The sequence below is a fragment of the Nyctibius grandis genome, chromosome 10 (assembly GCF_013368605.1).
Source record: "Nyctibius grandis isolate bNycGra1 chromosome 10, bNycGra1.pri, whole genome shotgun sequence".
Lineage (NCBI taxonomy): Eukaryota > Metazoa > Chordata > Aves > Nyctibiiformes > Nyctibiidae > Nyctibius > Nyctibius grandis.
The window spans coordinates 18,203,784-18,487,229 of record NC_090667.1 but is presented as its reverse complement, the minus strand read 5'-3'; the positions used below and the strand labels follow the sequence as shown (position 1 = coordinate 18,487,229).

Below are 283,446 nucleotides of genomic sequence, written 5' to 3'. Positions count from 1 at the left end.
CAAAACAGCTTCAGGGCTCACTTTACTGCTTAGAAATCTTGAAGGAATCAAGCAGGTCAATGAATAATCTATTTAAAAAATTCATAACAGAGATGCTGGGTAACTGGATACAACACTGGCCTAAATTTATACATCAAGTGATGAACCCTAATGAAAAACAAAATCAAAGGGCCCCGCGCAGTGCAAGTTGGGTGCTGTGCGGTTTGGACCCTGGTAAGCAGCCACTTCATGCAGGAGCAGCTCTGTCCATACCCCTTTGTGCCTGCACGGAAACGGTGTATGGGTTTAGACAACCTGCACTGGCATCAATTTTTTTTCCCCAGCTTGTGGCTTTTAAACCTCAGCAGTACTAAAACGTGCCGTGGGCTCGCAGAGGACACGTGCAGCCCGTGAGGTGAACCGCAGCCTGAACAGCTCTCGGAACAGCTGGGGCTCTGTGTCCTTCTCATAATAAATTCCTCCCGGACGGTGTTTCAGGGGATTGGTAGGATTTGAGGAGAGAGGAGGCTGGCTGGAAGCGAGACAGGCTCCAGGTTTATCCTTGAAAGCTCCCGTGCTGCAGAGCCTGGGGCTGCGTTTGGCAGCCTGCCCAGGGGGAGACGTCGGCGGGTGCTGAAGGCTGCCTCGTGCTGTACCAACCTCTCGCCAGCCACGTAAATTGGAGCTAAATCTCCCCATTAACAATGCATAAAGCAGGCCAAAATCTGAACACCTTCCTGGGTGGGAGGTGAAGCAAAAGCTCAAAATAACTTAAAATAAGTCCTTCCTGTGCTCCTGGCTGGAAAGTGGCTGTGTCCGAGCTGTGCCTGGCCCGCCTGATGGGAGAGCGGGTTGCTGAGCAAGGCTGTGCTGCACTTTTCAGCACAACAGAGGCAAAAATCAGGTCAAAAATAACCCCATCGCAACATCAGTGGCTGAGCTGAGAGGAACCAGAAGTCCTGAGCTGTTTCGAAGTTGCGTTAAATAATAAAGCAGAGAAATGAATAAATTAGCTCAGCATCTATTTAGGTCAGCCCTCTCCGTTTCTCCCAGGCACCTCAGTGTGCCTCCTCCCCGCAGCGATCAGCTGCTCCCCGCACGCTGTGCCCACCGATCTGCCCGCTCCTGCCCGACAGCCGGCTCTCAGGACGCGCAGGTTGAGCAGGTGTCGCGTCGGCTGTGCACGTTCACCCCGGCCCCGGGAAGCGGCAGGCGAGCTTCCTTTTCCCTTACCGGGGCAACAAGTATTCTGGAAAATCCCATTAAAGCAATAAGTGTGGGTGAGCACACATGGCTGCTCCCTTCCTGCCGTTATCCCCTACACGCGGCCCTGCACGGAGCCACGGGGTCCTGCTCAAGGGGCTTGCAGCTGCCCAGGAGCCGTGTCCCCGTGCTCTGCCTGCTCAGCTGCTGCCAGCCCAGCGCAGCCTCTGGGTAGCCCTGGTCATCATCCAGCTATTTTCCATTCCATTTCCAGCCATGGCAGCACCTCCACCTTTGCAGACTGTCCTTCTCCACCTTGCAGGTGTCCCCAGCTTGGTTTTGTGATTGCAGTGGTCATTTGTTGCTTTGGGGACATCCAGCCAGATGGACCAGGCTGATCGACACAGAGCGGAATCGGATTTTAAACCCCTAAGCTCCCCTCAAATCATTCAAATGCCTCCAGAAAAATGCAACTACCATGCAGTCCTGTATATGTATCTTTCTTTACACATTTCCCAAGCCTGAAAAGCCCTCTTAGATGTCCAGAACATGTCGTGATTTCCAGATAGCAGCAAGCTGGATAAACGCTCACTGAGAAGGAATTTATCTGCATCAAGGGCTGCTCCATCTCAGCTCAGCTCCTGCATTGCCAAAACTTAAATGGAGCTGGTCCTCCCCGACTCTGCAGGTAGCTGGAGAAGGTCTCCAGTGATGAATGCAGCCAGAAGAAATGTCCAGGGTGTAGGCAATGGAAAATGAGATGTTACTAAGTTTGGCCAGGCTTAGCTGGCTCCTCGTGGGTCCCAGCCTGTGAGTCACCGGTACGTGGGCCACCAGTACGGCCTCCCCTCTGGAGGAAGGAGCGGAGGTGGAAAAATAACAAGAGGAAACCAGTTGTTAGTAGTGCCAGCTCTGGGAAGAGTAGGAGGAGGTGGCAGGCCTGGAGGGAAAGGTCAGGGCTGCATCGCAGGCTGCTGCCTGACTTTTCCTCCTGCCTTCATGGCGGGAAGCTGCTTATGGGAACACGCTCGCGGAGAATGTGCAGAGGGTTTGGGCTGATCTGAGGGATGGTCTCTAGCGGGGAACAAAAGCCTCCAAGGGCAGCCAGGAGTGACCCTTCCTTTGGGAGGGGTGGTGGTTCCTGCTCACCCCCTTCTCCGGTTGCTCCTCCAATTTCTGCTGGGCTAAGCTTGATTACTCCTGTTGAAAGCATCTTTTGGCCCAGTGCAAACACTGTAAAAGAAGATACGCTGTGCAGATCTACTTGGTACAAACACTTCCATCTCCCCACCATGGCTAAACACCAGTGCAAAGCGTTTGCTCCCCAGCCCCTGCCCCATCATAGCGCTGATGCCCATCTGCAGCTAACCCAGAGACTCCACTCTTGCTCGTTTCACTGATCCTTGGTGAGAGTGGTGGCGGGTGGGTTCAGACACACTAGATGGTGAGCCAGTGACCCTATTCCTTGTCCAAAGCCAATGCAATGAAAATATTCCTGAGCTGAAAAGATTGCAGCTCACCATCCTCTTCCGGTGCCCCAGCTCTTCTAACTGGTGATAACTGGAGTGCATCCAGTGGCCTGCACATGCCTCAGCTGCTGTTCCCACATGGCTGCCGTCAGCCCAGGAGTGCTTGGAGGACTGCACCATGCCAACTCCCCATCCCATAGGAATACCTGTGGCTGCGGACCAGAACTTCTGCTCCCCTTTGCCTTGCAGGAACCCCTGCTCTCTTGGACCTTCAAGTCTGACGATTGCCACTGGTTGCCATGGGTTTTTCTTACCTCTTGTGGTAAACGCACAGAGCCAGCTGTGTCCTCACTAGCAGATCAGTATTTTCTATAAGCGACACAGTGTTTCTTCATGTATTTAAGAAAATTATAACAGATGTCAGGGCAAAAAAGCCACAGACAGGTAGGATGCCAGGTCAAGGGGGAAACTGCTGCTTGTCTTGCTGTTATTCCCTGGAGATGTCCCTTCTCCCTGACTGGGACCAGTGCTCCCACTTTGAGCCCAGAGCAGGATCTGTTATGCTGAGGCTCCCTCTAGTGCCTCCATGTCCTGGTGTCCCTGCTTCTCCAAGTGGCTTCTCTGGAGGCATATTGGCCATTTGTCCCTAGGCACTGTCCATCATCCCCAATCTCCTCCAGCATCGCTAGCTCCGGCTTACAGCGCAGCCAAGCCCTGTTTGCCTACAAGCCGGGAACAGCCCTAAAACTGCCCAAAAGCCACCACATCCCACCAATGCGGGGACCTCTCAGGGACCTGCCAGGTGGTTCAGCCCTGTCTCCATTCGCCTGGGCAAAGAAAGGTGACGAATGTGCCCATACCCCGCAAGATGCTCTCCCTGATGCAGGTGCCACCTGCACACTGCAGCTCCACTTCAACGGTGCCTGTGGAGAGCGAGACGGGAAGGGTGATGGGTGGCAAGTGAGCCAGCCGGGATAGCCAAAAGCATTGCTGTCCTCTCCTTGCTGCCCCATACCTCTCCTAGGGGTGGCAGCTTTTAGGGGCGCCCCATAGTCCATGTCAAGCAATGTCAGCTGGGCCCCTTCTAATCAACACCTGAAACTGTTATCACTGATATTGTCCAGCGTGGAGGACACCGCATAGCAGAGGCTGTCTGCGTACTGGGGCACTGGTGAGCTATGCTGTCGTGCTGTGTCCAGCACCCTACATGAACATGGCCCTGCCTCTTTTTTCCTCCTGCAAAAATGGGAAGGAAATTTCCCAATGTCTTGGGAAATGACCAGCCTCAACCGCAGTTTGAGCCCTTCATGTAAAACTCAGCCTGGCTCAGCTCTGGCATCGGCATCATGCTGGATAACCGACAGCCCTGCAAATGCTCCTGTTTCAGAAAGCACTGTGCAGAGGTGAAGGCAGCCTTATTTTCTCACGTAACAAGGAGGTGTTCTTTGGTATAACCATGAGTCGAGGCAGTTACGGTAACTGTGGGTACCACAGCACACTCAGCGGGGCACCTTGGCAGGGCTGGTGCTGCGCTGGGTGAGCAGAGATCCAGAGCAAGGCAGAATGAGGGTCCCACAGCTGTTTCCTGGTCCCAGGGGTATGGCAGCAGGCCACTCGTGTTCTCAGCTGCTGAGAAAGACCTGCCAAGTGGCTTCCCTGAGCTGTCCGACGAAGAAATGCATTGGAGCAACAGTTCCCAGTCATTGCTGGCTCGTGAGCAAGCAGTGCCCAAGGGAGGTGCCCTGGGCACCCTGTGCTTTGTTCACCTTTCAGCGTGGGCTGTGGCAGCTGCCTGAGCCCTGGGACACACTGGGAGGAGTTTCTCACACATAACATCTTCCTTAAATGTATGTATCAGAATATATAATATCAGAACCTCTCCAAAAATACGGCATTGGATGTCAACAAAACCCTGCCCATATCCCTTTTGGGGTGGATCACAGTCGTTCCCCGGAAATTAGTGATGTTTTTTCTGAGTTGTACCCCTGGAGCGCTTGGCCCAGACACTGAGCTTCTCCAAGTCACTGACATTACTAAAAGGGGGAGTTACAGTAATTCATTACCCCAAGTCCAAATGTCAGCGTACAGGGAGGGAGGAGGCAAGGTCATAGGAGTCTGCTGAAATGTGGCATCAGCATGAAAGCCGTGACAATCCTGACAGAGATCAATCGGCATAAATGTGTGTGATGCAAGGACATGGACTGAGATAACGTGGTTGTCAAAGGCACTGTGAGATTTTTATTTTAACCTATGATTTTTTCCTAATTGTTTTGCAGCTGGAGTAATTACCATCCTATTTAATGAGCACATCTCCTATAATAGATGACACTTGGGCTAACATGCACTAATTAAGTCTGTAATCACTAAAAGTATGATTGAAGGTTTTGAACTGGCCAATTGTTCTCAATTACAACATAATTAGAGACATCACAGCTCACCAGAGCACAGGAGAAATTCAAGGGGTCTTGACCCTGCCTTGAATCATCCTTTTGACCTGATATTCTGCATTGGTTTTCAGTGGTTTATAAACTACCCTGAATATATTACACTCAGCCCTGTAAACTGAATGCACTTCCACAGTTTTATTGTAAGAATTTGGCTTATGGGTCTTGTATATCACCTGGGCATTAAGCACAGCTTTTCTAATCCCCACCTCTCTGACTGCTTGTCTCATGTGGCCCAGCACCAGCTGTGAAAGACTCCAGGGGAGCTCTGACAGCAATAATTACAGCGAGATACTGAAAAAAACTTAAGAAAGATAGCTGAAACCATGAAATAAACCCTTCTGTTTCTTCCTATGAAGGGAGGCTAAGAAATGAGTGAAAAAGAGCAAAAGTTTTCATAATCTAATGGCCAAGATAAGGGGACCTGGCAGCATATTTCTTTCTGCCTTCTGCTGTTGGCTGTGATTAGCTGCCCACAGTGATATCCAGATATTTTAAGACCCCAGATCACTACAGTGGAAAGAATTTTAAAAAAACAGAGCTTAAAAAGTCAGAAGTTTGCATGTTGATTAGGATTTTGTGGAGAACCTCATATTCCAGCTGCAAAATGCTCATAAAAGAACATTGCTCTTTCAATCTATTTTTACACTATTTGCTAATAACAGCTGCCCAGAATGAAAAAAAAAATTAATCCAAATACATTTTGCAACTTAGGTCTTGCTGTAAATAAGAGAAATACTGAAATTAAATTGCATTAACTTTCTTCTTCCTGCCTATTTTCATTTCAGTTTCATCAGCATTACTCATCTGTCAAGGGTAATCTATTTTTCTGCATTTTTTGGTAATAGGATGAGCTTGTTTGCAGGTATGTGAACTTGAGGCAGAGTAGCTAATTGCTCTGCAAGCAAACAGCCACTGAAAAAAAAAAAAAAAGCCTGGTTCTCTCTCCTATGTACTGGTCCAGAGGCTTTGGTCTCTGGGCTGTTTTTTCCAATCCAGGTTATTTTAGGTAATTAACTCATGCTTTTTCTTCTTAAAATCAAAGCAATGCCATAAAAAGATGGCAGTATTTTTCCATTCTACCATCACACAGAAAAGCCTGGGCCTTTTTTGCTCATTTTTCAAATGTTTGCGTTTGAAAGCACAGCAATTCTGGGGCCCAATGCTGCAGTTCATGCACAGATACAACCCAACAGGCTTGGGCGAGCTCGGCCTTTGGTTCCCCTTTTTCCTTTTGCACTTCCCTATGGGAGACACCTCAATCCATAACCACAAATGCCTCCCCACGGTGTCACCACTGGCAGCCCCGCAGCCAGCCGTCCGCAGTGGCGCAGCCAGCACTGGGGCTCCCTGACAGCCATACCACAAATCTTCCTGCGTTTGGAGTAGCAGGAGCTATCGTGAGATTTAATTCCAAGCCTTGGCCATTGGCAGCTGGATCCACTCCCTCCAGCTGGGCTGCCTGTGCCAGGAACGCCTGGTCTTGCTGCCATCGAAAGGAAATGGCCTTAGTGCTCTGGTTTGGTTGGCACATCTGCAAAGCAGCCACACTGTGGATAGACACAGCTCCACTTGCCCATCTTAGTCATCATTTCAGTGTCTTTCAGATACCAGAGTATCTAAGTCTCTGGTTGTGTATTCTGCAGGAGTGAGACTTTAAATGCCCAGGCCAGCGTGGCACAAAACCCCCCTGTGCTGTGCTGTGCCTTTACCACAGCCACAGCCGTGCCAGGCCTGGGGGACAGCGGGTTGTCGGGGGTCACCGAGGTGGCAGAGCCAAAGCTGCTACTTGTCGGGGTTTGAAAACGACCAGAGCCGCCTGCGGCCTTTCTGCACGGGCCTGACTTCCACACACATAGAAACGAGCAGCGTTTAACGCATCTGCTGCCAAGAAAATGCCCTCCGCGTGATTTATTGCCCGAGTGTTGCACGCACAGCTGAAGGTGACAACCGTGCCCGCATTCACCGGCCACCAGGCAGGCAGTGCCACTGAGCGCCATGGTGGCCTCGGACGCCTGGGACCGTGTCGGGGGGGAACCGTGTCGCTAAGGGACCAGGCTCCGCCACGTCGCTGGGCCCGGGTGCTGCGGGGCCCTGTGGCTGCTGGCCCCTCTCCGCGGGCGCGAAGGACCCGCCGGGGCCGGTGCAGGGGCCGGTGCAGACCTGCGGTGCGGGAAGGTGAGTGGGGAGCGCGGCGGCTGCCGGGCGGAACCCGCTGGCGGCGCCTGTTGCGCACCGGAGCGGCGCGGGGTTCCGGTCCGCTGGCCCCATTTCCCAGCAGCCCCTGCGGCGCGCACTTCTCTTCCGGCGCGGCGGCAACGGCGGTAAGTGTCACTCCGCGCGATCTGGTGCCATCCGCGCTCCGGGGGGCGGCGGGCGGCTCCCCGGGTCGGGCCCGAGCCGGCCCCACCGGGCTGGGAGGGGGCGAGGCCGAGCCTGGCGCTGTCGTGGGGCCGGGTGACGGGAGAGGGGCGGGAGGCCGGGAGCTGCGGGCGCTCGGGGCCGGTCCCGCGGCCGGTCGCGGTGGCAGAGCCCCGGGAAGGCCTTGGGTGGGGGGCCGGGGCGCGCCTCGCCGGCCCTCCCGACTGAGGGTTGTGTCCTTCTGCCGCAGGTGCAGCCATGGCCAAGTCCAAGAACCACACCACGCACAACCAGTGTAAGGCGGCCTCGGCGTCCGGCGCCGCGGGGCTGGGGCGGCTGCGGGAGGAGGCGGGGACGGGCGTGATGGTGTCGCTTGGGGTGTCCCAGGGCTGCGCCCCGCAGAGGTTTTAACCAGCTGCTTTGGCCTGCTCAGTTATGGCAGCCCCGTCTTCCCGGTTTTTTGGCAGTGAGATGCACTCAGGAGGGAAGGAGGTGGTGGTACGCCGCGACCGAGTGGTGCGTTTGATGAAAAGAGCTCTGCAGGAGTCGGGGCTTGTTTGGGCTCGATATAAAAATAATATGTAACCAGGAAAAAAAAACAAGTTTCATGTGCTTGAACTAAGCACGTTGCTGAATGGTATTCAGCCTGTGATACTTTGCTATCCAAAGATAACTAGAGTGATAACGTAGTTCTTGTCTGGGGTTTTTCCATCAGTGCTGTAAGTTAGCAGAGTTCATGAGTAGGTTCTGCTTGGTCTTGCTCAGGGAACGATGGTGCCCTTTAACGCTACGCACACGTGCTTGAACTTGTTAATGACTGAGACCTTTCATTCTGCGAGTGGTGTTGCCATTGGTATGTTATTAGTTAATGAGGAGCCTGAAATCCTTGGATTAGAAGCTCGTACAGTGCCAAGAGCAGTGTGCAGAGCGATGAGAATAGAGGTGTGTTCTTAATTTGCATTTAGTTTGGGTACAAAGGGTTAAAAAATTTTGTATTTCACATTATTTTGATAGGGTCAGCTGGACTTAAAGGAAGTTAATGCAGCTATTTAATAGTAGTGGAAATGGTAATTGAAATTGTTTTCTTGTCTTCCCCATAGCCCGTAAGTGGCACAGAAATGGCATCAAGAAACCCAGATCCCATAGATATGAATCTCTCAAAGGAGTGAGTATTTCTATTGCTATTCCCAGGCTGTTAAGCTATTCAGGCTTAACCATGAAAAAATCCAGTATTTGTATTATTTTGACTGACATACTTTCTGCAGACAGGGCTTGTGTTTCAGATGGTCAGAACCACTGTGGGTTTCTGTTTTACCTTTTGCTTACCTTCCATGCAGCTGTGATATTTTTAACCCATGTGAAATCTGCCTATGTTTGTCTTTTTAGTTATTGGCCAATTTTGCCTCTGTCCCACTCAGGTGGGTGTCACTAACTGCTGCTTCCAGTGAGACAAACACGTGTCAGTTGGATAGCTCTTCTCACTTTTCAGTCTGGCTGTGTCTCCTGCTTCTCTGTACCCTTCAGTATTATGTTGCTATTTGTACTAATCCAGAAGTTTCACTCAGAAGATGAGAGGAATTGGCATTTCTGGGCAATACATATGAAAATGACTGCATTTTGCTTTTTCTGAGATTAGAAAAGTGATGTAACAGGATCTTTTTCCACACTTGAAAGTGAAAACAGGACATTTTGGCTTTGAGGAGAGTTGTGATTCTGTTTGCTCGGCTTTTTGGATGTAACATAAAAGCTTGTCTTCTGCATAGCTCAGTGAGGGTTCAGTCCTGCCCTCTCCTGCAGACAGTCTGGCAGTCTCTGGGCCTGTCTCCTTGCACCGAGTGCACATGGGTTAAGATGACAAAATCCCAATACTCATGTGTTCCGCAATGCTGTTCACAGTAAAATAGCAAATGTTTCTCAGTGGGACAGTAGCTGATAGTTCTGAGAATTGGTCCTAGCTGTGACAGGGTGCATTAGCCAGCCATTAGCTGACAGAAACTGGGAAGCTGCTCTACTCTGTGCTCTATTTTTTTCCTTTAATGTAAAAAGGAAAGGCCTGAGGAAATGTCATTGGTCTTTGCCCAAGGATTACATGTGTATGTGCTCACCTGCCAAGGTTGATTTGTGGTACTTCAGATCCAGAATGTATTGTGACATGGAAATGAAATTTGTCTAATTTACAGCTTTACTTAACTTGTCCTGTTCTTTCTGTATGTTTATTGCTGGGGTTTTGGGTTTGTGTGTTCATTTATGGAAATGAAGGAAAACAGCTAGTTAAAGGACGGTTACAGGTGGCTAAAATAATTTAATTGATGTAATAAATCAGAAAAAAATTCTGAATTAATCACAGCCAGCATTTGGGAATAATTGAAGCAATCTGGAGATATATATGCTTTTACATATGTCCCTTCTACAACATGGCTTATTTTTTCCTCATTTTTATAGGTTGATCCCAAGTTTCTGAGGAACATGAGATTTGCAAAGAAACACAACAAAAAGGGGCTGAAGAAGATGCAAGCCAACAATGCCAAGCAGGCTGCTCAACAGAAAAAGGACTGACACGGCTTAAGACAAAGAACCAGTTTTCCTGTTGGCATGTGTGTTACAGCATTTTTATAAAAATAAAATTGGATGTAACAAAGTCTTTGCCTCCCGAATTTGAGGAGAACCCTCCAAAAGTCTTGTTTGAGTTGTATTTTAGATACCAGCTGGAGCTGTGGAGAGGTTTTGTGTTAAGACTGTCAGCCTCCACATGCACAGAGTAAAACAGGTGCTCCCTCCTCAGTGCTGTTCTGCTGTAATCGTTGGTGCAGGTCGATGGTGCATTACCATGGGAATGTGTAAGGTTTTAGGACTGTATAAAATATCTGTATTTTTCATAGTTACTGTATTTTAGTGGAGGTCTTTCATTCCAGTAACAAAAGTACCTACGATGAAATGTGCAGACTGGTGAGATCAGGGGAGTAACATTCAAAAGCCTGAGAGGTGCTGTGGCAGGGTTTTGTGACTGCTGTCTTCCTGTAGGTCAGGATAGGGCTTTGCTCTCCGGGTCCCACCAGCAAGCAAAGCTGGTTCGAGAGGTGCTTTTTTATTACTGAGATGAGCCACCTGTTAAAATGCAACAAAATGTTCCTGAAATTGCAGTTCCAACGCTTGTCCACCCGGTGGTGTAAATCCACGAATGGACACAAGGGCTGGAAGTTCGTGAGTATCTTCTGACTTTGCAGTAGAGCAGCAAAACACCTGCTAGGTTAAAAAAAATACTTCAACTGAAACATCCAATTAATGTAATTGATTTTTTTAAATAGTTTAACCAATTACCAAAATGCAGTGTTATTTTGAAATGAGGTAAATATTTTGGATTCTTTATGGCTTGAATTCACAAGTCTTTTCCCAGTTCCCACTTTTTAATTGTTTTTGACTGATTAAAAATACCACCCAGCCCTAAACCAAGCAATATAAAGAGATTTACTAACTTAAAACTCAGGAGGTGAGGGCCTTTAAAGTCTGAGGGAAGTGTGTGACCCTCAGCTGTCTGATTCCTGCTGTGTACATCTCTAGGACTGTTGTGGAGGTTGAAATTTGTCAGCTGAAAGAATTTAATTGCTGTGCGAGATCAGCATGCTCGTTGGGAGGGGTGCTGTGCTGGAGAGAGTGTAGTCACAGGCTTTGTACCATCAGGTAGAGTCTGCTCAATAGTCAAGAAGGTTGTCTGGTCCGTGCTGCCCTCAGGTACCCCAGAAGGTCAACTGGTGAGAGGTTCCTCATGGTGTTAATCCGCCTTGGAGAGTGTTTTTGGCAAGCAGTGTGTCACCCAGAGACAGATGCACAGTGCTTAAATCACACTGGCCTCAGTGGTACCTGAGTGCCTGTGGCTATCGGAGGTCTCGAGCTGTGTGGCTGGTGCCTGCCCTGCTTGGGTGGGTTTGTGTACAGAGGCCAGATTGCATAGCTGTGGTTCAGGTTAGCATGGACATCTGGCCCAGAGCTGCCTGGCAGCCCCCTGCAGCCCTTGTCAGGGGTGGCAGGGAGACCTAGCATGGGGAGATGTTCCCTTGGGTTGCTGCTGGTGTTAGAGGAGGCAGAGTGGCTGGTCCAGCTGTGTAGGTGAGGGTCAGTCTGCTGCAGATACGTGTTGTGACAAGAAGAGTGGAAAAAAAAAAAAAGCCTCTGAACAGAGGACTGGTGTTAGGCTACACCTTCACCCGTGTGTCTGCAGCGCTCCAACCTGTTTAAGTTCTGCATTTTACATCTCTGGCACTAAGACTTTTCTATCTAAGAAGGGAGATTTCATCTCTAAACTCCCTTGGTGTCTTCCCTAGAGTGCCTGTGTTGTGAGAGTAGCTCACCCGCAGGATGCGGTTTGAGGCAAGGGTCAGGCTGAGAAAAGGATGGTGGCATGTTAACGAGAAGCAGAGAGGAAGGTTTGGGCTTCCTGTGGCTCCAGGCAGCTCCCCCAGGCCTGCCTTCAGAAGCAGCCTTTTCATCTCGCTGCCCTTCATGCTGCCCTTCAGTGGGACAGCTTCCCAAATAAGGGCTTGCTGACTTTCTGACCAAAATAGCGGCTGCGTGACAAAATGCAGCGCAGAGGAACGTAACCTTAATCCAGGCATCATTGTGTAGCAAGAGACAGGAATTTTGTGAGCTTCCACAGCAGCTCGGTGTCAGGTTTGTTGTTGTCTGCTTCCTGCACACACGGCAGTCCCGCAGGACACTGCCCAGACATCAGTTGATCACCTAGTGCATTTTCTAACCCCATGACAGCTCAGTCCGTGACTTCCCTCCTTGTTGTAGAGGTTGCCCCAGCTCAGAAGGGAAAGCTGCAAAGGGGAGTCTGTGCTGACATGGCCTCGTGGCGGGTCTTCATCCTCTTTCACTTGCCTTGTGAAATCATTTAAGTTCTGTTGGTCAAGTAAGGCTGAAGATCTTTTTTGGGGGGATTACGTATACAGAGCCCAGGAGACAGCACCAGCAGCTGTGGCCCACTTGAAACTATTCCCACTATGCAGAGCTCTGTCATCTTTGACTTTTAAAAACTTCAGAACTCTTATGGTTAAGTCCTCGGTATCCTGCAGGAAGCCAGTGAGCTTGAGAGTGTCTCTCTGCTCAGCTACTGCTGTACATCAGGTTATACATTTTGTGCTTGCTGCTGCTGTACGTCATACTTGCTGCAGATGACTTCTCCCCTTTGCAATTAAGAGGACTCGGTATCAAGTTCCAGTTTGGCTCCTTTTTTCTCTTTGATTAAGGGCGTGTAACCAAATACTGAATCAGCTCATTTGGAAAGGTGAGCCGTCGTGCTGAAAGCCAAGAGCGCAGAACTGGGGAGGAGAAATCAACACGCTGTGAAATGCTCTCATGGGGACATTGGTGCTCACAGTGAAAATGAAAAGAAGGGCTGGATGCGTGTTGCTCTGTCCCCCTTTACCACCTTTCAGTAGTGTGTTCAAGCAAAAAGCAGCGAACACAACGTGAGTTCTGCTTTGCCCAAGTTTCAAGGCTGTTGCAGGTGTTTCTACACAACAGGGGCTTTGGCGTGGTGAAATGTTTATCTGATGTACCTTAGCTCGCGTTATATTGCCACTGCTCTGGTGGCAGATGTATGACTGTAGGCGAGATGCAGAGGTTTTATTAGGGGGTTGTGCACAAAATGTCCTCAGATCTTCCTGCAGTCACTTAGTTCGCACAGTGAAGTTTTACTGAGGGCTGAAGAGAGGCCTCAAATATGCTGGAAAAGCTGCAAACTGGGGTGGGAGTTAAATCTACTGCCAGTGAAAGCAAGCAGAGGCAATGGCCTGAGAACTGCGGCTCCGTGCGATGGCATAGGGTGCTGTCACCTGCCAGCACAGCTCCTGTCTCAGTGGGGGGTTAAGAGCACACAGGTCTGGGGACTGTTTTAGAGAGTGGTAAATGACTTTTTGCCTGATTAGAAAAATGGATGGATGTTTCAATGACTTTTTTTATTATTTCTATTTTTTTCACGCAGTGCTTGTGGATGTGTCACGTTCCTTAAAGGCTTCTGGCACCAAAACTTCACTACACTTGCAGGGAAAACTGCAAATTTGCCTGGAGTTGCACAGATAGATGGATTCCTCTGGGTGGTTTTCATTCGTCATTAGCACGTCTCCAGGCCCATCCTCTCTGTGGAGGCTTCAACCAGACTGACCCTGTTGTGGTTACTGGTCTAACCCACTCGCTAGCCTGTCATGTCATGTTGCATTCCTAATGCAGTTGTTCCTGTGTTTTAGCCAACGGTGAAATCCACCCGCAGCGCCCCACCCCGCGGCATTTGCTGCCTTACTCTTAGAGGACAGTCAGTGTGTTGAGACAAATTGGTCTTGCAGCAATTTTTCTGACTTCATGCAGAGCGTGCTGACCTGCTGCCACCTCTGGTCTAAGGACTAAAAAAGCCCAAATGGTCCTCAGTGTGTCTGCTCTTCTAGGGACAATTTTCAGCTGCTACAAGAGCTTGGTCCTCTCTCCAGCCACCACCTTCCCTGTTTTACTCTCAGAAAAAGTGAGCAGCCAGCAAGGTTGTGGCTCGCTGCTGCCTGTGCCATTGAACTAAGCGGGGAGAGCTGGGACGCATGGTTGGGTGGCTCTTCCCAACCACCCTTTTCCCTGGGGAAAGCAAATGTCCAAGCCTCCCCAAAGCCACCAAGTTGGCTGAAGGGAGGGAGTTAAGCTGGAGAAGTTCCTTATTTCTTCTCTTCTTTAGTGAGCCAAAGCCTATCAGTAAGCAGGGGTGAATATCTTGGAGATGTTCATGTTGGCATCTGGAAAAGGAAGATAACGGGGCTGTCGGTGATGCCTGCTGAGATATGATGTGAGCGTGTGGGTTGCCTGTGGCCTGGATGGCTGTGGTTGTGGGAAGAGCTGGCATCACCTTGGCTTGTGGCCGAAGCCTAGGTATTTGTACCTCTGTGGAGGTTTCCAGGCCTGGGGTAAAACATTTCAGCTGTGTTCTCTGAAGCAGGTCTTAGTGGGACTCGTGAAACAACTTCTGTTTCTATGCTAGGGAGGTGGGAAATGATGGTTTTCAATCTCTAGTCTATGAATTCATGGGAGACAGAAGATGGTAACACTCAGCAGCATTTCCTACCATGGTGTTCAACCAAACACCAGTGCACCTGCAGTTCTGAATCAACAGGAGCCATGGCATTGAGGGCTTGGGACTGTAGGGGACACCCCTCTGAGCTGATCTTTCAGATGTTTGCATTAGGGGTGTTCCTAAAATATCGTGGGTTTTTAAGGAAAATCAACTGCTCTAGCTGACAAGGGTTCATTTCCTTGGTTTCTCTGACGTTACAAGCCCAAGATGGTTGGGCAAAACATTTGGTGCTCATGATCCAGAGGAAAGACACAGCCATGTCCTTCCAAACAACCGACAACCCCTGCCATGCCTGCTTTCATCTCAAGCTTGTTCTGTGTGAATTGCAGTATTTCAGTACTGCTACAAACAAGAGCATGTGTCACATCAAATGCAGCTGCTCAGGCTGTTATTTCCACAGAGGACAAAAAAAAAAAAAAAGCCCACCTGGCTTTGGGAGGAAAGGCAGGAGGATGGTGCAACGGGCACAGGGGCACTGGCACGGCGACACGCTCGCCCGGGGTTGAGGGCAGCGTCGCCGGGGCTTGCACCGGTGCGGTTTCACGCCTTGCCCTGCCAATGTTTATTTTGCTTGGGTAAACGTTTGATTTTAGCAACATGACCGCAATGCGTGAGCTGTGCTGGGACTGTAATTTGAAGGGAGGAGGCAGCTATGTGCAGGGAGAGCTGCTAATGCCGCAGGAATGCCGCGCTTCCTTGGGACGAGAGAAGATGGTGCCCGGGGCCCTTGGGGACAGCACGGCTCGTCCTTCCTGGCCCTGCTGCAACCCTGTGCCTGGGGGCCAAGACCCAAAGCGGGGTCATGCCTTGCTAAGGGTCCCTGCAGCCCAAATGGATGTGATTTCTGAGGGAAAATCGTGTGTTTCGGTTGTTGCAGTGAGGCTCCCACCCAGGGCTGCTGGAGGTGCTGTGGGGCTGCTGCCGCCTGGCTGGGCGAGATGGGAAGGAGGTACCCAGTCCGGCTTAGGAATGGCTTTTATTCACGTTTCCAAAGAAAACAGAAGTCTTTCTGCATGCGTCACAGGGTGGCCGTCAGGATGGCAGGGAGGAGGGAGGGGTGTCCCTTCAGGACAACTGGGACAGGAGCGGGGAGGAGAGGGGGTGTCCCTCGCCCAGGGATTTCAGTGGGTGATAGCATAAGTGATTGCTAATTCTCATTCTGTTGCTGAAACGCTGCCGATGCTCCAGTTAAACCAGCAGGCACCAGTGCCAGCTCCTGAGCCCAGCCCCAGGTCCCGCTGCCCTCACCATGGCGAGGACGAAAAGATGCAACATGGCAGCTCCCCATAAAGCACCCGTGGCCCCATTGGCTAGGGGTTGCCCCCAGGCTGGTGGAAAAGTACCTCCTTGGAGGCCTTAAGCTCCAGCTGTGGTGTCACCTTCTGAGATGTGCTCACGGGTGCTTGACGTGGCCCTGAGGAGCAGCCCCCATTAGTTACGAGTACATGACCAGGGTGAAGCTCTTGGTAAACCTCCAAGGAATGACCATGTGAGGTGCTCAGTATTAACGCATTTTATTTTCCTGATGGCCACCCTTCTCAGTGCTCAGTCTTCATGCTGGTAGCCAGGGAATGTAGCCAAGGAGATGAGAAGCAGAGCTGGAGGGGTTTAGGAGATTTGGGCTGTCGATCAGGCCTCAGATTTATTCAACTCCCTTCATAAACTCCAGGAACTCTGCCAAGGGGAAGACATCGGAGACAAGGGGTGTGAGGTGGGACCAAAGTGCCCTCACAGCTGCCAAGTGTGCTCTTGGCAGCTTTTCCCAGCCCTGTCTCCTTTTCCATCCCCCCAATGTGCAAGAGGCTGAGGGGTAATGGCTACCACTCCTCTGGCCGTGGCAAGGGCTCCTCGTGACTCCCGCTTGAAATGTCACTGGAGCCCAGCGTCACCCTCGGCTGCCACCAAAATGTCGGAGGTGAGAGCCTGAGGAGGAACACGGCCACCAGCTCAGCTCGGAAATGGCTGGGGGTCATTTCAGCAGCATCGTGTTCAAAGAAACACCCCTTCGGAGCTGGTGCTTGTGCTTAGGGGCCAGGAGGGGACGGGCAGGTCTCTAGTGAAAAGCAGGTTGATTTGCTTCAGTGCAGGCTGGCTTTTGCAGCATGGGGAGAGTTAAGGGAGCCCCAGGCTCTTGCTACCATTTCACAAGCGTGAGAAACCCCCCCATCCCTGTGCAAACGCTGCGGTCAGGCGTATTGCGTGGCACTGCCTACACGAGGTCATGCCCGTCCCTGAAGGCAACTGAGACCATGGGAGCTGCCCGGGGGATGCTCAACCGTGCAAGAAAGACCCCTACCGTCATAGTCAATCCTGCCATCGTTGTTTTTATCCCCATCTCTCATCAGTTCTTCTATGTCATCCTCAGTGATGGTCTCTCCCGTCGCCTGCAGCATGATCTTCAGCTCCTCGAGGTCGATGTAGCCATCAGCGTTTCTGTGAGAGGACAGAAGAGCTCAGGAGTGGACCGACACGCTGGGGAGGGGGAGCCAGGGCGGCTGCACCGCTCCCACCACCCTGCCGTGCTGCAGTCGCGGCTCTTACTTATCAAACATCCTGAAGAGATCTGAGAGTTCCTCTTCGGTTTTCCCTTTGCTGTCGTCTTTCATACACCGGACCATCATAACGAGGAACTCATCAAAGTCTACGGTGCCACTGCCTGCAGGAGGAATAAACACCATCAGTCAGTGCTATGGTGGGTGAACGGGCCAACACGAAGCGAGAGATCACGCCTCCCTTTAGTAACCAAGGAGCAGAACTCGGGAGAGCAGCCCTGCAGCAAGAGGCAGTTTTCAGGATGCTGGTGTGACTGAGGCCATGGACTGATTAATCACTGGATTTTTACCTTTTACAATCATGTTGCCTAGGCAAAAGGAACTGAAAGTCCTCCTGGAAGCATGGATGAATGGAAATTCCTGCTGTGGAGATACCTGTCCATCTCATCTAGGTAATAATGAAAGCTCCAGAAGGCAGGCATTCATGCACTCTATGTTTGCACCAGCAATACAGCTATTTCCCTTTTTGCCTAATTTTTAACTGTTTTTTTATTTTATGATTACTTGGTATGGTATTCTGCCCAACCTGCACAGTGGATTTTGTTGTGTGTGATCACTGGTACACTGATTTAATCGAGGTTGACTTATTAATATATGTGTGTGTGTGTGTGTATATGCTTGAGCAGTGAAAGACTTTCCTGCTGATAGAAACCTGTAATTGTGGCATTTCTGACATGGCAGTTGCTACATTCAGCCCATATTTTCTTTTTTTTAAATGGATCTGTGCAATCTCAGAGTACCCATAATCTCCCCAAATCAGCTCAAGCAGCCTGGTCATTATAGGAATAATAATTTTTATAGTTTCTCTTCGCCTGGAAGTGTCCTAAAGGAACCACGCTGAAGTTTGGTGTGTGTTTAGTGTCCTTCAAAATCACAGCACTGCAGGTTGCTCCTCACAGGCTGTGGCTGTCCCCAGCACGGATCCTACCCATGCTGTGCAGATGCTGAGCGCTCCCAACCCGCACCTCCCACACCTGCAGACATGGGAATAGTTCTTGGGAGAGTGGAAGAAAACCAAACCTCTCACCATCCTCATCCACCTCATCGATCATCTCCTGCAGCTCCTCAGGGGTTGGGTTCTGCCCCAGCATCCGCATCACCTTCCCCAGCTCCTTGGTGCTGATGCAGCCGTCCTCTGCCCCCAGCACGAAGATGTCAAAGGCAGCCTTGAACTCTGGAGAGAGAGGGGAGAGGAGATGTGGGGGTCTTGCCCCGCACCTCGACCCTGCAGGTGGTCAGCCCCGGGGCAGGGGGCTCGTCCCAGGCACAGCCTCCCCTGCCCATGGACCCCTCACGGCCTGGGCACAGCATGGTGGGGGACACCTGGGCACACGCACAGAAACTGCCCTTCTTGAAATGCTGGTGGATCAAACTCCCTGGGTTATGCCCTGCTTTGGCATAACCCTGTGGCCAAAGCATTTTCTGGGGTGAAATTGCTAAGGCAGGCTGGGCTGCTGGCTGGGGAGCTCAGCTTTAGGCTGCAGCATCAGGTTAAAGATGCACTTACCATTTTTTTGCTCTTCTGTCAGCTGCTCAACCTGTAAGGAAAACACAGAGACCAAGTCACTTCTCCTCCTCAGCATCACTCCTGGTTAAAAGGTAATGTTATTTGGTCAACAGCCTTTGCAAAGGTCAACAAGCCTCCAAGAGTCACTCTCAGGGACTATGGGATGTACGACCTGTGGGGTTTGGACATCACAACTTATTGTAGTCTAAGAGATTCTTCCCCTTAAAAAACAAATTCCTCCCAACTCCTTTGAAGCGAGCACCATTTCTCTAGTGCAGCAGCGTCTGATGCTCGGCAGAAGTAGCCTTTGCACGAGCAAGGGAGACCCACTGGGAAAAGCATTTGTCTCTGTCAACCATTTGGGGGTAATTTCTTGTTGCTGGCAGGCTTCACAGCGGGACGGCTGCGCTGCTGAGGGCTGCTCACGTGTGGGCTGAGGCCAGGTCAGGGGTGGGACATGCTGGAGAGGTCCCTGGGGAGGGAGAGGCAGCCAAGACCATCCTCAGTAGTTGTTTTTCAGCCCTAGATTTAGGAAACTCCCTGCACTATCCAGAACATTAAGAGCTGGTCTACTTCTATCCGAGTCAGTGTTTATTACAAAGGTTTCTGCCTCTGAAGGGAGCTGCTATTCCCTTTAGCCTGTTTTGGGTATCTCCCCAAAGAAATGGCCTGTGCAGCCATTAGGCGTTAGCCGAACTGGACTGGCAGATTGTTCCCGAACCCTACCCTAATTCATTCCCTGCAGGCTATAAGCTGGAGCTTATTAGTTAGCATGAATTAATGAAAATAATCAATGAGGAGAACAAAGAGGAGTCCATCAGCTCTGTGTCATGCCTTTTTAAGTGCATTTCTCTCCCTGGCTTCATTCCTGCCTGCAGGTACTGCTTATCTAAAATTGCTGACCCCACTATCGTGTCCGACTGCCCCTTCGGTAGCATCCGTGAGAACACTGACTTTGCCTTCCCATGCTGGTCAGCAGCCTCTCTGGAGTCACCAGACATGACCCCCTGCCAGGACTACCTCTGGCCCCTGCAGAGGGTGCCTGACCCCACTAATATCTCCTTACTACCACCCCCGTACGAGCAGTCCACAGCCCCCATCCCTGCCACATTTCGGTCGGGGCAGAACCCCGCAATCCAGGGCTGTGTCATCCTGCCTTTGAGGGAAGGCTGGTGCTTTTACCCCAAAGAGCAGTGGTTTTGCAAAAGCCTGCTGGAAATCCTTCCCGCTTGCAGCGAGAGGCAGGGAAAGCGCTTTTTCTTAGCAGGGGAAGTGGGGAGACCCTTAGCCCACTCCCCACATGCCAGGAGGTGAAGACTGTCAAGTCAGAAAGCGCCAAGGACGGCAGCAGGATTGCTGTCGCGGGAGGAAACCCAAGCCTGCTGTAGCCCCGGCGCCGCTGAAGGCAGGCAGCTGCCGGCCCTTCGTGGCTGTTGTTTGGGCAGAGCGAGGGCAGCCCCAGCGCTCCCTCGGCCGACATCCACGGCCAACATCCTCCTGCTCCGGTAACCTGAGCCTCTTGGTGCATTCGCTATTTATAAGCCCTGGTGAGAGAGGTGCTGGAGATAAAGATGAGCTCCCCGATTGTTCCCAGGCTTTGGTATTTATCCTTGCAGCCCTTTATCTGGACACTTGTCCCTGGCACTGTTCTTAGCCTAAAAATGTTCCCAAAATAGCTTTGTGTTTGCACACCCTTATGTAGGCATGAGTGGGCAAGATGAAAATCCGTTGGGTTCTCTGGCTGCACGTAGGGAATTTGGCATAAATATAATACTAATATATGCCATCAGCATGCAGCAACTAAAAAAATACTCACTTTTGAAGCTTCCTTGACTACTGAAATAATAGATGTGGAGCTATGCTGTATGTAAATTAAATGCATTGTAATTATAGATAGAGTGACACTTTTATTACAGAGGTACCCCTTGAGCTGTTTATAGTGCCCTCTGGACACAGGTGCTGTTCACAACTTTATTCCTTTTTTCCCCTCCACATCATTTCAGGGACAGGTTTCTCTGGCTGCGGTGTGGGAAGGCAAGCGCTGAGCTCACAGCACTGCAGCGGCCGTGGTAACGCCAAATCTGCTGTATTTTGCTTTTCTCAGCTCTCTTCTTCATCCCATGTTTCCATTTGAAGTCAGAGAGGGCAAGTTGAAGTTCTTGAATTTTTTTTCCAGGTAAATGTTTTCTTACAGTTAAGATCTTGGGGAACAGATCCATGAAAAAGCTGTTTGTCTCAGCTGTGCCTGGCTTGGACTTGTTTTGCTTTGTAAAGGTGCTGGCGGTTAACGCCCAGGACTCGAGCCCCACATTTACCAGCGTGCCTCTACCTTCAAACCAGCAGCAAAATCCTTATGGGAGCCCATCAGGTCTTTTGCGTGGCCCGTTTCCCTGGTCAAGGGCTCTGCATTTGGGGTAAGTTTTTGGTATCTGAGGTAGGAATTTTGGGGTCATTCTCTATTGCCGCAGTTCCTTTTTCTCAGCTAAATTCCTCCATGGTCCAACTCCTCTGCTTTAGATCCACAGGCTTTGGATAGGGATGACCTTCACCTGTGGATTTTTGCCCATTTCTGGGGCAGAGATTTGGAGAGAGGCTGGAGCTGGTGAGTGGGGAACCCTTTCTTTTTGGGGCTCTTTGCCCGTGCTGCGAGCGCGCTGCCCCAGCTGAGGAACCCTTTGGGCTGTGGGCATCACCGGATTGCAAAGCGCGTCAGCCTTTCTCCCTAATTATGGGCATGAGGTCCCTAAACAATCAGAGAACATATTTAATTAAAAAGCTTAATAAGAGAGGCCTGGACTTTCTTTGATTTTACAGGTCACATTCTTCTCCCTTTCTGAGGTGTGGGCTGGGGGACTCGGTGCGATATTGTACAGCCTTTCCTGAGCCTTTTCACACTATTAGGATCACTAGAGGTTTCCATTTCACGAGGTTCAAGGCTGACCAAAGGACAGGAGAGGTGTGAGCATTTTGTTATTTTTTTCCATTATATGTCAAGCAATATATTTCTTCCCTTTAAAAAACTTGGAATTGAAATAGGACTTGTATGATCTATTTTTTGTGCCCTTGGTTAAAATCAAACCTGATCAACTATATTTTATTTTATTTTAACTCCAGTTATGGAAGGGACACAGTAGCAATCTACACAATCCAGTATCTATTTTCATCCTTATTCCACCTGCATTTCACTGTCTGTCTAGGTTATAAAATAATGCAGTGTCCTTATTACAGACCAAATAGTTTGGGTTTACACAGTGAGCGCAGCGTGCAGCTGTGTAAGTTAAAATAGCCGTTAGGATGCTCCGCGTTCCCTGAGAGCATAGCTGACATTCTGCATCTCTACAGAGCAGCTCTCAGGAGCAGTAAAGCAGAGCAGGATGTTTAGAAATAGCTTACAAAAGCCCAGGGTTTTTTAAATCTCCCAGAAAAATATTCAGCTAAGGAAGGGGGAAACATAGCAATGGCAGACATATAAAGCACCAGAAAGAAGAGGGTGAGGCTTAACCCGCACAAATAATGTTCACTTTACGGGCAATGCTGGTCTGCTTTGTCTTGGCTAAAACCAGCAGCCACCTCTTATACTTTCAAGATTTTTGTTGAGATTTATACCTTCACCTACGGGCCACCTCCCTGCCTTACAGCGGGGAACCAGGGGAGTAATTGTAAATAATTTAGCAGCACAGTTGAGAGTTTCACGCTTACAAGAGGAATGTAAAACCTTCAGAGCCATCAGTGGGAAGGGTCTGTGTCCTGAATGGTGATGTTGACTAAAAGATGCCACCCTATAATTATTTATTATTTGCATTTGTCCATTGAATTAAGTCCTTCACAGCTATGGGAAATCTACTATAAAATCCCTGAAAACCCTTTAATCCTCCTCCCCACCGAAAACCACAGCCCCGAAGGGAGGCACTTACCGCTGCCTTATAAATGTCATCCATGGCTGGAGCGAGTGGGCGAGGGGCCGGGGGACGTCAGGGTCACGCTCTGCCGGCGCTGCCCCCGCCAGCCCCGCTGATATAGGGGCTGCCCGCCCCGGGGGATGGGACCAGCCCACCGGCAGCCCCGCACGACCCATCCCCGTCCCTGTCCCATCCCCGTCCCCACAGGAATGCCTCGCCTGCGTGCCTTGGGACCGGGACGCTGCCGAGCCCAAGGCTGGCACGTCCAGCCCCAGCCCCTCTTTGGGGCAGCTGGAGGTTTCCTCGTGACTTTGATGTGGGAACGAGCGAGCTCTTTCATCCAGATTTCAGCAGGACCCTTGCTGATATACTGTGGTATCTGGCTGTCCTGACTGGACACATGCCACCATGTCACCTCCACCTCCCGTGTGTTTCCCCCTGGAAGCTGCATTAGAAAGATTATACTGCGCCTATTAAACTGGGCGGTACGGGAAAGGCATGCCTCCCAAAATATCCCTGTCCAGCAGCAAACGGCCCCGGGGGCAGTGGGAACAGGAGGTGTCGGGGGCTCCCTGTCCCCTCTGCCAGCTGTCCCCAAGCCCATGGCGGGACGTGCTGCTGGGTGACATGTGGCCAGAGCCGATGCCCTCGGAGGCGCCGAGGCCAGTGGGAATGTGCGGTCCTGATGCCGCAGCGAGGACAAGCATGGAGCAGATGGAGCTTTGCCTCCATTTTCTGCATTTAGCTGGGGCTGCAAAATTGGGGGGGGCTGTCAGCTGTGTGTGATTTCAGGGATAATTCCTGGTCCTTTGGGAAACTGGGACTCACTTCACCCAGCCAGCAAGCTGACCAGTGCCCACTGCAAATGGGGAAAATCCACTCTCCTGCATTTACCGTTGATTTACCCCACCATGGTGGAGAGAAAAACACACCAAAGGCCTCCAAGTGATGAGCAGCGTTTTCTCAGTGCAGGGAAAAGCAGTTTAATCCACAGCAACCCAAGAAAAACCTCCCTTTTTGGTGATTCAGGACTCCCTCTTGTGTCCAAAGGATGGCTCCGGCATCTCAGGGTGATGAAGTCTCACCTCCAGCTACCTCGTATGGGCATTAATTAGTTAGCAAAACTGAAAATATTATGAATGCAGCTGTTAGGTCTCATCTCTCCTAAAAATCCCTTCTCCCTTTAACAGAAATCATGTTGCATGCAAAAAACCCTGCTGTCCCCATGTAACCCCCAGCCAAAGTGGCGTTAACCCATGACCTGGGGTGGTGTGAGCACACAGCCGTGAGCCCACACCACATCCTCCCAGGTTTTGCAGTCCCCAAATATTAACTTGCTGCAGAGCCTGCTATGACCTGCGGTCCTGCAGGTACCCGCTGGCCTTGATTTACCCAGGCTTCAGCTGAGCTCTGCCTCTTCTCAGCATGGGGATGGCAGATGTATTAAAAAGGAAGATAGTTGCATCTAAGGAATTAATTTTTGAAGTATGTTAGTCTTCAGAATTGGAACATACTAATATTTTGGTTGCCTTGAACATAGAAAAGGGAGAAAAAGCTGCAAAGGTAGTAGTTGTTTTGTTAAAGGGCATTGGAGTGTGTCCTTAGATGAGGGCACCTGCTGTCCTCACCACTGAACCATCACCTAAACCCTCCCGGGCACCACCATGGAGACCCCCTAATGAAGTGCTGCCCTGAGGGGAACCCCAGCCCAGGGCTGCTTGTCCCTGCAGGACTCCCTGTGGAGGTGGCGGGGCAGCGGGCACTGGCCCTGGGCACTGCCAGGCACTGCCAAGCACTGCGGCAGCTGTGGCAGAGGGTGAGAAATTGTGCCTGGCCCCGTCTCTCCGTCTCATGAGCCGATGGCTCTGAGTCACCCCCCTGAAAACAGCCCCTGGGATGCGTCAGAATATATCTAGGGCTGATGCACGGCAGGAGCAGGAGCTCTAACATTGCCTTCAAAGGGTCGTGGCCACGCTGCCGGAGGAGCTGGGATGAAATCCAGGCTGGGATGTGGAAGAAGGGTCTCTGCTTAGAGAGGGGAAATCTGGGCTGCTGCCACTGCGCACGCCAACAAGGGAAAGCCACACTTCTGCAAACGCCTGACGCGAACAGAGACTTGCAAAATGCAGCCATGCCTACAGGGGAAGGATGAAATCCATCTGGCAGCGAGAGGTGATGTTCCTCCCGGGGAGGGAGGTGCAGGCGAGGGGCATCACGCCAACCTCTTCCTCCCTGCTCGCTGCTCAGAGCCAAAGCCTCCAGCATCTCCTGGTTCTTCGGAGTGGTTTGCTTATAAAAGAGTTGGGAACTGGGGTTTTGTAGAGAAACCCAGAGCCTCTACTGTGCAAAGCGCAGGAGGAGGCTGCTGTGACAGGTATGGGGGTGTCCTGGGGAAAAACCATCTGCTCCTGCTGCCTCTCTTGCCTGCCTGTGCGAGACCCACAGCAGAGCTGGAGCACAGGTATCTATAGCGTGGGGAGGGCTGCCAGCACAAGTGCCCTTAATCTAGGCATGCAGCCAGCTCGGCGGCACACCGGCTGTCGCTGCGGTTAGGTACCGCGTGTTAGCTCGGGCTTCAGTTGCATCCCGACATGCCGTTGCACTTGTCAGTCAGTCCAAGGGACCAAGACAAGCAGAAGGGTTTACTGCACTTTTTTCTCCAAAATGTCGGTTCAGGTTTTCCTTTCTAGGCAGCTGGAACCCACTGCAGAACAAGCAGAGGCATCCTTCAGGTCAAATACAAGGAGATAAAAAGCAGAAGTCCAACTGATTTGCAATGTTATTTGAGGTCAGGGGTGTTTGCAGGGCTCCTTGGGCAGTCTGCTGTGGCTCCAAACTGCAGCAAAATGCTCCAGCGTCCCCTTTCCCCGTGCCAGGCACCCCTCAAAGCCTTTTAAGCACTGCGGCTTCTTCCCCAAGGAACAGATGTCACAGGCTAAATGGTCCCCTGGAGCCCAATTTCCCCAGCTAAAACAAGTTTCCTTCAAGAGAAGCATGTTGGCATCCCATGGGGGGGGGGGCGGAAAAAAAAATCTGGGATTTTACTGCTATCTAAATCTTCCTCAGAGGGTTTTAGCTAAACGAGCCCCTGTTTGCCCCCTTCCCCAGCTGCATTGCTCCTGTTGATGCATCTTCTCCGGGAGCCAGGACAGGGCTGTCACACCACGAGCCACCTCAGTGCCTGCAGGCAGAAACTGCTTTAGGAAGAGGAGAAGGGTACCTATCAAAACTGACAGACGTGTGTGTGTTGCAAATTGTTATTTAATTAAGGAGCTGGGATATTCAGAGGAAGCTTAATTAAAGTTGCTCTCCAAAACCACTTATTATCTCATGAAGACGCTGATCTCAGCAGCAGCTCCTGCTGACACTGGGACAGCACTAGAAAATCCCTCTTGGGATGCCTTTACTGTACGTGTTTTCTCCTTACACGCATCATCCTTCAGCTAAGTCCTAACCAAGGGAACACGTTTGGCTGTGAAAATAAAATCAAAGCGGGTTAACACAGCTTTATTTGCAGAGGTGTTTTTGCTTATCTGCTGCCCCGATCCTGGTTGCATCTGCCAGCCGCCAGCGTTGCCCCTTGTAGCATTACTCCCTCTGCACCGCAGCTCCCTTCTGCCAACAAAATACTTTCTGTCCAGACAACTTTGAAAGCCCCACATGCACCCAGGGCATTTCTGTTATTATTAATGACACTACACTGGAGCTAATTGCATCCTCCCTTAAGTAGCATAGGAAGGACAAAGAGAGGTCACCTTCGTTTTGCTGGAAGGTGCTTTTTTTTACACAAACCTCCTGTGACTCCCCCTTGGGGCAACTCGGGTTCATGGGGAAAAAGCTGAGGAGGAGTTGCTTGCCAGCCGTTAAGATTCTCCATTTCTGTTACAAATTCCTGACAAGAGCCCTTTAGTGCACAGATTTGCAACACTTCCCTGTGCTCAGTGGGACAGTGCATTGAGGTAAGCCAAGTTCCTAATATCAGTGAAGTCACCCCAAAAAACACCCTGAGCTCACTCTGGGCTCATGCCTGAGGCCCTGGGCCGAGGTCCGTGCAGGTCTGGCCCATCAGCCCAGCTCTCAGTTCTGTTTTTGAGACACCAGCCACGTTGGCCACAGAACCACTGCAGCAGTGCCTTGCCCAATGTGACAGTGTCCAAGCCTTCAGCAGCACACAGTGGCCACAGATCCCCACCAAGTGCTCTTGGCAGCTGGGGGATGTGCTGCTCCGGACCGCTGCCAGCACCGCTTCCAGATGCAGATGCTCATGAGCGCAGCAGCTCAGACGCATCGCTGTTAGGAAGGTCAGCGCTGTGCAGGCAGGGACTGGCTTTGCCCTCTGCAGTTCAACCTCAAACACCCCTGTGCTTACCATCCACCTGCGTTGCACCTTCCTGCATTGCCGGATCTGCCCCATGCACGTTGCGCACACCGGTCTGTAGCTGCCTTCAGTCAGCTCGGACAGGCCTGAACCTCCTGGAGCTGCCTGCATTGCTGCGCGCTGCACAGCCCAGGCCTGTACAGCGGGGTATCGGCCACGCGTTGTACAGCGGAGCATTGCGCGTGCACTGCGCAGCATCGCGCAGTACTGCAGGGCACTGCACTGTGCGGCATTGCACAGCCCTGCGGAGCATAGAGACATAGAATGGTTTGGGTTGGAAGGGACCTTAAAGATCATCTAGTTCCAACCCCCCTACCGTGGGCAGGGACACCTTCCACTAGACCAGGTTGCTCCAAGCCCCATCCAGCCTGGCCTTGAACACTGCCAGGGAGGGGGCAGCCACAACTTCTCTGGGCAATCTGGGCCAGTGTCTCACTACCCTCACAGCAAAGAATTGCTTCCTAATATCTAACCTAAATCTACCCTCTTTCTGTTTAAAACCACTCCCCCTTGTCCTGTCACTCCATGCCCTTGTAAAAAGCCCCTCTCCCGCTTTCCTGTAGCTATTGCACAGCCCCGCGTTCCGCGGCCCCTCGCTGCACTGCGCTGCGCGCCGCTGCGCACCAGTCCACCTTCCCCCGGGAGAGCCAGCACGCATGCGCGCCCCGACGCCCTGCACCCCGCCCCGATGGGCCCTAGACCCGCCTCTCCCCGCGGCAAGCCCCGCCCCGCCGCAAGCCCCGCCTGCGCCACTGCCGGCGGCTGCCGATAAAGAGGCGGCGGGCGGGGCGAGCCGCACCCTGAGGGGGGGGTTGAGCCAAGATGCGGCGGCGGTGGGAGTGCGGGGCGGGCTGGGGACCGGTGCGGGCGGCGGTGGCGGCAGCCGGAGGGGAGCGATGACGGCGTGAGCGCGGCGGCGGCCGGTCCCCTGCGCTTCTCGCGGCGTCATGGAAGCGGCGGCGGCGGGCGAGGACGGCGAGGAGCCCCCGCGGGAGGCCCGAGTCCTGGGTTCCGAGCTGGTGGAGACTTACACGGTGCGGGGCCGGGGGGGGGGCTGCGGGCCGGGGCGGGGGGAGCGGCGGAGCCGGGAGGCGAGTAGGGAGGCCGTGAGGGAAGTGCCGGGCAGCGGGTGATGGTGGCAGCGAGGGGGGGAGGTGTGGGAGAGCGGGCCCACCTCGCCGCCGCCTCAGGCAGCCTGCGGGGTACCGGGGGAGCGGGCTGAGGCCGGGCTCGGTGCCGCGCTGCCTTCTGCCCAATCCTGCTCTCTCCCTTCTGGCCCTGAGGAAGCGAGAGCCTTCTCGGCCCGGTTTCGTACCCACGCTAAAGCCAGAGCGAGAATCATCTGGCAGAAGCTTCCGAGGGGTTTCTGCCTCCGTGGAGGGAGGCGTGTGCTGGGAAATCGGCCCCGAAGGCGCGTAGGGTCTGCGGGTCTCCAGCCGGTGGAGGTCGGCCCCCCGAGCCCCTCGTAGCTCTGGCCCTTTGGGAGAGCTGGTGTTTTCGTGGAGGCTGAGTTCGCAAATGTCATGTTCTTGCCCAATATATCTGTACATATATATGCATGTATGTGTGTGCGTGTGTGTACATATGATTATGAAAAATTGTTGCCGAGTAAGTGTAGCTTTTAAAGCTGGACTAAATGTAGTAGGAAATCTTTCCTTCAGGTGAAAATGCTGTAAAAATCCCTCTTGAAAAGCTAATCTTGTTTTCAGAGGAAATCAGATTATTTGGAATAGACAGTTTTTCTCTTACTCTGCAAAAAAGAGGAAAGATTATCAGCAGCGTTTTAGTTTGGGGAAGGAATTAAATTATTGATGTGTAACTTTTTTTGACTGGTTGCATTGCACCAAGAGTTAATTGGTTTGTTTTTCAGGAAGAAGCTCATCATAAAACAAACCTCAGCATAATTGCAGACAGCAAACATCTTGAGCACACCACCCTGTAGTTATATAACTAAAAATGTTTTCTGCTCCTACCTTATTTTAGTGTGATTTGAACGATTTTTTTTTTGTAGAATGCACATAATGACGCAAGGTTTCTTCCTACTGTGGGAACCTAAAGCAGAAAAGGGAAAGGGGAGCAATGGTTTAGAAAGGCAGTATTTGTAAAGTTGCATAATAGTTATAAGTTCAGGTTACTCTCTCTGAAAAGGTACCCAGAGAAAATGGAGCAACAGGAGAGCAATTCTGAGTTTTTTAGTAGGACAGAGCATTTACACAGCTGTAGTACATGAAGGGCTTAACTCCTTTCCAGGTGACAACCCTTGAAACATCATTGTGTGGGAATGGACTGTCAGGTGGTGAGTAGCCATATTTACAGACAAAAGTGTCATGAGCATTCAGTGAAGGACTTGGTTAGAAGCTTAAAATACATTCTTCAAAATTGCTTCAGCTTGTTCTGTCATGTTAGTTACATAATGTGTATTCACAGAAATGATACTGCTGCTGTTGAGATGTTACCACTGTGTGTGTTAGGATGTGGTTCATCCCCCAAGCAAGTTTGTTTTCACAGTCCCTGATCAGCCCAGAGGCATGGTGAGGTTTGTGGCATGGTGACTGGAAACTTCCATTTCAGGTGTGAACCAAGATCCAGCAGTGTTAATGTTGGTGTTGAGAGTTTTTGTTAGTATTTTGCAATACCAGTGAATGAGAAATTCAAGTGAATTTAGTTGAGAAAATGTCAAAATGTTATCTATTCCCTTATTCCACTGGAGGTTATGGACACAGGAGGTAAAACATTAGCTACTTTGCTGTGTCAGCCTGCAAACTAGTCTTGTGGTACAGCCAACCTTTGGTAATACCGTTAATGTGCTAGATTGAGCTGTAGTTCACACATATAACTTTGCTGCAGGTAGTGTTCAGCAGATCAACTGATAGTTGGGGATAACATTTTAAGCTGCTGCAGCTAAGCCCAAGGAAGCTTATTTTTTCAAGGTCAGATTTCTATTTAAATTATTATGGTTCTGGAAATACCATGCTATTTTAATGCCATTTTTCTTGGGAGCTTTGAAAGTAGGGTGTTTGAAAGGCAAGATTTGGTCCTACTTTGATTCTCTTGCTGCATTTTTGTAGGAGTTGTGGCATTAAGCTTACCTGTGTGTAAACCTCCTTAAAACTGTTAGGATAACTCCAAGCCTGCAGCCAATTTGTATGAGGTAGACCCAAGCCATCAGAAGTGTAGGAATAGATCTTTAAATGAAAACAGAAAATTTAAATTATTCACAAGGTGAAATGTTTTACAAAGATTAGCATTTGTGTTTAGTGTTCAAAATTAGATTAGTGGCACTTAAGGATGTGATAAAGACTTGTACCAGAGCAGAAGTGAAGAAATTAGATGGTGTAAAAGTCAGTCAAATCTGGTAAAGGTGAGAAAGGAAATATAGCAGTAGCAAGCTGCATCTTTCTCCATTAACATGTAATAGTCAAGGTGGCAGTGGTCCTATTTACACCCTTGTTTTTGAAAGAGTCATTTTTCTTTTGGCATTTGTGCTTCCCATTGTATTTCAGAGCTCATAATCTCAATAGAAGGAGACTTATTTTACTGACATCCATTTGACAGTTGTGAGATGAAATCCTGTAAAATGTATCAGGGAGGCCCACAATTCTGGGAAATGTTGAAGGTACTTTAAAAAATGTGATTCTTGTTGGAGTAGTTAGGGTGGAAGGCAAGGTATGGATAAATCCAGCAGGAAAAATACTGCACTTGTTGATGTTTTTTCTGCTGGGTTAGAAAAGTATGAGCACTTTTAGTGAGTATTTCTCCTGCATGAGCTGGTCCAGCTAGATGCTGACTGAAGACTGGCTGATTGCTAGAAGGCCTCAAGGCTGCTGGTGCTTCATTTGTTTCCTGCTATGCATTTGTTTGGCCTGAAGTTGCCTTCCTGCTTTTCCTGTCTTTTACATCTGTTTTTAGTAAGTATTTCACCTTTAAATATTTAGGGAGATGAAGGCATGCTGTTTGGCAGTGTGAGTACTTAACTGCATAGACTTTGAAGTGACTGGTTCGAAAATATACAGCACTGCAGATATGCTAAACACTTTAAAAAGTAGAAGTTAGCCAAAACAAATGATTTCTAGAAAGATGTACAAAATATCTTACACAGAAGAGTTTGATAGAGACATGGGGAGGAGGAAAATCTGTGAATGTAAACCCTTTTGCATTTAAGATCAATAGAAATGCAGTTTATGGCATAAATATGGGTGGCAATTTCACATGGTATATTTATGCCTGGGAGACAGTGCAGTGTGAGAGAATTTCATCATCCATGTATGCCTTCTAGCAGTTGGCTTGACAGGTAGGCAGTCCTTGAAGAATCTGAACTTAAACTGTCAGCCTTGTCATATTAGTGCACTCAAAATTAATTGAAGATGAACTTAGATATCTGACTTTTTTTAGAACTTTAGGGTTGTTTTTTTTTGCTTCAAAATGATTGATTTCTGAGTTGAAACAAGTCTTTGGAGCATATAAGTGTATTGCATTTGTATTTAATCTTCAAGATAATGGCAGCTTGTGGATTGATGTGAAATTAGTTGCTGTCATTCTGCATACTGGTGCTGTTTGAGGGGTGAATGTACTGCCAGCTCTGGCTGCGTTCTAACATGGGGAATGCTACAGCTTTTTAAAGACTTAATTTGAGGAATTGTATCAGTGTGCCTAAACACTCACTTTAGCAGGTAGTTTCCTGATGAGACCATCCAATTGGCTCAGTGCTATTTTTCTAGAAGTGGTCAGTGCTTGCTGTTTCAGCAAAAGGTTATGAAACTTTTATTATGTATTTACTGACTGTCTTGTAGACAGAGAGGAGGGGCATTCCTTCCTCATCTCATGAGCTGTCAGTTGGAAGCTGTGAAGTTTACTGTTTTCAATGTCTAATCTGAGATTTTATGCATTGTGTACTCAGCCTGCATTGCATTTTAGCTGTACTGCTTGATCTGCCATAATTTGGTAGTCAGCTTTTAAAAAGAACTAGGCTTTTTATTATGGCTTCTAAATGTATTACTTCTTTAGTTCTAACTTTAATCTTCTCATTTCTTTGAGTCTCTCATTGCTTTCCTCAGGGTTATGAGATACTCTTGAATGCTCAGGTTATTCCTGTTCTAGTTTGTTACCGGCACAGTGAATAATCCTGTTCTGCTGTTTCCCAACACAACATGATGGGAAAGCAGACTCAGGCCTTAATTGAGATTGTAATTCCGTGTAGGCATTCATCTGTGTTTTCAGTACTCACACGAACACTGACGTGTCACTTGCTGTGTGCGCTAGTCAGACATCTTGATTCTCAGTTAGCTGTAGGGCTTGGATTTGTTCAGCAAACCAGTGTCAGATGCATACAAAAATATAATTGGCATGAGACAGAGCTCATCTTTTAAAATGTAAGTGGCATTCTATTTAATCTTTGGTATTGTGCTGGTCTGTACTAACAGTAAATGAAAACTGGCCTTTTATGTAACAAATTGAAACTGTTTTTGTTCTCTCAAGTGGGTTTAGCAACTACATGTGCATCATTCTCATAGCAGCTATGAGTCAGGCCTGTGTGATCTGTGGTAGTAGGCAAGTTCTCAGCTGTATTAATGCTTTCAAGATTTGATTACGAATTGGTGTTTTCCGCAAGGAATATAGTTGGATTGGATAACACAGATTATTGAATTTGTTATTTTCAAGTAGCTGTAGAACTGGTTTTGCTCAGCCTTGTTTGTTTTCTACTTTGTGTTTTATTTTGTACCTTTAAAATTTCTTTGAGATGGCTTGCTTCTGGCATATCCAAAGGTAGATTGTGAGTTTCCTGCAGAACCAGTACTGTTCAATCTGGAAGGTCACCTGTGATGAAAGTCTTGAATTGTTTGGTACCTGCATGGCTAAAAATACTTAGTTTTGTGTAAAGAAATGTTGGGTTGCTTTAGATAATTGTAGTGATTCTTTGGGCACAATTGTAATTCTCAGGAAGCTGTCTTGTGTGCTTTACCCTAAAAGGAATAAAATAGTTAACATCCAACCAACCAAAGGGTTTGTGAGAAATTTCTGAAGGGTTAAGCTCCAGATCTCTGCTTAACTGTGAAGTGACAGCAGAGTGCTTGCCAAGTTCCTCTGCCCTTTGTGGAACTTGGTAGATTGAAAAAGGGATGCCGCTGTCAGACTTGTGGGTAGCTATGAATACCAACTTAACCTAGCTAGCAGAAATCTTCAGAAAAAGTAGCTTAGAGATCTTGGTTATTAACCTTTGGGTTGCAAAAATGAAAGCCATGGCTTTACAGTAAGCAACATCTGCATGTTTTTGTGTGTGAAGCAGCCTTGTGAATGAGATTAGGCATCCTACATCAGCAAAGTCACCTTAGAGTTTGGATTAGCTTTTAGTTAACTATGATACTTTAAGAATGTAGAATCACCTTATGGTGCTACATTAACCAGCACATCTCAGTCAGCTTCCCTTTAAGATAAATGCTTTACAGTTCCCTTACTTTAATTTCTTCCTTTCAGGTATATATTATTCAGGTCAGTGTTGGCAATCATCAGTGGACAGTCAAACATCGTTACAGTGATTTCCATGACCTGCATGAGAAGGTAAGGATATTAAAACTGTGGCCTTGGTCTCTTACAAAACATTGGACGGTCTGTGTTGTATGGGACATAAAGTCTTTCCTCAATAAGGAGTGAGAATATCTGCCAGATACCATCTGAACTGCAGACTAAATCCTTTTTGTATGAACAATCTTACTTGCCCCTGTTACCCTCCCCTCTTGAACTGGGGGAGATTGACCTGGACAGCTTTAGCCTTAGACAGAAACTTGTATCAGAAAGAGTGGAGTTCAGGCTAGAGTCATTAAACTTTTTGCCAAGAGAGATTTTTATGATCAGCTGATCTGGTAACTAAAAGCTGAATTGGAGCAAAGACTCTCTTCTGGGAGGGGTGGATGATAAAACTGTCCTTAGACAGTAGCATGGGGTAGTTACTAACCAGTGCTGTTTAAAAACAGCAAGTGAAAATGAAAGTCCACTATGTTCAAGACTGGGCTGCTTTCTCAGAAATGCACCAGTTATCCTGTTATTTTATCACCTTAGTTACATTCTGCCCTGTGGTACTGTGATTCTCTCACTATTATTGAACTTCTCATCATTTTATGATAAAATGTTCTTTCTGAAAATACCTATTACTTTGAAGTCAATAGTTAAATTTACTGAAATAATTTTATTTTTGGATCTTACCAGGATCAGGCAACGTGCTCTTAAATGTGTTCTGTTGCATCTTTTGTGTGAGTTCAGATGGTGAGTTAGGTAGTGATTCTGGTCTTTGTCTTTCAGCTTGTTTCAGAAAAGAAAATAGATAAAAATCTGTTACCCCCTAAGAAGATTATTGGAAAAAATTCCAAAAGCCTGGTGGAGAAGAGACAAAAGGAATTAGAGGTCTACCTGCAAACCCTGCTAGTCAAGTTCCCTGTTACTGCTCCAAAAGTTTTGTCACACTTCCTACACTTTCATTTATATGTAAGTTATGGTTTTAGCATATGAATGGAGACCTGAGTGTCTTTCCCTAGTTCTGACTTGGAGAGAATTGTATGGAATCTTCACAAAATAGCTGAAACTGCTCTTTTTCAGCATTTTGCACAATGTAACAAGCAAAGCATATTTTTAAGATTTTTGACACCACTTTTTATTGCAGTAGCTACTGTGCTGACAAGTAATGTGGGCAGGGACTCTAAGAGGAGAAAATAAATGCTGGCAGGATAGTTGGAAGCTGTGAATAAATGTGAAGCTGAATTGGTTGTTAGGCTAAAGTCAATAGTGCTGGATCTCTGAAGGAACATTGCATAATTGATCCACACCCCCCTCCCCTACTTAATGGTTAATGGTTAGAGCTGCGGTTCACACTGAAACAATTTCCAGTAGCCCAAATGAAGAAAAATGGTGCTTCTCCTTGAGAAGCACACTGATGAAGTGGCTTCTGGAGAAATAGCTTCAGCCAGCAGACAATGTTACAGTAAAGGATGCTTGAAATAAGAAGCAATGACTTGCTTTCATGTTCAGATTGCAATTTGTTCGTTCATCTCTTGTGTATAATTAGGCTTTTTTGCAGTATGGCATCATGTTGTAAGGGGGGAGAATGAACTTCATAAAGAGGAAAATGTACTGGAGAACTCAATGGAAAGGAGGAGCAGTAATTGCTTTGTGGTGGGATGTGCTGAGATGGCCCTTCATGGTTTCATATAAAGGCTTCAGAAATGAGTCACAAGTGGTCCATTAGGTGTGTTAATTAAGCTTTAGCAACAGAGAAAAACCTGGTTTAGTTATGTTACATGAACATAATTATCCTGGTGAGACTTTAGAGTTTGACTTAGATAAACAGTAGGTTTACTTCATAGTGTTGGTATTGCCCTACAGATTTGAGTGAGAGGCACTAATTTGTCAAGCACTCTAAATGGATTAGAGGTTTTAAATGTATTAAAAATGTGCGTGATGATAATGTAGGGACAATTCTGTTCAGATGGAGCAAACATCAGATCACTAGGAAGCTGCATAATTTTTCTATTCTTTGGCTGTTCTGTCTCTTAAATGATGTCTGTTTCAGTGCTGTAACTTCAACAAAGGTTTTTATGCAGGTGGAAAGTCTTCCTAGTCCCTCTCTTGTTTTTCAGTTACCTATTTTTTTTCCTTTTCCTGTAATGTTCATCTTTTTTTTACTTTTCCAAAGAGCTGGCATTATTTGGATATGAATGCTTCCTGGTTTCTATACTGCACTTGTGTATTAAGACCAAAGTTGTTGCTTAATCTGCATTTTTTTGCTTTAGGGAAGTCTGGCTTGAGGTATAAACTCAATTGTTTTTGCTTGGAACTTTAGAGTACTTTCAAATATTTACCAAAAAAATGTTAGTTATTGAGCAGAAAAGCTAAATATTTACTACAGCAATTCTACTAGAAAATAACCTTGCTGCAGAACTTCGCTCTTTGAAAATATCTTTGTTACCAGACAGCCCATGTGCATGCTTGCCATTATAATCCCTGATATTGTCTCATTAGTTCATATAGGAAGGCTGCAATATTTTTTGTCTATTCTTATTTTAGTATTTCCAGTAAGGCTTATTTTTATTTCCCAGGTTAATAGAACTAAATGGAGTAGAAGCAACTACCATAAATACATTAAAACCACTTTGAAGCCTTTACATGTCACAGGGAAAAGTCAGGTGTAGCTTAGCAAAGGGAAGCAGTTGCATGTGACTGCAATGTAGAACATTATTGTTACTTTGGCATTGAATAGGATGTCTGCAGTGATATGGGGATGCTTATTTTGTTGCAGTGTGTTATACTTTGTTATCTTAGAAGCTTTAGTTTGTTAACTTAGAAGCTTTTGCAACAAAGGAATTGAGTACCCACACACTGCTGTTCAGAGGCACCTGCAAACAATGGACTTCTGTGGGTTTGATGTGTATAAGTAGTTAGAGCTGAGACAGAGGTCTCTTTTAGACAGAGGAATAGAGTTCCTTTTTTTGCCTGCTAGTCACTGAACAGTCCAAGTCATAATCTTGCTTTGATTATAAATGTAGAAAAAATTGTCATCTGTGTCCTAGAAGACAAAAGGGATACAGAGTATAGTTAGTTTTCAGTTAAGTCTGTGTGTGCCAGATGAGTGTAATTCAAATGAGAGTCTGAATTGTTGAATTTTGTTTGGAATGCAGATTCTAGCTTGTTCTCAAAACTGTGGTGTGGAGGCTTTGTTCATCCTCAGTGAGTGGGGTTTCAGTTATACTAAGAATGTGCTTTTCTGAAATGCTTGCCTCATTAAATGAGCTGAGCTGTCTGCTGCAGATGTCCTGTGGATTTATTTCCTTGTTATGAATCATGAGGGATTTGTCAGCAAAGTAAACTCATCAAATATTCATTTCATGATGATCCATAATACCTGTTTATCCTTTGTAGCTACCTGAAAATGAGATGCATGTGTCTAGGGGAAGCTTCACTATCACAAATAGTTTTATTTTGTTCTTTCTGTGGGCCTTTGAGAGAGAACTGTCGGAAATGCTCAGAAGTATTTCTGGACTTCCACAGAGTATTTGCTTTTTGTGGAGAGAAGTATGCCCAGATGGGAAATACTTGTACTGATCTTTGTGCACCTTTGGATTTAGAAAGAACAAATCCCTGTGTTGAGAGTTTTCAGCCTTTTTTCTTTCCTTCTGGAGCTGTCAGTGCCTAGAATGGAGGCTGAGCACCTGCTCCAAGAGGGTGGAGAAGATGGAGGATGGGGAAAAGGGGCTTTTGAATTACTCTGCAGCAAGCATAATAGAATTGAAGTCTAGAAGACTAATTACTTTGTATATATCTCTTCTTCCCTGTTGACCTGTTAATTTAAAGTTTTCTGTGTGTTAGTGATATTCCGAGGAAATGTTGAGTTCTTGATGCGTTAGGTTAGTCTTAATATTAAAATTTGAAGAACACTGTACCTTTAATAGTTTCTTCAAAACTGGGGCTAATGATGGCTAGTAATAGTTGCTCTAGCTGCTGTTACCCTTTTCTAATATATGCAGGATGTGATTACTTAAGCGTAGTTCAGTATCTTCCATATTGGAAGTGAAAATCGTATGAAATTAAATAATTTCAGGTCATTTTTGTGAAGTGTTTTCAAGTTACAAAGAAATCCATAAGATAGTCACAGTTGATTTCTGTTTAAAAAAAAGTCCTGTACCACAGCAATAAAGGGAGACTTCAGCAAAGGTACACATTGAAAAATTGGAACCATAAGTATGTAAATAACTCTTGATTACAGTGGTTTATTCTTTGCAGGAGATCAATGGGATCACTGCTGCATTGGCTGAAGAGCTCTTCCACAAAGGTAAAGAACTTGCAAGAATTTAACTGGGAATGGTTTCCTCTATGTGCATGCATTCATATTCCTGTGGTATTTAATCTCCAGGCAATGAGAGATCTGAATCTTCCATATCAGACTATGAGACTTTTTCTTCCCCTTCTTTCTCTTCACCTTTTTCTTGCTGTTTGCGGTTTGATTCAAGATGCATTTTGGGAGGAGCTGTAACAGTAATGCAGCTACATTTGGAAACAAAACAGAGAAATTGGTGAATTTAGGTTTTGGAAAGGGCCTACTAGTCTGTGTCCTTAAAGGACAGGATGTGGTACTGGTGATCAGAAGCTTTTGTTAAGCTTTCTGTCTTGGTATGTTTTAGTGTAACCTGTAAGGAAGTTTATGTCAATGAGTCCTGATGTAGTGTGTGTTAGATATGTGAAGTGGCCTCTTGCATTTAAATTAATACTGTTCTTCCAGAATTCAGGAAACATGAGACCTTCTGGTCGGTTAATTAAAGGGTGACCTTTTCTGAAGCTGTCAGGTGAAAATGACATGCACTTACTGTAACTGCAGCAGCTCTAAGCCATCCATTAACAGCAGGAGGCATGTGAAATGATTAACCCATGCTAATTTTGTTTTGAAGGACATGCTAGATGCTACTGTATAATTGTAGTTGGCTGAGGTGATAGGTGAAGCATGTTTCATCGTGCCATTTCAGATTGTTCTGGCACAAAGTTACCTTTAGGTGAAGCCATTTCAGGGGGCCAACTCAGCAAATTTTGGAACATTTTAAGGAAGCTCCTGAAGAAATCTTTCCAGACTTTGTAGTGCCTGCAGTCTCACTGGTACCAGAATCATTGATATCTGACTGCTGTGTATTAGTGGAGACATCCAGTAATGTGCAGCTGGACTCTTCGACTTGTTCCCACTGAAGCCAAAGGGAATTTTATTCCTCAGAGCATTTCTGAGAACTCTGCTTATCATGAAAGCTGGTGCACTTGTCCATGAAGTCAAACTGATGTCCCTAAAAGGAAGAGGAGAAAGATATTAACTCCACATGTGCAGGTGTAGTCCACATTAACACTTGTGGTACCTTCAGAGAGGCTTTTGGATGCTGTTTCCTACTGTTCCTAGAATGAAATTGGATTGTAACAGGATCAGATAATGCACATCCTGTTCTGGGAGTTTGCATTGATATTAGTGTGGTGAAAGTCCTCATATTCTCCAAGAAAACATATTTGCTATGATTCTGCATTTAGGCAGCATAGCAAAAGATGTAAGGTCTGTTTTTTTAGATGGCAGGTGCTGCTTTTTCTGAGTACAATAAGTCTTAACAGCTATAGAACTTAGGGATATCTTGGAAAAAGTTTAGTAACTCTTACAATATATGTGAACTTTGTCTGATTCCAGACCTGTTAAGATTGAAGGAAATTTGCTGTTAGTTGAATTAGGAGCCTTGGGCTTGTATGATGAGAGTGTCCATTTGAATACCTAGATTATTCTGATGTTAAAGTCGTAATTTAGCCATTCGAGTTTAAAGTGTCAAAAAAGGACATTGTTTTGGTACCTCAATTGTGAGCTTAGAGTGTAAATGACAAATGTTTAATCTCTGGCATTAGGTCTTCCATGTACCATTTATTCTTTTGTAACCGTTGCAGCATTGTGTTTGATACCATCATGGTGTTTTTCAGGAGAGCAGTTGTTAATGGCTGGAGAAGTCTTCACCATCAGACCCTTGCAGTTATATGCTGTCACTCAACAGTTGCTACAGGGGAAGCCTACATGTGCTAATGGAGATGCCAAAACAGATCTAGGTCATATTCTAGATTTCACTTGTAGACTCAAGTATTTAAAGGTGAGCTATGCTTGCACAAATACTGGAGATGTTGTTTCTACCAGACTGACATGATTCTTAGCATACTTTTGGAGTCTATTTTGAATGCACAAGAACTTTACTGATAGAAAACACCTGCAGGCATTTAGAAGTCAGTGTTAAACAGGTGTTTGTTCTGCCAACCTTCAATACACATATAGTTCTCTAACAAAGATCTTGATTCTCCTGTGTGATGTGGTCTCTTCAGCAGTGCTCTCTGTAGACATGCAGTGACAGAATCCTACTGGATGCTAGTAGGAATGGGGAGATAGATAAATATTGCTCTATTCAACCCTGCATTCTTTGCTGTCACTGAGTAAGCCAGTGTATATGTATGCATACATGCATGTGTGTATAAATCCTGTCCCCTTTCTCACCTTTGTCAGACTGTATTTGAAAGTTTAAAAAAAACCCTAACAAGCCTCAGTTTCATAGATGAGATGGCCCTGAATTTCTAGCTAAAATACCATTTCAAAATGTAAAATGGCTTCAGAACAGATCATTTTTGTCTGCAGCCAATTTGTTTTTTTCCTACCAAATAAGTGAATTAGACTTTTTCTGAGTAATTTTTTTAACACTGCTTGCTACAGTTCAAAAACTTTTTAGCCCCTTTGTTACATGATGAGCTTCCCTTTAACTGTGTGGTGTGTTCAAAGGAGAAACAAAGTGCATGGGGGGAAGTTTCACTGGAGGACTTAAGTTGCAAAAGCAAAACCATGGCTGTACTGGTATTCCTGTGGATCTTCAGTTGCCTTTGCCATCCTTTGTGTGTATAGAGCCCTCTGAACAGAGGATTCTCTGGCTGGAGAAGAGCATATTGTTTAGAAAAATACCCATCTTCAGAATTCCTGACCCTCTGAATGCTTGTGAGTGGGGATCTTCAGAGCTTGTAAGATACAGACCAGACAAAAACCTTAGATATTTTTCCCAAAACTATATTCACAGCAAATATAAATTAAACCACCTGTCTTTTATGCTGCTGACATGCTCTGAGGCCAGAATCCAATGACTACATGGAAATATCAGATGTGTACCAATGTCTAATGTTTTCTTCAAACCCATTTTGTCAGTGCCTTGAACTTCATCCCCTGTAGTGTAACTGATGACAGTTCAGTCTTGGAGGATCCAGATGTTTCAAGGAAGTTGTTTTTAGTGAATGCAGCTCTGGCTTGGTCAGCTAAGAATGAAGCCTTGGTCAGTCTTGCCTTTCTTATCTTTTTTGTATGCCCCATGTGCTACAGCATACAAGCACAAGGTGGCAGATCAAGTTCAGTGCTTGAGGCTCAGTGTACTTAGCTGGAGCAACTAACATTTTTTTTTTCCCCTCAAGAGTTCATCTGCAAGTTTCATGAATCATTCCATACTTGAAAAATTGGTCTTTCCAAGCTACTGTATTTGTGCTGTTGCCTGTATAAGGCTATCTGAAATGCAGACAAGTTGGATTGTGTGCACTAACTCTGTTCATGAATGTTGATTACTAGGTCACTGGAACAGGGGGACCTTTTGGAACTAGTAACATTCAGGAGCATCTGTTGCCTTTTGATCTGTCAATTTTCAAATCACTTCATCAAATAGAGGTATGACTGAGATACTGCTCATAATTTTATAGAGGCTTTGCGAATGTCAGGCCTGCTGCATATCTTAGAATTGGTAATTGCTTTGATTTGGTGCTAGAATTGGGAAGTGCAATGTTTAGGAGGACTGTTTCATTTGTGAAACAGTGGGTTTTTTTCACAAGTCTTGGAAATAAGGATGCCAAATTTAAATGTTCAGAATAGCTTGTGCTGTGTATGTCTTCAAAAAGAATGTGATTTCCAGCATATACACAAAACCTAAAGCAAGGTGTCTTTCCATTGCCTTGAAGATCTAACAAATGGGTTATAATGGGATCTCTTATTACAAAGTACTTTTCATTTGGAAAGTACCGAACATTTGTGAAAATGTCCTTGCATTAAATTTCCTTGTGAAAGTACACTTTTGGGTATACTGCTTCTCGCTTGATAATTTGCAGAATTTTTTCATTGATCTGCTTTCAGTGCAAGTGACAGGATTTCTAGTAGGAGTTGTTCACTGAGTAGTTTACAAAATATTTCCCTGACCAATTCAGATCTTTCCATAGAGAAAATATCCAATTGTGTCATGCAGTCTGCACTCCGTGTCCACTTCTAGTGTGCGCAGTATGTTTTCTAGTACATGAACACAATTGTGTCATTGATATGAGACTGAGTTTGTTCAGAACCGAAGTGGATTCCTGAAGTCAGTGATTTTTCAACATTTTAATGTGGGAAAGAAACTACAGTGGGCTGAAGAGTGGGAGAGTGTCTAACATACTGCAGAGAGGATATTGCAGAGTAGTATCAATTGAGCATGGATAGTTTCAGGTGTCGCTTTGCTTAATGTGGGGAAGAAAAAAAGGGGTTTTGGTCTTCAAGACTTTTGTAATTATATGTTCATTAAAAGTTTTGGATTGACTGGCACCAGACTGACATTTTCTCCTAGTAGTAAACACTGTCCAAAAGTTAACCGTGGTAATCTGGAAAGACTTTTTTCAAGGGTGGCAGGAGCTCTGTCTGTCTGTTTAGTGGGGTTGCCCTGATACACCAGCAAATGTGCCAGTTGCCATCTACAGAGAAGGACCCGATTGCTGGACAGAGGCTGTAGCAGACCTTTGGTGGCGTTGTTCCAAATTGAGTTGCAGAAAAAAGACTTTGTAATCTTAAACTTAGTCTGTGTAATTAGCTCACCAGTGTATTAAATGCTTAGATTAGCATCCTCACTTCCTAGGCATTTCTTATTTACAATGAAGAACATATGATACCTACATAAATGTGTCTGCAGGTAGAGCTATAGCTTGAGATGTCTCTCTTTTTGGTAACAGTAAAATACGGAGCCCTATTAAACTGCCTGAGTAGTTTCACCTTGAATACATAAGGCTGGTAGAAGGTCAGTGGAGAAGAAGCTTTGTTCAAATAAAAGTTTGAATTTCATTTTTCTGTAGTCGTGTCTCTAATTTCTTGCTTTAGCTTTGCCAAATGTTGCTATTTCTGACCTGATAATCTCAGGAGATTTTAAGGGAGTGCTGTAACTACTTTCTAGATTAGTAGAGAATCTGCTATTGAAGCTTTTAGCTGCCTCTTCCATGTCTCTCATTTGTATGTTCTAGCATTTCTGACTTTAACTTTTTTTTTTATTTAAATAGATCAGCCATTGTGGGGGAAAGCTTATCAAAGGGCTGACTTCATCAAAACATACGCTGGCCACAATGAGTGTTCGATTTTCAGCAACATCAATGAAGGTAAGAGTGAATTCTTACTTCTGGTGAGTGTTCAAAGCACATGCAAAGATAAAGTGCACATTGTGGAAATATCCATTTGGAGTCCCTGTACTCTTCTGTACTGCCTGTTGCAGGTTCTGCTTTTAAAACCATGGAACTGAAGGGATTTGCTAACCTTTCAGAATCTCAACTTTAATGAGGAAGTGTTTACATGTGTCCCTTCACAGGGATATTTCTGTGATGCTTTTATTGGAATGTGTGTTTCTGTTGTTCATCCAGAACTGAATGCATAGATCTTACTCTTTTCTCTGGACTTTGATTTGGCAAAGGATATCCAGTAGCATAATTTTCACAGTCCCTCTGTTGTTCCCCCACATTCCCCAATCTGGAACAGCTGCTAGTGTTGGAACTCCCTCCCTGTAGATCTAAAATAGTTCTGACCCAGTCAACTTACATTTTAAGACCTACAGCTTTAATCTAAGTGATTATAAAGCTTAGAAGTCTTCCTTACTTACATAAGGTTGTTTGGACTGTTTTCAAAACTATTAGCTTTCACTGAAGATGTAAGCGTAATATTTTAGTGTGCTTGTCTTAAATAGGAAATCCTAGTGCCTGAGGCCTCTGAGTTTGATCAGTGGGAGCCAGAGGGTCCATCTTCAAGTTGTCCAGTGACAGCAGTTATCCCAACTTGGAGAACTTTAACAACTTTGGATATGAGTCACAACAGCATCTCTCAAATTGATGATTCAGTGGTAAGAAATATTTTTTCATTTGTGGACAAAAAGTATGACTAATCTTCTGTGGCACATTACACAGCAGGGATTTTGCATTTGCTTTATGTCTTTTTTTCTGAAGGATTTTCAGTTGCACTTTATGTGATTAGCTACTCAAGTTAATGCTTAGGAGATTTTTTTCTTTTATTACTTTGATATTTTCTTTGCTAAAGGAGAAAAGGTTGTCATTCTGTGCTCTGTAAGCAACACTTCTGTGAATACTGCCTTTTTGAAGCATGCTTTTACTGTTTGCATTGGCCTTAGGCCACTTACAAAAGTCTTTTTTTTTTTTTTAAAAAAAAAGAAAAAAGAACAAAGCACCTCTTGGGCTCAACTTTGGAGCGTTACCAAGGCTGAAGCTTCCTGCATATTTAAAAACCTGTGGCTTGCTGGCAGCCTTCTTGACATCAAAACAATATGAAGACCATGGAAACAAAATTTGGAGTATTTTGCCAGTACCTTAGAATTATGTTTTGTGAATCACTTATTAAGAAAAAAAATGAGCATTCGTCACAAGAACATGTGTCAAATATGAACATAGTTTTTTACTTGACCTGCTCTTGTGAAGCAGGAAACAGTTAAGTCTGTAGCTCAACTAGAGGTCATGGACTTGGAGTTTTCTTGTTCAGGATTTTTTGTGATGTAGACTTAGGGTTCTTTGGGTCTGAGTCAAGGCCTTAACTAGGAGGCAAATCATTGGTGAGATTAGAGTCAAAATAAAGCAGATGCAAATATATTGACGTCAAGATTCAGCATCAAATTCAATATTCGAGCCTTCAAAAATAAAAGGCTTTCTGGGTCAAAGTGCATTTTAGAGAGGTTTGTGTGACCTTGTAATGCTTGGCTAGTATGATCAAAACATGGAAACAAATCACTCAACTTATTCTGGTTTTTGGTACTATTGTCTTTATCCAGGTTTCTGTGTAACATAGATATGCTTGTTTGATTAGACAAACACCTAATAATGAGTTTGATCTATAGTTAGTGAGACTAAACTGGGAGCAACTTATTTGTCTTCAGTGAGAAACCAGCTTTCAAATTAAAACTTAACTCAGAGTAACCTGGTTTTCTTAAGAGCAAGATTCAGCTCTTTTGTTGCACTAGGTCATACAGAATGCTTTTGTAATACCAAAAGCTGAGAAGAGACTGCATTGGGTGATACCTTTCCTTTGCTTGTTGGTCAGCTCATAGTGAAGGAAGTATAGCCCAATTTATAAGCTAAAATGCATTTAACACATGCATTTTTTTTTTCTCCTCTTCTAGAAATTAATTCCAAAGATTGAATTCCTGGATTTAAGTCACAATGGGGTGTCTCTGGTAGAAAATTTACAGGTAAGTGATGTTTTTGAAGGTGTTGGTTCCCCCTCCCCTGACAGCCCAAGACCTTAGAACACAGATTTTCTTGCTTCAGAATTGTTGCTCATCTTCACGGAGAACAGTTTAAGCCCAAATACCTGATCGTTCATAACACCAAGTACTCTTTTTAATGGTGCATTTCTTACTTGCTCTGGATATTTTCATTTCTTTGCCAATACTGACATACAACATTTAGTTCTTAACTAAATTCATTCACTGCCAGCTGTATTTGTGGGTTGGTAAAAATGCAGTTGAAGTTCCCTTTCTACAAGCTTGAACCTGTGTAATGAACAATTTTGTGTCATTTTTTTCTTGTCATTATGAGCCATAATACAATGTCTTTGACGCTGTTTAATTTTAATGAATTGGTGTATGATGTGGATTTTCTGTGCTTTTGTAGCATCTTTACAACCTTGTTCACCTGGACTTATCCTACAACAAGCTTACATCACTGGAAGGTGTTCATACAAAACTGGGAAACATCAAAACTCTGAATTTAGCAGGAAATCAGCTGGAAAGGCTGTGTGGTCTTAACAAACTGTACTCATTAGTCAACTTGGATCTGAGCAACAACAAAATAGAACAGGTAACTGTTGATTTTCAGTGTCAAATTGAATTGTGCTTTAGATCCCAAGCAATTTCTTTTAGTGGGTGAAACTGCAAATACATAAAAGTGACTGTAGCAATTTTTCCTGGTTATTGTATGTATGTAATTTATGCGATAAATGCTCAGTCTGTATGCTCATTTTCATTTAGCCAATCTGTCTTCATCCTTTTATTCAAAACCTTTCAGATTGATGAAGTAAAGAATATAGGAAACCTGCCATGCTTAGAAAAGGTGGTCTTATCCAGCAATCCGTTGAGCATCATCCCTGATTACCGGACCAAAGTACTTGCTCAGTTTGGGGAAAGGGCCTCAGAGGTAAGGCACGGTGCACTTCTTCCTTTGAAGCTGGCCTTTGAAAAAAATCTTTTTTTAAAGCCTGATGAGGAAAGTAGTGCAAATGTTCAAAAAACCTGATGAGTTTTTAGTGTGCATTGGAGAAGATCTTTAGAGAATGAAACCATATTAACATTATTTGACTACGCTCCTGGATCTAAATGAAAGTTTACCCTGTCTTTATTGGGTAACAGTATGTTAATATTGAAACACAGTTGTACTAGAAGGATGTTAAACTTACCAAGCATTTCTGGGTTTGCATTAAATTCATATCATGTTAGAGCAGAGTCTAACGTGATAATTGTTTCTGTGTAACGATTACAAGGATGCATGTAGTTTGCATTAAGCTAAGATAATTTTTGCTTATTATATTAGTAAAAATAAATTGCAGAGCTGACTTGTTTTCAATATTTTTAGATGTTTAACATTTGTTTTAGGTCTGTTTGGATAACATTGTTACCACAGAAAAGGAACTAGACACTGTGGAAGTGCTAAAAGCTATTCAAAAAGCAAAGGAGGTGAAATACAAACTGAGCAACTCTGATAAAAAGGTGAGTTTGGTGCTGTGAGGAGTAGAATATGCTGCGTACAAAGGAAGCTTACAAAATACTGCTACAAGTTAGATCTAAGCGAAATTCATTAAACTTTTCTTAGTGTTAAAGTTTTTATGCTTTCTTTATGCTTTAATGTGGTATGAACTTTTAATGTAGCCTCTTTTTCCTATTTAGCTTTCAATGTAATTTCAGTAATTATCTGACCTTCCTTTTTTTGTGCTGGCCTGGGAGAAAGGAAGTGGGAGGAAAAGATAAAATGACTTAATGGTGTACATGATGAATATGCAGTTGACCTTTACAGCCATATTTTACATCTTACCCAAGTATTGCAGAGGTGTGATTTTACTGCTTGTGTTGCAAAGTACTGAAATGACTTTTCCAAACTTTCTTCTTGTGGGTATTTAGCAGTGAGAAAGAATCAGAAATCTGAATCCTCTTTGCCTTCTCTCATGTGTGTCTGTTGTGTAGTTAGTTAGTCTTGTTTTGGTAATAAACTTATCAGAACCTGTTCTGTCCCTACAGTGTAGAAATCCTGTTTTCATTTGCTTGTGGTTTGTGAAACTTGCTCTAGTTTTGTCAATACGGTGATTAGTCAGTGATCAGGATGACTTCTCTAAATGAATTCTTAGTGGAATTCCACTTAGTGTGAAAATAGAAACTTCACAGGATGTGACACCGTGCCCCCCCACCAAAAAAAAAAAAAGCTGGCACTAACTTTCCTTTTACTAAAATTGAGAAAGCTTGTGTAGACTTGTTTTAGTTCAGGATCTAATGTGTCCTGTGTATTTAGTTTTTTTCTTTAATCACTGCATACTTTCTTTATTAGATCAGTGAGGACTCCAGGCTCACTGCTGCCACCTCCAAATCAAACTGTTCTTCTCTTACTGTTCGTCCTTCCTCTCCCTCTCTGCCTCGTCCTGTCAGCTCCAGCCAAGGTAATCATGTATGTATCGTGCTGCTGGGCTGAGCCTCTTGGTTCTGCTTTTCTAAGCTGCATTGATATACATGAATATTATGTGCATGGATATAGGGCTTATCAAGACAAAGCAGAAAGAGCTGGTAGTATTGGGTTAGAAAGTGGGAGTTGTATGTATGTGAACTAGCAAAACTGACCTGTTGTTCACTGTAGTGTTAATTACTGTAGTGGAAATTTATGTACAGGACTTCATTTACTGCATCATCCTGCAGAAATCGCCAGCAGAGGACTATGTATCTTTTCCTAGTTTAGATACATGCCTTAATGGAAAACCATGGCATGTATAGACATGTTTTAAAATTGCTTCTCTAACTGTTCTTAGTCTGCAAAATGTAAGCTCAAGCAGCATATGTTCCATTATTGCTTTTTTGCAAGAGCTGCATTTCTGTCAAACCAGAAGGAAGATAGAAAAAGGAGATGATAGAAGACAATTGTGGGATTAGTGTTCTGGCTGAGCCTGTGATTTTAGCACATCTGTTGTGCTCTACAGCACCTGCTAACCTTACCTGAAAGATTTTTACTGTATGTTTCAAATAAGCGTGCCTGTTGCATTAGGAACTTAGAGGAATGGCTTGTCTTTCATCTTCTGCAGGAGCCCATAAGACTGACTTATGTGAATATTAGTTTGTGACTAAGAAGAGATACTTTTTTTTACTTTTGCTTGGTTGAAAACTTAAAGTGCAGTAGGATATGAACAGCGGGAGAAGACTTCATAACCATTTAAAAGAGCAGGGTTTATATTCTCAGTTTGTGGTGGAACAGCTTCCCAACAAATCAGTGGATTGGGGAGAGATGTGCCTTTTCCATAAGGTTCCTTCAGTAGAATCTTGGGGAAGGCTTTTATTAATAGTGGGAAAATGAGGACTAGGACAGGCTATTTCTCAGGTTTAACAACAGAAATTGATTATTTGCTAGATATCTAGTTATCAAGGGTTGTCTTCAACATACTGATTTTGAGAAATCTATTTAAAAAAATGGAAATATGCTAGGCAATTAGTTTCAGTGTTAGACTGTAAATCATGAATAATGGAATTAATTTCCTGATATGCTATTTCTATGAATTGTTTTCTCTGCAGTTTTTCTAGACACCATCTGTTTCCGTAATGTATTATTCAAATTAAATGTCATTGGTAAATGGCTTATGGAAAAAGATTAAATATTTATATAGGAAACAGAAAACCAAAAGTAATGGTGGTGTGTTCTGTTTTTCCTGTCAATTTGAGTTTCCTTCTTGCTAACACAGTATTTTGTTCAAGTAATAAATACCTCTTGTGTTTCCTCTGACTATGAGATGGTTTGATGTAATCTAAAACTTTACCATCAGTCCAGAAAGATACATGCAGGAGTGTTTATGCTGAAGCCAGAAGCATATCCACACTATAAGTCTGTTTATTTGCACATTTATATACTTGAGCTGGCTGGCTGGCTCAGTGGTAATACTGAAAATTGATTTGCTCTTTTGTGCCAGTGTGATGCTGTGAATATCAAACAGGCAAAAAGTCAAATGTCCCTGAGAATGTTGGCTTATATGCACTCATGATAAGTTTTTACTGATGATTCATCTTTGAACTCTTCAAAAAGGTTCCGAATAAGGTCAGAGAATTGTCTTGAGTGGCTTTTGAGGGACCAGACCTTCTGAGTCCAGTTAAAGGTTTTACAGAGATACTATACTTGTTCACTTGAAGCCTCCAGAAATTTTGAGACAATGGTACAAAGTTTACAAAGAGTGCTCTGCTGTGTTTTTGTCAGCTTGGCAATGTTTTGGTAAAAGTAAGGGTTAGTATTAACAAAACTGACTAGTTCTGTTAAAGCTAAATCAGGTGAAGAATTCTTACACTAGAAGTTGAGATTTAAATTGATTATTAGCTTGAAAAACGAGCTTTAGCAGTCTTCAGTGCAACTTTCAGTGCAGTTAAAGATACTTCTGTAATTAGACTGAAATTCTGCCTGCTTTTGTTTTGTCTTGGCTTTATCCTTTAGCTTTAATGACTTATCATCAGATCTTATTATACAATTTTAATTCCACTTGTTTGGCAGATACCATTAGACATTAATCCTGGTTTTACTTCAGGGATTTAAGAGCTGTTTATATTTGTTCTAGAAATAATTCATGAAGAAACAGTCCTAGCCAGCAGTTTTTTGCAATCCAGTGGTTCGACTCCTACAGACCATACAGTTCCCCAGAGATGCTTTGAAATACCAGACTCCAGATGTAAAAATCAGGTAATTGCCATCCTTCTGCTTATTTTATGGTATTTTTAAAAGTGTTTTTGTAAGCTTATTTCTGATATTAAACTTCTGTTACCATAGTAATCCATAGCAAAGTTTTTTTGTTTCTCAGAGCTATTATAATGGAAAAGGATGGTAGCCCCAAATTTGAGTCAAGGGATTGATCCACCTTGTAAATTAAATGCATAATCCAAGTTCACCAGAATTGCAGAGAATTGTTGTCACTATGTCATGATTTTGAGACATTTACCCAGTATTAGTATCACATCATTTAATATCCACTTAGATACTGAGTGCTAGACTTCTGTCTTACCTTATTACAATATCAGTTTTTGGAAGGCAATTCTCTTGCTAGTAGAGTGGAAGAACCTTCTCCCTCTCAATAGGTAATGGCCTTAATTTGTCTCCTTCAAACACCTTCTGTTTGATAACTTCTATATTGTGATTTCATTTGTTATGTTGGAAACGCTCTTCATATGCATGGCTTCAAGGAATGAGGCAGCAAGACTTGAGGGCATCTCTTCCTTTGCTACCAGCGTGGTTGGTTTTTATCAAGTTCCTTTACCTTTTTGCCTCACTTTTCACTACTTCAGTAAAAATTTCCAATGCGCTGAAATGTCTATGGGTCACAGGTTGGATCTGTTCTCAAGTCAGCAGCAGAACTCATTCTTTTTCTGCCTTAATTGAATGCCCAACCTAAAGTAAACAGTGTTTCAGGATCCTCGAAGGATAGCTGTTCAGCTGCCCAGGAGTGCGACAGTCAGGACTTTGCAGTGAGTTGGCTACCTTTAAAAAGCAGGAGCCACATTAACTTTGTTTTTCATGTATGCTGAAGCCTGACACCAGCTCTAAGTAGTTGACAGCTTCCTGATGTTTTAATCTTCTCCTTAGGCACCTGCCTCTCTCTTGGATTCATGCAAAGAGTATGGAAGTGGTCATCATATGTGGTAAGCTAGATATATAAGTTCTGGTTTAAATCACTGTTAGCTTTTGGGTAATAACAGTGGATGTTGCATTTTTAAACCTGGCCTTTAAGGCAAAAGAGTCTCTTTCATTGTATGTTGCCTCTGTTTTTTTTGAACCAAAATCAATTCGTGGTGTAAAGTGTTTTTAACCTCTGAACCCTGGAATGCAGTTGTAGTTTGAAAACCAGGAATAGCTGTATAGTAAAGTGCTTTAGCTCATAAAGATATGCTTATTGGGGGTGGGAAGTGGAAGATGAGTTAAAGATTTTGGTTTTTACTTTCTATAGAATTACACACTACCAGCCTTTAAAATCAATGGCTGTGTGCAGTACAAAGATGCTTTACAAAATTAGACTGACTTAACTGTAGTAACGAGTAAACCTCGAAGTTCTGAGAAGCAGCATTATGAATTATAGGTAGCTATGACTGTTTTTAAACTCAGCCTTGTACTTACTGTGCTTGTTATCTCTCTTGAAGTTTGGATCGTTCAGAGGAAGAACACTCTGCGGTGCCTGGCCACTGTAACACTGTCATCTTGCCTTTTAATTGTATGTCATACACTGCCACAAACCAAGATTTTATCCAGCACCTTTCTGCCTTGATAGTGCAGACTGTGCAGAGATCAGCCCCCTCCTTTACAGAGAATAAAGGAAGCCCTTCGGGTGATTCCAGAACGACAGACAAAGAAGATGGATATTTTCAAATGGGACTTCATGAAGGAGATCAGACTTTAGAGTTCAGCACTGCTTCAGATACTAGTTCATGTGACAACATAGCAGTGGAGAGTGTTGACATAGTCAAAATTCTCTGGAGTTTTTCTATTCACATTCATAAAGGACTCAGGCAGTTTGCTTCCTGTTTGGTTTTGACTGATGATATGCCAGCTGTGTTTGAGATTCCTCATCAGGAATTGAGAGGAAATTGCCAGCACATCCCCTCTGCCTTGAAATTAACGCTGTGTTTTCCATATACTGATCTAACAGAATTTGGCTTTCTCCTGCCAGAAATCTGTTTAACACTGAAGCTGAAAAACAGTGACAACTGCTTGTTTATTGTTTCAGACTCCCAGAATCTTCAAGACTTTTATTCCTGTTTACACACATGTTGCTCTCAACACTACACATCAGTGTTACCAAGCTCCACATTATACTGTGGAAAAGGAAACCTTCAGGAGTTTCTCTGTCAGCTTATGGAATTGAATTGCATTTCAGCAGCAGATGTTGAAATAAAAGGTTGTTTCCCAGCATATATTGTTTATGGGAATAAAACCAATATTCAGAAGATCTTGCATCAACCAGAGTCAGCTGGCGACAACAAAGGATGGTCAAAAAATGTTTTGTGTTCTGCACTTTATTCTTCAGTGTATAAACCTTCTGACCAGGGTCCCTGTGTGGTCCATCCATGTTGGATATTTCTAACACCCCAGCATTTGTACATAGTAAAGGTGGATTTCAGTTTGCTGCCAGGTAAATGGATAGGCACAGAAGAGTTGGGAAGTGTATTTAAGCTGAATAGGATTCCATTAGCATCAATTGTGTTGCATCCGACTCATGGTTCCATCCAGCAGAAGGGTTCATTTTTGGATGGACATGTGCTGGAGTTGCTCGTTGGATACAGATTTGTTACAGCAGTGTTTGTTCTACCTCATGAGAAATTCCACTTCCTAAGAATCTACAGTCTTTTAAGGACACTCCTGCAGGATGTTAAGACTATTATTATTTTCAAAGCTTCAAGCAAATCAGATGCTGTAAGAAATCATGTTGTGGAGGCAGACAACCATGGTCAGTCAGCAAGGTAACAACTCCTGTAAGAGGTCTGTTGCACTGTGCTGGAGTTAATGTGGCCTAGCCAGTGTGTTTGCAGCTGTCATTGTAATTGGTTTTGGCCTGTGGTATTGAAGAAGTACTCTTGTTCTGCTAGTCTGTAGTGTGTGTGAATGGTTGTCCTGGATGGTACCTGCCTACTTCTTTTGTGTCAGTTTTGTTTTGTTGTTGCAACATAAAATGTTATTTACTTCTGGAAGGGGACTTCTGATTTCATGTGCTTGGAGGCTGAGGTCATGGCAGATTGACAGCTATGCTCAAGAGAAATCATTTAAAGTAAACTATTAAGAATAGAAGTTGCCTCTTCCTGACTTCTTAATGAAATATAAAGTATTAATTCTTGTAGGGGAAGAGCTGTGTATTTCCTGAGATTTTGATGTTGTGTTTTCTGGATCTCTTCTAGCTTTTGCAAGCCTCATCTGTTGCTGTCATCTTTATATCCATCTGAATTTCTTATACAGAAGATAACAGAAGACAACCAGATTCCTGTTCACCTTCATGTTTCTGTGTCTCTGCAGTACGTGGCGGGGCTGAAAGGAAATGCCCTAGTTGAGTTTTTTCATGGCAACATTGCAGAGGTATTGTAGCTCGCCTGGGTGTATAAAAAGATGCCTTGTGGCCTTTTAGCACTAGACAGTATTTTAAAATAACTTTCCTGATCAAACTTAAAAACAAGAGTTAGGCTTTGCAAAACCTTTGCAAAACCTAGGCGTTTTGGTCAAAAATCAGTTTGTGTTACTCCATTTTGGGTTCCCCACTACAGCGACTGGGATCCTGCCAGGCATATTTTGCCTTCAGGATCCTTGATGCAGAACAGGAAAGTATATTAGTGTATGTCTTGAAGATATGATTACTCCAGGAATGTTACTGTTTTTTTCTTTAAAGTGGCAAAAGGAAAGAAAATTACTGAAGTGGAATTATTTTGTAATGGTATCTAGCTAAATCAATAAATGTCCTGACTCCTTTGTGTAATATGGGTGGGTGCATGAATGCAACACATGCATGGCTGTAGGTACTCCAGAAACATGAGCAGATAAACCCAATTTCTGAAAAACAGATTTATAGTCTGTGTAGGGAACATCAAATTTAAAAGTACAAATCTTACCTTAAATTTGTGATGTGGCCTTTTGAGTGATAAATCATTGTGGTCTGAGTACAAATGTCAATTGAAAAGCTTATTGAGAAAGAGCCTTTTTTTAATTCCCTTACCTCACTTCCACATCTTCTAAGTAAGGACAAGTTATAAGTTGTGCTTCTCTTGTTACACCAGCAGAAGCTGATAAAGCAAGCAGGTAATTCATTTGAGGATTCAGAGTAAGCTCCTCAAGCTAGAAGCTGGGAAGATTCCTAGTTGGAACAGCAACTGCAGTGGCAAGCTGTGCTTTTGTCCTCTCAAGGATCTTTCAGTCCAACCCCTCTGAAGCATCTGAAGGCTCAGTAGACTTGGTGAGGCCTGGGAGGCACTGCTCATCTGTTCATTAAAAATTTGTCTGCAGTGTCTGTTCTAGAAAGTCTTTCTTGTGCACTAGATGTTTTTTTTTTCTCGTTTTGGGCGGGAAACAAGGAATAATTAGACCGCAACAGAAAAATAATTTTCTTACACAAACACAAGACATTTTCAGTAGACTGCTATTGTATTGACCTCAAAGCTGCTGCATTTAGCAGCTTTGAAGTGAACTTCTGCTCTGTGACTATATCATGTTCAGATGCTTCAGATTTTTGAAATTTTTTCTAGTAGTCTGAAGTTGCCTATAGGATGATGAAACTATCTGAAATATCAAAGTGTACAAGTGATTTATTAAATACAGTTTACATCTTAGGTGGAAAATGAAGAGTTGAGACATCTCCTGTGGTCTTCAGTTCTGTTTTACAAGACTCCCAATGTGGAAGTGATGGCTTGTGTGCTTCTCTCAACGAAAGCTATTTACTTTCTGTTGGATGATTCTTTCATTCATACTGATGAGCACCAGTCAGGTAAGATAGGTATTTTGATCCTTTAATAAGGTTACCGACTTAATCTCTGTCTATGCGTTTGTCTTCAGTTTAAGTACAAGTTTTGGATGATACTCTTACTTGGACCTCCTAGTTGAGGGAGAGACTGGCACAGTTTGCCATATGCAAAGTACTTGCCTGAGACACTTATGTTCAAAAAACAGGGTCTTGTATCATGGCAACACAAAAGATTTCTTTTTTTCTTTTGACTTTTTTATCATATATCCTTTTTCAACAGATTTTTGGAACAAAGAAAACTCAGATTGTGAAAATAGGTCTTTCCACCTCTCTTGCTGCTTTGTGCTAAAGCTTAATGACCTGCAGTCAGTAAATGTTGGCCTGTTTGACCAATACTTCCGAATTACTGGTGAGTACATCTTGTGCTTTCAGGTTTTCCAGTTCTATTTTTTTTGTTTAGTCTTGCCTTAGGTGGATTCCTGTCTTTATTAGTGAGATGGAAGAGTATATTATTTTGCTGCTTTTTCTTCAAAGAAATTAAATTAATGTAACACTGGTGGTGCTGTACCAGAAGGCTTATAATACTGTCTTGCAACATCTTGTAATTGAGGTAACTGGGAAGCTTAATATCAATGAATTAATTGGTCCCACAAGTGCTTTTAAAAATTATCCTGTCTTAATGATACATCAAAAGGGAAATCTAAAGACTTTCTTGTTCTGAAACTTTAGCTTGCAAAAAAGAGTAAGATCAAGGTACTGCCCGTGTTGTGAAATGTATAGTTGATGGTTGACTTTTTGGGTGGAAAATGAGGCCTTAAAGTTTACCAAAGGTGATGATGTCAGCTTAAAATTGAATGGTAGTAACATGGGTAAGGTTTCTGGGCTGATACTTTGCCTCAAAGTCCCACTACATGTGAGCCATACATTCCTGTGTTCTAAATTGTCTTCTCACTGTGTTGGGACCTTGATGCACGGTGGGTAAAATCTCCTTTGTGGAAATAATTTAAAGTGACCTTGCATGTAACAAGTTCAAAAAGAAAACTAAGGGCATTTTTTCTATAAGATAAATTGTATCAATAAGAAGGTGATAATAAGGTTGAATGCCTACAGCAATAGTTGAACAATTACGTTATAAGTGTTCATCATATTTTAAATTAAAAAAATTATATTCTTAATTTTATGAGGGATTTGTAAGGATTTTATTCTTTTCCAAGGATTCAAAACTTTCTGAATAATGATGCGTGTTTTCGTCATAATCCTTGCAAGAAATCTTTTTTGGTGACAGTTGCATGTTGGTTGAAGAAATTGTGATAATGCCACATACAGATGTGTGACTGGTTTATATTCTGTCTTCTCTTCAGGACACTCTGCAGACCATATAGTCACCTGCCTGACAAGAGACAGTTACAACACTCACACCTTCATACAGCAGCTTATGGCAGTTCTGTCATTGCTTGCACGCACGCCTTCACCTGAACCAGTAGATAAAGACTTCTACTCTGAATTTGGGAATAAAAACACAGGTAAGTGGTCTTTTCTACATGTCATGAGTTGTTCAGGCATCATACCTAGGGCATCATCTAAAGTGTACTGATTAAAAACTCTTTTGAGGGAAACTTATGCATTGTTTCCTATTCGATACTTTAACTGAACTCCCTGACTTTAATTGTCTTACGTGTGCCTTATCTGAACAGAATTTTTAAATATAAACAGTCTTGCACATGTGAAGTTGGTGATGGCTTCTTGAGTCCAGCAGAAACAGCACTTCCCATACAGTGTTTTGGAGTGTTGTACTAGTGTAGCTCCCACTGCAAGTTTCAGTCTAACCTATAAAGTCTTGTAAGTCATCAAAGAACAGTGAAGGTAACAAAGTCTGAAGGTCACGTTTTTCCTCACTTGGTCAAATAAAAGAATCCTGTCATTCTGTGAGAATGTAGTGAAGTGAAAACTAGACTTTTTCAAGGTGTTTTAGGTTTAATTCCAATATCAGGCGAAACTTTTTGCTTAGAATTCTCAAGCCAGTTGAAGGCACAAAATAAAATGGCATTTTGCTGAAGAATGATATTGTTACTGTTTTAAGGAGAAGCTGTGTAAGCCCAGAAAGTGCAAGGTTTGATGGGAAGTCAATCTTTTATTAGACCAATTGATTTATGTGAAAAAAGCAGGCATGCTTCCTTCAAACTTTGCTACGCTTTATTTTAGCACTTATAGTGAGGGACTGCAGTGTCACCTCATGCCACTCCAGAACACAGCATGGAGCAGAGGAATGTGCTCATTGAGTAGGGATATAAAAGCAATCCATGTAGAGTAATCTTTTTTCTTTTTTTTTGTTTTAATTTCTGCCTTTTCTCTGTGCTTAAAAGAAGCAGGGATTTTGTTTGTGTTCAGTGACCTGATAATGCTTTGAGTTCAGAACTGGGGAGCGGGAAGAAGGTAGAGGAGGTCAGCTGGTAGGGAGGTGGATAACCTCTGATAAGAGAATTCAGCTGTATTTCTGCTTCTTCATAACCCTGAACTAGTTATGTCATTAGAAATTTGCAAAAAAGTATGTTGGTAATGCAAGAGAGACTACAGTAGAAATCTGCAGTCCAAATAAAATATTCCAGTATTCTACATAAGTAAATCCATATATGAATAGATACAAAACTTGAATTCTTCCAGCTGCAGCTGTCAAAGGTTGTTGCTTATACTAATGCATAAAGAAAGTATTGTATAGTATTAAATGGAAGTATAATAATGTATGTTTCTTGCAGGAAAAATGGAGAATTATGAACTGATTCACTCTAGCAGAGTAAAATTTATTTATCCAAATGAAGAAGAAATTGGGGACCTTGCTTTTCTAGTGGCAGAGAAGATGGATGGTTTGACTAACCTTCAGTCCCTCAACATCCTTCTGTATGTGTTGGCATTTCAAGTAAATCATGTCAAAGGATCTGCCCAAAACACTAGTTCACTTCATTCTAAAACACTTATATTAACCAGCTCTGATTTGTTCCTCTTTGATGAAGATTATATCAGTTACCCACTACCTGAATTTGCTAAGGAACCACCAAAGAGAGATAAGTATCAGCTTGCAGATGGAAGACGAATCCGGGATTTAGACAGAGTACTTATGGGTTATCAGACATATCCACAGGCCCTTACATTTGTGTTTGATGATGTTCAGAATCAGGATCTGATGCAGAATTTAACACTGGATCACTTTGGAGAAACTAATAGTGCCCCAAAGGGAAAAGCTAAACAAGAAGGCAGCAGGAGCAGAGAGATCCAGTGGTACATCTTTATCCCAAGTGCAGAAAGCAGGGAGAAATTAATTTCATTGCTTGCAAGACAATGGGAGATCCTGTGTGGTAGGGAACTGCCTTTGGAACTCACTGGGTAATTATTGCACAGCTAAGTGATTTCAGTGTCTATTATGAAGTAAAGCACAGTGTTTAAATAGATAGCGCCTGTCAAGTTCTGGGTTTTTTTGATAAGGAGCTGACCTGGACTCCCTCCCTAGTGCAGTGAACATTTAATAGTACATAGAAATATTCTGAAGTGTTACTGGGGACTGAACTTCTTGTAAAGTCTATTTTTTATGCAATAGTATATAGTGAAAAAAAGATCATGAGGCATCCTGGGAAACTGTATGGAAAAATTAAGGAGTCAACACTAGATATGCTGTATTCTAGGGCTGTTAAGGTTTCTGCTATTTTTCTGTATATATCAGTCTTGCTGTTCTATACAAATTCTAATGTGTAAATAAGGGTAAATGCTTGTGTATGTTCAAGTGCAATGTTCTTTGTACAAGAAGTATTTTGGGTATGCTGCTAATGCTTATTATTTAATGATCTTACAGTTTTACATATGTTTTTCTTTGAGGCCAAATGTAATTATTTGCTGCCAGTCATGAACTTAGCAGTAAAATTTGAGCCACAAGCAGTTGACAGATTTTCATATGAAATTAGTTTCATGGGCATGCTTCTTCCTTATCCTAGGATGAGGAAGAATTGCCTGTTAAAAATCCACTCAGTATCGTCCATAAAGTGGAAATACCCCACACAGGTGTATTAGCATTTTGTCAGCAAATAATGAATTTGTATCTCTGAACACAAAGTCTCTTTTGCCTATTTTGTGAATACAAATAAAGTGTAATTTGACAGTTTTCTTTTGGCATTGTCTTTATTCAAGTTTATCTTGTGTTTGCAGGATACCATATGGCAGTTCAGCAGCACATATTGTGTGCCTAGAGTGTATTGTAAAGTATGAAATACGCAGCAAGATGAAAGAAAATAGTTTGTTCTACTATAGCAAGTCTGTACTGGTCCAGAAAGAGAGCAGAGTCATGGAAACTGAGGATCTGCAGCTTCTAAACACAATTTAAGGAGGATTTATTTCAAGTACTTTTGCTTTTTCATCAAATGTTAGAGTTTTGCTTTCCAAGCTGTCATCTTTAACTTGAGTATTACCATACCCAACAAGTTTTAGCTTCCCCCATGACAGTTAAAGCCCTGCTCACTGTTATGAAGACAAATACTGAGACTTTGACAAAAGACTGTCCTGTGTCCACTGGGATTAAGAAGGGAAGGGCAGTTTTGATACGTATGTGCCAGCTGATGTTGTTTAAAACTGGTGCCTCTTAACACATAGAAAAACCTGGGCTGGAAGAGACTCTGGAGGTCCAACAGTCAAGTTTAAAACAGGGCAAACTTCAAACAGATTGCTCCGGGCCTGTTTTGAGTTTTCTCTGAGAATGGCAAGTCCACAGTGGCACTGGGAATTTTGGTGGTTCTGTGGAGTATTTTCCCATGCTGATGGGGAGCTTGGCTGTGCTGTTTGGGTTCCAGAGGCAAGGAGTGTTGCAGTCAGTGCAAGGATGGCAGACACAGGCAGCCAAAGTCAAATTATATTGCAGGATGCAGTGGAGTTCCCTAAGCAACCAAAGAGGTGAGGAGCATTACTTGAGTGCTGTGCTGTTTACAGTTTTAGCAGAGGAAACCTAACCCCTCTCAAGCTTAGACCAAACTGAACGATTAAGGTCGGTACTGTAGACTCTTGGGGAAAACTAGATTTTTCTGTACTTTAGAGGTCTTCCATTACCTGAAATCTCAAAGATACTTATGTTTGTTTAAGCTTAGTTGTCATTAGGTAGAAAAAACTAACTTCTACCAAAAAAATCCTAGGGATAAAATAATTAAAAGCTTAGGTCTTCATTAGTTCTTTCCAAAGTAACTGTTGATTACTTATTAGTAATTCTTGTAGGTAACACTTAAGAGGAGCCTGTGGCAACTCGAATAGTCTGATCTACAGGCATTTGAGAACTTAGCAGATGAACAGATCATTTATGATATGGTTTATGGTTTAAGTGAATGCAAAAAGAATTTGTAATGAGTCCTTTGGAACTGCCTAGGATTTCAGCCAACACAAATAGATGTCTTTGCCTCTCATACTAAGGGTTATACTTGTCATTGTTTCTGCATAAGTCATCCCTGCTTCTGTCTTATTTGTAAGGCCTGTCCTGGGGGATGCTTTGTGCTTGAGATAGACCCGAGTTCTGTTTGTAAGCATCCTTCATAAATCCCAACTGTTCAAATGTATTTTGATACACTAGTGCCTATCATAGGATCATGTATTAGAATAAGCAAGGATAATCCCCTGCTTGTTACATAGGTTGAGCAGTGAAGGTCTCTTTTCAGATTTTATTGCAGCAAGAACACAGCTGTGGTTGAACTTGAAATTCTTTTAAGTCCACAGCTGTTCAAAACATTAAATTTGTCCCTTTGGATCAGATTAATTCAGGAAAAAGGTACAATTCCCTCTTGAGATCTTAGTAAACAGTGATCACATTTTAAGATGAACGAAATGTTCAATAATTCGTTAGATATGTGGTGCAGTATTTCTTGATTAAGTATCTCATCTGTAGTGCTATCGGAATTGTTTATTTTCAGGGCATTTTTTCAATAAATCTTTTATACTCTGCCAGGTAAAGCATGGGCTATGCAAAGTAAAGTGTCTTCCCTGACACTTTAGCTCCTGTTCATTTTTACCTGGAAAAAAAAAAAAACAACCCAACCAAACCCAAAACAAGGAATTCCTCTCTCTTCTGCCACCAGATATCTGATCCCTGCTCTTTTCCCCTGTATTAAAACCTGGTGGAGTTACAGTGCTTTGTGGGTACAAATTTCTGTTCACTTACATGCAGTGTTAAGCTGAAAAATTTTATTCACTATTATTTCTCGGCACCAGCCTGTTGCCTTTATTGTCTAGTTCTAATGTAATCTTTTGTTTCTAAATACAGGGATTTATTTAAATGAGTTTTCCTTGAAAATGCACAATCCTTCATCTTGAATTTTATGAACTGGCCAGTTGTTTCATTTCATAAAGATTTCTCGGAGCTTTCCAGTTTCTACAGAAAGTTCTGCAAAATGAAGTAGCTTTGTAAGCAGTTGTGGTCACATAAAACAGTCTTGACTCCTTGTTTTGCAAGAGTGCTACGAAGCCCTGCATGTGTATTTTTCTTTAGTAATTGTTTATACTCAAATCTTTTACAGCTTCCAACCCTTGTTCAACATTAAGACAATGTCTAAGTAGCTAAAGTTATGACCAGGTACGTGTGTAGGCGGGTGGGGGGACTTTTTTCGGGAAAGTGTCTCCTAAAGCATCTTAGACTTTCATAGTCTGGCTCTGCAGCTGTTGTAGATGTGTGCCGCCCTAGGAAGACGCATGCAATTATGCTCAGTGTCATCTGCTGAGGATATGGTCAAAGGTTTTAAAACTTCCCTTGTATTACAATTGAAAAATTGTAAATGAATCTCATTAGGAAGGAAAGTAAATAAGGTGCTGTCCTGGACTAAACTGTGTTTTCTTTGCAAGAAGAAATGACAGTGTGGCCTGCATCCTGTCTGTCCTGTGTCCATTCCCATGCTGCTTTTACAGCACTCTGATCTGCCTGGCTGTAGATGCACTGAACAGTGATGTATTTACATCAGCCCCTTTGACTTGTCTTCCTGTTCATGTCAGCTTAGATAAGGGGTTTCTTTTTAAAAAAGAAAAAAAAAAAAGTAACACAAAATGCCGCTGCATCTTGCTTGAATGTGTCTGACCAAAAAGTTTACTTCTGTGGTATTAATCTTCAAACATACCAAATCTTAGGCGGAGAAGCAGCAACATAAGGAAAAGCATGAAGCTGTGGTTCAGAGCAGACAGACTACAAACTTCTATTTCCTGCTATCTACCTGATAATGAAGGGCATTTAGTAACTTGGAAAGCTAAAAATTGATGTGGGAAAAGGGGGGACATGAAACTCATTAGACCAAGAAAGTGCTAAAGACAGACTGTGGACACCACTGGAAAAAAACCCAACTGAACAGATGCATAAACAGTAATAGCCAGAGTTAGTAAGCTGGGTGCTAAGCCCTCATGCTTCAGACCTTAACGTCTCTGAGAGGCGACAACAAGAACTCCCAGCATCTCTAGTTGTTGAAAATGCTGAGACAGTGGAATCCCAACTGTCATCTCTGTCATGCTGTTCTCAGGCAGGCGCTTCAGTGCAATCCTTGGCAAACTGTTTGCTATAGCTTTAGTCAAGCACATTATAGGCCCTTTCTGTCCCTTATAGATAACAGTGCATGAAGAAGCACCACCATGGGAAAACACGCTGCCTCTTCGGTCATGCTGATGTGAGCAGGTGCTGAGTTTCAATAGCTCAGCCTGTTTGTTCAAACAGTTTTACTCAGACATCTAATTCATATTGCATATCTGTGGGGAATTTAGTGCCTGGCTCTCTCAGTACAATCCCAGGGCACTGCTTAATAGATGGGAAAGGTGCAAAAGTAAAACCAAGAGATGGTAATATGTAGCTGGCTTTCACTGCAGAAGCATGTGTAAAGGAACTGGGAGTCAATAGCAATAAATAGGCCAGGACTTACAGCATTTATGTACTGACACTTGTACTGCTGCCCTTCGAGGTTTTGAACTGACAGGATGTGAGCAGCTGTGATAACTTCTTCCTGAATTGCACGACAACGTAGTGCTCAGGCAGCTGTACCTGTTTGCTTGGAATTGGACCATTGCCTGTGTGAGAGAAAGATAAACAGTCTTGTACTCACTGTGTGACCTTTCAATTTTTTTGCTTTTATCAGCAAACTTTAAAATTCCTGTTCCTTCCAACTTGCCAAGAGAAAAAACCCCAAAATAGTGGGATTGTGATATAGCCTCTGCACCAACAGCCTCAGGGATGTGTTCAGTAAGTATGGTACAGCTGATCCTCTTGCTACACACAAGCACTTCTGGCTTGGTCCGTTTAATCCTTTGCTAGTACCTCTTCAGACTCTCTGCCTTCTAACAGACTAATGATTCAGAGCAAAGAGACTTTGTGTTCTTTCCCAGAAGAGTGGAATGAGAGTCTGTTTCTCACTGTGAATGTATGCGAATGGTCAGCTCCCACAAGAAGCTGTGTGGCATGGTGGACTGGATGGTAAATCATTTGTTTTGGCTCTGTAATTTCTGTAAAGATTGCTCAAACAAAAGATTTCAATAGCAGGAAATTGCCCAAGCTAGCCAGGGCTGCACGCGATTCACAGGAGGGCTGGTGACCCAGCATTTTAAAATTCAGCATGTGACACAGCAGGGAGGCTGAAAGGGTTCATAGCTGTATCCTTTGCCTTTACCCAGGCAACTATTTTTTTTTCCCCATGGAACAGGTTGAGTAGTTTTCACCAGCAGTTTCTCAACTCTGAATGTGAATGTGTTCACAGAAAAAATGCCACGTCTTAGATTAGAGGACCCAAACTTTCATCGATGCATAAAACAAAAAGACTGAGTGAGGAAAAAATCCTGAGCGCTGATGCTTGCCAACAGTCTGCTGATGATTCAGGAGACTCGGACCACAAGGTGAATTCTTGGTGTTTGGTAGAAGTTGCCTGTATCAGGGCCAGGATTTGAAGATGATGCTTCTGAGACCCCAGTCTGTGATTTCAACTGCTAAACGGGCCGCCTTTTGCTGGGTGGGCAGGAGACACTTGACTGATAAATCAATGTCAATGCTTTCCAAAACAAACAAAAGCCCACATGCTAAACTCACAGATAAACACACTGGTAGTTGTCAGCTCCTACTGTATGTTTTAAAACTGGATTTGCACAATCCTGTTTCAATCAAACATTGACTAGGACATGAATGGAACCCTTCTACCCTGCCTGCACAGCACCATTTGCATGCTCTGTCATCCGATCCTTAGAAGTCTTGCCTATACATTTTTGATGAAAGTGGGTTTTTTTCCCAGTTTTCCTGTCTCACATGTTCCTTTAATTGCTAGTGACATAGCAAGTCCTGTGGCTTCATTCTTAATGCACTACTGGGTATTTTCTCTGTAAGTTCTGGACAGTTTAAAAGCAATCAGATGTTGAGCTCTGACAGATCTCAGGATCTTACTTTGTGGGACTTTGGGGGATTGAAAAGCTTTGTGCATGTGCCTATGTATATGAGCTGATCTCATATAGGAATGAGTGAGGGGACAGGGTTTTTTATTTATTGACAAGTGTGAAGAGTGTTGGATGAAACAGTGGAATCAAAAAATTGATCCAATGCATTTTGCCTTTAGGCATAAGCTTTTTACTAATATCATCCATGAGAAAATCCATCCATCTGCCTAGGAGGAATCCATCTATCAGAAGAGAACAGGAACACTGTAAGCAGAGCAGTAATTTGTGTTTATTTCACCCAGTTTTACTCCCTGTCCTGTTTCCATGTCTGTGTTGCCATCTTTGGTGATACTGCCAACTGGACTGCTGCTGCAAGCACGTTGGCATCTTGCTGCTGTGCATTGAGCATTTTTAATGGCTCATGACCACCCATTAACTTGGAGGTGGTTGGCGCTTCACCTTCTTACTAATTCCCAGAATCACGCAGATCCAAAGTTGATGCAGGTTTTGGTGTTCCCAATCCAGCAGCAGTGATCAGCAAAGTAAGTTTCCATTCTCTCAGAGCAGTTCATGTGCAGTGGCTGGAACGCTGCCTGGGCTGCTTGATCAGGAAAGCAGCATCTGATGACAGATGACTTTTTGATTTTTCAGTTTATGCTCTGCTGCTGTACAATGGCACTTGTCAGTGTTTGCGTTTTTAGCCTGTATATTGCTGTTGTATTTCTTGCTTTTAAATGAGGTATGGGTCAGATAAGCTGGCTGTGAAACTTTTGATGTTGCTGTGAATCTCATTTATTTAATTCTGACAGGAATTTCACCAGGCCTTTCTCTCCTTTCCTTTCCTAGTTTCCTTGCAGTAGGTCAGATACAGTGATGATAAGCAGCAGTGGAAAGCCTTGGAATCTGTCTTTGTGTGTCCTTTTTCTCCTGCACCATTTTCATTGCTGAGACATTTAGAAAATGGTCTAAAGATTCATTAAAAGATGCCCATGCCTCTTCAAATGCCTCAGGGTAAGCTATTTTCACCTTAAAAGCTGAATCAGCTATCTGTGGATGCCCAGTACTGGCAACTTAATCCTTATGTCATATAGCTCTTGCAAAACTCATTAACAGGCACTCAACATCCTTCTAGGCTGCCTGTTTTAGCTGTGTGTGCCTAACAGGTAGCATGGAGCAGAGAAGGAATCTCATTCTTCTGTTTACATGGCCAGCCTAGTACCATGACTCTAGGTAAAGAAAGTATTATACAGCTTCCATACTAATGTCCCTCTCTACAAGAATGTCCCCACTGTCCATTCGCAACTTTGCCATCCCACCAGAGCTCATCTGAGCTATGTTGCCTCTGCCTCGTTTCACAGATCTACAGGGTACCAAACGGTTTCCAGAGCTGTGTGAACCCTCTGACCTTGACAGAGTGGCCGTCTGTTGGGCAGCTATGGTCCCAGGGCTGCAGTCGTCCTGTAACAGGACAAGTGGGCTGAGTCGTCAGATTGAGTTGTGGGCTGGCACTTCTCACATGGGTCACAGTGGATGGTTGTGTGCCTTATCTGCTTCCTGTTAGTGCAGGATATATAACAGTGCTTGCTGCTCATCATGCGGGCTGTCTCTGTAGGATGGAGGAAGAGGTAAAGCACAATTAACAGCACTAGTAAGTACAGCGGTTCTTACATACTTTATATATTAGCATGTGTATCTTTGGGGCAAAAAAAAAATATTAATGCTTTCAATTGTTTATGTAAACACAATAGTAGCAGTCTTTAGACTGCTCAGTGCAGTGGGTTCTCTTGGCAGTGTAGGGAGACAAAGTTCATGTAAAATCTGTTGATAATCAATTCTTGGTTGTTTGTAATGTTCAAAAGGAAAAATTAAATTGCAGACCATCCCTCAGGCTAGCATGTATTTTTTTAATCCCATTTTGGGACTTTCCTATTCTGAGTGCTATGGAAGTGCTCCTTGGATTCATCAAGCTGTCAGCAGAGTGTTTGGAAAATTATGTATTTTGCCAGTGCTGCCATAGCACCTGAAAGATGTGATGCTTTTCTTGCTGAGAAACTCAAATATTTTAAATATCAAAGCCTACCCAAAGTGCTTGATTGATTGCTAGGATGTGCTTACATTATTGCTCTGAAGTGCAGCACGTCACTCGCACTGCTTTGTTCATGCATGCTTTGGGATAGGCAATGGTCGGGTCTACCTTCTGTTTGAGGTGTTGTGGACATATTAACATCAGCGGTAAAAGGAAATTAACTTAGCCTTCATGAATTCATGGTATTTAAGTTTGCCCATTGGATTTGCTTCAGTTAAGCATACAGTTAACCTCTTTTCATTCCAATTAGTTGAAAACTAAGGATTTCCTTCCTTCTGTTTTGAACTGATATGTAAGAGGAAATCCGTAGATGTTCCTGTTTTGAGTAAACCTTTTACTAAGGAGTTCTGCTTGTGCATTTAAAAAAAGAATAGAAAGAAAGAAAAAGGTGGTATTGGTTCAGACGTAATGCTAGAAGGAGCAGATCCACTTCTGAAGGCTTTGCAGCCAAAGAGCACAGTGCGAAAATGCTCTCTCCCTGTTTACTTTTAACCTCTGGTTTGTCTTGGATCTGATTCTTAGTAGGCGGTCTTATCTTACAGAAATTGCAGCCTCTATCACCACCCCTTTTGTGGAATGGGTCCTGCCTGTAAAAGCATGAAAATGCATCCTCCTTGGCTGCTGTTTTTCTTCTTAGCAGCATGCTTCACTCCCACAGCTGACTGCCAGAGTCCGAAGGTAAGTCTGTGAGTCTTTGTTTAAATGGTCATCGAACAGTTCTTCATATTTGGACGGTTGCATGTTATGAGATAGTCCTCCCCAAAACTCCTTTTTTCATTGACGTTGAGTTAGGTGCAGAATAACATCCATAATTGAACTTTAGGACTGCAAGGTGTCTTCTCTGTTTATTTGTGGGTATGTGTGTAGTCTAACCTGAGGAACTAAAAATAAGGTTGAAGGGAGCTGCTTGAGTGTTAGATCGGATTAAATTTGTATTTATGTTCAGCACTGAACACGAAAGTAGCAATATGAAAGGAATATACTCGGCATCTTTGTCTTCCGCTATTTTCAGTACGTGTGATGGGAGCTTAGCATCCGGCAGGACTGGTCCACGAGTTTCCCAGGAGAATGTTATACAAAAAAAAATTTTACATCTCATAAAATTTTTGCTTTGCAACAGGGTAAATGCCTTTGTTTCAAGTACATTTCCCAGCAGCTCCCCCGTGAGGAGTGTGGAATACTTTCCATTGTGTTTCAATTTTGTTGGTTTTGTTTTGATTCCTTTATCTCCATTCTTGTGTTTAACAGCAGCATCTAGAAGAATGTATGATGCCTTTGTAGATCTGTTCTCTAGGCTCCATGGTGAGGCATCCTGTTTTCTGTAGGCTAGAATTCACACTAATTTGTACTATATTCTCTTCTGCCGTTGCCCTTCTTGTGTCCTGCTGCTGGAGAAATGAACTGGCCTACAAAGTCAGAAGCTGCATGGGGCATTTGGGAATCTTATTCCCTGGGGATCTGAGCTATGGAAGGGTTGTCTCCTCTTGAATGACAAAAAGGGGCCTTGTGGGGAGTGGACAGACCTGTGCTAAGGAAGGTGCGTGTGAGTCTGAAAGACTTAATTTGGCAAAAACCAGAGCACTGAAAAGATGCTTCAGTGTCAGAACTTTGGGTGGAAGCTTTTCCACAGACCTTTTCATAAAAGGGCCATAAATAACTAATAAGCTTACAAATAAGGTAAGAACCTAATGAAACTTTGGGCTTGTAGATTAATTAAGGTGACTTGTGGACAAACATGTTTTGAAGAAGTGTCTCTACTGGTGTTTTTTGTCTGCCTGGAGGTGTGGGTTCCAGTATAGTAGGGCATTCAGAGGCATGGGCTCATATCTTCAGCTGTGTAAGTGGAAATTTTAGTCTCTTGACTTTGAGACACTGTGTTGATTTCTATAATCACTGAGGTGTCTGGCTTGGCGTGAAACAGTTAAAATATCACATAATGAGTGCCCACTCACAGAGAAGTGAAATGTTTTGAATCACCTCTGGAGCAGTTTATTTAATCCAGGAAAAATACCCCCCTTTTAGAGGTTTTTCCCCAAAAGGTTCCCTCTTTTGGAGAAAGAGAAGAAACATTTGAAAGGTTATAACGGGAGGTAAGGAGAAGTAAGGGTAAAATGAACTCTTCTCCAATAGTTTAGGATGGCTGTTGGGTTTTATTGCAATAGAAGTGCTGTGATTCCACAAGAGACCTCCTCCGTTGGCTTGCAGGAGGCCTGCAGGGGCCATCAGGAGAGAAAAGAGAGATTTTGTGCTAGCTTTTTTTCAGTGATGTTACCTCAGGGCTCTGATTTGATGGCTCAAACATGACAGCAAATCTGTTAGCCTGATTTGGGTTTTGTATACCTCTTGGTATGGGCTGGGGAAGAAGCAGCAGATGTGAGAAACATGAAATTTTTTCTGCTGGGAGGAGGCCAGTCCCAGGCTGTTCTGGAGGAGGGATGGAGGCAGGTGGGAAATGAGGTGAGTGCTCTCTGCATCCCTGTACCTCCAGTGCTCTGCAGCTGGGATGGTGAGAAACAGCCAAGGCAGCAGTAGATCTTGTGTTATGTGATCTCTGAGCTTGATTGTTCATCGTCGTGCTGAAAAGTGTCTTCCTTGAACAAATGCGAAGGGTTTGTGTGTCCAGGAGCCACTGGTCTGTTCAGCTAAAGTGTTATTGAGAACTTCATGGGGAGGTACATGACTATGATGACTCAAGCATGTGTCTACAGCTCTGTTTTGTAAAGGGCAAATGCACTGGAAACTTGGTGATTCATTAGATAAAGACTGTTTCCAGAACTGGCTCCCAGGATTGTTGGAGCCGACACTGACGTCCGAATATGTTTTTCTTTCTTCCTTGAGGTTTTGCCGTGCAGAAGATTTGTGTTACCGTTTGGGAGGAAAAGATGAAGGGCAAAAATGAGGGGAATGAAACTAGCCCTTAAAAAAGATCCCCAGCTTATTCTCTTGAAGTAGAATAAGAGAAACATGAGCACTTGAGAAATAAGGGACATCTGTGTCAGCGTGAGAGGAGCAAAGGAAACACTGCAGCATCCAGAAGCTCAGATATGTCTCAGCTAAGCACAGAGGGCAGTGGCTGCTCATGCACATTCATGTGTTTGAGTGCAGGGAGAGAGCACAGTCCAGCCCTGGCTAGACAGAGCTCAGTGTGGACAGAGGCTCTTAACTTCTTTTGGCTACAGCTAGATGTCTTCTGCTTTAAAAGCCTCCTTTAATTTTGGAGTTGTTTGAGAGCGCCAGTCTTCTCTTTCTGTTGCTTTGTACCCGAAGTGTGATACAGTCCAGGCTCATAACATCACCTGTTCAGAACAGTGACTGTTTTCACCCGCTGTCTCTGGTATAGCCACCGTGCACCTCACTGACTCGGCCCACCAGGCAGCATTGCTGCATCACAGGGGAAGATATTCCCTCTCACTGCTTCCTCTCCAGCATCTTCAAACTTGGAAACAGTGGTCACAAATGAGCCCAAGGGAGCAGTGCATCATTGCTTTCCATGGGGCTGTGCCCCAGGAGCCACCTCTGACTCAAACTCCTGTCTATCTTCCATCCTCTCCAAAATTCGAGTATTCAAACTGTTGCATTTATGTTCCTTGATTCATTCTTCTGCTTTCCTGAGAAGCAAAACACTCCAGAAAATGACTACTTCATCAGTTCTATCACTCAAATAGGAAAGGAAATTTTTTTTTATTGTTTTCCACACAGCTGTTTTCTTCCTCTTTCCTCCTGCCTGTTGCTGCTGACACAAGTGTGTTTCCTTATAAAAAGGGGAAGATATTACTGGAAAGCTGCCTAAAGCTCATGAAGTGTTCGGGAAGGTAGAGTAGGGGAGATTCTACAATAACTGTCTTGTCTTAGAGACCTGCAAGTAATTAAAGATGCCAACAGGGAGAAGTGACAGCCCTTTCCCTCTCCCAGTGTCCATCTCCATTTAGAAATGGAGCCACATTGATGAAGGAAAGAGAAGGAAAATGGAATAATGTGTGAATAATGGCGTCTTCTTCCACCAGCATGACAGAGAACACATTTAATGGCCTAACTGTGTCTGACAGCCAACTCCTGATGCCTGGAAGTAAAGATGAAACAGAGATTGGAGAGTTTTAATTTAATGTTTTGTGCTCTACTGTTTGTGCAGTCTTTTTCATACAGATAGAGTGTCTCAGACACCTGATAAAAGTTTGTGGGGTAATTCTGATGACGTTGACATCATAACTCAGGGGAAGGCGTCCACCTCTGTGTTTCTTCCTTGGGCGTCTTCCCATTCCTCTTTCTGAGTCATTGTCTTAGTGAAGGTTAAAGCTGGGATTTGCTGGGACTAGAAAGGCAGGAGATGTACTGTTCTGTCAGAACTGGGTGACTGGCTTCAAATGGCTCTTTTCAAAAGCCCGGCTTTAATCTGGAGTCCTAATCTGTACTTGAATCATCTGGTTGGATGGGCTTCTTCCCTACTCCATCAATGGCACTGCTGATCTTTTGAGACAGACTACTCCAGAGGTAGCACCTCGTTTATGCATCCATATTGGCCGCCTTCTCTGTTTTGCTTCATGACAAAGGGGAAATCTCCTCTGACTGCACTGTGTGCCAGTGGGGTGGAAACATAAGGAACAGCAAAGCTGTTCTCTGTCCTGCTGGATAAAATTAGTAAAGCTGATGCTCACAGAACACGGATAGGTGGATTTGGTGGAACTCAGATTGGGTTTGAGCTGTTTATAATACAAGGAAGGGAGTTCTTGACATAACAGGTTCCTTGGGGATTCTGCCACCAAAGAAAGTGGAGGTTACTGTACAGTAAGAGAAGACCCAGATGCACAACTAGAAATTAATATCTATGTGGGGGGCCACGACACACACAGGAATCACTTTCTTGGGCAGCATTTTTGCATGGATAGCTGCAGAAGATGGATCCATGAAGACGAGAAAAAGCTCAACAACTCCAGGCAAAGGGAACGTGGGTGTCAGTCAGGAAACCATTCCAGGGACATGTCCCTGGGGACCTGGACCTTGAGGGTTATCTCTCAGGAGGTTTTCCTGACAGGGTCTGCTGGCTATCATCTGGGAGGGCCTTCCTGAGCTGTTGATAACTGATGGGAAGCCATGGGCTTCTTCCCTTGCCTTGAGGCAAATGTATGCATTTGGGCTTAAGTTCAGAGGAAGCAAAGCTGAGATTGCTGATGGGAATCCAAAACAGGGAGTTCTGGGCACAGGAGAGCTGCTGCATTAACAGCATTGTTCAGAATTGGCTTAAAAAATCCCAGATCAAGGCCTCCTCCCAAAATTTAATCTAATGTTTTTATTTTTAGAAAATACAGTGCCTGTAGAGGCACAGTTGAGGTGAGCTGTGGTTTTCTTTTTCCAGTCAGTGACCTTTTGGGGCAAACACAGCTCAGGCCTCCCAGCTTTTCTCTGCCATCATCAGTGGCAAACATTGTCTCTTTTTGAAATGAGCAATGAGGTTTCTGTGCAGTGGCTTGACTCCAGGAGTTTAGGAATACAGGGAAACCCTTTTGGGGTAAAATCATGTGCTTTAATGACAAGCTGGCATATGATGATGATGATTTGCTCTGAGGCTGTGCGTTTTTCATCTGCTCTGGCTGTTTCATTTGGAGAAGCAGAGTTGGTGGGTACAGGGGTACAGAAAAGCCCTGTGAGGAAGCCTGAACCCCTAAAGTTGTTCTGGTTGGGTGAAAGGACTCGAGCTGACTTTTTCACCAGCCATGTGAATTAACCAAGCCTCCCACCTGATCTCCTTGCCAGTGTTTGTGGGGTCCTTCTCACCTCGAGTCAAAGCATCAGTAGCCGTCCAGGTGGTCAGAGAGTTGCGGAGCACCTTTCCTTTTAATCCACCCTCCTGCCCCTTCTTAAAGACTATTGCCATGAGAAATATTTGTGTGAACAGCTCCTGTGCTCTGAGGAATAGACTGAACTAACACATTTGGTTCTTCAGACCCATGAAACAGCAATGAAACCACCAGTGAAGTGGATCGTATCAGTGGCATGGAAAACAAAAATGCTGTGTTGCATTTTAATTCAGTGTCTTCTGGCAAGGGTTATTAATTTAGGGCTTGTCCTCACCTATCACTACCCCATGTTTGCAAAAGATCAGCTTAAATTAACAGTGCAGAGTTATGATTATTTTAGGAATGGTTAGAATTTTTGCTGTGAGGCATAGGGGGAAGATAAGATAGGTGTGATCTGCCCTATTGCCTTCTAGGTGAGATACAAGCCAAGTAGCATGCAGCAGCATGACATGATGGTTTAGCCCATACGAGTGTGTGGTGTGCCTCCCAGCAGCTGCACTGGTCACTGCCCTCCCCAGTGGTACCTAAAGAATAGTGCAATGCTGATGAAGATATTAAAGGCTGGCAAGATGAGTGGCTAGGGTAAGAATTTAATTTTGGGCTTATTTCCATTCTGTTTTTTCTTTTGAAGTTAAAATCCATGCGATGCAATATCAAGACGATGTTTACCATGAATACAGCGTGTACTGCTTGTGCTGCAGCGCCTAAAATATTTTGTCCAAGAGGCTGGTTAAAGACCACCCAAGGATTAGGAGTGAGGGACTGCAGGTAAGGCCTGTTTCCTAACCACGTTAAGGATTTGGTGCAGCTCTGCTATGCCAGGAGAAGGGTCTATGCCTTTGGGAGAGCACACGTGTGTTTTCTGAGCTCTAAAGATCCAAGGAGTTTTATCTTCCGATGCATAAAAATGGATTTATGGCCCCTATTGTTGTTGCTTTTGTATCCTTGCAAATCCCATGGACTTTTTGCTGGGCATAAGGTTCTATATACACAGAACAAATTACATGATAATTACCTCTAAGATGCCCTAAACAGATTGAGTTTGCTAATCCTGCTGTAGCAACTTAACGGAAGTCTGTCTAGCATAGAAACCTGTTTCAGACCCAGAATCCTGTAGTAGATTGTTAAAAAAAAATATAATGGTAGTTCCACTTGTATATCCTCACAGCTTCCAGCAATAATCCTCTGAACTTTTTACCTTCCTACTTTTTTTTATGACAGTTGCTTGTTCATGTGTTCCTTGCTCTTACTCTGTTGAGCTTGGCTGTAACAGGAGAAGGGTGAAGGAAAACTGAATTTACCAGGAAGTTTTTAAAAAATGAAACACTATAGATTGCTGTTTGCATATCTATTCAGCAGTGAATGTTAACAGTTAATGTATAGCTCCATTGTCTACTGTTCTCTGTGATTCACTATTCTGTCGAAATACTTTAAAAATAGCTGTAGCAGTTTTGCAGTTTGTAGCAGTTTTTGAACAGACACACATAGGAACTAGATTGAAGCCAAAGCGTCAGTGCTATTGAGACAATTTCCAAGTTCCTTTTGGGAAGGATGTTGTGCCAAAAATAAAAAGAAGTGTAAGAATAATGTGAGTGTATGCAGCTTTTCTGAGTGTTATCTGCTCTTGTGGTGGTTGTTGGACAGACCTGAGAATAGTTCTGTACTGCATACGTGCAGAACAGGAGACACTGCCATCAAGGGCTTATCCTGTGTGTAGAGGTGATGGATGAAGGGTTGAAAAGAAGATGCTTCTTTTGGGGATCTAAGGGATTTGTCCAAGATTGCATAGAGAATCCGTGAATAACTCAGCTATTAAATCCAAATTTCCAGCATCCCAATCTGGAATCTTTAGTGCAAGACAGAAAGGGACAAGTCCTGCAAGGAGACTTTGTTTTTTCAAGGTTATTTTAGGTGTGAAGTCAAATGTTTAGTCACACTGGAGATCCTAACTTTGTTTCTATGCTGTCTAACCCTCCAGCATCCAACGTTTCTGTCGTGATGCCCTCAGACTGCCCAAGGTCCTGTCTCATATCCAGTCCCTGGCAGATTTCTTGTAACCAATCTTTGAGGCTCAACTCAAGGGGCATCCTTAGAGAAGACATAACCCAAGTGCAAATGTGCATGTATGGCGAAGGAAATGAGTGCCCTTCCTTCCATACAGAGTTCAGTGCACCGCAGTGTGATTGCTTAGAAACCCTCCAACAGGCGTGTAGTATGTTTTTGTTGTAATCGTGAATCTTGGATTGTTCTTTTTAAGATACGCTGTCAAGTTAGGAGAAAATACCCTTTCCCAGCCAGGGTGCCATCACATATGTAAGAAGGAAATTGAGGAGAAAAAGTGCTGTCCAGGATTCTGGGGTACAGAGTGCTATGGTAAGTTTTTCATCTTTTTATGACACTCTCTAGTTGTTGAATAAGTCAAACCAGTTTTAATAGGAAGCAATAAATATGCATTGAGGTGATTAATTTTCATTATTCCCTGAACACTCACAAGGTCTCCGTTATCTGTCTAGGCGGTTCAGAATATAATGGGGAAGGATACTGTGCTTCAGATGAGTTGAGTCCTCTTACATTTAACACATAACATAACCTCCTTTGGAACTTCCTTTTGTCTCTTCTTCAAAAATAAGCTTTTGGAAAGGGATGTTTTTGTTCCTCTTTATGTAAGTTTCCAAAGGAAGAGGAAGATACTTCTTTCTGATGTCCCCGTAGTTTGCAGTGCATGTGCTACGTGTGCTCCTGTATAGTCTGGAGTCAGTCAGCTGTTCAGCCACGGAAAAGACTTAGCAATTCCAACCCAGGGTGAAAATAACCGTCCCAAAGCTCCCACTCAGGTTCATGCCAAGTAATGAGAATTTGTTTTGTCTTGTCTCAAAAATCCAAAAGCACGACCTACTAAACCAAACGCTTCTCATATGATTGACTGATTGATGGAATATGGAAAGACATGCTCCAGTCCTGCAGAAAATAGGTCATTTGAGAGCTTGAGCCTATTCTCACACAGAAGTGGTTTGAATAAGCAGTTGGCTTCGTCGGGGGAATCATACATCTAAAACTTTCAGGAGTAGTCCCCAGCATTTGGAAGTACCCCACTCCAAAGATGTGTGGACCATGCTTGAGCGCATTCCCAGCTCTTCAAGAAGTCAGGGAAAGCTGAAAATGCTCAGTATCTTTGCAAAGCTGGCTCTCACCTGTCCTGAGTTTCAGAACTGCCCTCAGATGTTTGATACCGCCTCTTGCTGATGCTAACAGCAGTGACTCAACCTCAAAACGTGTTTCAGTGCCTTTGCTGAAATTGTTAGTTATAGCCCATTGGGACTTTTCCTTAGACTTATAACAAAAGGCTTTTCTTAGCTAGCAGCCAAATTGCTCCTTGATGCCACTCCTGGCCATATTCACTAGCTCTGGGCCAGCATTACGTGCATTGGATAAGCAGGCAGGGATGTTGCTGGTGAAGAGGCCATTGCTTTTGCACAGCTGGAATGCCTGGGGGAAGGGGAGGTGGAAAGGGGGATGCAGTGCTAATTGTTCGATCTAATCTTGTCTGGCCTGTCTCTTGCTTGCTAGAGTGTCCAGGTGGCTCTCAAAATCCCTGCAACGGCCATGGGACATGCTTGGATGGTATGCAGCAAAATGGGACCTGCATCTGCAAGGTCAGTGCATGATTTATTCTGAGGGTGATGTGCTTTTGTCAGAGGGAGTTGTATAGTGTCTGTGCAGACGCCTTGAATGAAGGCTGACCTTCTGCCTGGAAGGTCATTAGCAGCTGCTTTTATTCCAGCATCAGTGTCTGTGGTTTTCCTAGAGGATTGGTGTGGTTGGCAACGGCACTAAGACACTGTTGGTGAGGGTATGGAGTTGTGAAGGATCTCCAGGGAGAAATGAAGAAAGAATTGCATGGATTTAACCCTCTGATCAGTTGAAATAATCAATGTCTGTCTGTGGCTGCAAGAAGCCCTGAGATACTTGGCTCTTAATGAGCTGTGCCTTTTCCAGACTTGGATGATATACTTCCTAAATGAACTGGTTCTGCACCTTGTCAGGCAGATCCTCCCTCTCTCAGGGAAAGCAAGAGAGACCAAAAAGAGAATTTAGGGCAGATGTTTATTTGTTTCTTTACAGCTCCAGATTTAGTCCAACAAAAGCATAAACAATTCCTGTGCATTTGAGTCATATAGAGCAGTGTTTCTAAAATTTTTAGCTTAAATGGATCAGTGTCAGACTTGAAACTTTCTCTTATGAACTGTGTGTTTTTACAGCATCCTTAATTAATAGCATTGTGAAGGGATAAGCTAAAATCCTACCTCTTGGGCCCTTCTTTGAGAAAGTTGCTTTTGGACTTAAGTCAAAGACACCTTACATCAGTTAAAATATACGCTAAAGTTCCCCAAGCCCTGTAAAATCAATGTCAAAAGTCCCATTGGCATTAGTGAATTCCAAATTCCTTTTTCAGAGAGATATCAGAAGCCAGCTGGTACATTCCTGTCTGTTTGTGATCAGGACATTGTTTCCTCGATGCCCACCAGAGTTTTGCTGGCATTTTGCATGCCTTCTCTCTGTCAGCTTATACTGTGATCTTCTTGGCTGTGGGGGCTGGTTGATACTACTAGAGCACTGAACAGATAGTTTTTTTCACTGTATTGCTTCAGCTGTCACAGAAAATCAGAAATGGGGAAAGACTTTGAACTATAACAATGTGAGGAACAATGCAATGTTACAGAAAAATAACATCTGGGACATTTTGGGGCTCTTCTAGGAGCAATACAGTGGTTTTGCCTGCCAGGATTGTCGAGATGAAAATCGTTTTGGCCCAGACTGTCAGTCAGGTAAGGATGAGTAATTCAGGTGAAACCTCCATAAAAATACCTGAGAGCAAGGAATGAGGAGGGGGAGGTTGAGTGAAGAAGGGTGCTGGAGAGGAGGAAGGGATGCCAGCCAGCATTGTTTAATAGCAGGTGTCTTGGCATTTTGTTTTACTGCCCCTCTCCACAGTCCCATTAGACAAATGATTCTCAGTCTTTCACTCAAATCAGTCCATTTTTCCTATTGTAAATCTCTTTCCTCCCTTACTAGGACTGTCACAGTTTCCCCTCTCTTTTTAGCCAGGCTGTTACCTACATCCCTGAAGCGACCCACACTCACTTCCCAACTGTTTTCCAGACTCCTGGAACTACCCCACTTGTCTCCCAGCTTCTTCCTTGTTGTCCTCCCTACAAAATTAATACACATAGTGCTGCTTCTCATGTATGGCATTTTTGAAAGCGATTTATGACTAGTGCAGCCTGGCTGTTAAAGGAGCCCTTTTCATCCAGCTCCTGGTTCCCTTATATCCACACAGATGGGATAGGTATGGTCTTGGTGGTTGTGCTCACACAGCACCAACGCTGGGATCATAGGTGTGGTAGGTTCTCATTACACTGCCTCCTCCCACATTGGCTGCAGGAGACTTAGAGGAGTGGGAAGTTAAAACATGTGCCTAAAAAGCTGGTCTAGATCTTGAATTCAAGGCTGCTCTTACAGGACAGTACTTTGTCTTCTTGAGCCCAGGACATGCAGTTTGCTCTCTGTAAGCTCTGACTGGCATGGCCTTATTTTTAAAAGGAGCTACATTTGCTGTGGATTATTGGTGGGAAATCAGGGTGCCAAGTCCCAGGGCAGTTGGCCAATGTATGCCTGGAGCCCTAAGCACTGCCTTGTAGCTGAAGGTCAGGTTTGTCTGGTCTTTTCTTGCAGTGTGTGACTGTGTGCACGGGGAATGCAACAGCGGCGTCACTGGGAATGGGAGCTGCACGTGCTACGGAGGCTACACTGGTCCCAGGTGTGACCAAGGTAAATACACTGGTAGCTGCAGCGGGGCTGTTAGAGCTAAACTATGATATGGGCTTGGATGCATGTGTCCCAAAAGGAGCTGGGGAGCAATGAATAGCTTGGGAATGTAGAGGAAAGATGATCTGAGCACTGGAGATGCTCAGAGGGAAAAGCTGGGGTCTGCTCTCCACTCTGTGACAGTGGCCGAGATGTACCATCTCTTTGTGCCTCTCTTCTTTCTCTGGAAGCCAGATAGATCCTTTCTTCTCTCTGAGCCTTGCGAGACCTGGCTACCTAGGCTGCCAGTAATTTAGAGCTGTCTGCACTGCTTATAACCCCTGGCTTTTGTGCCAACTTAGGGCATCTGGAAACCAAATTTCCCTTCGTTTCCAGACATTTTGTAAGGTAAGTGGTATCTTCCAGCAGTGCCCTGCATGCTCAAAGGGAAACTCTCTTTGCTGTGTGATTCCAGAGCTTCCCCTTTGCAAAGACGTGACGTGCGAGGCCAACAGCGAGTGCGTGGTAAGGGATGGGACAGCAATGTGTGACTGCAAGCTGGGCTACAGAAAAAGTGGGACCACTTGCCAAGGTGAGAAACTTCTCTGTGACCCTAGATGGTCTCCCATATGGAAAAATCTTATCGCACTGGTATCTCCAGATGAACTTGATCACTGTGAATACAATGCCTATTCACTGCAGAGGCTTAAGAACCTGTTTTTTAGGAATCCCTTTAAGATGAAGGGCTAAGTTTTTGGCTTTCCTCTCACTTGGGCCTGAAAGCAAGAAATAAATTAGAGTTGCAGGTTCCATCTAGCACTCACTTATAAGTATGTACTGAATATATGTGACAACGGGATATTGGTGAGTCTGTACCAGTTTAAATGATAAGGCATGTAATTGGAGGGTTTCTTCACTGATTTCAAATTTAAGTTTGTGAATTGGTTTTGTTAAAAGAAAGTCAATAAGATGCATGTGATTAGCTAGCTATGGATAGCTCTGTTTTCACTGGCTTTTTGCAGTTTTTGCTGACCAAACTGCAGTTTCCTGTAGCCTCAGATATGATGGAAGTTCAGAAGCAAATCCAAGCATCCTCTGTCACTCGTACTTCTGTTACCAAAGTAACATGAAGAATGTCATCCAAGTTCCTCAGATTAAAATACCCAAAATGTCTGCTGTCTGAAATGACTTTATTTTCCTGGGAAATTTTAGCAGTTTCATAGTATAAATTCCTTATACTTCATTCTTTCTAGGCTTTTGGCATTCTGCCGTGCTGCAGTAAATGCTGTTTTGAAAACAGAAATTTGGTTACTCTCACCTCTCATCTCTTTACTTGCAGCTCAGGATCCTTGTGCTGCTTCTCCATGCTCCCCCTTCGCTGTATGTAAGGTCCTTGGAGTGTGGAAGTATCAATGTACCTGCAAAGAAGGGTTTCAAGGAGATGGGAAGATTTGCCAGCCCATAAACCCTTGTGTTGACAGCAATGGAGGCTGCCCAGAAAACTCCACAATTTGTGTTTACAGACGTCCAGGAGAGGTAAGCGCAATAACAGCACCCTGTAAGGGTCTGAAAAATGGCCAGGTGAGAAGATCTTCAAATGACTTCACCATTGTGTTGGTCAAATCTGCTCTCCTCACCTTAGGTTTTGCAAAGGGAAACCAGACAGCTCTTTTGTAGGGTAACTTATTGAGTAAAAGATGATGAATGCACCTCTATAATCTCAGTGTTGCCTTCCCTTAGGCATCCTGTATTTGCAAGCCCGGGATGAGTAGGAGAACTCCTTCATCCGAGTGTTCTGTATTTCCCAACGATTGCCGGCAGTATTTTTGCGACCTGACTTCCACATGTGAAATTAATTCCCAGGGGAATCCTAGGTAAGCCAGTTTAAAGATTGCTATTAAAAAAGCTTATTCTGCAGCTAGAATGGAAACTGAGTTTGGATGAGCTGAATTTTGAAGAAACTAGGAGCTAACTGAGGAGAATGGGCCAGAGTCACCTTTTGAGAAGAGCTTGTTTGTAACAAGCCCATTGAAAGTAGAGAGTTTTGCATCAGTCATTGTAAATTTTGTCATGTGGGTCACAAGATGCTTTGAATCTGGGGCAGCAGAGTCTTCTGTGATGTGAACTGGAGATGTAGCTCCCCAAGTTGGTGGTAGTAGTAGGGTATTATCCGTTAATAATCAAACATTAAAAGGGAGATGTGTGACTGTTGTTTGCTCACATTTGCCCACACTTGATTCTAAGGGCTGAGTCTTTGGCTCTCCTACCACTCAGGCCTGTAAGCAAGAAATGAATTAGAGTTGGAGATTGACAGGGAAGGGGGAAGTTGAGGGAAGAAACACCAGACCTCATTTAGTCCTCTGGAGCAAACAGCTAAAAGTTGATAACCCTTAGACAGGAAATACTGCCAGATCTAGGATCATTTTTGCATAACAGCCTCTCAAACACCAGAGAAAGCTTCACCGAGGATTTTGTGTGTTACAAAGAAAAGGTGGAGCTTCTCTGAGAGACTGAAGAGGGAAAGAGCAGTCCCATCTCCTTGACCCTTCCTTCTCCAGTGCTGCTAAAACTGTTAGCATCCGCCTGGTCATTGTGTGCTCCTGGCCAAAACTGAAACACAGTGGCTTCCCTTTCTGAAGATATGCTAGCAAAGTGCAGGACATGGTGTTCAGCCCAGTCCCTGCCTTAGTGTATCTGTTCCCCAGCAGCTGGCACTCAGCCCTCTGAGGCTGGAGTAATGTCAAATTCCTCCCGTGTCACATGTCTTTGCATCCCTGAAACAGAAAGAGCAGAGCCGATACTTGGACAAAACCCAAACGGGAAAAACATGGTTATCGGCCAGTGATCTTAAGTAGTCTCTGAGTAATGCCTATAAATCCGTGTGAATCAGGATGGAGATTTTCACATGTAGATAAGCTTTTCTGGAAAAGTCATTAGCCTGTCTGGGGCCCTCATTAAGTCTAAGATGAACCATAGCTAACTGATGTGCTTGAGCTGGCACTTCTCACTGAAGCTGAGGGGTTACACAGGAGCTGTTTGCTAGATTTTCCCTTAGCCTGTGGTTTTTATGCATCACCTCAAATTTTCAGATGCTGTAATGACTGGTACTGACTAAATATCTAGTTAGAAAAGTGTCAATAAATATATTGTGGCTATCTGTACCCTGAACTCTAGAGCAAACAGTCCTCACGTTGATTGTATCTGAGAAAGCATCTTCATTCTCTTCGGGTAGGTCCAAATTTGCTTGCACTCCAGAAGTGTGCATCTTTTTTCCTGTCACTTAGTTTAGGCAGAAGTTACTAAGCTCTTACCTACACCTTAAAGCTGGGATTTGTCTTTCAAGTGTACATACTGACATATTGTTCTGCTCACATTTGTTGAATGTGTTGCAAACTGTTTTATAATCGTTTGTTATGTTTCATTCTTGTTACTTAGCTGTGTCTGTAAAGAAGGGGAGATTGGAGATGGGAGAAGCTGCTATAAAGATCTCTTGAGTGAGATAAATCAGCATAATTTACGAGGAAGGTTTGCTAGGAAATTAAACGTCGCCAGGAAAATGTTTGGTAAATGTCTTTTGAATTTGTTTGGGGAATGGAGCAAACATGGGGACAAGAGTGCCTCAGAAACAGCTAAAAGCCTTTCAGCATAATAGACCTGTTTCTCAGTGTATGACCATGGGCTGCAAAATTAAACACATCACAGCTCTGAACTCATATTACCAGTTCTGGATTGTGAATTGAGACGACTGTTGCAGAGAGCACTGTGGATGAGTATTAGGGATTTGACAGTCCTGGTGAAGAATGTACCATATCTGCAGAAGAAGGAAAACATGCCTTGGAGGTGTGATTCAAACCCGTTTGTATCAAACCACCAGTGTGCCTCCACCTGCATTACCTATGTTGAAGGCTCAACAATCTTTCAGCTGTCGCTGAGTTTTCTAGCAGTGATGCTTAAGGCTGGTGTGCTATAGGTCCTCTGCTTAGTAGAACATCTACTAAGCCCTTAAACAGCCTCCTTGCCAGCACACATGTGTGAGTGGCTATTATGGAGATGAAAAGGCTTTATTCTCTGCACCATGGTACTTTCTGAGTGAGGAGTTGCTTTGCAAAGCATAGAAGACTGATTTAGAACTTGTGTACTGCAAGTGTGGGGAGTGATATCCGCAAAGGTCAATTTTTGCCTCACCATAATCCAAGTAAAGAATGAGAGCCCTTTAGCTCATGTCAAAGCATATTTATGTTAGATACCTTCTCCAGCTCATCCTCTGCACAGTCTTCTATATCTCCGTTAACTTGAGAGGCGCATAGAAATAGGGCTCAAAGCTCAGCTTAGCTTTTGTGAATACCCCTCCCTGCTACGTGTCAGTGTTGCCAACACTCATTTTTTGCATGTGTTTTCCATGATGTTTTGTGCTATGGGCAACCACATGAAGATCTCTGAGTCCCTAACTCCTGTGCAGTGGGACTTAATACCTAATGACCTTTGTTGATGTGGACTTGTTGATGGGCCATTGATGACTGAGTGAAGACTGACAACTGTGGGTTCATAGCAGCTTCTCAAGAAGTATTTAGTCTCAGTAAATTCCGATGACACCCAAAAATTAGTTGTTTCAAGGGGAAGACAAAGGACACTTGGCCCAAGAATAAGGTAGTAAGCACGTGGGAACAAAATTATTATGAATATTCTGCAAATTTCAGCAGTGATGCACAGTGGACCAAAGTCATCATCAATCCTTCAGAAATCTTGTGGGCAAGTGCTTAAAACTAATAGCAACCAAGCTGGGCTATGATAGCAATACCAAACTCTCTCTGGTTCCTTGTAGTCAAGTACTAGTTACTCACAAAAGGCCAAAAATGTGTAGATTGAATTGTGCTGTTAACAAGAGGAATAATTATTGCTGGAGTTAACCCACATGCCAAGTAGCTACTTTAAGTTGCCACTCTTTTTACAGCTTCTGGTTGCTCAATGTTGCTGACTAACTACGGGCCTTTCACAGTCTTTGTACCATCCCTTCTTCCGATTCATGATAGAATGGAATTTAACGTAAGTTTTCCTGGTTTTAGCACATTTTTGCTGTCTTAGAATTCTTTCTTGCCTGAGTTCTGCAGCCTGTAAAAACTGATTGGCACATGAGAAGAGGAACTTTGGAAGGCACTATTTATAGGAGCAATCTCTTGGGAAGACTCTTCATTGTCTGGTTAAGTTGCAGTCTCATAGAGGATGTTACATCCCTCGCATTATTTTTAAAATATCTCTCTCCAATATTGACAGAGTTTATTTGTTTTTAATGTCAGGAAGTGTAAGCTTTTCTGGCCATTCTTCATTTAAAGCACCAACCTCCTGTGTGTGACTGTTCTCAAAACTTTAGGTGGCTTTTCACTACTTGAGGGTGGGGTTTTCAAAAGAGGCTGACATTTGCATCAAAGCATTGGATTTTGGGCCTATGGCCCTAGATGTGGGTAAGGTGTCAGCTTCTTGAGAAAAGCTCATTTTATTAATGGGGGCAGCAAGGATGGCAGGGCTGGAGAAAACTGCCGTGGGAGCCAGGACAAGAGTTTGAGAATTCTAGGCTTCAGCAAGTAGGTCCTGCAGGTCATATTATTATTTTATTTATTTTTAAATTACGTTGTGTTCATTTGCAGTAGTTTTTGCACAGTTAAGCCCACAGCCAGGCTATCCATCATTAGGATGAGAAGGTACATAAGCCATTCTCCCAGGACAGAGCTAAAAATCAACGCACATGAGCTACATATGCAGCTGATGCAGTAGGGATTTTAATTGTATGCTAGGCAAGGTGCCTGTTGTGTTTCAGGTGGCAGCTAGTTTGCAGCTAGCACTAGGGTATGAGAAGGTAAATGTCTTAAAAATAATCCAGACAGACCAACCCCTTTTGAACAACACATTTCCAACTGGTTTAGAAGTATAATTCCTTTGCTTGATAGCAAAGGTACCTGTGCAGCAGGAGTAATTCACAGAGTCTAGGGAGCAACTCTTAACCTACAAATGCCAGAGACATTAGCTGTCTTCTACTACCTTGTTGAGCAGAGGTTTCCACCAAAACAAGTCAGGCCCTGTGCCCAGGTCATCAAGGTAGCTTCTGGAGTCATAGAAAATACATCAGGAGAGGCCCCTGAGTTATCTAGTCTACCTGTTCCCACAAGGATCAGTTCCACCTAAATCAGTATTGACAGAGGATTGTCTTAAAAAAACAGCAGTGGTGGAAAGCCCAGAAAAGAAAGGAAGAAACTAAATGTAAATTCAGCAGCTTAGGCCACCTATATGGTCCAACATAAACAAAGATTTTGTATGGGGAGCTTCAGCAAGTTTTATAATCTGGAGCATGCAAGGATAGTTTCTAAATTGTCCAAGTCTAATAGGTTTCTGTCTAGGGGATTCCTCTAAAGTCACTTGCAGGTTAATCAGTCCCTGTGTTTGAATGTGTCCACAAACAGAAGCAAAAGATTTGCCACAGTGCTACTGCAGTGAACCAAAATGAAGAGGGAAGCTCAATCTTGTATGCTAAGAATTTCTCTGTGTGTTAGCTGGGAGAAAGGTAATGTTAAGGCTCTTTCAGTAAACGCAGTTTTTGAAAGAACATGTCATTTATCTTCGTTATGTGGTCTTTATTCCCCAAAGGATACCACTGCTGAGCAGTTGTGCAGAATGCACATTGTTCCTGGTCTGCATTTGGTAGAAGACATGGTAAAAGCCAAGACTGTGTGGACCTTGTCAGGACATCAGCTAACATTCAGTAGCGAGGTAAAGGTTCCCCTGAACTGAAGTCCTGGACCGCTGCTTTCATGTAGGACAGAGTGGAGCTTGAGCATAGTTTCCTTGGTGTGCTTTCTTAACCATAAAACCTTTTTCCCTAATCAGCCTGCCTGCAATCAGAACAACAAGCTACTTTGTGGAGTCCAAAGCAAGGTGATTTAAGACCAGACACCCCAAGCAACCACTTCTGTCTTGCAGACAACCAGTTAGCCAGAATCTGACTTGTGAATGGTCTTTCATTGGTCTCTACATGTATTCTGGAGAAGAGACCTTTTCCCTATACCATTATCAGCTATGACATCCATGTGGCTGACATGAAAGAGGCAGTGAAGTCTCTCTTCAGACTGAATGCTTCTCCTTGGAAACTGTGTGCTTGGACATATGCTCAATATTTTCTCTTCCAGTTTCCCTTTTCTCCTCTTTCTATTTCATTTTTCTTAGTTGTCCTAGCAAAGAGTTTTTAATCATAATGTTCTGATATGGAAGGCTTTTTTTCCCTTTTCCCTTTTTCACTTGACTCATATTTTCCAGCATCCACTGTTCTCTCTCCATCGTGTGCTTTTCCTGCATGCATGCTCACAGCTGGACAAGGGAGAGCCGTATGTTTCCTCTCTGAGGATCCAGGCTTGGCCTTGAGGTCTAGGTCATAATACATGCACCCTGCATACATCAAAAGGACAAAGCACTATTTGGAGCCAGGGAATCCGAACCGAACTGAGCTTGTCAATACTCCTTTCAAATTTCTTTCCTGTTTGTTTACTCAGGAGTCTTTTGATCTGGGAAGTCTGCCCTCCCCTTCTTTTGTTTCAGCCAGAATCCTCAGTGATGTGAACTGAAGTTCAGGGCAGGGAGGAGCAGTTCAGGAAATTCACGTGGTGAAATGTAAAGCACAGGGAAGTTGTACTTGCCTGAACTTGAATTATGGCTGCAGCACCAATACCTTGGTGCTTGGTTTGTAGGTTACCCTTGGAACACCTCCATACGCCCAGCTTCAGTGCATGCTTGTGTACAATATGGAAGGACCAGATATGTGCCTTATAATTCAGTGAGCCTGACTGGCTTGGCTTTGTTATAAGATTCCTTGTTGGCATTATGAGCCGACAAAAATTGCAATCAAAGCTGTAGCTCCAGGATTGCCTCCAAATTCTGCACTCCAGTGCCCAGGAGGCACAGTGCCTCTTTCCTTGTACTTGGCAGACTGATGCAGCAGCTGCTTGATGGTCAGTGCAGCCTTTTGTGATACAGAGCTGGGATCAAGCATCGTCACACTCAGACAAACTTAATTCTAGAGCTGACTGTCCCAGATTAGGTCGCCTTTCTGTAATAAGACTTAAAAGTACTGCCCAGAATCAAAATATTACCCAAACTCAAGTAGAGATGGGATGTTTGGTTTATAACCTGGCCACCCTTTAAATTTACTTTTTTGAGAGTAACTCTGGTTGTGGCTTCACCTTGCTGACCCGTAGGTGGAGAGCACTGAAGGAAACTGATTTATAGATCTATCATGGTAACACAGATATACCACAAGAAAATAACCTTTTATTATTATCCAGCCGTACATCAAATCGTTTCGATATCAAGACCTGCCAGGGGAACAGTACAATGTTTTGCAGTCGAACCTACCAGCAGCCAATGGCATCGTGCATATCATTAACACCCTAAGGAAGAAAACCAGCCCTGACAACCTCAGAAACCCTCAGGTACAGACATTCGTATTTCTTCTGTTTTATGGGACAGCAGAATAAACACTTAAAAAATCTGTTTTCATCATTAAATTTCCAAATCAGTGAGGCTTTTTTTAAAGGGAAAAGGCTATTTATTTTGTTTTCAGCTTCTGATAAGGCCTGTTAGGCACTATTATGTCAGCATACCATTAAAAGTAGCTAATAGCACTGCATAAGCCAGATAACAGACCTCGCAACGATGCTTTTACAGTGCTTGGATGAGTAGAGAGTTCTACTTCCATGAGTCAGAACACTCCCTCCATAGCAAATGAGCTCTTTTTCAGTGGTATCTTACAGAGTACATATCTTACAGGATAAATATTGAAAAAGCATTTTTCACATAAAAATCAAATTAAGATTTTCTTTAATGGGTCTGTACTGCATTTTGGAATTATAATCAAAAAGTTATCTTTGCATTAATAATATGTAAAATGAGGACAAATGATCATTAGAGTTTTGCATTTTGAAGTCATGTCTTGAAGTTAAGACACTGGGCAGGAGTTTCAGGTTCAAGTTCTGCTAAGCACTTTTCCCTGTTAACTGGGAGAAGTTTTTGCTATAGCTACACCATTGCTATGCCTGAGCATTTTTGTATTGTTTCTATGTGCAGAAAGCAAGCCCTGTTACCTCCTACCTCCTTGCAAAAAAATTGCTCATAGAATGACACAAGCTCTTGGATTTGGTAGGATTTTGGTAGTAGTTTGCACTTACTTTACACCATTGTGATTAATATATAACAAGTCAGACTGTGTAATATTATGATTGTATTTTGTGTGTTTAAAAAGCAGCTGGAATGTTGTGTTGAGTGTTAGTAGCTCTTCAGCTGAAGTGCTCTGAGGATGGTGTATCAATTGTACAAGTTCTGGGTGTTCATATGGATTTGATTGTGCCCATCACTGATGTTTAAGTCTGCTGTCACTTAAGATGCTCTCAGTCTTATGACCTGCACAAGGATGTTTTCCAAAAAGGAGTGTCTGAGGTCCAGACGGTAGGCTGGACCTCTGTGTTTTTGTGCTCAGGTATCTGCAAGGAAGGGTTTGCAGCTGCTCTGGGATGACAGGACAGTAAGAGAGCTTCCTGCAGAGCTTATCTTTTTCTGGACTCCTTCAGACATCTCCTTCCCTTGTGATGTTGGCTTTGCAATGAAGGCTAGTGATCACGTCAGCCATTTTTGGCATCAAATCCTTTTGTACCAGTGTCCGTTGGAAATAATGTTCTGTGCCTTTGCATGTTCTACGGGAAGATGGCACTTTCTGCGAAAAAAACGATGCAGATTCCTGCAAATAAAGGTCAGACAAGTCCCTTCACAAGTTTGATACTTGAAGGGACGTTCCTCCTGTTAACTTTGTCTTCATGGGCAACGTGGCAAAAAAGAAGGCATTTGTTTTGTCCATGTTTTCAGGAATATGTATACGTATTGTATTTTTTCAGCATTGCAGCTCATTTGCAGGTGGCAGAGTGAACTCTTGTCCTCAAAGCACAGGGAGAATTTAGGTGACAGAGCAGCTCTACTGCCTGCCAGCCCAGAACTGATTTGTATACCACTGGAAGTAGTGTGTCTCTAGTTTCAAAGATAGTGAGCAATTGCCTCTTCGTTTAATTCAGTCTGCAGATGGGAGTAGGAGAAACAGAAGGGTGCTCAAGTGCACGGTACTTTGGAAAATCTGGTGTGTTGTGTATGGGAAGGAGTTTGTGCCTAAGTTACTGCAGGCTCAGTCCTTGCTAGGTCAACTGACCAATACAGAGGGTTTGAAGACTGAGGATGATGGTCTCCTGTAGATCTTTACTTGCAAACCACAAACATAAACTGGCCAAGGGCATTCCAGTATGTGCTCAGACCTCGCTTCAGCCCCAGCCATTTTTTTTCCTCTCTGTATCTTCTTGCAGAAAACCATTGGTGAGATCCTTGCTTCAATGGAGATCTTCAGTAGATTTGAAACTATACTGGAGGTAAGCATGTCTGTGTCTGCCCCAGGAGGGTGTGGCATTACTGCTGTTGCAAAGCCTGCTGCTGTTTCTGTGGGAATTTTGAATAACTTTTAAATACATCTCAGTGGTTTGGCTTTCTTTCTGGATGCTTTTTTCTGTGTAATTTCGTATTTTGTGTATTTTACATAAGCAAATGTAATGGAACAGATCGGAGTTGTCACATCTGTTGGGGATCTGGCACAAGCAGCAAGCATACACACCTCTTCCATCTGCTTCCCCACCTCCCCTTCCCCTCTGCCCTGGAGACTTTGTTCTCCAAAGCATATTTAGTTCTAGACCACTGTCAGGACAAAGAGTGAAGGTTTCATGACTGCCCATGCCAAGCTAGATTGTAGCTGGTTTTGGGGTGTAGATCTCTAGACAAAAGCAGTCCTCAGGTTATAAACCCTTGAGGCTGCTGCCCAGGATTCATTTAGTTAGTATTTTCACCAGGGACAGGCTGATTTTCCTTTTACCTCCATCAGAGTCATCTGGATCTGCTCTAGCATTGCTCACAACAATCTTGGCCTGCCTGTTTTCAGCTCTGTGGCTGTTAGTTGTTTACAGAATTCACTAACTGTGGTTGTGGTTGTAGACTTGATTCTCTTTTTCTTCTCTTTGGGCAAAAAGATTCAGTTTTTGTCTCTTATATATACTTGTGTGTTTAAAGCACACAGGAGGCATTAACCCAGTACTCCCTTGTTCATATTAGCTGCATTTGCACTAGTGACCTCATTGTCCAAGCTACGTTTTTGTGGCATTTATGTCTCTGTTATATTACATACCTATCCTTGGCATCCAGTTGCCTCTTGTATACGTTTCCTTTTCAATAGCTCTGCCTCTAGTGGGTTGCTTAGAGTTTCCTCTCCCTTCCTGATAGACCCCCTCACTATCTCATGCTAGATCCATGATGAAATCTTTTATTGTTTGTGCAGAACTGCGGCCTCCCTGCAATACTGGATGGACCAGGCCCCTTTACTGTATTTGTACCCAGCAATGACGGTGTGGATAAGCTGAGAGATGGAAGGCTCATTTATCTTTTCACAGAGGTGAGAGCTCATAGTAATTTAAGACATCCTGGGCTAACAGTGTTGCACTAGGCTGTGCTGGAATGGCTTGTGCAATGTATCTGATCATTGCTGAAAGTTGTTCTTCCTGGAGATGGCTAAACCATGTCTCTGTTTCTGTGAGGCTTTGGGAGAGAATTGAATGCTGGTGGAACCTGTGATGAGAAATATGGTTAGCCAGACTGTTTAAATCTGATGTTTGGCTTGCTTTCCTCACCCCGGCTTTGGGTAGGGGAAAATGAAGGAACTTATTCACCAAGTGACTTCACTGCTATAGTACATTGGCATTGTCAGTCATTGGTTAAAAGAAAATGTAGTTGCTTCCTCTTACTCCTGAGCATTGAAGGGGCATCTGATTTTTATGTTCTCTTTTTTCCTTAGGGCATAAATAAACTTCAGGAACTTGTGAAACATCATATCTACACTTCAGCAGCGGTAAGTCAGGCAGCTCTAGTTCCAGATTACTGGGGTCCTTCAGGCCAGCATGTTATCAACTGTGCTGTTTGGCATAGAGGTCAGAGTGTCGATGACTTCAGCTGCTACTTCTTGGACTTCCCCTGGAGAGGCAGAGATGTGATTCAGGATCTGATGAGGCAGAATGTTTGCCATGAAAGTGGTTTCCAAAAGGGACAGCTTGTGCTTTACCATCATGGAACTCTGAGTTTTCTGGGAGTGATGGTGCTCCTTAGTTGGATGGCCTTTACAATGAATATATTGTCCGGCAGAGTTTGCTGCAGGCAAATGCTCTCTTGTTATCACTTTAATTTGTTAAATTATTAATTAGGAGTGTACTGTAACTATGAAATCTCCAGCCTGCAGTTTCCCTAAAACGCCAATAGCAGCAACACAAAAGTTACAGCCAAGCAAAGAATTGGTCCAAACTCCCTAGTCGCTGATCCTTTTCCTCTCTCCTTGGGCTCCACCAAGTGTGGCTAAAGTTAGAGATGGAGAACTGGTGCAAGTGAGCCTGTGGTCTGACCTGGTACTGCCAATTTTTGCACCAACATTGCTGTGTACTATAATGGCAAGGTAAATATAATCAATAAGAGTGCATCAACAAGACATTTTCCCTTATACAATAAACAAGAGAAATGTTTAAAGTTAGACACAAAACCTGTGGAGGAAGTGAATACTCAAGCAGTATGGTACAACGTCATGTCCTTTATTAAGAAGTATCAATATGATTCCCATTCTTTACTGAGAAGCAGATGCCAGTCCTTTTGGTTTTCCTAATTGCAATAGAGAAAATGAGCAACACACTGATAAAACAGCAAGACGTAGTTGTGCTTGTAATTGTGCTTGCAATGGATGAATAACAATGCGGTAACAAGCTGAGCTACTGTTTAATAACCTGTTGGACACAAAAGTACCAATTGTCTTGGTTCTCAGAACTTCTCACTTCTCAAATCATTAAGTTTCTCAGTACAGTAGCTGCAGTTTACATTTTTTCTGCCTTTAGAAAAAAGCTTATTTATTAAGTCACAATATGTTCTCTATTATGCTTCTGGCTGAGCTTTCATTGCTTTTTGAATATGTCCAGGAAAATCCCCTTATTAGTCTGACCCTGCTTGCAGCTGTTTTAATAAGAGACACTATTAGTGAGGCTTGATTTCAGCTGTGCTGGACTGCTGCCCAAGGAATGAAAACCAAGGCTGCTGCCGCTGGCACCGCTGTGTTTGTGGTATTGTAAACAATTCACACACAGTCCTGGATTTCCCTCTGAGCCATTGTTTGTGTTTAAGGTATTTCATGAAATGTACATGTTATATTCAAGTCCCCTTTAGAAGGTTTTTTAAGTGGCGGGAATCGTGGAAGGATTCTATAAGCTGTACTGAAATGACGCTGCTTTTTCATGGTACTGTCACCTTGTGTTTTTAATTTCAGGTGCCTGTAGAGAAACTGATAATGATGCCACACATTGTTACGATGGCTAACCAGATACTTACCGTCAACGTCAGTGAAGATGTAAGTATGAATCAAAGCCCTTTTGGGCAAACCCTCCTGTGCTAGGAAAAAGTCTGAATGTTGTTCTGAATAATGTAGGTTCGGACCACCTCTGCTTCCTCCTTCACTTAAAAAAATAGACTTAAATGAGGTCATTGAATTTAGTTTGCTTCCTGTCCAACCTGTGACTCCACTAAGAGACTTGACCATTTGTGTGCTTACACTTGATATTGTGTTCCATCCGTTTCCTGCATTGGCTTTATGTAGTTGATACAGTCTAATGGGCTAAAATGCAGATAAATTATTTGTATTTCTGCATCAGGGAAGAATTCTGATGGATGAACCAGGGATCCCCTTAAACATGCGAGACATCGTAGCATCAAATGGTATTATTCATACCTTGGACGGCATCTTCATCCCTCCTTCAATAATTCCCATTTTGCCTCACAGATGCAATGAAGAGCAACATAAAATTGTGACAGTAAGTCACCTTCTCCCATTCTCATGCTCATGGTTGCTGTAGACCCCACACTCATCTGGAGGGACAAAAGCAGGCTGTGTAAATTGCATTTGCGAAATGCATTCTCTCTGAGAGGTCCCCTGATGTGAACTTAGGCAGTATTAGCACTGTCAGTGTTTCTTCTGCTAGCACTTGGCACAGCTTTCCTGGCAATCAGCAAATGTTCCTTGTAGGTTGTTGTTCTTTCGTTGCACCCGTCCTACCTTTGATTTAGAAGTACGTTTGCCTTTTCGTAAGGCCTTAGATGGTCTTCACACCATAATTTCTAACTCAGCTGGCAATGCTTTGTTCCCATCGCTGTCAGCATTGATGCCCTGCAGTCTGGACAGAAAGCCATTAGTCAGGAGCAGGAGCTACAAATGCTGTGTGATTTTCTCACCTGAACAGTTTTGTGTACCTTATTTTAGGTGCTTGCTCCTCAATTTGATCATTGGTAGGCTACTGAAGAAACAAGGTGAGGCTCTGAATAGGCAAGAGGTACCTGATTTGGAGAGACGCAGTTAATCCCAAGTGGATTTAGTGAGGCCTGCTGCATGGACACACAAAGTGTTTTCCAGCATAGCTGCGTGTCTGGTGGCTGACAGACTCACAGGATGGAGATAGACCCCATCTTGCAGTCAGGTGCAAGCATCTCCTCGAGACAAAGGAGTCATTTTATTTAAGTGATAAACTTACCCAATTTCAGTATGTGGAAACTCCCTCTTAGGAATGTTTATGATATATGTTGTGATGTTTTGGATATATACTGTGAGCAGTAGATCTGTAGTGTTCTTGGCATGGAAAATGGGTTCCTTTGAGAAGATTAAGTTTTCCCCTCTTGTTTTCTTAACAGGGCTCTTGTGTGGATTGTGAGGCCCTCAACAACAGTGTTTGCCCACCTGGCAGCAGAGAAATGGTAAATATTTGTGATTATGTCAGTAATTTCTTCTTTGCATTATGACATACAGACACACTGATAGACACTTTCTAACCCAAGTCACTTTCAAATAAATAGAAAACAGGAAAGGCAACCAGTAGGGAGGCTTGTTAGAGGGTACGTACTCCCCACATATCCATGCTCTGTGATCCCAGACTGTCACCCACTAACTGCTCTGTGCTCTTTCTTTTTCTGAAGTCTGTTTGCTGAATCAGTGGAGAGAGCTGTGAGACAGTCTGGGCTAAATGAAATTGTAGACTTGCAGATTTTAGCACTTCTGCTCTGCCTCAGACAGAGCTTTCCTGCTCACATGCTGAGTTTGCCAGCTCCTCCAGACTACTAGAACCAAGCATGATCCCACTAGTACCATCCAGTACTACCACTGCCTATATCACGGCCAGAGATGCAGAGGGTGAGAAACAATTTGTTCTTGGCCTGTGCTCCCTGTGGATTCAGAGACGAGCAGAACTAGCTGAAGGTGGAGTAAGGAGGAGAAGGCTGGCTGTGGTGTTTGAGTTATCCCATGCTGAGTTTAGCAGAACAGCAAGTTCCAGGAAATCCCCATGTGAAGGCCAGGCCCAAGATGTTGTTTGTGAAAGCCAGAGAGGTGTTCACCACTGTTAACTGTTGGGTGTCTTCTGAGAGATCTGACTTTCAGGAGAACTTGCTGATGTGGTCTCAGTATGAATGTCTAAAGCAGAGCTCTGCAAAATCACTAGTCTCTCTTTTCCTCTCTGATTGAGGCAGATGAAGCCAGAATCATCTGGGGCCCGATTCTGCTCATGTCTAGCTCCATGACAGGTTACTGAGGGTTGTTCCAGAATTATTTTCAGTCCTTTCCCCTCTTTCTCACTCTCTCCATCTCACTTCCCTATCTGTCTGTCTCACCTCCCTCCCTCTTTTTCCTTCCCTCCCTCACTCTCTCATTCTCTCTCTTACTCCCCCTCTGCCCCACTCTCCCTCCCTCCTGCCTTTCCCCCCTCTCCTTTCTCTTTCCTCCCCTCTTTCTTACCCTCTATTTCTCCCCCCTGCCCTTTTCTCCCCCTTGTCTCCTCTCCCTCCCTTCCTCCACCTCTCTCCCTCCTCTCTCTCTCTCTCCCCCCTCTCCCCCTACTCTCACTCTCTCCCTTATCATAGACAATATCATTAGAACAAAAGGGCAGCACCTTTGCTCAGACTTGGAGACTGCTGGGAGCAAGAGGAAGCCGCCGTGTGCCGCCTTTCATGATAGGCATGCCATAACGGTATCTTGTTCACCTTGGCTCCTCTGTGAACTTCCTCAGCTCAAGAGATAGGCATAGTTGCTCTCTGCAGTAAAAGAGCAGAGGGGAAGGTTACAGTGCTGATGACTTGTTTTGTTTGTACAGGAACCAACACTTTTCCCAAAAGAATGTGTCTATGTCCATGACCCACAGGGACTGAATGTCCTGAAGAAGGGGTGCGCCAGGTACTGCAATCAAACCGTCATGGTGAGTGTGATGGAAGACCACTTTCCCTTGGAAAGGAGCTCAGCTTTGCTCTTCCTCGTTCATCAAGAAGAGCTCTGACTCCTTGAGCTGAGAGGGCTGGGTGGGAGCAAAAGGAAAGCTGTGCCATTCAAAGGGCTGTCCCCGGGACCATCACATGAACTGCCTACCTGCTTTTTCTTTGGCAAACAGAGAGAATACAGGGTACCAACCTGCTGCAAATGTTAGAAAGCAGCTCAGTTAAATCTGAATTCAATAAATAAATAAAATAAAGCACGCCAGTTGCGACCAGCCAAGCTGGAGGAAGCCATGAGACAAATGGTGCAGTATTAGCTGTGGCACGTTTTCTCTGAGAGTGCCCTGGTTCTAACATTTCTCCCAAAGGAAGCCGAGCACAGGGAAAGTGCTGTAATCTGTGAAGTGATTGCATCCTGTTTATGAAACATTGTCAGATGGTTTGGTAAAGTCGCTCTTGGCGAGTTTATGGACCTCACATTTGTCTGCAGCTCCTGAGCTCTCACAGTGCCAACTATATGAAATGATTTGTGTGTGTCTCATCAAATACTGCTGATTGTTTGTCTTGTTATTGTTCTTCCATTGGTCAGTTGTGATCCTTACTGCGATCCAGAACTGCTACATCCCTCCAAAGGAACGCAGTCTTCAGCAAAGATAAAGCAGGAGTGAGTGGGCCACCACTATTAAAAAAAAAAAAGCTCATAGAAAACATGAATGCTCTTTGTTGAAGTCAGAGAGAGAGCAGAAAATAGTGATTTATTCTAAGGAGATTAGGCTGTGAGCAGAAAGAAGGGTATTGTTTAAAAATAATTTAAGTGCAGGAGCTCCTAGAAACACAGATGCCAAATGAGACCGTCCATTTCAGTCCATGGCAGAGAGGACGACCAGGGTTTCAGAATTATGAGGGCAGGATGACTCCAGGCAATTCTTGCTAAGCCACATCATACCTTACCAGTTTTGCTTTTGTTTCAGAAACCTGGATGCTGCAAAGGATTCTTTGGTCCAGACTGCATGCCATGTCCAGGGGGATTTTCCAGTCCATGCTATGGCCGGGGAAATGTAAGTAAGAAAGATCCTGCTATGTTGCAATGAGCAGCTGAGACAGTGTGGTTAGAGAGTGTAGTTGTAGATAAGTACAATTCAGAGTTTGTGCTCCAGGGCTAAGCCCACAGTGGTGGCAGCAGAAGATCCAGGGAGAATGACATGTACTCCGTGGGTTTTCTGTCTTGAGCTCTAATGTGAATCATGTCATGGCTGTTGGGGACAGCTCTGGCTATGTGGGGTTTTGTATTACTATCACCACTCTTCAAAGTCCCATTTTTTACTGCAAGTATCAATGTGCCTTTGATAGATACCGAGGCCTTGGCTTTGCCTTGGTTCCCTGAGTTTCAATCACTTTGGTTTTCTTTTTGATTTCCTTCCAGTGCAGTGATGGCATACAAGGGAATGGCAACTGTCACTGCTTTGAAGGCTTCAAAGGAATAGCCTGCCACATCTGTTCAAACCCAAACAAGCATGGCGAGAACTGTGACGAAGGTAGGTAATTCTGATAGAGCGACTCGAGGAAAATATAGGGCAAAGATATAGTGTAGGTTCATGTATCCTGGATTCCCTTCTGGCAATACCAGTGTCACGAAAGAAGTGATGGAAATATCATCGTGGGTGTCCCTTCAAACAACAGTGGAGAAAATATGTCTGATAGGGCAGTGGTGATGGCGGTCTTGGAAACATCAGCCGAATTTAGGTGTGGGACTTTGATTTAGATCTCTCCTGCTAGGAAAGAAAAGACAGTTGACAAGGATCTTGAGCTTCATAGCCTAAATTTGAGCCTGTCTTTACAGCCTATAAAAAACACCAATGCAGGCGGTCACTGGACCTGTTCCCTGGCAGGTTTTGAGTTATGATGGATGTCTCTCAGCAGACATTCCTCTGTCAAGAGCAAATGGGATGATCGTTTGGTGTCACAAGAGGTTGTGAAGGAAAGTTGGGAATCTACAAAATGCCTTCACTGTGGTGGATTCTGGACTTTTTGTCATTACTGATCTTACTCCATGAACTTGACAGATTGTGGCTGTGTCCATGGTATCTGTGACAACAGGCCTGGCAGTGGTGGTGTGTGTCAGTCCTGGTCCTGTAAAGAAGGCTATACCGGGAAATTCTGTGACAAGACTTCCAAGAACTGTGGCCCGAGCGGGCTGTCCCAGTACTGCCACCGGAACGCTGTCTGCAGCCTCAATGACACAGCAAGGTCAGTCTTTCTGGCATATACATTCAGGTGGGCGCATTGTCATTGCGCAGGCACACAGTGGCTGTGAGGCTGCCAGCCCTGTAATTGTATATATGTCTGCATACTTGGTGCACAGGATTGTTTGAGTAACACAGCCAACCTGCTAGAAATCAAAGTCAGGTTCTTGCTTGCTTGAGAGGCTCAAACTGCTTTTTTGCTCTCTGCTGGCTGCTCTATCTGTGTCCCTTTTGTGCTTATACTTTTAAGGTGCATCTGTGTGGATGGATACGAAGGTGACGGGTTTACCTGCCAGCCCATCGACCTGTGCAGTCAGCCAGAACGAGGAGGCTGTTCACAGAATGTAAGTGGAGTCAGACTGTCGAAGCGTGGAAAAGCAGCTCCTATCAATAGAGCAGGGATCCAGGACTCCTGGGACTCTTACATGTTTTGTGTGCTAGCTTTCCCTGCCTGTAAGATGGGGTGGAATAACAGGTACCTCGACACAGTCATCATAAGGATGTCAATCATTTGGGTTGGTGCCAAATTGCAACACCCCAGGGAGAGTTCGTCTGGTTTGCACCAGATATTTTGACAGCTACAGAGATTAGCTCTACAGATAATTTTTGGTTTGTATTGATTTTCCCCTCAAGCTCTTCTAATGTGTGTTAGTTTCTCTGTTGCTGTGTTCAGTCTGTAGATTAGCTGTGAGCTCTAGCTCATATTTCTAGTAATGATCAACACTACATTATTATCCTTTCAACACTACATTATTATCCTTAGTAAATAACTGTGGTGCTTTATGGTGGGAATGACTGCCAAATGGTCAGATCTCGTCATAATTTAGACCCCTTAGTGAGAGGAACACATTGGGCTGTGTAGAAGGAAATAGGATGGCACTGGGTACAAAGTAGGTCTTTCCTGAGAGAGATCTGCCCTCCATCATTGATCCCATCCCGCATGTCCAGGCAGGAGATTGTGCTCCTCCTCTTTTCTGTAATAGAGGATTTTACAGGATGGTAGGGAATGCTCTGGGAGTTCTGAGCCACCCTAGACACAAGTGTCTGCCTCTCTGAAAACACTAAAAGTTTCCAGAATCACTTTCTTATGAAGTTGTCTAGGACTTTTCTGGAGAAGATGCTTCCACCTCCCACCCCCAGTGCTGGAATTACAACTGATCATTCAGAAACTCCCCACAGTCTGATGAAGGAGATTTGTTGCTGTATTTGCATTGTGCTTCCTCCCTTCTGCTGCTGAGCCAAATTATTTTTCTCTCCCTTCTCCTGCAGGCCCTGTGCACCAGTACGGGCCCCGGCACCGCCACCTGCCAGTGCAACATGGGCTGGACTGGGGATGGGAAGGACTGCGTGGCTATAGACAACTGCATGCTGGAGAGCAGAGGGAACTGTCACATCAACGCCGACTGTGTTTACATTGGCCCTGGCCAGGTATGATCAATGTTAAGCAGTCTGATGGTGGACTTAACATTGCCTAAGCTGCTCTGGGATGGCCTGGCATCGCCAGAGGTAGAAATTGGGCTGGTCAGCAGCAAAGCCTGCTTGTCTGCTGCCAGAAACACCAGCTGCAGCTAAAACCACACAGTGTGCTTGCATGAGGTGGGATGCACTGATGTGTTTGAGGCTGCTGCTCTTCTCTGAAACTTTCATGCAGCAAAGGGAAGAGACTACACTCCATAATACGGCTCTGTATAAGGCATCAGTTGCGGTGTCCCCCTTGTTCCCAGATCACAGCGTTGTCTCTGGGCAATGCTAAAATATACAGAAAAGCATGTGCAGCTGTTCAGATGGTCCGTGGAGGGAGCTGGGCCAGCAGTCAGGCATCCTGAGATAGGAGGAAGGCACGCAGAAGTGGCTTCTCAGGGTGCTGCTTCTCAAAGTGCTTCTCCCCACTGAGCCCGGGGAGTATTGGACAATGTGCTGAAAAAAGGTGCCAAATCTTTAGCAGATTTTAGTGAGGTGAGATGTGCAAGTGCTCTCCTAGCTATCTTGAAAGAAGGAAGCTTTGAAATTAACACCTCTTCTCTTTCTGCCATTCACTAAGTCTGTGTCGTTCCCTGAAAAGCTGGAAATAAAGATGGAAACCATCATCTTCAAGTGTCCCTCCCATATCCAAGCAGTGCCTTTGAGTAATCAGGCAGTGTGTGTGCTGTGACGGAGGATGTTGCCCTGCTAAGGAAATATCTCCACGTTTCCAGGTCTTGAGGGACCAGGAAGAAAACTTGGGAAAATAAATTAAGAATGGGTTTTGCTGCCCTGGGCCTTTTTTGGGTAGCAAATGAGGATGCTCTGACCGGTCTATAAAATTGAAATTTCTTTCTTGCAGAGCAAGTGTGTCTGCAAGAGGGGTTATGCTGGTGATGGCCACAACTGTGATGCAATCAACCCATGCCTTATGGACAACGGTGGCTGCCATGACTTGGTGAGTAGCTAAAGTGCTGTTCCAAGGCTGGTACGGCAGTGGAGGTTCCTCTGCTCCCTGACAGGTTTTTCAGCCGCAGCATTGAGAGAATTGCAAGGATTTACATTATATCATCTTATTGGCGTGCCGCTGAAGTGTTATAAAGGTTTGTTCTCTGATTTACCCAGGCAGATCCTCTGATTTTTGTGAGTTCACACAACCAAAGCCATCAGCTAGGCTTTGCTGCATGAGGTATAAATTCAGTGCCACCATAAAGGCAACAGGAGGAAGGTGCTTCTGTGTTCTCCTGTAGCCCAGGCCATGGGAGGCTAGAATTCAGTTCCTAGATAGGTGTAACGCTGCATAACCTGTGTTTGCTCCCTAATTTCTTCTTTCCCTGTGTTTGCAGGCTATGTGTATACCCCTTGGAGGAGGAGACAGATCCTGCGCTTGCCCTGAAGGCTACATGGGGGATGGCATGACATGCTACGGGGACATTGTAAAAGTGAGTGAAAAGTAGATGTCTGAGGTCTTCTTGAGATTGGAGAGAAATGGTTCTGCTCTTACTTACTTTCCTTTTCTCTGCTACCTGAATTGACTTCTCCTCCCAGCACCAGCCTGACAGCACAGCACATGTGTCTGCCCAAGGCCACAGAGACAGAACTGGTGCCAAGACCAATGTGTTCATGAAACCATTGGCAATAATTTCTATGCTGCTTCACCCTATCTGTCCTGTGCAATAAGTCATCTTTTTTGTTGTTGTTTGGAAACTTTTTCAGGTCAGAGCTGCTAGGCCCATTTTCTGTTGTTAGAAATATCAAAGGCTGTTGTGGATTCAATCCCTGTCCCTGATAAACATGAGCAATTGCAGATGAGTTGAAAAGAGTTTGTTTATTTGGGAATATGTTCTTTTTTTAATGGCTGGAGTGTGGTTTTAGGAGTTCTCATCCCTCCCCAAGATACACAGTGCCTGTAATGGTTGTAAGGTGAGAGAGGAATGTCTAAGTCATTATTGCCAGATTTGATATTACAAAGGGCTTCTTTCCCCCACCCTGGGGCCCCCAGCCCTGCAACCCCAGTGCTCAGCAGGGGTAACCCTTCTGTTGTTTCTATTTGGAAGGAGCTGGCCAGAAATTCCCACTTCGCAGGCTTCTACGATTGGCTTAAGGTAAGAACAGCCATGGGATGCCCACACGGGTAAGTTCGGTAGAAGTGAAATCTCTGTGAACCCTGCTGCTAGAGGAAGAGCAACTCCATTTATCTTTTTCATTAGAGAAAAACAAAACAACAGCAAAGGAGAAATCATTACAGAGCAGGCGTGTAGAAAGGCTCTGGAGTTTGTGATAGAGTGAGGGTTGTGAGTGTGTTTTGGGGGCCTTGTTTCTAGCACCAGAGGAAGCTGGGGCTGTGTTGCACTTAATTTTTTTGGTTGTATCATCTGTAACTCCTGGCTGTCATAAAATCTCACAGAAGGGAAGGGAAAAGGAGTAGCATTATAATAGCTATTTTTCAGAAGAGAAATACCTTTGAGAAGTTAGACTGTATGCTTGTTCCTTTTCTTGTTACTGCTTCCCTGCCTCCGGTGTGGCAATAACAGACACTCCACAGACCGTGGCAAGTCTGTGGAAGCATGCTATGATATACGGCATCTAACTGAGCTTTGGCGTACCTGTCCTGCTGCATACGTTGCTTTTGCCAGGAATAATCTTGGTCCCTCCCCCAAAACTGATGTTGAGGGTTCAGAAAGGATTTATAAATATGATTGAAGATGAATTGAGGTACGAAAGTAGGGCTTAAAACAGCAGGTTTTCCCTTGGCAAACAGGTGTTAGCTGTTTTGGCTAAACCACCTCTGGCATTCATTGATTGCCAAGAGCGCTTACCTGCCACGCGCAGGAGAGCCTGCTGTGCTGCTGAGCATACGCTGTCTTCCTACACATCCCTTTCACGTGACTGCAAGAGCAGGATGGCTGTTGGTTATATTTTACGGTAGAAATGTGGCACTGGCATGTCTTATTTGTTCATTTTTGTGCTTTGGACAACAGAAATCTCTCTTCAGCATCCCAGCAGGAACAAATGTCACTGTCCTGGTGCCATCAGAGACAGCTATCAAAAACTTGAGCAAGACTGAGAAAGATTTCTGGTTGACCTCCTACATGCTGCCATTTTTAGTCAGGTATGAGGAGACTCCTGCCTTTGGTTTATATTGCCAAACAACAGTATCAAAGCTGTGAGCTGGATTTCTGCCTGTACAAAAAAACAAAAGTTATATCGAAATAAATATAGAAGCAAGATTAAATAGCTACCAGGCAAAGAATTTAGTAGGCATTTAAAACATAACAGACCTCAGGCAACTGGAAGGGGTTTTATTTTTCATGTATTTGCAGAGAGACACTTTCCCTGTCATGTGGATGCAGATGGCATCAGAACAAGTAATTCCTTCCATCATTCTCTCCACATGATTAACTACTTCATGTGAAAGATGTGAATCTTGGGTGGTATGTCTTATCTCCCTGTTATTACAAACAGTGCCCTAATCTTTTCTTTACCTGACTTTGTTTGCTTCAGGGCCCACTTTCTCGAAGGTGTCTTCACTGGTGAAAAGCTCAAAAAGTACGACAGGCCAGAATTACCCACCCTCAACCCACAGACCAGATGGCAGATAAGCACCAGGAGCGGCGTAAGGATTCCTTACATAACCCGCATGTACCAGTATCAAATTAAACTGCTCAAGAGCTGCTGTAGCCATTGGGGAGCCTGGATGCCCTCAAACTCAGACATCTTTCAAAAATTGTACCCAGCTCAATCATGTGCAACCTTGAATGAACAATATATTTGTTTTGAACTTGCTTGGCAATTTCTAATCCTTTTGCTTCTCCCTCTGATGCTTTTGCAGGTATTAACCATCCAGAACGCAAGTATAGTCATCAGCGATATCCCTGCCAGCAACGGCATTATCCATGTCCTCAGTAAGGTACGTCGGTACATGTGATACTGGGAAACACTGCAGTTGTAGCAGCAGGTTTGTGTTGCAGCATCTGTGGTGGGGCCAAGGAGGAATACATGTCTGGATGGTTAGGAAGGGATATAATGACAAAAATATATTTGGTTATCACAAGGTCCTGACAGATGTTTCCTGTGCAGCAGTGTTTAATGTTTAAAATATTTGTCTCCAGGACAAGCGGGAGGGAAGTTCCTCTTCTCTTTGCTGACAGAAAAAAGAGTTAAGGCTATTGCAGAATTGTGTAAAATGAGGCCATTTCTAATTGCCTTTCTCGCAAGCAGGGCAGAAGTCTAGTGTGATTTTCCCCAGAGCCCCTTGCCCAACCTTGCTTATGATCTCACTTTTTCTGCAGGTTTTATTGCCGCCTTCAGGAGATATCCCACCGAGTCCTCCAGGTCTGCAGAAACAGCTCGAGACAGTTGCCTCATTCAGCACATTCAAGGAGTTGCTACAGGTAAGCAGTTGAGGTGAGCACTGTTGTGGTTGTCAGAGCTGTCTTTTGAGCAAATGCCCACCTTACCCTGTACTGGTGGACCAAAATTTGGACTGCCTGGTGAGAAAAGGAAGAATACATGTTTCCTACCACTCATGAGGGATCTTCTAGGAAAGCTCTTTTGAGCAGCCAAGGAGTTATATACTTACAGTTAGATCCCTATATCACTGGCATGGTATTACAGTAGAAGATGACCTGTTTATCGCAGGCATTCTCATGTTTGTACAGGGCAGAGAAACCTAGAGGAAAAGGAGGGCTTGTTGGTAATCGAGAAGCTGCACTTATGTCAGCCCAGGAGGAGGAGCAAGCAATTAGATGTGTGTGACTGAGTAGAAGTCGTATATTTCAAGCATTTTCTCTAGCACTCTTGCCTTTGTAATTGATTTTATGTGTGGTTTGTTCTTTAGTGAGTACAAGTGTAGTTGCTAATGTTACTGTTTGGACATTTTTTAGCAATACCAGCTCATGGGAAAAATCGAGTCCTCTGAAAAATACACAGTTTTTGTTCCTGGAAATAATTCCATTGAGGAGTACTGCCATGATGCCAATGTGACACAGTTGGTAAGCTCACTGCTTGCTTACAGTTTGAATATGTATTGCGATAAGTGCAGGGACATGTACACTGTCAGATCATAAACTTGAGCTGAGTGGATTTGAGCATGGAGAGGAGAAGCATATCTGGTGCTAAAAGCTAGGAGAAATGTGGCAGGGAAATGAGGGGGTTTCCTGGGGTGTTGCAATGGGATCTGAAAAGAATATTTGGACTCCAGATGCAAATTTCGGAGCAGATTTGAATGTGGATAGATGGCACAAAATGTTCCCCTTTCTGACTGGCTGTGGCGTTTCTGTGGCAATTTTGAACCTTTTGAAAGGTTCCAAAAAACATTTACGACTTCATCCAGTAACAGCCATCAGGTGTGATCAGTCATCTGTGATAAGGAGTTGCTAGGCTCTGTGGGCTTAATTAGCTGTAACAGATTGCTTAGGAACTCTTCTCGTGCCATACCTCTGACTGAATTGTAGTCTAGGAAGTCAAAAGAGTCCTAACATGGGGGGTTTTTTTTGCGGATTTAGGACAACGAGACAGTGCAGTACCACGTTGTGCTGGGAGAGAAGCTCTTGCCCGCAGACTTGAGAAGTGGAATCCATAAGAACAGCATGTTAGGGCTCTCCTACTGGCTAATGTTTTATCAAAACAGCACCCAGGTAAGGAGGGAAGACTGTTCTGCCATTTAAGGATCTGGCTAGATCTATCACCTTCTAAGGCTGGTGGCTGGCTACACCCTTACAGTTCGCCTTCTGTGGCTGTCTGACAGCTGTCAAGCAATCCATGCAAAAGTACTTGAAGGTTATCGTCTCAGCCGTTTCCTTCTCCTTTGCAGAAGTTTGTCAATAACATTCCTTTGGATGGAAAATTTCTTGAGACGAAGAATGGCATGTTGATCGGGGTTTCACAGGTCCTCCAGATACAGAAGAATCGTTGCACTGCCAATACGACCACCATACAAAAGGTAATGATGATTACTAAGGAGCTGACCACCATTTCACAGGGTTTCTCCATCTGCTGAACCAAACTCATGAATAGCAATCTACCTTGTCTCTTCCACGTGGATGAGAGAGTAGCTTGTGGTCTGACCCCGGTTGAGCCTCATGTGAAATGGGGCATCGTGGAGACTTGGCACCTCCTAGCCTCAGACTCTGTACTTCTAATGTAGGAGATCTGCAGCTCTGGTGCAGAACACATTCAGTTCACTTGCTGGGGTTCTCTCACAGTGCCAACCATGGGGCAGGCTGGTGCAGGGACTGCCAGATACTCATCTGTGGAAGGAGAATCCAGCCCAATTCTCGCATGGCATGACCACAAGCTTCCCTAGGAAATGCTGTGGTTGGCCTGGGAGTCATGGCCGAAGTCCAGCCCACATGCATCTTGTGGCTATTGGCCATCTGAAGATTGCAGGGTCAGACTGAGTTATGCCTGCCTTGTTACAGATCAGAAAAAGGTATTTGCAGCCTTGCGTGAAAGAACTCCAGGCCTACAGAAAGCCTTACCCCAGCTCAGAGGCTCAGGAAGGTGTAGCATGTGGCATCTCTTCTGGTTTGTTTTGTGGCACAGTCTCTGGAGTGCAGAAATAAGACCTTGTGTACACCACTGGAGTGCAGGAATAAGATCTTGTGTGAAGCCTTTGATAGCAACCAGGACGTGAGGGTTGTGCGTCATGATTTTTCTTCTTTTGGTGTTCTGAGCCACAGAGATAAATGCATCCTCGTCTTTGTCCCAGCCTGTACAGCACCATTTGTAATTCAAGATTAGTGTCTTGGTGTGATGTGGGTAGAGGGTACACATGTGACTTGTCCTGTTCTCTGTGCCCTAGTCAAGATGCGGCAAGTGTGAGAAGGGGATCAAGTGTCCTCCTGGATCAGTTCTTGTGGTGAGTCTTTGATTCATGTGACAACTCACAGACTGTTCGCAGATAGTGCTTTGATGTCCTTTTGTTGCCCTATAGAAGTCATCTCAATACCTGAAATGTGCCCTTGACTCCTCTGTGGCTCACTCATTAGCAAGGTTTGTAAGAGAAAGCAGAAACCAAGGGAGGGTCACGCAGGAAAAACACAAACGTGAACCATGAGGCTCCTTGCAGGGCTGGCACCAGGCTTTGCCTGTATTTCAGGAGCACTTTAGAGCATGCAGTGTGGGGAGTTTCCCCCCTTAGCAGGGAAGAAGAGATGTCTTTTTTTCATCTTTTACTCTTTTGACATTATCATCAAGGAAAGCCAGTTTAGGGGTGCCAACAGCAATTTCCCAGCCCAGACCATTGGTTTGTTCACACCGATGGGCTGGTGGTGCCTGCAGTTTGTTTGTGAGTGAGTGACAAATATTTCCAGAGAGGAAAACAATGAAACATTCCATCTCCATGCTGGCTATGACTTGCCTAGCAGCCACATCTGGCTTCTTAGGCTTTATCACTTTACTCTATGCCAAAAATTTTCCAATTACTTTTTCTCAGTGTTCATACTGACATGCATACCATGGATTTGGCAGGTAACAAAATAGACTCTGTGTGGTGACCTCACATCTAGAGATGCCTCGTTGGTCTCAGCTCTGGATAGTCCAGATTTTTAGGGCTGTTCATGTAGGACAAAAAGCATTATTCCTCTGTTAGGCAAGAACACTGCCATATGCATCAAAATGTATGATGTTTGTCTAAATATTGTATCCCCTGTCTGTATCTATGTTAATTATATCTGCAGGAATTGCCAGGAAGCAAGAATCTCGCTCGCTGTGAGTTACGCTCTGGGGATACAGGAATACTTGGCTGCCATTTCACCTGTGCAAAAGTTTCTCTGGTAAGAAAAACATTTGCCTCAGATTAATTTTGACAAAAGCAACATGGGTATTAGAAATACAGCCATGGAAATACAACTTGTGCTAAAATTCTGGCTGCGTTTGTGCCATTGCATAGCTGCGACTGGGCTCATCTGGGAGTTGCTTTCCATCCTGGAGATAGAGGGCACTGGAGAAAAACCAAACCTGCGGAAACGTCTGCACAGTAATGGATTGTGGTCTGCTGCTTTGGTGGTGTTGCTTTGGGTTTTGTCCTGCAGAGGAAGAGAAGGAGTTGAATGTTTGTAGTGTGGTTTCCTAAGGAAATGAGGCATGAATGATGGTATTTTGCTTGTGCACGTGCCTTCCCGAATAACCGATGACTAACTGGAGCCGAACCAAAGGGAGGAGCAAAAGGTCTCGTAGGTATTATGGCCCCTACCAGTTTTGTGAAAATGTGTGGCTGAGAGCAATCGCTTGAAGAGGAAATGGTAAAAGAAAGACTTGTGTGAATTTGAGCTTTTACAAGTATTGAAGCATCTCCCTGGAAAGTTTAGTGGGAATGGGAGATTGAGGAGAAGGGAGAGAGGGAGTAGTACATACAGTACTCACATGCAGAGCTTCAGTCAGCACTTGTACCTCACTGGGCACTTCTGCATCCCTTTGTTAGACAAAGTTTCTCTTCATCTGTACTGTCCAACTTGGTCCCATCATGGTTTCCTCTCTCCATGGGTAGAAGCAGAAAGAAGTGAGAGCAGTTAAATCAGACTTCTGAACCAAATCACCTTCTGCCCAACAGAGTATCTTACTGGTGGGACACACTAGGGACACAGGCAGGAGACGGGCTGGATGGGCACAGGGCTGAACATCTGCGTTACTCACCAAATGGCCAGTGTTGCTCAAGGGCACTGCAGACCTTTACGTGAAGCACTGGGCAACAGAGCAGCCCATTTTAGGGGGTTCATTGTGTCCTACCTGTGCACATCTGGCCCTTTCATGCGTTGTCAGAAATTATGGCTATCACGTAGTTAAAGGAATAGAGTAGCTTCCGCCATAAAGCTGTACCTCCTCTGTGCTGCACGTGACGGCTCACCCCAACTTGTTCTTGTTGGTTCTCCAGAGGTCTGTCTGCTGCCCCGGCTACTACGGACACATGTGCGAGATGTGCCCAGGGAAGCCAGGCCAGTGGTGCTCCGGGAACGGGGAGTGTGAGGACGGCATCGAGGGCAGTGGAGAGTGCCGCTGCCTGGAGGGTTTCCATGGCACTGCCTGTGAAATGTGTGAAGTGGGCCGATATGGAGCTGACTGCAAATCAGGTGACACTGATGGCCGTTGCAGCTTGTCTCTACCACACTACTTGCAAGGGGAGAAAAGTGGCCACGTCTCAGCTCTCGGGAGGGGTGATGGGAGGGAAGAAATGTCCCAAGACCTCTGAGACAGGCGAACGTCTGGCAGGCCACCAAGAGAGGGACAGTGGGAGTGAGCACTTGGGGTCAGCCAGAGGAGTGGCCCCATTTACCTCCTCAAACCAAGGCACGACTGACTGTGCTATGCCGCTCATCCTGCTGCCACCCCAACTACAGAAAGTAGAGGCGGGTGGTCTGTTCCTGGGCTCTTGGCCTGGTAGCGAGGGAACAAGAGCTGATACTCCTGTGACATTTTCTTTATGGCAGTTCGATGCGTTGGATTAGGAACAGAGCAGCCAGTGAAACGGCACCAGGACTCTGCTGGTGAGAGCTGGTTGGTTTGACAGTGATGAGTGTTTATATTTCCCCCCCAGAATGTGCCTGCGACAGTGGCATATGTAACGACGGACTGCAAGGGGACGGGAGCTGTGACTGTTTCCCAGGGTGGACGGGCCCTACCTGCCGAGAAAGTACGTGAGTGTGAAGGGGCCTGTGGTGTAACATTGCCTTTTTGGCAGAGAAATCTCTGTGATCCTCTTTAGTTGCCAGAGCAATTCTGTGTTAACAGAGCAAGATGACCACAGTCGCATGTACTTTGCATCCCTCCGAAACCTTATCAGACTGTGCTAGCTCATTCCTGCACACAAGCTGCATTTGCGGTGCGGCTTCCCCAACAGCACATGAGCCCTCAAGTTATTTGGGTGAAATTCATGTAGAGAAAAGCATACCCCCTGCTTCCATCTCCATGGACATTTGAGGCATCTCAAGACCAGCCCCTTGCCCTAGGAGAGGTGGAAGCTCCCAGCCAGACTGGGCTGACCATGACTCCTGTTACTTGCTCAAGAAGTTGGCAGGGCTTGATTTGAAGCCTCCAAAGGGCCTCAGTGTGTCTGCTGAGTTGCTTTTTCTGCTCACAGATCCATTGATTTAGGTGAGCTCAGGCCATGGTCTGCACTTCTCAATAAATCTGTCATTGTGTGTAGAAGTAGTATGTTGAAGATGGTTGTCCCTGGGATTTGGTAGTATGATTACTATTGGGGTAGGGAGGAACCTGAGCTCCTAAATACTTCGGGATTTTAAAGGTTTGCACACAAAGATCGATTTTGTAGTGAAGTCAAATGTTTGGGGGGCATTTAGAAATGGAAACTGAGTGGAGCTGTCCTATCTAGTGTAAATGTGAAGGATGAAAAAGTTCATCTTTTTGCTTCGAAAGGGGCAAAGCCAAATGGCCCTGTATGTCTGGATTAACGAGGTTTTAGTCCTTGTTTCATTCATAGCAGTGTGGAGGCCATGCAGATAGGATCAAATTGAACCGTTAGCTCAGACAGAGAACATCGAATTTCCTCCACTGCAAAGTGCCAAAACATAAATCCCACAAGATTTTCCTGCTGCCATGTAAGACAGGAGAGTTAGCATAACTGCTGGTGTGTCCCATCATCAGTCAGGGCACCGCAAGTGTGGCACTGAGGCTGTTTGCAGGGTCCTAGACGGCAGAAATGGCCCCAGCAAGTGCTAAATTGAAAATGCCAAGTCACGTTTGTGTTTTCTCTTGCAGGAATCAAGACTGACTTATGCAATAACACTTGCCATCAAATGGCCAAGTAAGTACAGACAAGGAGCTGGGTCATTCTGAGAAAGCCCTGTGTGTTTGTATGTGTTTCACATAGCGGTGATTCTGTGTTTAGGGCTTCACAGAGGGCTGAGAGGAGGTGCCTGCTCATTAAAGATGCATAAATGTCAGTTCCATTCTGGGAACTCTCTTTGGTGCTAAGCTGCATCTGGTTTCCCCAAGGATTTTGTCTATCTGAGCATAAATTCTTTCCAAGTTCCTTCTGCATGTGTGGATGGGAGAAAGCAGAGACTCGAAGGTACTCCAAGTCTGGCCTTATACCAGCAAATCAACCAGCCATTTATAAGCCCTTTCTGCCTTGCCTGCCTCCACCAAGGAATTAAATAGGCTGATGGGCTGTGATGACTCCCTATTGCTGCCTTCTCCATCCATTATCTAGTCTCCTATTTTGCGGTAGCGGGACCCAGCCATCTCCATCATACCGTGCAGAAGCACATGGGCATGGTGAAGGTGCACTGTGCAAGGTGTGAAGCTGTGCCTGGATGCCAGCTCGCTGGCCAGTGTAACTTGAGTATTCGGTGCTGTAAAGAAATACACAGCAACTCCTGTGGTCATTGTGGTCTCTAACTTGCGTATGCCAGACTTCTATAGTGTTTCCCACTGGCTGAGCAAATCAGGAGGTGTCATCAGTGTTTGTTTATCCCTTTCTTGTTTCAGCTGCCTCAATAGTTCCGCAGATTCCTCACCTACATGCTTCTGCTCTGCTGGATACACGGGGAATGGGACCCATTGCACAGGTATGTCCAGCAACTGTGGGCAAGATTCAAGGCTTGCAAACACCCGTTGAAGCTACACAAAGACAAGGGTTTTGTTTGTGAAATAAATGGCATGATGTTGCCAGGGGAAAGATCATTCAAATCCTTTTCCTCTCAGCCATCCACCGTGAACTCTGCCATGCTTTGGTAGAGAAGTTTTCCAGTCCAGAGCTTTACACAGGATGCTCTTGATGTTGCTAGAGCCTGCGTGAGAGGGATGAAAAGGCAGGCAAGAGTAGCAAGGCAGTTCTTATTGCTTATGGAGAGAGAAGCACCTGAATGGGTTGTATTAGTTCTGATATCACAGCAATGGTGGCAAAGATATAACAATTTTGGCCATGGATCCCCAGAATGTAGATGCTTCAATTCCCTGGAATTTTGTGCTCCTCCTATTTGCTGGCTGTGCCAAAATCGGGTAGCAGCAGTGCAGCAGTTGTGCCAAAATGAGGTAGGATTTCGGGATACTGCTCTAGAGCTACATACGGACCTGGTCTATGTCAAAAGGAAACAGACAAGAAAAAAACACTGAGTGATAAAATTGTAACAGTAAAAACCCTGGTAGACATCAGTTTCTTTTCAGTATTGCCCTTGTTTGAAAAAGAGTGAGAGGGAAAAAGGCAAAAAAAGGCATTTACGTTGTGCAGGAAAATATTTTTTTTCTCATGTAACCATTAGTCCTCAGTGAGCAAATGCTGTGACAGAAAGATGACTTCATCCAGTTTGGGGATTACTTAAGCTCAGCATGACTTTTGGATTAGCCTCTCTCAGATGCGGATGAGGCCTCGTGCCTTTAAAGGCCCTACAGTTTCATCAAGAAACAAAGGGATTTTCATAAGATGTTGTGATTTTTGTTGAGGTGGATGATCATCCTGGCACAGTTCATCTTTCCTAGATGCTCTGAGCTGATTCTGCTTCTCTTGTTTGTGGTCACAGAAATAGATCCCTGCACTATTGATCACGGTGGCTGCTCCATATATGCTGTGTGTACTAAAGTGTCCCCAGGAGAGAGAACCTGTGTTTGTAAGGAAGGCTACGCTGGAGACGGGACACTCTGCATGGGTGAGTGCTCAGCGCGCGTTTTGATGATAGCAGTGAGGCATCATCTGTGCAAAAGGGAATTTCAGACTACAAGTGTTCAAATTTCAGGTTAAAGTGTTGAATAACTCAATTCTCCTTTCACTTTGTTCATGCAGTGATTATTTCAAAGCAAGTAATTGCTGACTGATCTTGATTCAACTGTCCTTCTGCTTCTTGTTGAGGTGTGTGCACACATGTGTACGTGTGTACATACATACCTGTAGCTATGCGCTCAGCGTTCTCCCAGTCATGATTAGTGAAGTGGTCGTCACTGTCCCAGCACAGTGCCACCCGAAACTGGGCAGAGAGCCCACACTGCCCTTGGCACCTGTCTCACTGGATGGCCTCAGGCCACTGTTTCGGTCTCAAACCAGAAGAGCCCTGAGAGGTTTCTTGCCCTGACGCATGTCATGGAGAGGTCCAGAGACAGCAGGTGAGGGCAGTCTCCCACAGTGGTGCTCTGAGATGAAGATGGAGCTGTGGGAGAGTCCAGTCCTCTCTTCCTTTAAAGCACGCCCAGGCAGGTGTGGGATTTTCTGTGGGCAGATTTATCACAACTCAGAGACCCACATGTGGCAGGAGTAGAAATTGCAGCTGTACCCCATTCCTTTGCTATCACAAGTCACTTTTCCACCAAAATGTTTCCCAAGCTGGGAAGGTCCTCCCTGTTGCTTTCCTGATACCTCTTTGGGTTACCAATTCCCAGCTGCCTTGAGCAGCCCTCAGCAATAATGTGGCCTTATTGTTTTGCTGCAGAAATTGATATCTGTCTTGAAAGCAACGGGGGCTGCCACACCAACGCAGAGTGCATTAAAACAGGCCCAAGGAAGGTGAGTATGCAAGATGGATGTCAGGGCAACGTTATCATGGAGGTTGTCACAGCTGTGTAATTCTCTTAGAGACAATCCTTTCCACTGCAGTGTGCTGCCTTGTGCTTATTACCTTCCACACAGAAAAGTTGCCTGGGAAGGACATGACAAGATTGCTGCTTCCTTGAAAGCAGATGCCTTCTGTTGGTGGCCAGAGGCTGGAGGCAGTCTCGGGTTGTATTTGTTGTTGACACAAGCATGGTTATTCATGAATGTAGCGATGGGTGCTATACTACATGCTTTCCATCCAGCTCAGCCCTTGTGTGTTTTCTTTATTGGGTCCAAGTTTCAGTCTGAGCATCTGTTCTCCCTCCAGGTTGCCTGCAACTGTCTTCCTGGTTACAGTGGGGATGGCGTGAGACAGTGCAACCCCATCAACTTGTGTGAGCAGGTATGTCTGCATTGTGCTGTTAGCAGAGGTGAAGGCCACAGCCTTGAAGTGTTCCCTTGTCCCAACAGTTAACAGCAGGAGCAGGGTTAGCCTGCTTGTTTAGAGCTGGCTGTCTTGCCTTTTCACATACCGAAGGGATTTCCTGCTGTTTGGTTTCCATTGCTTCTCGCAATGACCTGCGAGTAAGTCAGCCACCTGGCACTCCCTCTTGTGGGAGAAGCAGTGTGGAAACAGTGACACAGGGTTGGAGGCATGTGGGCTTGTTTCTCTGCATCCTTTTTGTTTGGGACACGCTCAAAAGCTTAAGAGTAATCTGTGCTCATGGCATCGCTGCTACGTCAAAACGTCTCTCTGAATCATGGGGTTTGTCCCCGCTCTGGGTTCCAAAGTAAGGTGCAGAAGTCTTGTTTCGTGGGAGGATTTGGTGCTGAAAAGCCCTTGAGGATTTGGGTGAGGTGGTTTATTCTAAGGCAGTAGGCAGATGGGAGGGATGGTTTCCCTTCCACCAGGCTGGATGTAGCTAGCAGCTCCTGCATACAAGCGGCCATTCGAATTGTTGGTGACGCCCCTCCATGCAAGCCTTTCGCTTTTCTCGCTAGAACAACGGCGGCTGCAGTCCGTTTGGGCTCTGCAAGTACACGGGCCCTGGCACTCGAAACTGCTCCTGCTCTTGGCACAGTATCGGAGATGGCTTCACCTGCCGTGGCAAAGTCTACCAGGTGAGAAGCATGTGCACCATCTTTTGTGTTCGGGCCCCCTGCCCTGTAGCAAATGGCACCTGCAGGTGAGCAGAACTGTAGCATCATATCGACACGTGTGTGGTGTAGGAGCGGAGACAGGTGCTTTGGGGTAGACTACCCATAAATTGTAGGTATAGTGGGTGAGCCAGCTGTGGGAGAGAATCGCAGTAAAGTGAGCTGCTCCAAAGGGAGTCATGATGTGAACACTCTCCTGCTCTGTAAGCAACACTGACCATGCCTCCAGGGTGCTGTTTTCTTAACATTATAAACAAAGGGGAGTAATTTTTTTTTTTCCCCAAGGGAACCCACTTCTCTCAGTCTGTGGGATCTGGGCAGGTGTCCTCTGTGGCCATGCCAGGACTTGGGATCCAGTCTAGAGGGCAGCAGTCTGTCTCTGGCTCTGTTGCCAATACAATGGCTGTGCTTGGGCAAACTGGTGACCTTTTCTAGTAGTGGCAAATAAAAGCTGTCATACACACAGCAGAGCCGGAAGAAAAGATGGACTCAGTTCTGTGCTTCTGCTTTTATTGAAAGTTGGTGGTAAGGAGAGGGAGTTTGCCCGGCCAAGCCTGTCTGCCACTCTGGACAGCATCCCAGAACTGGTAGTGGCAGCACAGTGAGATTAAAGCGGAGGTTTTGTGAAGCACTCGAGGTGTCCCATGAGCACAGGGGCAGTTAAACCTGTGAGACAGCTGCTGCAGAAGCCAGCTTTCATATCTCTGCCACTCCATCCTGCAGCATCTGTGGTGTGAATGGTCCAGGCAGAGGTCACTGCCTGCTCTGTAACCTCCACGTCATCTGTGCCCACAGTGCTGGCAAGGGAGGGAGGGGAAGATCACTGTGGTGTCTCAGGAGAACCAGCATCTCATTGGGGTGGGAGAGTGACCTGGAGTGGAAGGAGCAGGTCACCGTGCTGGCTGGTGAGGAGCAAGTGGAAGGGACTCTGCTAACACCAGCTGTTTCTCTTTGTTTAAGGAGCTCGGAAGGATCGAAGACGCATCTGTGTTCTTTAAGATGACACTGGTTGGTGACAAACAGCTTTGTCCTTGTCCCTGTGTAGTAAATCCCACTTAGGGATTTCTGCTAAGGGTCTTGCTAACTGGAACCGTGTTTTCTATTTCGCTTCCCACAAATGCTCTTCTACCACAGGCGGAAAGCATCAAGGAGCTCAGTGGGGCAGGGCCTTTCACTGTCTTCGTCCCACAGACAGATTTCATAGGAAACACCACAACGGTAAGTGTCCTCCCATCCCAAGCGCTGTCAGGTGTTTGGCAAGCTCCAGTTGTGGCAATGTCCCCTCTGGGGCTGTTCTGCCCAGTGAATTGAAGCAAAGGAGCTGCACTTCAGAGGGTTAAAGGCATCCCCCATTCTCCATCAGTGTAAGAGCAGAGGTTTGGAGGCTGACTCACTGCAGAAACAGTCTGGGCAGGGGTGGACATGGCTCCTGTTGTAAGGAGACCCTTACTGGAGACCCTGTCCCATGGTCCTCAGCGGCACTGTGCCACATCAGTGATGTGTGGTGACTTTGGTTGCCCATGGCTATTAAGGGCAAGGCTTCAAGGCATCTGGGACAAAGACCTCTTATTCCTTCTCTGTGCCCCAGGCCCTGCCATTCCACTTCCATTGGTCCCTTCCTTCTAGTCCCAACAAGTGGGATGTCTGGGGCAAGTGGCGACCCGAGGGAGGAGAGATCCTTATTCATGACTCTGTGAACCAGGTTCTTAGCCAACAGCTTTTTGGTATCAGTGTAATGGGATATCCTAATACCATCACTGGCAAGTCCTGTTGTGCAGCTTCACAGCACTAGTCCCAGCCTTCTTCTCATTGGCCCCCCATACACCCAATAAAGGAACAATTCCCAACGAACGCATGTCCCAAGTGTCACTTCCTCAAGGCCAATGTGGTCACTTGTCCTCCATCAAGGGACTGGAATGCTGGTTTTGTCAAGCTGGTTGAAATTTCCCAAAGCTCTCAAATGGTTTTGTTCATTCACTGCATCTTGGGGGGGGACTGGCTTTCCTGCAGGGATGGGTCAAAGAGGGCTTGGGCAATCCAGGTCTCCCTCATCGTGTCTGAGGGCTCCCCTGCAAGACGAACTGCTGCCAGTGTGACCTCATTCTTCTTTTCTGTCTGTAGTTTGAGGAGTGGAGGAGCAGAGGTCTCCTCCGGGACCTGCTTCGCTACCACATGGTGGGTTGCCAGAAATTGCTGTCCAGTGACCTGGAAGCCCAGGAGTCCCTTACATCTTTATCTGGCCACAAAATAAAGATCACAGTGAAAGAGGTAGTTTTCTGCTACAATTCCCTTCCCTGTCCCACTTGTCAGGATGTGACTTTTGCTGTCATTTGAATGCCACTGTGGTTGTGGCAAGTGACTTGCCTAGGGCCCGCAGACAGCTCATAGGGCGGTGCTGTGGGTGTGAATACCTCATCGCATCGCTTCTCTCTCAGAATAGCATCTATCTCAATGAGGAAGCCAAAGTGGTCGTGAGTGACATCGTCGGCGTGAATGGGGTCATTCATTTCATCAACAAGATCCTCATTCCAAGTGACCTGGTGGACCGTAACATTTCCTCAAAGATCTCACAGGTAAGGCTGAAGCAGTGACTGTGCCCTGATAACTGCTGTGGTGGGGACAGGGCTGAGGATCTGTCTCCCAACAGCTCTGATAGTGCTGTCACAGATAAGCCCTCAGCCCAAGGCTGCGTGGGGTGCTCTTCCTCCCTGTTCCTAGCTGTGTGGAGGTTGTCTGAGGGCACAGATTTGGCTTGTGAAGGTGACAGCATCTGTGGCATAGCCATATTTGGGGCAGAAGGAGCCTGATCCATCTCTAGGGAACAGCAGTACTGGATGTAGGCAGGGGGATCATGTCCCATGCCAACCATCACACCTTTTCCAGTGCAGAGCAGATTGCAGCGTGAGATTGCCAGTGTCTCTCTGGTATCTTCAAACAAACATTAGGAGGTTATAGATCCTGTGTTTTACAGAAGATGACAGATTTTCTGTACAGCACAACAGAGTGCTGAAATTCATGCCAGCTCCTGCCATAGCAGCATCTACCCAGGATGAATCAGAGCTAAGTGGCAGCTGCTGAATGCCAGCACTCGCCAGGCCAGATCTATCAGCATGATGATGACAGAGATAAACTTGTGTTTAGCCAGTGTAGTTGTTAACTGTCTGGTTTCTCCCCTGCGTTGCTGCTCCAGGTCCTGGAGGGGGACCTCTTCGTGGCAGCTGTTTGCTTTCTTCCCTCTGCAGCAAAATATCACAGAAGTGCGGAGCCTTTGGGTACACCATTTATAGCAGGCTGCTGCAGGTGAGTGACCGGACTCCTGCTGCTCTCTGTGGAGGTGGTGTGTACATGTGCACGTTCAGTTTTGGCTTGTGGCTTTTTCTTTGTATCCCCTCTTATCTCGGACAGGACGCAGAGCTGCTGCCACTGGTTAGTGACCCCCTGCACAGACCCTTCACCATGCTGTGGCCCACGGATGCTGCGTTCAACGCCCTCTCGGAGAAAAGGCAGAAGTGGCTGTACCGCAGAGAGCACCGGGACGTGCTGGCCTCCTACCTCAAAGCACACATCATCAGGGACACAAAGGTAAATGTGACAACAAACAGGCTCGAACCTCCTGAGGCCACACGTGGTGCCACCACCCACCTGTGGTTACGCCAGAGCGACCTTGCCCAATATTTTGCTGCTGTAGAACATGCAGCATATTAGTTGTCTTGAGGAGACCCAAAGCTGTTTGAGCATTTGAGGCAACTACCACTTCATCATGAACCTCTGGTGCAGTGTGGCTGAGCTGAAACCTTCTGTCATCAGCTTTCTGGGGAGGCCACATCACTGCCAGAGCATCAACACAAGGCTCACAAATAGGCTCTTGTCTGTCGGGGTGATGAACAAGGGAAGAGTCCAGCTCAGCAAAACCAGGGCCTGCTTACGCAGGCTGGTCTCTCGCTGTTCAGGAATCTGGGACTAACCCAGCATAGTTACACTGTTCCACCCACACTGGCTTCACGTGCTGCCACGTCACACCCCCTCGCAGTGTGGCTGCTGACCCCTGTCCTCACTGGGCAGCATCCCATTAGAACTATGAAGTGCCAGTTTTGCCCGTCTCTCCCTTTGCATTCTTCTTTTTCGCTCTTAGATTGTGGCTGGTAACGTGCCCCAAGTCAAATCCATACGGACCATGCACGGCTCCACCGTCTCGTTCAGCTGCAGCAAAACCCATGTGGTGAGTGATGGTGATGCTGAGCTTGGCTTTCCACTGAGCAAGTGTCCCTGGGCATTGCCATGGGGCAGCTCATGCTCCGTGTTGGTCACTGGCCGTAAGTGAACACAGGGTTGGGGTGCTTGCAGGCTGAGACACCCCATTCCCCTGGCTACAGCTGAGCCTGTAGAGAGGCTGGAGACTCTGGCCAGCTGGCAGGGAAGTGCGGAGGCATGTGGTACCTGCACATGCGCTTCATGATGACCAGGTTGTGAAGCCAACCACGTGGTGCCATGACCTTTGCAGAGCACGTGTTACATGGGCAGAGGCCATTTCTTAGGAGAGATGGCCATGAAAAGTGGCAATCAGGAAGGGTGGTCAAGGACACAAGGGCTGTTTGAGAAGTCATGGCAGCCAAAAAGACAACCCTTTGGGTGGTGCAGCCAGGATGTAGGACATGCCAGGATCACAAGGTGCTTTCTTCCTCTGGTAGGGGGAGCTGCTGGTGGGGAACGTCGATGCCACCATCATCCAGAGGCACATGGAATTCAATGGGGGCATTGCTTATGGCATCGATAGGCTGTTGGAGCCACCAGATCTGGGATCTCGGTGTGATGTGTTCACCTTTGTTGAGCTGCAGGTGAGCACTTGCAATGACACCTATGAGGATCCGTGCCATCTGTTGAGCCCCATGCCTGGGAAGAGGGATGTTGGGAGGGCTTGCTGCTTTTCCTCGGCAAAGCTCCAAGCGGCCGAGAGAGGCAGCAGCACATATTGAGTTGTTGTGAGGTTTCTTTCTCCCCTCCACAGGGATCTACAGAGAGCTGCGGACTCTGTGGCTTCGAGCCACCCTGCCCTGCTGGCTCCGTTCAACGGGTAAAGCTCACAGCTTTGTCACCAAGGAGGCCTGTTACAGGGCTGATGACAATACCCACAAGCCCCTCATGTTTGAGCAGCAAAATGAAGGCACACCTGCATGTGGCGAGTCCCTTGGCTCGGTCACATTGTCCATGCCTTGCCCCAAGTCACACAGTCCCGTGGGGCAGGAGCTGGGCTGAGCAACATGGGGACAGGGGGTCCAATGGTCTTAGCTTGGTCAATCCCTATATGGGTGACAGTGGCCTCAGGGGTCCCTGCAGCAGCACTGGGGGCTTCTCTGGGTGCTTTATAGCAAAAGAGCTATGGAGGTGGACCCAGGGATCGGATGGTGAGCAGCCTTGGGGGGCAGTGGTTGTACCCCACTCTAGTTGCATCACCTGTTTTCTCTCTCTGCCGGGCTTCTGACATGTCCCTGAGGTACATCTGTGGCTTCTCTGTCACCAGCTCCATCACATGTTAGGAAGCCTCTGTTACTTGTCATAAAACTGAATGAGTGGCACAAGAAAAGCCAAGGTGAGACGTCAGTGACCAACGTGGCAAACTCTGTGTTTTGCCTGTTTCCTCGCAGGGGGAAACCAGGCGCTGCTACTATTACGGAAACCAGCTGTTGAGAAACACTTTTCTGTTTCACCGCAACTCCCTGTTGCGGCCATCCTGGCCACCCTCACCGTGGGAACCCTTCAGAAGACACTTCTCTTCCAGGGGGCCTCTGAAACGAGGCTGCAGGAGGAGCTGCATTTCCACGCAGTGGGTCCCTCAGTGCTGTGCGAACCACTATGGCCGTGACTGTCGGGGTAAGGAGCCGCGTGACCCTTTCCCACCCTGGCCCTTGCTCGTGGGGGAAGGTGGCATTACTAGTTCAGCACAGACGTCTGGCATCCATGAACGTGCTTCCCTGGAGAAGGGTGGGCAAACCCCCAGGCAGGGAGCCCCAGTCTGGAGAGGGTGCAGGGAACGATCCCTTGGGAATGTGTGTGGGTGGTATAAGAGGGAATTCCCTTTTCTTGGGGAACCGCGTGTCCCCGTGGAGAGCCCTGGGCACGAGGCTGCGGGGGGTGGCTGTCAAACATGTCACTCACCCTTAGATGTTGCAGATGCTCAGCCGTTTCCTGGCATCTGCCCTCTGCACTTCGTGCATGGGCAGCTTTCGCATCCCTGGATGAGTCTGCTGCCAGGTTAGCACGGGGCAGGCCAGCACAGACTCAGCACACTGCAGCCAAGGGTCTCCCCAGGCTGGAAGCTAGGCCAAATTTGTCCCCGTTGCCCCTATCCCTAAGGCTTATTGTCATGGGATGTCCCCAGCACTCACTCCCCAGACTGCCCAGCAGGTTCGGTGGTCTGAGCACCCTGTAAGCAGCAGATCATGTGGCACCTGGTGTGCAGGCTCTGCACGGGGCAGCGAGTGGCTCCCCGCCAGCACAGGGTCGCTTTGTCACCGCAGCCTCACTGAGGTGCCCCATTTGCAGCGTGCCCAGGAGGGCTGGAGGCGCCGTGCGGTAACCGTGGTACCTGCGACGACAAAATCGGTGGCTCGGGGAGATGCAACTGCAGCCAGGCTTTCATCGGGACCAGCTGTGAGCTGTGTGCGCCGGGCAGATACGGGCCAGACTGCCGAGGTACGGGGGGAGCTGTGGGGTGGCAGCAACACAGAGGGCTTGTGCAGAGGTGGCCACAGCGCATGGTGCTACTTGGAGGGGGGGTACGTGCTGGGCAGCCTATGGCATGGGAATCAGTGCTGCCACGTACACATCGGTCCCCACAACGCTCAGGTCAGACCTCTGGGGCTGGGGACATCCCTCCCTGGGCTCTTGGTGGGGCAGCCATGAATCCAGCTGTACTTTGAGAAGGCTGGTGGCACGTGCTGGGAGCCATGGCCACTGCAGCCATGCTGCCAATGGCCTCACCTCTGTGCCGAGCCCCCGGGGTCAAAGACCCCTTCTCGTTTGTCAGGCACAGCTGAGAGCCCCAGTCTGGCAGAAAGTATTAAGATGCATTTTGAGGTGGGGGACAAATCCATAAGTTGTGATGAGCCCTGTAGAGAAAGAGCATCTCCTGGGACGTGCTCAGCAGGGACCTGTGCCCCTGTGAGGTGAACGAAAGGGAGTCCTCCATCCTCCCATTCCAAGCTGGGCCTTACAGGGTCTCCAGGAATGTTTTTGATGGCTGTATGTTTGCAGGGGCTCAGAGTGAAAACCCCATCTCCAGAAGGGCCCAGAGGAGGGGAATGATGGGGGTTTGTGGGTACAGAGATGCTTCCCCTCCTCCATGAAGGGTGCATGGTGCAGGGGGCGGCCAGGGCTGGCAGCGACAGGAGGGATGTGTGCAGACTGCCGTGCGTGCGTACTGCCGTGCCTTCATGCACTGCCCACCCAAGCCACGTTTCTGCCACTTGGCTGTCCCATGGCCTGAGCGTGACCTTTCACTGCCGCCAGGGCAGGTGCCGTGACAGTGTGTTTTTATCCATTCCTCAGAGTGTAACTGTACCGAGAACGGCGTGTGCAACGGAGGGCTGCATGGTGATGGCTTCTGCTTCTGTGCTGAGGGCTGGACTGGAGACCACTGCGAGATCAGACTAGGTGAGGGATGTCCAACCCCACCACCCGCTGTTCCCTGGGACCCCAGTGCCTACAGCTGCTTTCCCAGTAGCTGGATTGTTCAAGCAACCGGTCAGAAATATCTCCAAAAAGGAGCTCCCAGTTGCGGGGCTTATCCTGAGATCTGGCCCATGCTGTTGAATTTCACAAGGGTTGGGGTGGTGAGGAGGAGGAGGAGGAAAGCTCCACTTGATCATAAACAAGTCCCTGAGCTCAGAGAGGCTCCAAGAAGAGCTTGAGGGTGAGGGGAAGGGCTGAGGTGTATCTGATGGAGTAAGGTCCTCTGTGTTCAGGCAGGGCATCTGCAGAAAAGCACAGGGGGAGAGAGGGGGGAGCATGGGGCAGGGGGCCGGGGGCAGAGGCTGGCGATGGCAGCCGTGCCTGTGTTGCAGCCCTCTGACCCGTGTGTGTTCTGGTTTCAGTCATGACGCCAACTTGCTCCCCACCGTGCCACCCCCAGGCTGTCTGCCGCGCCGGCAACCTCTGCGAGTGCAACCTACATTATGAAGGAGATGGGAGAACGTGCTCAGGTCAGGGGGGCCACGAGGGGCTGGGGTGGAGGAGTGGTGAGCCAAGGGGAAAACGGACGACATGACAAGACAAGAGGTGGCCATCTCCTGATGGCCATATTGGTGTGACGCCTGGCAGGACAGGCAGACAGACCACCAGGACACCTTGCGAGGTGTTTTAGTTCCCCAACACTTTTATCCCCGCAGTGATCGACATGTGCAGCCAGGACAACGGGGGGTGCGCCAGGCACGCGCAGTGCTCGCAGGTCGGCGTGAACGTCTCCTGTGTCTGTGCTTCTGGGTACGGAGGTGACGGCTACGTCTGCGACCCCATAGACAGATGTGCGGACGGTAGGAACGGGGACTGCAGCCAGCACGCCAACTGCATCAGCACTGGGCCAGTGAGTACATCCCGTAGGGCCGGGGACATCTGCATCACCTCAGCTGTTGTGCCCACCCTGCAGGTCCTTGCTGTCAGGAAGGGGCCATGCCCTCGGTCTGCTGCCTGGCCGTGGTGATGGTCCTGGTGATGTTGTGTCAGTTGTGGCATTTCTGGGCTGTTTTGAGGGCTCTGGGGTGGTCTTTTGAGGACGATGCCAACCATTTTTGCAGAGGAACCAGAGCTGCTCACTGCAGGCCAGAAGGCGGGACTGGGAGCATGATGTAGTGCAAGGATCATGAGCCACATACCTCGAAGCTCAGCTGTCCTTCAAACAGCATGTGACAGGGATTCAATGTGACATTTTTTGGTTCATGTGCAGTTGGATGTGGGGGCAGGACAGAGGCTATGTGGCCTTTCGTAGCTCTCTCACAGTCCTGGAGGGCTGTGGAGGCATTCTGAAGGCTCATCCCCGTCTTCCCAGGGATATGAGGATCCCCAGCTGGCATCTGCCTGTTTGCACTCACACAAATCCTTCCTTTGTGCTGCAGAACGAGCGGCACTGCGAGTGCAAGCGGGGCTACGTTGGTGACGGCATCCAGTGCCTGGAAGAGATCGTGCCCCCCACGGACAGGTGCCTGGAAGACAATGGGCAGTGCCATCGGGAGGCCATTTGCACCGACCTGCACTTTCATGGTGAGCGTGCTCGACCCTGCAGGGCCAGGGATGATGTTCCGTGGAGAGGTCACACTCCCTCATCCTTCGCCTTCTGGCTGGGGCACCCTTCGGAAGAGCTGGAGAGTAGGACGGTCAAGGAGCCAGGGTCTCTGTAGCTTGGTCTGGTTTTCACATGTCCTACCCATCCCGTGCAGCACAGAGCACCCTCCGCTGGCAGCACTGTCTGTGCTGACACAGGGGACCCACGCGACTGCCCCAGGGAACCTGCTCGCTCTGTACTGATGCTCCCTGGCCTTGGTATTTTGCAGATAAGACGATGGGCGTATTTCATCTGCAGTCACCCCGAAAAAAGTATGACTTCACTTATGAGCAGGCTCAGGCAGCCTGCGCTGCAGAAGGCGCTTCCCTGGCCACTTTCCAACAGCTCTCGGCAGCACAACAGGTCAGGGCAGGGATGCAGAGGTTGGGCAGGGGCCACCTCTGTCGCCTTGTGGGGTGGGGACATGCAGTGCTTCTCCCCGGGCCCGGTCCAGCGGTAGCAAGCACATGACTTGTGGGTGGGCAACCTGCCAGACCTTGTTTGCTTCATCTGCATCCATGGAACCAGGAGGGCTGGTGGGTCTTGCCAGTCACATTGGGATGAGACCTCAGGCAGTGCCCAACCCTTTAGGTGTTGGGGGAAAGTACCATGAGGCTGAACTATGGGAGTGTGCATCAGGGCAGAAAGCCTGGGCCAGAGATAATATTTTTAATCTAATAATTAATTTTCCTCTGCTAGATGGGATTCCATCTGTGCTTAGTGGGTTGGCTGGACAACGGCACAGCCGGATACCCCACGGCCTACCCCAACCCCAGCTGTGGGGGTAACCGAGTGGGCATCGTGGACTACGGCTCCCGAAGCAACCTGAGCGAGACCTGGGATGCGTTCTGCTACCGGGAAAAGGGTGAGTGGCATGAGCACGTTTCCTGGGGATGGTCCTGTTTGGAACAAGAGGAGTGTTGGGGCAGCAGGCAGAGAGCTGCCCTCGGAGCATGAGGCACGGGCAGGTGGGCACATCCCCCTCTCCACATGCCCGTGTCGGGAGGGAACGTGCTGAGGGGCATCCAGAAGTCAAGGGAGAGGTGGTCAGTGTAGCCACCGTTGGCGAGTCTAGTCGCATCTTGGCGTTCCTTTGCAGATTTGACTTGCGCCTGCCGTGACGGGTTCGTGGGAGACGGGTATTGGTGCAGCGGCAAACTCCCCGATGTGCTCGCAGACCACGCGCGCTTCTCCACCTTCTATTCTGTAAGCGATGCTCTCCTGGTTCTGTGGTACACCAGCAGCCAGCAACGAGGTGGAGGGAGGGATCGGCCATAACAGGGACAAGTGGCAGTTAGGGCTGCATGCTGGGGCGGGGGGTACAAACACAGAGGCATTTTCTTTCTTGGGCTGGGGAAGGTAACAGCCTTGAGCTGCCGGCAGCGTGCTGATGGGGAAGATCTCACATCTTTTCCAGATGTTGCTCGATTTTGCCAATGACACGGAAGAAGGGCTGGATTTTTTCATCTATTTATCTGATGACTCGGCTCCCAAAACTCTCTTTGTCCCTCTGAATTCTGGCTTCGCAGACAATGACGTAAGCAAGCAGGGATGAGCGGCCGCTCGAGGGTCATGGAACAAAGTATGAGAGCCCCAGAGGAGAGCAGGACTGATGGTGATGTGAAATAGGGTCTGGGGAAGGAGGAGGAATTCAGGTCAGAGGGGACCGCTGGAGGTCTGTACTTCAGCCCCTCACTCAAAGAACTTTGAGCCACCTAGGTCAGGTTGCTCAGAGCCTGCTCCACTTAAGCTTTGACTGTTTCTAAGGATGGCAGTGTCCCCTCCTTCTCTGCATAGGAGTTTTGTGCCATGTTGCCCATGAATTGAGCTGTTTTGTGGCCATGGAGAGTGTCTGGGCTTAGGCAGGGTGGGGGCTGCACACAGTGGGAGGGAAGGGGCGAGAGCCAGCTCAGCCGTTTCTCAACCCTTGCTCCCTGGTGCTTTTTCAGACGCTGACAGGAGAAGAACTGAAGCTCCATGTGTCATCCAGCAATGTTGTGCTGTTCAGCTTCAACCTCACAACGGGCACCATCATCCCGTCCCAGTCAGGATATGACCTCCACGTGTCAGACCTCCCAGTGGGCAACAACACAGAGCACTCTGTAGGTTTAATCTCCGAAGAGGTCAAGAACCCACCAGTTTTCACTACGTGTCTTTTGAGACAGGGAACAACAGGGAGGCTGTGTGGTGGGGTGACATCATCTCTATCCTGCACTGTAGGACGCCAAGGGGATCAATGACACGATGATTGTGGAGTGGGACATCATAGCTTCCAACGGCATCATTCACGCGATTGCAGAGCCGCTGAGGATCCCACCGCCCGCCGTGCATCTTGGTCAGGTGAGTGTCCGAGGGCACGGATGGGCAAGGAAGGTGCTGAAACAGCTGGCGCCAGGTGTGGGGGTGGGGACGGGACATCCCGAGAGCGGAGTCTGAGCCGTGCTGAGGCCTGGCCTTGGCTCTGCTCTCTGGGCGGGCTGGGGAGGCGCGGTGGGCGCCCGTGCTGGAGCTCCCGTCGCTCTGCCGGGGGAGGGCCCTAACCGGGGCGCGGTGTGTTGGCGCAGGTGAACGGCGTGGCGCAGGCCTCGGGCTCCGTGGCCGCGGGGACGCTGTCAGCGCTGTGCTTGGCGCTGGCGCTGGCCGCCGGCGCGGGGGTCGCCTATTACTGCGTGAAGCGGCGGCGGGGGGAGCAGTTCGGGTACTTCCAGGTGAGCGCGGGCTGGGGGCGGGCGGGGCGGGGCAGGAGGGAGGGCAGCGGGCTGGGGGGCGGCGCGGGTCGGCCGCGGTGTGCCCCGAGGGGCGCGGGGGGGACACGCGTGAGAGTGACAGGGCGGGGGGGGGGGGGGGGCTGAGCTCCGCCTGCGCGGCGGGCGGCGGCCGAGGGCCGGGCTGGGAGGGGCGCGCCGCGGCCCCGCCCCCGGCCCCGCCGCCAATCCCGCGCCTCCCCTCCCAGGCCGACCTCCGCGCGGACGAGGAGGAGGAGGAGGAGCCGCAGCAGGAGCGCGCGGGGCCGCGCGCCGCCAGGCCCCGCCCCCGGCGGCCGCTCGTCGCCATCCCCAACCCGCTCTACGGCGGCCACGCCCCCGACTACGAGCCCCTGCACGTGAGCGCCGCCCCCGCCCCGCCCCGCCCCTGCGCCCCGCGCGCGCCGCCGCGCTCACCGCGCGCTCTCTACCCCCCGCAGGACTCGCCGCTGGCGGACGGCGACGGCAGCGGCTCCGTGCACTGAGCGCCGGCACGGCACGGCACGGCACGGCGGCCCCGCCGCGCACCGGAGAAATAAAAGAGCTCAGCGCCACCGGCTCTGCCCGCGCCTCCCACCGACCGCCCCCCGGTACCTGCCGCCCAGCAGACGGGGCCCCAGCCCGTTCTCACCCCCGGCCCAGCGCCCTCCCCTGTACGAGGTGCTGCCCGCGCTTCAGCCCCCGCTTCCTGTACCCAGGCTCAGTTAAACCAACCCCGGGGACTCGGGACCCCCACGCCAGCAGCCGGGGTGTGCGACAGCCCTCGGGGAGCACCAGCCCTCCCTCCTGTGCCCCCACGCTCCCCCAGAGACAAGTACAAGTCCCATCAGTTGGTCACGACCCCAAACGCCCCTTTTACTCCACCCAGGTGCCCCCTGCCTGAACGACGGCCGTGAGGGGCACAAGCTGCTCCCTGCTGGACACCTCAGGCCCGGCCCCTCAGACACGCACCCCAGCTGCGCCTCGGGGTCCTTCTTGGTCACACCCCCAGGGCAGGCAAAGGAACAGAGCGGAGCACCACCGCTGCCGTGAGCTGGTTAGTCAGTTAGTTGCACATGCTGCAGACTTTTATTGAGCCTTCACACTACACACACCATAAAGACACAATCAAGTGCCACATGCGCATCCTACAACCATTTGATTAGCGCAGCTACGTTAACAGCAATCGGTCAAACCACTGAGTCAAGAGCAAGGCATTGTGAAAGTCTGGCACAGAGCACGAAGATGAGGCAGTGAGACACAAGTGACAGGCTGAGGGGCCAGCCTGGCACAGCACCGGGGAGGAATGTGTGGGAGAAGAGACGAGTGTATCTCACTGAGGGTTGCTGACACTTACATGTTGTACTTCAGTGCCTTTCTCTGAGGAGTTTCCTGGCAGAGGGACCTCCACACCGACCTGGTCCCCTGACTGCCCCTGCTTGTCTTTCTCCAGGGGGAGCAGCCACATTACTCGTCTCTTACATGCTTTGGGGCCCTCACAGACCCACCCCACCCGCAGGGGTGCCTCTTACCCCTTCATCCCACAGCCATCAGCTTTGCACACACCCAGCTTTCTGCTTGCATGATGTTCTTCTGTTTCCCAGGGCCAGCCCCCTACCCACCTCACTGCCCTTCACCCCTCTGCACCACCCTGCCTGTTCCTTGGGGCAGGCAGCAGCCTGGCCAAAAAACCAGCATGGCCCTGAACGAGGTAAAGAACCTACTTTCTGCACCTCATATGCTAAAGTAGGTCTGACCTGCCTGACTTTCAGGCCATCACCCTTGTCCCCTGTCCTCTATGCTCACTATTATCTCTTTCCTCTTCCTCCTCCTCAGGAGGCACCACAGTGCTTTGCATGGCCACGCTCCCCTTTCTGACCCACCACAGCCAGCAGCACTTCACGCTCGCACACCCCCTGGACATCCTCACCCACCCCTCCATACAGCTTAGGACATAGGTGGAAGGCCACCACCTCTGCTGATACACCTGCACCTTGCCTGAAAGGCTGACCACGTCCCTCTGCAAGTCACAACAGACCATACCACAGCAATTGCCAAAATATTGCTGTCACCTGGCACCAAACCCAAAGAATACTGACAGCGCATGGCACTGAGCTCACTCAGAAACCAGGCATGGCACCAAATGTATTTTTAGACCTTCTGACTTACCCCCATCCAGTTCTCACACTGGACCTGCACATCCTCCACATTTAACTAACAGTTACCTACCAGAGTCCCCAGCTGGACAGACCAGTCTGGCAGGGAGCAGGATAGGGCTGGGCTGCTGGTACCAGTTCTGCGTAGGTAACACTGCTGATGCTTTGTCACCCGTGATGCATTCACTGATGCACTTCACTTGTTGCCCAGTCATCAGCCCTGTCCCCCTGCAGAATCCCTCACACTGTAGTACCCAAGAGCATGGGGACAGCTACAGCCCCAACACACCTTGTCACACCTCCCGTGGGCGTCTGCGTTGCGCTCACCAAGCACTGGAGATTCAGGACTCCATTTCTAAGCCACTTCTCTGGGCATAGAGCAGGGAGCAGCAGCTCCCCACCCCCAGCACTAGCTCTCCATCCTCTCACCTGGTCCTACAGAGGACTCCCTGTGGCTCACTTGTTGCCCAGAACAAGCACCCATCCTCTGTCTAGCCTGCAAAGCACCTCAGGGAAAGGGATGGAGCTAGTGAAGGGGAAAAAAAAATAAACACAACATCTACACACGTATGTAAGTGTCAAACGCCCTTTAGTGGTAGACAGAGGTGTTGCTGGCCGAGCAGCCTGGCCCCAGGTACAGACCCGCACTGTGCTGGTGCCCGCAGTACCTGGCCCTTCACCGGATATGCACCATCTCCTCCAGGAAGGGGGTTTTCATGCAGCCTGTGCAGAGCTGATCCATCCAGAGTGGAGCCTCGTGCTGCAGAGGGGTGCGCCGGGGGTAGAAGGTGAAATTCACGTCGTAGTTGAGCAGGCAGCTGATGGATGCCATGTAGATATCGGAGAACCGCACCAGCCGTCGAGAGAAGTACGTGGGGTTGTGGAAGGTGCGGAAGATGCTTCCAAACTGGGGGTTGAACAGGTTCTTCGTTAGCGACCTGAGAGGAAAGAGATTGTGCTCTGTAGATAAAAGGCCACGATCACAGGTTCTTCCCCATCCCATCCCTTATCCCTGGGACATCCCACTCCCAGAAGACATTTTGGGATCACCTTAAGTACCCTCCCACTGAGGCTGCAATGCAGACCAGCCTCTGTGCAGTGAGACTGTGATGAATATTCAATGCGCTCTTACTCTTCCTTGTTACCGTACCTGTTACGGGCAGGGACCAATGCACAGTGCCAGCAGCTGCAGTAGCAGACAGCCCAACAGACTGCCCCAGCCCAGGGTGACCCCACCTCTCCTTTCCCACCCTGCCTTTGAACCTGTCCAACCTCCCAGGCTGTAGGGCTGCACTGCTCCATCTCCCCCACCCCCAGACATGGGACACCAGGGAGAGGACCACAGGCCAACAGCTGCAGCACCACTGACCCCAAAACACGTTACAAAACAGACCCCGTACAGGCCCAGGAGCAAGTGGGACAACGCTCACCTGATCTCCTGACGTTCCTTCATCCACTCCAGCAATACTTGCTTTGACTCCGCATCCTGATACATCTGCAAAGACAACAGCAGAAAGCACCACGTTGTGTCAGTCCTGTAGGCCACACCTCAGCTGCCCCCATTTCCACTGTAATTCACAAACCCACGAGTCCACTGCACCGGGGGGAGGGTGAGATACTTTTTGAGAACACAGGCAAGATGGTACATCCCCCAAGGCCCACGTTGAGCCCAAAACGCAGACTCAGAAGGCAGCATATTACCCGTCCTGCTCGGACAGGAGCTGTTTACCTGCATTCTCTCTAGCAGCCCCGTCAGAGCCTGCTGCCAGGTCAGGGAGTGCATGTACTGCTCTGTGTTTATGATCCGAATCTCCGTCTCCAGTTCAGGAACGATGGCTCCAGTCCTCCAGCCGTGACGCAGCATGAGGTCCTAGAGGTCGGGGTGAAAAAACAACCAAGAATTCAACACAAAGACTGAAAGCCAAACACAACCCTGTTTCCTAGAAGAGTGGTCTGTTCCCATTATAGATTCTCAGGGGACAGGCACCCATGCCCCGTGCCAGGTCCTGCCGGTACCACCCATCTCCCGGCCACCAGCTCTGGAGAAACATTGGATTCATACAAACTGCTCATAAGTTCACAGACCAGCAGATGTTCTTTATCCACAGAAAGTACTTCAGGAGCCCTTTCTCCACTGCTTGAGAAAGGACAGAGAGTGGGGGATGCTTATGTATCCTATGTGTGCCCCAAAAGCTACTGCCTGCAGAGCACCCAGCACAGCATCCTGGAGACCTGAGCACTCGGAGCAGGGCCCTGCCTTACACTGCAACACAGCTGCAACCACAACAGTCACGCAGGCTTGCTCCCACCTCACCAGAGAGCACAGACCTTTTCACTTACCGCAAGGTCACTGTACAGATGGTCACCAAAGTAGAGCACTTTGGACCCACGCCAGCCTGTCAGCCGCAGAAAATCAAAGAGGTTACCCTGCAAGTAAAAGGAGAACGGAGAGAAACATGGTTACAGGCCAAATGCCTCCATCCTCACCGCATGGTCCTGGGCAACCACCTCAGCAGCACTGTCAAGGGAACTGGACGTGCCACCTTACAGCATGCAGATGTGAGCACTCTCATGAGATGGCAACCTGCTCGCTCTCCCACCATCCAAACCCAGAGGGTTCTGCCCTTCACCACCTTATCTCACTTCCTTCCCATGTGACAACCCCCTGTACATCCCTGAGCTTTTCTTGGGCTACAGAAAAAGGCAGAAACTCTTCCAAACCCAACAGCCACGTCAGGGGGAAGTTCTGTTATTTAGGGCACAGCAAGTCAAGAGGACTACATGGACTAAAAAGGCAACAAAAAGAAGCACTTTAGAGGCCAAAAGTGAAAGACACCTAAATTAGAAATGCCTGAGCAATGGACAGAAAGAACTCTGGGTGTTCTGGGTTTAGAAGTTGTTGGGCTCAGGTGATAATGATTTCACCTCACAGAGTTCATCGGAGGTAAGATGAGCACCATCATGCAGGGCTTTCAGAGTCAGGAGCGCTTGAGGCTGTTCTCACATCACTGACCACCCTCCCAACCCGAAAGATTAACACCACCCACACGTTCACAGGATCTGCTTAACCAAGCCAAAATGCCAAGCAGCTCGGGTAGATTCACAGCTAAGTAAAACAAACCAACCCCCCAAAGCACCAGCTAAAGCACAGCACAGAGCAGCTTTCAAAGCTTTCCCCCATTCCATCTCCATACAAGTTTTCCCCATGAGTCACAACACAAACAAAACCCACTAAGAAAGATAAAAGCCCTATCGACACCAGCAGACTCGATTGTGCCAAAAAAAGCAATCCATGCCAACCCGCGAGCCACTCGGCAGCAACCTCTCCAGCCAGTCTCCAGCACCAGGAAAGAGCCAGCACACCTATCCAACAGCACCGGCCCAGGCACAAATCTCCCACCCACAAGCCAGCTCCCACAACAGCCTGCAGCCCTGCATGCGGCCACTGGCTACGTGCTCTATGCATTGCAAAGGGTGCCGGGCCTCCCATTGCTGCAGCATCACCAGAGCTGGGCAGGCTTCCCTTACCAGCACAGAAACACAGGGCCAGGGAAGCCTCTGCATTTCTTGGACATGACATTTTTGCTGCTCACTTGAAGGTTGCTCAAGAAGCCACTGGCAGCACTGGGAAATGGACCACAGCCTTGGGAGGAGGATGGTCCTTTTCTGTGCTCCCGTCACCTCAAACAGCAGCAGACCTGACAACCAGGAAACCTGCACTTGGACCTCCACTGAGCCATGGACATGTTACGTGACCTCCGTGAGCCAGCTGTCCTCCCCCTGCCCTCCTGAGATGGCAGACTAGGGGAGGGATGGGAGAGCATACATGCCACAAACAGAAAACACCACTTCTACCAGATGGACTACAGGACCAGCACTTGAACTTCCCAGTCCCCAGTGCAAAACACCAGTCCCTGAGGTCCCGTTCGTATGGGATATGTATGAGAGGCTGGGACGCTAGCAGCGCGCTTTGACAGAGCCTCCGGCCAGGCCAGAGGCTTCCCAACGGCACTGCTCAAGGACATGACCTACTTTTCTACCACAGGTCAGGTCCCAGCTACTTGACCGCGATCTCACTAACAGTTTCTTCCCGTGGGACTGGACAGCTCACATAATCAAGAACAAACCGTCCCAAAGCCAGAGGCAACTTATTCTCAGGGGACAGACCAGCTGCAAGGAGAAGAACCCAAGGCAGCAAGTTTACCAGAGTAACAGCCTGTCCTTTGGACATGCTTGTCCTTCAGGAAGGGGAGAGAGACAGGAGCCAGGTTTGTACCCTATTTGATCACCCTTGTTCCTCTGCTCCCTCCTCCACAAGTCTACCTTTTCTAACCTTATGGAGGACGATTTGGAGTGAGGTGTGGAAGATCTTTGCATACACATCAGATTGCAGAGAGCTCTGCCTTCTTACCCTGAACTAGCACGCTCTTGGGAGCCCCTCCAGGACAAGGGTTTCAGGACCAGGACATCAGAAGAGCCAAGGGAAAACCGCACTATCGGCCATGCTGGACAATGTCAGGACAGAGTTCCTAGGGTCAAGGTTGCACTGTACACTGGGGTGGGGGCTCCACTGACCCCTGCTACACAGGCAGAGGATGTTTCTCTACTACCCCTTCTCACACAAACAGGAGAGCAGCAGGGAAAACCTCAGCCTGGCAGAGATAACTCAGCACAGGTCCTCCTGGGCAGAAAGGCAAGCACCCAACACCCTAAGTCAACTGGCCCTGCTCTGCTTTTCCCCCACCTTGTTCCTGTCCCAGGGACCCTCCATCTCTAATGCCAAGCCCAGTTGAGCTGGGTGGAACACATCCCTCCCTTATGCACCTTTCTGCAGCATCAACCACACACAGAGCTGCGTAGGAAACTGCTTCCGAGCTGCAGATAAAAAGTTTTCCTCAGGCAGCTCTGTTACACCTTCTATCAGCTCTGCCTTCTGCAACTGTAAAAAGCTGTGACTGCCGGGAGAGCAGCCTTTGCTACAGCTGGCACGAAGCATCTCTCACCATTCTCAGAGGTTGGTTTATTGCATGGTGACAGGCAACACAGGCCTTGGCAGGGCTTTCCGATACAGGAAAAGACCCTTTATTCTAACCCTTACATCCCAGCAGAAGCTGAAGGACTTTTCAGAGGCATGCAAATCACAAGGCTATTGTTCCACAGCATGCCAAGAGACACTGAAAGCATTTGGGGGGACAGTGTCCTACCAGGCCAGCAAGAGCTCTCTGCATGTGGACAGAGGGCATCTCTCGCTGCCACCGGCCAGTGCAGCACACAGAGCCTACAGCATGTCTTACAGCATGTCTTACAAATGCCCTCTAACTATCACAGGCCTCTAACTAACTTTCACTACCTCTTGTCAAGGACTTCCATTTCTTACTTTTCAAACATCAAACAAGTGACCTATAGAGGAGCCCATCATTTTCCCCCACCCTGACTAAGCAGATTTTCTCATTTTCCAGTGACTTCCAGGTTTTTCCAGGGACTTCCAAAACTGGAGACTTATGAGTCCCCACTAATTCAGACTCTTACTTCATATCCCTTATGCAACCAGGTCACTTTACCTCTTTGTAGATCTTTCCTTTCTCCAGCTGGTTTATTTTGTCCCACTGCAGTGCGCCTTTATCATCCAGTTTTCTAAAAGGTCTGGAAAAAAAGCGGGGAGATGTCAACCTCTTTTGATTTTTGGCAATTGTTACCCAGCAACCACAACATTTGAATCGGAAAACTTGTTTACCTGTGTAACAACTCATAACAAAAGCTCTACGTGAGAAGCGACCACCTGGGCCTTCTGCACTATTTTCTCAGGGAAAGAGAAAGCACGAGAAGGAAATATCTTTTCAAAATGTTTCCATTGACTGTAACCATTTCATGGCAATATCCCTTTGCTTTTGAGATAGAGAGAAGGAGAAAAAAATAATACTAATACAGACTGCCTCCGAGATGCTAAGGCCAAGAAGGCTTTGCCATGAACACTGTGTGTCCTGTTCCAGTCTGGCTATGCCCCAGCACAACAGCGACAGTGGCATGTCTTAATAGGCTAAAGCAGTCTGCAGAGCGGATGGAAAGCAGTCTCCATGCTGATCTCGGCAGCTGACCTGAGCTGGCTCCTGGTGTTCCTGAGGGCTTGCCTGGTTACCTTCCACTTGGACAGAAGAAACAAAACAAGGCTTAAGTTACTTGACCCCCATGAATGTTCATGCTCAATGGGAGCGTTGCTGTCCTGGGAGGTCCAAACTGCGAGTCCCAGAACCAAAAGCCTTGGTATGAAGCTGCTCCTGCTGCAAGCAGAGTACAGTCTCATCCAGAAATACGGTATGATCCTGAGCTGCCATAGGGCAGAAGGAATCCAGCCACCCACCATGAGCTCTACAGCCTACCCACGCCAAGAAGCTCCTCACGCACAACTGTTCTCCAGTGCACACCTGCATTTTCCCCTCAGAGAAAACACTCCACGGTTCACTACAGCTCACTATCAGGAGGTTTCCCCTCACCTTGGATGTACATACCCTGTCATTCCACTGGACCACTACACGAGCGGCCCTTAGGCACCATGCAGCCATATGGTTTTATCTCCTAGAAGGCCAGATCATCGTAGATCCAGGCTACATTTGTAAGATACTTCACCCACATCCCATGAAGAAAACCTTTACCAGGTCAGCACAGCTTATAAAGCCATTTCATAGGTTTACTCCTGTTTATGCTAGTGGCCTGGGAAATGGGGGAAGAAAATACATTAAGAGGAAAGAATAGACCTCTCCCTCAAGGGCAGTAATTCCTGGTCAGTCATAAGTTGGGACAACAAAGCAGACACAAGTTCCCAAAGCCAATATCCAAAAAGCAGAGCAAGGATAGCAGCTTGCCTATCAGCTAGTCCCTTGGCAGCTCCTAACTGACCACAAAACTCAGCTGCCACGTACAAAGGCTTCCTTCCAGAGCTGCCAATTACAAAACAGCATGTATCCAGTAACTTAAAAAAGAAATAACCCAAAAAACCCAAACCACACAGATATTTGCTGTGGGGAACAGGAAAAGGAAAGATTTTTGGCACACTCTCAAGACCTAGAGCCAAGAAACGGCCAGCTCTCATACACACCATTCCACTCCTCTTTTCTTTCTAAAGATTTAAGTACGTTAATACCCCTAAAAATCTAAGTTAAGACAAAACTGATGAGGCTTAAGATAGCCAATTTTAGAAACACACTTTCTGCTTGGCACTACCCATTCTAGCTGCATATTCCCAGACTGGTCATTTTTTATCTCCTCAGAGAGTAGCTGAGAGGGCACTGGAAGGCTGGATGCCTACTGGACCTAGGTTATGCTTAGAAAAACACTACTTTTCTAGAAGGTAAAGACAGAGATTCGTTTACTCCAGTGAAGGGGGCTGAAAACCTCAGGCCTACACGCAGCAGTGCAGTATTGCCCCCGGACACTTACTTCCGACGATCAGTGAAGAAGTTGGGCTTGTCAGCTTGCACAATGACCATGTCGAATAAGTCCCGCCAGTTCTTGCCAACCATGTGTTTCATTCCTTTGTCCCTAAGGGCAAAGGAACAGCGAAGTTAACAGATCCAGTACTCTTTTTCACCCAACATTGCATCTTCACAACAGCCTGTCCTAAATTTGCTCCCATTTCAGTAACAGAGAAGCAAGCATAGAGATTTGTGAATTCCCCAAGGCTGTCTCATTGCATGGAGGACTGATATAGTGCTTTAACTGTTTCAAGCTGTCCCACCCTTTCTTCTGCTACAGAGAAGTCTGTGATGCAGCAAAAGCTGCTAGAGGTAATCCGAAGTGGCAGCTCTCTAACACTGTGGCCAGCCACAGCCTCGTATCGTCTTCAAAAAGTGAGAGCCAATGGTGCAGAGAGCTGTGGGGTGCAACGTTCCCCACAGCCGGTTCCCAGAGAGCACTCTCATCACTATTGCCACAAAAACCTCTAGCACACCACCTTCAGATGCTCACAGGACAGACCGCACTGCACAGCTCTTGCTGTGCCGTGGTGACCCATCGATGTGCAATAACGGTACTCACACAAAGCTAAAGGGACTGTTTGTAATGAGGAAGAGTTTCTTCTTGTGGTTTACCAGTCGGTTTAGCACAGCATAGATTTCATCCCCGTGCAGAATATACTGTTCTATATTGGAGCAAAACAAACATCATCAATCAAAAAATGTTGGCATAAGTCATGACCGCATTTCTTTAAAAACTAAAACAAAACCAAACCTAGCCCCTGTGCCACTAGGGATGCAAAAGGCCTGAGTTAGATCCACCTCAGGCAGGCAGGTAGTGAACCACCATGGTGACAAAATGTCCATCCTCATCCTCATCAATCCCATCTAGAGGGAAGAGAAAGCCTGAGGAACTGAAAAGGCTGGCAAAAAAGAGGGGTGATACCAAACCGTCACAACAGACAGGCACAGCCACTCCAGGCCATGTTGCTACCAGGAGCTGTCTTTCCCCTGAATGACCAGGAAGCCTTCCCACATGGTGCCTTTGCATGTTCACATCATGCCAAGGACCGTCATCCCTCGCTTACAAGCTGAAGGGAAAAAGAAACACAAGCAATGAGATAGCCATGTCCTCCATTAAAATAGATCTTCCACCTGACCCTAAATACCACTTGGTTCTTAATGCCACTCCACCCCTCAGCTGCCTTTAGGCATGCCACAATCAAGTATTTCTTTCATTTCTGTGTCCCCCTGACTCCTGTGACTGCATGTAGGGCCTACACAGTCATCTTACACAGAATGCCACATAGTACGAGACAGACTAAAATGGATTTGGCACCAGAGCTCTGTTTAACTCACCCAAATCTTTTTCAATCCATTTGTACATCACTCCTTTCACATGTACATCTCTAATAGCATCCTAAAGAAAACGGCAGGGAAAAAAATGTTTCAGTTTTACATACGGCATTCCTGTTCCCCAGCACACAAACCTACTGCCACCGGAGGACCAATGCAGCAATGACACATCCCTTCTTGCTGAATAAACAAAAGCCACATTAATGCTAAGTAGAGGACCTTGTACAGCAAGGCTCACACACATGCCAAAAAGAACACAGTGGTGAGCTCAGCTGATGCAGTACAAGGGGAAAAACCTCAAACCCTATCCATGAAAGCACAGTTTCCTTCCTGCTCCTGGAAACCAGCACATGTTAACACACTGTTATCAAGGCAATCAAGATTGTGCAATTCCAAAACCGTTTACTGCCCCAAAACAGCACTGGCCCAGACACTAGCTGTCTTTTCTTCCTCCCTATGCCTGTGGAAGCTCTGCCAAACGTCACCCAAAGGATGGGAGCGTGGCTGAGGCGAACAGCAGCAGAGATGACCATCTGCGATTCCAAAAGACTCCCCACAAGCCAAGAGGGGCTACAGCTCCTGGCCCTGGATGGCCAGTGGGCACAGGCAGAGCAGCAGCTTCTACTAGGAGGGTGTTTGGTTTTTTTTACCGAAACAGAGCTGCCCACTTTTCAGGAGGGAGGCAAGTTAAAACAGATTTTGTCAAAGGCATCCAAGTTATCATCTATTTTCCACTGCTGGCACTAAAAGCAAGCAATGCTTTGGATTAATGTCAAAACTATTTTTGCAGAGCAGAAAGATTCCAGTGTGCTCCTTCCCTAAACCCCTGCCCCCAAAAAAGCAAAAGAAGCAAAAGAATTAAAAAAAAAGGTGGGGGGGGAAGAACTATAAGTTCCTGTAGGTAAAATCTTGGTAGCCTGGGGAGGTGTCAAACAAGGCTCAAAAAGGAAAGCAGGGTAAGCTGTAGGTTCTTACTCTCAAATACGAAGTGACCAAACTGGTGTGACAGGACTACTTGGTTTACATGTCAGCTTCAACCTTTACCATTGCCTCAGGCTCTGCCCTTCTGACTCAGTGCAGTGTCTCTAACACTCAGCCTGCTCCCAAACGTACAGTGCTGCAATCAAGATTACCACTAAAAATTACAGAAGAGTGTCAGGTTTAGACATGTCTGAACCCACTGTGAGCCTGTGTTGCAATAACAGCTGGGGCTACGCAAGTCCTCTCGGACACCTGTCTGTGTAGGCACAGAAGGATCTCTGTGCTGATGTCCACAAACCATTTCTTTGCATTTGCACTCGGGTACTGCAAAGGGATAAGTTTTACAAACATGTTTGTTTATCCTCATGGTACAGGAAAAAGCAAGAACTCTTCTGGTGAGAGCACAGGACAGTCCCCACCTTTTCAGTATAGATTTCAGGCATTGGCACAGATATTCTGTTGGAATACCTCAGGCACTCCTCAGGAATAACCACATCCCTCAGCAAAGGAGACAAAGACAAATGCCAGGATTAGCACTCAGGAGTTTTGGGCCTTAAGCACACTGTTTGCCCTGTATTGAGTACGTCTTAGGCTATGGCAACCACCCACCTGCTCTCAAGATTTCAATTAGAAACAAGTCCATTTTGACCTCAAAAGAAGGCTCAGAAGACATTCTTGACAAAAGGCCTCAGGATTCAGTTGTGTCCCCTCTTCCCATTTTCCCCACTCCAAGAGCAAAACCAACAACAACTAACACCCTAGAAACATGTTAAGGTCTTGTGGAAAACTGGCTGGTGCGCTCTTATCGAGCACTAACAGAAGGTCAGGACGTAAGCTGTAATCCTTGGCTGCAGCAAAGCTGACAGTGTGGATCCTTATCACAAAAAAAGCAGCACCGATGTGGCATTTCCCTCACAACAAGACTGAACAGTGTACGTGTAGGCTGCTACCAGTGGATGAGCATATGATTCCCACAAGGTACAAATAAAAAACCCCTCTCCATGAAAAAAAAGCATGCAGTAAGGTTTGGCTACCAGGGAAGGTGCATCATCTGTCAATCAAAGTCACCCAGGGCAGAAATCTCAAGCACTTACATCTTGCCTACAGCATTAACTAAGAAGTCAAACAGTACCCCCTAACAACACTGACAATCCCACACAGCCCTTTCAAACACCAGGAGTGAAGCTGGAGGGCACAGTTAGCACCTTGGAGTAACTGGCTCTTGAGAGCTACAGTCACCCACTGGAAAACACCACAAAAGGATCAGACTACTCTAGCTGCAAAGGGAAGGGGTGGATTCTCAGAGCGGGCAAGGGCAGGTGTTTCACAACAGTCGCTGTATAAAGCAAACTGTTTGGTACATGGTCAGACCAAGCCTCTCTGAAAAATGAGATATTAACAGGAAAACATAGAGCTTAAGTCTGCAGAACCAGAAAACATTTACACAAGCTTTGTGACACATTTCCCATGGAAGGACCTTCAACCTAACCAGCCTAGATGCTCCTGCAAGAGATAATGGACAGCAACACCAACTCTGTAGTACAGACAGAAACCTAATATATTTTGAAAACACAGCTTCAAATATTCCCTGGCAATGCTTTAACTTAAAGGGGCAACAATGCTGTCATATTAGGCTACTCGCTAACAGCCCGTTAGGTTTGGGTACTGAGGAACTCACCAGCGCTAACAAGCCAAAGAGTTTGCAGTTCTGATGTGGTGTGAGCTATGGGGCAGTTGACATTTTACTTACAGATATATCCTTGTAAAGATGCACCTGGTCAAACTCAATGCCATGAGTTATGAAGTAATCAATGACTGAAGAGAGCAGCGTCATTTCAGGAAGAGAAAAAATGTCCATAAACTGCTTAAGTGACGGACCCTGGAAAGCAAAAAATGGAGGAGATATATTAAACAAAAAATACTTAAAAAAAAAGGTAAAGCCAACAAACAAACTCATATCACCCAGTACCATCTGGCAGACATTCCAGGCTAACAAAAACACTAATGTGGAAAGTCCCAGCCACTCAGCAAGTAGCCCTCTCTTCTCAACCAAAAGATTAACCTAATGCATTAACACTTGACAAGGGAGAGGTTTCTCCTTCACAGAAATGATTAAACAAACCCAGCATCATTAATACCATGGGGGAAGGTGGAAGAAGTGGGGAGTCAGTCCTAGACACTAACTTTTATTTCAACCTCGTGCCCTGTGCTTCCCACCCAGCCTCTTGGTATTACCACGGGTGCCAACAGACAACGCTCTGCCACAGAAGCAGCTATGGCCCTTGCTGGAGGTGCCCCATTGCTCATCTAAACCAGGCTGACATTGGACACGTGGGCACCAAAGCTGCTCTAACCATGGTCCAGTGAAGTTTCACACAGCAATGCAAGAATCACTCCAACGAGCAGTTTGTCAATGCCTGCCTGCCCTTGAGTTGCTACAGAAAACCCAGAGTGGGCACAAAGAAGAAATAAAAAGGACTTCAGCCCACCCAGCAGTCAAGTGGAAATGGACAATTAAATCCTGACCAAGGAATAACTCACCTTGCATTAGTCAAGATTGCAGCTCTCCCACACGTTTGCTATTTCTATTGCCTATCAATCACAAACCTATCAGCAGGTCAACAGCCAACTTCAGCTCCACAGAGGCCATGCAGTAAAATAAAGCTTGTTTATTCAGTATGTACCACCTGTGCAGAGGACTATGGTGAGTCTCACTGGTAAGCTGAAGCTGGAATCAATTTTTTCATCTTTCATCGCTGAAGTGCCAGATCAGCCAAGGGAACAGTTACTAAGGTCTTGTACATGAAAAGCAATTTGGGAAGCGCACAGACCTCTCAGTGAACCCAGTCACCAGAGGTGCCCTGGCAATCCAGTTGCATCATGCCTGTGCATGTGAGCTTTGAGCAATCCATGACTGACAGCCGCAAAATTGCAACTTCCTAGGGTAATACTGGTCCACATCAGAAGGCATTTATTATAGCTATTTGACAGACAGACATGAAAGCAACATCCAAAAGATCACAGAAGTTGCACGTGGTGGAGGCAGGGGAGGTTCAGGTTGGACATTAGGAAGAATTTCTTTTCAGAAAGGGTTATTAGACATTGGAATGGGCTGCCCAGGGAGGTGGTGGAGTCACCATCTCTGGATGTGTTTAAGAAAAGACTGGACATGGCACTTAGTGCCATGGTCTAGTTGACAGGGTGGTGTCAGGGCAACGGTTGGACTCAATGATCCCTGAGGTCTCTTCCAACCTGGTTGACTCTGTGATTCTGTGATTCTATGAGCTGATGGAGGGCACATCCTGCCTAATGACAAACCATGTGCCACTGTCACATCAAGATGTAACAACAGTAACATCTCCCATTTAGTCTGGTCTTGTAAGGGTAGAACAAGAGACTAGCAGCCTTTGCAGCACTATCTAAAGGCAAGTTTGGGGCAACACAAATTAGGGTCAAGAAAGATCATGCAAAAAGGGCAAAGGAATAACAAACAGCATTTTGCCTGAGGTCTGTTACCAAAAAATACTGCAACCAAAAGCTATGTCGGTGTGCTGAGGGTTATACAATTTCCATCCATCCAGCACAGGACAACTTGACCTACAGCACAAGAGAACACAAAGGACACACTCTGGTTTGGGCCACATATTGCACACGGTGGTGCTGCTTAGCGATACTCACTGAATCCTTTCAACAGACTCGTGTCCATTTTGATGTGTGGTTGCTAAGGGAACATTTCTCCCACTAGCAAAACCAACATTTCCTGAAAACAGCCCCCACCTTTTTTTTCCTGTTCAGGGATTCTGGGAAAGAAGCAAAAGGGACACAGACAGGCAGTTCCTACTGAAATCACTAGGTATTGGATTCAGCAGAGCACAGCAGAGCAATGACCTGTCCCACCTTTCAAGACCTTAAGCATAGAGGAGACAGTTAAATGTTCAATGTTAACAACAAAAGACTTACTCTGTAATTAGTCAACTCTGATTTTGTTTCTGTGCCTTGTGTCATCATCCTACAAGGCAAGTCCAGTCTCCCCCCTCCCTTCAGTGACCTTGACTTCCTTACAGCAGACATATTGACATAGGTCAGGATGAAAACTGGGCCATAGTTTTCATCTGTGAAAGAACGCTACACACGCTTTTTCCACAACACCCACGAGTTCTCCACCTTCATTACTGGCCAGCACTAATCCTGCCAGTGAAAGCCACACTAGCTGCATTGTCTAACCCTGGGCAAGATCTGTGCCTGCCTACTGCAGGTGTTGGGATGCCGGTAGCTGTGCACACACTCCTGCCAGCAGAGGATCAAGAAAACCCTTAAGGGAGAATATTTACATGCTTCAGCTACATCAGTCCCACTTGTCTTATGCCTTGTTGCCTGGAATCACTGACCTGGCAGACCTGCCTGTTACCTATACACAGGCAGAAACATCAGCATGGCAGACTACCTTAACCCATATGCTTTCCCACTAACGTGTTAGTGGCACAGGCTGATCAGACATTGCTGGATGCAAAAGTCATTAGTTGTATATACTTTCATTCTCTTTGGGAACCACTTATTAGTTTATGGAGTTCATTACACTATTAGGAGAGGAGATGCACCTTTTTGCAAAGAATAAGCTGCTATCCCTACTTCTGTGGCCAAACGATATACTGAATTTTTCACTACTAAACTACAAGAGAGAAGAAAACACCTGGTACGTACAAAGCAGCACAGAAAGGCACCTTGGCATGAGCACCTGGTCCTACAGAAGACCACAACCCGAAGCAGATTTCATGTTTACAATTATTTAAAAGGAAAGGTGAAATCATCTCAAGTTTGGCAGGAGTGAGGAGAGTTGCACAGCAGGAGGCTAACTGAGTGCAGTTTACAGACATATCAAATTCTAAACAGAAACATCCTATCTGAAAGCTGAAAACAACACTGAGCTATAAACGGAGTATATACTTATGCAGAAAGCAACCACTCAGATTAATTGTTCCCGAGAGGGAGAGAGAGAGAGAAATCAAAAAGTGACCTTGCTGGAGACTTCACACATGAGCCTCAAAGGGGTATTACAAGAGGAAGCCTGCCCTTCTCCTTCCAGCTTCCCCCAAGGCAACTGAACTAACAAAGGGCAAGAAACAAAGCAGTTCTAGGGGGAAAGGGATGTGAATGGCCCTGCTTGCCCACTGCACCACATTAGGCACTTGAGGAAGTTAGGAGAAATTTTTCTTCCTTTAGTTCAGGCAACCAAAGGATTTCTATAGCTCCTATGGACAGAATTTGAGTCCTTTACTGTGACAGTAAGCTTTTCTGCCTAAAAAAAAACCCTTAAAACCCATGGATGTCAACCCTATGAATAATACCCACTGAGTAGGTCTGAAGAGGTGTGGAGGCTGGATTCCTTTCATGAAAGAAAAAAACCCTACCCAAAATCAAAGACAGAAAGGCATCGCTACACACATATATACGCAGTCCTGCACAACTCGCTGCAAACACCATCACTGCAGGCTGCCCTGGTAGCTTGGGAGCTAGATTTGGCCAAGGAACAAGCAGGGAAGATCTCCCTGTCAGTCTCCAGAGCCATTCAGCTCTAGGCCAATAGCCCTGCTGTTTAGGAAAGCTTCACAGATGGCTTTCACATGCTAAACTGCTAAATAACCTCTGGGGCAAATTCCCACTAGAACAAAAACACACACTGCAGCTCACTAGGGACTGAACCTTTTGGAATCCAAGGGAGGCTGGAGTCATTTACATGCTCATACAATTCACTCTTTTCCTAGCTGTTAAAAGAACTGCTGCATCACAGCAGTAAAGGGCTTACAATACCTTGCCATAGAAGTCACTCATCTGGTACAGGGGGATATGCTGCGTACCACCGTACAGTTCGATTACCTCTTCATCAGGCACTGGTTTGAGCCCTCTAGACACAAAACAAAGAAATAGTTTGTCAATAATCACTAGTCTGCACAGAGCTACAAACTGCAGAGAAAGAGAAGATAGGATAAACAGGCTCCTCTCCAAAACTCACACATTTCTCTTGCACAAGAGATAGCCAGAGAGCCTGACAGCTCCATGGTTTCTTAGGATTCACATAAAATCTTTCCTGAGACATTTTTCAGATACCTTGTTTCCTCCTTCAAGTTAACTGAGGGGCTTTATCCACATTCCAGAAGAGAGTTCAGACAGAGGCCTCCCTCTGGATGCTGTCAATCTGCTGACAGGACTTCCCCACCAAATCGGCCCCATGACATGACTCTGGCAGCACTGGGTAACTGTAGTTTTGCAGAGGTTGCTTCCATGAGGTATATCACCGTTAAATGCAAAGGTGCAGGAAAAGAGCTTTCTGAAAATGAGGTTTCCTTCCTATTCAGTTTTCCTAGGCAAAACAAGTTCTTCACTAAGACCATTCAACAGAGATCACTGTTTTTCCCCAAAACACCGTGATCACAGATACGGCTATGAGCTGCACCGTTCCTGAACATCAGGTTATCTGACTGCTGCAGGTTTTGCCTCTTGCACAATTTTCGATGGCTGTTTACTCAAGCAGTCAGCAACTTTCCCTTTCTCCTTTCCTATTCAATCATAGTACAGATCTGAGAAGTTAAAAGTTGCCTCAGTTGTGCTCAAAAGCAAAGGACAGTTTAGGAAAAGGACACCTCGAGAAGGATAGTTACAAACGGATAATAGGGAAAAAAGTTTAAATGCTTTTTAGCTAAAAATCTTGTTATGAAGCTGAAGTGAAATATGGGGCAGTACCAACCTCTCCTTCCCACCCCCTAAAAGCTAGCACTCAAAGAAGCCAATTCTGTCTGATTATGAAACTCCCTTCTTAATATTCTTAGAGTGTTTACTGTAACTGACGATTAACAGCAAAAGGGCAGAGTTCAAGAAAAAAAACCATTGGCTTCCATGCTCAGGAAATACAACACAGATTTACAGGAGCTTTGCTACTGATATCTATGAATTACTACTTCTTACACACCAACCCCACTCCACTTTGGGGGAAGGTTTTCTCCCAGTCTCCAGTCCCAAAATTTTTGGACAAAAGTTTGCTCTGCACTGTTTCAGCCACTTATTCCAAAGCACAACCAGCTCTCCTTGGAGAACAACAGAAAAGAAGGAAAAATAGGACAACCTCGGCCTTAAACAGAGCCCAGATTCTGATGCATTACTTTATTGACATGTCTGCACTACTTTAAGATTTTATTTGCATACCCAGACCACTCTCCTCTCAGCTTTGCAACAAGGCACAGCAGACCACTGCTGGGACACACTCCTGCCTGGAGAAGACAGGCCATATGTGGACCACATACGGAGGAGGCCTTTCCTAGTTGTGCTGTTTGCTCACAAAGGTTAACCCAAGCGTGATGTCTGCAACTCAGACATCACACAGAGTACGTGACCAGATGTGTTATTAACCATTACAAACAGCTGCAGATCTTCCCACCCACGCTTGGCTTGAAACGCTTGAGAAGAATAACTCCCTGCAATTATATGCCAGGTAAGCATTTGAAGCAAGTGCAAACAGGATAAGCCAGACGAGACTGTGCTCTGCTCAAAAAGAAACCCCATATGCCATGAACATACACTCAGATTTAGTCATCCACCTTTGCATATAGAGGCATTTAGAAAATTATTTTCAGAACTGACAGACCTATATGCTGTCCCCAGCTGGACATAATGGAAAGCATCGATCTTCATCAGAAGACTCTGTGATAAGGGATAGATACTTACTGTTAGAATTGGGTAGGTTTACACTGAAACCTTATTTAAGTCTCAAGTTCCACACAAATGACATTTGGAAAATAAAATTCATTACAAACATCCCACATCTATATACTTTAAGCTGCACTTACTCTCCAGCCACTTTTACACACACTTATTCATACTGTGCTTTTTATTGGCCTCTCTGGCAAAAGACCATCTTTCTATGAGCCAAAATACCACTGTCTGTTACACTTCAAAGTCCCTGTGGACAGGGATGCAGTTGAAAAATGGAGAGAACAATGTTTCTGTGACTCAAGACAGTCTCTTCTTATCTTCCTTCCAAAAGCACACACATTCCAAAGGAGCTTTGTGTGCACAAGAGATCTATTTCTTGTCACATTTATCTTAAGCAGAACTAAGTGGGCAAGTTTTGGTTTAGAGTGCAGCTTCACCCAGTCATTTTGTTTACGAAAGAGCTCTCCCCTCCACCACTTCTCCCCTTCCCCAACAGACATTTAAGCAAAGATGTTCACGAGCACATCAGGCTGGAAACATTAGAGCTTTCTTTGCATTTTTTGTGTCAGACTCCCCTATTCATGAGTCATCCCTTCTCCTCCATCCATCTAGCCTCACACTAAACCCCCATCGCTCTGCAACTCGAGTAAGGACACAGCATCAAACTGTGCTGTTTCTACCACAGTGCAAGGTAATTGATTCCACAGAGCATTCACAACCTTCAGGCACCTTCTTTTATCATGATACCATATCAGTGCAGCTCGTTACACCGTGGGCAGACCTCCCACTCATTTGTGAGGAGTACAGGCAAATATGCTGAAAGATTTACTTAGGCGCTACCCAGTTTTTCATGTGTTTTGCAAACTGATCCTGAGAAAAGAGTTCTCACATTCTACTCACTCAAAGGGCACTTTGTTGGCTAGGCTAGTCACCTCTGTGTTCCTCTATTAGCCAGAGAGTTAATCAGAGAAAGAAACTTCAGTTTCTCACAGATCTACTTCTTACTTTGTAAAGTCAGAACCATGAGTGATCTGCTGCCATGCTGTCACCTCAGCTGGGACAAAAGACACAGGAAAACTCTATACAGTTTTTTTCTTCATTCTCTTTTTTTTTTTTTTTTTTTACTGCTGGAGAACAGCACACATGCTCCAGCCTGTACTGCCTGCTGCCCTGAATTTGCTCAAAGCTCAACATAAGAAAAGCTACTACAGGGAAGCAACTTTCTCTGCTGTGCTCCCGCCTGACTGCCCGGCTGCAGCAGCCAGCATTACATCACTGGGCATCAGGCTTTCAGGGAACCGGTCCAAAGTACTGAAAAGGGTTAAAGCTTATGCTTGCACTTTGCTTGCCTGTGCTTCTAAGAAGCATGCATCTCAAGTAGCTTGGGTCTTTTTCCAAGCAGTCCTATTATTCGAGGTGGGGGGTGGGGAAGGCTTCCTAAAGCATTCTCCTGACAAGTCATTTCTATTATTAGAGTAAGACATAATGCCTCTGCTCCTGGCAAGTACTTGTAGATGCAGGATTGAGGTTTGTTGATTAAATTTCCTGAAAGACAGAAACGATCACACAAACAAGCTGAGTTTTCTATTAATTAGCTTGTGGAATTAACTGACTTAAAATGGCAAGGCGGTCTTTGCTAGAATGTCCCATTCTGCTAGAGGCTATGCAAACACAAAAGACATCTTTCCTTTGGAAGGTTTATAAACAAGAAGAACCCACTCAACGAAAAGCACAGCCACCTGGACTCACAGATAGTTTGGTGATCAATGTTATTGCAAACAATGGCAGAAAGTATTGAAACAGTTGGGGTCCCCAGAGCAAGGGATGTTGAAAATACCTTAGACACTTGATTAACATAGATATACAAAACAAAGGGAAGCTTTTACAATTTGAAGAGTGGTAATGGCTGTAAGATAAGGAGACTCCAGGATGGTCTCACTTCAGATGGCTGGGCCATAGGATGGGCAATGCATGAGATAAGGGAATTGCAACAGCTACCCGAAGGATGTGGCCTACGTGATCCTCAGACTGAGTTTGCGCAGAAGCAGGGGTCAATCAGCGAACACAGTGAGGAAGACTACCGGCCTTCATCTGAAGACCCCCGACGACCACCAGGGAAAACAACTGCGCATGCGAACGGACATTTGCATATCTCATGGCTATGTAAATGACTTCTCGGAAATCCTATGACTATGTATAACGTTATGGTATATATTCTCTGAAAATTTGCCAAACCGGCGGAGCACTCATGGTGGATAATCCCCAGTGCTGCCCAGCGCTGCAATAAAGAATGCCTGCTTAATAACACACTCTGGTGTTATTGAGTTTTCTTTCGGACTCCTTACCCAGCCGCACCTAGCTTCCCACTTCGGTGAGGAAAGTTAGAAAGCAAGGGGGTTTGGAGATCTCCGATTTTTGTATCAGTTTTGGCGAGCCAGCCAGGAGACTCTCTGTCCGGCTGCAGGACCCCTGGGTCGGAGACTCCCTTGGCCGGCCCCGGAGACTTCTCTGGAGGGACTCTCCGATTCGGCGGATCCATGTGGGGACAGACAAGGACCACTGGTAAGAAAAGGCATTCTTTCTGTGTTTGTTTTGTTTTGTTTTTGTTTCTGTTTTTGGGACCGGTCATTTGGAGCTACTCATAAGTCGCGGTTCGTGAGAACCCCGCCGGGTGGCATACATTTGCATGTACGATTTGTATTAATCATACGGTTAGTGCAGTCGTTTGTTTGTGCATTTGTATTTGATTTTGACATTTGCATGTACGATTCGTATTAATCTTCTGGTTAGTGCGATCGTTTGTTTGTGCATTTGTATTTGGGGCTACTCATAAGTCGCGGTTCGTGAGAACCCCGCCGGGTGGCATTTGGTTACATATGCGTAGTAATACGTATGTGGTTGGTATACGCGTATTTGAAAATCTTTGAATAACCTGTGTCGACATTTGTCATCTGAGGAGTAGCAGCTGCTGTTGTTCACTTTGTGATCTCTGTACCTTTGTTGGTCTCCCCGAGGTTTTGGTGGGGGGGGCGAGTGAATGTTCAGAGGAAAATGTGTTTATTGTAACTTGACTTTGTATCTGAACTTGTATGATTGTGTGAGTGAGACGTACAAATACGTACGAAGTGAATGAAATGTGTGCTATAGTAATTGTTAATCGTTGTCTCTGTGTGTGTAAGTGTTCGGGCCCCAGTCCCTGTCTTTGTGTGTTATAAATTTTTGAATGGGAAACCAACAGGGTAGAGTTTTGAAAAAGAGCCCTTTGGGCTGCATTCTGAGTCACTGGAAAGATATTGGGGGACCACCTGGAGAAAGTGCGAGTTGTAAGACTCTGATAAAATATTGTAATCAGTGGTGGCCTTTATACAAGTTATATGATGGAGAAAAATGGCCTGTTAACAGAACTTTAGATTACAATACTTTGTTACAACTTATGTTATTTTTAAGAAGGGAAAGAAAATGGGATGAAGTGGGTTATGCAGATATGTTCTTTACTCTGTGGAATCACCCAGAGTGGCAAAAGGAATGTCGAATTAATTTAGCACCCCAGGACCCTATGGTCCTGGTGATAGGAAAAAAAAAAAAAAAAAAAAAAAGCAAAATGGGAGGTTAAAAGGATGTTGCTTGGCTTGTAGTATTGTACAAAAGTGTTTAAGGGTTGGTGCACAGAATGAAAGATTAGATAGAGAAGGAGATGCTGCTGGGAATTATCAGGATGATCCTGAAAAGGTTGCGAAAGGATCTGAACTAATTGTGAAAACCCAGGAGCCTGACTGGGAGGATGTGGACGCAATGTTGGATACTGCGGGGAATGCGGTGTTTGTGAAAGTGGCCAGAGCCCAGGTGCAGGCTCTGAATCTGCCTGGAATTCTGCCGGGAACGGTGGATCTCTGTTTTTGGGACAATCGGCAGATGATATTAGGAGAAAGCTACAGAAAGTGCAAGGAATGGATGTGAGAGATTTAGAGAGGTTGCTGGAGACTGCATGGCAGGCGTGTCAGAATAGGGAGACTCGGAGGGGGAGAGCGAGGGCGGAGCGGCTGCCGGTGCTGCAGCGGCTGCTCTGCGCACCGCGGGGGGGGCCAGAGACCCTCTTGGAACTTACCGGGAAATAACACTAACGCTGTGAGACGAAGTGCAAGTGCTCCACCGAGGGGAAACCAACCCCTCCTGAAAGATCAGTGTGTGTATGTAAACAGATGGGGCACTGGAAAAGGATTGTCCGAAACTGAAATCGGTAATGGTGTCTGGTATAGGAGCTGACTGACTGGAACCAGGGGAATCTTCCCTAGCAGAACCCTTGGTAAAAATGCAGCTTGGGAAAGGAGAGAAAACTGTAGAATTTCTAGTAGATACATGTGCCACCTTTTTCAGTATTGAATCAGACCTTATTGTCAATAAGCAAACAAAATATTAACATTGTGGGAGCAACTGGGCAGGTTGAGAAAGCTTTCTTTTGAAACCATTAGAATTCAAAATTGGAAAAAGTGTAGGAATTCATAAATTTCTCTACCTGCCTGATGCTCCTAGACCACTTTTGGGAAGAGACTTGTTAGAACAATTGAATGCTGAAATAAAATTTAAAAATGGAGAGATTGAGTTTAAAGTACCAGAAAAGAATCACATTGAAATTTTGTTTGGCTCTCACTGAACCCCAAAATAAGGAAGAAATTATACACGAAATAAAGAACCAGGTATATCCAGGAGTGTGGGCCTCAGGAATGCCTGGAAAAGCTAAAAATGCAGAATGGATTGTTGTTAAACTTAGAACACGGCCTGTTAGGATAAAACAATATCCCCTGAAATTGGAAGATAGGCGAGGAGTGAAAAGTATTATAGAGGACTTGCATACTTGGCAGGATCCCTTAAAAGCGACAGTGTCGCCCTCCAGCCCGCTTTAAACTTCAGCTTGCGCCCTTCGCCTGCTTTAACTTTGGCTTGCGCTTCTAATCTGCTTTAACTTTGCCTCGTTTCTCCTGTGTACCCCGGATAGTTCTGATCTGTATCACGTGTCTGTATTATGTGTTCACCTCTCAGGGATGTACGGGGTGGGAGGTCTTGTGTGTGGAGTTCCGGTTTTCTGTGTGTGCCTCTCAGGGACGATTGGGGTGGGGGTTGTGTGACGAAAATCCCTGTTTAGCCAGAGCCTTGTGAAGATTTACGTGCCGCCTCCCTGAGACGATTACCCCCCCCGCTTGTTGTGTTTGTAGACCAGAACTTCATCAGAACTTTGTGGCTTGTGTGCCTGGATTGTGTAACTGGTGCATCCGAATTCTGTGTGGAAAATTACTTGGTAACTAGAATCTTGTGTGAAACCTGTTTGTGCATCCTGATTGTCAGGGTCCTATACTTACTTGCAAGTATCCTTGGTGATCAAAATAACATTGCTAGACATAAAATACATATCTAAAGAATATATCTGTTAGATCTCATTGCACACGTTTTTCCCCAAAACCACGCATGCGCCTTCCAGCTCTTCTGGGAGAAGGTGCTGGAACATTCCTTATTGGGTTGGGGGTGTGGAAATCCATTTTCCTACTGCGTATGCAGACCCCAACTCCAGCAGACCAGGGCAGCGTGACCACCAGTCTCTCGGTCGCAACGCAGGCAGCGAACTCATCTGCGAATAGCCGAATGAATCGTAAGAATTAAAAAGGACAGAATGTGGCTGTCACCAGGAGCTGCAATTACGCTTTTGGTTGCACTCTTCCTTTCAACTTTTATTTTAATCATTCTTGGAATACTTAATCTTCTGGCTTTTTATGGTTATGATTTATCCTGTAATTGTCATTGGCCTTGTGTTTGCAATTGTGGACAAACACCTCCTTCTTCTGATCCCCCAGAGCCATAAACCTCCAACATGGCTTGAGATACTTTCTATTCTCTTTCAATTGTTGAGATATTAAGTTTCTGTTCTCTTTAAACTGTTGCTCTTTAGATTGTTAAGATATTGTTAAAAATTTGCCAAGATTGTTAAGATATTGTTAAGATAATTATGTACATATCAAGACGGTGGACAAAGCTGTCCACCCGGTATGTAAGTGTGTCCTGTTTTATTTGTTATGTGGAACAATATTTTAAGTTTGCTTTATTGTTAAAATACAAATTTCCATATGAGGGCTGCCACATTTTTCAATATAACTTTCATGAGAGAGATAAATTATGTTTGCCTACAACTTTCTGTTTGAAAAAGCGATAAGCAGTATTTTTAACTAAGGTCTGAAGACTAATTTTGTTTGAATTTATTTCTGTCTGACAAATTGTCGATTGACATATTTAAGTTGTTAAACAATGAAACAAAGAGGCATTGCCTTCGTGTAGTATTCCTTTCATGACTTCCAAGTGCCCAGTGAATTAAGCACATTCTGTTTTAACATGTTATGTGGTTGTGTAATGTTGTTGTCCTTATTGTGTATTGTCACCGTTAATACTGTACAACTCGTACCTACCTCATCACCGGGTGGCATCGAATACACCAACCAAAGCCATCCGTTGTACAAAGTGTTTGAATCTGTTGATTGTTTGCATTTTAGGATTATAGCCAACTGATTGATTGTAAAAAAGTTCAAATGCTCTTTTCCTACTTTACTATCCTTTTCTTCTCCCACCACCACGGGATCCCGAAGACAGCGATCTGGGACAACATAACAAACTTTGAGCCACGGGGTGGTGTGGAGGACCATAAAATGGACTCTTTGGGGCAGACAGCAGGTGCGTTTAGTTATTTCGGGATAAGTGCGCATGTTCTATCTGCCAGCGACAAGCTCTGTTACCAAGGCCTGTGGACACGTATCCATTGGAGGAGACCTACATGGAGACACATGCCCATTGGACAACACGACTCCATGGACTAGCCGCAGGATCCTTACAGCCTCCCTGCTTCCCCCCCTGCTGCTGCTGCTGCTGCTGCTCCCTGCCGCCGCCCGCCTTCTCCTCCAGGCGGTGCCTACTTCTACTTCTTCGTCTGTACACCCCCCCACCACCGAGGAAAGAAGACCGACGGCACACCCTTGGATCTGTGGTGGTGACTAACCCTGCTGCTCTCTCCACTCTCCTGCTTAGTTTTCTCCTCTCGCTTCCTACCTTTCCTATTGCTTTGTTTTCTCTCTGCCCTCTCGTTCAATAAAGCGGTCTGAGTGGCAGCATCTGATCTCATTTATGCCTTAATGTCGTTCTCTCTTCAGAGTATAACACACCTATTTTACCTGTTAAAAAATCTGATGGCAAAACTTATCGATGGGTGCAGGATTTGCGAGCAATAAATTAGATACTTAAGGGTTTGTATCCAGTAGTGGAAAACCCATATACTTTGCTGACCAGTTTAAAGGAAACCTATGAATGGCTTATGGTCACCAGTGCATTTGTTTAAACCTGGGAACTGGGTTTACGTTAAAAATATTTCAGGTAACCCTCTCGAAGAGAAATGGAGCAGTCCTTTTCAAGTTTTGCGGTCAAGCTTGAGAAGCACATTGCCTGGATGTACTACTTGAGAATCAAGAAGGCACCCGAAGGACCATGGAAATCCCAGCTCACAGAACCCACATCTGTAAAGTTAACTCGAGACTGTTAATGATTATATTGTGTTTCTGTTTTTGACACCACCTCTGATATTGTTAGTGTTTGTCATTATACTAACAGCTTTAAATTGCCTTTTATGGTATAAATTGAAGAAATTAGCTATGGAAATTTGGATCCTACCTAAGGTAATGAACTATGAAAACTTGGAACCTTTGTAAAAGAATTTACAAGTAACAAGTAAAGGGGGGAATGAAACAGTTGGGGTCCCCAGAGCAAGGGATGTTGAAAATACCTTAGACACTTGATTAACATAGATATACAAAACAAAGGGAAGCTTTTACAATTTGAAGAGTGGTAATGGCTGTAAGATAAGGAGACTCCAGGATGGTCTCACTTCAGATGGCTGGGCCATAGGATGGGCAATGCATGAGATAAGGGAATTGCAACAGCTACCCGAAGGATGTGGCCTACGTGATCCTCAGACTGAGTTTGCGCAGAAGCAGGGGTCAATCAGCGAACACAGTGAGGAAGACTACCGGCCTTCATCTGAAGACCCCCGACGACCACCAGGGAAAACAACTGCGCATGCGAACGGACATTTGCATATCTCATGGCTATGTAAATGACTTCTCGGAAATCCTATGACTATGTATAACGTTATGGTATATATTCTCTGAAAATTTGCCAAACCGGCGGAGCACTCATGGTGGATAATCCCCAGTGCTGCCCAGCGCTGCAATAAAGAATGCCTGCTTAATAACACACTCTGGTGTTATTGAGTTTTCTTTCGGACTCCTTACCCAGCCGCACCTAGCTTCCCACTTCGGTGAGGAAAGTTAGAAAGCAAGGGGGTTTGGAGATCTCCGATTTTTGTATCAGTTTTTCCACAAAAAACATAACGCAATGGAAGACAAAGCCCAGGAGAGTGAACTTTGCACAGCTTACCTTTTGTACATCATAGTGAAGCCCACGTATGGCAAACCCTGGAATGTAGTCATACTTCACAAGTCCTTCTGGATACTGGGAAGACAGAGCGACATCGTTAGAGGCATAAGCACTGGGTTATCAACAAAATTATTTCACCTTTTGAGCTGGCTTAGTCCTACTTTTCCTCTCACCTCAGGCATAAACTGACCCAGGAACAGGTGCACTCCATTTTGCCCCTTCCACAAAGAAAGTGGATGAATAGAGAAAGACATAAAGGATCAGGATCCCCAAAACTAGTTTCTCTCATGTAAGGGACACTAGTGAAAACCTAACACTAGTGTTAGGCAGTGAGGACACTTGTAGTAAGCTCCATTCAATGCATGTATTTGGCAAAGCAATGGCACTGCCAAACCCCTCTAAAAAGACAGACATGATGAGAAGAAAATGCACAGACTAGTCACCTATTGCAAACAGGGTGTCCATTATTGGACATGCTATACAGCGTCATCCACATCGACTTGCACATGTCAAGTCCTATATGGCTTCAGCATTGGCCCACGGTTCATGTTTGTCCACCATGTGTACCTCGAACCAGTGATTCTGTAGGCATTATTTCCATAGTTAAGTAAAACAGACCAGACCTTTGGAGACTAAGGTTCCTGCTCCATATTTATAAAACCTCAGGAATGTAAAGCATGGTAAATTGTCTCAAAGGAAATTAATTCCACATACAGACAAAACTTTCTGCAATCAAAGATTGTGAAACATGAAATTTATCTCTATAAAACAAGTAATTGACACATGTGCACCATGTGGCATTTTGCAAGCACATCTGGGGCGTTGCAAAGACAGCAGTAAGCTCAATTGCGTGGAAATTCTTAGCACATCATTACCTTGAATTGTTCTATTAGGATGTCTCTGGCAGTGTTGAAAATCATAGAGTGTAGTAAATTAGAATACTGTGCTAATGTGTAATCGTAGTCAAAGCCATATATCTCAACATCTCCCAGGCTGATCTCATTGTTAGCGTAGATAGCGGCTGGGTTGAGCAGATTGCAGACTCCTGGTGGAAGGAGATCTAAGAGAAGGGAAAGGGAGAGGTTAGAGAAACCGAGAGGATCACCGAAATTTCAACTTTTCATTCTAGACCCAACAGCAGCTGGAAGCACCACGCAGCAGCAGCAAAGGAGCACAGTGCTGCTGTCGAAGGCTGCTGCTGTTAACCCACTCAAATAATCCTCCCTGTGAAAAAACACCCTGTGAAACCTCTGGCTGCGTCTGGTGATGGTGCTAACCACTTCTACAGCAAGACTGACCTTTTGTGTCAGGAAGCCACAAAACAGTGTCCTCGGGTCTCTGGCCTACGTGAAGCAAAGCAGACCGGAGAGTTTGTAGTGTCAAATCTCTAGCTCACAGGAGCTGCATTTTCAGCAGGCTCACCAACGTGAACGGTAGCTGTACTATACCGTCAGGAAAACACGCGCCCCTCACTTAAAGCTTGAGCAAGACAAACAGGCTAACCCTCCCCTTTGAAAAATATAGATTACTTCAAATTAGAAATTTTGAGGTTTGCCTTTTGGCATTTTTTGTTTCTCACAGAAGCAGACAGACTTCACAGAGCTATCCTGCAGGTACCATTAGGGCTTTTTTATTATTATTGTTATTATTATTATTATTATTATTAATCGGCAGGATAAAACAAGGTTTTGTACAGACACCAATAAAATGTAAAAAAACCCCAACAGATTAAGCTTTGCTCTTGGAGCATGTAATGCAGATAGCAAGAAGTTATCTGCCTTTCTCTGATAAACAGCTGTGGAAACAGCTCAGTCCTTGTGTGTGGTTTGTCACTTCGAAACAGGGTTAGTGTTCAGGATGCTTGTGGAAATAACTCTTTGCTCCCCAGACCACTGGGAAAATGGGGGTTAAGTGACCTAGCAGCTGAACTACCTGTATATCCTTTTTCAGAGCTAGTCTAGAGAGCAGAGAGCTTTAGCTGCACTACAATGGGAGAGACAGGAAAAGACCCTCCCCAGGCTTCCCGAGAGCTGTCCATTGAAGATGAGAAAGAGCAATAAAAATAGTTCCCTGTAGTAGGTTGCCTAGTCACATCCACATTTGGGGACAGAGAGGGGAAGGAGACATTTCCTCCCCCATCAAAGATGGGTAATTTTCTCTTTGATATGAAAAGTGCAGACATTTTCCAGATCTTACACAGCATCAGCAGGTAGGATTTTTTTTTTTTTTCCCTTCCTACCTTAACTTTTGGCTTTTAGCAAGAACCCCTGTGCCGGTTCTTTAGTGCTTCCTTGCTATAAACCCAAGCTTCATCTGAATCTAGAACAAAAAAAACATTATTGGAAAGAGATACCAGCCATTCCCAATAAAGACTTTGTCTGGAATGATTACAGGATTTAGGTAAAAGCCCAAAGCACATTTGTGAGCACTCATCCAAAGAGGTGACCAAAGAAATAGGATTCAGGTATCTCATAATACTTATTTTTCAGGGGAGAGACACATTACAAAACATACCAACCCTCACTCTCTCCTAACTCACTTTCCTTTGGCCTTCGAATGCAATTCACCAGATCGACTAGAGAGGAATTACTAGAAAAGAAAAGCAGTATTTTAAGGCAGGAGGGCTGACTTACTGGCTACACAGCAAGAACAAGAGCCCTCTTTCAGTGACTCCGCTGGTGGCAAAGTTCCTGGAAGAGGCTGAAGAGAGTGGATGCAATCAGAGTACTTCCCACTGGGATTTAAGAGATGGAAAACATAAACAGGATTCAGATGATCACAACTTTCATCCTCTCATCATAAATGCCCTCTGCACCATACACAGAGCTCCACTTCCTGTCCTCACCTCCAGATAACTTGTGGGAAGATCTTTTTCTAAGCATACACTGGGATTTGCAGGGTGTTATGCTTCTTCCTCACAAGGAAAATGACACAACCCTAATCACACCACTGTGCAAATACGTAGTGCTTTCCTCTCCTAATGCAAGCACGGTTTTTAGGACAAATGCACCCCCACTTGCTGCTACTGTATCCCTGCAGAGAGGTCAAGCTCTTCCAACAGTCACCATTTGCTAACAGATTTACGACAGCACATTTCGATCGACTGAGAGAAGCGCAAAATACCATTGCCCGAACTCCATCCCTCCTTTCACAGAAGACATAAGACCCATCTAGATTCCACAACATATGCCAGCCGCTGCTCTTGCAAAAACACAATCAGGAAAAGCAAAGGGAGCGGTACGGTTTTGTGAAAGGGTAGCCTGAGATTCACCAAGCGCATGAAGCAAGTCTTATCTGTGATCAGAAGCATAAGCAGTAACTGTGCCACAGTATGATTTATGAAGTATATTTAGACCCACTGGATGAAGTCATACTCCTCCCTGCCAGCCTCAAACGTATGGACCCTCTCTGCTGTTCTCTGACAGCCTCCTGCCCAGCTCATTTTACCCCAGTCAGACATTTTGTCACTTACACAGCATGTTCTCTCTTACCTCATAAGGGCTGAAGAAAGATACATATGCTAGCCAAAACGCTTTATCACCGTTGCCTCACGCATACCGTGGTCCCTACGCATGCTTCCCGGAGCACCACACAAATGCTTGCTGTGTTTCCTATCACACATCACTGCCACCAAACCAAATTCGCAGCAGCTTGCTGACAGCTTGCTCTTTCCACGTCGTTATCCTCCATCTTAAATTTACAGCAGTTTCAAAGTCACTGATCTCCTAGAGAGAAGGAAAAAGCTCTGAGTTTCAGTCCAGAAACTCATGCTGCACGTTTGGCTCAGTGTAAGTGTCCATTTGCAGCATCCTTCTCAATAGAGCGGTCGATGTCAGTCTCCTCTTTACGCTCACACGGTCTCTCCGCAGGTTCAAACTACATCAGGGAAGAGACAGAAGCTGGGAGCACATGCAAGATCAGTTTCAATACGAGAGCCCAAACATGCCTGGCTTACTGAGCCAGGTTTCAAGAAGTTTGGGGGTTTTGTTTGTTTTGGTTTGCTTTTTTGTGTTGTTGGGTTTTTTTTTAAAGCTAATCACCTGGGTGGTTACAAATTCTGAGTGCTTAATTAAGTCCTGGGCTGCGGACTTGGGCACTGCTGCTCTGCTGACGTTCATCACATCATCTGCGAGGGATCTTTTCCTCAGTTTGCATGGCAATCATTGAGTCAAAACAAACAGACGACACTCTCCCAAAGCCCATGAAGATGCCATTTTTCAAGAGTGATAGCTTTTGCTTTTCCTCTGCCAAGACATTGAAACAGATTGCTGGACAGATATTACAAAGTACAGCAAGAAAAAAAAAAAACCAACAAAATGAAAACCAGTTTTGGTTATTTAAAAAGAATTATAATCCCAACTGCTCTTTCCATCTGGATCCTAACTGCAAAGGGAGACAATATCACAGTTAGTCACTGCCTACTCAGCACTTCACCCAGGAAGTATGATCTAAGGAAGAACCGGCGTGCATACATCTGAGGGCAGTGAGGAAAAAACAGCTCTTGCAATAGATACAAACCCCTGGAATCTGCACGCTTGCACAATTTGCTCCAGTTTGCAGCTCTGACGGTTTTAAGGGAAGTGTCTGCATATCCATGGTACATGATGAAACTCAGCAACAAAGGCAGACCACAAGAAAGCATGTTTGATCTCGTGTATTTTTTACACCTGGGTGTAAACACAAGGTAAACACACATCTTAATTTTACTACTATGAGGCCGTGAACAGCTGCTTAAATTGGAATTTCTCCATGACAGCACAAGTGCCTCTTCCCAGGCAATAGCCCACATTGTTAGAAAGCAATAACACTCAATCCCCAACATGACAGCAGAGATGGAAACAAAAGCAGGCAATTAACTGTGAGCAACGGTTAGAGACTCCAAGACACCATATGGCCCCTTCTGATGTGAAAAACGCTCCGGTCAGGAGGTGCCAAGCACATCCCGTGCTTTTCTGAGCTCCCGGGGGTACCAACGGCATCATGCAGGAAACGCTCCTTTCCTCTCAGCCTCAGACCCAGCACGTTAGTGAAGAATAATACATTAAAATGGCAACTCATGCCCATCTCTCACACCCTTTGTACTCCCAGGAGGTCCAACACAGCAGACATCTGTGCTAATTTCTTTGCAAGACTAGTGAGGAAAAGAACGATACTGAAAAGCAGATGGCCACCATCCTCCATGTTCTTCATGGATCAAAAAGTTCCCTTTGCTCACGCTGACTTGCTTTCTAAAGACAAACTGCCAGTTTTTCTCCCTTCCAAGTACCTCTTTATCCTTTTGAAGTGTTGTTTTGTACCATTTCCTGCAAAGCACTCCAAGCAGCCAAAGCAGATGCCTCTACCAAGAAGGCAGGGAGAAGGAAATATTATTTAAAGAACATTAAATAACAGAGGAACCATGTTAAAAGAGTGCTGAAAATTACTCTGGAGCATAGTCTTGAATTTATGCCATTATGCTTAAATATTTTGGGATCTCTCACCAATGAAATCTACAAGAACCAAAAGCTTAAAACATACCGCTTCATTCCAAACCAACATTTTTTATATACACAAATCACAGAATCACAGAATCACAGAATCACAGAATGTTCGGGATTGGAAGGGACCTCGAAAGATCATCTAGTCCAATCCCCCTGCCGGGGCAGGATTGCCTAGACCATATCACACAGGAACGCGTCCAGGCGGGTTTTGAATGCCTCCAGAGAAGGAGACTCCACAACCTCTCTGGGCAGCCTGTTCCAGTGTTCAGTCACCCTTACAGTAAAGAAGTTTTTCCTCAAATTTAAGTGGAACCTCCTGTGCTCCAGCTTGCACCCATTGCCCCTTGTCCTGTCAAGGGATGTCACTGAGAAGAGTGATGCTATAAGAGTTCTTTACAAGGAAAAACATTTTCATTTAGGAAAGCAGAACTGGGAAGTTAACATAACTGGTTGCACTTCCAGTTCTGGCTGCTAATTGTCATTCCCAGTCCCAGCTCAGTCTGTAGATGCCACAACTCGTGAAACGCGCACACTCCCTAAGCGACTCGCAGGGCATTTATTATCACAGCACTAGACTGGTTTCCTGGTTTGGCAGAGAGCGAGGCCCTTCAATCTTTGCGCCTGCTTGAGATTAGCGACACAAGCAGAATCAGAATGTGCTGGGTTGCAAAAACCACCTCCACATCACACCGGAATCACCAATGCCGTGATCACACAGGGGTGACATCTTCTCTCCCAACATTTCCAAATGCGATGGACACGTGTTGCTGACTGCGGCTTGCAGTATTTAGGTGCAAAGGTATCTCTTGATCCACACAAACTAAAAAGAGCGAGGACTACCTCTGAGCTATACCCTCAGTGTTTGTTAGCAATGCCTAACCAAGTCCTTGCTATCTGCCAACTTGTCTCTGTTCTCAGCAGCTCTCACATGTAGCCACACTCAAGCTCGTCATGCAGAGGCAAGAAGTTAACAGTTACTTTAAAGGTTCCTTAGGAAAGCTGATTTATTGCAGCTATGTTTACACGTTTGAAAGATCCAGCAAAAAACATACATGCTTCCTTACAGCCAAATCCTCGCTCACTTGCCAGTTCCATTGGATGTTTCCTAGAGCACAAGACTTGAGACATTGCTCACTGAGAGAGCGTATCAGCCTTCCTTGACACTTCAGATGTTATCAAGTCATCATACAGTAAGTCTTGCTCAACACCACCCCTCTGACAAATGCAATTATACTTTTCTGTTTGGCAGAGAAAAAGAAAAAAAAAGCACATTAAGTGGAAGTAGTAGCCTCAAATTTTTACAGGTAATTAAATTTGGTCCTTAGAGTCAGTGTTGAAAAAGGTAGGGGGGGAATAACAAAGAGAATGGCTTCTCTTGAGCCAATGCTAAGGGGAGATTTTACCTCAGCAGCACCTTTTGTGTAGCTATGTCATTTGTATCATCACACTCAAGCCTGGCAGAACACAGGCGTGTTTCTACGAGGTTGAGAACTTCTGGTGCCTGGGCTCTGGCCACCAAACCTGTACCACTACTGAGTTTTACTGCACAGAAGCTCTCATTCTACACCTCCTGCCCTGTCCAACTTGGTCAGCATTTATCATTGGAATCCCCTCTGTGCAAAAATGCGACATTGCTCTATAAATCAGGTCCTAAGCAAGAGCTGGTTTGAAAACACATAATTCTCCTGGGAGAGACCTGTCTTCAAAACCAAGAGCAATAACTGACAATACAGGACAAAGGACTTAACAAAGGTGGAGTTTCAGAGAAGGAAGGAGAAGGGGGCACAACAGGAGTCTTCTCAAACTCAATGAGCTTTGAGATGTGATGATGTTTTCAAATCTATAACCCAACCACAGACATTCACTTTTACATCAGAGTTGGAAATCAAGAACAAAAGAACAGACTGATGCCACATTTTGCACAACTCAGTTTAGTTGTCAAAGCAACAATTAAAACCAATTTGGACCAACTCTGTTTATGGTTGTTCTTGACAAGACTTGAACAACAGCACAGTCTTGAAATGTTTGTTTGCAGAGCTATCCTTTAAACAAATGAGGGCCTTCTTACTTAACATGTCTAATAGTTACCTGAAGGTTTGTAAAGAGCCTGCTCTGTAACACATGGGCTACTTCACCAAACTTCATTTTGCATTTAGTCCTGCTGATTAGTTCTCCACCTCAAGCATAACTGTATCTCTTGTGTCCCAACAGAGTAACTATGTGAATACAAACTTCACAATCTGTCACACAGTAAAGCGAGCGTTCTCCCAAGAGACCATGACACAGTCTATGAACGTATCCACATTTGCAGTTTCAATACCATTATGGAAAAGAAAAAAAAATGCCTTCAAGGATATTAAGGTCCAAACACCATTACAAGTCTTGTGAGTTGGAATTTCTTTGAAGCAGTGGGGCTAAAACCACAACTCAGTCTTAGAGCAGGGACGTAACATGAAGTTACTGTCCTCTACCAGCACCCTGTACTGCCTTCAGCAGCTTCAGGAGCTCACATCCTGCAAAAGCTGGAACGCAGCGGGCGGGCTGAGCACCCAATGGATCAGCAGCCAATTCCTTTACATTTGTGCATCATGAAGGACTTTAGATTCCAAGTCAAATCTGATGTACTGGAAGGTTGGGGAGGAAGGAATGACAGAACTTGCCAATCTCAGAACAGTGAGACAGTTCTTCCGAATGGCTATGGCTGGCTGCTGTCCTTCTCCAAACCCTTAGATAAACAAAAGCTAATGGAGAGCTATTTAACAGCAGACACAAAGCGAGGCTTCCTAGCTCTCTACGGTAGGAGAAAGGCAGGAAAAAATTTTGCTGCCCTTGTGCCGTGAAAGCTATTCTTTCACATTTTAGGAGTTTGATACAGTGGAGATCTGCTGCTGCCAGAAAGACCGCAGTCCTGTTTTACGCAGACAGATTTGGCGAGTGGCATGAGTTTTCTCCTCACTTAGCAAGATGTCAACATACCTGATGGGGCCAGGTAACTTCTTGGTTGGAGGAGCAAAAACATGCATGCATGTACACATGAGTAAAACATGTTTCACATCTGCAACACAAACTGAGCTCAGGATCAGGAGACATCCTAGCAGCTGTAGCATCAGTCTTCTCCATGCTCACCCTTGTGCTAATGGGGAGTTACTCCTCACCGCTTCAGTCAACACCACTATTTGTCCTAGTCTAACCACGTTTCTGCATGCCAACCAATGGCGAATTAGAGAAAATGCACCAAGCCAGTCATTTAGACCATTCGCCACGACGATATCCACGTTAGGGAGGCCAGCTGTGAAGAACCCCACATATGCTGTGTGTCCTGAAACGCTGAGACCAGCCGAGGGATGCTCACAGAGGGAAGCCCACGATGGGGAGAGGAAGATCAAGACCAGATTTCAATGGAAATAAAACCATCCCGGAGGGCCCCGGGCGATGGGGGTGTGCAGGCGGCATGGCCAGGGAGGAGGCTTCTAAGCCCGGCAGCTGCACAGCAATGGGCACATCCCCAGTTCTGCAGCGCGGGGAGAGGCACCAAGATGCAAAGAGGAGGGAAAAAAAGGAGAAAAAGAGAAAAGGCCAAAGCCCAAGCCCGGCAGGACGCGGCGGTCCCAGCGCCCGGAGGCGGCCCTTACCGTAGACCAGCTTTTTCATCTCGTGGTACCTGGCCCACAAGTAGGTCTTGGTGTCGGCTCCCTCGGCCGGGAGGGGCTGGCTGCCCGCGGCGGGGCCGGGATCGGCGCCGCGCCGGGCTCTGCCGGGGGCCGCCGGGTGGTGATCCCGGGGCTGCCCGTGCCCGCCGTCCCCGGGGCACTGGCTGGATTTGGGGCGGCAGCTCTGGCAGGAGACGGCCACGGCGAGGAGCCGGGGGGCCGCGCCGCTGCCCCTCCTCAGCGCCGCCATGCCCAGGGCCGCCATCGCGCCGCCGGACGCTGCAGGCTCGGGGCACCCCGCGCACGGCCGGGGCTGGCTCCGCTCCCCGCTCCCCGCCGCCCCGGTCCCGATCTCGGTCCGCAGCGGCACCAGCCGGGCGGCCAATCACGGCCGCGCCGTGCGAGGGGGCCGGGCCGCGCCACGCCTCGCTGCGCCTCGCCACGCCTCGAAGCGAGGGGGCCGGCGCTCAGCGGCTGCCCGCGGACACGGCGGGGGGCGGCGGGGACTCGGGCGGGCTCCGCTCGCCGCGCCGCGGCCCCTCAGGCGGGGGGCGGCGGGGGGGGGCGTGGGGGGGGGCGGTTGTCCCTCAGTGCAGCCCCGCCCCCGCCCCGGCCCTCGGCCCCGCCCCGGCCAATAAGGCGAGGCGAGGCGAGGCGAGGCGGCCCCGGGCGGGGTCACGTGGGTACCGACCACGTCCTTCCGTTCGGGTGCTTGCGGGGCTGCGGAGCCCGCGCGGGAGGTGAGGGGAGCGCGGCGCGGGGTCGCGCGGCAAGGCGCCGCGCTGATTGGCTGCGCGCGCCCGCCGGGCAGGGCAGGAGGGGGCGGCGGAGGCGGCGGGGCGGCTGAGGGGCCGCCATGGCCGCGGGAGGCGAAGCTGGGCCCGGGCGACCCGCTTCTCACCCCTCCACCAGCGTCACGGGGAAGGCGGGGGACTGCGGCCCCGCGTCTGGGGCTCCCCTACAGCGGGCGCGGCCTCCCGGTCGCGGTTTGAGGGCCGTTCCGCGGCACGGTCCGCCTCTCACGGGCCTCCCCGTGTTCTTCCTTACACGTGAAGTGCTGAAGGCGCCGGTCCCGCCCCGGTCATGCTGGTGAGCAAGAGGGTGAAGCGCCTCTTGCAGCTGGTGCCTGGGAAGCAGCGGTTCGGTGTTTACAGGTTCCTGCCCTTCTTCTTCCTCCTCGGGGGAGCGATGGAGTGGTTCATGATTAACGTCCGCATTGGCAAGGAGACCTTCTGTAAGTGAGGGCCGCTGCACGCTGGGCAGAAAAAAAAAAAAAAACAACAAAAAACTGGGTTTAGAATACTAAATTATAGTTTTTTACATTGAAGAAGACTCACCAGGGTTGTCAGAATGTGAATGTAGGTGTGGGTTCATCTGAAACGTGACATTTTTAATTAGGTAATTGAAAAAGTATGAAAATGAGTCATGAGAACTTAGCTAATGGCACTCCGTTTCTAGAAGCCAAAGCATTTAGTTTTAATGTGGCGTTTTTCCCTTTAAGAAGCCTTGCTAGAAATTTTTGTGTACTTCAGAAAAAACGATCAGCTCTACTGCATATGGGAATATTCTCATTTTCATGGAAATCTAGTTGTGTCTCCTGTAGAATAAAACAGCTTGATACAATTTCCATAGCTGACAAACGCACTGCAAATGCTTGGGTTTGTTGTGGTTTTTCAGCTCAATATTTATGAGGCATACCTGTATAGTAATAAAGTCAGGTTAGAAATTAAAGCACAGGATTTGTGTAGCAGACATTATATTTCAGCTTGAGCCTTATTTTCCTGGAAAAAAAAAAAAGTTATGCCTAAATGATACTATACTACAGTAACAATGATTGTGCAGTTTAGCCTTATTCCTGCTCTATAATCCATGCAAAGTGACAATGTACGAGACCAATAACCTTTTTTTTTTTTTTGGTCAGTGAGAGATTTTATTTGGTTATAATATATTGGATGTTTAGGGGTGAACAGGGTGAGGGGAGGCAGGAAGAACAACTAGGAAGACTCTGAAGGTGGGCATATTCCTGTGATTTAAAAAAAAAAAAAAAGCTAAAATACACCATGCTGGCAGTCCTCAGGCCTTGGACTCTGTGCCTGTAATTTGAGTTCCCTTTGGCTTAGGCTAGTTTGGGTATTTGTATTTTTAATTATCCTCATGGGAAGTAGACAAGAAATGACTGTATCACACTGGAAACTTTGTTTCCTATAAAAACATTTCATTGGGACTGGTGGGAAGAACTTTAGCCTACATGGGAGGGGGAACATGAGGGCGACCCGCTTTTTTTAAGTGGTAATAAGGATTTGTGTTGGCTTGAATTTTCAGTTGCATGTCAGTGTCTGCAAGAGAAAATAGGATTGAAAAGTTTAAAAAGAGATGACAGGCTCCATACATTTATTCCTATCTTGCACTTGGAAAATGCTAATATAAAAAAAAATCTTTTTCTGGCAGATGACGTTTACCGTCGGAAACGATCTGAAAGACAGTATGAGGCGAGGATGGAAAAAAATGAATTTTAGCTGAAACATTTCAAGGGGAAGGTCCTGAATGCTTCAACTGTATTAATACCAAAGAAGCATTACTGCCACGTTGATGGTAGGGGAAGATTTTGTTCTCTGCAAGATGAACTTTTATCCACAAGTTTGTGTAATACATTCTCAGATGGTTTTGGCAGTTTTGTTCTTCCTCTATCCACTTAATCTCTTTAATATTTAGTCTTTAAGCCAAACACAATAGCGAAAAGTTCACTGTGTTTAGGCCTCTGCCACTTATTTAATGTTTGTTTAGTACTTTTAAATAAACTAAACTGAGTAAACAAGAATCTGGCTACTGCTTTTCTTTGCTTGATGAGACACGGTTCTTGTGACAAGACCAGTGGGAAAGAAATGTTACATATTGCATACATAATATCTCAACACCATGGAAATAGTAATTTTTAGTTAGTTTCCATTGTACTGATAGGAACCGCTCTGGCATCTGATGTGTTTTCTTTGCAATGTGGCATACTTTTAGCTAGATAAAAAGAGGACGGACTTGCTGCTCAGTGTTTACTCAGCCCATGCTGTTTGGAAAGTCATCCGTGCATTCAGGCTCCACTGCCCACAAGTGCTGCAATACTCATTGTTGCTACTTGAACAACGAATTGAGCTGAGGGCTTTGGGAAAGAAAGTCTGATCCATTTACCTGGTAACAGGCACAAGTTTAGAGATGTGCATCGGCAGTCCCAGCAAACCTGAATTCTGTTTGCAGGGCTGTCTCCCCAAAGAAGGAAAACAGAGCTAACTGCTACATCCTGGACAGCTTGTAACTCCCTAGCACAGTGACGCTAGCTTTCAAGTGTGCAGGAGCATGTCAGTGACTCTGCAATAGGGTGACTGGTGCTGTATAATAAGTGAGGATGGTATATTAATGCAATTGTTTAATTTCTGATGGTACTTGTACATGCTGAGGGTTCCACAAAGAAGCCAATTCTCCGGATCAGCCTAAAAACAAAGCTGAGGGAGTTCATATACTTACATGCGCTCCTGTGCTAACTCCTAACAACAGCCTTTTCCCGCAGAAGTAAGCTTTCATCAACTAAAGAGACAGTGGCTGTTCTGAAGATGTTGTGGTGCAGGTACACAACTGGCAAGCAGAGGGTAACCACTGTACTTTGTGTTGTGTCTTCCAAGGACTTGATCTGGAGGACCAGTGCTACTTGTGTTTTCAGGAGATAAAAATCTGACACAGAACTGAAGATGTGACACTGCTGCTGTATATTTTGACTGGACAGCAAATGGATTACTTTGGGAAAGCCTCTATTTCAGCAGTAATAAGAACCTAGATTTTGACTTTGGTTCTGAGGTACAGCCCAAGTTCAAACACTCATGCACAAGCTTCTTTTTGCAGTCATGGATCATTCCATTGAAGTAAATCCTGACTGTAGCAATACATTAAAGAATAAAGCATTAATAAAAAGCCAGATTTTGAAAGTTGTTGAGCTTTAGCTCCATTTGCCTTTACTTCTTGAGCCTTTTGGATCTCTCTCCTGCCAGTGCTTGGTTTCCATAGAACAAATAAGTTTTTCAGTATCTGTTTTTTTTAAGAGCGAGCCCTGTGCCCTGATTATTTCTCAGTACTTGGGAGCCTGGTGTGAGAACTTCCTGTGGCTTCCTTTAGCAGTGCTGTAAGAGTAGCAGAGTGTTTCACAAACATCAGCAAGTCAGGGTCCAGTTTTTCACTTCAAAGCTCTTATTTTGCAGCGCTGTTTCCCATTTGCAGCTGAGAGCGCCAGGCACATCTGGAAGGTACCTTAGGTGTCTCCAGCTAGGGGAGCAGAAAGTGAAACAGGCTGCAGTCACTCACAGAAAGTTTGGTGTCAGGGAGTTCTGTGGCACTGGTCTTTGTGACCAGTACCGGAATAAAATCCTTCCCCGAGTTGGCATCGTACCATTTCAGGCAACACAGACATTATGACAGAAGATGAAGCTTGACATTTAGAAATCTGCACTGTATTCTTGATTCCACAATGTGTTTGCTAGTGCTGATCCCTCTGCATTCTTCAATTTTGCCAGTCTCTCACTAACGCTGGAAATAAGAGTAGCTGTCAGGCCCCACAGTGCCTAGCCCGTTCCAGTAGTGAGCACACGTGGGGATTTAGTATAAATTTTAATCTACATCCAGTCTTCAACAGCCAAGGTCTTCATTTGGTTTCTCAGTTTTATCCCTGCTGACTGTTCTGTGCTCTTTGCCCTCCGCAGCAATCTCTTTCCCATCTTCTTTCTGGCTCACATTTCCCCCATTTCTTTCCCGTCCTCCAGCTTCCCCCCCATCTGTCTACTGTGGTGGTGGGCAATGGGGAGGAAGCAAGAACTCTCCTTCGGCTGGGAGCTCAGGCCAGCACTGGGAACACACCGCTGCTTCGGTTACACACGGCAGGAGGAAGCCAGGAACACAGCTTTCATTTTAAGCACTGCTGAGCCCCTGCCAGTTCTGGGGTTGAGCACGTCCATTCCTTCTTCAGGGAGTTCATCTGGTGTCAGCCCAGAACACAGCTTGGCATCTACGAACAGCGGGCTCATGTGTTCACTTTGCAGCAGCCGCAGCAGGAGATTCTGAGAATTAGCAAAGCATTTCTGCTGAAAGCTTTCCAAATGGTGGAAGTCGGCCCAATATAGATATCAAGCACGGAAAATTTCAACTCAGTAAAACAGCAGCAGTAAATAGTCATATGTGAACAAACAGCGATACTTATGTGTGAGCAATGCTGCTCACCACTCCAGCAGTAGAGAGGGGACAATTTCACTGCCGATTCGGAATGATTTTATGGAAAGAATGGATCTGTTCATTGATCGTTTCCCTCATTTATTACACAGCTACATAAAAGACAGTCCTGAACCAGGTTAGCTTCCAGTATGAAATTAAGGCTTGCTGTTTATTTTCAAAGCAATTAATGTGGGGGCATCTGGGACTGACTGAATTTTATCATCTCCACTCAGCTTGTTCCCAATGCATCACATTTTTTACAGGGTTTACTGTTCATACTCCTTATGGCTCAAATTTCAACCATATTTTTCAGCATCACTGTTCTTATCACCTACCAGACAAGTTTTGCAATACACAGGACAATATAAAAAGGATTCTTTACCCACACACAAGCACACACGTACTAAGGACTTGATAAAATCTGGATCAGCAACAGCCAGAATTACTTGAAATCAAATCCTAACAAAAGTCTTGATGGGACACTCAAACCTGGTTAATCCAAAACACTTTGCAAACTATTTTTATTCAAATTAAAAAGACTCAGGTAAACAAAGTGATGGTACATACATGTTATAAACCTGGTTAGCAGCTCAACCTTCAGGAGTACAAGATCTAATGAAAACCCAAGCATGGATTAACCAGGTCCAAAAACATACGCTGAAACAAAAGTCACCAACATCAACATTTTGAATTTTTACACAAATAGTCAATTTTCTCATGGAAGGGAAGGACTGAGGAAGAGAACAAATAATTACTAGTCATCTCCAACTGTTTTATGAAAATACCGGTCCTAGATTAATCTATTTTCCACTCTCACAGAAGCCAACCATTTCCCATACATACTTTTATTTTAATATGAAAGTTTTGTTTACGCCAGTACAATGAACGGCAGTGGAAAACAAATGAGGGGTTCAAACACCCACAAAGAGAGAAAAAGACAGACAGACATGTCTTTTTTTTTTAAACCAGAGTCAGAAAACAGTTTCTTTTGCTGGTTTTGAGTTCTAGACTGTAGCCATTAAATCCTAAATTTTACCGCAATCGACTGAAATGCCTCCAATATACAGAGACATGATTTTGAAATAAATAAACAAAGCTTAAAATAATGGATGAGGGCCAGCCCAGTGGCTTAGCGGTAGTGCTCTGCACTGCCTTGCGGGAGGACCCAGGTTTCGTTTGCACTTCCAATCTCTTGCTCCTGGGCCGGGAAGGGCAGTGAAAGTAGGGCTTCAGCTGCTCGAGCAGGAGAGAGCCAGTGCTGCAAATGCTCATCACTGGCCTTCAGATAAATTAAACATCTGAGTTATACAGGCTCCAAAGGGAGCCCCATCCAGTCCTCAAAAGAAAATAAATAAAACAATAACTTAACTAAAATCCATCCCAGGTTCTTTGGTGTAATTTTTGTTAATGCTGAGAAGTAGTAGAATCTGGTGGTGTATCAGCACAATCCATGATAGTTCCAAATACTCAAAAACTAGGATTTGCTGCCTGATCCGCTTCAATGTCCCGTCTTTGTGGCTAAAAATGGCAAAGCCTATGGTAATTTAAACACATTTTAAGATGATACTGTATATATGGGAGTGGTCTAAGACTATTCAGTTTCTACTTTATTAAATAAACTTGGTAATTCACAAAGGCCAGTAAAGAATTTCTGTACCACAGGTGTGCTACTTGTAAAGTTCAAATTTGTAATTTCCCTATATGTTGCTTAGCTCCATTTTCTTCACATCCATTGCACATCTGACCTAACTGTCCTTAAGTGCCTATTTGTAATTACATGGTTTTCTGTGCAATGCCTGGAGGATTGCAATAGGAGAGGGAGAGGAATTAGCCAGTAAAATTAAGTAACGGTTTATACTTGCATGTCACTTCCCTCATCAGTATTAATTACATCAGCAAAACAGAACCCAAGATATCCAGTATCTGAAGAAAAGTACTTAACCTTCTGCCAAATGTACTCAAATAAAAATGTTCTGTGCTATTAGACTTTAAAAAACATTTCCACATGATGAACGTCTCTAGCAGTAAGATGAAAGCGTATCAGTAAATCAGTTCTGGACTGAGTTGCAGTGACCATGTTCCTGCCAACATTTTTTTCAAATTAATAGTGTTTTCCCAGTTACTTAATGCAACCCAGAAGTATTAATTCTTTTTCTCCAGTTAAGTACATGAAAGGATTTACCTTTAAACAAACAGCTTTGCAGTCCAAAAGGTTGGTTAGTTACGAGGACAGGTGGGTCTCTAGCAGAAGGCAGTCACAACCTTGAAATTTGGCAAGAAGAGTCTATCGCTACCTTACTTCTCTAAAAAAAAAAAAAGAAAAGAAAAAAACCCCAAACCCTCTGAAGACTGCAATGCAAGTACTCTATTTCTCCAACGTAGTAGGTATGCTGAGCTTACACATACCATACAGTAGTATTTTACTTGAAGTATCAAATTTCTCAAATTTTGCACTGCAAAACTTTCATTAAGGTGAATCAATACATTGAAGAAAGCATACAAAAATGTCTTACAATGCCCAATCATTACCAGGATATGTGTGAATTTAAAAACATCACGTTACTTCATTAACAAAACAACTCGACTTTCCTTCTCCTCTAACTTACCTTCCCAGACCTGAGCTGGTTCAAAGTTCTGCGTGCCTTTCCCACATGCCCACAGAATTGTTTAGGAAGGAAGCTTCCCCTTCCCACTGCTCGGGGTTAGGGACATCACAGAACTCCCAAAGCAGGTCATGGTAGAGGCAACATTTCACCTTCTAAGGGCATGCCAACATATGTATTCTGTTACTGATTTAGGATCACAATGGCCTTGGCTACACAATTAAATAACTGGACAGGATTGGACAACGTTAGCAGTCAAGACACCCTTGTCCCATCCCCACTAACACTTCCATGATTGCTGTGGCCCACTCAGCTGCCTCGGTATTGACCTGAAATGTCATTTTTCCCTAGCGTCAATGCACATCTTACCTTTAGCTGCTTTTAAGAGATCCTCCCTGTTCACATCCAAGCGAGATTTCTGCTGGAAGCGGCTAGCACACACAAGCACATGTACACACATTCTTCTAAGATGTAAACTATGACTAATTTCACATCCCATTGTACCAATCTGTAAATACTTTGTTTTCTTTTTTCTTCTTTTATATAAAAACAATGGCATCAGATTCTCAGCAATAAAGTATAAGACAGATGAATCCTTGACTACACTTAACCCATTATGAAATCGCCTTTCAAACAAAGGAAACATATGCAAAAATCCGTGTATTTGATAAAGTCAACTTAATATAACAAAAAGTGAAATATGCTTATTAAAAGTGTCCTTATATAAAAATGGTCTTGCAATGTACAGTAAAATGCAATACAAATTATTGTTGGTTATCTCTCCCCACCCAGTAACTAAACCAGCTATTGTTCCACAAAACTCCTTATATGCCGGTATCAAAGAAGCAATTATGCGACTAAACATTTTCTATGTTGTATGCCTGACGGATATTAAGGGTGTCTCGTAGCATCAAGTCTCGCAGACGCCATAATGCATCGGCCATTGTGGTATGAGCCCCTTTACTTTTCAACCAGTGTGAAGGGAGCCGGCTCTCTTGTTCTTTTGATAAGTGGACATCTCGTCTTCGTGCTGGAAGGTCAAGAAATGGTCCAATTATCTACTGGCTTTGATATTCACAATTTTTCTAGAAAAAATATAATTCTACAGTATAATTTTTACCCCTAGTATTTAAGCCCATACAATTGATGCTTAGATTTATACATCACTGATGGCTGATAACATACATATTCCCAATCTGTTGATTTGTTTTTAACAACTAATTGCACGTGTACATTTTATTAAGCAGCAGATTTATTTAGCATTTCCCATAAAAGCAAAAAATATTAATGGTTACAAAGAAGTGTGTTCTGTCTGGAAACCTCCCACTCTGTATCAAAAGCCTTACCTGCAAGGGTCTGGTCCCACTTGCTAATACTATTTGATTCAGCACTAAGCCCCTCGATATATTTCAGATAGGCTTCAGAATGAAGAAGCCTCTGTGTCTTTGGTGGAGGGGAGACGAACATGGGAGTTGTGGGCTGCTGCATAACTGGCTGACTTGCTGGGCTCTGGCCAGGATACGGAGGGGGTGCCTGCTGTCCTGGGGGGCCAAGGATTCCTATCTGCAATGACAAAGCAAGGGAGAGATCACATTTGGGGGAACTGCAGGGAAGCCGCTTCACATCTGTGCATCAGGTCATCCTCATACAATGGAGCTTCAAAACAGGTTACGAGCAAAGGCATAAGGAAATTTCCCCAGAAGACATGCACTTCAGCCAGGGCTAGCTGTTGGGGTCACTGAGATGCACAGAGGGAAGAAGTGAAAACAAACTATATTCATATTTAACAGACAACATTGCTCATATTTCTAATCTATGTAAACATATTCTCATTATTATCACAATTTCTCCTCTCTCCTGTTACCCTTAATTACTCCTTTTGCCTCCTTTTTATTTCATGTTTTCTCTAATTTGATCATAAACAGTGTGGTCTGTGAAGCGCAGGGTTTATCTCAAACACCTAATCCAAACTGACCATGATCCTTGGACAACTGGAATATTTCCACACAATAAACGCTAATCGATATCAGGGAAAAATCGAGGCACAAAAAAAAAAAATCATAGTCACACAGAAGAATTCACAGCATTGTGATTAAGTAGCAGTAGTGAGAACTCTCAGCACAGATACCCTGTGGTCTGGAATAACTCAATGTCATGACATACTTTACTACTTTCTCACACAACTTGTGGTTTTCTTTACACCCACTAGCCAAAATCACATTTCTCTTCATGATGCAAAAATTTAGTCAAGAAAATTTGAAATGTGCTGAACACTTCATCTGTATTAATCACTGAGAAGGAACAACAGATGATCATCACCATTATCCAAATTCACAAATCGTGAACTTCCAATGAACATCTGCTTCATCACTTTGTGAAATACGGGAGGAAACAAAATAGTTTTTACCCATGGACAGCATCCTCTCTGCATTGCCAAAGCATGCAAAACCTAAGTTATCAGCAAAACAAAACAAAACAAAACACTGTCTTGCTTATACTGCAGAAGTTATCCCACGGGGCTGAACTTAATTAGCCTAATAACAATTCAACCAAGAAATGCAGACTTACACTCAGAGTGTAAGGTTCTAAATACATCAGTGTACATTTGGTTTATGTTCTCCCTGGGAAAGGCTATGTGCATCCCTACATGTCTTAACTGAGATGTTGTTTAAATGCTAATTTAAATGCTAATTCAGAGCCTTAGAGCCTCACAAATAATGCAAAAATGACTCACCTGCTGTCCAAAAGGACTTGCTCCAGGTGCCGGAGTGCCTACCATGGGGGACACATTTTGGCCTATTACACCTATATTCCAAAATATAAAATAATTAGCCTTATTTCAGAGCGGTGACAAATACCTCTTTGGTCTTCTATAGTAAAAATTTATACTTTGCTATCATTGCTCAAAGCTATTTTAAGCAGATGTATGACATTCAAGTATACCCCTCTCCCCCAATAAAAAAAAAACACTTTAGAAGTTTCTGAATGAAAAAAAAAAAAGCCAACATGACAACTACCAAACATTGATATGTGCCCTGTTGAAGTAATTTAATTAAAGAAATGCAAAGTGAATAATTTTTGGTTTTTAGTTTTTTTTCATGTTGCTTAGTGACTGCCTGACTAAATCTTTTCATTCATAATATACGCCTTTGGCTTGACACGATCTTCCTGGAATCCTTTAAGAAAGGAAATGCTGATTTGCTTTAGCTACGCTGAACGTTTCCTTGTGTTCAGTTTTATAAAATGCGTTCACAGCAGGAGAAAATCCAAGCCATTGCACAAATTCTGTTAGATCTCACTAATATAAAACACAACTTGCAGGTTAAATAGTCTTATATATGAGATTGATGAACATTTGAAATAAATTTCAAAAAAATAAAAACTGTTAGTTTTTCTCAAACATATTAAGAGGCTTTTCCCTATGCCAGAGTACAACCGGTAACACCCATGTCAGTCTTACATATAAAAATTTACAAATCTAAATGAGAGTTGTGCAGTTCCTGATATTTTACATACAGATGCTTCAGTCTGAAAAATTAAAGTTATGCATGCTGCTGCTTTTCTTTCTGTTTATGCCACTTCTCATATTCATTCATTGGAAAAGCTGCAAACTGCCTACACTATTCCTGAGGGTTTAATTTGCATGCAGATTTCTGTATCAGTGATCAAAAGATGCGCCACTGCATTTCGCACACTAAATCATACTTCGAATGCATTTGCCATTTGATGACAGCCCCCATTTTAAATGCATCTGTGCTAATAGCAAGTCAGAAGCTGGGAAAAATACTGACAATACAAGTTGTGGAATATGGCACGGATTTTTTTTTGGTACAAAGCGAAGAGGTCTGGAGGAGGGCACCCTCACCTTACCAGCATCAGAGCATGGCTTCACCCTTCACCCACCCAGCCCCATTTAGCACCACCTCAGGTGTGGTCCTCCCTTCCCAGGCATTACTTTTTTCCCTAATCCATACCCTCTCAGTTTTAAACACCATACACACAGACCACTTCTCCAGTGGGAAAAACCTCTTTGAAGAGATTCGTTGTCCTGGATTCACCTCCCAAACGTTTGTGTTGGCTGATGTGTGTAAATGTCACTGCCTTGGTGAGTCAGAGAGAGGCTCACAGACACACAGCTGTTTTCCTCCTCCCTCAACGTGACATTATGGTGAATCTTATGCACCAGTGAAACTGCATACCTAATACTGATGGATTTAAAAAAAACACAAAAAAAACCCAAAATAAACCCCTCCAAAACAATTTACATACAGATAAAATCTTAACAGAGCTTCTGATAAACACAGTTGCAAGTGGGGTAGGGGGACGCAAACAAGACCACTTTTGTCCACAGCTTGTTTAACTGCTGAACATATGGGATGCACATCATTTAAATAAGCACGTGAGTTATCAGAGGTAAAAACTAAAAGAATCAGCAGAAAACAGGATGAGAGGGCACATGAACATTTTTCCCCATAATGGGGACACGTTAATGGCATTAACACTGGAGAAATGGTTTTGATTCATTCAGCCTCACTTTTCATCAGAAGCGTGGCAAAAAAAAAAGCAAACATGTAGTAGACACACTCTCAAAAATCAATTCAAAATTTGGCCACTATAGTATACCGAGTTCACCTTATTGCCAAATTTTTCCAGCTACTGTTCTATCAACAAGGTTTAACCTGAACACTGTTTTATAGTAACACGTGTCAGTGCCCCAGTGGCCAAGGGGTCTTACATGACCAGGTTCATTTAAGCGCAGTCTGACTACTGATAAACATCAACATACTGAAAAAGAGTTTGGTAAGGAAAAAGAGCAATACATTTCATTTATAAGTCCACTTTAAATAAGAAAAGGAGGAGTGGAAAGATGCTGTTGAAACGACATAAGGATATGAATAGGCTGGATTTCAGCTTTTCAGGCCTCTGATAAACTCAAGCACAATTGTCAGGTTTTTTGGTTGGAGCAAAACTGCTGCTGGAGCAGCATCACATTTCTCCAGTAACCTTTTGCTGCTGGTTTACTGGACGTGCTGTTCTGTCAACGTTTTGCATATACCTCATATATTCAGCAGTGCATTGTGTGTGCTGCAGCTAAACAAACCTGCAATGCTCAGAAACAAAAGCTATGACCAAAACAAGCTGCAGATAATTTCTGTAATAACTGGTTAAACGGCAAGTACATGACAATGAAAAAAGGAGCGAATGAGGATGACATTCTTACCGGGTGGTGGGATGCCTGGGATGCCTGGCATACCTGGCGGAAGTTGGTGGGGTGGAGGCACCCCTGGGTGAAGTGGCTGCATGCTGCCCATGCTAACAATGCCATCAACTGGGCCCTGCAAAGGTGGCAGCACCGGTGGATAGCCACTTATCATGCCTTGAAGGACACAACAAATTTCAAACATGCATCAATAACATGCAATATGATCTACACAGTAAGACATGCACTATCCACAAAAAAAAAAAAAAAAAAAAAGGAAAAAAGCACCTTTAGTACAGCAAGACGATACTACAATTAGTATCTTGCAAAAATGAACAAAAATTAAAACTTTAAAAAAAGTTATAAATATGAAACCCTATACTTTTGATGAATTAGTATTTAGTGTACTTATATGTTTCCCATGGGGCAATAAATGCTGAATATTCAGATATGTTAACACAAGGAATAAATTCAGCCACAATTAAATGTTACTAATGCAAGCAATTTTAATACAGCTTAAAGCTCTGCCATCTGCATACAGATTGCAAACACAACACTACACAAGGTCCATGTACAGCCCTGCTACGTGGGCTAGCTCAGAGACCAAACCCAACTGGAACAAAAATTAAAACCTATACGTTTTTCTGCAGTGCATATGCAAAATTAACACACAAAAGCCCTACAACATTCGCATATTTAAAACTAATGGCAGTGACAGGGGTGATTTTTATTAAACCATCTCCAGTATAAACTAAGGAAGTAACTCAACTTTTAAACCTGACAGCACTGGATGTGCTGAGCTGCAGTGACTTACATTCACGGTACTAGACTGAAGTAAACGGACTTGCAAGGAGCACCTGCAGTCCCTCACAGAATTTCACTAACAGTGTTTTCAAGGTGTCTTTATAGGAAAATCAATGATATGACAAAGACGATATCGTGCTGCTGCTCATAACTTTAGTTTTCTGCATGTGACGGAAGACAATTCAGAGCTTATTCTGGTTTTGGCTCAGGTTTGTTGCTATCCATGAGGTGGAATCTACACAATATAACTGCACTATCTTTATTAGGTCTTGGAACGTAACTTGCTTGTCCCTCGCCTGTCTTCTAGGCTTTTTAATTGAAATGGATGCATTGTCAGGTAACCAAGGAAAGGTGTTGGAAAGACAATGAAAAGATGACAGAGGACAGAAGCAGGTCTAGAGAGATGAGGTAAGTTTAGAAATGCAAAATTGCTGGGGTTTCTACAGTCCAAGAAATTACCTGCTGAGTCTTTGCCACACTCCCAGTAACTCTCAAAAGAAATGTTCAGAACAGGGATTTCTAGAATAAGACTGGCTAAAAACTCACACCAGCTCTGACTGAAAACAAACCTGTCATGAGCTCAGGATTGAAACAGATCCAGTAGCTCCAAAATACAAGCTCTATCTGTCACCTCCTCAGGAAGAGTTACAAAGGTGAGAAACCTGAAATTCCAAAAGCTTCACATAGAGCAAACAATGAGAAAATAAAGAACTGATCTCCCTCAAACCTTCCTTTTTCTACAGGACACCTAGATTGACATTATTAAAAAGGTCTTACGTACCTATTTCAAATATCTGGAAGCTCATCTGTACCTCTTTATTAACACAGCAAAATCCATATTTCTAATGGAAAAAGCAAAAGAAGAGAAACAACAAAAGGATCCCTAGAATAAAGGGCTTTCACTGTAGCTACTGCCTGGTACTTCCAGTGCACCCCAAGCTGCAATCAAGTCTTAAAAGCATTTACATACACTTATGAAGTTTTAAAACAAACAAAGCAAAATAAGACAAAAACCTCCGATGAAATAAACCCATATTTATCAATCATGAAAGCTCATGTCTATGTTTCCAAATAAAATACTCACTCAACAACTGGCTGGATTAATAAAGTTGTCGTCAAATCTCCATGAGAAATCAGTTCTTGTAGCTCATCACAAGGTTATAAGAGCAGCCACTTTCATGTATGAATTACCACTTCGATTTTAAACTAGTAAACATGGGGAAACTATTTTCAGCTCCCACAGCTGTGATTTATGAGGTCTTTCAAATTACTCATTCTCCCATTTTTTACTATACCAATGTAAGATTAAATAAACTTTTTTAATGCCTAAATTTACAAGAAACTAGAGCACTGCGCACTAAGAGAAATGCATCTCAGAAGGTATCCAGATTCCTTGGACCCATGGGCTATAAAGAAGTTGTCTGAACTTCTGCAATGGAAAAGTTCTCTGAACTAGAGAAAAGCAATCAAATGATGGAGGAGTATGTGAAAGAGGTCTCAACAGAAGAAGATACTTCTAAGTAAGACTTGTGGAAACTAAAAGATGAAAGACTGTTTTTAACATGGGCCACAAAAATAGAAACAGTTTAAAAAGATCCACTTGATCATCCACTTTAAGGAAGTATTTCACAATGTCAAAGTGAAAAGACTTCAATGTCTAACCACTTGAATAAGATGATGGTCTTAAACACAGGTGTGCTTTTGAGGAGGCTGCCGCAGGAAATAAGTTAGCATGTGTAGTTTGCAGAATGCACATTTCTGGAAAACTTTTAAGAAAGTGTTAGTAATAAATATTACTGCCCATCAACACCTACCTCCAAAAAATTGGAAAAGTGACTCAATGCCAAAAAAACAAGAACCAAACCAAGAAAACACAACCACAAGAGGATGACACTTCTATATATTCTGTATTGAAGCAGTTACTCATAAAAAAGATCAGCACTGGAGAACTCTTTTTTTTTTTTCCTTACTATATGCACAGATATGTGTACACACACACACAAACACACGCCAACTGCAAATTGTTGAGAGGAAAATTATCAAGAACAAAGTGAAAAAAAAAAACAAAAGAAAAATGCAATTCAGCATAAACAAATGCTTTGTAATCTGGAGACCATGAAGCAAATAAGGAATGTGCCTTCACTTTCAATATCCATGCAGCCTATTTACTGAAAAGCGATTTAGAGATCGTGATGAAAAATGCTTGTTTGTCAGTTCTAAATATGGCCACAGCCTGTGAGACGGGAAAGAAAGAAAAATGACAAAAGAATAAATGGAATAATTGGAATGCCTTATGGGAAAGTTAAAAAAACCCTCAAAACTGAAAACAAAAAAAACCCCAAATACTCATTTTTACCTACTTGGCACTATTTTGATCTTCACTGAAGTACTTTAATTATTTTAATGAGAAATGGGGGAAAGAAAACAACCTATCAGGTCACATCTAATTCATTTTCTCACTGACGTATGGCTGATTCCCATACAAGAATCTCCAGTGGATTACATTGTCTTCAGATCTGATCCTGAAAATACTTACACTGAGCATACTCCCTATGAACTCAAGTCTGATTATGACTGGTAACGAGCACAACACCCAGCAACAGGGACCTCACGGAAGAGCTCTCCAAGCTCACTTCTATTCTGTAAATCACCTGATAAAACCAGCAATGCTGGCATTTTGTATTTGTTTCTGCGATGGCTCTAGATTCTAGTCTGCTCTGCTTACCAGCGTCTCATCAGCAATTCTGTAAAGCTTTTGCTTGGATTTAAAATCCGTTTTGGATTCTGTTTGCCTCTCACCTTCCTGACAATAAAGAAAAATAAATAATTTGCCTCCTACTTTACCACTTCCACTGACGCTGCATGCACTAGAAGAGTATTTAGCTCACTCTCCTCCTGCCGTAGAAGGGCTAAACGTGACCTCTGCAAAGCAGAGTGAATAAACACTACTGCACACAAACAGAACAGAACTACTGCACAAGGACCCTCTTGCCCTGCATTTTCAACAGGCTACTCACTACCGGAGCAAGTAACGTGGGACTATCAGGCTACTGCTGCGGTTACGTACACTCATTATGAAGAAAGACTGAAGAGGCTGAGCGTTTTCTTCCGTAAGAACAAAGTGACCCAAGAGAGTGTTCAGAGTTATGAAGGGGGTTGATATAGTGGATGAGGAAAAAATGGTCATAGCTCCTACGTTTTACCTGCAACGGGTGTCAACTGCTGATTGAGCATTCCCATTGGTGTTGGTGGCGGCACCACCCCCATAAGAGCCCCGACAGGAGTGCCTGCCCGGGGGGAGGAATTCTGCTGCTGTGCTGCTCGCTCTCTCTCCTGCTGCTCAGCAACTTTAGCTGCCCGCTCTGTAAAAGTATTTTAGATTTTCAGTTCTGTTTTGTAACCCAGAATTTCAAAATATTATCTGTTCATTAAAAAGGACTAGTCAAACACTGGCATAGCTTAGTCAAATATAAATTAGAACAGATGAATCTTTTTATACAGCATATGATTTGATTTCATGTGGCTGCAGCTAAGACTTTTAGAGAACCTTTCATGAAAAATATTCCACAAAGTTTTATCTTTTTCTTAAAAAAATAAAAATAAATAATAAAATAAAAATTTAAAAAGTCAAAGAACAAATTTGAAAATAACACCAGTGTTACCAACGTGAAGCAGCAGTCCAGCACTAGGCTCGGTCCACACTAGGAAAACATGGCAAAATGTTCCCTCTTTTGACACCACTGGCTCAGCTAAACCAGTTACAGCCAAGGCCAGCAGCTCTCATGTAGACCCACTACCAGCTGCTGCGGGAATTTTTAAGCACCATGTCTCTCAGACATGCCCTAAAGTAAGATGCAAACAGCAGATAGCAGTGCCAGCTGGTGGCCCATTTATTCTTGGGCTCCCCATATATCTGACTACTGATGCAGCTGAGAAGTGGTGGCAAAGTCAGGAAGCATTTGCAAAGTTTCCCTAGTGTAGACAGGTCCTTAGTGTTTGGAACATAACAAGCAGCAGTTTCATGAACCAAAAATATTTTTCTCTGCCTCCTTCTGTTGTTTTCCCCATTTTGATCCCCTTTGAGCTATTATTTCTTTTTCTTTTGCTGAAGATGTCTAACTCACATTGTGCTGCTCACTGGAGGTCATGTGTGTCCTTTGTACGATGAATCTGGTCATTATCTCAATCAAGTTTCTCACTGTGACTGCAAGAACAAAAGATCTACTGCAGGGGTATCTGACCAGAGGACAATTTTATATTAAGGGAGGGGCAAAGGGTCATGGGAAGAAGAAAGAAAAAAAAAAACCCCAAGCAAACAGAAAAAGGAGATATACTGAATGTCCACTCAAGGTGCTTTAGGAGCATGCAAGTTGCTGATTTGTTTACTCTGAACATCGTATCTGACTGACGCAATGAGGAACAACAAAGAATAAATGAACGCAGCATACATCTCCAGCAAATTTTAATAACAGTGAATGCAGGGCTAGAAGTTCTCTTGCAGTTGGTGAAAGATGAAAACTGCCACTAAAACAGCAATCAAGGTCCTCTGTCAAACAAAGGCTAAGAAGTTGTTCATCAAGGAGATTAAGTTACACATCCTGCGAACGTTACTTATTTTCTCTGGTATATGACTTCAAATGTCTATCATGCGTTTGTCTCCTGTCAAACTTGTTTGTGCAGCTTCTAGCAGTACTTCCATACACTGAAAGACCAGTTTCATTTCCAAAGGCATTTCCCTCCTTCTTTTCACTTCTGTCATTTCAGGAAGAGATGACGACGCACAGAAACTCCTATATTTACTACAGGCAACTCATATGCGATCAAGCACGAAATACGGAAGACATTTAAAAGTAGATCCTGAAGCAGAAAAATGAGACAATCCTCTTCAGAGCAGAGCAAGCATTTGGGGTAAAGACAAAGCAGCTGTTCTGACTCTCACCTACTTTTGGCCAGCTGAAAAAAAACGGTCAGACAAAAGCAAAACTTCTGGAGACACTCTGATGAATGAGAAGTTACTGTTCAGCGTTCAGTTTTATCAGACTTTGGAGTGCTGAGCTTTGAAGAAAGACTTGATGTAGGACAGTACTTGAGGTTCTACCTAGTCTCTATCCATGCTGTGACTGCCACAGAACTAAAAGATGAAACAACACTGCCAAAGCAAACTGTAGCAGGTGTCTAAAAGTTCAGCCTTGAGCGTTCACCAACTCAATGCTAAACCCAAATCGTTTAGGCCAGGACTTGAGATCAAACAACACTTCCAACACATCTCGAGAGACAGGAAAGAGACTTTCTGGTTTGAACAGCGCTTTTCCTTAAAACAGGCCTTTACCTCAATCCCATGCATTATTTTATTTTATTTTGAGGAGTTTTCACAGTGCAGTTAGCCATGCAGGCATTTCCAATGCAGCCTATTCTTTGCTCAACTATTGCTAAAAAAACAACTATTACCCTGCACATACATCAGATGAAATTTTCAGTGGGTCAAAATGGATCTAAAATGCAAACTACTTTTTCCCAGAACATGGAAAGGCACTTTTCCACTGAGGTGTCAAACCATGCCTGTTCCCTGCTCCCTTGTGCACATCCACACTAGAGAGCACGTGAACTTTGACTCGTCACAGCGGAAGGAGTTTCTCTCCTTTCACACATGATAAACAAACACAGTTTGGATGCTTTGTAACCCCGTCCCAACCCCTCAAATAAAAGTAAGTCTAGTTCTGGGCAGACACCAAGACAAAGAAACTGCAGCCCAAAACTCAAAAGCTTTGGAAAATTTTAATCGAGAAAGAGGATTAAAATGAAAGCACGTAGGCAATCGTTAACACAGTGGACAGACACTGTTGCTACCGTTAGGTTACAGCTATGTCTTCCTGCAGAAGTGCAAGGTGTCAAGCTGCTCGAAGCTAGGAAGCGATGACATGCTAGCCACCCTACTGCTTAAGAATTAGGCTGTAAGGAGGGATCTGTCAAAAAAAAATACCACGTGCACCTAGAAGGGTGTAAAAGGAAACTACAACAGGAAAAAAGTAAGGCCATAGTATTTTCACAAAGAAAGAGCATTACCATTTTCCTTCACAGCATTTGCAAAGAAAACTTGCACATAGCTGAGTGGTGCTCTATTACTCTCCAGAATTGCAAAGAGATACTACTGCAAATTCAGAAAGGACTGCAGCGGCTGAGGGTGGAAAGTGACAGCATGCAAACTTCTAGTTTGAAGATCAAAGCTGCCTTTTTATGAGTATGCAGAAAATCTATCAAAGCTCTTTTTTTAAAAAAAGCTTTTTAAAATTTAAAAATTTAAAAAATTAAGTTATAACTTAATTGGGCAATAACTTTCTAGGGTGTTGAAACTTTCCTACCCAAAGTAGCATTTTCTTCCAATAAAATTGCAAGAGTTGCTTAAAAAATGGGTTTTATATTGGAAGTGTTGACACATTATTAACGAGAGTAATAACTATGGATGTTAAGCCAAGGTATTTGGCTTGGGTAAGGGCCTGCTGTTAAGGATCAATTGCATTTTATTTTTATCAAATAAAGTTGGAAGGGAGGAAGGGAGAGAACGGGAGAGAGTAAGAAAGGAAGAAGGAAAAGAAAAGAAAGAAGGAAAAGAAAAGAAAGAAGGAAAAGAAAAGAAAGAAGGAAAAGAAAAGAAATAATCAAAATAAAAGAAAAGAAAGAAGGAAAAGAAAAGAAAAGAAAGAAGGAAAAGAAAAGAAAGAAGGAAAAGAAAAGAAAGAAGGAAAAGAAAAGAAAAGAAAGAAGGAAAAGAAAAGAAAGAAGGAAAGAGAGAAAGGTCTAAAGTATCTCATGCCTATGAAATATTCCTAGGTTTTCTTCAGGATATGAAATCTCTCAGCAAAACAGTTACAACAGTTGATTAATACTGAGACTGAACAATAGGCCATATTTACAGTATTATAACAGATTCTGTATCCTTGATTTTATTTTACCAAAGCTTTTAAGTACTCTAAGTACCGTTAATCAAAGAACCTTTTCCTGCTCTGCTGTAAGCCTTCTTACCTGCCGCTACAGCTCTGAAGAGCTTCTTGTCCAAAATTGCCCCCAGTCCTCCTTTAAGGAAACTTTCACAAACCATTTTTCCAACTGACTTCCAGACCAGAGGCTTCATGCCCCTTTACTTCTAATTTGTCCCCATTTTCTTTGTCTTTGTTCATTTGCTTATTTGTGGCAAAGACATTTAAATTATCAGTTGTGCACAACGTAACTTAAACATGCTCTTTGCTCCTTCTTCAGTCGTCTCTCAATATGAACTTCTCTTTAATGTATGTCCAGAACACAAACATAAATGTCTTCTATTAAACCTGTCATCTGAATAACAGTAACGAATGTGTTGAGAAAGACAAAAAAGCAGAAAAGAGTTTAGCAGCTTAGTTTTTATTTACCTTCATATTCTGCTTTCTTTGTTGCTTCCAAGTTTCTCCATTCAGTTCCTACAAGCCTGCTGAGCTCTCCAAAGGAGTAGTCTGGGTGCTGAGCTTTAATCACAGCTCTCATCTCGCTGCTAAATAAGATGTACCCACTCATGTTGATCTTCCTTTTTGATCCCTCCTTCTTGGTGCTGCCCTTAACAGACTTGGGAGTGGACTGTGAGAAAAAGCAGTTATAACCACAAGTGTACAACAGAGAAGCTTCTGGACATACAAAATTCAAAGCTGCCAGAAATAGTATTTTAAAATATTCCTGCATTTCTCTTGAACATATTTGCACAAGGACCATCCAACCTTACAGTCCCTAAAGAGAGACTGCATCTCCTACTGATGCACGACAAGAGCATACGCACACACTTACGAAAAGTACAGAGGCAAAACCAAAAAAAACAAACCAAAAAAACCAAACCAAAACAGAAAACTACAATGTTCTGATGCTTTTAAACCCTTCTAGACAGAATGCTACCTTTATAACCAAGGCTTCAAAAAATCCTCAGTAAGACAACACAGAATGCTTACTATTAGCTGAAATCATTTCAAACTGAACGAGAGGATTAAGAAAGGCTGAGTAGCAAGTAAGTGACTAGTCGGAAGGCCAGAAGAGAATAAAAGTAATTGTGCTATGTCACAGATTTCATCCATTATGCTGTTTAGAAATATTGGCAACACAAGTTGAGTAAAACATTTTATTTGCCACTGGACATTTTAGGGAAATGCTTCCCCATTCCCTCCTGGCCCTTTGCAACCTTTACCCTCCCTGGCTCCATCCTCTACTCTTCTCATCACTAAATGCTCTCTATTTGGCCTGCCAGACTTGCCTTTCTCTCTAGTGCTCACCTCCCATTATGTAAGTAGCCATTTCTCCCTGCAAAACCCAAAGCCCAGCTGCACAACAGGTTCACATCACATGGTATATGTTGATAGGTAACAAAAATTCTGCTCCTTTGCTTCTCCCACCACGAATGCTCCTGTTGAGAGCTCCTTGATGCTTCCAGCCATCAAAAAATTTAACCTATTCTGACAACCACTGAGGTAGCACAGCTGGAACCCCCTTTTTGAAGGCTCCTTCCACCTCTATTTGTCACAGGAGACCATAATTCACCCATACTCTGATCAATAAGGCCTACAAATGTATCATCATGCCAAAACCCTCAAAAGGGCCTTCTCATATCCCGAACATTACAAATTCCTCACATCTTGAAAAGTGTAATTGTTTCCAAATACCCAGTGGGAAAAAACGGAAAGAAAAATATATGCAACTGTTTTCTTCCTATGCTGAAATTCTGGCCACATTACTAACTCCTTCTACTTGCCACTTTAAGCCCCGCAGTTCAACACTCTTCTCTCAGCTGAAAACAAAGCTTCACTAATACCAATACACTTTAAAAGTCTTGCTCATCAATTTAAGCAAGGCACTGCATAAACTGAGGCGTAGTTGTATGTTATTCCAGACTTCACTGTATTAATTTTCAAATGGCAATCCACCCTTAATGTTTTCATTATGAACCTGAAGACAACACTTGTCTTTTTTGGGAGGAAGTCTTCTAGGTTTGTCCCTAAAATGAAGTGAAGAAAACTCCATGCAGGTTCTGGGATGACACACAGGGCATGTACAACTCAGCCTGGCTTCTCAGGCAAGCCCACGTTGGCAGATGGAGAGTTCTCAATTCAGAAACAGGAAAATCTAATGATATATTTGGCCTTTTATACATCTGCACTTAGATAGCTACAAGTTTATCAGACAGTTTTGCAATTGCAGTGCTTGCAACAGTTTCAATAACAGTAATCTAATGTAAAAGCCTACCCATCAGTCTGGAAGAGCAAAGAGGACTTTGAGAACCTCTAAGAATTCTGAATTTGGTTCTTGTATTTTCTGTTCTTTTACATCTCCAATACAACCATTTTTAAATGAACAGAATATTTTCCATTTGAGTCAGATAACTGCATATTCAGTTTTAGATGTGTTAAGAGAAGAAATAAACCAGGACCCCCTTTTATGCCTTTTCTCAGCCATATTGCTAAAGCAAAAAATGAAGTTCCACATGTTTTTCTTTTTTAGGTTTGACTTGATTCACAGCAAACTGCAGCAGGAAGGCATGATCCACCTACTTGTCAAGCCCCACAGTACCACGTATTCACTTGTCTTGACTCGTTTTATCCTTAGGTGTAATAAGAGCTTCTTTGTTATCAGGAGAAAAAAAAAGGTTTAAAAGTTCTGGGGTTTAACAGTTGTTAAATAAAATTCTATACATTTAAGAGAACATGAAGCAAACACATGCCTTTTACCTAGGAACTCTGTTTAAAAAGACACTTTTCACTAGGGACCTAAATAGAACAGATAATCTGAAGAAGAAATTTTATTTCTGTGCTATATTTTAGTTATCGCTCCACCAGAGTTAAATTGTGCTCTGAATGCCAGCTCAGACACAAAGTGCCTTTTCTTTCCAAATCAGCAGTGTGAGGAATCTGCCAGGGCACTTGTGTATCATCATTCACTTCTTAGCATGCATTGCTACTGATCCTTTTCCATTTTCCTTATTTGTTTTTGGGTTTTGGTTTGTTTTGTTTTCCCTTTTTTTTTACTTCAAGGTCTAGACTTCAGAGTTCATATCTGTCTAAAGGTATACACACACATGTTGGATATATCCATTGAGCCTGAATTCTCACCAGTTATCCTGGTCCCATTACAAACAATTAAAAAAAAATAATGCAACTATCAGCCTGGCTTTTTAAAGATATATTATATATTAGTGTTTAAATAAAACTTCTCAAAGAAATCTGAGCAAAACACAGCTATGTAGAAAGACGGAAAGCAAAGGAGATCCAAAGACAGCGAATGCTGAAGAAGGCAGTTTGAGTATGTCTTTAATGTTCAATGATCCCTATTTAAACTGCTTTCAGCAGCTGCCATGCTTAACAATGCTAATATTTTGATTCATAAAAAGTTACTTTCTCCTTCCTAAAGTGTTACATTTGTTGGTTAATACTGGTAACATGCTTTCTATTTGTAATATTCTGTAAGAGTTTTCATGCTACTTATGAAATCCAGCACATTAAAATAAGAGCAGCATGACTACCTTGTACAGGAAAATGTATTTGGTGGTCTGCCTGCATGGTAAAAATCACAATCAAACCAAGCTAAAGCTTTCAATTTCATCAACTCTCTTTCATGAGATCCAAAGACAGTTATTTCTGTCCAGGGGTCACATCCTTTCCTCAGCTACCACTGAGGCTGTCACCTCACAGTCAATGTAATGCAGCAGAAATCCATATTGCTGGTTACAAACGTGTCTGAAACTCCCTCCTGTTCCCAGCAGGTCATTCCCATTGCATCTTTAATGTTGGCATTAGCTTGGATGTGGTAATGCGATGAGACAGATAAAGGGTTTAATCCAGTTGCAAACAAACCTTTTTGGTTAGGTTAATTTCCAGTTAAAGCAGTTCCTCACCCTGCTTCGATACTCAGTAACATAAATGCCAGGGCTTGTGTAAGAAACACAGCAAGAGAGGGAAGGGGGTCCAAAGTCCCCCATTTAAGCCGCAGCAATGACTCATGCTGCATTCAAGCAGCATATAATCACACACAATTCCTCATTTACCTCCTATTCATTTATCAGCAAATTAATACTAAAGCTTTTAGGACATCTAGTTCTTCTAACTTTTTTAACAAGTTCTTATTTCCAAGGAAGAAAGGTAACTCAATGCTAAAAAAGTGATTTTTTTTTCCTTTGAGGATGATATGCACAGCATTTTCTAAAAATGTAGCAAAAACTATAACACCCAATATGCTAGCTTTTTTCAAAATTTAAGAAAAAGCTTAAAAATGGTCATTAGGTAAATTGAGAATTGCAATTAAACCCTTGCATCCCAACTTCATATTTAATACAAGGACCTGATTATTTCTGAACAAGTGTCATAGAAAACCCACTAATTAGAAATAACATTAACATATCATACAAAAATGTACCCTAGAAGATTTTCCTCAACTGAATGATTTCCTTTAAAAATATTTAATGGACTTAAATACTATCACCTGGATATCATATTGGATATGCCAAAACTGTTCTGTGTAATTTATTCCTTAGAGTCATAAACTGAACTATAAATCTCTTCTGTGTATATGTTAAAATGTTACTGGTTTTTTGTTTATTTGGGTTGGGGAAGGAATGTGGAATATAAAGGTTTAAAGTTTCTCAACGAAGATCCTTACCTGTGGTGGAGTATAAGGCATTATATCCAATTCACTAGCTAATGGGGTCTGAAGCTGAGGCATAGAAGGTGTTTCAGTCATATCACCTTCCTCTTCTCCCATCTCTTCCATGTCCTCATCGCCTCCTTCCAACTCCGCAAATTTTGCTTCTAGCTGCTGAATTTTCTTTTCCAGTAGCGGAGATGGTTCCTTCTGAGGAACTATGGGTTTTCTGAAAGGTGGAGGAGGAAGACAAAGAGCAGATAAGAATACACTCATGCTTTATAGAAGATAGCATATATTTTTGAAGAGAAAACCAACTTTTCTTCCTCTATCATCGAACAACGTGGCAATAATAGTGACTCAGGATGCACCTGTGCTTCCTTTCAGAACACTGAGTAGAAACCATTCAGTGTCCATAGACAGTGTTTCATTTCAGTCACTTGTTTGAAGGATTTTTTTTATGAGTTAGAAGGGGATTTCAATGCAGCAAATACTTCATTTCTGCAATAGAAGGCAGTTAACACCAAAACTTCCTTAGATTTTACATTTTACTGAAGTTAGAACTTAATATTTTTATTAATATCAATTTCACCAACTGGAAAGCTATTTGTTACCCATGCTGAGGACTTAAGTATTTTAATGACAACCTAGAGAATATATCAATCTGATAATGTAATGACTTTTACTAAAGTCAGGAGAAGAAAAAGAAAAGATCCACTGGTATTAAGACCATGAAAAGACATGTTATCTGGATTTCTTCTCAAAAGCGTGATTAGTCAAAACTCATCTTCTCCTACAACTATAACTCATGTATGTACTGGGTCTGGCTGGGATGGAGTTAATTTTCTGTATAGTAGCCCATATGGTGCTGTGTTTTGGATTTGTGACAACAACAGTGTTGATAACACACTGATGTTGTAGTTATTGCTGAACAGCGTTGGCATGTCAACAAGGCCTTTTCTTTCTCCCACTCTGCACCGCCAGCAAGGAGGTTGGGGTTGGGCAAGAAGCTGGGAAGGAAGACAACCAGGACAGCTGACCCAAACCAACCAAAGGGATGTTCCATACCATATGACATCATGCTCAGCAATAAAAGCTGGGGGAAAGGAGGAGGAAGGGGGGACGTTCAGGGTTATGGCGTTTGTCTTTCTAAATAACCATTACGCATGCTGAGGCCCTGCTTCCCAGGAAACAGCTAAACATCTGCCTGCTGATGGAAAGCAGTGATTTAATTCCTTATTGTGCTTTGTTTGCATGTGCGGCTTTGCTTCACTTATTAAACTGTCTTTATCTTGACCCAGGATATTTGCCCTTCCAATTTCCTTTTGCCCTTCCAGTTCTCTCCCCCACCCTGCTGCGGAAGAGTGAGCAAGTGGCTAGGTGGGGGCTTAGGTGCCAATCAGGGTCAGTCGACCACAATACAGAAGAGTGCTCAGGTCACCCCCACATTCCCATCACATTTTTACCTAAAATAGTATATTTCATCATCTACAACTTTTGCAGAGAGTGAAAACCTCTTCAGCCCTTTAAATTTCTTCATTTGTTTGTCGCTTTCATTGTAGCGGCTCTCACAAAGAAAAACATCGTTTTCAGAGATTTCTGTTGGTCTGCAGGAGAGGAAGTCTTTAAAGGACAGAACAGCACACTTTCCTGCAGAAATGAAAGAGCTGGGTAAGAAGGTAGCCACGCTTGCAGACATCTTACAGAAAGTGTGAAAACTCAAGTTTTTGGCAGTCTCATAAGTCTGAAAGATTCCCAGTATTTGGCACAGCTACGGAAAATACACCAGTCAATATCCCTATTAAATAATGCCACTCACGAGAAACCTACATGAACTCAATGCAGCTTTTGTACTTTTTTTTAAAGAACAAGAAAACCTGCAAAATAACAAAACCCACGATCACTAGTCAGTTAACTATATTTAGCACAGCATCATAACTACAAAACAAAGTACACGGTCCTCATCTTATGCAACAAACGAAATTTCAACCTCCTTCTGGACCAGCTTTCCAGGTAACACATACTGGAATAATTACATCAATAAGCAAGAATAACAGAGTTTTCTGTTCTCTGGCTGTCAACAATGTTCACTTTGATATCAGACATGAAACTCCTTTACTGCAAGAAAGCTTCCTTATAGTGAAAATCCTCACTACAGGTCCCAAAGACAGGCATACATATCAGAAATGGACTGAATAATCTTTCCTCCCCCACTCAATATGAAAAAAACATACTTGGAATCAAGCCTACACATAGCTATAAATCACTTCAAATTGTGTAGGAAAAGAAAGAGAATGTCCATCGGGTTTAAAGTTGTTAATAATTACCCAAAATGCAAGTCATCGGACAGGTCTCCTCCAAGTTACTCAAAAACACTTCCTTCTTGTAGAACATTTTAGTTGGTTCATGTTCTGTTTCTTCAGGATGTATAAAGATTGGACCAAAGAAATATGCAGCTCCATCTCGCACCCACATCTTTTCAATTCTGGAAAGAAAACCAAACCACTGACATAAAAGAAAGGCCAACCCTCCTATATGAGACAGCTGGACGCACTAGGGTGTTCAGGAAGACTGTCACTAAAAAACAAGTACAGAAGAACAGCCTGTTCCAACTGTACAACTGTAGCACCTTTTTATTAGGCGGCTAAACTTCTGCCTCAATCTATTAAGAGCTTGCAACATTTAGTTTCATTCAGAAGATTTTTTTTCCCCATCCTCTTTTATACTTTTTGCAACAAGCTTGTCTTTTGTCCAAGTTATTTTTATAGACACAAATAAAGAAGTTCCACCTACCTTCCCACCCGAGGTCGCACTAACCCATGTGATTTTATGAAGACACAGTCCCCAACCTTAAGCCACATATCATTGTAGCAGAGCTGTTCGAAGTAATGGCAACCAGGTTCTCCATTGGACATTTCTACTGGAACATCTTCTTTGTCCTGCAGAAGAATATGCATTCAGAAACTTGTGGAAGAAGGAAAACCAAACACAAAACTAAAAAGATGCCAGGTGCAAGTAAAAGACTTTGCTGTTACCAATAACAGGCAAACACTAAACATGCAAAAGTGAGGGGCCAAAGATACCCTCCGTGTGTGTCGCAAGCTTTCCTATTTCACAAAGCTGTAGTTTTGCCAGAACAATAATTTACAGGTCTTTTTTTGTCCTACTGCTTCAACGTTAACTGGCCAAGCCAAGCCTTGTCAGCTTATTTTGATGGTTTGTTTTAAAGCACGACAACATGCTTAAGAAGCAAGAATTGAGTATATGGCCAAGTTAACATATAGAAATTCAATTATTCAACTCTCATATAGAATAATATGAACATTCCATGTATTGCTTGCACATTCATACTATTTGCCCTATTTAATTTCTTACTTTTTAGTCAAAACTCACATTGTGCCTCATTTGACCTTTTAGTCTAGGATTTCAGAAAGCCAATGAAAACACAGGCTATCTCCCCAAGCTGTGGAAGGAAAAGACCCTACAAGTTTTCATTCTCTCCGTAGAAATAATTCTTTCTTTTGTCATGATGTGAATAAATACAATAATATATACTAAGCGTCTGATTAAAGCTGACAATGAGCATGCTGGGTATTCTATTCTGAGGTTCTGTTAGAGAACTCAATGTAAAGTGGATTTATTTTATGGTTTTAAGTTTATTATTTTATGGCTCTAGATTTATTTTAGACAAATCTAATTCAATTTAATTGAATTTAAGACATTCACTTAAATTTATTTCTTTTATGACTCTATATACAATAAAATAAACCATTTTACCCAGTATGTTGGACAGAAATATTCTTAAGCATTTCCACAATAAACTGCTCAGTTATCATCCATAAATAGGTCACAAACAACAGAATATTATGTATTGTGTACTGCTGCCTAGCTACTGACTATTTTACTGAAATACTACATAATAAAGCATTTCAGCATTGCCATGAACTAAAATTAGACTTTTAGTTCTACTGATTCTTTAGGCTTAAGGCAAGCTTTACAGTAAAAGTGTAATTTACTTTTCTGAAATGGTAAAAAAATAAACCAACCCTTTCACATGATCACAAGAAAGCATTTGTAGAATGTAGCAAATATGTACACAGTTTATTTTCTGTTTAGTCTATTTATATTTTGTTTGTATTTATTTACAAATGTGTATAACATAATTTATAAAAGAAACATTATATTTATTTATATTTTATTGTGTCTGGATGCTGTGAAACTGAAGTCTTGAGGGCTCACATTTTGTCATTCTTTATCTGTCAAACATAATCGATGTTCCACTTGTTATCTTACATACCTTTTCAAGATGAAGGATATTTTCTCCCACCTTACTGTCCTCCAATGTTTCAGCGTGTTTCTCCTCATCTACTTTGTCTGTATTAGCAAACACAGAGGCAACACGGACCACAGGCAGGGGCACGTCTCGTGGGACAAATCTTACAGAGCTTACAGGCATAGTCCACAGTTTAATCTTTTTAAAAGATTTTGTCTTTGCAGAATAACGTGACTCGCAGACATAGACATCCTCATCTCTGAAGTTTTCAGGACACAATTTAAAATATTCCTGCAGATTGAAGAAAAAATATTAATATTTCAGCAACACACACACATACCCCACAGACACACAGTGAACTCCTCATGCTTCATGGATTTCTTCTACGTTTCTATCAGAAACACTTTTAGACTAATAAAGCCTTTCTGCTGAGTTCTTTCCTTCCAGTTTGACATATAAGTTATATTAAAAATTAAAAGCAAACAACAAGAAATCCCACCCTTAGAGAAGAAGCTAAATTCAGTACAGGTTATCATGTGAGAAAAAGTTAGGTTTTATTCGCTTACCAAAATGGTACATTAACAAGCACAAGATCTGCAGCCTAAAACCACTTTTACAAGATTTCTGAGCTTTGACTTGGAAAGAGGACATGACCACTAAGTCTGGGGTGGGGGGGCAGTAAGCTCCATGCTCATTGATATGTGACCATGATACCCACTCATGTACTCAGCAGCTGTAGCATTTTATTCCATACAAACACACTACCTTCAAAAAACTGGCTGAGATAGGTATATTGCAAACAAGCCAAAAATTCTGAGCACAAAGATGATGTGGAATCAAACTTGAGACAGAGATGAAAGACTTCATTCTCTCACCAAGCCATTCAAGTTTCCTTCTCTACCAAACCTAAATCTACATGCTTTTATGGGAAACTTTACGAAGTTACCTGCAATTTCTCTGCTTCATGACCTGAAAAATCAGTTGGCTAATTATCTAATAAGCATATGATTCTACAAACCAACCAGCACCAGGAAACACCATCACTTGAATGAACTACATATCTCATGAAGCAAATGAAGAACATATTATCTGCTTAATAAATTAGTCTGAATAGTCTCTCACCTTGACAAACATGACCACACATTTGCCTAAAATTTTGCTAACAGGAACTTTATTGTAATAGTCACTTTTAAAAACTTCTTTCTCCAAGAATTTTCGTGTTGCAAGATGAAATGTCTCATTTGGTCGATAAAACCAACAGCCATAGAGCCATTTCTCTCCTTTTAAAAAAAAACAAAACAGAGAAGGGAGAAAGAAAGAGAAAAAGATGTAAAATGGCCATTTCTCTAGTGCATGAGCAAGAAAAAACAACTATAGATTGACTGATTAATCAAATAGCCATGTAGTCGTTTATACTGAGAGTAAACTGTTTTAAAACAGGACAAGACTCCTTAACAGTTTCAGGTAAGGAAAACAAGGTTGCTTAAAAAGCCTGCCAATTGCTTTTTTCCCCAGTAAAACCTGACTCAGCAAGATAAAGGATTATTTGAAGAACCTTGGATAACTGGTTTCAAGTTTTTTAAGAACTATTTCTTCCATGTTACACTGTGACAAATTCAAATTGTTAACAATGATTTATAAAGAAGTTACAAATGGGTACTATTTTTCTAAACCAAAGAAGATCTGTAATCTGTAGACTGAGCCAGAATAAAAAGTGCTATTCACTTCCTCCATCACAGACAAATGAACACAAGAAACATTCAACTGGCCAATGGTCCATCTACCCAAATATACTGCATCCAACTGAGTGAGCACGACAGGCTATTAGGAAAACGCACTCAATCTTGGCCACTCTCTGTAACTCATTCCACTCCTTCTACAGGCATTGCATTAGGCGTGTTAGAGAGCTATTCTCCTTATCTGGTTATTATTTGCTGGTTATTCCCTTTATTATTTGGTTTAGACATGTTGTACGTGAACTTGTCTCACTCATTTTTGAACCTGCTGATATAATCTGCCTCCACAAGCTCCTGGGGAAGCCAGGAGGCTCCCTACCCACTTTATTAAAAACCCAAACACTTTCACATGTTTTAATCTGATTTATTCGTGTCAATGAGTGCCCTCTAACTCTAGTACTGCTGTATTTGTTGAATAGTATTTCTGCATTCACCTTATCTACACACTTCATGATTTTGCAGACCTTAATTATATCCTGCCTTACATTTCTCCTCTCTAAATTTAAGAGTCACGGTCTTTTTAACCTGTCCTTGTAACACATCCATTCCATCCCTTTAAAAAAAAAAGTGCAACCAAAATGCTTAACTCCACTACACCCCACTGTAGTTCTCAGCAACTGTATCTTCCAGCATTGCTGAGACTGCACCATGCTTATTTGATACCCTTGCCATATCTCTAGCCTTCCTTACTCTTAAGAGAAGTACCTGCTGCAAACAGAAGGCATCACTAATGAGAAAAAAAACAAAACAGTACTTGTTATGGCTTGATTTGGTCTAGGAGATGCAAGATACAGGTTAATTCTGAAATTTAACAAAGGCAAGTTCTGAAACTGGGTTGTTCTGTGGAACATTTGCAATTAAACGTGCCCAACTTTGGTTCAGATTTCTCAGCACAGAAAAAACCCACGTGTTCTTCTATGCCTAAATTACAGGAGCCCATCCCACTTAGAAGAGCCTATTCTCTGGGATGCTTACGATTTTACGGTAGGCAGAGACAAACACAAAAAAGTGTGTGCTGATCCAAGAACTTTATATTTGTGATATTATTTGGAACAAAGCAACTCAGAAACAAGAAAAATACTTACCAGTCCACACATACTTCTGCAAATAAAATAAATAACATCTACACAGAAAAAGCTCAAATTGGAAGTTTTAAATAGTAATAAGAAGAAGTTTCACCATATTGTTTGCCTATAGCAAAGACATTCTTACCAGCTGAATCTTCCCACAGCCTCTCAATACAGACTATGTGAGGCTGCAAGTTGGCTTCAGCAGGCTCCACATACACATAATCTCCTACATGGTACATGCTGTTCTTGAAGCTGCAATCCTGGCTGTAGGTCCGATGCAAGCTTGACAGCCCAGCTGATCCAGAAGAATCTTCACTCTTTTCAGCTTCTTATTTCAAGAAGAGAAAAACACATGTTAGTAATGCCACATTTCCACATTAGCCAAGATTGCTGATATGAATGCCCTCACCCTTTGCTGAGTGAAGAAGTGCCACATGCAGAAGTGCTACATGATACCTGATGTGTCCCTCTCGCTGACTTCCAGCATGAAGGAAGGGTTTAAGCATGTTTTCTGCTGGTAGCCTTTCTGCTACTGGTGCTGCTGAAGGTTGGGTTTCCCTTCTTCAGATGAATTTTATTGAGCCCTCCCAGTGAGTGAAGAGGAACTCAACGACAGCACTGAGCTCAGAAGCCTTCAGAAAGGCAAGTTTTGCTTTCTTTGGGGTTTTTAGCTCCCAAAGGAAGACAGAAAAAGGGCATCACAGCTGTTGTCCCCGTATAATACTGAGCCTGGTTGGAGCAACCAGACTTTACTGCTGCTGACATTAGTGCTACATGGGAAGATGAACCATGTTAGAAAGACAATTCAAGGACAAAGAGCTAACAGCTCTGCTCCCATCTGTGGAAAGGAGCAATTAGAAAGCTTTATTCATTCCCCTAGACATGCTCCACCATGACTATATGGACAGTAACAGCCAGGAACTGTGAAACACAAAAGACCTTCACAGTAGGTTTCTTGCCCTACAAAACAGTGCAAGCTCATTCCTCTTCACACTCACAGTAGCCAAGTGTAGAAACGCAAAAGGCTTACTTAAATACCATTTCTTTAGCAGTGTTAAAAGCATGATCATAGACACCACCATCAGCACATCAAGAAACCAGTATTTGTCAAAAAGGAAACGACTAGAAGGTGAATTGCAACAGTCATTGCTAAGTTTATTATCAGCAGAAAGCAATACTAAAAAAGTATTGTTTTCTTTTGTAATATCCTTGAAATAAGACTGCTGGTACTCCAATGTGTTCTGATTAAAGAGTCTACATAAGGTTAGTATCTACCTCCATCTCCTTCTTAAAGCCATCTGGCATTGCTGATAAGGATCAAAATAAAATAAATCTCTCATAACTTTAAAATACAGGACCCGTCCTTTCTGTAGGCGAAGCTGCAGCAACAGCAGAGCACATGTCATATGCACAGGTACGTTTTTCAATTAATACATTTAAAATTAATGAAAAGAAAGTAGCTACCTCTCTTCTCCTCCTCTCTTTTGAGCTTATCCTCCTCTATTTCTTTGGGCAGCTTTTCCTTCTTTTCCTTTTCTACATCGTTGTGAAGATGCTTGGTGGTATAGCTGAGAGCAGGTGACAGAAGAATCTCTCCGTTCTTACAAAGTTCATCTCGAATTTTAATAAAGAACTGCTGAAGTTCGACCGCATCCTCATAAATCTCTGAATCAGTCCTGTACAAAAATACATACAACAGGGCAGAAACATAGTTTGTGCAGAGTCAAAAAGGATCCTAAACACATACACATCAATCGCCACACTTAGTGATAAACCTAAAGCTTCACTCTACCAATAGATTTTTGTGCTTACTCATAACGAGCAGCAGACACCAGCGAGTCATGCTCCACCTGCTACTCTGCTGTCAGTTTGTATTGTAGTTTACCTAAAACAGTATTTTTGTTCACACCAGTCCTGAAATACCAGAAAAATCAAAGGTAACTGGTTGCAACCAAAACTACTTGCCACTGGACTCTACAATCTGTTAACTTCTGAATACTTAAGTAATAAAATTATTATTAACAAAACTGACTTAATTACCCGTACTCCTGTTAGTAGATGTTTTAATATCATCTTTTACCTCCTCTCCTTCAGAGTCAAGATCTCACCTGCACATCCCCAAGTACTCTCCCTAATTCAAGTAAAACACTGCAAGAAGTTGCAAGTGTTCATAGTTTTTGCATAATATTACCATAACTCATGCAACTGTGATTACTCCAAAGGAGTAACCCACTAGTCAAGCAGTTAGCGAGCAGCTCCTCATCTTCATTTTTTTAATTTGAAAGTTAGCACAAACTTGGTTTTAATGAGGTGTGCCTGTGGAAGATTAACATCAAAATTATCTCATGGCAGAAACCTAACTTTTTCCTTGTTTTTAAACAAAAGCATGCATTCCACTGAAAACCTGATAGAGCTTTTGAGATTTAGTTTTCTAAACATCCATATCAATGAAAGCAAACACCTTAAAAAAAACTTCAGCCTTTGGGTAATGTTAATATGCAAAACTCATGTGATAAGACAAAGGATACCTGAAAAATACGGCTTCGCTCACCTGTTCATTCTCCTTGCCCTCTCCAGTACCTCAAACATATTCTCCTGGAACAAGTCCAATCTCCTATAGCGATTATTTTCAACATTTTTTCGGATAATATCAAAAGTCAGAGGAGGTTTATTTGGGAAGTTGGGATCAACAGCAGGAATCTCAGCTAAGGAGTCGCTGTAGCATCTGCCCTCATCATCCTGGTGGCTCATAACAGATACAAAGAGGTTATGGATAAGTTCCTGAATTAGCAAAGTGACATTGGGCACGTGAGAATCCTCATCTCCTTCTATTTCTCTTCGGGTTTCAAGCAAAACTTTATGCAGGACCAGAGCATCTTTATAAATCAAAGATTCCGGCTCATTATATGTGCAAGCGTTATTGAACATCATTACAAAGTCCTCTACCATGGAATCAATATCCTGGTATTTATTTGCCATCATATGACTTCTGATCTTTTCCATGTCAACGGGCTTTTTAATGGTTACGTAGTAGTCAGGAAGTTCAGACCGAGATGGCAGCCTCAAGAAGATGGCACTTAGTCGCCTGCCTCGTTTATCTGTGTAATTCTTAACTGCTTCATACACCTCATTCAATTTCTGTTGCATTGGAGTCATGTATTTCGATTTTTTAGGAGAAATGCCACTTTTTCTACCTACGCAGACAAAAAGGAAAAAAAAAAAACACAAAGAAAAAACTCATTACAAAAATAGAGCTTGCACACTTCTTTGTCATCTCCTTTCCACTGGAGAATTGCTTATTGAAGAACCACTTTATGGTATGAGCAGAAGACTCACATCACAGAGCCCATTCCAAGTTGCAGCTTCCTTTGTTTTTCATAATTGTATCAATTTTTTTTTAACATTATTTTTGGCAAACACAGAATCATATGTTCCTATGTGGTCCACCTGGTGAAGGTCTCTTCAGATTTAAGCATCTTTTCCTACCTAATGTTATTAATAACTCCTCTAAATTCAATTTGGTCTTACTAGCTCTACATGAATTTCTCTCTACAGCAGTTAATAATCCAGTCATCACAGGGTTTTTGCTATCACTAAAATTAGGCATTCTAAATATTATCAGATTCCTTCATGACAAGTTTATGCCAAATTAGAGAGGATTATTACAGGTAAAATGTAAAATACAGCCTCCCATGGGATTATCAATCAGATTAGCTTTTTGGTTAATTCAAGATCTCTGTTACTGTACTGCACAGTCTCTGCCTGTGAATTTTCCACTACCCGTACCTTACCTATGAGCTGCACATTTGTATTCTCAAGAGGGCTGTGTGCAGTTATTTTCTTTAAGTCTTTTTGTGCAATTTTATCCTTCTCAGTTTGCTAAGTTCTGAACACATACTAAGGAGACATAAGATTTGAGTAGTAGCAAATGTAGTTTGTGAGGGCAACAGCTCTAGAAACAGACATTGTTGGAAATTTCACTTCTGTGTTTTGCATGGCTTTCAATAATTTTCCAAATAAAGCTCACATTTCTTTTATCATTCTGTGGAAACCCCAGACATTTGACCAGGGAAATTAAGAGCTTTACTCAGGTTGAGAAGCACCTTACTTGTAAGCAACCCCAGGAGCACACATTGTGTGTTAATGAAGTGTCACTGAGCACATAATGCAGCATCTAACATTTGGATAACACCACATGACTAAATGCCATTCATTCCAACCACCCTAAGTTTTCTTTCTTCATTCTAAGTTACTTTTCTTAGAAAACGCTATATGCAACAACTAAATTTTACTACACACACACAAACACATCATTGCTGTCATGGTTTTGAAAATATAATTCTACTTTGCATGTCACTGTAAATTGCAGATCATGTCTTCTAAAAGGAAGATCCGTTAATCTCTATTGTTGGGTTTTCATACGTGTTGAAATGAGGCATAACAATGGATGAGGTTGCCTTACTTAGCTTTAGTTTAGGGGATGCAACATCATCATCTTCAGCTAAGGGTCCCAGTTCTTTCCGTTTTTCTTTAAGGATCTTTTCCAGCATATGGGCATCATTGTATACCTTTAATCAGTAAAGTAATCAAAAAACAAAACAAAACACGGTTTATTGTGTTGAGACTAGTTTAGAACTAGCCTCCAAGAAACATGTAAATGTCAGTTTGAAAAAGCTGAATGCAAAACCAAGTACTTGATTAACAAGAAGGGCTTATTTCTCAAATGTACATTCAATAGACTCATACAGGTAAGCAGAACTGATGAACACCATCTAAATTAGGCAGATATAAATCTTGGACTAGATGATCTTTCGAGGTCCCTTCCAATCCCTAACATTCTGTGATTTAATAAGTTATCCAATTAAGCTGCATTTCTATTCCAAAGACTACAAAACACCAAGGTGCAGTTGTTTTATTCAACTTCCTCATCAAATCATTCTGCTCAGCAATGAAAGACCTCTTGAACTACTGTGATTCCATCAAGGCACACAGGACTAGAACAGTCCTCCTGGGTCTTCAAATCCAACCCCAGTGAACGCAGCCTCATCATAAAGTCCTGCACAATAGCGGATCAAGTTCCTCATTAGAAATAGCTGGAGGTTTCTTACCACCACTCTGTTCCACAACATCATGCTTGCTGGCTGAGAAACATCACAATACAGAAACATCCTACAATATATTTGTAAGTGAAAAACATATTCCTTTCAGACTCCTTTTGCTAGACTAAACAGGTCAGGTCTTCTAGTCTGCTCTCCCACACTCTCCACTTCCATGAAAACAAAGCTGGTTTCTTTCCAACTAAGACATCCCTTCTTAGAGGTTCTGAGCTCCAAATCCCATACCGATGACCATCCACTGTGCAAATGCCTTCCCATGATTAACTGAGGATGAATAATGAGTATTTAGCAACCAGCTTACTTTTTTAAAACCTACTAGGAAACATTCAGCTGACATTCTTTGTAGTGGAGGAACACATTTAGCTAACAGAAGTAAGTGTAACCTTCGCAAAGAAGTGTGTTGCATTTCATGTTTATACAACTATAGACAAAGACAGAATTTAAAACATCAACAGAGAGAAAAAAATCATATTTCTATTTTGGTTCAATAAACAATTATCATAAATAATGTGAGTAACAGTCAAAGCTAAACCATCCTAACATAACTTGTATGCCTGCAAAGAAGCAGACAGGTAAGTGTGACTGCAAAATCAAAACAGTACCTGGGAGCCTTCCTCATTATAATGCCTTGCATTTCGGAACATGAGCTTCATGTCTTCAATCATGGCTTCTTCCCCTGCGTACTTATCATTGCGGATGTTGTGTTCTATCATTTTCAAGTCCATTGGCTCCAGGATAATTTTATAATAGTCTGGATAGTCCTTTTTGGATGGCTTAACCATAAACAGATCACAGAGCCGTCTGCCTGTGCCTGGTTCTCGAGCTTCCAAAACTGCATTGTATAAGATCTTCATTCGTTGCTTTCGTATATTCTTTTTACTGTTAGGTTAAGAAGAACAAAAAGGAAAAGAATAAACATTAGGGGCTCTTTTCCCTACTTCCAACACTAATATAAAAATGACATTAACCTCTACTATGAGAAAACAAGCACCTAAACACACACACAAGAAGTTCAACATTAAGACAGTGTACTAGAAACATAGGTCCATTTGCAAATTATGACAGCATCATAACCAGCAGTCTGCTAAATAAACAGGAAACCAACTTTAAGATACGATTTTTCTCTCATTCACCTTGAGTTTAAGTGTTCTACAGAATAAAACCAACTAGTTTTCAAAAGTGCAAAGGTCAAAAGGAGCTCTAAGTCCAGCTGCAGAGAAAACAGATCAGTTAGGACTAGGCATCTGAATCCAAGACCTCAAGATCTAGTGCGAACAGGGAAAAAACCCTCAGCCAGTATCTTCATGCCTACCTCTGCTGAATACAGAATATCAAAGACTTGAGCTACATATCTCAAAGTAATTCTGTATCTTCTTCAGTACCAGACACAGGAAAAATAAGGACATCAAAAATGTAGAAGAAAGAAGGGTCTGAATTGCTTAAATATCTGTCAACCACAGTCAAATGAAGTTACAAGTCAATAAGCTCACCAAAACTGCAAACCCAGGTAGAAAATGGCCACGTACACGCTATCACCACAAACCTTATAGTCACCCTGTGTGTAGCGATTGTGGCTATCTCAAGAAATGTGACAGCAGAATCAAGACACAGCTTATCAGGCAAACAGCTACGTGTGGCTCCTTGTACATACACTACATGATCTATAAGCAAACCAGATAAGGGAGAGGAAAGCTTATGTTAATAACGTATAATCTCAGCTCAGATACCGTGGCACGCTTAGAAATGTACTCTCTACAAAGCACTTCTAAACCAGCTTCCAAATTGCAATCTTTGTAAGACTTATTCAAGTAGTTATAACTTTGACTATATTATCCGTAAAGACAACAACAACAATCTTCATTTGCAGAATGTGCAAAACATCACTGTGCAACTTGCTAGAAATTAAACTGCCTCACAGATTTTCCATCATCTACATCTTTTCCTCCTACATTTAAAACCTATCTAATCTAGCAGAGCCTCATGCCTCAGACAATTCTTGCTCCTTCATGAGGTCAGCAAAATAACTCATGAAAATTAACGTCACAACATGTGAGAAAATTCAAAATGTATCTTCTATAGGTTAAAAACTTTTTTCTGCATTATCTCCACTGCTCGTAACTTAGTTAGTGGTTCACACTAGCACATCAGCAATGCCAGAACAGACATGCTTCCAAATTCAACATTTTAACATGTTTTGAAGTTTTAATATTTAGTTCAACAAAAATAGGTAAAGCAAAACCAAAGCAGAAATAGCAGAAGGCCTGACAACGCTCAAGATTCTGCTCATGCATCTAATACATAAAAGGGGACATTCAAACAACTTTCTTCTGTGTCACTATTATTTTCCCAATGGAACAAATTTTGCCTGGGTTATTAGTTTGCCTTTTCAGCAACACTTTGGAATTCCTCTCAGTGCTTCGCTTCCACTATCAGCAGCATTTACAATCTTCTTTTACTTCCTATCATTCAGCAAGTGAAACTGATAACAAGTATTGAACTGACAACATCAAAAGCATTTTCAGGTTCTCTTCAGGCATGAAGAAAATAAAATCATTTTGATTTCACTTACCTATGAACACAACTTTTTCTCTTTTACTATTCTTAGATGACAAGGCCTGACAGATTCTTTCTTTCAAACATTTCAGTATTTTCTTGCACAAGGTGATCAAAAGCAACATAGGGTTAAAAGGACACTGATGACAGTTTGACTTGCTTGATTAGGTTAGTAGTTCTCTTTGAATCTGAAGATCACAAAACCAGCAATTTTTGCAGTTGTTCCTTCCTGATCTTCATTCAGTACTGTGGTCTGTCTTACCATTCTGTTACTTTTCTTCTTCCTAGCATCTCTAGACTGTACCACCTCCTAAATCCATGTTAACATTTTCTCTCTGCAGATTTTTTAGAGTGTACGTTGTTGCACTTACTTCATTGCTCTTAACTGAATCTTTGCTGATGCTCTGTTTCATTCTCTTCCTCCCCTCCCAACTGCTGTCACTTTGACAAAACAAAGCACTAAAAATACAGGAAGCTGAAGGTCATGAGCAGCACCAAAGAAAGATGCTGAATTACAGTTTTACACAGGCAGTTGCTGCTATTGCAATAATATTACCAGAAGTTGGAACTTATTTCAGATGATACCATGAGATCATCTTGAGTGCCATCACGCGACACATATGGGACAATCAGTCCAGGCGATCAGGCCCAGTCACCATGGGTTTATGAAAGGCAGGTCCTGCTTGACTATCCCGATCTCCTTCTATGATAAGGTGACCTGCTTACTAGATGAGGGAAAGGCTGTGGATGTTGTCCACCTAGACTTCAGTAAAGCCTTTGACACCGTTTCCCACAGCATTCTCCTGGAGAAACTGGCTGCTCATGGCTTGGATGGATGTATGCTTTGCTGGGTAAAAAGCTGTCTGGCTAGCTGGGCCCAAAGAGTTGTGGTGAATGGAGCTGAATCCATTGGCGGCCAGTCACAAGTGGCATTCCCCAGGGTTCAGTATTGGGGCCAGTTCTCTTTAATATCTTTATCAATGATCCAGACGAGGGGATTGAGTGCACCCTCAGTAAGTTCGCAGATGACCCCAAGTTGGGCGGGAGTGTTGATCTGCTGGAGGGTAGGAAGGCTCTGCAGGGGGATCTCAACAGGCTGGATCAATGGGTCAAGGCCAACTGTATATGAGGTTCAACAAGGCCAAGTGTCAGGTCCTGCACTTGGGGCACAACCCCATGCACTGCTACAGGCTGGGGGAAGAGTGGCTGGAAAGGTGCCCGGCAGAAAAGGACCTGGGGATCAATAGCCTGCTGAGCATGAGCCAGCAGTGTGCCCAGGTGGCCAAGGTGACCAACAGCATCCTGGCTTATATCAGAAACAGTGTGGCCAGCTGGACTAGGGAAGTGATCTTCCTCCTGTACTCGGCACTGGTGAGGCCGCACCTCGAATCCTGTGTTCAGTTTTGGGTCCCTCACTACAAGAAAGACATTGAGGTGCTGGAGCGAGCCCAAAGAAGGGCAACAAAGCTGGTGAAGGGTCTAGAGCACAAGTGTGATGAGGAGCAGCTGAGGGAACTGGGGGTGTTTAGTCTGGGGAAAGGGAGGCTGAGGGGAGACCTTCTCGCTCTCTACAACTACCTGAAATGAGGTTGTAGTGAGGTGGGTGTTGGTCTCTTCTCCCAAGTAACAAGTGATAGGACAAGACAAAACGGCCTCAAGTTGCGCCAGGGGAGGTTTAGATTGTATGTTAGGAAAAATTTCTTCACCGAAAGGGTTGTCAAGCATTGGAACAGGCTGCCCAGGGAAGTGGTAGAGTCACCATCCCTGAAGGTATTTAAAAGATGTGTAGATGTGCTGCTTAGGGACATGGTTTAGTGGTGGACTTGGCAGTGCTGGGTTAACGGTTGGACTTGATGATCTTAAAGGTCCTTTCCAACCAAAATTATTCTATGATTCTATGACACAGACTAGAGAAACTATCACTTGTTGGAGTGAAATACATCACTAACATTAATTACACAACAGCTATCGCTGTTAAATAATACTTTCCATAAACCATCATTATTGCTCACTACAAGAGTACACTTTAAATCACTGTGAATTTGGTTTACATTACAGTATCCAGAATAATCAACCTATTATACTCAGTTTATCTATTTGTCAAATACCCTCTTCGGCCCAGCCAAATTCAGAAGGGAGAGAGAAGCAGTCCTCTAACATTAATGATGAAAACTCCTCAAGCAGAGTTCAGGTCATGGAAAATGAAAATATTTATGCCAGGAGACTTGAACAAATAAAAATAGAGTAATACCATAAACTTTCAAAAAATTAATTCAACTACAGTGTTAACTTCAATTGTATTCTGAAATTGCTATCCAAATTACATAAATAGTCATATATTGGAGAAGCAGTAAAAAAGAAGTAATAATTGCTAACAACCTGTGAAGACAGTCAACAGACCAGGCTAAAAAAAATAACACACAAATAAAAGTCCTGAAATCCACTGACAAAATTACCGAATTCAGTGCAACTACAGTGTCCATGCCACTTAGTGAACTGAAGTTATGTTGACAACTGCCAGCTACTAGGCCAAAAAAGGAAAACAAAGTCAGCAAATAGTTTTAAATTAATTAGAACCAACACTTAATGAGTTTAAGTTTCAGAAATTACACAACTGTTAAAAACCATGGCTTAATATTCTCTTTAACAAATAAAAGATGTAGCAATGTCATTGTCTGCAGCAACTACAGAACTGCATACCTTTTCCTTTTTGAGCTTCCAGTATCAGATGTCGCAGAAGAAATCATACTGTCCCCATCCTCAATGTCATCTCTCCTAGCAAGCTCCTTCTTCTTTGCCTGAGAAAAGCACAAAGCCCTGAACCAAACTCACTGCTGGACATTCCAGAACAATATTAAATATCAGAACAGATCAGACGCACAAAGAAAGTGCAACTACAGGTTTTGAGACTAAACCACCATCAAAATATTTCCAGTGATTTATTTAATACAAGTTGGCTGACATAAAATAGCAGCATAATTCTTTTTAACTGTCAGAAAAATTTTTGAGGAATCAATTTGAAAGCAACGCCATTTCAGACTGCAGCATTTAGCTGGAACACTTCATGAAATTTGAAGTGTTTTATTTTAGCATCTTCCAATTACCTGCGAACCCTAAAAAAAAAATCCACGTCATGAATCTTCTCACAACTTAATTGGGTTAAAAGTCATAGTGAAGAATAAAAGTGACCAAAAGAAATCACAGAAGGCAGCAGGTGTGCTGAAGAAAAATCACCCTGTAATGCTCTTCATTCCCATACTTCTCCCTAAGCAAGAAAATACTACTGCAAATACAGGTTTAGTTAAAAATTATTTTGGAAAAATATTCATTAGGGAAATAAATTCACGTGGGAAGTTATATCCTTTTGATTGTTCTACTCCACATACCTGCATAACCTGCTGCATTTTCAGTACTCTTTTATAGATGGCAGAATTGGGAACATTGTAGCGCTTGGCATTTTCAAACATCAGGTTCAGATCAGCCTCCAACTGATCTAAAGTTTCATATTCATGGTTCTTCAGTTTGGTTCTGCAAAAGAATATCTGATTGGTATTTCTCAAGTTACACATTGCAAAACAGTTCTTCAACATCTTCATTTTCACAATCAATTAATATCCAAAGAGCTCTAATTACAGGAATGTGTTTTCTTTTTCTGATGCTGCAGTAGCATCTTCCAATTGTACTACATTAGGCAAACATATCTCCTCTTAAACAATGATTTTAATAATTCTGAAAGCTGCCCTTTTGAAAGCTGTGCAGACTGAAGTGCTGTTTTCATACTCAGATGAGAGGTGGAACAGATGAGGCAGAAGCACAACCTGCTGAGACTACTCCAGTACACCGCAGCTGTGACCTGTAGGGCCTGGGTATGATGTCAGTGCGAGGGGTTAGCTCCGCACAGCCATGAACACTGCCTTCCCTACACAACATCAATTCCACTCATCTTCAGAGAGAACCAAAAGTGGCCAGCACCTCTCATACTAACCCACTCCAATTTTTGCCTTCTCTTAAAACCATCTGGTTGTTGATTGGTGCTACCCCTTGAAGAGCACTTCACGTGAAAAGAGTTAGAAAAATATTAACGTTAAAAAAAAAGTAATTTTTCATATGCTAAACAGATGAAATCAGCGCACTAAGTTTGCCAATAACTTGATGTGTTTTCTCATATTACCTTGCACAAGTGGTGAAAATTCTAGTCAACTTTTTTAAACTTTCCAACCCCTCATTAAACAAAACAGAAAATAGTAATCAGCAAAAAGAAACTCTTTTCACAACTGCAAAACACATTTGTCCTGCTCACACCTCTTTCCTGAACCATTTGCCTGTCACATGGTTACGCACCACCTTTTAACCTGATCACCACCTTTAAGCCTAGCCTGGAGGTATTTTAAAGACCTGTAGATGTGGTGCTTAGGGACATGGGTTAGTGGTGGCCTTGGCAGTGCTGGGTTAACGGCTGGACTCGATGATCTTAAAGGTCCTTTCCAACCAAAACGATTCTATGATTCTGTGATTCTGTATTTCTTTTTCATTTCTTTCAGATCTGAAGAACTAGTATGACCTCAATGACTAAGAAAAGCAAAGAACAATTTTGGACAAACATCCCAAATGCAAGATATGGAGAAAATTACTTGTTGCCATTCTCATTTAAAATGACCCATTTTAGGGTCATGTATCTTTTTTAAGACTTTAAGACACCAGTATCTTGCAAACCTTTATGCATTATTTTTTAATTATTTTTAATATTTCCAACTGAAGCAACAGATAATCAAAAAGTTTTCCTGTCAGCTTCACTCACTCTGCCATTCCAAAAAAAGAAGAGTTACTAATATAATTTTCATTAGATTTGTAAAAAATACAAATAATAATAATAAAAAAAACAAACACAGACCCCCTCGCCCCAAAGCAAAAGCATTTGGGTACCTATTAAATTGCCATGAAGAAAAGTCAAAGTCAGTCTCCATTTCTACCTTGTAAAAATCCAGCAACAATTATTTGCATATGTTAAGGAATATGTGACTGGTATTAAAAAAGTAAAAAAAAAAAAAAAAAAGCCCATTCAATTCAGGGTTATTTTGCCCTAAACCACTAGCATATGATGCACAGGCTCATAAATACTGAGGATGTAAACACTGAGTCTACTTCATGCTCTTGCCCCTGTCTAGTAACAAACACTATAGCCACCTTACATCTTCTCCAGCTACTTTGAACACTCTCTGGTACAGAAAGCAAAATCTATAGAGTAAAATGTATGTAATTAATTCTTGTAGTCCAACAAAAATATTGACAAGCCATCACAGGACTTCAGCACACAAACACTTGTTGGTGTTACAAAAGCTAATACATCATTAAGAGAATACTCAAGAAAACATAGAATAGAAAGGCTTAAAAAACTTGCAGCAAAAAACCCAACTAATAAGCCCATATTTATCAAAAGCATCAAAAGTGAGTTTTATTTTTTTCAAAACAGAATTATTTAAGAACATTCTAATTTCTCAAGGCACATAGGGTAATTAAGTGTGTAAATAAGCAGTAATTTCCTTGTTTACTGATCTTATTACAAATGTTTATAAAACAGACTCAAAATTTCAAAGGATTAATGGAAAACAAAAACAATGTCTAAAGGCAGTTCTGCATCTTAGAAAAAGGTACCTAAGTCAGCTAAACTACTTTAGAGATTAAGATCATTAAAAAAAAAAACCTCAAAAAGGAAGTCCTGTGTAGAAATCAGTTAAGGAGCAGCACCAGAGAGAAATGCTCACCAAGGGACTTTTTTCTCCCCTTGGATGTAGATGGCATCAGCACAATTTGTTTCCAAGTGACAACTCATACTGATAAATTGCAGAATTAGGCTCTAACTAAGGATCTAATAAAGTGAAGACTACCACAACTGCCTTGGATTTGAATATTAAATACTTAAGACAAATGTCCAAAATGTCTCAGTGCTTTTTACTGACAAAGACAACTGCTGGAGGACAAGGAATCATTCTTGTGCAACTCTGGCATGTTTGCCTTCTTCCAGAGAACTAAAGTTTTGAGAGCTTGGACAGCAGGAAGAATAACAACTGTTAAAGTTTCTAGTCTTCCAATTAATTTAATAAATTAGAATTACAGAATTGCAAGTTCACATTTTGATTGCTGTTGCATGAGATCTGGATTCGGCTTTCTGAAAGAGTAACCTAACGGACTGCATCTTAACTGAAGTACCACTTCTTAAATCCAAATTGTTTCTCCGTGCTGTCACTTGGTGCTACTCCTCTTTATTTGGAGTCGTTCTGTACCGAACTTAAAACTGCCCTGAAATAATCGCTGAAGGTCTAGCATTACACTGACTAAAAAACTCAACATCAGCCACTGTCCTCCTGAGATATTAAAGCCAACAGACACCTCTATATTCTTAGCACATATAAATTCAGAATCAATGAAGTAACACTGTCAGTGTGATACTGTAAATCAGATTTACTGATTAGTAATGTATCCTGATCCTGCTCAAGCAAATTCTGTATGTTTAGGTGCCAGCTTTATCAAACTGAGGAAAAGGGAATTTGCCATAGCCTTTGAAGCAGAACAAATTCAGAGCAAGCTGCAGGCAGAACAAGCAAAGCAACAGTGTTTCCTACAGAATATATCCTGCCTGCAACAATTTTCTTTTTACAAAAAGAGAATTCTAAATTGGTCCCCCACAATTTCATGATATGGTAAAAGAAACTGGCAACTCTTCATACCAGCAGATCCCAAGCCACTTGACCCTCCTCCCAGAGACAAGAGATGCAGCTCATGCAGACCCCAGAACACCACTATCACATGCTTCATCTAAAAATACATCCCTTATTCCGCATAGCCTCAGTATTCCACGCTTAGCTTCATCTGCAGTGACCTATGCACAGTACAATGCAGCAGTCTAACTTGGAAGCACCAAAAAGCGGAGGAAAACATACAGTTTCCATTAGTCTTAAATACACCGTTCTACATGCACAGATTCTCTGCTTTCTTGTGACTCTGTAGAAAACAAAATCTTTAAGCTGATGGAGGTGAGGACCCCAGTAGCTCACAAGTGAAGAAAAGCAGCTTATTATATCTTACTCCTTTAAATCTTAACCTATAGCCAAAAGAGGAAACATTGTTTTAAAAAGGAAGGATGACGTATCATCCATACTCTCTTACCAGGAAATAAAACCTTGCTTCTATCAACATTTATTTATCCACAACCAAATAATCAAGGTCAGCCCACCTGATTTTAAGCAAACAACCTACATTCATAGTTGTATTCATGAAAGGCCTGACAACAAAAGTAAAAATCAAGACTTAGCCCATATGGTTTGGAAAGACAGACAACTGCTAACCACACATATGAAGAACGAAAAATGCACAGGCACGAAAGCAATCCTGTTCTAGTCTGCAAATAACCTCCTACCTCACCACCCTCTTCAATGCACTTGCTGTCAGCAAACAATAGGATGATTAGTTAAGAAGGTTATTCACAGAAGTACTTGGAACAGATTTACTCGTACTCAAACTCAGCAGAACTCAAGTATCATGCCTCTTCTGGGTTTAGAGTACGACACGCAGCTTCACAATACATTTTAAAAAAGCCATCTCACCAATCTTGGAAGGAAAGAATTTCATAAACATCAGTTTATTTTGCAAGGTGAGGCTAAAAATAACCAAATCCACGGCTCTAGAGAAAGTCGCTGCCAACATAACACAAACTAAATTTACATACTAGAAACCAAGAGAAATTTCTGTGAAGTGATTGACAGTGATACAACCGTACTCAAAGCATGAGTAAACCTTGGACAAATATCCTTTTAAACATAATGACCTTTGCAAAATGAAGAAAAAAATAGCTTAAAAGGTAGGCTACAGTTTCATAAGGCCACTAAGCCCAAAGCAACACTGGCATGACATCTAATTTGGTCAAAATCAGAATAGTAATTAAAAAACATGCAGTAAGCTGGCACTCAACTCCCTAAAAGGTCTACTGGAAACTCATCAGCCATTCCACCTGGAATATCCGAAAAAAACTGAAGAGAAGATAGATATTCTCTCCATATAATTAAAAGATCCATCTTATTAGACACACACTATGCCTAAAAAATTTCTAGAAAAAAAAATTCAAACACATGGCTAAAAACAGTTATCATGTAACTTACTTTCTTTCATTCAGAAATTATGAAGTAATTCCTGCCTCTTCAGGAAAAAAAACCAGTAACAAAGAATGCATGTGATCAAGAAAGGCATTTGACAGACATCCTATTAAGGAATGACAGTCTTCTTATAAAGTACATCGGGAACCTTGTTTACTTGAACCTGTGATTTTACGTACAATATGCACTGAAAGTACTTGCTAAGGCAGGAAAATTGGTTATACAGACAGAAGATTTTAAAAATGTACAATATTCAACAAATATTAAATTATATTAAATGAAAAAAGGAGTGAAGGAACTGCTAAAACTCAGAAGAAGTGAAAATTTACAAGGTAATCTAAATATTACAGAGACATAATTTTCTCTGTAGAGAATATTTTCCCAATTGGTTCATTCATAAATTAAGCAAACTGAAACACAGTGACATATTATTTTTCTAAAGTCAATGTAATAATAAAATCTTAATGTAATTTTTTTTGTTTTTAAATTAAGAACTTAATTTGTAATGGGCTTAAGCTCTGTTATTTAAAAAAAAAAAAAAAATCCTCTATAAACTATTCAGGCTTTAACCCAGACAGCAGTCTCCGTTACTTCAAGATAAATTTTACTCCATTATTTGCCACATTACTAGAAGTAGTTAAATTATAAGGCAAAATATGCTTGACCAGACAATCATATTTACTCTAAGTACAACTCAAATAATTAGTAATTAATCCAAAGGCAACAAGAGCCACCACAAATCTCACAATTTCAGGAGAACCTCAACACATCCCAGTGCAGTGAAATGTAACGTTTAGATGCCTGCGTCGCAGACCATTGTCCAAAAGAATGCACATTCATAAGAAAGATGCATTTCAAATCCTCAAATACTAGACATCACACAAAACCAACCATGTTGATCCACGCACATTTTTAAACCTCAACGACGACTCCAGCTTCCTGAAGCACAAGGCATCAGGGCTTGCCAATGAAGATACCGATTTTGGTGCCTGCGTACCCCCACCGCTCTCACACGTTTTAGGAGAGAACTGCTGCCAGGGAAATCCCTGGAGTGCTTCCCTCCTCTGCTATAGAAAAGCCTGACCCACTTGCCTTAGGGATCATACTCACTAAGACTGTAAAATTTAATAAGGAACACAGTCCTTGTAAGCATGCCAGGATCTAGCGCTCACATACCGGGTAACTGAACACAGTCTCCTGCATTATTTCCCGACTATTCCTCTGGTCATTTATAAATACAGAATGACTTTTCACCAGCAATGTTAAATGTTAATACCCATACTCTCCCTCTAGACATCATACATTATTTTGTAAGGATTCTTCTGCATTTAATGCACACAAACTCCCGAAATACATGACTAGCTGTAAAATTTGCAAGGCTGCACATTTCACAGTTCACTCTGGCAGGATAGACTAGGTGGTCAGATGCCAAAACAAAACAGATGAGAGATAGGAACGCCAGGCTTTACTCCAACATCTTCAACTTTTCACTAGGACAATTAACTTGTCTGTCCCCATCTGTGAACAGAAGATAAGCTCTTTGCATGTACATCTCAAAAAAACCCACCACCAAAAAAAAAAAAACCCACAAAAAACCTCCACCCTTAATGAGTGACAGGTTTGAATGCCTGCGGACATAACTGCAGTATCAGTAAAACCATGCTAGCTTCAGTTTTCCCTAAAGCACATCAATTAAGTACACATATTGCATGACTTCAAGGCTTTTTAGGTATAGTAAGAAGTGAAGATTATGTGGTAATTTAAAGAACAGCTTAATTCCCGAATTTGCTAGAAGAACTTCGACTATTATAAATACTGTACTTTAACCTGTGAGCTACAAACACTATTTTTAAAAAAGACTGTCTGTCCCTTTTTATTTTCTAAGCTCTCAGGCAATAAGATAAGTCACTTTCTTCATACATTTGCGTGCAATTTCTGTACTGCTCACATAGCCAGATGCAACCTGCCTACACTGTAAGGAAAGCAGAAACACAACTGCCTCCCTATGGCAAATTATTTGTCCTGTAACTGATATAAAGTATACTTTTAATGGAAGGTCTCTCCCAATTACATCTGTTTATACATAATTTGAGCCAATACTCTTGGGTACATTCAGAGAAAAAGCTCCCAGAAAACTGTCCATGATTTTTCTCAATTTCACCTTTTTTTTTTTTTCCATCAAGTACATTTTGTGCTTCGTTCAAGACAAGACACTTTCTTTGACAAGCGAACAGCTGTACTAAGACATAAGAAAAAATGCTTTAAAGCCACTGATGGATAGACAACCAGTGTGGCAGCTCCATACTTGTTCCCCAGCACATGCAAAACACCCTTTGACAGGTTTTAAAAAAAAAAAAAAAAGCTTTGTAACTTTGTTACTTTTTGGTTTAACAAAGACACTACTTATTCAACAATTATACCAAGTCTAGCAGATCATATTATGGTATAACTACAATTTACAGACCTATGTATTACAATGGATTACAAACACATGAACACTGTTAGGGTCCAGTCCTCACTCACTACAGCTGGAAGACCAGCACTCCTGGAGTGTAGCTCAGGCAGGGACTGGAGCCCCAGGGGCCACTGGGCAGGAGGCCAGGGCCACCCGAGGCTGGTCAGTGCCACTAAGGTCTATTAATGCACTCAGGACCCTGACATATATCCATCATATTACCTTATCTTGGACCGCTAAGGAAAGCTATTGCTCACTTCTTTTTACTCAGGTTTTTAATCTAACAACTGCCAGTTGATGAACCTTCCAAGGCTCACAGATTTATAAATGGTGTACTGCTTTGGTACTTCAGTCCAGACTAGCTACATCATGAATGAAAATTGTTCTCCACAGTTATACTGTGACCTAGACAAAAAGAATGTAATTGCAACTATCTTTCTACAATTCACATTGCTGAAGACTATTAATTTAAAAAACACAGCAGTAAGAGGTAACCAAGCCATCGGGGTCAACGAAAGACAGTAATGGGGGGGTTCTGCAGAAGCTTTCATCTCTGCTGCCCACCTAGCCTTCAGAATTATTGATATGGCAACCTTTCAGGCACATTACAAATGAAACTCTCTAGCTTGGAGAAGAGGAGACTGAGGGGTGACCTCATTAATGTTTTTAAATATGTAAAGGGCAAGTGTCATGAGGATGGAGCCAGGCTCTTCTCAGTGACATCCATTGACAGGACAAGGGGCAATGGGTGCAAGCTGGAACACAGGAGGTTCCACATAAATATGAGGAAAAACTTCTTTACAGTGAGGGTAACTGAACACTGGAACAGGCTGCCCAGAGAGGTTGTGGAGTCTCCTTCTCTGGACGCGTTCCTGTGTGACATGATCTAGGTAATCCTGCTCCGGCAGGGGGATTGGACTAGATGATCTTTTGAGGTCCCTTCCAATCCCGAACATTCTGTGATTCTGTGAAAATACACCCAACAGCAGCCATCTATAAAAGATGATCAAAAGACTGATGCAGTCTGAGTTGAAACAAGAAGCAACCAAATGTAGAGGAAAGATGGTATACACTGCATTAGGTATCGACAACTTGACAACAAGATAGGATTCTGGAAATAAAAGAAACCCTTGAATAGTTTCCCACCAGATGTAGCTTGCATACGGTTTTCTTACCTGATCTGCTGCAATGAAATAGGTGCTTTAATTTGCTGATAATAATCAGGATACTTTTTCTTGGAGGGCAAGTGGAAAAAGGGTTCAGATATGAGCTGGCCCTGATTATTTCGGCAACTTCTAACTGTGTCATAAAGCTGATAAAGTGGATTAGAAGTGTCCATAAAGGAAGTAATGCTCTCGGCTTCAGATTCCCCCTCTTCATAACGAGCAGCAGCTGCACAGAGAGAAAGGAAAAAATGGGAAACTCAGCAGGACAACTCAGAGTGGGTGTTTTGGTTGACTTTTCAAATGGATAAAGATCTAAACCAGAAGAAAAGGCAGTCTCTCAGTCAAGGGTGTTCAGCTGCTCTCCGGCAGTCAGGTTCCTCAGAAAAGGACATCACAAATATATCTTATGAGCCTCAGGCTGACAAAGAAAAAGCACTTTATCTATGTATTGCAATCTCTCTTATTAGATGAGACTTCAGTTCTGGCACTGGTAATACACCCTTGCCACCTGCAAGTGTTGAGAAGTTCAATAATTGTTCATATATGAGACTACATAACAGGACTATTCAACCACACACTACCTGTACAGCAGCTATGTCCTTATTTACCCATCAAACCATGAATACCAGTATTTGTGCCAATTACATTTGTATATTGAACTACTGCCATTCTGCTACCTGACAAGAATACAAATTGACAAACCGTGTCTGGCATTTTCAAACGTGCCTAGTCAGTTAAGCAAAATGGCCAAGTTAAAAATGAATTTTTGCAGATTATTTCAAAAAGGTGACTTCAAAACTTATATAATCCTTTAGACCATATTAATCACAGATCAATTAAATAATAGCAGAAAAAACTAACACTAAAGCCTGGAGGTTCACCTCTAATATATGCAGCAAAATGAAGGAGAAATAAATATTTTAGAATTATTATATAATTAGCATAAGCATTTCATAATAAAGTACTTAAAAATTTTATAGCAAACTTTTCAAGTTATCTCTATGAAGCATATATTATGCTTCAGGATTAGGACAAATTAAAGAAATGCTACAAGGAATTAACATTTACTGTAGATAAAATTAGAAGAAACATTACATGAGCAACAGAAACACAACAGAAATTAAAAACCACTGGTAGCAGAAATATAGGATGGGAAGCAATAAATGGCCAACCCTTCCATACTTCTCAGTAACACAAATGGTGTAATTTGTAACTTGCAGACAGACATAATATAAAATCTATGGGGTTTTGCACATACTAGAGTTAAACTGTTCAGCCTTTTTCCCCTCTTATGAGTTACAGTTTGAAGGAAAGCTTGGCAGATGACACACTGTGTAATTCAGTTACACAAAATACAGTTCTCTAACACTCACACCAAGTTTCCAGCTGGCATTTTCGTTACTGCTCAGTGGAGGCTGGCAATGTTTCAAGCTTTCTATCCAAGTTCAGTAAAGACATATTGAAATGATGACAAAGCCAGGGGACACTCTGACTGCATAACAACATAGTACTATCATTTCTCCTCTGCAGCCTGACATTGCAGGTCTATGCGAATGTAAGACGTACAAGATATACCAGATGAGTTAGATGCAAGCTAAAATACAAGCAGACTTCAGTAGATGTGCAAACACACAACGAAGATGTTCACTACTGTTTCAGGGAAGACACTCAAAATTATCCTAATTATGTATCTGTGTGCCAATCAGCATCTCTTAATGGCCTAGCATCTACTACACAGTAGCCAGCAAAGCAGGAGCTGGACAGAATAACTCAGGTAGAAACAAAAGACTGGAGGTAGCACTATGTTTTCCTGTACCTAACGTATCAACCTGAACATGGAGGTAAATGCTAACAGCTAAGAGAATGCTATCAGGTAAAGTAAGTTTCCAAAATAGATTATACAGCAAAATACTGTCTGTCTTTTTTTTTTACTCAAAGAGTTCAGTTCTGAGTGCTCCAACAAAAGGTAAGAAAAGAATAGAAAAAGCAGAAGAACTTGTTTTTATGAAAGAGATGAAATAAGAAACCAGCCAAGTACATTGCTGTCCTCTGGCATGTGGCAGCCAGCAACAAAGCAGTTCAATACCCTAAATAAGAAATGTACTTCCTTTGTATTAAAAGTAGAACACAAGGCATTCCCTAAAATAAAAATCTAAGTAAATTAAACAGGCACTAAATGAAAGTGTTTGCATAATATTGTAATGCAGCTATAAATATTTTCATTATGATGCGTATGTTCTTTAAAAGCGATGTGTCAAACATTATGTACTCTTGCATACTCAGAAAATGAGTGTTCTCCTAATATGTAACCTGTTATCTTAAGAACGGAAGAAGAATGTATTATTCAGATCAGAAGACAGAAAAAGCCGTGTTTTGCTATGGAACAATCAATCTAATGCAAGACTCTAGATTCTTTAATATGCAGTAGCACCGGGTCCCATATCCCCACCAAGCACACGCTAGCAGTGGAGAGTTAACACTCAGTTACTCCCCGTTCATGCAGCTGTTACCACAACTACAGTTAGCAGATACAGGAAGAAAAAAAACAACAATGCAGTAAGCCATAACCACAAAACATACAACAGTCCCAAACAAAATGTATTTCCTGCTGTTCGTTCCATACCACAGTGACTGTTTCCTAATGAAGGGACACCTTCACAATGGATGATGTTAAATTGACCTCACTGCAAAAGGAGGAAGCCGTCTAATTTACAACTGGAAGTGAGCTTTATTATCGGGTAGAAATGCATATATCATATACATGTACTCTTACTCAATGATGAGGCAGAAAAAGAGCAGAGAGAGAGGTGAGTATTTTAATGTATATGAAAGAAAATTAGTCTTTACTCAGTAAGTGATTTGCTTTAAACACTGTCTCCTTTGTGGTCCCAAAGCTCCTAGACAGCAATGAATGCTCAAAGTTTTAACTGAAGATAGATGCTAAAACCAAAAGCAGCACCCAGTCTTCAAACATTTCTAAATGAAATAATAACAAATAAAATAGCTTTGTTTACAAAATGAAATACTTATAAATAAGCAACACATAATGACCATCTGTGCCTGCCTTTACAGATTTATAATGAGGAGCAAGGGAGTTGCAGAAGTTGCTCATGTCCTAGTCCATTTGAGCTGGAAATCTACAAGCTCCATCACACCATGACACTCTCTGAAACTGTGAGGATAAACTCCAAGTTGGAAATAGATATGGTTCATTGCTTAGGCAACTGCTACAATCAAAGAAGCTCAAAGATTTCATTCTCTGTATCAAGAAGGAGAAAGTTCTCTTAATCTTCAGTCACGCAGCCTAGTTCTCATTTATTTTAATGCGTGTTAGAGAAAGGAAAAAAGATGAGATACCAGAGCAACTAACAAAAAGACTACTTGGTTTAAATAAGAATCCTTTTCATCTGAGACAAAGCATAGGGATGTCCAAGTAGTATGCTGGAGGGACAGAAAATCCTAAGGGTGACAGAGGTCTGCCAAAAAAATGGACATTGTCTCTTAGCTGAATGCAATAAAGATAGGAGGGCTTCCACAGAAGCAAGGCAAAAATCTCAGATGTATATGAAATGCCCCATGAAAATGACAATAATGACCACAGTAAAGGTGGCACCTGAAAGTGGTTTCAATCACTTCAATAATGTAAATCACATAAAGACATAAAAAGCTATGCATTTTTACAGAATTACAATTTGCAAAAATAGCAGCTAACAGTCACGCTGAACCAAGCTAATAAATACTCCCCACACCTCCCAGAAAGCACCTGCTCTGAAGCAATAACTGAACTCTGGGCTAACCAGGAATAAAAATGCTTTTGCTTGCAGCAAGATCTAAAATGATTCAAAAAATTCTACAGCATATCCATCCACTGGAAAACAGTGGTGAGTACAATTCAATTACCAGGTATGAAATAAATGCTTCAAAAATATATATTGAAGAGATGCATCATTTCTCATCACTGCAGAAACAAACAAAAAAAAAACCCCAATGGTATACGTACAAAAACATTTCAGAAACCTGCTCTGAGATTAATGCAGGGAAGTTACCAAGAATGCAACTATCAAGACAGGCTAACTTAAAAGACAACCTGTAACAATTTATGACCAATACTGAAATATCTGATATAATGCATATATTTCAGCATATATGCTTATAATATAATGCTAAAACATGCTCATTATGAAACAAGGATGCTGTATGAAGGCATGCCTTTTTATGTGCTTTTAACATAAACCTTTATGCAAGATTTCATGACTGCTAGGCTGGACCAGATATTTCTAAATTGAATTCTAACATTTATCTATCCTTTTACCTCATACAGATTATCTTCACCTTAAAAAAATAAAACCTGACAGGTACTTAGAAGACCCAATGGCACAAGAAAGCAAGAGAAAACAAGCCAGCGTGAGCGAGGTTTCTCTCAAACAACTGCAGCACTGTAAATCTCTTTCACTGCAAAGAGCACTCAATGTGTTCTCTCCAATGTCTCCTCTTCTGTTTCGTATTAGAAAGAATAAAGACAAGCAACAGTTTCCCTAAAGCTTGGATAAGTATACTTGGAAACACACACACACTAAATTCAAAACAAAAGTTTGGCCTACTCTATCTCACCAGCTGTACATTTATAAATTCGTACTTAGAGGAAACAGGGGATCAAATTTAACAGAGGGATTGGATTTAACAGAATTACATGCTGAGTTTGGAAACACTGCAAAATATTTTGAAATAAAGATATTTGACTGTATCAAGAGCTCTACAGTTTTGTTTATTCCAAACATTTTAATTAAAGAAAATAAATAGAGAAACTGCATTTCAATTCCTACCAGCCAAAGCTGCATCCTCATCACTTTCTGATCCATACTGCAATGCCATGGTTATTGCTGATAAACGATCCCCTTGGGCTGATCTTTTGTTACTATAAAAGAGAAAAAGCAAAAAAAAAAAATATGCAAAATTAAAAAAAAAAAAAGAAAAGGGTTATCATGTTAACCATTAACTGTCGCCCAGAGTATTTAAGTAAGTAAGTGAAGCTCATGATGGTTGCCTACATTATCAGGAACACAGATATGACTATGCAAGAAAAGACTGGAGCCCTTAACAAGAGAAACTGTTAACGACCTGTGAGTTTGCCTCTATTTTAAGAGACAGTCCATCAAACTGAAAAACTGGACACACAATCAGAAAGCTAGAGCTCAAGCTAACTATCTTCTATCCTATTTTGAATAACTGAGTATTTGAATTACTGGGGGAGAAGAGGGACGATAACAAGTCCCTCCCAATTAATAACTTTGTTATTTGATCCTGTTTTATAGGGATTTGTGTACATGAAGGAATTCAGCACACTGTAAGCTGTATATGCTATCTTCTCCCATTCCCCATCCCCACCTTAGGCATTTTCAGCACACAGAGTGCCTGTATGTGAAGCAGCTTCCTTTGCTTTCTAGGTGGAGTAAATCAAGAGTCCACGCTGGCTAGGGCCTCAAAAAGACATCTTCAGCATCCCTCTCTTCCTCCGTTTTGTCCCAAACCTGAGGCAAGCAGCATTTCATACCTACACTGTAGGCTATGCCTGACTATCTCTGCTTTCTTACTAGGTCAGCTCTTCAGGCACCTCCAGCAACGGGCTCAGCCTTGCGCTGTGGGAGAGAGGTGAAGACCGGGAAAAAGCAGATGGGCCGCTTAAAATGACACCAACTCTGTACAAATGCTCAGTCCCTTAAAGACCTTTGCAGCTGCTGCATTAAACCATGGTTTCAGAGTATACGTGCAGGGAGTTAGCCAGGAGTAGTACTGTTTCAAGACAGTAATCCAGAGACTGTAGATATGAGACCTCTGCTAGGTACCAACATTCTCAACTGATGACTGAAAGAACAAACCAGAAAGCCTCCAGTAATCCAGTCTACTCAGTAAGTTTCCCATAAATGCATCCCAAATGCAATACTTTCTCTTTACAGGCTTTATTGGTTTCCACCATCCATCTCTTAATTATTTTGTCCTACTTATTATTGGTTTTTAGCCTCCAAAAACAATTTTTCTAGGTTTACAACACATTTCCATGTTTTTTTCACCTGCTTTATTTTGTAATGAAGCTTAACATACTGTTCTTCAGAACTTTTCTAAGGAAATAATTGCATATAGTGTATTTCATGACAGGTGTTTTGAAATATTAAACATAAAATCAAATATGGAAGAGTAATTACGGCAAAGTAACATTAAATCATACTTAATAGATATTTGACTGAAATATATTTGAATCTCAAAAGTATTTGAGTCAATATTGAAGAGCACTCTCAACTAAAAAAAAAAAAAAAACCACCAAAATTTTAGTATTTCTATATGATGATGACCCAGCTTTTCCTCCAATTCCACAATTCACTTACCGATAATATTTGTTAGAAGAATTTCTCTCATCACCAACACTGCCTTTACCCTGTGAGGAAGGACCTGTCAGCTTGGAAGCAGTCAAATTTGATGGAGTCCTTAAGGCAGAAGAGACAAGCCAAGGAAAGGGGAAAAAAAGAGGCCCACCTTAGACCCAAGAAAAGACGCAGCAAGGATAAAGCTTTTTACAGAATTACTTTGATAGATCAGCCAAAAGGTTCAGAGACAGTTATAAAATGTTTTAAAGCTAAAAGTAAAGTAATACTAAGATACATTTAGTGCCCCAGCATTAATATCGATTTTGTTTATAAAGTCAGAGGAAGGTAACATTCAGATTGAGGATTAATAGCTATATGCACAGCTCAACCTACCACAGCAGTGAAAGCAGCCAACAAAATGTTCCTTAGCATCCAGATAAAACTAATCATACAGATCCATTATGTTTTATCAATACTTAACAAAATCACTGTCAAGTTGCTTGACAGTGCATATTTTCAAGCAACTTTATTTTGTCACTTTATTTAAGGGAGGACAGTTAAATGCACCAACAAAGAGCAATTTAGTATGACAAAGGATACGATGAATTCTGCAATAGAAAAGCATGATTTTTGACACAGAGGCAACATTTCTGCAGAACTTAGGTTAGTAGCGTTATGATGAATTTGAGCCTGATCCATCAATGACAAAGAAAAACAGATGCAAATTCAGAAGAAAAATATAGTAAATTAACTTTAAATGAACTTATGGGGGTATTTTATTAAAATCAGCAATAGGTAAAGGAGACCCCTCCTTTGAGACAATTAAGCAGTTAGGAATTTAAATAGAAAATAATGATTCTGTGATGCAGATTCAGCAGCAAGAAGCAAAAAAAGAATAATGGTTCAATAAAAAAAGCAACCAGTGAAATGCAGAACAGCAGGTGAAAGGTTTGGTTTCCATGGTACTTTTCTCTCACCCCAAATTTTTTTGTATTCAGCCCAATATTACTGTAGCCTGCTTCAGGCATTATAATTTTTTTTTGCCAAGTTAGAGAAACAAAGAAGGGAGCTGTCAATTATTCTGAGATTCAGATTACTTCAGTATTTGCAGGTCTGTTAAGAATATAGTATATAAGAGAACATCTAAAGTAAGGTAGTCGAGAAGTAGAAATGGGTTGGCAGTGCAAGAGAGGAATTCAACTAACAAATATCAGTGTGATTTATCTGTCATCCCTTCTTATGCAAACAGCTTTATTTTGAAGAAAAACAGTTAAGCCTCAAAATTAAACATCACACACACATGTGACATTCTGAGCTTCATCAATGGCCAATACAGTGAGAAAAATAAAATAAAACCACAATTTAAATAGAAAACCTCTACGCCCATATGTAATTCTAGTTACTGCAAAGCAAACATGTATATATGTTCAGTGTCTGTAGAATCAAGGTCTTCTGACACTACACATACTATTAAGAAAGAAAATTATTAAAATATGTGTCAGGAATTACTCCCTAACAGTATTTCTGCTTTTATATTTTTATATGCTCCAACAACGATTCACCCAAACATGGGAAACATGCTAATGCTGAACATATGAACCAGAAAAAACACTGCATAGGTTGAATGTCTCAAAGCACCAAACAGTAAAAATCAATCAGGTAACTTCCATTTCTTTCACACGTAATAATCCCAGGCAATACTTTTAATACTGACATTATCTACACATTTTTCAGACAACAAAACAATTAAAACTGCCTTTCAGTAAAGTAAGGGAGTGCTAGTGTTTTCAGTTTTACTATACAAACCTTTCCAGGAAATGACAGCAGTTATTTTCTGGCATCAAATACCAGCAAACAGCTCAAATACATAAAGAGAGACCACCTTGTAAAGAGTTTGCTAACTCCTTGGATGACTTGCAAGATGTCGCTTTATTATTTTAGATAAATGACACAGTTCATACTGGCAAATAATATATAAACCTACTTTTGAGTGTTACTCATAAGTTAAAAGTTTATATGAGAAGAAATCTAATTGCATTTCAGATAAGAAACATCTAAAATGACTGCATCACTTCTCTGTACACTATGGGTTTTCACTGGAAGAAAATGCTGTTGCCTAAATAAAATCATTCCATGAAACAAACAGAGCTATCAACAGTGTTTTATACCTGCCTGTTCAAGACCAAATCTATGCTTCACTGATTAAGTCATCCAGATCTTCAGTGTCCTGTGCCTCTTTTCATAGCTAGAAATTGGTTTTCAAAACAAGGCTTTATATGATGTCAACTTCCCTCTAAATATCTTTTACCTGAGGTCTTGTTCCAATGTTTCTGCCCCTACCTAATTAACTGTGAGTTCTTATGTTTCAGCTTCTAACAAGATTCAAGAACATACAGCATTTTTCGTAAAGCAAAGCACCACAAAGCACCTTGTTCCTCACTATTCCTTTTCTGCTCTTAACTTATAAACACATGTGGTGGAAGTTGGCCATAGCTTAAGTTATAAAAGATCCACTGACGCTGTTTTTCATGATCAAGTACATCACAGAAATATTTCACCGCAGAAGTATTTCAATAAAAAGTTTCCTTCCAAAAACTATTTTACAATTTATAACTTTCACAACAACAATAAACTAAGTTTTCAAGCAATTATTTCCCACGATACTCTCCACAGCAAAATTAAGGGAATGTCTATAGAGAATTTTATGAGATTATAAAAAGAACTCTATTTGCAGTACCTGATTCGGAGACTTGACTTGGCCAACTCACTGTGTTCAATTTCAGCCTTTTTCATATTAAATATTTTTTTAATTGCATTTGCATCCTGTCAATTAAAAGAATTTTTTTGTTTAATGTTGAAAGTTAAGAATGTTATAGTCAAGTATATCCATCTACCTAAAAATCTAAAACAAAAATGAAGGGGTTTTTACATTTAGATACAAAACAATTCTGCGGAAGAAATGAAGCCTAGAACAAAGTTTGCCTGAAATACACCAACAGTGGCCTGTAAAAACTGAACAGAGTAGCTTCGAGCTCAATTTTTGTTATAACCTTTAAAAAAAAATTTTTTTTTAAGCTATAATTTGCAAATACACACAAATACCACTTCAAACTAAACAGGCAAATTAGTTTCTGTGCCTTTGCAAGCAAAAAGTTACTACCATTACCGAGCTTTACAATGCTTGCTCTCTCATTTTACACCCATGGACTCGATACTCAGAGTAACGGTTCACAAAATAGAGATTACAAGTTTTGAGTGAGGTTACAAGCGCAAGTAATGTCACTAGGAATTGGAACTACAAACAGAAGTGCAATTGGAAAAGTCCAAGAACCACTTACATAATAACACTATACATATACAAGGTCTCTCACTACAAAGCCCTTAAAAACCAAGCACACAAAGGAATAATTTACCACTGAAATTCTCTCAGTTGCAGAGAACATGGAAACAGCAATGTAGTAACTTGTACACAAAATGCCGGTGAACTAAGTATGAAAAAGGTAGGAGGTGCAATTTGGTCACAAAAATATGGCTAAAAGGAAGAGGATCTTCAAAACCTATGCAAAGAAGGCATGACTACGGTTTTGAAGCCTAATATGAAAATCATTAATAGTTCCTGCAATCTGGAAAGAGATAACAGCTGAGTACTACCACTATCACTTGAATCTGTAGTTTCAGTCATTTCAACTTCAATCACAAGTACAAGGATCCTCTGTTCCCCCAAAGGAGTCATATAACTCATATCATATCAAGGTAAAATTGAATTGCAAAAAATCATAATACGTCACGAAAAAAATTACATACACCCCAATTATAATAAAAGCAATATAAAAAAAGGAAAAGCCACTAATAGCTATTTTTAGAATATGCAAACAGAGTGTTTAGGGCCTTGAGCTAAAGATTCATTTAAGGATCAATCAGCACAGAAAGCAGAAAAAAGAATCTGAACTCAAATCAAACTACGAACAACTGAAACTAACCTTGAATACTTGTGATCCAGGCTCATTGTAGGTTTTGGCATTCTTTGCCAGAAGATCTATATCCTTGGCCATTGCATGAATGCTTTTATAAGTTCCATTCTATACAACAAAAAACAGAACTGGTTAAAGTGGCAACCTTCAGACAGCATGAGAACTAAGTCAATAGTGAAAAGCAAAGGGAATTCACATAGAATAAAGGGAACATTTATAGAAAAAGAAGAATGTATTTATAAAGAGGACAGATAAGTATCTGGAAAAAGTCATCAAAAAAGAAAGTAACAAATATAAGTGCTAAGTCCTTATAGAGCTTACGAATGCTAAGTAAAAGATTGCAAAAATACTTAATACATTAGATTATCTTAATTTTGAAGGGTTCCAACAATACATTATTTTACCTTTATTCTCTAGTTCGATTAGTCTACGTGCTATCCCTCACATACAAATACTAGAATTACAGAACAGTATTTCAAATTACTGGAGAAGATGAAAAATGCATCAGTACAAAACAGCTATTTATAGCACTAGAACAAAAGTAGGTGATGATAATGCACGATCAATCTTCAACACCTCAATGTTTTACATTAGCAGTACCTGCCAAGGAACTACTTTAAACCAGTAAACATCAAGGAACCCAAGATATTCAGGCTCAACGCCAGCACACTACAGTTCGCAATGCTTGATCTTCAACCCAGCTACTTCTGCAGCATTAACCCAGGACAGAACATTAAATTAGCATAGAGTTCAGAGTTTTAAATAGCAGGGGAAAAACACATTGCCTTTCCTACTGCTATAAACTTTGGCTTCTAACAATTTTAGAATGCTTACTGTTAAACAAGTCTATACTCAGACACATTAATAGGCTCATACTGTACCTGTATCCTTTGGGCAATAGTTTTAAGATCTATGGGCTCCTTTATTATTGCATAATAATCTGGATATTGCTGGAAAACAAAAATAATTTATATATTACTATAAATAGTCACAAAGCTAGTGTTCTAATAGCTTGTAGAATGAGCTATTAGATGAACTCCAGATAAGAACAGTGTAAGCTTCATAAACATAGCACTAGGCTTCAATCTGGGCGAGCCAGATCATAAGGCAGATACAAGGAATTATAATTCATCAATAAACTGGCATAAAGGAACAGTTCTGTCTGAAAGCCAAATACATGGTGATGGTCTTCAGAATATTTATTTTGCTGGTTAAACTTGTTACGCCAAACCTTAAAACAGAACAGTGAAATCAGACATATTTAAAAAGATTAAAAACTCTGGACCAAAAAATCCTAATTACCTAAACTGGCAAAACAGGGCAAGCCCCAATCTACAATGAACGGCTGGGAATGAGCGGGTAGTGGCAAAGAAGGTAGAGAAGCTCTAAAAACAGCTGGAGTTTGCCACTGACGAGACAGTAACAAAGAACTGCATCCTGAGTGTGCCCATCATAGTGTATAACATCAGTTATATAAACGTCCAGGTTTCCAACTTAGAACACAACCAATATTATTAAAATACCCACCACTTTAGAAGGAAGTTTCTGAAACAGTTCACTTATGAGGCGTCCTGATGGGTTTGTGGCAACAGCTACAGCTTCAAGAAGTTGTTCAAGAATTTCTTTCAGGTAACCTGGAGATGACTAACATATGAAATGAAAACACACAAAGTTTTTAATAGCAGCCATAGTAGAGTGCTTCAAGTTGCACTGAAATATATGAATTTACTTTTCAAAGACAGAAAAAAATCAGCCATAAAACACAGATGCAACTTTTGAAAACAACATTGTTTATGCATTTAGGTTAAAGCACATGAGAAAACTTTAATTTCACATTTACACTGTAGACTGTCAGACACACATTACGTATTGTTAGAACAGACTTGGTTGTCAACATTAATGAAAACATGCACCCCAAAATCACAAAAACCAGACAAGCCCGAACTTCCTATCATCATATCTGGCTTATAAAACGCTCCAGGAACAGCTGCACTAACTGAATGGAACACACACTGGAAAATTATGTCATTAGACATGAAGCTTGCATGCATCAAACCTCAATGCTGGCATGATACCAAGCATACACCATATTAGTTTCAACTAAACTAGAACCACGTTTTATCCATATCAGAAAACCTCACAACTTTTCTTTGCTACACAAAAGTGAAACACACATACAACGCTGTGAAATTATTAACTAATAAACTTGGATAAGAAATACCTTTGGGGGCATAATTTAACTATGAAAAGACTTAATGCCTTTTCACATATGGAGGCCAATCTCCCTCTCAGAGTCAGCTGACATACACAGCCATGGCTTCATCCAGCTGCAGCTGTCCTGCCCACACTTACTAATTCAGAATTTGCGCCTTGATTGTCATGTCCTTCCTCATCTTCATCTTCCTCCTCAGCATCACCTTTTTGAACAAATTCATTTTTTGTGCGTAAATACAACTCCCATAATTTGCAGGCAGCTTTATATTCAGGAGAATCAGGCTGCAAAAACAAATCAAACATTCTGCTCAAAATTCAGATCATTCTTACAGAAGGAAATTTATAAATTATTAGTTGAAAGGTATTAAATGCTTTAAATAAATAATGGAAAACCAGGGAAATTCCTGCTTCAGTCGTACTTCAACAGATGTGTTAAGGATCGCAATAAGCACTAGAAAACATAACCTCTCTTACTCCAAAGCATCTAAGTCTTTTGGAAAACTTAGCAATAAAATTACTTGGGTTGAGGCTTTGACAAGCCTATTAGATGAATCGGAAGAAATCATTGGGTTTTGTTGCAGCATAACACTACTGATATTTAAAACAGACTAAATACAATATGATAAAAATATGATTCAAGCCAATACTGCTGCCGCTGTGTGGCACTTGAAAACTAATTTCTACGGAAGAAGAATGCCAATAAATGTGCCAATATCTTTGAAAGCACTGAAATGATTTACACTCAGACTAACTGGGAAATTCCAAACAACTTGACAACATGCTACCACCTGCATACACATCTAGGTATATTTTTTTGGAAGAGCTAGAAGAATTAGTCAGCAAATTAAGTTTTGTAAATACAGAGCTGGCAGTGGCAGACAAGCATGTGCCTATTAATGTTACTACTTAAGAACATTACCCAGAAAAAACACTGCTTTTCCACTCTTAGGTATTTTTCTTTCCCTTTCCTCTGTCACTTAACCTCTATTTCAGGCATTCCTGCAGATATGTCACCTTATTACTGCTGATTATGCTCTTCCTACTTCACTCTCTCAGCCTCTGGCAGCTTGTAATACAAATGAGAAAGCAACATGAGAACTACTCCTAAGCTTACCTTATTAGGCTTAAATATTCTCAAGACATTAGACCAGGTGTTAATTATGAGGAACAGATTTAAAGGGTATTCTCCTCCACTAGCCTGCTTCCTTCTATATTAATGCAAGATGCTCAAAAGTGTAAGACTTGAACTGAAATATTAAAAAAACAAAAGGTTTCCATTCTAATCTCGCATTCACAACAAAACACCTGCTGCAATAAAGACCTTGACAATGAATCAGCCATCCCTGTTTTATATGCGTCATTGGAACTGCGTAGGTAAGGCAAAAGATGAAAAAAGAAGATGTTATGTTTGTGTGCCACACCTCCAGCTCACAACTCCGTTATTTCTCTGGAAACGTCAACATTCCTTCATCCTAGAATGATGGCTACCTATTTCTATTCTACATGTATAATTTTATGAAACAGGCATAATTCTGAGTCCACTATTCTGCAGGCAAAGGTAGCACACATTCTGTAAAACTCTCATAATTCTTTCCTGCCATCTTCCTCTCCCTCATGTAGAAACCACAAAAAAAGCCAACATTAATGGGCGAGTGCCTTGAAAAGCTTCAGGAATACACAACTAATTTGGAAATCTTTGTACTTTTTCTACTGTAACCAGAATGCGCAAATGCATTAATCCATAAATCTGATTATTTTTCAAAAAGCTACACACACACACACACACAAATGTAAACAAAATAAACACTGCTTTTCTGAATGTCACCTGGTTACGCCGGCTGGGTTATTCAGAAAGCAGTCATTTGGATGATCTCCAACGTCAAAGATATATGAAAGGTAATATTAGCAGTTTTAGATTTGCTGAACCATCTCAGTCACTACATACAATTTAACTGTTTTTAACATAGCCTTCCATTAAACGAGATTAATCCAATTCTGTCCCACTTCCTTACGGTAACTGCAATAAAAACCATTAATATCTAAAATAAAACATACCCAGTTTGGGGGAACAGACATGGGGGTTGCACCCTTGATGAAATACATCATCACATACACTCACAATCTATCATCACTGACCATGATAATCAATGTGCCTTTTTTTCATATTATTAAGTGGCCAATGGAAGAGAAAGATTCAACACTCCTACTATATGCTTGCTGTTATTTATAAACTCTTCCTTTTGGGGAAAAAAATAATCTTTCTTCTATTTCAAAAGGTTACACAGAGTGTGTTGTAAAATGAGAACGGTTTAATACAAAAATATTTTTCTCAGTTTACAGCTCTATTTTTGCTTTCTATCTCTTTTAGAAAACTACATGAAGATCCTCCTCACATTATTTTATAGTTTTCCACAGAAAAACTGCTATAGTAGGACATCTTACAAAGATACAGCCAACCTTACAGAAATATATGCAAATAACTGCAATGTGTGCTGTTCTCTTACCAATAATAAAGGCTAAACTGAAAAGTTTTTTGCCAAACCAAGGAAGAATTTAAACAGATCTCTACCACTTTTACAATGAATTTGAGCCTTTATATGTATTTTCCTCACCTTATAGTAAGCCTTCGCATTGTTAAAGAGAAGCTGAAAATCAGCAGTCAGCACATTCACATCATCATATTCCTCCATCTTTAGCTTTTGTTGGATTTTCATTAAATCGATTGGCTGAGAAACCACTTCATAATAATCGGGCTGATTTCTGTTGCAATGACAAAACCAGGCATTATATTCCAAGCAGTAAAACCAAAATCACAGCACTAAAGTCTGTATGTGTCTATGACTAAATAAAACAAAGAAAGTTCCAATACATTTTTGTTACAGCTAGAAGATGGGGACAGTGGTCTATTAGCACGCTTACTTTATTACATGTCTTGATATGATCCTCAGTTTTCTGAGTTTAAGATAAAATTCAGTCTCTTATTTTATCTACTGCATTTTCAAGGGTCATTTCTATTAATCTTCACAAGATATGCCCTTAGTATTACATTCCACCACTTATATGGAATATTCTACAGTCAAAGGCATAGATGTTTTAGGTGTCACAAGAAACATTTTAAATTAATTCAGTGTATCCTTTTTTGACTGAAAAAGAGCACCAACGTTAGCATCTACCATCGAATAATTACATCAAATACTCGGATCAAACACTGGTGTGAAACTATAACAAATTTAGCTTAAATTTTTCACAGCTACTAATGCTGAAGTATTCCTCAACATCCACTCACTCCCTGACTAAATCTCAGGTTCAAGGCTTAACCAGAACCATGGTCTTACCTTCGCTTTGGTGCCCTAATGAAAAGCTCACAAAGGAGCCTGCCCTGTTCATCTTTGTAATCTCTGATGGTGTTGTAAAGTTCATGGCATACAGCAATCTAAAATGCAAGAACAATAAATTCAGGAAAAAGGAGAAAATTTTAGGAAGGTAACAAATCAAAGCCTGCTTAAAATGGGAAAGACAAGCTGCCAATCCACAGGGTGCTCTAAAGCATAAGTGTGAAGAAATTGGTGCATCTCATACATTAGTTCGATACCTGACAAGTACGCCAGGTATTGCAGAATTTTATTTTTTTAACATAGGGAGCTTGCTTTCAATGCTAATTCTAAGTGAAACACCCAAAATGTAAAATTAATTCAGTACGACTCTCTCCGAGTTATAGACATCTAGAACAACAACAGGGGTTCTTCTGCCCTGCAATTATTTAAAATGAGACTGCTAACTCCAAGGCATAACAGAGACGTCGTACACTTCAGCAATCACTGCCTGTGCTGTTCCCCACTTATCTCTCTCTGCATTTGCTATTCAGACACAGCTCTCAACTTCAGCATGTTATTATTTCAGCTCCTTCTCCAACATCCTTCCATCTGCTAAAATCATCAGCAAAAAAAAAAAAAAAAGCAGCAAAAGGAATGTGGGAAAGAAAAAGATGAAACTGGGGAGACAAGAACAAGCCAAAGCTGAACGAGATCCTAAACAAAGCTCAGCCACGGCAGCAACAGATTCAGGGCCAGTGTATATGTGCTACACATGATCATCCATTCTACAATCCAGCATGTCCCAGACAGGGATACAGTACCCCCAAGAAAAAAAGTTGTGCATAATAAGAAGGTACTAACAGGATCTACAGTTGGGAGATTGGAAAGTCTCCTCCTCTTTCTGCTTGGGCCTGGTATATTCATGGAGTGGTGGCTGTCATCAAAGTCTCCTCCGCTGACGCTGCTGGAAGGCGAGGTAGCTCTTCGCCTCTTGGAACCCATGGAATCCAACTTCTTCTATAATGAAGAGAAATGTTCTTAAACTCATGGCATTGCATCCAAACTCTCTGGTGAGAGCTAACTATAAAGCTAGCAATGCTTAGGATGAGTCACATATGTGTGTTACATACTACAGTTCAGTTAAGCCACATATCTGAACACCAGCTTTTTGAAAACTGGCAAGAGTAAAGGGAAATCAAACTGGTCCTACAGTTTTATAGTCACTGACGATAGCAATGTCAGAAAGCCTAGGGCTCACAGTGATGAAGATGAATTTAGCAGCTCTTACTAGGATGTGCTCTTAAACTATTTACATTTTGATACGTCATCCCATGCATGATAACTAAACGAGAACCGCTGTTTTAGAGGAAAAAGGTGTACAGAGATATCTGCTCAGTTCTGGTGTAAAAACACATAATTCCAGGTCAAATTAAAAAAAAAAACACCAACAAAAAACAACCAACCAAACAAACAAAAAACCCACGAAGAAAACAAATCACAAACGAAAATTCAAATGGCTACCAAATACCTTGTCTTAGTTTCAAGGCAAAAAAAAGGTCTGGACCATTCTGTGACCTTCCACTCCCACTTTATGTGTCGGATGAATGGCTCAATCATCAAGAAGCAAAAAAAGCCACCTTCTTTTTTGGCCATAGTTTTCCATTTACCAACACAAACAGTGACACATGAATAACCACCATTCAACAACTACGGTGATTCACAGAACAAGTTGTTGGCTCTTTCCCAACTTCCACTGACAGTATCAGAAAAATATTGTTATTTGTAGCTGTCTCAAAGGCTGAAGACACAAGAGATTCATCTATCCCAGCCATTTTCCAAACAAATCAAGGAATTTCTTCTAGGAAGCACTCAGTTAATTTACAAGGTATGGCAGCACAACATAACCGCATTAGAGCATTTAGGTTAAAGACAGAATTAATTTCAAGCACGCAAATGAGATGAATAAGGCAGGAATCATTCACAGTTAGGATAAAGAAAAGCAAAAGCTTAAGGCAGAGGAATGGAGAGAATGGTGCACATACAATCAATAATTTACCAGATTTACCAGAGTACAACCAGCACCTCGAAAAGCCAGTCTCCTCATAGTGTCTGATGGCCAAGTACAGATACTGGGAGAAGGTAACGCTCTAAGAGTAGCAAACCAGCAATGGTGTTAGTACAGTCAAAACTGGAAGACAAGAAAGAGGAAAGAGAGAGAGAAGGAAATTGAGAGTAGATAGATAATTGAAGAATGAAATTGAAGAATAAATTGAATAATTACAGTAACAGAGAAAAAAAGCAAGAAACAGAAGGTAACTTTTTTTAGCCTAGCAGAAACGCCACAAAGTAATTTTGTACACAGAATGCTAGACTCTTCTGTCATTTTTACAGTACAAACACATTTCTCTAATGTTCCTGAATACATATTACAGATCTCACAGCCACTTGCTAGAGAATGATTCATCAAGCAGAGCAGGGAGTAAACACAAGTGATATCTGACCCGAGAGTAAAAAACAGAAAGCACTAAAACTTACAGAATGCAAAGTAGCACAGTGATTATAACAGAAAATAATTTTTAAGGTCAAGAAACATTTAATAGACTCTCTAGTGATGATGCACCTCCCTCCGTCTTCAGAGTGGATTTTTCTCTTCATAAGCAAGCAATATTAAGTATCCAGCCATACAAGTTCACTAGAGAGATACCTGTTTCAATTCCTAAGCAGTCTCCAAGTCTGATTTTTTTCAGAAATTCCATGTGAAATGTATAGAACCATTTTATGGCAAAATGATTGCTTCTATTTAGTTCACATACCTACTGTCTTCAATGAAACCCCAGAGAGATTGTTTACCTGTTCGATATTCTGGACAGTTTCATAACACGCACATACAGAGAAACTGTGCTTTACTAGCAGGCAATTCATCTCAGGAACGGACAACCAGCCTGTCGCTTTTGGCACTGCCTTCAACTTTTATCTGAGAGCTACAGTGTCAAATGGCTAACATCAGGCACGTGCTGACGTGGAGGCGGCTAGAAAACACAAGTTCTTGGCTGTGAAAGAAAAATGGGAGGGACTGCAGGAATCAATAATTCTGGTTCAGCCAGGACACGAAAGTACACTCAGTCCAAACCCATCCTGAAATAAAGATTTGGGGATCCCTCCAACCAGCACCTGCCTGCAAACTGCATATAAGCTTCTCCATGTCCATTATCTGAGGCACACGCCCTGCGGCTCTCAGCCATATGCGGATGCTTGTGTACACTTGTACGATCAAGACACCTGGCCATTCTGTACACAGCCTCCAAAACCAATTTCCTCCTCTAATAACCAAGGAAGGTGCAAAACACGTAGCAGTCTGAACAACATCATGAATACTCAGTGAAAGAATGGCTTACAGAAAACTCCTACCAAATGTCAGGCTCCAAATGCAAACTTCTCTCCAGATCTCCATGTTCATCAACACAGATAATCCTACTGCGCACAGAAACACGTTCTGTTTTACTTAAGAATATGTCTCCTAGACTTTCTTCTGCAATGTACCTGCTAGCTCACAAATCTCTCAGGAGTCGCACCAAGAATCTCCACCGCTACAAACAAGCCGTCTCCTGCGCAACAGGAGCTTGAACGTTGTCTTAACAATTGCTCACACTGCCCATAAAAATGTCACATAACCACAGACATCTCTATAAGAAATGCTTTGCCCATTACCAATACACATGTATACTAATATATACACAACAGGTGGAAGACTGCCTCTCCTGAAAGCTGTACTAGACTGATCACCACAAGTATTACCCAGTCTAACCTCATTAAATGAACAGTTTTTACAGGCATTTGAGAATACATGCTTAAAACAAGCCAGTGAGGTTCTAGCACACATTACATTTTCTGCCTCCAAGCAGAAAAAAGCTAAAAGCCAACAGATACCACAGAAAGTGTTTTATCGTTATCAGGATCTCCCACGTGTCAACAGAAATACTCACTAAATCATGGCAAATTTAGCAAACGGAACAAGGGAGGGAAACACAGCCAGAATTTCCCCCGATTACAGATGACACTGAAACCAGCTACAACATAGGAAAAGGGGGACGGCAGCAACCAGACACTATAAAAGGACAAAGGTGGGGAAGAAGTGAGAGGCACAGCACATCGATCGTTTTATTAACACTGGGACAAGAAACAAAGAGACAAAACATATAATTTCCCCACATCGTCCCGCAGGCGGGCCCCCGCCTGCTCCCGGCTCGCACCCTGCCCGGGTTATGAGGTGTTATTGTTGGCAGGAGAAGAAGGAGACAAAGAAAAACATCTTTTCGGGCACCGGGCCAGCCTGCGCCCTCACGGCCTGACAGGACGATGTCCCCACCCGACCCGCGCTGCCGCCCACACCGGGCAGGACACGCTCCCGTCCCCCGGGCCTCGCTCCGGAGGCCCCGGGAGCCACCGCCGCCGGCCCTCGGCCCCCCGCCCGCCGCTGTCACCGCCGCGAGCTCGGCCCGGTGACGGAACCCGCGCTAAGAGCGGCACCACGGGGAGGGCGGAGGGAGACACCGGGGCCAGCGGGGTCGGGACGCCGGTAAGGGACAGCGACACCGAGGGGGCCGCGGCAGGGCGGCCCGCGCCCAGGGCCAGGGCCGCCGCGGGAGGCGGGGACGGGGGAGGTGACAGGAGGCGGCGGAGGGGCTCGGCGCCCCCGGGCCCGGCGCGGGGCCCGCCGTGGCGGAGCTGCTGCGCGGCCGGACGGCGCTGCCTCCCCGCGGCGGCCACACAAAGGGAGGCAGCGGCCTCCTGGCTTCGGCCCGCCGCCCTGCCTGCGCGACCCCGCCGCCACGCCGCTCACCCAGCCGGCTCCGCTCCGCCTCCGACAGCCGCGGCCGCACTCGCCCTCCGCCGCCCGCCCCGCCACCGCTGCTGCTGCTGCTGCCGCCGCCGCCGCCCGCCGCCGCCGCTCCGCACCGCCGAGCCCGCCGCTGCCGCAAAGCCCGCCCGGCCGCCAAACGCGCCGAGCCCGCGCGACACCTCCGGCGAGGAAGGACCGCTTCGCTTTACGGCAGCGCCCGCCGGCAGGAGGAGGAAGGAGCGCGGCCTTCCACGTGGGGCCGCGGCCGAGCGCGGCCCGGCGGCGCCATGAAGCGGCCTAGTGAGCGGCGGGAGCGGGGGCAGCGGTGGCCGCGGGTGGGGGCGGGCCTCGGGAAATATCGCCGGCGAGCGCTCTGAGGCGAGGGAATGGCGGGGGCGGGCGGCGGCCTGGGACGGGACGGGAGAATGGCGGCGGGCTGAGGGGGGGGGGGAGCGGCCGCACGTAGCCGAGCGAACGGCGGCGGCCCGGGGCTGGGGAATCGGGCACCGGGGCTTGGGGGATCGGCGGCGGCTGGCGGCGATGGGAGCTGGGCCGCTTCCCCGGGCGCCCGCGAGCGGCGGGGCTGTCCGCGGGGGCGGGCGGGCCGCGGGGTTGTCCCCGGACGGCGGGCGGGCCGCGGGGAGCCGGCGCTGACGGGCGCGGTGCCTTGCAGAGCTGAGGAAAGCCAGCAAGAGGCTGACCTGCCACAAGCGCTACAAGATCCAGAAGAAGGTGAGTCCCGGCGGGCTGCCGGCCCGGGGCGGTGCGGAGCCCTCGGGCTGCCCCTGCCGCACGGAGCGGGGGGAGGACGGGGCGCAAGGGGTGCCTGTTTCTAATTAAAGCTCCATGCTAATTAACTTAACGCTAAAAGCATTTTTTTATATATTATTACAGAAAATTGTTGTACGTGTACACGTACACAATAACAATGTTATGTTGAATGTAAAGGAATCCGGGCTGTAGTGAGGAATCTGCTTTCCAGTTGCCATTGGCCGAAGTATGATGTAGAAGGGAGCGTAGGCTTTTTACATAATTACATTTTGCATTATTTTGGGCTGGTACATTCAAGTGTAGCTTTACACTGAAACATTATGCAATCGAAACTCTTCAATCTAAAGTCGGAAATGTACCATTTTTTACTCTGTATCTGTAAATAGGAGGGATACATCCCTTTCTTTTTGCCTTAGACTGAGAAAATATTCTTGTTCCTATCTTCAGATCAGAGAACACCACCGAAAAGTCAGGAAGGAGGCCAAAAAACGTGGACGCAAAAAGCCCAAGAAAGATCCCGGTGTTCCCAGTGCTGCACCATTTAAGGAAAAGCTTCTACGGGAAGCGGAGCAGAGAAAGCAGAGGGTAAAATACAGTTTGTGGGAAAGAGCTGAGACCATTCCTATCTTCAAGGAAGCTTTGCGCGTATATATGTGCACATGTGCATGCCTAGAGGTGCAATCACAGTGGATTGTAAGTGGCCCTAGTAGCCACATACTTTGGAAAAATAATATATTTATTTCCAGCATGATACAGCATGTAACAAATTACCTTTTTTTTTTTAACCTTCATTTCATCACTGGGTATAAACATGCTGGAAGTGTAATTTCTAATGTAATCCAAATTGCCTGTGATACATAGATGTCCCATCAGGATGCTAAAAGTTAAGTCTTGGCATTATGTGATTATATAGAAAGTAAGGATCTGCAGTCTGGAGTAACATGACATGAGAGCAGCACCCTTATCAGTTGTCATGTTGTTGCTGCATGGCTGTTATTTTGGGGTCTAGCTAATGGATGGTTTTGAGGCAATTGAAGGCACCAGTATTCTTTTCAGGGCAGGACGCAAAAAAGAGTTCCCAGTGTCACTTGGACAGCCCTGACTTCTAAATAAGCTGTCTCGTGAATTTTGGTCAGAAATAAGTAAATGACGAGAAAGACCAGTCTTCCTTACGACCTTCAGATGTGTTTTATCTGGCTTGGGTTTTTGTTTGCAACCAGCTTGAAGAACTAAAACAAAAGCAGAAGCTCAACAGACAGAAAGAACATGAAAAGAGGAGGAAGCTTGAAGCTAAAAAGAATGCAGCCAAAATCAAGGAAAAAGCAGGGGGAAAGGTACGTGTCTGGTATGATTTTGATTCTTTGAAGCTTAGAGAAGCAATAAAAGTCATCCTGAAACTACATCTTCTTAAGCAGTATGTTACATGTTACATTTTCATGCTGCATATGCACGCAAGTGTAATACACTCATTCTGAATTAAATCATTCCCTTTCATTTTTGTTTGCATTCAGGAATCCTCCGGCAAATCTAATGCAAAGACTAACAAACTGCTGGATAAAAATTCTAAGAAATCATTTTGCAGGGAGCTCGAAAAGGTGAGACGCTTCAACTATTTTTTATAATTTGATGTCAGTCAGCAAGAGACCACTTGTTATTTTCATTTCTTGCATTACCATGCAGCTGCTAGAGAGTATAAAGGTTGCTTGTGATGATAAACTTCAACACTGAAAGTAAGGGATTTTTATGACAGAAACTGTGAGCTACTGAGACATCCAGCACTTTGAAGCATTAGACTTCTTGGTCCAATGTCAGTACAGAGCTCTTGTAGTAATGAAGTACTGGTGTCTAGAGGATTTTCTGCCTTTGGAGGAAAAAGATGAAGAAAAAGATGAAAATTGCTTCAGCTTTCTGGTTTGTAGTTCAGAAGAAAGGAGCTCACACAAGAACAGCCTTATGAAACCTCACCAATCCATTCTGTGAAATGCAACAGTAACTGTTGTAAGCCACAGCTATTCCAGAGTTGTCATCTGTCAAATGGTCTGCCGTGTCTTACTTGAGATCGTCTCCCTTTTTCTAACCTAGGTGATCGAGGCCTCAGATGTGATTCTAGAGGTTTTAGATGCAAGAGATCCAATGGGCTGCCGGTGTCCTCAACTGGAACAAGCTGTAACTTGCTCTGGAGACAAAAAGCTTGTCTTGGTTCTGAACAAAATTGGTAAGAACCATAGGTTTTCTTGAAGTGTTACTGGGTCACTGTGTGGTTCTGTGAGCTATGAAGAAGATTTTAAAGGAATCTGAGATTCCATTGAAGACGTAAGATCCAACTCTGAGCTCGCTGCCCTACTGAAGGAGTCATGTTTCCTCCACCTTTTAGTCTAGTTTCCTAAGAAAACCCCACAGACAGGTAAATGCACATTAGCCCCCTTCTTTTGCAGTAAATTCTGAGAGAATTGGCCAGTTTCAGCCAAATTTGACAGAAGTTAAAGATCTTACAATGTTTACCATTTTTGTAAATGTACGTGGGTAGGCAGAGGTCATGATGCTGGTCCCCAGTGAGGCAATAGTGAGTTAAATATCAGCAAATCAATGCAATAGTTGTATCTGAAGTTTGGCTTTGGGAACTGTTTTCTGTCTTCTGTTCCTGTATGAAAGAATGCACACAAAAGCAGGTGAAACCAGCTAAAAAGGCTGGGTTAGCAGCAGAAAAAAAAAAAAAGAAATACAAAGAGCAACAGCAAGAACAAAGTGACCTTTGTATTTGAGTAGCCTTTGCAGGGATGAGGGGATAATCCTTCACAGAACATCACTCCCTGTACCATACAAAGTCTCCTAGCGAGACCCCAGCATTAAAAACCTGATACAGGGGCCAAAAGTGTAATTCTGGTATGTTCTGCTTGAGGCAGAAAGTAAAGACTAAAACTTGCAAGACTGGGTGCCTTTGGGGAACATACCCAGTATTCCACTAGAGCTTTCAGCCAAACATTATTTGTTACAAGGAAACATACTAAGTGGACAGAGTACAGCCTGATTCCTGATTCCACATTAGATTTCCTCCACACAGTGATATTTAAGATTCACAGGAGTGAAAGGACTGTGCTCTTTTTTCCAGATTTAGTGCCAAAGGAGAACTTAGAGAAATGGTTGAATTATTTGAAGAAGGAGTTTCCAACAGTTGCTTTTAAATCAGCAACACTGATGAAGGACAGGACTATGGTAAGAGCCCTGCAAGCTGTCTCATGACTAAGTCGTATGTGTTCGCAATCACACAGGTTGAAACATGTTGAGAAACTGCTGGACTAGAGTAAAAGCAAGTCTTTTTGTTTTTTTTTTTTACTGTAAGAAGGACAGTAAGGGGAGGAGGATGAGGAATTATTCTTCTTCTACACAGGATGGTTGCACCAGTCACATCTGAATTGTTTTGTAGGTAAAGTGATGCAGGCTGTACTGCTGCATTCATGATGACTGTGGCCATCAATAAAGGTAGCACGTGACATTATTTCATGAAGAGTATAAAGGGGTTAGCTCCCTGTGTCCTAGTCTGAACTCTTTGAAGTACTCTTTTGAGGCGTACGTGTATTAATACATAATGCTTCACGCATCTTAACCCTGATAACGGCATAGTGAAATAGGCCCTCCTGCAAAATGGTGCAGAAACTGCAACACAGAGAGCAGGTTTTGAAATCCTTCAAAAAATTGAAGTCTCTTGAGTGAATTTGCAGATTTAAGGATTCTACCATCTGATCGTACATGGTTATTTTATGGTCACACAACAAATCTGCAACACAGCCTGACTGAAATCACAAGCTCTGTAAGTCAGCTCACATTTCTTTTTCTTAGTAGTTGATGGCTACCTTTTTTACTCTCACTTAACTGATTAGCCAATATCTTATTAAACTAACTCTTGTTTAGAAGAACACAGTAATATCATCTAATAGAGGAGCTGGAAACATTACAGTAGATAAATAAATCTAAGCACGCATACTTACCTTCATGAATAGCTCCTGACCATGGGGGGTTTTTTGCCTTCGAATCTTGTAGAGGGAACAGTTAACAAGAAGACGTGCACGTGTTGATTTATCAAGAACCACTGAACGCTTTGGAAGCAAATGTCTTTTGAAACTTCTTCAAGAGCATGTCAAGACTCAAAACAAAGCCATTCAGGTTGGAGTAGTAGGTAAGCATTTGGAGAGGCGTTCCCTTCTCCTCCCATAAAGCTTTGGTATCCTGTATTATAAATTGGGTAAAACAACTACCATATGATTTGCGAATGGACTTTCTAGTCATTGTTCTTACTTTTGGCTAAGACTCACTATTGTAGTACTTCAGTTGACAGTGATCTATATTGCATTTACATGCATGTAGTGTGTGTGATCTATGGAAGGCACGTTGTGTGAGGCCTTAGCTGATTAACCAGCTTAGGGGAACAAGAGAAGCAGGTTACATTCAGTGATGTCTTTCATGTCCCTTTTATTATCAGTGTGAGAAATGAGGATACAGACTTTGTCTTACTTCTGTAGTGAAGACTTCAGATCCAACTCTGATCTTGCACTGAAGATGTACTTTACCAAAGACACCTGGAAGAAGCAGTTTTGATCAGTGTTACATAGGCTGAATTTTCTTACTTAACTTACAAGGATTTATCTTGTTTTCTTCAGGTTTCCCTAATGTGGGAAAGAGCAGCATGATCAACAGTCTTAAAGGAGTTCGTGCTTGCAATGTTGGCCTAGCAAGAGGTGTTACCAAGTAAGCTGAGTCTGATAAAAGCTGTTCATTTCCTTGTTGTTGTGTTCTGATTACTCTTGAGTTTGTTGTTTGTGTACAATTTCCATTCATTAGGGGCAGAGTATGCCCCTGTGTGCAGTTTTAAACGCCCATTTCAATTTGCCAGGATGAAAGATACTGATGCAAGCTGTCACCAGGGAATACAGTGTATAAACTTTCTCTTTTTGTACATTTAGATATCTGTCCTATGCAAAGCATATGATGAGAAAGCACTGAAACTGACTCTGTATGAAGTGCATTCAGTCCAACACTGAGCTTTATGTTTTGCGTCCCTCACCATTACCAGTCCTTTGCTAGCTAATTTATCTGCTCACAGTGCATTTCTCTCTGAATAGGTCCATGCAAATCGTGCACATTGATAAACAGACAAAGATGTTAGACAGTCCAAGCATAATTGCAGATCCTTCCAACAATGCCCTGGCCCTGGCCCTGAGAAGTATCATCAACACTGAAGAATCAGGCTCAGCAGATGTGTTTGAAGGAGTAGATGCCATTCTAAATCACTGCAGTAAACAGCAGGTGAGCTCCATCTTTTTCCACATCTGTCACTGCATTTGACTTCCCTGTAGGTTTCTTAGGCCAATAACCAAAGTTTGTTTCCCTTAAGCTAGCTCTGGTAGCCTTTGCACTACTTTCCCCTAACCATAGAGTAGCAAACTTTGGGTATTCTATCCAACGCTAAGTTCCTTATAAATGGAAGGCAGAAACAGCGTGCCAGGATCCTGTCAGCCACAGTCTGTTTTCCCAGTAACTTTTCTGACTTTTAAAAAACCTCATCACAGTATCACAGAGTGAAAAAATGAAGATATTCTGACTGCTTCCTATTATCACAGTGAAGACCTCAGATCCAACTCTGATTTCACTCTAGTTTCAAGTAGATTAACCTAAGCCTAATTCCCACTCAGTTCTGTTGTAACTGTTTTTTCACACAAACCAGTGTGCTGTCTGTACACCCACTAGTACGGGTGAATGGCAGATGAATTTGCTGATGAAGTAGGCATTTTGCGTTGTAATGTTTACTCCCCGCATGCAAGAGAAAAATGGCTCTTCACGTACTTGTTCATCCTCATTGTAACCCAATTTGATTTGCTTTTTTATTCTTAGAACTAAAAGAGGGTATCTCTTTCTGAATGCACCATTTTCTTTCGCACTAGGTCGTGATGCACTATAGTATCCCAGATTTCAAGAACACTGAGGAGTTTTTAACTTTACTTGCTCAGAAAAGGGGTATGCTGAAAAAGGGAGGTGTTCCTGACATAGAGAATATAGCTAAAGTACTACTTTGTGACTGGACAGGGTATGTATGCTATGAATTTTGCTTTATGCTGCTCACCTTTTTTACATTGTTAATCCAGCACAGCAGAAGCTTTGAGTCCTGAGAAGAACTTAGAATGAGAGACTGGTGCTTTTTTTTTTTTTTCTCTTTCTTTCTCACATCTTTCTTTGGTAAAGAGAGCTGGACTGGCTAACAGATTTAGAGAATGCCATCCATGGATAATTTCCTAAAATAGCAAAGAATACACAGAAAGAGTCAAAGCATGTTGCATGTTACTCTGTAGCCAGTTTGCTGACTTCTGCTATAACTCCATTAGGGGAATTTGCCTTCCTCTCAAATACTGAGTCCACGTAGTCCTCTTCTACAGCCAGGAAAGGATATGGCAAATTTTCTGTGGAAATTTATAGTGGTTCCTATATTCTGAGGGTGGGAATAAATGTAACTCAGTAATTGAGTGTGACTATTTCCCTTGCTCAAGTGATTCAGCTGCTTTACAGCTCATGATTTACAAGCAGATGATCTGTGTTGAAAAAGTATTTTCCTCTCAGGAGTGGGTTATCCACTTAATACTGTTATTGAAAACTTCGGAGTCAAATTTACATAGCTATTTAACTGCTGTTAAACATGATAATAAATGAGTAGTTAGGTTGAGGAGTTTGAGAAGTTTGTGCTCTAGGTTTTATTTTTAAATACAGTGATTTAACTATGTTATCTTTGGCTGGTTTTTAATGCTGATATTTTATTTCCCAGAGCCAAAATAAGCTACCACTCACAACCTCCAGAATCTCAGAGACTGCCACCATATCTTACAGAAGACAAAATAGCTGAAATGCATGAGTGCTTTAAGTTAAAGATCCTAGAAGAAGAAAACAACAACACTGTTCAAGGTAGGACTGTTACTGTAATGCACCGCTACCATTAAGAGTGGCAGTAGTAGTTTTAATGGGAGATGTTGATTGGAAGTCCTCCTGGGCTTTATAGGATAGTTTACCAATACGCAGTGAATACGAACCTTTTAAGAAAGAAATGGATTCTGATGCAACAGAACAGTGCATCTGTGCGCTGTCTTAACACAAATTGCCCCTGCTAATTCTTATTTGCTTATTTGACCTAACCCTCCTAAATAGGAAATAGGGGAAAAGAATGTCGAAGAGAACATAGACACTAACTAATTAGCCAACAAAATACATTTTAATCAGTACAATCTATACTCCAATCCAAGTCTTTCAGCTCCCAGCAGTCTTCTGTAGATGCCTCAGAGAAAGCTATTCTCAGAGAATTGTCCTTTGTTCTACCTGCTTATGTGGGAGTTAGCGTGGAAGGGAGGGGCAGGACAGTCTTTTTTTCTAGACCTGAAATGGCTGTCCTCTCAAGGGGTAGGCAGTACATCTGGTGCTGTCTAAGAGTGACTTAACAGACACTTCCTATGTTTTTCCCAGCTTTAAAATACCCCAGTCCAGCAAGCAGTATTGTTTTCCAGTCAGCTGGTATGACAGATGGGATAATAGAGGAAAATAAAGTGATAGAGGAGGCATCAGAGTGGGAAAACATGGAAACAAGCCAGGAGGGGGAAGAAGAAGAGGAGGATTTCACAGAAAGTGATGATGATCAAGATGATGTGGCAGAAGAAGAAAAGGATGTCAAAGAGGTAAATCAGAGTTTCATTAGGCTTCTACCTGTTTAGATCCTTACACCAATACCCAGTCAGGATCCTGCTATAAACAGAATGTGTAGGCACCTTAGGGCCACCAAGAGCAATCAAAAAGTCTTTCTCCTGGAGATAAGGGCCAGGCTTTTTGCTTAATTAAGGAAACAACATTGTTCTAAGTCAGTTCTAAGGCTGTGTGTTCCTGACCAACTACACAAGGGGACATCCGCACTGGCATCAGTCTGTTAGGTTTCATTTGCATGGGAGATTTCATTAGTGATATCTGAATAAACACGTCTGACCTCTCTGACTTGTAGGAAAGCAAAGCTGATGTCACCAGGAAAGCAAAGCTTGGAAACGGACAAACAAGTCCTACAAATTCAGAAAAGCAGATGGCAGGTCTGTATTAAAAACCCTGGCTTGAAGGATCGTCTCTAGTCCTCTATCACTTGCATTGGTTTCACTAACACGATTTTCTTTTCAGAAAGCGAACATTCCAATTCACTATCAATCAGCTTGGATAACACAGCAGATGAAGATGATGCCTACGATTTTAATACAGACTATGTGTAATGAATTACATGTGAGGACACCAGCTGGAGACTTACTACTGGCTTTCAGAACAGTCATGAAGTCTTATGTTGGGGCAGAAGTTGGGAGGAATGCCGCATACTAGAGCTGCTGCAAAGATTCACAATTATTACTGTGTCAAATAATATATATAATACTGCATCTCCCTTGATCGTTCCAGATGTTATACAAGTCTTGGAAACTGACTGTATTCGGCTTTAAGTCCTAAACTTTATTTCCTTTATTCAGAAAAAAAAAAGCCTATTTTAAAATAATTCATAATAGACTAAGTGAATCTGTTCACTTTGCCTTATAAAAAGATGTTTCAAAAGGATAAACTCTTTTTCTTTGAAAAACAATGGTAAATGTTTAATTCTAGTCATGTTCAAGCAATTAAAGTTCAAGGTAAATTTTATAAAGGGAGGATGAAAACTTGTTTTCCCTAGAGGATTACAGAGACCGTACCACTAGGACTCACTTAAGTCATGCAAGTTTTGAGCGAACTTTTGCAAAACTTGTAGAACTTCCATCTGTAAAGGTTGGCTAGAAAATGCTCCTTATTTCAGCTAGACATAAGGTCTTTTATCTAAGCACTGCTTTATATGTTCAGAAGCTTACTGGGAAAGGTAACCGAGATTATGATATTAGTAATCTGTCCTCACTGGGGAACAAGCTGCTTGTTCCTACAGTGCTCTTGAACAAAATACATATTTCCTGATGACGCCTATTATACGTGGCAACAACTGGTCACTGCAAAGCAAAACGTTGCCCTGTTACTGCACTCAGCCTATGGCAGAACTGGGGTAGCAAGAGAATTACCAAGAGGCCCTGCAGCTGCTCAATGAATTAAGCATTTAGAATAAATGCCTGACACCAAGCACCTTCCTCCTATGTGCCTGTTTTCTTCCTGTTAACTTAAGGTCTGCTTTATGTGCTCTTTAATAGAGAATTGTACTTTCCCGAAATGTACGTTGAGGCACAGTCCTAGGCAGCTTAAAAAAGTACCAAGTGGAGACACAGACACATGCAGTTTATTTAAGCCTGCTAAAACACAGCCTGGTTGTCAGAATTAAGTTGGTGTCTGTCAGCTGATCTAGTACAATCTTTCAAAGTTTGGTAACTGAACTTATTTCATTACTCCTAACCGTTTCAAGAACAAGAATGGTTCTTGTTCATGAAAACCCAGAAACAGAAACAATAGGTAACAGCACAGATCAGCATCTATGACAGAAACAGAACCATAGGCCGTGACTGCAATGAGTCAAGCAGCGGGAAATCCTTTTAAATTACAAAGCCGTACTAAAAACATACACACGTGAACGAGCCCTTCAGCTCTCTGCTGCCCTGTATCTCGGACCATGCAACACTAAGGCCCTCACTGCATTAACACAAAGACTTTTGTCTAAACAGCTTATACTGAAGACTATTCACGAGCAGTATTATCGAATAAAAATGACAACTGTATTAAATGGAATAGTTGGCACAACAGCTGCTGGGTTATCAGCTAATAACCACTCAACGCTACAACTATAAAAAAAAACAACTTACCTGTAGAACAGGGGATGGGCAGCCAGCTGCAAAAGGGCACAGGAAGCTCACTTGAGTTAAAGGGCCAGACTGAGATAGGCACAGTGGGAAAAACGTCTACAGCAGGGCCGTGCTCACTTGAAAGAATGATGAGGAACTTAACAATAACAAAATTAATCTGTAATTCATACAACCCGATCCCCAAAATAAACATTTTGCATAATTTTAGAATGAGATCACCTTTGCAAACACGAGATCAATTGACTTTAGTTTCAATCGCTTGCTACTGTATTTAAGTACAACAGAAACACACTTCCTATATTTGATCAAGGCTAGAATCAGATTGCCATTTACCTGAGGTTTGAGTCAACATGTTAAAATTAGCTTTTATTTTTGAACAAAGTTTTCTTCACCACTTTACAAAAAGTTTTAGTGTTCACTGGCAGTTAAAACCACTTTGCATAGTGAAATACTACTTGAGAAATTCATCTTTCAAGAAAACAAGATTCAATTTTGCAGAATTCTGCAAGAAAGCCTTACACAGAAATGGTTGGGAGCAGACTTCATGCAAGAAAGGGTTATTGATGAAACTATTTCACAGGATAAGAAAACAAAAACACAGAACAAAACCCAAGCAGCTCTTAATTACAGTACATTGCTGTGCAAGATTTGCACGGTGCAAGCACCAGCTGAAGTTGTATCTTGTTCTTAGAAACTGTTTCTTTCTGTAGCTGACAAAATGATCCTCTGGTAGTAAAGCGCAGAAGAATGCACAACAGACAGGAATTAACAGAAGTGCTGGTTTGTGCAGATCCTCCCTTCTTTCTGTAGTGCTGCTGGAGTAGCATGTTCTGTCACACAAGTGAAGTGAGTCTCCTTTAGACCTGTGCCTTTCAGAACTGCACCTGAATAAGTGCATCACCTCGTTCTCCAGAAGACAAGGACTGCTCTGTAATACAAGTTGGCTAAAAAAAGTTCTGCTTGGCTCCAGAAGTTTCCTGAGAAAATGCCATCAGTTATTAAAATTGACTCTACTTCGCTTCATAGGCTTCTGAATGTCTGCGGATCAGGCTGAACTTGCCTGTAGGGTCAGGGACATACCACTTCTCCCAGACTTCAGTGTATGAAGCTGTTCTTCCCCATGGTTTGAAATGTCCATTCCAATGGAGCAGCTTGGCAGCTTTCACAAACTGAGGAGAGTACCTTTTTCCAGCGCTAGACCCTTTTATTGAAAAAGAACCATTAGTGCCTGAAATAAAGGCAGCAGAAACACCAACATGCAATATTTTTAACTTCAAAACAAAGGATTTTAACAAACGAAATCTTGTCATTTATGGAGAAAGGAGGCAGAAATCAGGGCAAAGCGAAAAACATAATCAGGTGCAACTGAATGCCACTTTGATCTGTCTCAGTATCTACTTTAATGTACTGCCTCAACGTCCAAGTTCTTTAAAACCCCCTTAATACCCAGATGTATTCAGCAGCCTCTGTATTGTTCACTGGAAACAAAACCTAAAAAAAGCTCTCCCAGCATTGGGGTTTCACCAGTAGCAGAACAGATATGAGCGTCTGTTCCTCTCAACAGCCTTGGAGGAAACACCTCGGATCACTTCAGATACAATATATATGTGGAAAAGAAAAGGAAAATTATAAGTAATTTGAGATAAGTCAATTCAAGAACTATCCCCCTAGCAGTTCAAAACAGAACATGAAGGATCAGGCCCACAAGCCCCAAGATGGTATCACAAAGCAGTGTTTCTTAAAGAACAAGGTATAAAATAGGGGAAGAAAGATCCACTTGCTGCATCATCAACTACATGTCCATCTACAGACCTGGTAAAACACACTGGGGGAGCAGTGTCAGAAATGTTTCATACATACCGAGATGCCGGACATTCCACATGGGATCAATACTGGAATGTTGCTTGTAAAATACAATTAGCAGTGGAGGTGTTGTGATGCTGCCAGCCAGACTCTTACTGTAAAGTTCCTCTCTGGAAGAGAAAATGAAAAGAAGTTGGGAAAGGATGCTTGGGTGGCCCTAAATCAGTTGATTCACTCGCAGCTGCATGACAAGAATCCACAGATGCATACACAGCCCTTCATTTAACAGTTAAATGCCATCACCGTAACCCAACCCCTGACCCACTGTCACCCTCAGCTTGGGGGTACTTACGCTACATTAAGTGCCATCCACTTCTCCAATTGCTGAGTGATGTTCTGTAACTTCCATTCTGTCAAATTGGCAACAAAAACTCCTGGATTGAAAGAGCAGGTGTTGGCTTTCATGGCAAGCTTTCGGATGGTTTCTTTTTTGTAATCTAGAAACCCAATGTAATTATACTGGGAAAAAAGGGAGCAGAAATTAGCTTAAAATACAGTCAAATTACTATTTAAAGAAAAATTTTGCACAACTCCCAACAGAAAAGCATAATTTGAAGTTGTTAAAGCAAATAACCCTTCCTTTAAAACAAGAGAAAGAAGCTTAAGAGGTCTAACATTTTAAAAATATGATTATATAAATGACATATTTTAAGGAAGGCTGCATGGTCTTAATAATACCATATTATTAATACGGTGCCACTTCCAGAAAAAGTACTGTTTATATACTCACAAATGAAAAATTCTCCCTCTGATGTTCTAAGACCTCCTGCTGTTCCACACAGGGAAGTGCTCTCATTGTAAAGCACAGCAAAAATTCAAAGTGCTTTTACTGTGTGTGAACAGAAACTGCAGGTGTCATTAGTAACACAAACATCAGAGTAAATTGATTTGGGTAGGGCCAGTCACACCTTTAGGTTCACTGCATTTGGAAATCAACCTGCAAGAACATGAAAACCAAGTGCCTGTTTCCAAAGCCTGGGATCTATTGTATTGTTATCACTGAATCAGAATAAAACTAACCTGATTGCCTGCTCCACGGACAGCAACTTTATTAGTGGTTGAGTCACAATCCTCTGAAAATGCAGCTGCATGTCCAGGTTTCAACGGAGTGTTGTAAAGTTCAAGAATATCATCTGAAAAATTGAGGTAAGCACAGGAAAATTAAAAGCAATCCTGATTAAGCGCTGAGTGACTTTTTGTTCAGTCTATTTCTACAGCAGATAAAACCACTCACTTTAATCCAACTCATATTTACAAAGTTTTTACATTTTTCATTGCAGGGTTTGGTTACTGTAAGAGATGGCATACTGACCTCAGCATAAGGCCAGTGGCAAAAAGCTAAGAAAAAGTCCCATACCTTGCACTATTATATCATCATCCACATAGATGGCCTTCTCTGCATGAGGTACCAAACTGGGCAAGTAGAATCTTGCAAAGGTTAACTGTGAAAACAAGAAAGCAAGAGAAATGAACAATTAAATGAAAAATTTCCAAGTAAATGTGAAATTGACTGATACTCCTGAAACTTATCTATAGCACTAATGTCCGAGACAATTTTCTATCATAGGAGTAAAACAGGTGGCAATATCCTAGAAGTTATTTAAAATGAACAGGTTCCATCAGTTCCTGGTTTACAATTAATTTGTGCATTGATTAACTTTAAAACAGGACTATATTAGAATTTCTTACTTCTCCGCATATATCTGTAGTATCTCTGAGGTGCTGGCATGCTTGACATGCAAGCTGCTGTGTTTCACTGTACCCAGCAGCAAAAAATGATACTAGGCATGCATATGTAGATATTCAAATCCATCTCTCACTATCTGGAAATTTATTCTTACTGAAATTTAGGAATTTGATTATAAAAGGTTGTTTCTGTGCTAACAGATTTGGTTTTCATCTCTAGTTGTGTTCAAAAACCAGTATCAAAATATATTGTTACTAACTAATAATTGCAAAAAGTAATCAACAGCATCCTCACTGGTTTTAAGGTGTCTGCCTTTTGAGGATCCACCTGTACTTTCCCTTCTAAGACACGAGGGTCAAAATCCAAAATTCGGTATCTCAAATTTTTCAGAGCAGTGTTACTCAGCCACAGCCTGCAAACAGGAGAAAGGCACAGATCTTGTTAAATGAGACAAAAATCAAATTAAAACCAAAAGATCCGATTGACAGTGACACAGATCTTATTCTGGCCACTCACTTCCCTATCCAACAATCATATATATAGAATATAATCTATGGCTGATGTTGGTGGTGTCCTGCATGACTGCAGGGATATGCTCACTATCAGCATGCCGCACAGCTGTGACACATGCAAGGTATGAGGTTGCTTCTTATTTTATTAGAAATATATGGTCCTGTTATCACAGGTCCTTCACAAAAAATATCGGTGTGAATGGATGTGGGTAAAAAATAAAAGTATCAAAGAACAATCTAGAAAAATGGAGAAACTTCATTCCCAGCATTTGACTTGCTTAGATGAAATGTAGGAAGTAACTTTTACAACCCCTCCACCAACAAACTCCAACTCCACTGCTTGGATACAATCCCACTAGAAAAGATGGCTCTTTTCCATCCCTGAAACATTACCAGAAGGAATTAATGTAGGAGTCTCCACAGCAGCCTTGTCAAAAACCTGTAATGAGCAGCAGCAGATAGGACTGCAAACAATTTAGAGGAGTGCAGTTCCAGGGAAAGTCAGCTCTTCCTCTTCTCAGAGATACTTAAGTTTTACAGTATTGTGGGAATCTAATGAAAAGACCATTACCTCAAGTGATCCACAGTATCATTCAAAGTAACAATATGGAAAACCACATTGGATCTGGTGTGACGGTAAATACTGTTCATGGCTGCAATTGCACCCCCGAGCCTCTCATCTGATGCTGCAATGACCACACAAATCTCCTTATCATTCCTTTCATCTGCCAGCCTCTGGGGAACTGCAGGTATGAAATCTATAGGCTGAAGTCCTAACGGATTTGAATCTGTGGAGTACAAATGGCACCACATACTTGTTTTATGCAAATAAAACACAGACATTATTATCATGCTAAAATTCCCAACACCTTCAATTATTCTACTATGCAGGCACTTGGATATCTCAGTTAAGGCATGGATTACAGCGTGTCAGTATCAAACACTTAAAATATAGCACCTCCTCTTGAGAATCCGAGATGTTAATGAATAGGAAAGCATCACACTTTCAAATAAGCTACATACATTTAACTGTGCATATTCACAGGCAGCACAAAAAAGTACTAGAATGAGGCTTAAGCTACAGTAGGCCGCACTTAACCTTTGGTCCCCTCTGCTATGTCTATCACCTCACTGACTTCCCCCTCCCATTTACCCTAAACACCTTCTAGGCTTCTCCACATCACCCTTCCCTCTTTTTCTTCTACTTTCTTTTCCTCTTCGGTAGGAAGCAATGAAGAAAACAGAAATTCTAAATTAAAGTCACTGTTGCGAATTTTTTCCCGCCAAAGATCAAAGCATTAAGTACGGCCCACGTTTATTCCAGGCATCACAGATCACACTACAGTATCTAAACTGAAACCACCAGAATTCATACCCATAGTGTGCAGACAGGAAACAGGGAGATCAGCGTTGCAATCTATTACTAGACAGCATCACCTGTAAAAGCTGGCAAATTACCCACTACGTGCACTTGTTATAACAATGCTCGTACCTTTTAGATGATCTAGACTATCACATATTAGATAATTTTAGGTAATTTGAGGAACATAGCAAAGGGGGACTTGGCAGTTTGCAATAGTCTGCTCTTCACAAAGCTGGGCTTCTGCTTGCCTTTTTCTGACAACAGAGCTCAACAGCTTTGACTTCAACTGATTCCTGGTTAAGGCCTGTCAGGCTCCTATTCAGCTGCTGTTGGGAAGCACCTGTACAACTGCTACCCAGGAGCAACAGCTCCCACGAGCGGCAAACTGGGACTTGGCAGTTAATGGGGACATTGTGAGGCTCTGTGGGACCATGTGCAGTTCTTAAAAGTGGACTCCCAAAAACGAAAAGGCTTTGCTAAGCAAACCGAATCATATCTTAATGACTTTTAAAGCCAGAAGGAACCCTTACTGCTATCTTGCCTGCCTTCCTGACCAAGAAAAGTCACAGGACAGCAAGAACAGACAAGCTCACAAAGCTGAAGTTTTTTGGGCATGAGAACAGGAAAATATCTACTCATAAGAGAGTACAAAAACTGTATCTTGTTATGCAAATGATTGATCATTATTATACACATTATTTCAGCAATATAGTGGTTTCTGTCTGGCCAGAGCATGTGCTTTCCCACCAATCTTAAAAAAAAAAAAAAAATAAAACCCAACATACCTGACAATTCCCGTTTCAGGAAGTCACTGAGGCCTAGGAAGTTATGATGAAGAACTAGCAAAAATATGACAACAGCCACTATAAGGATGGAAACGTTCACTGAAAATTGAAAAGAAAAAAGTTAATCAATATAACCAGAGAAAGACTGGGAAACTCAGAGAAGTACAAAAGAGATTTTTTTTAAAAATAGACACACACATATACACATACCTTTCCTTAAAGTCATTTTTCTCTTGTTGTTTTATTTATTAGCATAAACTTCCTGCAAACCTGCAAGACAAAAAATACAGCAGTCACTTCCTACTTCCAGTGCATGCCTACACAAGGCATAGCATACTATCAGCAGGTGACAGGTATCTCAGTAAGTACGGAGCTACAATGACATATCTAAAGAAGAACTCAGAGATGAAAAGGGAGACAGAGAGATCTTGCCACTTATTTCACTGACAGAAAAAAACAAGCCAACAAACCCAGACTCCTTCTGCCCATCAAAAGTGATCTGGAAAGAATGTGGAAGATTATGTATGGTTTTTTTTTACCATTGAAGCAACTTATTTAGCTATCTGAACTGGAAGCATCCCAGCAATAAGGCAAATGATTATACGCTTCTTACCATACTTACTTAACTTCAAGTTTTTGGCAGGACACGGTGTTCATAAGATTTTAACAAATAGCTTTCTACACTTTCAAAACCACTAAATACTTTACATAAAATATAGCAGAATATCAGCTGAAGTATCATCACACAAAAAAGATCACAAAAGTGTAAAAGAAGGTATCACCACCATGTCATTGAAGGGGATAAAAACACACTCTCAAAGCAATGATGCAATTTTGGTCTGCAATTCAAACACACATATTCATTATTTAACGGTTCCTGCGATTGTGAAATCAGAACAAGAACTACTCATCCCGGAGTGCGAAGCAGCTCTCGAGTAACGCACAGAAAGCACTCGCACCATAACAGCGTGCAAGATTCAAGAAACAGACACAGTTCTATATTAAAACACCTGCAAAACTTCCAAATTCCGATACCACGAGCTGTGTTGTGACTGTTACACGTGTCAGCCACAACCACCTTCTTCCTGCTGTTGCATTTCTCTTGAGTATCAAGCACAACACCTAAACGCCGTGTGCCATGTCTACAGCGCTGCTGAAGTCGGCCAGGACACGTGGCCGCAGTTTATAGGGGCACAACGTCCCTCGTTAAAACGAAGCACGTCGCGATGCTGCTCAGTGCCCGCGGCAGCGGCGCTGGGGGTGCCCGCGCGGCTGTACCGCTTCTGCCCTTCAGCGACGCTGCAGCAGCCCCTGCCAAAAGCATTTACGGGCTGACTTTTCCATAAGTTATTGTCAGGGCGAACAGAAACCCACACTGAAATCCTCACACACCCGCTCACCGCCCTATGACGCGGGTCACACACAGCGAGTCGGGCACACGACCGCTCCCCGCCCCGTTTCATTGCATCCCCCCCCGCGAGCTGCGTGGCCCGGCAGCACAAACCGCGCTGCCCCGGCCGCCGCCTCGTCGGGGCTCCCGCGCAGCTCCTCCTCCGCGGGAGGCACAGCCCAGGCGGGGACCCCAGGAGCCCCGCTCCGAGGCCGGCAGGGCCTGGCCCAGCTCTCCCCGACCGAGACACCCCTCCCCGCCGTTCCCCTCACCGTCCGCCCGCGCCGCCGCCAACTGCCACCTCGGCAGCGCGCGCCGCCCCCACGCACCAGCAGCGCAACGGGCCGCAGGTGTCCGCCGCGATGCCTGATGGCCGCGAGGAGGGAAGGCCACGCCCGCCCAGCTGCACTAGCGGGGCTGCGAAAGCTCCCGAAGACTTAGTGAGCAGAGCTCGAGCCTTGGGCGGGAAGGGCCGCCCGCAGGCTGCCAAGGCAGCGTCGATTCCGGACAGGCGACCCCGCTGCGCCTCCCACCTGCCGGCTGAAGGCCCCTCGGTCAGGGGTCCTGAGGCTCGAAGCCGCCGTTGCCAGGGAGACAGCGCCCCGCACCGGCTGTTACCGATGGCAGCGCGGAGCGACGGCGGCGCAGGGGAGGCTGAGGCTCAGGCCCGGGCCCGGGGCAGAGCGCCGGCGGCTGCGGCAGCAGGCTCCTACCCTCCGGCTGTCCGCTGGATGGGGCGGAGCAAAAACCGACGTGTTTCCGGCCAGCGCAGCAGGACTCCTTTGGTCTTGGTCCGGGGCGGGGGACGCCGCGCTGTGCAGCGGTACTCACTCACCCGGGCCGCCGCCGCCGCCTCCGCCTTGCAGGGCGACGCGCGCAACCGGCAGCCGCTGCAGGGCTCGAACGAGAACGTGGAGGAGCAGGACGAGGACTGTGAGGCGCCGCCCCGCACCGCCGCCATGCTGAACATCTTCCGCTCCATCCCCACGCATATGGTAGGGCAGCCGCCACGGGAGGCCCGCCCGGGCCCTCGGCCCCTGGTCGCTGCTGGCGACACGTCTGCGTGCGGGTTGTAGCGTTCCCCTTCCTCCGTGCGGTGCTGGCACCTGCGTGTGAGGAGCTGCTGTTGGCACCGAGGGCCGGCGCTCCGTGTAATTTCGATTTTTTGGTATGAATAGGCATAGAATCACGGAGTGGTTTGGGCTGGAAGGGACCTTAAAGATCACCCAGTTCCAACCCCCCTGCCACAGGCAGGGACACCTTTCCTCTAGACCAGGTTGCTCCGAGCCCCATCCAACCTGGCCTTGAACACTGCCAGGGAGGGGGCAGCCACAGCTTCTCTGGGCAACCTGGGCCAGTGTCTCACCACCCTCACAGGAAAGAATTTCTTCCTCATATCTCATCTAAATCTACTCTCTTGCACTTTAAAACCATTCCCCCTCGTCCTATCACTATGTGCACTTGTTAAAAGTAGAACTTTCATGTGCTGCAACATGAAGGTAATACACAGCTGGGCAAGGGAAACCCCTCGCTGCTTTTCTGTCTGTGCTATATACAGCCAGAAAGCAAAGTGTTTTCATGGAGAGCCACGTTTTCTAAAGTCATGCAAACACAAGTGACATACATAGCATATCCTCTCAGGCATGTACTCCCTTTTGTGGTGTTACAGCTTTTCCACAGTGATATTAAGCTAACTACAATGATATTTTGAACTTGCATTACTTATCCTGAACAGGCAGTGCTTGCTTTTATTTTTAGATGATGTGGTCAAGACTGTAGGGGAGGTGTTAAGTGAATTAAGAGCTTAATTCTTTTACACTTGAAATCCAGACACTGTAAGAAAAATAATTCCAGTCTGGTTTGGAAGTTGAACAAAAAAGCTGAAGAACCTGTGGCCAGGCTGACTCTAGGCACTAACCTGAGAGAGTTTCACTGGTAGGTTTGTGTTTTGGGTAACTGACAAAAAAAATCTCTTTCCACAGGACTACAAGGGCCAAAAATTAGCAGAACAGATTTTTCAGGGAATCATTCTTGTCTCTGCCGTAAGTATACTAGAACTATGGGTGATAACACAAAGGACTTTATTTTGTTTTCTGAGCTTGTAGACAAGGGGTTTTTTCTGATTGTTTGGCTTAACTGGGTCACCAAAAGCTTTAGACAAAACCAGAGGGGCTGTCATGGATTAAGACTTTTCCTCTTTCAATCTTTTACTTTCATTATTGGCGTACAGTTTTGAAAACAAGGTTAGAAAGATGTATGGGCTGTGCTTTTGAAAAATCTGTATTTTTCTACTTAACTCCTCCCCCCCCCACCTCCCGTTTAATCATGGCATGGGAAATGTTTTTGTTTAAAGTTTGATTTTTTTTTCAATTGTTTTTCTGCAGATAATTGGTTTCATCTATGGATACATCATTGAACAGTTTGAATGGACTGTCTACATAGTAATGGCTGGAGTTGCTTTATCGTGTTTGGTAAGAATTTTTTTCCCCAAACCAGAAAGTACACACACTATTTAACCTGAAATAATCGTTACATTAAGGGGCTGTCAGCACAGACAAATGTTAGCTATGTAATTCAGATTGTTAATACATATTTGTACTTTCTACGATCTACAGAAAGTGCTTTACAAGCCAGTAAGTGCCTTTTCTGAAATGCTAGTAAGATTTTAGAGAACACTGCAATTTAATATTGCTTTTGAATTAGTTTTTAATTTCAATTCAATGTTACTTTTAAGTCAAGCTGATAGCATTGATAACAGAAAGGACAGCAAGGCTTTCTGTGAAGTAGTAGCTTGTCATGAGAATTTTCCAGCTGGCGCATGCCGACCAAGGAGAGAGGCGAGGACGCAAAGTGTAGAATTACAAGAGTAATTCCTTATTCGTGCACATGAGGTGTCCCGTTCCAATTGGGGCACACCGAATCCGGTTTTACATGTGGCTCTTAGACCTGTCAAGCGTTCAGACACAACATGATTTGACCAATCAGTACTTAACGGACACACACTACTGTTCTGAAAAGCCACTATAATTCTACGGCATCATCATCCATCTGCTTCTTTCTTGAGCTAAACGTCCCTGGAGTCGGTCTTGCTACAGTTATTTATCATCTCTGATGCCAGATAATGGGAAGGTTTCACAGAGGTGTTAGATGCTGGCGTTACCTCAGTAGTCCACGGGTTAGCGTTTTTTTCTTCAGGGTGGGTGCTGTCGTCATCCTCCTTACAATGAGCTGGGGTCCTTTAGTCATGCTCACTTAAGCCCAACTATGCAGTATACAATGTAGACTCTCTCTGTATATATAGTCTTTATAGTATGAAATTGTGTGAACTTTCTTAAGACTAATTGGTCCAATAGGGAATGAGATTTTCCTACCAAGCTGTACAAAACACTTACCTAGCATCTTGATTTACATGTTCTGACTTCATTCCTTTTCTCTAAGCTAACACTCCCTCCGTGGCCTATGTACCGCCGCAATCCTCTGAAGTGGCTACCTGTCCAAGAGTTGGGAACAGAAGAAAAGAAGCCAGCAGATAGAAAGCCAAAGAGACATGCTAAAAGCTAAAAAAATGTGGTTCTTCATGCTGGTACTTTGTTAAAGTTTGTTAAATGCGTTTCCACTGGAAGATGATACTTTTTGGTTTAATGTTTGGGTTTTTTTTTTTTTCCTTACTACTTTGTGTACTACCATGAGTATACCAAGACCTGCAGAGAGCATGAAGGCTCTCTAAATTTTGGCTGGAGTTTCAGTGAAGTCACTGGGGAAGGCGGGGGGGCATTAACTTTAGAAGGCTACTGGAGGTCACATCTCACTCAAGTATTTTAGTAAAAAGGAACACAGCAAATCAAATGAAGTCTAGTTCAGCTGTTGCCATAGCCTAAAAGGTAATACACAGCTGGGCTTCTACTGAAATATTTCTAACCGCGTGTAAAACAAGCTCTCAGTAGTGTCACGTTGTAACAAGTACTGTTGTGGCTGGTTGACCCTGGCTGGATGCCAGGTGCCCACCAAAGCTACTCTCTCACTGTCCTCCTCAGCTGGACAAGGGGAAGAGAAAATGTAATGAAAGGGTCATGGGTCAAGATAAGGACAGGGAGAGATCACGCACCAATAACCATCACAGGCAAAACAGACTTGACTTGTGGAAATGAGTTTATGACCAAGCAAATCAGAGTAGGATAATAAGAAATAAAACCAAATCTTAAAAACACCTTCCCCCCACCCCTCCCAACTTCACTCCTGATTTTCCGTACCTCCTTCCCCTGAGCAGCACAGGGGGACAAGGAATGGGGGTTGTGGTCAGTTTATCACGTTGTCTCCGCCCCTCCTTCCTCCTCACTCCCCCTGCTCCAGCGTGGGGTCCCTCCCACAGGCGACAGTCCTCCACAAACTTCTCCCCCATGGGTCCTTCCCACAGGCTACAGTTACTCACTAACTGCTCCAGCACGGGTCCTCCCCACAGGGTGCAATCTTTCAGGAGCAGACTGCTCCAACGTGGGTCCCCCTGTGGGGTTACAAGTCCTGCCAGCAAACCTGCTCCAGTGTGGGCTCCTCTCTCCACAGAGCCACAGGTCCTGCTAGGAGCCTGCTCCAGCATGGGCTCTCCATGGGGTCACAGCCTCCTTTGGGTATCCACCTGCTTCAGCGTGGGGTCCTCCACAGGCTGCAGGTGGATATCTGCTCCACTGTGGGCCTCATGGGCTGCAGGGGGACAGCCTGCCTCACCATGGTCTTCACCAAGGGCTGCAGTGGAATCTCTGCTCTGGCACCTGGGGTACCTCCTCCCCTTCCTTCACTAACCTTGGTGTCTGCAGAGTTGTTTCTCTCACATATTCTCACTTCTCTCCTGGCTGCTGTTGTACAGCAGGTTTTCCCCCCCCTTGTTAAATACGCTATCACGGAGGCGCTACCACTGTTGCTGATGGGCTCAGCCTTGTCCAGCGGCAGGTCTGTCTTGGAGCTGGCTGGCATTGGCTCTGTTGGACACAGGGGAAGCTTCTAGCAGCTTCTCACAGAAGCCACCCCTGTAGCCCCCCGCCATGACCAAAACCTTGACACGCAAACCCAATACAAGTGTAAAACAGTACACACCCCACAGTTCTGAAAAATGCTAAGAATTGGAAACTGTTCTAGGATAGAAGACTGCAGAGTGGCATTTTTTGTTTAAAATAAATTTGCCTGGGTAGAGAAAATAACATCTTCACTCTGCATAATACAATACCTCTTCAAACCTTGTAACTTGAGCATCCAGTATGTGAGAGGCAGCAGGCTCCACAGCTATTGCACTTTCTTACTACTGTCATGTTAGTCTTCCTCATAGGTGCTGGAGATTACAATACTTAAGCTAGAGGCAGGGAAAGAGACAGGTTGTGCTTTTAAAATTTTATTTTACAAGTTCAATTCCCTTTTGACTTCTTTATCCTTTGAAAAAAACACGTGCATTTTCTGTAGTGATGGTCCATGACAATGCCTGGGCATGTGTAGCAACGCAATCTAGATGCAAAGAAAGGGAAAAACTAAGATGCCTATTTCTCTAAGTGACCCTGGTCTTGGGCACTTTGATTCCTAAAAGGAATTAGTATTTGTAAGGCAAAGGGATTTCTCCAGCTGGGACCATGGTAATCATGGCTGTGTTCCTTTCAAACATTTTCAGCCTTATTTTATCCAGTTACCAAATACTTTCCACCACCTTGGTGACTGCCTTAGCAATAAGACACAAAAGCAAAGGCTCTGCTTAAAAGCAGTACAGCCAGCCCCTTTAGTGCTTTAACTTGGCAATTTACAGAACCTGGAGGGCTTTTAGTGCTACACAAATTAGTAACCGTTTCTGCCTGCTAAATTTTCACAACTATTTGATGTCATAGCTTACAACCTATCACACCATAGCTTTGGCATAGATTTTGTTACCGTATTTAGTACATGACCATACCAAAAACCTTTTGCTATGACAAATTCAAATTAAAACAATTTTTTTTTACACTCCTTTGTATCCAAAACTTGGTATCTGTCCCTCTTTGCATCTATAAAAAGCAACTTTAAAAAGTTTCATTAAGATAATAAAAACTAAACTATAAACATTTCTCTTTTGAGTAAGCAATAGCCCGGTTCACATTTTAACATGAAAAATATTACTACCAACTATAACATTTTTTGCAAGTTCACCTCCTTATTTCAGCAGACGAGGTCAATGGATAAACGTGCTTTGTAAGCTGGTCCGATCTATCAGATGAGCTATAAAACAGTCCTTTTCTCTAAGCAAAAAGTTTGTGTCAGAACTTCACATTTTCTTCAAGAAATTTCAGGTGGCGTGCCTTCGCACTGTAACTTGCATACTTGTCTCCCATATGCTCCTGCAACTGCAGCTGTTTAGAACACACAAAAAACCCACAAAATTTATTCACATTGTAAAAAGCAGGAACTACCAAAACATTTAACAAAAAAAAATACCAAAAATACCACTCAACTGACACCAGCATGTGACGTTTGACAATATAGATGGGCAGGACGAAAAAAAGAAGCAGCTTAGTTGTCTGAAGGCAAGAGAGTTCCAAATCCCACCTGACAATCTAAAATATAACTCAGTTCTTCACAGGTTGTATGTATCCATGGAGTATTTTATTTGTAACCAAGTTCTGAATCAAATGAGCTGGAGGTATTGCTCACTCACCTCTATTAGGAACAGACATTAAACTGTTTCTCACTTTAGACATAAGGGGCATTAGGCAAAGTAATGTGAAGGCAAAAAATTATGGTTCAAAAGAAATTATTATTGGAGAAATACCACAGAGTAAAATTATTTGCATCCCTTTCATCTTCCACAAACTCAGGGACCATGGTACAATTATAAAGCTCCTATGCTTTCTGAAGAATTTGTGGTTAAACATAATCCACATCCAGAATCAAACGTTTTAAGATTGAAAATTACAATATGCTTAGGCCCTTGCCTGCCCATGACTACATGAACACTTTTTTGAATCAAGGTTTGCACTACTACATCAGTATCTAAAAGGGGAGGGGGGGGAAAGAAGTAAAGACCCTGCTCATTTATCTAGGTTTATAAAGAAATTAAACAATTTTAATATGAAAGACATTCACCTCTCTTTTCACTTCATCATCTTCTTCCATGATGCTGTACACCTTCTCAAGAAGTTTCACTCCCAATCCTTGCACCACATCAGATCTCAGGATTTCAACCATTCTCCTAATCTTGTCAGGAACTGATAAAATATCTATTAGGAAAAAAAAGTAAAAATAGATCAACGCAGTAATAATTACTTTCAGCACAGTCAGTTTTTGTACTCTATGCAGAAGGAGAAGATGGGATGACATTGTAAGTATTGCCACAGAATTCTAGCTGACTATTTGTGTGAAATAACTGCTTATCTGAACTGGCTAGCTAGAATGATCAACAAACATGGTGAATCAGAAGCACTCAGATGCTAACTCCGAAGACACTGGGCAGTACAAAGTCAATGCAGACACAGTTTGCGCAATTAGGTCCCTGTAACTTTGTTTCAGGTGGTTGCTGTATAGTCCATTGCAAATATTATTTGAATGAAAAAGTACTATTCTCTAATATTACATCACCACCCAAATATTTTAATAATTCAATCACTTGTACTTACAAGCAAATGTAAAAAAAGTATAATCACTGTAAAACACTGATGGCATCATTTCTGCCATCTGCCTGTTTGCCTCAACACCCTTTGAATCTTTTGCTCCTCAGCTGAAGCTGCTAACAAGAGAAAGTCATTTTAGAAGTGGAGGCCTCCCTTAGGACCTGAACTGAGAATACTAGCTTGCTCTTTTAATCACTCAAATCACCAACACTCCTCTCATAAGACATATCACCTTCTGAAAATAAAATATCTGATCTAATTAAAATAAGTTTCAGCTTAGAAATGCAGTAGCCCTGTCATCCCAAACGGTACTAAGTAAATAGCTGGAGGATCTCACTATACAATACTTAAGAGTGAGAAAAACGGACAGGAAAAAAAAAAAAACAAACACTGAAACATGTACCTTCAACATTCCATCATATCTGTTTAGAGACAAACTCTCTTCTACTTTAGCTATGCGGAATCAACTTACCAGAGTAAAATCCAGTGTTCTCCCACTGCTTTGCCTATCACCAGGCTAGTTACTAGTAGAATCCTTATCATTTAAAGCAATAAGCACAAGAAGGTCTGAGACTTCAAAAACCTACCCTCAGCTTTTTCACTTGTTCTTGTTGCACAGTAAGTGCAGTCATAGCAAATACTACTTTTAATTTGTTTTTGGAACACATATACATACTTAAGGTCTAAACCAGACCTTAAATATGAAAAGTGATTCAATTCTTGCACCTGTATCTGTAGGAAAAATAAGCTTGCCCAAATTCTGCAATGAGGATGAACAACTATACTCATACAAACCTCCGCTGTGTTGAATGCTTTGTGTACAATTTCAGCTTTATCCATAATTCACAAAGCTTTACACCTATCAAATTGCTTGAATGCCTTAAAAATCTTTTTTCAAAATACTCAACTCCAACTGTTCATTTTGGAAGCTGCTAAGTGTAGGTCATGTGGGGAAAAAAAAAAAAAATCACATTGCAGACCAGCTTTCTCTCTTCATTAGTAACTACACAGATCGATCACACATTTCTTTGGCAAGTAAACCACGATTAGAGCAGTTTTGCACACAAAATTATTTAGAAAGATGTTTACTTCTGTAAGCATTGTTGAGACTTGAGAAGAAATAAGAGTGGATTGTCTTCTGTTGCCCAATAACAGGTTTTCTTTGGTTATTGGCAGTTGACAACCATTCATTTAAAGCAATAACAGAGCTACAGACCTGAAGAAATCTCTTCAAATTCTAATTCCTCTGATTCATCAGGTGATTTTCCATGCAAAATCAAAGTGTCTCGGTATTTTCTATGAAGTTTAAACTCTGGGGCTGGAGTCAAGGTTACACAGTATTCAGAGTTCTCCTTAGAGTCCATTTTCAGTGTCCGTGTCATTAGCTGCACCAAGTCATTCATTTCATTCATATTGCTTTTTCTAGTAGCGGAGAAAAAAGATGTAATTCAGTCACCATTCATGATGCAACTTCCACCTTGCATTCAGAGGACTTTCAGTAAGTTTAGTGAGGTCCTGCTAAGTATTCCATGTTAAATTACTTCTTGTGGTGCAGCTTTATCAATCGCAACATCAGCATTATTTCAACTAACAAAGGCTCAAGGCCCATTCACCTAGCAATAATTCACAATCCTATTGGCTACTGCTACGTGTGTAGCTGCACCTGTGGTAATGCAACAAATAGTATTTTTTTTGAAAAGTTGCTTACACTGACAAAATCAGAAATTAATTCAGCTTCATTCACAGTGGAAAGGAAGCATACTGGCACCTTTTAACTCATGCTTTTAATGCATCCTGACACTGTATGTCCCTTTGATGCTGGAAGACTGGTTTCCTGGGACACTACAGTTGACAAAAAACAGAGGTACACAGTCACATATCCCAGAAAGTTCAGCATGGAAAGTTTATAGTCACAGGGTTTAATTAAATGAAGTTTGTTTTCCTTATGCATCACATACTTCACTCACTCACTATGTAGAGATACAGTGTGAAAGCAATTCCTGCCATTTTTTTTCCACTCCAAGTCAAGGTCCAATATAGCAGTGAAAACTCTTGCACAGTATTACACAAAATACTGACCTCTCCTTGGAATCGCCATCAGACTTATCTGTGGAGCTTGTGGAAGAGCTTAACTCATCATCAGACAGGCAATGGGTTTCTCTCTTTCTCTAAGTGAAGAGGGAATAAATGACAAAAATTCTAAGAGCTGAAAGTAATTTATCAATATGACAGGAATTACTGTTCTTGCACAGAAGAAACTTTCAACAAGCATATTTTTACAGACTCAGCTTGATAATCTTTAAAAGCTGTACCTTTTGGTTTTAAATACACAGGACATTATCAACATACTTTATGAAATGCTCATGTGACTAGCATTACATCTCAGTCATGTGGTTTTAACCACTATAAATGCTTCACCAAGTCCCTCTATTAAAAACAATTAAATCATGTATCTGTGTCAGTTCTTTGCCAACTACGTTATAAAGTCATTACCCTTAGCCTGTCTACTGGTCTTTAATACACATTTAAAAATAATATTTCAATAAAATTTTATCAGTTCAGTAAGTTCCCAGCATTCCCTAAAATACACAGAGATTTTAACTACTTGGGTCTCTACAGTCTTGTGTTCAGTGCACAGCATAATATGCAAAAACATCACTAGCACATGCACATACAACTAGTGCGTATGAACCTTCTGTAGAATGCAGATGAAGTTTTTGCATTTAGGTACCAGTTATAAGCATATACACGTAAGTAAAACATGCAAAACACTTTCTATGCAAGTGCTGGGCTGAGGAAAAGAGAGCCTACACTTCGTATTTCACACTAAAATTTCTTCACTGTTACTCTTCTGCATTTACTGGTATTAATAATATTCCCCTGATGTTGCAGAAGATTGTCAAATGTATGTTTAATACCTTAAAAAAGACTTTCTAAATCAGACAAGGAAGAGAACGTTAACAGAAACTATTCACTCTTCATCTAGCAAGTATTCCTTATTGCCAGCACATAAATGTATGCACTTAACATGACTAGAGATTAAAAAAAGATAAAAATAAAAACGTTCAAACACCACCATCAAAGGACAATTAGATGTACCAGGCTAAAGGTAGTGTGTTGTTAATACAAATTTAAAGCAGACTATTGATCTGTAACTAAAGCATAGTTCAGGATAAACTTTTTCCCTTCCAAAATAAAATAAACAGTTCAATTTAAAGAGTCCATAACAATCAGTAAGAGATCCCTATTTTTCATCTCTGACAAGTGGAGTGAAAATGCACAGTGAGCCTGGAATGTTAAACTGACCTAGCCAAACCAAAAAATGGATTAGAGATCTGTACTCTACCCTAGGACTTCCAAAGAAATATTTAGAGAGAACTGTGCACTCTTATTGACTGAGAGTTTCTTTCACACATCGAAATTTTTTTAAAATATCACTTTCTTCCCAAATTGTGCCTGCATTTAAATATTCCAAAAGCAGATGACCCCAGTTTACCTGAGAAATACTGGGATCTGATGAGGACTGAGCAACTTTAACATGATTTTCCGTATGTGATTTTGCTTCAACTACTGCACTATTTGACGTTCGTCTTGCTGGAATCACTGGAAAGATGACATTTTTACAATATTTACAACTTAGCTGCATGTATTTTGAATTAGCTTCATGCTCATGCAAGAAAAAGTCTATTGCCTGGCAGAAGACAGGCAGGTAGGTATACTGCTACGAGAAAACACTGAAGCTTCTACCTGAAAGCTGTATATTCTGCACTTCATGTACATTTCAAAGACAAGTTGTCACCACTAAACACAATGGAACAAAACTGACTGAGAAGCAGAAAAATACAGACATGTTAACAGAAATTTTTATTTAACACAGAACTAGACCCTTAGTGCATCTTTCTGAGGATGGTAGTGAAGAACAGACAAGAAGTTATAATTCCTTCACAAAGAAGTTATTAGCCTACTTAAAACATAAAATGTTATCATGCAAACATAAAAATTACCAGAGGGAAACATCTCCCGAGACTGTTTTAGCCTTCTTCGTTCTCTTGCTGACAAGGGCCGCTCCTTCAAAAGGAGTTAATTTGATGTTAATTAGCAATCATCATAATGGCTTTTGTTATCTAATCACCTACCATGTCAGTTGAAAAGGATTTTTTGCTTTGAAGAAAGCGCTATTACAGTAGCCCTTCTGATCATCTAACAAATGCTTAATCACTTATTACAAATAGGTCTTGGTCAATGACACTAATATGTGCTCTAGAAAAGGAGCTTCTGACCTCCATGGTTCAGCAAGGCAGCTTCTCATCCTGCACTGACCAGGTGCCTGACAGGACTTCCATTAGGTAGGAAGCTACTACACATTTCTTTACTCACTGTGCATACACTCAAGAGAACAAACTGCTCAGAAGGAACGAGAGACAAAAATAAGCTGACACAGTATTCATCACTAACCTTTGAAACGGCAACTTGACTGGTTTTGGTGCTGTTTACAGATTCAGAGGCTTCAGCACCATGCTGCTCTGCACACCTCTGTGTCGCCTTTGCGTTCACATCACAAGGAAAAGGTAAAGGCCGAGGAGCAACCATTCTGAGCTTGAAAGAGAAGTGAGCAAGAATTTATACCTTTTTTCGTTAGAAGTTGAAATACTCTGCAATCTAGAAGACATTCTTGCATGGTAAGGCTGGATCTACTGTAACCTCTTCACATCTCCCAACTTCATCCCTCCCTCTCTACACCTCTGCTTGCATCCATTTCCCTTCCCTCCACCCCTACATCTTATCCCTCTTCTCCCAGACTATTTTTCAGCCAATGCCTTTGCAATATCTGTCCCCACCCTCAAACAGCAAAACGCAAGAGTAAAACAGGATATCAATCACCAATCACCCTCTCCTCTATCCTTGTATAGCTGGCACCTTTCCCCAAAGAAATCTCTCTGCTCAGTGTGGAAGCACTGACAGGAGCCCTATCTCATGTGCATGACAAGATTTTCTTCCTCAAGTTTGCACTCATAAGCTTAGGGCAGCCACTACACGTGTCTGTTCTAGAGTACTAGCAATCTACTACCCACTACAAGTAGCCTTATCCGCAACAGTCAGGAAAAGCACTGCTATGTATTTTGTAGTCACAAACAGCGAGAAGTCCTGATAGAAACTGCTACGGAAGACAGTAGCACAGCAAAGGCAAAGCCCACAGTTCACTGTGTTTCCTTGCGCCCATCTGGCACACCCACCTCACACCTGCGAGGGTTATTGAGATTTTCAAAGATTTACACAGGCTGCTTCTAAAGGACATCTTGAGTGTTCTGCATTTTGTTACCAATGAAGTTATACAGATACACAAGAAACAAGAATGGAATTAAAAAACCCACTCTTTTTTAAAAAAAAAAAAAAAGGTCCCATTTTTAAAGAGTAAAAAATGCAGGAGTCTTAAAGGAAAGAGGAGAATTATTTTTTGAGTATCTGCACCTTCTCTGAACAGACTTCAGCTAGGTCTCTTTTCTTCTGCCGTTGCTGCCGTGAGAGAGAGGGTTCACTGACAGAACTATGAGGCTGCAAGTGGGAGGTAATTTTTTCTTGAGCATCTCCTGAAGCTCCATGACAGACATCATCCTAATAAGTAAAAGTATTTTTTAAAAATGTAGACATGCCATTTCCAGATTTACATATACACACCTTTTAAAAAAATGAACACAGGCCACTTTACTATTTGGACTGCATCCACCTCAACGTATCACAGTTACAACCACAAGAAACTCTTACTTGATAGACAGTTAGAAAAAATACCTGCTGTACCAGCATTTTTAAGCTACTAAACCTTTAAAGAAGGACACTTACTTGAATTACAACAGGAACAAACGGTGCTAGCAGCTTTTCAGTAGAATCCAAGCTCTACAATAGATAATGATTTCTCTTCAGAAAAGTGTGTAGGAAAATCTCATTTTAGACCAAAATGCAATGAAGAGACAATCACCACCTACTAGCCCCCCCATCCAAATCAGGACCAACTCCAGATTAGCCAGGCCTATTTAGAACATAGAACAAAGAAGTTACAAAACTATTCTTACCATCTCTCTTCTCAGCTGGAAAAGAAAATTGTTGCTCCCTTTAAAAACAGAGTTTCCACCATCTAGATGCAGGCCTAAAACTACTTCACCGTGTTGCCTTTGCGAATCTGAAGCCAACGCTCCTAACTACTTAAGCATCTCAATAATTGCATCAGCAGCATCCTACTTTGACAGAAAAACATGTGCAGCAGCTGTCTACATTTTAAGAGCTGGTCATTAGTTAAATCCATTTCAAAGTCTATTTCAAGTAAGCATAAATGCATTACCAGGTCAGTTTGCTTTTGGTCTTTTGATACAGGCTGCAGGAGTTTCAAAGTGTCCCCATCTTCTATAGCATCAACAGAAGGCTCCTTAGACTCATTTTCAGCTTTAAAAGCTTGCTTTGCTCTTTGCTGTAGTCCATCTTCCTTAATTGGTGGGCTACTGGATGTTATTTTAGAATTCCCTGGAACATTTAAATACTTTCCTTTATTATTCTCTGGAATATGCTCACTGCCACACTTCTCACTTCCATACTTCATCCTTTCAGATGGTAAGATATCAATATTCACTTCACTAACTGTAGCTAAGGAGTCTCCCAGGTTGTTCAAATCATTATTAATTGGTTTTCTTTCCAACTCAACAGTCTCTGAGGGACAAAATTTGGTGGCTTTATATTTGATAATGCAATCTTCTTCATTCTAAAATTAAAACAAAAAAGTGAATTACCTTTTGGGTAATATGCATGTATGAAAGAATACTCTAAGCACCTAAGGAAAATCATTTGCATATGTGGGAATATAACGGAAGACTGGCAAGGAGGATTGTAAACACGCTCAAGTGACTTGCACCTGGTGTGTCGAAAAACACAAATATCATACTACTAACTGTTGTTTAGTCTTGTGTGCTGGACAAGTAGAACATCCGCATTCAGATAACACAGCCCTGTAGTAAGACTCAGGGGCACGTAATTGTTCATGCCTGAGATTCCGGCCCTGCTGTGAGAAAGATCAAAGCGCAGTAGAAAACTACTGCCTGAAAGAAACCCCTAATATACAGGCAAAGGCAGCAGGCCCGGAATATCTCTCGCTCTTTCTCTAGCAGGAACCAAGCTCCACGGTGCCTGCACCCTCGCTTGCGTGCCTTTGCCCCGGGTGCTGCTTCAGAGATCTCCCCATTTGTGAGGTAACGGGAATAAATTTGTTCTTTGCATTTTATCTGTGGTTTTGTGGTTGCTCCTGCGTCCTGCCTGTGTCGGCTCACACAGCATACCAGGGTACAGGAACTGCAATGAAATTATGATCAATTACAGATTAAGAGCCTCAAAAAGGCCGCAACCTGCATTTTTAAAGAGATACAGACTGTATTTGCAAATGACCTATTTCAGGCATTGGTTTATACACATGCAGTATACCTACTTTTCACCAGGATCACGAAAGAAAAGTTGTACTCCCTTGGCTCTTCCACAAGGGAGGAGCCAACAAGTACCAACAGTTTTTAAGATGTATTACACCATATACATTCAGTATTTCAGCACTGAAAGCTTAAACCCAGAATAGCATACTCATTACAGAAAATAAAATCATGCACAACATTGACCATTACAAAAAATTTGTTCTAACCACTGGAAAGAATTCCAAGTATAAACAATTTTTGGTTGTAACTATAATTATTTTTTTCAGGTCAAAAACGTATTTAAAATTATCATGACTTTTCATCAAATATTTGAAAAAAAAGTTTGACCTCAAAAACTCCATGAGTAATTCACATAGTGACCCACAAATGAAAAACCGTATGTTGTTTCATCAACATCTTGTAATTAAGACATTGCAATTACTTTTACTGATCCAAAGCTGTTTATTTACTTCCACTCTTGCCTAAACACAATTCTTTCCTAAATACGAATTTTACACGTTGCTAGGAATCAGATCTATGTTCTCATGCATGCTCAAGGCACTTCTCATAAAACTGAGTTTTTTCTCTAGAAAAAGCAAGTGAGTTTTGTTTTTTAAAAGAAAAATATATCTCACAACTTTGTATTTCCTGGCTTGCTCAAAGGAGTCATTTTGGTGGGTAACATTCCTGCTATGAGATTCATTCTTTACTGAGACCACAGAACAAGGATCTTTAGGTTTAGAATTCACTGTTTTCTTATGACTTCTGGCTGCTTTCCTGTAAAGAAAATAAAAGTTGCTAATTCAATCACTATCAACAAGACCTTAAGGTATTTCTTTAGATTATGCTAATTAAAAAAATCCACTCCACTAAACAGCTTACATACAGAGTATAAGATATGGGGCTTTTTCAACAGACTGTGCACAACATACTCATTTTCATCTCTATAAAAGGAGCTTAAAAACACCATTCAGACTCTGCCAGCAATGAACACTTGTTCTGCATAGCACCAAGATCAGTCCTATCTGGAAGCAGTAAAATAATGGACTAAACCTGACAAACAAAAATAATTATATCTGTGAATATCAAAAGGAACTTGGTATTACAAGGTATTACAGCTGATAAATAGCCTCAAAGAGCCATACAGAAAGATGTACGTTTCCTATCATTTCCTTGAAAATACTGGTGCTACTTTTTTTTTAACTCTCTGAATAAGATGTGCAATCATAACCATTGCACAGTTTTATTCTGCATTTGCACAAAAAACTAGTTTCCATTCTAATTCCCTCCTATTTCTCAAAGAATCTAAAGAAATTCATATGTTCATATGCTTTATAACCACACATAACAGAACTAATTTTATCCTGCTACAAAAAAAATAGGAAAAGTTGTAAAACAAAGACCACAGTAACATGAATATTTTACACAGAATCACTCAAATGAAAATATCTTACGCCTTTGTGGCTTCCAAAAACAAAGAAATCTGGTGCTTGATATATGGCTGTCGTAGTATGCTTTTCACGCTAGGTCTTTCCTCAGGTTTTTTACTGAGCATAGTTCGTATTATTTCTACCAACTGTGGGCTGTAATCCTTTGGCATGGGTGGCAACTGTAAAAGGAAAGGGAAGTCTGATATTATTTAACATATCTATCAATAGGGGCTACTGCTAGATTATTTATGCACAACAGTTACATTCAGCTACATACGTTGCATAAAAAGTCTCATTGTTCATATGCTGAAAGTTACCGAAGTGCATAACATCAAACAGAATATAGAAATTCTAAGTGTTTTGTCTAAGAACTGTTTGTAATTTTTTATTAATATCAGCAGTTAAAAGTTCTGTGAATAGGCTTAAAAATTTATATAAAATAAATCCATATTAACTTCATTATATGCCAAAGCAAGACACTTAAATAAGCTAGTCTTACCTAATAGGAAAATGGCATCACATGAATAGTGATTTAATTTTTCGCACAATGTTTAAACCAGAAGTAAATTCAGCCAGTCATCTCAGAACTTCAAAAATTAATCAATATACTAGTTACACAAAAGGGTAACAAGAAACTCTATCAATATCTACAAATGAATAACTCCCTGGGTCTGATGCTACATCATATACCACCATGAAATACTAGTCCTACAACATACATGATGCATTTAACATGCAAAATATTTTTAACCCCATGTAATATTTCTGATTGGAAAAGATAATCTCAAGTTCTAGACAGAAAATCCAAGCACAGATAAAAAAAATTTAGAAGTTTTTACCTTTCCTTCAATAATTCGATAAACCAAAGAGTTCATGTCTTTACCATTAAAGGCATGTTTCAGTGTAGCCATTTCATAAACGCAGCAGCCTAACGCCCAAACATCAGACTGAAAAAAAGGGAAAAAAAAGTGTGGGGAATTTTTTATTAGTTATAGAAGTTTTATCTCCAGACTTAGTCACCTGCTTTCAAAGAGGCTTTTAATGACAATAAACTAATGAAGACCAAACTTATTGCAAATTTTGGCTTCATTCTCACTATTTCATTTTTAATTTTGATCAACTGAATTATTTTCTTCCAAATATCACCAGATTTTTCTGAAAAGAAGTGTCAAAAGTTGCTGTTTGTAGGATTTTTTTGTTTGTTTTCAAGTACAGTATCAGCTCTAAGTGGCAAATGAAAATCTTTTGATTTTTCATTGGAAGAACAGTTTCCCCTCAGCTCTTGCTCATGGTAGACATGTTTATGGTGCATGTAGTTTGCAGCAAGAGCTGCACAGGTATACAAGAGCACATTTGCTTTATTTTGTTATATTTTAAATCCACATCAACACTGCTTATTTCTCTACTTGAAATTTTTTTTTAATGCTGCTGTTATGTCTAATACAGACTTTTGAGTACAAAGCTTCCCGTCCGTTATATAATAAATTTAGAAAATGCAGCTAACACAGACTGATATTTTTGTTTACATTGGCATGCTGTGATAGGTACAGGCAGCGTGCTGAACACCTTGGCTGTGATAACTTATCACATGCTATGAATTCCCACCTACTGCAGCAAACACAGTTCCAGAAATAAAGGTTCCTTCAAATCTCTCCTCTATTTTTCTGTTTGGTCTTTGAAGACATTAAAAAGAGTTGGAAGCAATAAGAAATTAAAAACAACAGATAAGATTGTAATGTTCTCAAACAAAATAAGTTGCCTAATGAAATAGAAATGACATTTGTATGAACATACTCTACCTTGTAGTTGTAGGGTTTGTTAGAAAAGAGCTCAGGGCTCATGTAGTATGGTGTGCCTATGAGAGTGCTGGCCATGTCGTATTGGTTTTCCAACACTCTGGCTATTCCCAGGTCACCCACTTTGATTATATTTGTTCGTGTCAGAAAAACATTTTGAGTTTTAAGATCTCTGTGCAGAATGTGCTTTTCATGTAAATACTGGGGGGAAAAAACATATAGAGTTAAGTATCTCCTAATTGGTTCTTCTACACTGAAAAGTAAAACCATATCACACAAGTCAAAGAGGGAAAATACAAATGCAGAAAAGACACATACATCCCTATCAAAGTCAGGAGTGCCCCAGCTAAAGACAGTATTAGTGAATTAACATTAAGAATGACTGATACAGACATGAGCCCAAAACTCGGCACTGCTTTAGTGAAATCGCCCTGTGTGGCTCTAAAAAGCCAGCAGAAAAGAGGAAATAAAAATGTAAAGTTAAGACTCAGACTTTAACTCACTTTCTGCGGCCTCCATTTCTTGACAATCATTTCCTAGTCTTAGTCTTTAGTATAAAATTTCAGTGGAAAACCCAGTGTGAGCTTTGTGTAAATAGGGATAGGAAATTAGTTTTACAATAAACGAGACCAGGCAGTACTGTAGACTTGCGTATGTCTACCAACCCCCAAACACTAAAGTTCAACAAATTTAATAGATTTAATAAGATTTAAGTGATGAATTAGTAGTCTAAATTTACCACTAAAACACACCAGAAAAACCACAGAACACAAAATGCTTCTGAAATAATCTGCTTTTTTTTTTAAAACTACATTTTGTAAATTTAATTTAAACTTTCAAACCAGAGAAGCATTTCAGACTAGAATTGCAAACACCCTGGAGGTTACCACTGTCTACTGTGATACATAGGTGTAGACATAAAATATGATAGCAACTTCTTACCGAAAATAGTAAGTTAATTTGACTGCAATAATCTGTGAACATTTTTAATGTACTAATAACCATCGTATTTAGATGCTACTCCAGCCACACTGGAACTCAAAATCTGTAGCCCAACTGTGGAATTTTTAAACACAGAAAGAGCCACATTAAATTTATATCTGAAGGTGACAAAGTTATACTTTATTTTACCTGCAGTGCCATGGCAATCTGGACAAACCATTCCACCACCTGATTCTCAGGCAAAAGTTTGCCCTTCTGCTCTTTCAGTTTGTGATACAGATCTCCTCCCTCGCAGAAGCCCATAACAATATATAACAGGCCATCTTCCCCCTGCCAGGACTCTCTGTAGGTGACTATGTTCGGGTGTTTCAACTGGGATAACAACTGTGCCTCTTGTTCTGCTGCTTTCCTCTCTCGGTTGGAAGCATTTTTAAGGTTTAACTTTTTGATGACATACTGTAAAAGAAATTGCAAGGTGTATCATGAGAGATGAAAGTAACTATGCAGAAGTCCTAGGAAATTCCCCAAATCTAAAGGAAATACAGTACTTGAAATCTCCACGCATTATTCTATATAGAGATTGCAATTTGTCTAGCAGTTATACATCACTTCTACCATTACGTTGTAAAAACTGAGCAGGTGTGGCTATTCTATTCATCTGCCTGAATAAAGCTCTGCACAGGAATTTTTTGGTGTTCTGTGATTTTTTGACTAATATTCACATTTATCTTCCCCTTCCCCTCTCCCCTTTTTAAATGTATGTCTATCATCTCTTAAGCCTGAAACACCTGTTTGTGCACCACAGTTACTCTCAAAACGGGCCATTTCAATAGTAACTTTAAAAGTATAACAACATTAAGGAAAGCATGCAGTCATATGCAAAAAATTACAATGATGTCTAGGATAAAAGCCATATGACTAGACTTATTTTGCTCTTCTCTGCTAGAAAACCAAGCCCAACTCCTTTGATTTTATTTTAAGAAGTGGGCTTTTCCTTTCACTTCTTTAGAAATGAAATATATGTTCTTTGTTAAAAAAAGAGAAACTCAAGAAGCAACACCTCACAACTTTGGAGAACATAGATCATACATCTGAAGAACAAAAAAATTGTTAAAATCTCAGTTACAAGGTTTAGATGACAAATTCCCCATTTTCATCTTCACAAGAAACACTTAACAGAACTGAATTTCTGAATGCACAAAATAATGCTGCTGAGCTTTTCAGGTCCGTTCATTCTTTTCCTAAAGAATTTGCACCTGGCAGAAGATCGCCAAGGCAGAACTGATTTAGGATTAATTGCTTTGTACAAAAAGTCTACCAAACAGTGAAGCACAGGACAATATGAAAAAGCTTTCACCAGGAAAAGAAACGCAGTGAGTATAGATGCAGTTGGAGGGCTGGTACAGTTACAGGCACATTATAAAAATACTTTCTCAAAACACTGAAAGCAGATGTAATTTACTTTTTTTAAAACTTGCTTTAAAACTACCAGATAACCATATTAATTACCTGTTGCATTTATGAGCTTCTGCATATGCAGGCTTAAACTTATTGCAGAAGAAATGAACAGGGCAGTAGAGATTCTCGGTCATACTGAAAGAGCCAAAAGGTCTTATGCTCAATCCTCAGTGTTTTTTATTCTGTATTAAGATAGGTTTAGAATGTTTTGAAAACTACATATGAAAGCTGTTATTTACTTCCCTAATATGTACTATGTCAAATGTATTTCTAAGAAATTTAATGTTTTAGCAAAAATATAACTGAAGCTGAAGATGAGACAATAAAATCCATAGCACACATTCATCATACACAGCACCAATATTTAGGTCTGATCTGGCCCCCTTCCTGATGTAAATTTTGTAGTAATCACTTTTAGGGCATCAGCTTTCCATGGAACAATCATGCCATGGTATACACCTGACTCCACTCTTACCTGAGAGCTTTTAAATTGAAATGCCTAAAAAAATAATTACTTACTCAATTTCAGTATCCTTGGCAATTGCTTAGGGTGTCGACTTCACAGGCTGGCCCTATTAATTTAGCCCAGCACATTTAATTAATGTTGAGAAAGAATGCCCCCTATATACCAAGGGAAGCAATTATGCAGAAATCAAGAGGACCTCGTGATTTTGTGTTTCAGAAGTCTGTTGGATATTAGACAAGCTCCTCAATTCTTATAACCTGTAACGATGCACAGCTCCCACTAGGAATATAACAAAACTAATTGTGTAGAGCATCATCTAAGCTTAAGATAAATGGAAATGCTGTAACTACTGTGTTCTATGTGACACACCAACTACAACTGTATCTTTGGGCATGGAAACCAAAAGCTTTTAGCTTTATATCAGCATCTGTCTTTAGACGATACTACCCAAATGCAAAAAGCATGCATATAGCCTAACTTTAAACCTGGCATTGGTTATATCTGGTTTAATGAGCATGTTATCCTTGCAAGATTCCCATGAAGTCTATTGCAATCCTCTTGGCCTTATTTGATACCAAATTGTGTAAAAAAAAAAAAATCTTTTTTTTTTTGTTTTATACATTTGGAGCCACTTCTCCTAGCTAGCATTCAGTTAACAGCAAATACACTTAAATAAAATATAATTTCTTTCACAGAACACATAGCACTATGCCAAAGCCACAATAAAAAATCCCAATCACCCTGCTACAGAAGAAAGTTTGTAAAAGTTGGCAAAAGATAAGACACAGTAAAATGCATCAAACATTTAAGATAAAATAACAACGATAAGGAAGCAAGGCTCTTGCCAATGTCAATGATCAGCAGCATGACAAAGAGGTGAAATCCAAGGACCCATATACGGTTGAAAGTCACTTCAATTCACTGTTTACTTTTAGGACGACGAGGTTAGCAACCCTTTGCGGACATTGGACTATGCACTGTGGTGACTGGCCTGGAGGGAACGACTGCTGCCATTGCTGCTACCCAACCCACAGGCCATAGGGATTCGCCTTTGGATTCCAGCCTCTTCCCTGCCTTCATCCAGAAAGGACACATGCTCCGATCACCCTGGGCACACACGCTTCTCCCGTCATCTCTAGCCAAATCCTGGGCACAAGGCTCACAGCTAACGCTGCTGCGGTACTGCTCTGCAGATGTTCTCCATCCCCATTTCTTTATCCTCTTGCATTTCCTATCAAACACATATGCTTTGGCCAGGCAAGACAGATTATTTCAAATTTCCAACAAAAAGGCAAAGAAAAAAAGGCTTGAACTTCAACTCTGACATAACCAAAACTCTGCCAGGTTCCGCCACAGTGGACACAGCAAACACAAGGCCCGTCCCTCCAGCAGAGTCGATGACAGTGAAAGCCAACACCAGAAGCTTTTTTTGCCATCCTTGCTATCATTTTTATCTCCACCACACGTGCATGTCTGAAGAGACTACACAAGCTGTAACAACCCAAGAGCAACCTTTTCTGCTTCACACTAAAAAGAGTGGGCTGTATTTTCCTGTCACCCAAAGGACTACCAAAGCTAGGTTTTCCTCCCCAAAACAAGGCATTATACATTTAAAAAAACACACAAACAAACAAAACCACCAGTACATAGTTTTATTTAAATGAAAAAGAAAAAGTGAGGATTTTGGGGGGTTTTTCTTTTGAGATTAAAACGGGGGAGAAAAAGAGCCTTCTCCACATCTTTAGTTAAAAGTCTTCATAGACAAGGGAGGAAAACAGGAATACTTCGACGGGCAAGCCCAGCTCGTGTGGCTGCAGTCGCACCTGAACACGAGGTCATGGCCACAGCTGTGCCCCAACACCAGGCCACAGCCCTGGTCATGCCCAGGGCTGTGATCAGGGCCACATGCCCAGGCCGGGCCTCAAGCCGCACGCCCCAACCAGGCCACTGCCGCAGCGGCACCCCCACACCAGGCCACGGCCATTCCCCCCGCACCAAGCCCCGGCCGCCGTGCCCCCCCCGCCACCAGCCCCTCGCTACCTGCTTGCTGTCCTGCTGGTGCCGCACCAGGCTCACCTCCCCGTAGCTGCCCTTTCCCACGGCTCGGAGGAAGCAGTAGGCAGCCAGGGGCATCCTCCCGCCGCCCGGGCCCGGTCAGTACCTGGCGGCCCGTGCCCCCGAGGCCCGCCCGCCCGGTAGCGCGGCCGCCGCTGCCATAGAGATTCCCCACGGCTCCCCTCACGGCCATAGAGAGTACGCCGCGGCGGCGTGCAGAGCGGACGGCCGCACGTCTCTATGGTGCGAGCGCTTGGCGGCGGCGCTGCGGCGACCATTTTGGAAGCGGGAGAGGCGGCCATGTTAGGGGTGGGCAGGGAGCCCGAGGGAGGTGCGAGGGAGGCGGGAAGCAGCCCTGATGAGGCTAGCTTTCCCTCTTGTCACGGCCCGAGAAACAAAGCCGTCCCCTCAAAAAGAGTGTCTGACGAGAGTCCTTGGCGTGCTGCTGCGTGACAGCCGTGTGCTGAGCCCCCGGGAAGGGAGGGGACAGGGACACGGTGACAGCCCGGTGGGCAGCTGTGCCACAACACCCCACAGCACCATAATGGGCCACACCACCCTGTGGGTGTCCTGGGGTACGAGGTGGCTGGGGAGGCCTGGCAGAGCACAGTTGCCCTACAGAGCCACCCTGTCATCTTTGTATGGGGCCGAGAGTTGGTTTGAAAAGCTCCAGACTGGTTTAAAAGTAGCTCCTGGTCTGATCCTCCTGTGTCCATCACATGGCTGCACAGCTCACAAAGCTGACTGCAGGAAAAACAGCAAATACCCCACGCTGAAAACTTGAGTGTTTTATCACTGAGCATTTGACTCACAGTCCTCAAAGTTCGTGTTTCATACAACGAAGGAGATGAAACCAGTTCAAAAGATTAAGAGAGAATTAAAGCTGTAAAGATAACGAATAAAGAAAATGAACCTTGCAGCAGCAGGCTGAATGGGTATTGGTTGTGCAAGATGCAAGACCCTGGGAGCGTTGGACCTGTGTTTCAGCCATGAAGATGAATAGGAAAGCATGTAGTATGACGTTTCTGGACTAGTCAGGACACATGTCAAATAATGATACCTAAATGGGGTACCTGAGTGATACGCAGGATCACAGGAGATACTTTTTGAAGAGGAGCTTAAATAGGTTTAAGAGGTTGCAAGCTCTATTTTGGCTGCAATTAATTTGAGCCAGGGAGAGCCTTTAAGAAGGTATCCAAAAGATGACTGTTTTCGTTTGGAAAAGAGGTGAGTCTGGATCAGAGATCAATCGCAGTTGCATGTACAGAAATGGCTGTCAAATTTCTGTTTGGAGATACTACATAGAAGAGATGTTGCTGAAATATTCTGTAAATTCTGTAACAGTATTTTATAACAGTATTCTGCAGATTATGCGCATTCAAAATTGAGTATTTGATTTTTCCCGAATGCCTAGTGTTTAATGCCACTTTTCACACTGGGTTATTTATTAACACTTGGTAAACAAAGCATTGTATATTTATGCGTATCGTTCAGATTGGAACCTTACTTTTTTTGAAAATGGAAAACCTTCTATTGTTTTGTATTTTATTACTGATTCCTGCCTTTGCATCATCAGACTTTTTGGTAACACATGTCAGAAACATCAAGGTAAGTAATCAACCATGTCTGGGGCTCCCATTCTTCATAGATTAACTTCCTGCCATTTATCAACATTTATCAGACAGTTCATATGGTGCTGCCACCAGGAGCTTTGTGTTCTCTGTTACCAGTGAACACAAGATCAGACGTGGGACTCAGACTAGTTTACCTCTAATCAGCCTCAGTTTTGAATCAGCTCTGAAGAAGCCCTCATATCTCTCTTTTTAAAAGCGTCACTTTCCTCTGTTTTTCCCTGTCATCACTACATAATGGTAAAATGTTTTAGTGGTTTTATATTTAAATATGTAAAACAATCAGTGCTGCCAAGGGACTGACTTTAGCACCTGTAAAGCAATGCAAAATATCAGTGAAAAGATGCCTTCAAGAAGCAGAAAACAAAGATGTAGCATGGCATCCAGATAAATATGTCCACTATCCAAGTGACACGGTAGGATTTTCTCAAAATATGTGCATGTTAGCATAATATGAACTGTATCTCTGTCCCTCAAAGGAGCCATTCTGGTTTTGACTGGATCTCTAAGACAGTGCTTCCTGATGTTCTGCCTAATTTTCTTCTGTTAAGTTGCCAGCTACTCACCTCAATCAATCATTTTCCTCTCTCTCATTAGTTACATACTATGAATAGTTACAGAGGGCAAATCTCGTTCTGGAGCATTGTAGGTTAGTGGGCAGAACAGGACAGCAATTTACAGTCAATTTCTGTTGATTAGGTTATGGTCTTTGCCAAGACTTTTTCTTTGAAAATCAGGATAATAACATATCTAACTTTTAAAAAATCAGCTTGAGATTTGTTGCTGCAAATTGGAGATGACATGGATTCTTATTATTTAACCATGATGTAGCCCAGATATAATGTAGCTTTTCCCTCCTGATTAACATACTACCTGTTGTTCTCTGTGTGTCTTGGAATGCTAAAGCCTTTCTAAACGGAAAACGGCCAAAGCTCTGTGCAATGCTCCGTCTGTACATGCAGAACACTACAGAAAATTCAGCTGATTCTCCCAGTTTTGTTCTATAGTTTATGCAAATGTAATTTGATTGAAATGGAGGAGATGATTGCTATGTAGTGTGAAGGTCTTAGTCCCCATGATGAATCATGGCTGGAAGTCTGTTTGGCTGACGATCTGCAAGCTGTCAAAGCTGCTTTTAAAGCCACAGTCAGGTAGACACCATTGGCAGACACAATTTTGCTGAAAATTGAACAAAATTCCGAATCAAGTGTCCCTAAGTGCACTTTTACACCTTGTTCCTACGCATGCAGCTACTAAGGGTGGGAAGGTTTTTTTCTAGATTAAAAACTACCCCTAGAACTACATATTCAAAGCACAGGTAGCGATGATACAGCCTTCCTTTTATAGCCCTCTCATTTTGGCAGCAGCGAGACTCCTACATAGCTCACGAGGAAGTTTAGTTTTCATAGCTTAGCTGCGTTATGGTCTCTTCTCTGTGATCTCCAATTAGCATCACGTGGGATGATGAAACCTTTAATGTTGCTGTAGATATGGAAATAGTTTTCATGCCTTATTTTTCCCATGTAGTACTTAGGGATATAGGCAAATACCTCATTCAGTGCTGTGAATTCCCGGAGGTCACTTCAAAGGTCACTTCAAGTTAACTGTTCAGTCTTTGCTGAATCTTTTAGTCATGCTGTGTTTTAGTTTCCCAAGCTGTAAAATCGGGGCTTCTTTCAGCAAATACTGTAATGGGAGCCCTCTTTTCCCTCCCTATTTTCTTGGGAGTTCAGATTTCTTTTTTCCTCTGCTCTTCTCTCCAATTTCTTTAGATTTTTTTGCACCTATATTCTTTGCTGTTGACACAGCAAAACAGTATTAAACAAAACCAGAATTTGTTACTGTTATACAGCTGAAAAAAATTACTAATAATTGGTGCAACTGGCAAATATGTGGCAATACTATAGAAAGATTTTTGTCAAGTAACTGTAATTACACAAGGCAGAGGATATTAAAATCTCAGTTTGGTCTAGAATTGCATAACATATTTTTTAATGGGACACTATCACTTTCTGCCCACATAGCTTAAAATGACCTTGATGTTAATGAGATCTCTAGCTACATCCAAGTGAATCATTAAGAATGAAAAAAAAAATCACAGAATTACAGTCACCTAATCCACTCCCCTGTGCAAATCAGGGCCAGCTAGAACAGGAAGCCCAGGACAATGTCCAGCTGCGTTTGAGTATCTCCATCGAAGATCAGCCCAAGTACAAAGCGATTAATACCTTTCTGAGAGATTTTTCTGTATTTTCTCTTTCAATGAGAATGGCAGAGTACCCCCAAAAATATTTACAGAATCAGACCAGAGCTCTTTCAAAACTACTGTAGAACCCATAATTCTGATAAAGAATGTGCACAACAGCAATTCTGTAAAAATTAAATGCAGGTAAAGTATCTTTTAATTTAGGAGGTAGTAGCCATTGTAACTAAAGAACACATTTTTGTAGTTTTTTGTATTCTTAAACTGCTTGGTAATTCCACTTTAAGGAAAAGTTTTTACCAAACAAACTGACATTTCAGTGACTTCCAGCTTTTCATTTCCCAGCGTCCATACCTCAGTCCATGTTCTGTAAGGGGAAATGATAAGCTGTAATGACATTATACATACAGAGAAGATAACTTTGGTTTCAGAAAGGAAGGGTTTGAGTTGGTGTGTACTCTACACAGGCGTTAAAAAAGCCCACATAGGTTTGTGAAATGGGAGAGACGTACAAACAGAAATCACTTGTATAGCAATAACAGTTTGAAAGATGAACCTAGAGAAATGTACACAGACTTTTTAGGCAGACTCTTACAGAAGTTGAGAAGCCTCTCCCCCAAAACCTTGCATTACCATAGATTTAAATAATGTCTTGAAAAAAACTTCCAAAATAAACAAAAAATAACCCTCTGTGTCTCAGTTTCCAATCTGTAAAACTCCTAACTGTGAAAGGTAACAAAAGCTTTAAATGTGCCTGAGATGTGTATCTGACTTGATAGTTTATTGTGTCTTTACCCCTCTATTTGGTGGAGCAGGTAAACATGCTTGCACAAAATGTGACCCATGAGGCTCTTGGAGCCAAAAGAGATAAGGTATTTGCAGCCGAGCTTACGGGAATTGAGTTACGCAAGCTGTTATTTTAACATGAGTCAGTAAGTATGTTTGAAGCCTGTTCTCTCTTTCAGAAGACTATGTAGTATTTTTGTAGAGCTTCTGACATTTGCACATACTCTGGGAGAAAATATGCCCAAAAAAAAGTTCCAGCAGTTTGGTTTGTTTTTTTTTCCCTTCATCCAGCCTTTCATAGTGACCGCCTCTCCTCTCTGTAAGCCTCCTGAATTACCATCTTACCTGTTCATGTTAGAACAAGAGGCTGTTGGGGTGAAACAGGAAAAACTTAGGACTAAGTCTGAAAAAGTGTATGGATAGGTCTGCCTGATAGTTTGGGTGTCTGTGTGACTGGAATAAAAATGTGCAGACTGTTCTTTTATGCAAACTGTTCTTTTATACAAACCCCTTTTGTCTTCCAAAGGAGAATTAGTTTGAAAAGACAAAATATATACCACAGGATCCCAAATCAGGAATTCCCACTAAAAGATGTAACCCTCAGGACAAGATACTCTGTTTTTACTTTGATGTCATCGCATATACTCAAGGAAGCCGTATTAAGCAGATTTTAGTGTGTTCTTTAGTCTCAACGACATATATAAATGGCACTGAGCATTCAAGCCTCTTTTCCTCTCACTCTCCCCTCATCTCTCAGGTGGTCCATTATTGTCCTTCAACTGAAAGAGGATATCAACTTCTTGTGCCACTTGAGCAAAATACAAAATCAGCAACATTAAAAGTTTAACTTATCTTTCAAATCCATGGTATTTAAGGTGCACTAACATCAAATGAAAACCAAAAGATTCACCAAAACTGGGAATGCTATAAGCAAAATAATGATACCTGCCTCAGATGTCTATCTTGCTCTTCCCTGAAATTTACTTCAGTTTACTAATGAGAACCTTTCTCAAGCTTTCCTTATCCTGGACAGCTTGCTTTGACTTGGAAGCAGAAGACAACTACATAGGTGCTAAGTGAGTTATTTCTAAATGCAAGTTTCCTACCTTAGTTATGATTTTTTCCCTGTTTTTCTCTTTACAGAAGCGAAATGCTGATAATGACTTGGTGAGTAAGGCTTGATTTTGTCTGGGCTACTGGGAGAGATTTACAGTGACAAGAATATTCTTACTATGTTCACAACATGTTTCTGTGAGTCCAGTCTGAGCAAATGGATATTTCTGAGTGTGTGTGATGAGGGAATTAGCCCAGAGTTGCTTGTTTTAGGCAGTAGGACTAACTAGACAGTTCTTTCCAAGCTCTGATGGAAACTCCTGGACAAGAAAAGAGAATGAACAGATGATTTTTAACCTTGTTGTACTTGAATAGATAGCAAAGTTGTTTGAAGTCACCTCTGTATCTCTAACAGACATCCATTTTATGTTGGTTTTATTTTTACTTTTATTTTATGTTGTAGTTATTTCTAAGGAAGGCAAGAGACCTCATCTCTGAGGCTGATTCCACTTGGCACCTGGACTCCAATTCAGCAATGCTTAAATGCTTTGATTGTTTGGGGACCTTCTTAATCAACCAGCCAGAGATCAGGTGCACCATAAAAACCCCAAGGTTCTTTCCAGTGCTGGTTTTGCTGCAAGAAGCAGACCTTGTTGTTGTGGAGTTGCCTAAGGAGTCATATCTGTTGTTACCTATGCTTTCATATAGTCTCCAGCACCCTTATGCCTGAGCGTTCAAAGAAGATAAATACTGTCCTACCCATTTCCATGTTTAAAGAAGAATAACCCCAGTATTGAGGAAATTGAGAATAACATAAAATGGAATTAGGAGCCATGTGGAATTGTTTAGGTCTATTTTTAAACAAGATGACTACTTATATCCATGCTCTAGGAGTCATCCACTCAACTGCTAATTACAGTCACTAATACAGTGAGGCAGCAGTAAGTTGTTGTGCTCTTTGACTAACCATAAACAAAAGTCACAGTCTCAGTAGAGAAAAATCCCAATTCTTATAATGGCACTATCTTTGCTGTGGTGGTAGTGTTTTGTTAAAGAGGCTATAGTTATAACTCGTGGAATAGCACCATGATGGTAGTGTGATAAATATCCAAGGAAACACAGCTGTGCTCCAGTTCTTATGAGTAGGTCTTTCCTGTTTTGCTTTGCAGTGATAGAATGTCCTGCCGTGAATTCTTTTAAAAAAATATTGTTATGGCTGATTAACAGAGACATCAGTATAACAGCTAGCTCTTTTTTTTTTTTTTCCATTTTTTCAATCTGCAGATTGTCAACGGGATAGAAATCTATAGCATGAAAATTGATAGTAAAGTAACTTCCCGATTTGCCCACAACGTCATCACCAGTCGAGCTGTCAATCGTGGAAACGTGCACAAAGAAGTCTTCTTTGATGTTGAACTCCCTAAGACAGCCTTCATTACCAACTTCAGCATGTATGTAATCCTTACAATACTGTTAGACAAGACTAAAAAATCTGTGCAAATGGAACTGGGAGAAACTGAACACAAGTGTTCATTTTTACTTTGCCATTTGATAGATTTCTAAATGCCTGCTGCGTAATTTTCTGGTACTATTAACTTAACATACAAGATACTTGGAGAAAGGCAAACATTGATACATCTATAGAAAAGATGACTAATTTTCAATGATTTCTATTCATCATCATGGACCTTAGGGAATGGGGGATCTCCTCTGGAGATCCATTCACCTTTCAGAAATACCACTTACTCTGGTGTTATCAAACCAGAAAAGTTCCATTACTTAATTTCCCTGATGGCGTTATAGCTTAATTTATCTCTTCACTTAAAAATCATATCTGAATGAAAGGCAGGAAATAGATTTATTCCTTTACCTTTGTACCTTTAGTTGCAATAATACACAATATTCACACCGTTATGAGGTTTAATTCAGTTTAAACACGTCCATCTCTGCTAATCACACTATGCCTGTTTTATTTTCAGTGAAAAGAAACAGTAGCTTTTAGGGCACAATTACTCTTAATGCATGCTAGAACTTTTATTATGGGATGAGATGAATCCCCTCTGAGAAATGCCTGTTTAATGGTGTAAGGAGTCTAAGGATGAAATGTTCAGCTGTAGAGAGCTACATTTGGACAGATGAGTCTCATCCAGAGAGTCATCTTGCCATTAGATGAGACGAGAT

General features: G+C 43.3%; 12 protein-coding genes, 1 long non-coding RNA gene and 2 other non-coding genes across 39 annotated transcripts in view; 10 read left to right on the top strand and 5 right to left on the bottom strand.

Moving 5' to 3' along the window:
* Positions 1–7,248: 7,248 nt before the first annotated feature.
* Positions 7,249–10,095, top strand: RPL29 (ribosomal protein L29). Of its 2 annotated transcripts, none has more exons than XM_068409613.1 (4): positions 7,249–7,273; positions 7,707–7,751; positions 8,557–8,621; positions 9,899–10,095. In XM_068409613.1, the coding sequence occupies exons 2-4, from the start codon at positions 7,715–7,717 to the stop codon at positions 10,010–10,012; spliced, it is 216 nt and encodes a 71-aa protein (XP_068265714.1). In that variant the 5' UTR covers positions 7,249–7,273; positions 7,707–7,714; the 3' UTR covers positions 10,013–10,095. The 2 variants fall into 2 exon arrangements, with proteins under 2 accessions (XP_068265714.1, XP_068265713.1); XM_068409612.1 differs by lacking the exon at positions 7,249–7,273 and adding an exon at positions 7,301–7,419.
* Positions 10,096–16,062: 5,967 nt separating this feature from the next.
* Positions 16,063–22,645, bottom strand: TNNC1 (troponin C1, slow skeletal and cardiac type). The gene is made up of 6 exons (XM_068408685.1): positions 22,538–22,645; positions 18,624–18,654; positions 18,144–18,290; positions 17,106–17,220; positions 16,861–16,997; positions 16,063–16,238 (listed from the first exon to the last, which is right to left on the bottom strand). The coding sequence occupies exons 1-6, from the start codon at positions 22,559–22,561 to the stop codon at positions 16,207–16,209; spliced, it is 486 nt and encodes a 161-aa protein (XP_068264786.1). The 5' UTR covers positions 22,562–22,645; the 3' UTR covers positions 16,063–16,206.
* LOC137667686 (uncharacterized) lies at positions 20,622–21,372 on the top strand. Its single transcript, XR_011048832.1, has 3 exons — positions 20,622–20,799; positions 20,898–21,037; positions 21,141–21,372. It is a non-coding gene; the product is annotated as an uncharacterized lncRNA (long non-coding RNA).
* A 5,069-nt stretch (positions 22,646–27,714) lies between the features above and the next one.
* Positions 27,715–58,543, top strand: NISCH (nischarin). 3 transcript variants are annotated; one of them, XM_068408978.1, is made up of 21 exons: positions 27,715–27,934; positions 33,372–33,455; positions 34,194–34,376; positions 37,665–37,713; positions 39,375–39,538; positions 41,038–41,133; positions 42,756–42,851; positions 43,430–43,582; positions 44,867–44,935; positions 45,360–45,545; positions 45,753–45,881; positions 46,337–46,450; positions 47,280–47,388; positions 49,531–49,652; positions 50,550–50,605; positions 51,101–52,417; positions 52,850–53,024; positions 54,267–54,420; positions 54,677–54,805; positions 55,758–55,919; positions 57,150–58,543. In XM_068408978.1, exons 1-21 carry the CDS (start codon positions 27,848–27,850, stop codon positions 57,776–57,778), a joined length of 4,263 nt encoding a protein of 1,420 aa, XP_068265079.1. In that variant the 5' UTR covers positions 27,715–27,847; the 3' UTR covers positions 57,779–58,543. The 3 variants fall into 3 exon arrangements, with proteins under 3 accessions (XP_068265079.1, XP_068265080.1, XP_068265082.1); XM_068408979.1 differs by lacking the exons at positions 50,550–50,605; positions 51,101–52,417; positions 52,850–53,024; ... (2 more) ...; positions 55,758–55,919; positions 57,150–58,543 and having other exon boundaries at positions 47,280–47,396; positions 49,531–49,621; XM_068408981.1 differs by lacking the exons at positions 47,280–47,388; positions 50,550–50,605; positions 51,101–52,417; ... (3 more) ...; positions 55,758–55,919; positions 57,150–58,543 and having other exon boundaries at positions 49,531–49,612.
* A 7,735-nt stretch (positions 58,544–66,278) lies between these two features.
* On the top strand, positions 66,279–124,832 carry STAB1 (stabilin 1). Its single transcript, XM_068409390.1, is given in 70 exon segments — positions 66,279–66,562; positions 72,308–72,444; positions 73,934–74,049; positions 75,244–75,329; positions 76,433–76,502; positions 77,410–77,505; positions 77,957–78,073; positions 78,821–79,017; positions 79,222–79,355; positions 80,917–81,044; positions 82,433–82,524; positions 84,118–84,240; positions 85,806–85,952; positions 87,864–87,926; positions 88,880–88,993; positions 89,393–89,446; positions 90,896–90,976; positions 91,278–91,436; positions 92,308–92,370; positions 93,759–93,860; positions 94,845–94,931; positions 95,297–95,408; positions 95,937–96,120; positions 96,367–96,460; positions 97,386–97,544; positions 98,440–98,535; positions 98,924–99,019; positions 99,635–99,682; positions 100,559–100,689; positions 101,082–101,193; positions 101,410–101,487; positions 101,870–101,971; positions 102,464–102,571; positions 103,085–103,216; positions 103,393–103,521; positions 104,383–104,439; positions 105,260–105,355; positions 106,453–106,648; positions 107,113–107,208; positions 108,294–108,339; positions 109,026–109,105; positions 110,057–110,182; positions 110,957–111,030; positions 111,386–111,460; positions 112,060–112,179; positions 113,176–113,223; positions 113,350–113,433; positions 114,337–114,483; positions 114,651–114,788; positions 115,458–115,477; positions 115,479–115,515; positions 115,621–115,797; positions 116,348–116,434; positions 116,904–117,050; positions 117,221–117,286; positions 117,858–118,083; positions 118,756–118,905; positions 119,761–119,865; positions 120,306–120,413; positions 120,600–120,793; positions 121,323–121,467; positions 121,758–121,891; positions 122,228–122,393; positions 122,628–122,734; positions 122,946–123,065; positions 123,478–123,630; positions 123,749–123,868; positions 124,093–124,236; positions 124,482–124,631; positions 124,713–124,832. Coding segments are annotated over 70 exon segments (7,833 nt in total). The 5' UTR covers positions 66,279–66,460; the 3' UTR covers positions 124,758–124,832.
* A 2,147-nt stretch (positions 124,833–126,979) lies between these two features.
* Positions 126,980–161,857, bottom strand: NT5DC2 (5'-nucleotidase domain containing 2). The gene is made up of 14 exons (XM_068409391.1): positions 161,472–161,857; positions 153,235–153,419; positions 152,360–152,434; positions 143,829–143,884; positions 142,001–142,094; positions 137,943–138,071; positions 135,215–135,275; positions 134,439–134,541; positions 133,842–133,943; positions 131,969–132,050; positions 128,748–128,834; positions 128,137–128,277; positions 127,838–127,902; positions 126,980–127,345 (listed from the first exon to the last, which is right to left on the bottom strand). The coding sequence occupies exons 1-14, from the start codon at positions 161,752–161,754 to the stop codon at positions 127,084–127,086; spliced, it is 1,725 nt and encodes a 574-aa protein (XP_068265492.1). The 5' UTR covers positions 161,755–161,857; the 3' UTR covers positions 126,980–127,083.
* Positions 161,858–162,102: 245 nt separating this feature from the next.
* On the top strand, positions 162,103–164,307 carry UQCC5 (ubiquinol-cytochrome c reductase complex assembly factor 5). The gene is made up of 3 exons (XM_068409367.1): positions 162,103–162,229; positions 162,545–162,723; positions 163,938–164,307. Exons 2-3 carry the CDS (start codon positions 162,573–162,575, stop codon positions 164,003–164,005), a joined length of 219 nt encoding a protein of 72 aa, XP_068265468.1. The 5' UTR covers positions 162,103–162,229; positions 162,545–162,572; the 3' UTR covers positions 164,006–164,307.
* Positions 164,308–166,867: 2,560 nt separating this feature from the next.
* Positions 166,868–234,256, bottom strand: PBRM1 (polybromo 1). Of its 17 annotated transcripts, none has more exons than XR_011048851.1 (33): positions 234,193–234,256; positions 231,409–231,540; positions 230,214–230,369; positions 229,374–229,471; positions 228,651–228,798; positions 226,177–226,320; positions 225,352–225,468; positions 224,706–224,774; positions 223,834–223,932; positions 222,591–222,676; positions 219,875–219,973; positions 218,318–218,409; positions 213,504–213,720; positions 205,113–205,254; positions 204,427–204,524; positions 199,776–200,052; positions 198,519–198,624; positions 196,608–197,250; positions 195,521–195,732; positions 194,199–194,384; positions 192,373–192,530; positions 191,275–191,541; positions 189,771–189,916; positions 189,305–189,462; positions 188,444–188,627; positions 186,996–187,206; positions 182,741–182,942; positions 178,541–178,699; positions 174,555–174,710; positions 172,068–172,138; positions 170,680–170,896; positions 168,913–170,363; positions 166,868–168,264 (listed from the first exon to the last, which is right to left on the bottom strand). XR_011048851.1 is itself a non-coding variant. In XM_068409033.1 (32 exons), the coding sequence occupies exons 2-32, from the start codon at positions 231,454–231,456 to the stop codon at positions 170,191–170,193; spliced, it is 5,139 nt and encodes a 1,712-aa protein (XP_068265134.1). In that variant the 5' UTR covers positions 231,457–231,540; positions 234,193–234,256; the 3' UTR covers positions 166,868–170,190. The 17 variants fall into 17 exon arrangements, 15 of the variants coding, with proteins under 15 accessions (XP_068265134.1, XP_068265135.1, XP_068265136.1 ...); XR_011048850.1 differs by having other exon boundaries at positions 166,868–169,033; positions 169,703–170,363; XM_068409033.1 differs by having other exon boundaries at positions 166,868–170,363.
* A 126-nt stretch (positions 234,257–234,382) lies between these two features.
* GNL3 (G protein nucleolar 3) lies at positions 234,383–244,116 on the top strand. Its single transcript, XM_068408413.1, has 15 exons — positions 234,383–234,492; positions 234,866–234,924; positions 235,411–235,548; positions 236,184–236,297; positions 236,475–236,558; positions 237,046–237,178; positions 238,073–238,176; positions 239,002–239,137; positions 239,619–239,706; positions 240,081–240,264; positions 240,900–241,042; positions 241,772–241,908; positions 242,461–242,669; positions 242,987–243,068; positions 243,154–244,116. The coding sequence occupies exons 1-15, from the start codon at positions 234,480–234,482 to the stop codon at positions 243,240–243,242; spliced, it is 1,713 nt and encodes a 570-aa protein (XP_068264514.1). The 5' UTR covers positions 234,383–234,479; the 3' UTR covers positions 243,243–244,116.
* Positions 237,231–237,303, top strand: LOC137668313 (small nucleolar RNA SNORD19). Its single transcript, XR_011048918.1, has one exon. It is a non-coding gene; the product is annotated as a small nucleolar RNA SNORD19 (small nucleolar RNA).
* Positions 239,932–240,009, top strand: LOC137668314 (small nucleolar RNA SNORD69). Its single transcript, XR_011048919.1, has one exon. It is a non-coding gene; the product is annotated as a small nucleolar RNA SNORD69 (small nucleolar RNA).
* A 136-nt stretch (positions 244,117–244,252) lies between the features above and the next one.
* Positions 244,253–253,095, bottom strand: GLT8D1 (glycosyltransferase 8 domain containing 1). Of its 3 annotated transcripts, none has more exons than XM_068408416.1 (10): positions 252,660–253,095; positions 251,208–251,267; positions 250,998–251,096; positions 249,421–249,637; positions 248,632–248,749; positions 248,008–248,092; positions 247,671–247,783; positions 246,943–247,109; positions 246,648–246,760; positions 244,253–245,988 (listed from the first exon to the last, which is right to left on the bottom strand). In XM_068408416.1, the coding sequence occupies exons 2-10, from the start codon at positions 251,221–251,223 to the stop codon at positions 245,798–245,800; spliced, it is 1,119 nt and encodes a 372-aa protein (XP_068264517.1). In that variant the 5' UTR covers positions 251,224–251,267; positions 252,660–253,095; the 3' UTR covers positions 244,253–245,797. The 3 variants fall into 3 exon arrangements, with proteins under 3 accessions (XP_068264517.1, XP_068264518.1, XP_068264515.1); XM_068408417.1 differs by having other exon boundaries at positions 252,717–253,095; XM_068408414.1 differs by having other exon boundaries at positions 252,921–253,095.
* Positions 253,096–253,145: 50 nt separating this feature from the next.
* On the top strand, positions 253,146–256,029 carry SPCS1 (signal peptidase complex subunit 1). The gene is made up of 4 exons (XM_068408771.1): positions 253,146–253,382; positions 254,370–254,429; positions 254,772–254,858; positions 255,826–256,029. The coding sequence occupies exons 1-4, from the start codon at positions 253,347–253,349 to the stop codon at positions 255,946–255,948; spliced, it is 306 nt and encodes a 101-aa protein (XP_068264872.1). The 5' UTR covers positions 253,146–253,346; the 3' UTR covers positions 255,949–256,029.
* A 1,722-nt stretch (positions 256,030–257,751) lies between these two features.
* Positions 257,752–275,850, bottom strand: NEK4 (NIMA related kinase 4). 4 transcript variants are annotated; one of them, XM_068408767.1, is made up of 16 exons: positions 275,578–275,850; positions 271,803–272,069; positions 270,675–270,872; positions 269,715–269,822; positions 268,900–269,054; positions 268,084–268,222; positions 266,338–266,751; positions 265,842–265,895; positions 265,473–265,616; positions 264,459–264,599; positions 264,008–264,071; positions 263,500–263,606; positions 262,083–262,171; positions 261,220–261,425; positions 259,480–259,613; positions 257,752–258,746 (listed from the first exon to the last, which is right to left on the bottom strand). In XM_068408767.1, the coding sequence occupies exons 1-16, from the start codon at positions 275,668–275,670 to the stop codon at positions 258,654–258,656; spliced, it is 2,406 nt and encodes an 801-aa protein (XP_068264868.1). In that variant the 5' UTR covers positions 275,671–275,850; the 3' UTR covers positions 257,752–258,653. The 4 variants fall into 4 exon arrangements, with proteins under 4 accessions (XP_068264868.1, XP_068264867.1, XP_068264869.1 ...); XM_068408766.1 differs by having other exon boundaries at positions 268,081–268,222; positions 275,578–275,848; XM_068408768.1 differs by lacking the exon at positions 270,675–270,872 and having other exon boundaries at positions 268,081–268,222; positions 275,578–275,849.
* A 1,260-nt stretch (positions 275,851–277,110) lies between these two features.
* Positions 277,111–283,446, top strand: part of LOC137668098 (inter-alpha-trypsin inhibitor heavy chain H3-like) — a 22,698-nt gene continuing 16,362 nt past the window's right edge. Inside the window, exons 1-3 of the mRNA XM_068409392.1 lie at positions 277,111–277,200; positions 281,356–281,379; positions 282,550–282,716. Of these exons, the coding sequence (XP_068265493.1) occupies positions 277,111–277,200; positions 281,356–281,379; positions 282,550–282,716 (281 nt within the window). The remainder of the gene's footprint in view (positions 277,201–281,355; positions 281,380–282,549; positions 282,717–283,446) is intronic.

What these genes read in the sequence shown, in the direction of transcription:
- RPL29 (XM_068409613.1), top strand. Translation starts at nt 7,715, where the DNA reads ATGGCCAAGTCCAAGAACCACACCACGCACAACCAGT. An exon ending in CCACACCACGCACAACCAGT is followed by an intron (nt 7,752 to 8,556) that starts GTAAGGCGGCCT and finishes TCTTCCCCATAG; the next exon opens with CCCGTAAGTGGCACAGAAAT. An exon ending in GATATGAATCTCTCAAAGGA is followed by an intron (nt 8,622 to 9,898) that starts GTGAGTATTTCT and finishes TCATTTTTATAG; the next exon opens with GTTGATCCCAAGTTTCTGAG.
- TNNC1 (XM_068408685.1), bottom strand. Translation starts at nt 22,561, where the DNA reads ATGGATGACATTTATAAGGCAGCG. An exon ending in ATGACATTTATAAGGCAGCG is followed by an intron (nt 18,655 to 22,537) that starts GTAAGTGCCTCC and finishes TTTTCCTTACAG; the next exon opens with GTTGAGCAGCTGACAGAAGA. An exon ending in TGGCAGGATTGACTATGACG is followed by an intron (nt 16,239 to 16,860) that starts GTAGGGGTCTTT and finishes TCCCCTTGGCAG; the next exon opens with AGTTCCTGGAGTTTATGAAG.
- NISCH (XM_068408978.1), top strand. Translation starts at nt 27,848, where the DNA reads ATGGAAGCGGCGGCGGCGGGCGAGGACGGCGAGGAGCCCCCGCGGGAG. An exon ending in TTTCAGCAACATCAATGAAG is followed by an intron (nt 42,852 to 43,429) that starts GTAAGAGTGAAT and finishes TGTCTTAAATAG; the next exon opens with GAAATCCTAGTGCCTGAGGC. An exon ending in CCAATACTTCCGAATTACTG is followed by an intron (nt 54,806 to 55,757) that starts GTGAGTACATCT and finishes TCTTCTCTTCAG; the next exon opens with GACACTCTGCAGACCATATA.
- NT5DC2 (XM_068409391.1), bottom strand. Translation starts at nt 161,754, where the DNA reads ATGGCGGCCCTGGGCATGGCGGCGCTGAGGAGGGGCAGCGGCGCGGCC. An exon ending in ATGGATTGAAAAAGATTTGG is followed by an intron (nt 134,542 to 135,214) that starts GTGAGTTAAACA and finishes GCTCCAATATAG; the next exon opens with AACAGTATATTCTGCACGGG. An exon ending in TTCTTCACTGATCGTCGGAA is followed by an intron (nt 132,051 to 133,841) that starts GTAAGTGTCCGG and finishes CTTTTTTTCCAG; the next exon opens with ACCTTTTAGAAAACTGGATG.
- UQCC5 (XM_068409367.1), top strand. Translation starts at nt 162,573, where the DNA reads ATGCTGGTGAGCAAGAGGGTGAAGCGCCTCTTGCAGCTGGTGCCTGGG. An exon ending in CATTGGCAAGGAGACCTTCT is followed by an intron (nt 162,724 to 163,937) that starts GTAAGTGAGGGC and finishes TTTTTCTGGCAG; the next exon opens with ATGACGTTTACCGTCGGAAA.
- PBRM1 (XM_068409033.1), bottom strand. Translation starts at nt 231,456, where the DNA reads ATGAGGAGACTGGCTTTTCGAGGTGCTGGTTGTACTCTGGTAAATCTG. An exon ending in TGAGGATGCAGCTTTGGCTG is followed by an intron (nt 213,721 to 218,317) that starts GTAGGAATTGAA and finishes CTCTCTGTGCAG; the next exon opens with CTGCTGCTCGTTATGAAGAG. An exon ending in GATGAAATATACTATTTTAG is followed by an intron (nt 187,207 to 188,443) that starts GTAAAAATGTGA and finishes TCCACCTTTCAG; the next exon opens with AAAACCCATAGTTCCTCAGA.
- GNL3 (XM_068408413.1), top strand. An exon ending in AGGAAAAAGCAGGGGGAAAG is followed by an intron (nt 236,298 to 236,474) that starts GTACGTGTCTGG and finishes GTTTGCATTCAG; the next exon opens with GAATCCTCCGGCAAATCTAA. An exon ending in TGATGAAGGACAGGACTATG is followed by an intron (nt 238,177 to 239,001) that starts GTAAGAGCCCTG and finishes CGAATCTTGTAG; the next exon opens with AGGGAACAGTTAACAAGAAG.
- GLT8D1 (XM_068408416.1), bottom strand. An exon ending in TGGATGGCACTTAATGTAGC is followed by an intron (nt 246,761 to 246,942) that starts GTAAGTACCCCC and finishes TTTCTCTTCCAG; the next exon opens with AGAGGAACTTTACAGTAAGA. An exon ending in GTGGAATGTCCGGCATCTCG is followed by an intron (nt 245,989 to 246,647) that starts GTATGTATGAAA and finishes TTTCAATAAAAG; the next exon opens with GGTCTAGCGCTGGAAAAAGG.
- SPCS1 (XM_068408771.1), top strand. Translation starts at nt 253,347, where the DNA reads ATGCTGAACATCTTCCGCTCCATCCCCACGCATATG. An exon ending in GCTCCATCCCCACGCATATG is followed by an intron (nt 253,383 to 254,369) that starts GTAGGGCAGCCG and finishes CTCTTTCCACAG; the next exon opens with GACTACAAGGGCCAAAAATT. An exon ending in GAATCATTCTTGTCTCTGCC is followed by an intron (nt 254,430 to 254,771) that starts GTAAGTATACTA and finishes GTTTTTCTGCAG; the next exon opens with ATAATTGGTTTCATCTATGG.
- NEK4 (XM_068408766.1), bottom strand. Translation starts at nt 275,670, where the DNA reads ATGCCCCTGGCTGCCTACTGCTTCCTCCGAGCCGTGGGAAAGGGCAGC. An exon ending in GTCAAGTTGCCGTTTCAAAG is followed by an intron (nt 264,072 to 264,458) that starts GTTAGTGATGAA and finishes CTCCTTTTGAAG; the next exon opens with GAGCGGCCCTTGTCAGCAAG. An exon ending in TCGGGAGATGTTTCCCTCTG is followed by an intron (nt 263,607 to 264,007) that starts GTAATTTTTATG and finishes TCATCTTTCCAG; the next exon opens with TGATTCCAGCAAGACGAACG.